The 272,796-nt window shown below is 38.0% G+C and overlaps 2 protein-coding genes and 1 long non-coding RNA gene across 3 annotated transcripts; 2 read left to right on the top strand and 1 right to left on the bottom strand.

Annotated features, from left to right (window-relative positions):
• Positions 1-29,916: 29,916 nt before the first annotated feature.
• On the bottom strand, positions 29,917-162,217 carry scara5 (scavenger receptor class A, member 5 (putative)). The gene is made up of 10 exons (XM_022662778.2): positions 161,796-162,217; positions 146,245-146,363; positions 141,523-141,654; positions 78,751-78,936; positions 77,342-77,830; positions 69,168-69,248; positions 67,543-67,650; positions 60,673-60,738; positions 40,884-41,072; positions 29,917-30,847 (listed from the first exon to the last, which is right to left on the bottom strand). The coding sequence occupies exons 2-10, from the start codon at positions 146,354-146,356 to the stop codon at positions 30,714-30,716; spliced, it is 1,497 nt and encodes a 498-aa protein (XP_022518499.2). The 5' UTR covers positions 146,357-146,363; positions 161,796-162,217; the 3' UTR covers positions 29,917-30,713.
• Positions 162,218-167,966: 5,749 nt separating this feature from the next.
• On the top strand, positions 167,967-176,197 carry LOC103031114 (uncharacterized). The gene is made up of 3 exons (XM_049479152.1): positions 167,967-168,105; positions 168,215-168,352; positions 172,825-176,197. Exon 3 carries the CDS (start codon positions 175,267-175,269, stop codon positions 176,191-176,193), a length of 927 nt encoding a protein of 308 aa, XP_049335109.1. The 5' UTR covers positions 167,967-168,105; positions 168,215-168,352; positions 172,825-175,266; the 3' UTR covers positions 176,194-176,197.
• A 27,934-nt stretch (positions 176,198-204,131) lies between these two features.
• LOC125802160 (uncharacterized) lies at positions 204,132-204,923 on the top strand. The gene is made up of 3 exons (XR_007439104.1): positions 204,132-204,215; positions 204,414-204,512; positions 204,616-204,923. It is a non-coding gene; the product is annotated as an uncharacterized LOC125802160 (long non-coding RNA).
• Positions 204,924-272,796: the final 67,873 nt, after the last annotated feature.

Genomic DNA, 272,796 nt, shown 5'->3' with positions numbered 1-272,796 from the left:
AATGTTTTGTCACTGAACACAAGCAAATCCTTAAACATCAAAGCTGCAAAATCTATTAGAACACTTTCTGGACAGTAGAGACTCTAAAAAGGCAGGAAAAAACTATTTTTAATATGCTTGATTTCAGAAGGAACAATGAACAAACAGGTATCCCAATACTATTGTCTATAGATTATGTAAGGAAATATCAGTTTTGAGTCAGTGGAGGTAATGTGAAAGTTCTCTTATTTCACTGTAAAAAAGGCTGTGCGAGACTGTAATACAATGACACAGCAAAAAGACACAAAGCCAAAAAGACAAAAAAGTGCGCTCAGGGATTGTCCTATAAATAGAATTGACAGAATGCCAGTACTTGGCAAGTTGTATCAACGTTAGATGACATAACACTGTGGGTGTGTTCTATAATTGAACTAACACATTTTTTTTTCCAACACATGACCTAAAAAATGACTGAATGGTGAAACTTGTATAATTCAGGGAAACTAGGCAGGAAAAAATAGGTGAAATACAATAAAATACAATGCCCTTTAAACATTTGAGGACATCATGTACAAGTAAAATAGAATTTTAAATGTTATTGTTCAGTTGTTTAATTACTTTATCTATTTATTACAGCTTTTTCTGTACTTGCTGATGACCCAAAAATCTACTTGAAAATAATTATAATTATAATTATAAAAATACTTAAAAAAAACAAACTTAAATAGTCTTTATATTAACCTGATACACTAAACTATAAACTCATTCTCTGCCTAAACATAGTTCCTTATACTAAACACAGAAACACATACTGAACACCCTGTGAATCTTTTAGAATGCACTGCCCTGAAACACCACACTCATCTACCAGCTACCCAAACCCAGCTGTACCAGGTGAAAATCTTTAGTATAATCGTTACAAATCTTTAGACACAGAAAAATGATAAGAAAAAGAAGAGCAACATGGAAGAGATTTGGGCCACCAAGTTCCTTTACATTTATTTTTTAGTTTTCTGTGTGTGACAGCATATTGTCACAGTCCAATGAAAAACAAGTATTTTCATTTTTAAGGATTTTATGTTTTTAGTTAATTTGAACAAACTTTTTTTTCTACACTGTGTCAAAATTTCTTACTGAATGCACTAATAAAAATTTCCCCAAAATAACCTGAAATAAAGTCTGGTAACACTTTAATTGGATGGTTAATTTGATGGCCTCTTTAATGCTTAATTGACATTTAACTAATATTCAACTACATGTCTATTAAAATGCAAATGAACTAAAAGGTCAAAGTAAATGATTCTATTGAATATAACCCTACATTCAACTCTAACCCAAAATCTTCATATTTTCGGATTGGGTTTAGGGTTAGATTTTAAGTTTAATTTAAGGTTAGGGTAAGGGTTAAGTGTAGGGTTACATTTTATGGTTGATTAAGGGTTAAGGTTAGGGTTAGGTGTACGGTTAGGTTCGGTTTTGAATTATTTACATTCAACATATGGGCAAGTTAAATTTAATGGACATTCAATTCAGTGTTAGTTGAATGTCAGTTGAGCATCAACAAGGCCATAAAATGGACCATCCAAGTAAAGTGTTACCAAAACTCTTTTGCATATGCGTGTTAAGTTTGCACTAAATAGGAGAAAATTTGAGTCAAAATATACTGATCAAGCATACCAAAGCAAGCAGGGTCTGAACAGCGGAATGATTTCATCATCAAACGTCACTTGAATACCCGCCACTTTCATGACCACTTAATAATAATGCACTTTGTAATGCATTTTATTTCTGTTAAATTTCTATTCTTCACCACAGGTTTCTAAATCTGAGGAATTATATATTGCCAACAAATTGCTGAAGCAGGAGTCAGAGTTAAAAAATATATATATTGTATATAAGGGCTACTAACAGTCTCTTTAGATTTTTTATGTCATACACAGAAATAAACAATAACACAATTAATAGACACACTTTGTATAGTCAGACGGAACCAGAACGAATACTCGGAAAGGAAGCGAGTAAAGTAAAGGGGTATATAGAGTGAGTGGAACAGATACTCTTGAAGTCAATAATAGGTGATTGTGATCTTGAAAGGTGTCGTGTAATGTGTTATGTGAGGGAGTGATCAAGTGATGTCAGTGTGAAGTACATTCTTGGCTGTGCTAGTTTTTACTGAATATTTACTTTCTAAAAAGTATTAGTATTATTTTTTAAAACTATTACAATAAAACCATACAAAACCTAATGTGTCTTAGGAGCCTATATTTCCACAATAAAACTGTATAGTATTCAGTTAAATATGCTTAAGTGAAAAACATTCATTCATACAAAAGTGCTGATTAACCTTTTATTTTTAAACTTCACTTTAAAGTTTACTTTAATTGTGTTTAAGTAAAATAACTTTAACAGCTAATGCTTGCTTAATCACACTTTTAATATGTTTTTTTAATGTTCATTTGGGCAGCGCGCACAAATATACTTAAATTGTATTAAATAGTGGCGAATATAAAATAAAACTGATACACTCAATATACATTTAGTACAAATTTCTATCATTTTAATTGCAAATAAGCAGTAAATAAGAACAAATTAGTGGTTAAATCCAAAATAATATAACTTAAGTACAGACCTATTTCAGCATAATTTAAGTATCATGCCTGCTATCATGTCTTCAAGCACATGTTAGCCATACCGTGTTTTAGCATCGTGTGATATGTCAAACCTAGCTTCTGGATGAAACTGGACATGACTAATCTGAGGTGAAAACTGAAAAAGTGACTCATTTATAAGCTGAATGAAAAGTGAGAAGCCATTCATGTGTCATCCACATGTCATTTAGACACTGACCTGATTTCCTCAGCTAAAAAGACCTCCAGGAATGATCAACTCATAATCATCAAATCATATTAAATCATAACTAAACATGACTATAATCATGTATCATAATTAAAGCTGCTGTTTATTCTGATGTGGCTACATTTTGTGTATCCCCTGTAAAATTGTGACATACAGAGAGTCCAGTGGTGAAAGCAGAGCAACTGTGGTAGTTTTGTGGGCGTGCCAGTGCTGTGGCTTTTGTGGAGACTGTTGGAGATTTCCAGGTAAAACCAGTTCGGTAGGTTTCATTTTTGATTGCCCAGCACTTTTTTTTAATAAATAATAGTTTAGAAGATGTACTCTTTCTGCCAATGTTCTCACTGTTTTTTCTTTGTTCTCATGGTACCTTTATTTATGCAATACACTTTAAATTAAAGTTATAGATGTAATAATAATTCCTTTTCTCTGCTTATTCATTGGTGTTCACTGGCTCAAAATAACTCAAAAAATGTTTTTTACACATCTGTACATGTAAACATACATATCTCTTTCATTATAAGTATATTATATACAAATTATATACTGTATGTATGCGGACACAAATATATATATATATGCGCACACACACACAGCTTGGCTTGCTTGCCTTGTGTTTAGGGTCGTTGTCTTGTTGAAGTATCCAGTTCTGACTCAACTTCAACTTTCTCACTAATTCTTAAACATTGTTCTCAAGAATCTGCTGATATTGACATCTATGCGACCCTCAACTTTAACACGATTCCCAGTACCTGCACTGATCACACAGCCCCACAGCATGATAGAACCACCACCACATTTTACTGTGGGGAGCAGTAAAGTGTTTCTCTTGGAATGCTGTGATCTTTTTCTGCCATGCACATCGCCCTCCACATAACTCAATTTTAGTTGCATCAGTCCACAAAACCTTATTCCAAAATGAAGCTGGCTTGTCTAAATCTGCTTTAGCTTTAGCATACCTCAAGCGACTCTATTTGTGGCGTGTGCTCAGAAAAGGCTTCTTCTGCATTACAGTTTTTCCCAAATGTTTAAACGCATTTCTATAAAACTTGGCTCAATTTCTCAAAACTCTAAACACAAACTGCAAATTATTAACTGCTTTGTTAAAACTCTACAAATCTCCAGCAAAACTGATTCCTTCCACCAAAACAACACACACAGCTATTTTATGCTCATCTCTTACAGAGCATCAAATAAACACTGACAAGATAAATTCAGAGCACTATTATCAGAAGTATTTGGTTCTGTTTTTGACTTCATGAGGCCACTGTACAAATTCAAATGCATACAAGTCCATGGAAATATGTTGTCTTTCTGTTGTTTTTATTTATTTGGTGTGGTGTAGGACCCCCCCATTTACAGTACTACACAAATGTAAGCTATATTTACTGTATGCAATATGTTCCAAAACTGTAATTTTCACCTATTTTCACAATGAGAAACATGATAAGGAAAATTCTCATACAAAGAGGACACAAAAATTTATTTATTGCAAAATGCAAAGAAACAGATCACTGTTCTTCAGACCTCTGATCTCGGTCAGGCAAGAAGACCTCATCTACATCAGCTGCAATATTCTCCCTCGCCAAACAGTGGGGGAAAAATGCCATTGCATGGCAAATCCATCTTTGGTAATCATCTGCGTGGATGTCATCACATGCCTCCCCCAAACATGAAGTAGAGCCACACGCTCGTGGGGTCTGCGTTTGTACACTTTCCACCTCCATGCAGAAAAGAATTTCTCCATTGGATTGAGAAATGGGGAATATGGTGGAAGGTGCAGCAAAACAAACTGTGGATTTAGAGAACCAATCATTGACCAGAGCTGCCCAGTAGAAACTTACATTATCCCAGATGACAACATAGTAGGGCTGTATCAGTCACTTGAGGCCTCTTTTATATTCTGACAAATGATTGAAACGTTCTGCTAATTAAGTTTATATAGCTGCAACTTGTGTGAGACTATTTGGTAATAAGGGTTTTGTATTTGAAGGTCAGTGATTCTCAGGTGAGCAAGGTTTTCTAAAATATGAAATTTGTGTTTAGCGATTTGCAAAGCTGTGATTTAGAATGATATTTGAGTGAGAACATATAAAATTGTGTTTAGAGTTTAGCAGTTTGGAGTCACAATGTTGACACATGAGCTTCATGTTTTTGGATTTGTGTGCATAGTTCCACATTTTTTGTGTAAACATTTGGGAAAAACTGTAATTACTCTCCCATACAGACTCTCCTTGTGTAAAGTGCGCTAAATAGTTGAACGATGCACAGTGACTCCATCTGCAGCAAGATGATGATGTAGGTCTTTGGAGCTGCTCTGTGGGTTGACTATGACTGTTCTCACCATCCTTCTCCTCTAATAATGTGAGATTGTTCTTGATCTGCCACTTTAATCTTTAACTAAATCTGTGCCTGGGGTCTTCCTTTTCCTCACTCTGTTCCTCACAGTGGAAACAGACAGCTGAGATCTCTGAGATGTTTTTTATATCCTTTCTCTAAACCATGATGATGAACAACCTTCATTTTCAGGTCATTTGAGAGTCGTGTTTTGAGGCTTCCATGTTACCGCTCTTCAGAGAAGATGCAAAGAGGAGAAAAACCCCTAACTAGAAAAAAAAAACATTACCCCTTTCTCATAATTCGATTCACATGTGTATGTAGGTTAAAGGTCAGTGAGCTTACTGAATAAATTTTGTGTTTCAATAATTAGTGCTAAAGGTATTCAAATTAATAAACTGACAAGGATGCCCACATTTATGCACCTGCCTAGTTTTGTATAAAGAATTATTGCACACTTTCTGTAAATTCTACAAACTTCTACAAATTTCACTTCTCAAATATGTTTTCATCTGATATATGATATATTTAACTGAAATTACTGATCCAAACAATCAAGTCCTTTTTTTACAATACCAAAAAATTGGGCCTGCAAACAAAATGTCAAAATCAGTAGAAGCAGATTCTTAAAAACTGCTACTACAAATACAGTCATGTTTTTTAATAAACTTTGCTGCAATCCATCCTATTAAATATGACTAATTCCCCACCCAAACACCGGCAATATTTATAATATGCATTATTTTTTAACCACAATATAATTAAATATTGTCTTGTTGTCCATACTTTTACATCTATGCTTCCACCATGCTGAAAAAAGGCAAGAACAGAAGTGTCACTGTTCACTCAGTGCACTACTTCTCTTTATTCACAACATGAGGGGAGGAAGGGGAGACAATTTGAATATACATTGAGTTCAGATTCAATTTGCATATTAAATTAAAATCTGTATTTTTTTTTCATAACTGTGAGTTCACCACGTTACCATGACAACTTAATACCCTGTTCCCATTTTAACATTATGAGACAAATCTGTGGTGATGAGACACAACTGGTGAGATTTTTAAATAACAGATCCACAACCCAAAGGGGATTTCCACGCATTCTGAGTAAAGCATTAAAATAAGAGTGTATAGATGTGTGTGTGTGTGTGTGTGTGTGTGTGTTTGTGTGTGTGTGAGAGAGAGAGAGACAGAGAAAGAGAACCATTTAATCTGCATATGGTATTTAATCTGTTCACCACAAGATTTTTTTAGAGATAAACTCAAAACAGAGGGCTGTGAATCACTGGCAAGACGGCGACTCAAAAAAGCAACTAAAAAAAAAAAAAACAATTATGTAATTTACGTGAGAAGATTTCACCCCTTCCCCTTGTAACTCTACGGGGCAAGGTTACTGGTACAAAAGAGAAATTGAATTGAGCCTAAAAGTATTAGTACAGAGCATTGGAGCTAAAATGTCTTCCAACATATATTACTTAAATTAGTTATTGGTACAAAATATTGGTCATAAAAGTGCTTCCCATGCTGCCCTATTTATTTCCACAAGGTCACCATAACACAAAATCTTGTGGAAATAATTTGGCAATTTGGTCACAATTTGACACTCTACCACAAAATTACTTTGAGGAGATCCATAAATTGATGGTGATGGGATCAAACTTCAATCTTGTGATTTAAGGTGAGTGTTATAGGGACATGCCTCTCAGCACCCACAGCACCATGACTGTGTCTTACCATAAACCTGTGTTTTCTAATCAGCACTTGTCTCACCTTGTCTTGGCCCAGGTGACAAAAAGTGACATTCCAGCAAAATTATCAGAACATTCAGTTGAAATGCTCGAAGTACAACATTTTAAGATGTTCTAAGTATGTTAATTGTAACATTCAAAAAAAATTCTACTAATCAAAAATTGGGATGAGTTGGGATGGCGGAAGCAGCTGCAGGACTGAAACCAGGCCTACAGTCTCTACTTGTACACTAGTACGTTTTTTTCTACTGAAATGCCCAGAGTGAGGCTAGTAATGGAAACTAATTTGCCTCCATCTACCTACATTTTAATGAGATTGATTTAAAATTGATAGCCTAGTATATGTATGCCATTTTGCGTCTCTATCAGTCATCTAAATGTTATAGCCAGAGGGCTCCTGTGCTCTACTGAACTCTGCTAATGTCAGTTGCTCTGGCGTCAGCTCAGGTCAGAGCAAATAAAGGAAGAATGAAGCGTGTGGAGGATCAGGGAAGCAGTTCAGTCCAGGGAAGTTTTTTAATGAATACATTATAGTACATAACGTCAGCACTGCAGGCCACAGCGCAGAGTGTGTGATACGTTAATACTCTATCAGCTCCTGTACAGACAGGATATTAATAGCAGGTGGGAATTTCCCCACGGCCGGCTGTATGAGGCCTTTGTGGCCGATGTGATCCAGACATGCGTTACGCAACCTTATCATGACCTGATTTAGTGGATTAAATCACACTTCTCTTCCATGCTGTTATGGAATTTTTACTGCATCATCCCTATTTGACCATTTGATTTGTCATAATTATATATAATTATGGTTGCGCATTGCTTTAGCAAAATCATCAGCAACTACCACAGACACCATAGCAACGCCTTAGCAACTACCTAGCAACTGCTTAGCAACACTATAGCAACCACCATGGATACCACAGCAACGCCTTAGCAACTGCTTAGCAACACCATAGCAACCACCATGGATACCATAGCAACGCTTTAGCAACCACCTAGCAGCACCTTTGCAACCACCTAGCAACTGCTTAGCAACACTATAGAAACCACCACAGATACCACAGCAATGCCCTAGCAACCACCTAGCAACACCTTAGCAACTACCATGAACACCATAGCAACATAATAGCAACCACCATAGCAAATGCTGAGAGCCATTTTAGCTGCGCAACCATCCTGTGTTTCCTTCAGGAAATACAATTTTTTTTAGTTACGTACATTACATTAATATTTGTAACACAACTATAAAAACATAGTTGCATAATCTACATGTTGTATAACAGATTACATATGCTGTACATTCAATTTAGATTTTGTATTGACCGATTTATATCAGCATTTATTTTTTATTTGCATGTGCAAGCGAGAAATTACAATAATCTGAATTTAAACCGTATTCCCATTTGCTATAAATCACAAAAACTGAAGTCTTGTTTACATTAGTTTTAAACAACAGCATGTCAATAATCTACAGTTGAGTCCTATTTGCATTAGTTTTGAGGCCTGAAATTACAAAACTTTACAATAATCTGACTAAATCTTAAATAAAAATTTTATTTATTTGAAAATCAATCAGGCCAATAATACAAGTTTAAATCCCATTTCCATTTCCAAAACAAGTAAATAATATACGTTAATAATAATATAAGCCCTATAATTACAATATATAAGTCCTATCAAATATATATTTGTTCTTAACCCTGAAATGACAATATAATTTAAGTCTTATTTTCATTTGCTTAGAAAAAAGAAATGACAAACATATGGTCTTATTTTTGTTTGATTTTAGGCCAAATGTCAAAGTCTATGTGCATTTAATCTGAACCAAAGCATTTAGCTATATCTATTTAGCTATTAGCTTTTACTAAAAGTCTTTCTGTTGGTTCTAAAGCCAGAAATGACCAGTAGCAGTGCCGAAATGTAATAGACATGTTTTCTTTCCAAGTTTATCCCTTTAAGTGGTGTAAGTGTGGGTCTCTGAATCAGTACAGTTACAGGACAGGATGAAAACAGAAATGTAGCTCATCTGCTTTTCAAATCAAGCACTTCCTGTGGTTGACTCATCATTTATGCTAATACAAAAACACTGGCCTTCCGTGCTCTTTAATATAACTTTGTAATGGGAGTCAGTTCATTTAATAACATCTAATAACGCAGTGTATCTGTATAGTGGTCCTCATTTATTGTCAGGAGTAGTTTCTGACCACCTGACCACCATTAAGAAACGTATGACCGAATATTATTATCAGGTTAATGGTGGTTTAGCTACTAATCTGTTAAAAGTATACATTCTTCACGGAAGCTTTATGGCTTCTTCAATTTGAAACTGTGGATGAGCCCCTTAAGGTGCACTGAGCACCCTTAAAGAAAAGTGAAATGTTTTCTAAAGATTCCTTAAAGCACTTTAGGGGTTAACTTACTTTTTCTATGACCACTTCGAGTGTTGAACTAGTATGTTCAGTAAAGACCTGCAAGATTATATATTTTTGTCATATATTGTTTGTCAATTTGTCAATGCTCTTGACTTGAACATTTTATGTCACCTTTATATTTTGTCACATTACAACCACAAATTTAAATGTACTTTATTGAGATTTTAAGTGATTGACCAACACAAAGTAGCACAAAATTGTTGGTGAAACAAAAATGATACATAGATTTAAAAAATGTAATCATATAAAAATCTGAAAAGTGTGATGTGCAAAAGTATTCAGCCCCCTCTATATCAATACTTCATAGAGCCACCTTTCACTGCAATTACAGATGCAAGTCTTTTGTGGTATATCTCAAGCTTTGCGCATACAGAGACTACAATTGTTGCTCATTCTTCTTTATAAAACAGCTCAATCTCAGTCAGGTTGGATGGAGAGCGTCTGTAAACAGCAATTTTCATGTCTTGTCACAGAAGCTCAATGCGATTTAACACTGAGCCATTCTAAAACATTAATATTCTCTGATTTAAACCATTCCACTGTAGTTTAGTCTGTATGTTTAGAGTCATTGTCTTGAATCTCCTTCCCAGTCTCAAGTCTTTTGCAGCCTCCACCAGGTTTTCTTCCAGGATTGTCCTGTATTCAGCTCCATCCATCTTTTCATCATTTCTGATCAACTTCCCTGTCCCTGCTACCACCACCATGTTTCACTTTTGGGATGGTGTGTTCAGGATGATAATAAGTGTTAATTTTTTGCCACACAAAGCACTTTGTATTTAGGTCAAAAAGTTCAACATTATCTGACCACAGAACCTTCTTCCACATGTTTGCAGTACAAACAGCACTTCTTATGTCTTTCTTTCAACAGTGTCTTTCTTCTTGCCACTCTTCCATAAACGCCAGATTTGTCCTTTCAACAGATTCTTCCACCTAAGCTATGGATTTCTACAGCTCCTCCAGAGTGACCATGGGCCTCTTGAACAGTGCTCCTTGGGATACTTACAGCTTGGGGCATGTTTTTATAATCTAACCCTGCTTAAATCTTATCCATAACTTTATCTCTGGCTTGTCTGGTGAGTTTCTTGGTCTTCGTGATGCTGTTTGTTCACTAGTGTTCACTGTAACAAACCACTGAGGCCTTCACAGAACAGCTGTATTTACCTGATGACAGAGTGAGATTAAAGAAAATCGAGGATTGTGTAGAAGATGTAAAATCATGGATGTCGCACAACTTCCTCCTATTAAATAGTGATAAAACAGAAGTTCTCCTATTAGGCCCCAAAGCTGCTAGAAATAAATTATCAGACTTAATGCTAAATCTGGCCGACTTCTCAGCCACCCCTGGTTCAGCAGCTAAAAACCTTGGAGTTATCATAGATTCAGATCTAGCATTCGATAAACACATATCTAATGTTACTAGAACAGCTTTTCTACACCTCCGTAACATCGCCAAGATAAGAAATGCCCTATCACTGCATGACGCAGAAAAATTAGTACATGCCTTCATTACCTCAAGGCTAGATTATTGTAATGCGCTACTGTCTGGATGTTCCGGCAGTAACTTAAATAAACTTCAGCTAGTTCAAAATGCTGCAGCCAGGGTCCTTACTAAAACTAGAAAATTTGACCATATTAGTCCAGTACTATCAGCACTGCACTGGCTTCCAGTCAAATTCCGCATAGACTATAAAATTCTCCTGTTAACGTATAAAGCCCTACACGGGCTCGCTCCTGAGTATTTACAAGACCTCATCTCCTGTTATGAACCACCGCGATTACTTAGATCTCAGGGTGCTGGTTTATTAGTAGTTCCTAAGATTCAGAGGAGCTCTGCAGGAGGAAGAGCTTTCTCTTATAAAGCGCCTCAACTCTGGAATAATCTCCCCGAATATGTTCGGGACTCAGACACAGTCTCAATCTTTAAGTCTAGACTGAAAACTTACTTGTTTAGTTTAGCTTTTGGTAATTAATGTTTTTCCCTTTAGATAAGGCTGCAGATTCAGGGGTTCATGGACAGAGGAAATTGTGGTAAACTGAGATGCTGGTGCTGTTGTTCTCCCACTGCACACGGTCACTCAGGTTTGTGGACGGTGGAGTGGGTGGATGCCAGTGTTTCAGGGAGCCTCCATGTCTGTTACCTTCTGGCTCTCTGCCTTTAGTTAGGCTGTTTTATTCAGTTCTGCCGGAGTCATTTGCCACACTCTGATAATGTTTTATATTCTCTGTTTTACATAAATCCAGTCAAAACTAATTCCATCTCTCTGCCTTCCTCCGAGTTACTGACTGCCCACCTGTCTGACCCGATACCGAGGGATGTTGGACCCTCAGGCTCTCATGTCCTCTGTCTGGCCAGACTGGAAGTTTCTGAAGTCAGCTCTTCTCCATCCACCACCACAGATCAGCTGCTCATAATCCATCTTACTCTATAAGCCATTAGTGGAGCTGCTATACACCTGAATATATAAAACCTACGTGGATTTATGAAAGACTTTTTAAAATTAATTTAAAAGCCATTTGACCAGTGGTAGGATGGTCCCCCCTTTAATGTGAGTCTTGGTCCTCCCAAGGTTTCTTCCTCCTCCTGCAGCTCTGAGGGAGTTTTTCCTTGCCTCTGCGCTCACTGGGGGTTCTGTATTATGTATATTCTATGTTTAATGTTTTGCCTGATTCTTTGTCCTGTGATCATGTTTCTGTAAAGCTGCTTTGTGCCAACACCAGTTGTAAAAAGCGCTATACAAATAAATTTGATTTGATTTGATATTTATACTGAGACTAAATTACACACATCTGGACTCTATTAACATATTTAGTGACTTCTGAAGGCAGTTGATTGCACTGGATTTTTTTAGGGGGTTTAGAGTAAAGGGAGCTGAATACTTTTGCACATCACACTTTTCAGATTTTTATTTATTTTTTTTTATTTAAAACAATGTATCTTTTTTGTTTTACTTCACAATGATGTGCTACCTTGTGTTGGTTTATCACTTAAAATCTCTATAAAATACATTTAATTTTGTGGTTGTAGGGTAACAAAATGTGAAAAAGTTCAAGGGGTATGAATACCTTTGCAAGCCACTGTATATGAACTTCCAGCTGAGCTGTATATATGTATATACATGTATGTATGTAACATATATGGAAATACCACCCTTGATATTGTGACATATATGTCATATATTGCATTTCTATAAAGATGGCAAAAATGTAGGTAGATGGTAGGTGTTGTTAAACTGGAAACTCCTTGTAGATGGGTTCACAGCACAGCTGGAGAAAGGCAGGTGTTTGAGGCCTGGTTCCAAGAATGCTCTGTAACATTAACATCTTGACATTTACATGAGAGTTTCAGCTTTTTAAACTCATCATCAGATGAGTTAAACATAATAAAAATACCTTCATGACACAGAGTGTCATGGTTTGTGTGAATGAAACCATGGAAACATTGAGACCTTATTTTTCCACATGTGATGCTGAAAGTACAAGACCTGTAAAAAAAAAGAGAAGCCTCAAAAACAGGAAAGCTGTGTATGTTTGTGTTCAAAGAGCAAAGAGAATGTGTGTGTGTGTGTGTGTGTGTGTGTAGGGGTTTCCCGCTATAGAAGTGAGAGGCTAAAGGTTGTAAACACAGTGCAGGGGAGACGACGGAAGTATCACAAGACTTTTCTACTCAGACAATCATGCGCTGGCGGTTTCAAACCACAAGGGACCCACCCCTCAAACGGCTTCCACTGGGTAATTTTGCGTGAGTCACAAATAGACATTAGGCAAAAATAGAGAGGGGTCTACTGTCGACTGTAGGTTTGGAACCACCTTTCAAAACCAAAAACTGCCATTTGTTCTTAGATTTTTTCTGTCTTTAAGAATATTATTGCTATATTATAGCAGTGCTGAGTATAAGCGGTTAAGAGCTCAATAGGGAGCTCCCAGCATGCTCAGGGGTCACCCTTTTCAGTTTGTTGTGGTTATTAATTAGGTTGTTTTAGGTTGTTTGTGCATGTATGTATGTTTTATTATGTGTTTATTATTTGTGGCAGTTCCACTGGTTGAGCTAAAAAAAAAAAAAAAATATATATATATACACTGCTCAAAAAAATAAAGGGAACACTCAAATAACACATCCTAGATCTGAATGAATGAAATATTCTCATTGAATACTTTGTTCTGTACAAAGTTGAATGTGCTGACAACAAAATCACACAAAAATCATCAATGGAAATCAAATTTATTAACCAATGGAGGCCTGGATTTGGAGCCACACACAAAATTAAAGTGAAAAAACACACTACAGGCTGATCCAACTTTAATGTAATGTCCTTAAAACAAGTCAAAATGAGGCTCAGTATTGTGTGTGGCCTCCACGTGCCTGTATGACCTCCCTACAACGCCTGGGCATGCTCCTGATGAGGTGGCGGATGGTCTCCTGAGGGATCTCCTCCCAGACCTGGACTAAAGCATCCGCCAACTCCTGGACAGTCTGTGGTGCAACGTGACGTTGGTGGATGGAGCGAGACATGATGTCCCAGATGTGCTCAATCGGATTCAGGTCTGGGGAACGGGCGGGCCAGTCCATAGCTTCAATGCCTTCATCTTGCAGGAACTGCTGACACACTCCAGCCACATGAGGTCTAGCATTGTCCTGCATTAGGAGGAACCCAGGGCCAACCGCACCAGCATATGGTCTCACAAGGGGTCTGAGGATCTCATCTCGGTACCTAATGGCAGTCAGGCTACCTCTGGTGAGCACATGGAGGGCTGTGCGGCCCTCCAAAGAAATGCCACCCCACACCATTACTGACCCACTGCCAAACCGGTCATGCTGAAGGATGTTGCAGGCAGCAGACCGCTCTCCACGGCGTCTCCAGACTCTGTCACGTCTGTCATGTGCTCAGTGTGAACCTGCTTTCATCTGTGAAGAGCACAAGGCGCCAGTGGCGAATTTGCCAATCCTGGTGTTCTCTGGCAAATGCCAAGCGTTCTGCACGGTGTTGGGCTGTGAGCACAACCCCCATCTGTGGACGTCGGGCCCTCATACCATCCTCATGGAGTCGGTTTCTAACCGTTTGTGTAGACACATGCACATTTGTGGCCTGCTGGAGGTCATTTTGCAGGGCTCTGGCAGTGCTCCTCCTGTTCCTTCTTGCACAAAGGCGGAGGTAGCGGTCCTGCTGCTGGGTTGTTGCCCTCCTACGGCCTCCTCCACGTCTCCTGGTGTACTGGCCTGTCCCCTGGTAGCGCCTCCAGCCTCTGGACACTACGCTGACAGACACAGCAAACCTTCTTGCCACAGCTCGCATTGATGTGCCATCCTGGATGAGCTGCACTACCTGAGCCACTTGTGTGGGTTGTAGAGTCCGTCTCATGCTACCACGAGTGTGAAAGCACCACCAACATTCAAAACTGACCAAAACATCAGCCAGACAGCATAGGTTCTGAGAAGTGGTCTGTGGTCCCCACCTGCAGAACCACTCCTTTATTCAGTGTGTCTTGCTAATTGCCAATAATTTCCACCTGTTGTCTATTCCATTTGCACAACAGCAGGTGAAATTGATTGTCAATCAGTGTTGCTTCCTAAGTGGACAGTTTAATTTCACAGAAGTTTGATTTACTTTGAGTTATATTGTGTTATTTGAGTGTTCCCTTTATTTTTTTGAGCAGTGTATATATATATATATATATATATATATATATATATATATATATATATATATATATATATATATATATACTCGGTATTGGTATTGGGTTAATGGGTGAATAAGGCTCTCCACCAGTGGGTCACCATTTAATAAGAGAAACACTGCTTGCTTTGTTGTTATTTTTACACTCTCATGTTCTAAGTAAATTATGCTCTTTAATCCCCCCCCCTCCCCAGTCACACAACATTATTAATTATCTACAGTTGCAAGAAAAAGTATGTACTTAGATTTCTGCATAAAATGGTCATTAAATGTGTTCTGATCTTCATCTAAGTCACAACAATAGACAAACACAGTTTGCTTAAACTAATTCCACACAAAAATGATATGTTTGCATGATTTTATTCAACACAACATGTTAACATTCACAGTGAGGGGGGAAAAAATATGTGAACCCCTAGGCTAATGACATTTCTAGGAGCTAATTGGAGCCAGGATGTGAGGACATTGGATGTGTTAGTTAAAGCTGCCCTGCCCTTTAAAAACACACACCAGTTTTAAGTTTGCAGTCCTTAAGAAGCATTGCTTGATGTGAATCATGCCTCACACAAAAGAGCTCTCAAAAGACCTGCGTTCAAGATTTGTGGACTTGCACGAAGCTGGAAAGGGTTACAAAAGTATCTCTAAAAGCCTTGATGTTCATGTGTCTACGATAGGACAGACGGTCTACAAATGGAGAAAGTTCAGCACTGTTGCATCTCTCGCTAGGCGCGGTCATCCTGTAAAGATGACTGCAAGAGCACAGCGCAGAATGATCAATGAGGTGAGGAAGAATCCAAGAGTGTCAGACAAAGACTTATAGAAATCTCTGGCACATGCTAACATTTTTGTTGACAAATCTACATAAAGGTAAACATTAAACAAGAATAGAGTTATTAGAAGGACATCACGGAGGAATCCACTGCTATGTGTGGAGAAAAAAGGCACAGCAAACCATCATCAAAACCTCATCCCAACTGTGAAATATGGTAGAGGCGGCATCATGGTTTGGGGCTGCTTTGCTGCCTCAGGGCCTGGACGGATTGTCGTCATCAACGGAAAAATAAATTTCCAAGTTAACCTAGAAATTTTGCAGGAAAACTTAAGACCATCTGTCCGCCAACTAAAGCTCAACAGAGGATGGATTATGCAACAGGACAACGACCCAAAACATAGAAGTAAATCAACAACCGAATGGATTCAACAGAAGAACATAAGTCTGGAGTCCTGACATCAATCCAGGTGAGATGCTGTGGCATGACCTCAAGAGAGCGATTCACACCAGATATCCCAATTCCTTCTGACTGTTGTGCAGGCCTTCAGTTACAGGAAATGTTTGGTTGTGGTTATTGCTGCCAAAGGAGGGTCAACCAGTTATTCAATTCAAAGGTTAACATACTTTTTCCACCCTTACTGTGAATGTTAACATGTGTTCAAAAAAAAACATGCAAACATATAACTTTTTGTGTGGTATTAGTTTAAGCAGACTGTGTTTGTCTATTGTTGTGACTTGGATGAAGATCAGAACACATTTAATGACCAATATATGCAGAAATCAAAGTAATCGCAAAGGGTTCACATATTTTCTCTTCCAACTGTAACCCCTAAGGACTTTTATTTGTAAGTACATGATTAAAGCATCTGCCAAATGTATTAAATTTGTTAAAAAGTGAGGAAAATTAAAAGTATTTTAATATTACAAACAGCTATATGTCTCATTGCCTGCTTGATCAGATCACTTGTGGCAGAATTTAATGTCAGGTATAATCAAATCCTGTGTGGCATTAGTTACATACGCCCCCTCACCCTGTGGCCAAAAGTACAGGAAATGTGATATGTGGCGAGAAGTGCTGATTGAAGGAAATCCTGCATGTGACGGCCCTAGTGCTAACTGATTAACTGAACTAAAAGTGATCTACTGATAACGAGTTGACCCCTCCCTACAAGTTCTAAAGAAGCATGGCTAATTTTCCTGATACCCTCCAGAGAGGCCAAACACTCAGAGCCTGAAATGCCTCAATGGAAACTTAAGAAGAAAAAATAAGAAATAAAAGCCCCTGTGAGATGTGACCTTAACAAAGCTAGAACTTATTACATGCCTTGGAAACCTCTTACTTCAAGATCAGCATGTTAAAGACACAGTCTGATGTAAGGAAAACAAAATCTGGACCCCTGCGGAATGGAAAACAGTCACATGGTCTGATGAGTCATCCACAGAAACCCCTGCTGCTGACCTTTGTTCTTCCTAAACTGAGGAGATGAAGTGATAGGATACCAGCAAACTGATAAATGAGAGTCTGTGTTAACCGTAATGAGGGTTGCTAAGATAAAATAAAAAGAAAATAAGGTCAATCTGGCACTAAAGAGCAATGAGATTAGCAGTATTTAGTATCTGATGATCAAATTTATACTATTGTATTGTAATCTATTTCATGGGTTCATGCTCTTTCAGTTCTATCACTGATATTATCTCATTTTTTGTCTTTGCTCTATTTTATAGGTTTTCAATACATATAGGGTCAGTTTCCTAGACAGGGATTAAGCCTAGTCTCATACTATACTTTCATTTGAATTGAAAATCTCCATTTAAAATGCGGTGTAGTCCAAGACTAAGCTAAATCCATATACATACTGTCCATAAGGACATCCAAGTACCAGTTATCTTAGCATATCATTGCTTGTACTGCTCATCAACAGCAACACATTTAGCACTTTTTATCTTTTAGCACTTTTTATTTTTTAAGTTCTTTTTGAGTGTGTTTTTACATGCGCTCAAAAAATCCATTCATATCAGATTTTTTCTGCAGGTATCCGATTTTTTTTTAAATAGTCGTGTAAAGGTCATAATCTGATTTCTTAGACCAGAGTAAGGTCTAAAAAATCTGATGAAGAAATTAAATTAAGAGAATTGGATTTTAGCTCAATAGTGGTATCTCTCAGTCCTTATGAACCCTATTAACTAGAGTATTATCAGATTTCTCTCAGTATGCGCCTAAGTAAAAACAGACCCTGGTACTGAAAATATGTAAGCAGATGGACACAAAACAATTTCAGTTGTTTAACACCAAAACTGAACTGAAGGATCTGAAACAATGTTATCTTCATCACCAAGCCTGTTTAATAGAAACAAATATAAAGACATCCATTTCTGTGTGTACAGTCGTCAGCTTTTGGCTTATCATTTTTGACAGATTCCAATGGATTTATACCTGCTGAAAACTAAGTAGATACCTATTAAAGTTATAATTAATAAGATCTTAATTTATATCTGGTGTTTGATTTCTTTAGACACATACTGTACGTGACATTCACATGATGCCCTCTTGTGGCCGTTTAAGGATCATCCTTGTAAAAAAAAGTTAAAGTTCTAAACTTACTGCAGGCTGAGGAATTGTGAAATATGTTTTGAGAGAGAGAGAGAGAGAGAGCGAGAGAGAGAGAGAGAGAGAGAGAGAAAATATAAAAATAATCTTCATCTTCATTTATGTTGTATATTGTGGCTACAGCATGAGGTTTGGGTTTTACATGATGTTTACACTATGTCTAATTCTGTGAGATTATTGGCTGCTTGACTCATGTTAATTTATAGTTTTCCCACTGTCTTATTACCATATTTCAAGTAAACACCAGATCAGAAATTGATCTGATCACTGCAAAACTACTGAAAACTGATGTTCTGCAGATATTGGAGTATACAGTGGTTATACAGTAAAATGCAAACACTTTTAGGAAGTTTGTTCACTTTAGGATCAGGTGTGCTGAATTGAAAGCCTGATTTTTAGGACCTGTTTTTAACCAGTGGCAAATTTTATTTTAGTGGAGGTCTGGTTTCAAACTGATGTTTGCTACCTGAAAAGCGTTTCTTCCCAAATCCATTTGTCTAGTAATACTGAGAACCACTAACTAGCATACACATTAGCTAGGCCTTTATAAATTCTGTTACAATATACCAGGAGTGTTTGTATGATGATTAGTATAAATTCATTTATTCCATTTTCTTTACTCCAGCAAAAGTATAGTACCTGAAAATGTGTCTTACATGAACATGTTTAAGTTTCTCTTTTCATTAACTTCAGCTTTTTATATTCGGTAAGTACATTAGAAACAGGAGGTTCAGTGGTATGACGAGCAAGCTAAACTAAATGACAAGCCAGCTAACCTTAGTGACGAGCTAGCTAAAATACTAATGTTATTGGGGAGAGAACAAGCTAATGACGAGCTAGCTAAACTTTCTGACAAGCTGGCTAACTTTAATGATGAGCTAGCTAAAATACTAATGTTACCAGAGAGAGAACGAGCTAATGATGAGCTAGATCACCTTAACGAGAAGCTAGCTAATCTTAGTGATGAGCTAGCTAAAATACTAATGTTACCAGAGAGAGAACGAGCTAATGATGAGCTAGATCACCTTAACGAGAAGCTAGCTAACCTTAGTGATGAGCTAGCTAAAATACTAATGTTACCAGGGAGAGAACTAAAGCTAGTGACGAGCTGGCCGCCCGCCACCTTAGTGACGAGCTGTTTGAGGGCAAATTGTGGTTGTTTCATATATCAAAAAGGAATAGAATTTGATTCAGTTGACTTGATGTGGTGACTTCTGATTAAGTTTTAAAAGAGACACAGATTAAGCATAATTTTGATAAATAGATAAGATACTTTAATGTTTTTATTTTTAAGTCTTAATCTGGTCTCGGACTTGACATGTCCCTGTCTTGGTCTTGACTCGGACTCGTCTCTAGCGCTATTGAATACAGCACTACTGAGCCAGTTAATCAAGACCATAGACTGTGTATAGCTGAACAGAGCATCGTCTCTCAAAAGTCAAGCCACCACAGGTCGGGCGCCCCCTGCTGTTCGGTTGCAGAAAGCTGTGTAACCCCACCCATCCCCATAGGTTTCAATGGCAAAACAGACAACATTCAATCACATTTGTTTTCCAGTATACTGTAATTCTACCTCCATTATTTAAATGCAGCAGCTAGTGTAACCTCTGCTTATATTGTCATTTTTTATATCCCCACAGAACTCGTTTTTCAAACGTTATTCAGCTCTATTCAAAAAGGTGTGGTTAATGTAAAAGGGCTGGGTTACACCTTGCTGGGGTGGGACCAATGACTGTATGGGTGGGACCATAGACTGTGTGAGCTCTATCGAGGCAGCCCTCAGGGCAGGTTTATTTAAATGAGTATATTTAAATTTGAATGTCTCTCCACAGTCTTTCTCCCTCCTCTGGTCTCTACTGCGCAGACTCGCTAACATGGCGGAAGAATTTGGCTTAATTTTTATTAAATGAATGGGAACAGCGACACGGCATCCATCTTTTTTACAGTCTCTGATCAAGCCCTATAGGGATCTCTAAATTAGACCCACATGTACTGGGCCCGAACCATTCAGGGTATGGATGCCTCTAATCATTAACTCCTGGCTGCAAAGATTAGATAGATCTAGCGGGGTCATTTAGGAGACAGAAGTACTGATCTGACATGTTCAGTTTTACTCCTGTAGAATCAGAAATAAAGAGGTGGTCATTTAATAACTTTGGACTGTAGATGGTGCTGATGTGTTGTTTTATTTTTCATTATTCCGAAGAATCCCAGCAAAGAATAGAAGTTGTGTTACAGTTGATTTTACAATAGAGGGCAGGCTTGTGTTGTTTTTGCAATTGGGGAAAAACAGGAATATTATACATGGAATAATACATCTACATATATATTTAATATGCAAACACTGAAGATGTATTACACCCATCTCCCTGTTTCAAGAGTAATTAGTGCAGTCTTGGTGGAATTGTACTCTCAGACATTATGCTGTGCTGTGTGAGTGTTTTTGTTGCTTCTAATAAGATCCAAAACATATTAAAATAATGTGATTGATATTTCAAGCTCCCTTCCACCAGATGTGCATTAGGAAAATTGGGAGAGAATGGAGACAAGTCTCAAAAGCACAGCACACTTGCCAGCTCCAATGCTGGCGTAGATGCCTCTGCTGATGCCAGCTAATTAGAGAGGAAAATCACTTAGATTATTCTCTCTCTCTCTCTCTCTCTCTCTCTCTCACACACACACACACACACACACTCAAAATTTTATGAAGAAGTGTTCTGAGAAACATGATCTGGTTTAGTAAGAGGTCAAGTCAACTGTGGAATGGATGTCTCTGTGGTTAAATACGACCAAGAGCCATTTGTCAATTAGTTTTATAGAAAGAGAGAGAGAGAGAGAGAGAGAGAGAGAGAGAGAGGATTTTAGACTGATCTCAACTCCAGTAAAAACACAGAGATGTCAGCAGCTGTTTATAGTTACTGGCCAACTCATATTCTTTTAGGGGATTTGGTTGAAGCTGTTGAGTTGATGTTAATGCGACCTGCAGAGAAGATTCAGTGTGAACTGTATTTCCTAAAAAAAGGGGAATTCCACTCATTTCTCTATAGCTGGGTTCCAAAGCCCTGTCTGTAGCCCAGGTATGACCATTCCCCTGTGGAACTGCCCTATAAAGACTCTTTCACAGTTGCCTGTTGATCACAAATATGGAACAGGCCATAGTGGCCTTGTGGTGATGTCAGATGCGAACGACACGCAATAGCTAGAAAATAAAATATAATTATAAAACCTTAAAGCTAATGACTGTAACCTTTGCGATGTTGGAGATTTAGGGCCCTTTCTGGTGAGAATGGTTACTCGCACTGAACATGCGGAACAATAATGTTAAACTGGGCGGGTGTGATGCGGTCTCCTTTCAGAGCCGATAAATCCATTTTTAGCACGGTCTCTATTGCATTTGTTTTTGGCTTCATTTCTTTGGTTTTACTATGAGTGAATAGTTAGAGCCACTGAGCTCTGAGTTTGCCCTTTTGAAGTCTCCATTGCTCCACCAGCCGCTCGCCTTCAGTAAAACTGAGCCGGATCCTCTTTTACAGGCTGTACATGTGACGTAAGTGCGTAAAGACATGCAACATGGCCAGAAGAACTCCTGCGAAAAGCGACCCGACACCCCAGTTTTTAAAATGAATAAATTGAGGTTTGCAGGGACGGTCGTTCCAGCACACTGGTAAAATGAAACACAATATTTTACCCCTTCTCCACTCAGAAATGCTTCTGCTTTCAGTTTAGAAGCAACATAATATGTACTGCCACTATAAACATTTTCGCTCCATTATTGCTGAATTGTCATGGTAATCTTTCTTTTTCCCCCCTTACATTCTATGTGCACAGAGAGGTGCTGCGAAGGATACATCAGTTGCGTCCTCCAAATCAATACAAACTGGCTGCATTTCTCAGCTGTGTATGAAGGTTTGTTCACTTTATAAAAGCTTTCTCTGGTGTAACTGCTGAGAAAAGCAGCCAACCTCTGCTGCAGCATAGGCTTTAAAACAGAGTTAATATTTTAGTGCAATTAAGTGACTAAGATGTAGAGAGTGGTTTGGTGTAAAACACTCTAAAGATCTGTTCTAAAGATCATTTATTGGTGATCTTGGCATATTTGATTTACAGTAAATACATTTTATAAGGTTGCAGTTATTGACTGTAGCCTACCAGTTGCTGCACATTTTTTCAGCCTCTCATCAGTCTAACCATAGTTCCAGCACTGACCACATATGGTTTTTGTGGTGGACTGTTTACACACAGTTAAACTGACAGGGCGTGGAGTGGTTTTGTGTGTGACACTAGAACAAGTGTATTATGCACATCAATCAAGCATAGTTATTCCTGCTTATTCACTCCTGTATTACAAATGTTGATCTGCTCTTTCACGTCTGAGCCATCAGTCCATTCAAGCAGAATTATACAGTACTGGTATTTCTTGCTCAATTATGTGCTACTGCCAATACTGGGTAGTTTATTTTATGCTTAATGCCAAATTGTAAAATGCTTTTCTGGAAAAAAAGAGAAACAGAACCATCACTAAAAGAGATAGGATGGTGTGACATGAAAGTGTAGTTTTACAGAATTTTACACGATTATAACTTATAGTAAAAAGGCAACAGTTTGAACACACATTCCCATTCAATGTTTTAAATAAAAAAAATCTCCTTCATTTTAAATAAATACTGAAGTAACTTAAAAGTCTTAAACAAACCAAACAAAATACTCTGAGGTGCTGTTAACTCTTGCTCTTTCTTTCCTGGGGTGGTCCTGATGAGTGCCAGTTTCATCACAACATTTTTGACGGTCTTTGCAACTGCACTTGAGGATACTTCTGAAATGTTTCAGATTGACTGACCTTCATTTCTTCAAGATTTTTTTATTTATTTAGTTGAAAAGTTATTGGAATAAAATGGATTAGAACATTACATAAATTGGGCTATTCACTGAATACCAACTCTACCTCTTCACAACTTTACAACTGATGCTCTTGACGAGTTCAGCACAGCTGTTAACTGAAAGTTGTTCCAGGTGACTCTACCTCATAAAGCAGACTGAGAAAATCCAGCCAAGATGTGGAAATTTGTCATCTAAGAAAGAGGAGCTAAATAATCTAAAATAAAAAGAACATAATCTGGTTTGATATACACATTTTGTTTACTAAATAATTCAATTAGTTTTCTTCATAATTTGAATGACTTTAGTAATAATCTATGATGCAGAATATTTTCAAATTAAGATTTTTTTGCTTGGTACTTTATAGTTATGTAGCAATCTGCAGTTCTCACAAGTGCAATTGTGCGCAGATACATAGTGCGGTAAGACGTGTTTTGAGAGATAACTCCTGTTACAGACCAGCAGAGCATTACACTAATATTAAAACTGTCATTTTATGGTAAAATAATAATGTGTTAATAATAATACAGGAACAGGTGCTTCCAAACACGCACTGGAACCCAGTTTGTGTGTCCATGAAGAAACCTCCTAGTAGATTTGCAATTTTTTCTATATAAGACAGTGTTGTAAACATAAACTCCACCAGTAGGGGCAGCATGTAGCAGAGGAATCTGAACAGTAGGGCTGTTTAGCTTGAACATGTGAAACTACAACGCAGTGAAAGGGTATAGGAGAAAGCCCAGTGCTATCTAAAGTCCATCTCGTGCTCTCTGACAGCAAATGAAGAGCCGCCATTGTTCACTGTCTCTGAAACCCCTCTATTCTCTCTATCATCTCGCTCTGGTTTCTCCTCCCACTCCTCTTTTTGTTCATATCTGGTGGCATATTTACAGTCAGACAGATCCTGCAGATAAAGAGACTGTGTTGTGTTCAGTTCACACTGGCAGCCAGATGACTGTGAAGGCATATTGACCATGCAACCTCTTGTCCTATGGCAAATCTAGGGGCCTTATTTTAGCGATTTATAGAGCACTGGTCAATTGCGTATCATTTTAATGTCTTTAGTATCATAGGTGTGCAAAAAATATGGATTGCACAGCTTCAAACGTGCAAAAGGCCTGTATAATTCTTTGATTTATCATGCAGAGGATACTGACCTGCGCGTACATCCTGTGAAGATATGCCAGCAGCTCATTTAAGGGAACAGTAATATAATTTTATTCTATATTCTGTTTATTGTTGAGGTAAAAGTCAGCTCTGTAGTGTGCCCGTGTGTGTGTTTAATGAGCAGGGTGAACACACGGCAGGTGCTTAGCGTGCTCGACGAATGGACTCTGACGATTGACTGTCTTGAATCATTTCAGTCATTATACAACAATTAGTTCCGACCTCACAATCTGATTGGTTGAGAAGTGTTCTAGCCGTGATGATATTCGGAATAACATCACGGCCTTCTCACACTAAACCTGTATCACTCCGCCGACCATATTCAAACAGAATTTCTTAATGTTCTTTGATTTATTTTCTTTATTAATTTTGTAAAAATAAAATATTGTATTTAAGCAATAGAACACGCAGGCTCGTACCTGCGAACGGATCACAATCGTGATGTTATTCGTGATAACACACTCCCTCTCGTGTTCTATTGCTTAAGTGGCACACCTGTGTTTTAAAGGCACTGCTGCAAGGCGTGAAAATAGACTGTTGATGGGGTGTAAGATAGCAACGAGCATCACAACACGCCTTGCGCAGGTTGCACGAAAGAGCCCTAAGTGTGTGTGTGTGTGTGCCAGTTCATCTATTAAAACCTAACCTGCACAAACGTAAATAGTCTGTAACAATGTTTATATCACCAATAGTTATACAGTTATTTCATTGATTATTAATGTGTAATTACCCAGTTATTAGATAAACATATTATAAAGTGGGGCCAAATACAGCTCATACATCCTGTAATTACCATGTGTTACATTAAAAACTGTCCTTATTAAACAGGAAAACAACTTATTAAAAAAAACAACTGCAAAGTAAGAAGTTATATTGTAATAATACTAGGGGGTTTCTTACAGTGACTACTGTGCCTCAAAGATTTGAAAAGTGTCTGTACAAAATCATTCTGTGCATGCTACACTTATGCATAGGACTGCTTTTAAGATCTCCCTCTCTCACTTTCTTCCTCACTTTCTTTATCATTTCATTCCTTTTCTCTGTTCTAGTGACCCCAACTTAATCATCTTCATCTGTTATTCTTTTCCTCAAGCTGAGAGCAGGTGGGAGCACTCAGCTCCAGTTTCTCTTTCTTTTGTTCTTCTTCGTTTCCGACAGCGTCCAGAACACAGCGTTGATCAGAGATGAGCAGAAGCACCTGTTTGCACCAGTACACAGTTTTATTCTCTCTTCATATAAAGACACAAAATCTTTAAAAAATCCATAATTCGAGGTGTGTTCACTGAGATAATGTGGTGTAGTGCTGCTGAAATTTACAGCATGTGCAGGTACATTTATAGCATTATTTACACTAATAAGAAATGAATAAGGATTGCAGTCGAAGGTTCAAAAAGTTACTAAAGCTTCAAAGGCTTTTTTGTTAAGGCTTTCAATTTCCTGATTCGTATTCCAATGGTATACAATTGTGACAAGTGTATTGCAGTCAAAGCATCAAACATTACATCATCAAAGAACAGAGATCAGATATGATTTGCACTATAATACATACTTCTGGCATGTTAGAAACAATGAAATCATCTTTCTGCAGTCAAGCGAGGAAAATAATACAAAACAATTAAGACACATTCAGGACTAAATCAACAATAACTTCAAGTGTCAGAGCTTAGCTGCTTATTTAGAGGAATATGAGGAAGTAGGAACCTGTTCCCTTGCTTTAAATCATTATCTAAGTGTACAATATGATAAACTTTTTAAGAAAACAATGAAAAGGAATGATATAAAAGCTACATGACTCTCTAAACCAGAGTAAAGAGAATGAATCTTTCCCCTGTAGGTGGCTGTGTGTGAGAGAGAGAATAGAGAAACACACCACTGGAAGCGTGAATGTTGTCTTTGGTGGACCATCTGATAAATGATCATTCTCTGATGTGGAAACAGGCACTTAAGGAGAAGACGCCAAGTTACTGCAAAACTTCACCCACACACTCACACTGACACTCAGATACAAGTTAAGACCTTAATCCACACTCAAAATCTAATATATTGCTCTAATTCACTGCATATATTTTCATTTCACACCCACACCGAGATGAGTATCTTGTATACTTTGTGATTCAATCTCTTAAACTGCATTCAAAGTGGTTTGAGGTACATGAAGGAAACCTCCTTTGTGTTCACACTGTGATCCAATTCCTCAAACCTCTTTCCTTCAAACCCCATCAAAGGTGGCTTGAGGGGTTGGAACACCACTAAACATGCATATACATGACTTGTATCATCTGTGTTCACAATGTTATCCAATCCCTCAAACCACATTCAGCCACTTTAGCTGAATTCACATTACAATCCTTATTAATCAGTTCCAATTTGTTGCTTAGATCGGATTTGGCTAACTTGATGGTTTGCACTCATAAATGTTAGTAAAATAAATGTAAAATGTGAGCAAATCTGACCCTAAAACAGCACATAAGCACAAATTGATACATTTTTGCATCTTGCCTCCAAAAAGACTAGGGTCCAATCCCATTTCACCCCATTGACCCTTATACTTGGCCCTTACTACCTTACAGCACTTCAAGGTAGATTGTACTGTAAACCAGAAGCTGTTCCTGGAGATCCTGGTCTCCTGCAGTGTTCAGTTCCAGCCCTAATCCTGCACACCTGACCCAGTTAACCAGACTCTGAAGGAGCATCTGAATATTAGACACAGATGGAGAACACTGCAGTTGGAATTAAACTCTGCAGGAGGCAGAGATGGGCAAGAAAACAAATGGTCTTTTTCATGCAGTAAACTTGAATAAAAGCTTTAAAGTGGTTAAAGGTAGATGAGGAATTTAATCAGATGGTCATGTGCATGAGACCATTTTGGCTAAGTTTACATTACAAGCCTCAATAATCAGATGCACTTTGTTGCTCTGTCATGGGCATGTCAATGTGTCTTTGCTATCGTAACATCGGGGAAAGTATGTCTTGTGCAGCTCAAAACAAATGTACTAAATTATCTTAATTAATCCTGGGTGTGTTTTGGGCGTAAAGGGAAATAAACCAATCAGGATGACTTTTGTGTTTTCGGTTGCCACAACAACACTACGCCAGAAATGTACCTGAAACCACCTCACTTTCACACCACCACACCCACTGTCGTATTTATAAACTCCATCGCTATGTAAATGTTGCAGGTTCAAGGCGTGAGAATAAACTGTTGCTGGGCTGTAAGAAAGGACAGAAAATGGCAACTGGATTAAACAAACACATGGCCATAAATTAGATACAATCTAGGACCACATATAAAAGTGAATCAAATCTGATTTGAAAAATGTCCACAGAGCTTTAAAAAAAATTAGATATGTGTCACATTAAGGGAAAAAAAACAGATTTAAATCACATCAGTCTGGTAATGTGAACTTAACCATTGAAGAAGGTTTGAGGGACTGGATCATAATGTGTTCTAGGGGTGGGCGATATGGCCCTAAAATAATATCACGATATTTAATGGTATTTTCCGTGATAACGATACTTTTGGCGTTATGACGAAATACTGAATTAATAAAAATATTCCAAGAATACACTACCGCACCAAAATGAATATACATTTTTCTTATTGCGTAAGCACACCACTAACTAAGATTTAAAAAAAAATACCAGAAATGAATCAGATTTGTAACAGAATGATCCAGAATGTCATAGTTCTAATAATGTGCTCTACATATCGCCATATATCCAGGATTAAATTAAAATAAATGTACTGGACAGATATAATCTGTCTCTTGTAGATATAAAGTGGGAAATGAGAACAGTGTGAATTTTTCTTTTGCTAAAAACAGCAAAAAACTAGTCCCCTGATGTGATAATTAGGGGTGGATGATGAGGCACAATATTTCATGGTATAATATCGTTCACGATATTGAAATATTTTGGTGATATTATTGCGTACGATGCGATACTGCACACCCCTAATGTGTTCTATCCCTTTAGGTTAAGCTCATGGATGATCTGTCTTTGCTAGGGATCAACTATTTAAATTCCATTTCTGATCCATAAGGCTGTTTTTTCCTGCTGTAAGACTGAATCAAAGCTGAATCCATTTGCATATCTTGAGTTGAACTGATTTGGTTTAGAACGATCAAAGACGTGTATAGAAAATAGGTAATACTGACTATATAAGAGGAATACTGAAGGCACACGATATAGAAAAGTTCAAGTAAAACAGTGCGAATCTCTTCCTTTTAGCAGAGTTATAGTGTATAGTACTTCCCCAATACTATATGGTTCATTAAACACATACTGTGTTAATATTATGTCAGTAAACTTGATTTTTTGACAAAACAAGGCTATACATTTTTTTAAGAAGTAGGGCTGCCTCCATAAAAGTGGACTGATATTTATTTTATATATATTTTTTCATGCCCTTTATTTACCTATTTGCACTAGGGTGACAACTGCACATGTTGCTGCCTAATCTTGTCAAATATTGTCTAATTGTGTTTCAGGCAACTCACAATGTGGTTCACAATGTGGGAATAGTTGTGTGTACACAGCAAATTTCTGGAGTTTGAAAATCTGGAGAAATGTGTGAAAGTGTTAAACTTTGTGAGTTTATTCTCCATCTTAGACTACAAGTTGAGTTGAGGGGAACTGGTGGTTGAGGGGGGTGGTGTAGTATTTCAGAATTCAGTATTCCCCAATCCCAGCTTACCATGAGTGTGAATTCTTGCCCACCAGGGCTCCTTCCATGGGATATTCCTTTATATTTAACCCTTGTGTGGTGTTCATATTTTTGTTACTCGTTTACTTTGTTACTTGTATTTGATTCAGCAAAATTAAGCAATTCTACATTAAAATGCTTTACACATGCTTGCTTCACCTAAATTGCAAGCAATATAAACAGCTTACATGGTTAATATTTGCCCTTTGCCTTTCTTATGTTACATTTCTTTCAAAAAGCGCTACTCGTTTTTTTATTAGTTTTTTAATAAAATGTAAAAGAAAATGAATTTAAATCTAGATATGAGTAGAAAATTTGTTTAGTTTCAAATTTACAAATGAAGCAATGTTTAGTAGCCCTTGGCCAAACATACTGTATGTAATATAAATGGTAGGGGGGGGGGGGGTGTACAGTGTGTGTTTATAGAAAATGTTTTTTGATATATGTTTTTTACAAAAAATGAGCCAATGCCAATGAGTTTGAGTTAGAAAAAATATTTTTTTAGTATCAATGAAAAATCACACAAAAATGAACACCACACAAGGGTTAATATAATGGTTGTATGCCTAGCCGATGTGTTGTTGGCTATAAGAGCAAGTTACCATCTTCTGCCCTGTTAAGTGTGGCAAAGTGCTGGCAGTACACTGAGAACTGCAATGCAAATATACACTAGCTTACACTTTTTGAGTATGAATTTGTTATTTTAATCAGTAATGATGCTTTTTGTTGTCATTTTTTCTCCTAAATGTTCCAGGGTTTTTAAAAATTACAATGTTTTTAATAATATTAGTTTAATAACACACATTTTTCTGTAAAGGAGTTGAAATACAGCTGAGTGCTGTATTTTACTCTAGTAAAACTCCCATAACAGTTTAGATTTTACTCCTAAACAGAGTTAAAAAGGCCAACTCCCAAAAAAGAGTTACTAACTCTGTTATAGAGTGTATTCGATGGTCACTCATATACACTTAAAATGAGTCGATATTAACTCTCAGGAAGTTTATTCCAAAGTCCAGAATTTGCTGTGTAGTAAATCCAGCCTGAATTGAGGGCAGCCCTAGTTTTAACCCTAACACACACACATATATACACAGACACACACACACACACATATTCCCAACCTTATTCAGGCAGAGTGGCATTTCTAGCTGCGCCGGAAACATGTTTATTCGCTCATGACCAAAAACTACGTAAAAAGGCACATTGGTCTGTATGCTCCTGTTCCCTCTGTTTGAAATGCAGGGCGTTTGCTGGTTTCTTTGTGAAGACTCTAAGTGTTCTCATGCCAGCGTGTTTGCCCTGTGCTGTTTCAGTTGGCAGTGTGTAGGTTGAGGTGATGCCAGCATGCCAGGAAAACTCTCTGACCTCACTGCCCCTCAACAACCCCCGGCCCGAGCCAAGCTTTCACAAACTGTCAGGTCCATTTAGCCCGTGATGTCCTGGAGAAGAGCGTGACACCTCCCCTTTGATCTTTCCCAGCCAATCAGCTGCCGTGCTGCAGTCCTATAGGTAGATCAGTCAAAAACACAGGGCAGGATGAAGGAGGGTAGGGAAGGGTTAAGTGTTGCAGGTCACCCCTGCGTCCTCAACATGACCGCAGTTGGTTTTGCCCCAGCCAGAGAACTTGCACTGATGGATGGTGTCCTCAGTACCAATGCAGGCAACATCGTCCATCCAGATCAGACCAGTACCTACAGGAGGAGAGATAGAAAAGATCAGCAACACATGATTACACCTGACTGTTGTATGTGAGATACAACAAGCGTAAATGTGCAAGAGATGTGGGCTCCCCAGTCAGAAAGTGTTCATGGTTCACTGTTTAAGCCACTACTAAAGAACATGCTTTACACATGCATTTCTGGACAAGCTGAGGGATACAGAACTGGCACTGAAAGTAAAAAAAGCATGTGCACAAAGGCAGTAGACTAATGGTTCAGGATTTTAAAGGAATACGACTAGTTAACAGTACATTGGGCTGACTGGACACTGAGAAGATACTGACAGATTAGCAACCCTATATTGTTAAACTCTACAATAATTACAAACTACTCCTGTGATAGAATAAAACTAGACTATGCTAGGCTAGGTTAGACTGTGCTATCCAGCACCTATGAACCTGCCAATAAGATTAACGATTTGAAAGTTTATTGTCATATGCACAGAATTAAAAAATAAATAAATTTATAGATATACCCAAAATAAATTAATTTGCAACCAAAACAGTCATAGTAAACGATAAATCAACTACATGACTAAATATACTTAGCAATGGATGACGTCAACTTTGTTGGACTTTGTTGGTTAATCATAATTTCCTACTTACTTGAAATCATTTTTTAAAAACTAAAAGAATAATATTGTTACTTAGATACTCCTGCATATCAGCATATTATTATTTTTTTTTGCCTCTAGGCTTCTTCTAGACTAAAAGGATTGACAGGATATTCAAGGAGAGGTCAACAAATGTGTCTGTCTGCCAGCCACCTTGGATTCAAGTGATGTTTACTTGTAGTTACAACAATTAACCACTGAAGGATCCTCAATAGAGGGGGGCAGTAGAGAGCATTCTAAGTATTGATATGCAATTCCACCATAGAAACCACTGCGTTCAGGGGGCTGGAGCACCTGCCCCTTTGGCTCTTACTGCTCAGAGTGTCCTTTTGTCTTTTTTTTTGTAAGTGTATGTGTGAAAGTCATACCCGTTTTTGATCTTTGATCATCTTCACATATTAGTATTTTCCCGTAAATTTCCCATATAATATTAAATAAATAAAAAAAAAAACAGTATTAATCAGGAGACAGCTGAGTAAATGTGTTACACCTTTCAGGAGAAACAGCCAATCAGCTTGCTGGTTTTGCGTAGCGTAGAGAAGAGTTAGTGTAAGTGGGGAAACAAGAAATTCAAGTTGACCAGTTCAGCACAGCTGTTAAATGAAAGCCTGAACTCCAAGTGACTCATAAAGCATATAAAACATATTCTGGTTTGTTTAAGACTTTTTTTTGTTTAACTTCCATATGTTTTTCTATATAGTTGAAATGTATGACTTTAGTTTGAATCGACAATTCAGACAAAATGTAAAATAATAAAATAACACTGATTGGTACTGTATATATATAAAAGCAGAGCTTTCAAAAGCCCACCATAATGGAAGGATCAGGACGTTTTATTACAAAATTACAGGGTTGTAAAACCGCATCTGATTTTTTTATCCCAACCACAGACACCCATTTTATATTTAAACATCAAACAACAGCTTTAACAATAATAACCCAACACTTTTCCAGTACTTTCCAATGAAAAAAGACCATGACTCTGTAACTGTTTGAAGTAAATGAAGCAGAGGAAAAGAGGAATAAGCAGCTTTTTACAGTCAGAAGTGAGAACTGATGGATGAGCTCTGCTGTGTTGGATTATCAGTACTGGATGTCTGTGCCTGGTGACAGCAGCTGATAGCTGAAATCAGAAAAGTGATGATGTTTCAGATCTCTGGCAGAAAGAGAGAGAGAGAGAATGAACAGAGAGGGAATACAGCTGAGAAAGGAAAGAGTGAGTGAGCACCCACTGAAGACCACTGGCACCCATACAGCTGCTGGATCAGAGGCTACTTCTGATTCACACTCTCCAACACACATTACATCTCCCTCCTGCCAAACAGTCTCTCTCCTTTAGATCACGCTTATGTAACTCTGCTCTACATCAAACTTGTAGCTCATCACTCCGTTTCTGCCTTGTTTTCTTCACATCACCTTTTTTCTTTCTCTAGATCATACTTTCTTCAATCGCTCTCTTTTTTAGATCACTTTTTTTTAGCTCCTTCCTCAAAATCACTTTTCATCTCTTCTTTATATCACTTTACTCTGCTTCTATACATATTTTTTTTGCTTCTCTAAATCACTCTCAGGACCCTATTTTAGTAATCTTTAATATATTATTAGATTATAAAATTACTTGGCAAAATTTAACAGATCTCTGAGGAATCTCAGCATGGGTGCCTGATGCAAACACTCAGCTAACCAGAGATGTTCCTAAACATGAAAGAATGGTGATACTTGTTAAAGATGCTAACCCAAAATCACAACACAACAGAAATAGATTATATTTTTAGTAAGTATTGTTTAGGCTTTAATTCGCAGGTGTTAAAATATAAATAAACATAAAAAACGTGAGGTGGAAAAGGTTTGAAAATCCCTGGTTTACATGACCCCTTCTTCCTTTCTTCATCCAGAATTTTCCCCCTTTTTCTCATTATCTCTACATAACACTTTTTTCCTTTGTTTAATTTTCTCTCTCTCATTTTCTCTCATTTTCTCTCTCTCTCTCTCTCTCTCTCTCTCTCTCTCTCTCTCTCTCTCTCTCTCTCTCTCTCTCTCTCTCTCTCTCTCTCGGTTAAATCTCTTCCCTGGTTACAGTGTCATATTAGTTTAGTTTAGAAGTGAGCTATAGTCAGTCTTCATGCTCCATCAGGGACAGGCTGATGATGTATGTCTGGGTTCCAGGTTGAAGAGGTCAAAGGGATGAACATTCATTATCCACTTTGTTTGGTTCTCATTAAATGTCTCTTTGCTACTGCAGGAGTTAAGACACTGCCTAACCCCCCCCCCCCCAACCCCCCCCCCCTTGCTTTTTCTCTCTCCTTAAATGTTAAGTACAGTGTTGTGAACCTTGCTTCATTTATTCCAGTACTTCAGCACATTATTATGCACACTACAAAGTCTACACAGCCTGATACCACTAATTTACACACAAAAAACAAAAGCCTAATTTGATTTGTCATCAACAGCACAACTTAATATTAGCACTAACAATAATTGAATTGAATAATTGCCGTGTAGAACCATTAAAAGTATGTAAATAATGCATTTTTTAAGAACCAATTTAAGTATACTGTATATATAGATCTGTTGCCTTTCATAAAAAAACATAAGTGACCTTTAGCTTTTTAAAGGAATTTCTTTACCTTAGAAAATGTTTAGTATCAGCATAGATTTTGTGTTAAATAACCATTTTTTCTTAAGGGTAAACACTGCACTTGTTCTTGTTGGATGCACTATGTTTATTTTCTGAGTAATTGCCCATTCCAAGCTCCAATTGAATTGGTGAACACTTTTTGTCCCAAGTACCGAAAGGATAAAAACACAAACTGGAGGCTTCTATGTGTATCAGAATGAATTTCTGACACTGACTGAAATAAAAAAAAAATCAATGTATGTTCACTCCATGTTTCAAACTTTCAAGATGGCAACCATGTGCTGTACGTAGCCTAAAATATTGGCCCCCTCATCCATTACTTGCTGGGGTATTCAGATATGTCATTTTCCCTTTCATTTCTGAAATAAAAGGGGATACTTCAACTTTAGACTCACCCTGTATACATAATAAAATGTCCCCTGATCAGGTGACCGCTCATGAACCAGAAGCTGTCAATTTTAAACAATTTTATAACTTTACTGGTAGACTTAAGTTCTGTGGCGCCATACAAGAAAGAAAGCAAATCCTCAGCTTTACTTCCTTGCAACTTCTAAACAGTTAAACGTTGCAGAGCCTTTCAGCATCCTGGCACATACAGTGAGTGTGTGAGCTTCTCATAAGAACTTGCAGATGTTTCGAGCTGTGTGGTAGTGGATAATAGAGAGAGACTGAGAGACTGAGAGATGGAGAGAAAGGGAGAGAAGAGAGCGAGAGAGAAGTCATGAGGGAGCAATGCGAGTCAAATAGCTCATCAATCTTACTGGAGCCTAAAAACCTGACACATGCTGTAAATCTTCCTGGCACATCTTTCAGAACCAGTGCAGTTCATGCTCTTCAAAGACCTGTGTGTGCATGTATTTAGGGTTGTCATGATACCAGAGTGCTGAGTTCAGTACTGATAGCATGTGCTGTATCATAATGCTTCATATCGACAGCAAAGGCAAGAAAAAAAACTGCAGGTTGTCTGATTACTTAGTGTACACTAACATGCCGAATGTAATGGGACAGGAACTAGTATCATGTACCATGACTTTTTCTATATTTATTTATATTTCACTTGATTTTCAAGATTTGCCCACGTTCTTCATGTGGAACCACAAATTCTAAATGTAACTGATTCAACTTTTGTTGTTAACACTACTTTGTTGTTTTGGTACTTGGAATCACTGTCCTGCTAAAAAGAGACTTCTCCCATCTGTCCTTCGATTTCCACAAGAGCCCAATCTAATTTAACACTATCCATCTTGAATTTTGTTTTGCCTTATTATTTAATATATAATTTTGAGAGATATACTCTTGAAAAGTATACTTGATCTTCCCTATTCATTTTTTCCCCCAATTATTAATAATGCTTGGAGGAAAGTGCTGAATTCCCAGCTCTGATAAAACAGCTAGCAGATGCCTGTGCTAAGTGGTGTGGGTGAATGGCTAAATGCCCTTTCCTAATTACATTACAAATAGAGGAAATGGCTACATTCTTTGCTATCCTCTAATTGCCTTTACCTGCTTTAAAAATCAGCATTCTGAAATACAGAGCATTTAGCCGATTCTCCAAAGAGGCTTACAATACTAGTGATAGAGGCATAGGATCGCTCAAGCAAAGAAATCACTTTTTTTACACAATTAACAAACTTAAAGTAGATCCACACTTCATTGGTAGAATTCTGAGAGCCCTGACATTTAAAACAAGGCACTGAGAACTTTGAAAGTGCACAGCTTTAAACACACAGTACCTTCAGGTAGTTTTCCGGGTGTCGCCTTTCTTGACATTTAGTCACAATAAGTCGAATGACAAGCACAAACCAATAGGTCAGATAGGGGAACAGGTTGCAAAATTAATTCTGTGGAAATTCATAATATTATAGAGATATTTTTAGCAACAGCTGAAATTCATGCATTTTTTACTGAATACATTTTGCAATCTGTTCCCCTATCCAGACTTATCCTGACTTAATTTTAAGTCTATTTAAAAAAACTACCTGTTCACTTTCTCAGTTCTCAGTGCCTCGTTTTAAATGTCAGGACCCTCAGAATTCTACCAATGAAGCTTGGAGCTACTTTCATCTGGTAATGGTGTAAAAATAGTGATTTTTTTTTTGCTTAGGTTAAGCTATGCCCCAATTACTAGTATTGTAAGCCTGTTAGGAGCATTTCAGATATATTAATATTTCTGAATGCTGGGGGTGAACAGATGTGTGCTACTTGACAAAAGTTTGTACTTGTTATCATGTTTCACTACAACCCAAGTTCATTTTCCACCAGACTTCTCCTTTAAGGGCATCAGCTATAGTAAAACAAAGCTACTGAAGATATAAAGAAATTTGCATCACATGTTTCTTCCTTTTTCCATTTTAGGATGCCCAATTTCTGTTTGGTGCTCATTTTCTTTATTAATTCTAATAAAACTATTACAAATATATTAAACTATAGTATATATCACAACAAAACGGTAACACTATTCTTTCATGTTTAATCTTCTACTCACTTAGTAATATACATTTTGATCAGGCGTGCCCAAACCTTCACATGCCACACTATTGCTTGTATTAAACATAGTTCATTAAAAACAATGACAAATACTCTTAAATAATCTCTAAATGCTCTTATTTGAAGCCAGATAATGGGTAAATCTACATGCAGACATGCAGTTATCTCAAATCATTCTGGCAGGTCAGAGTAGCATGCACACACACAACCACACTCTGATGCCGCAGGCACGCTTCACAGCTATTGCGTGCATCCTCATTCAAATCCTGCAAATGCTGCAGCATGTTTGCGCATATGACTCTAATAAGTGGAGGAAAGCAAAACAACGTCACAGTTTTCCCTAAAAGAACAAGCCCTTCCTTCAGGGAGACACTCCTGTGAGCCGAATCCCGACTCCAGCCGTTTATAATGAAGTCTCGTACTGACCTCATCCTTTAGAAATCCCGCCACATTCAAAACATTTCAACAAAAATAGAGGCTGAACGGCTTTGTTTCTTTCCCTAAAATAGATGCATGTGTGTACAATGATTTACAGGAGATATAAATCAGTGAAATGAACCTGCCGATGCTAAACGGTGTTTCAAATACTGCTGTCTTGTTCCATTCATGGTTTGGAAAATGATACTCTTTCTGTTTGGAATTTCTCTTTAATCTGCTGTTTTGTCACAGTGAATATTGGCACAGCTATTACATTTCTCAGATATGATTATATCATAACTTAAATATCGAATAGGACAGAAAAGCAGCTACTCGTGATCAGTAAGTGTCTACAGATTGCAGAGCTTTGCCTTTATAGACTTCAATTAAAGGAAATATTTCATAAATAATAAACAATAAAAATGCCCCAAAAAGCACAAAAGCTGATTAATCCTTTGGTTTTCAGATGATAAAAGAAAATAAGATGCTTCTAATGAAAAAGAAACTATAGAGAACCATGATTATAATAGTGATGTGTGAGTGTAAAAATCAGGGCTAGTAAATTAGTTTGCAGTCTATAGGAATTTTAGTGTATAAAGGGGAAGGACACAAGCCTAAGCTGAACACCAGTGAATTTAAGGGATTACTTTAGCAAACCATCATCAAGCACTACTGTATGCCTTGTGTTAACCATGTCTAGACACAACGTTGACTTTTTTTTGTGCTCTGAGGCCTCTGGGACTGAGCAGCACACAGTGAACAGGTGTATTTTGGTCAGGCGATTCAGTAAAGGACCATCCAAAATTGTTATCAGCTAAAAGTCCAAAAGCCAGGGTGTGTCATGGTATGGTATTGGGCCTTATTTGTGACAGGGACGTCTATGCATTTTTCAATAAGACAGAGTACAACCACCTGCTGCACACATTGGTGTGAGAAGGAATGGCAACATCGCAAAGCTGTGCAAAGTTTGCAATATGATGCAGGCCTGAAATGTAGGGATTTTAAATACTGTGTATTGGATACTTGCTGTCTACAGTGAAAGAGAAAGTACACAAAGAAAAAATCACTGCATTTCTTTCTTTTGTTTGATTTTTGTATGTTTTTTTTCCCATACTGACCCCAATCTTTTCTGATATGGGGTTTACCTATCTGAGAGAAATCTCAGATTTTAACATGGCTATTTATTTGGGATGTATTTTGGTAACACTTTATAATAACTTTCTTTAATATACCATTAATTACTGTCATTTTTCACATTTTAAGAAACTAAAAAGTTAATAATGATAAAAAAGTGTAAACACTTATTAACGCACTGGCAACATGAACTGCATTTAAAAACATTTGCCTGGTTTAAAATTTATTAATGTTCAAATTCTGATGAGCTAATGACTTGCTAGCATTTTTAAATATGAATATCCATGCTGATAAATGAGAGTCATGTGTGAGCATTTGTTAATATTTACATTTTGATGAACTACAGCTTTGTTCACATCTACTGATCATTAGTTAAAAATATTTTAATGAAAGTTATTATAAAGTGTTACCCGTATTTTTTCCATGTCAGCAAGGCAATTACTTCAGATTAACAGATAACAGTTTATTATATAAGAATACAAACATTAAGACATTATTCCTAATGTAGACCTGTGAATAATCAAATAGTCAAAAGTCCATTAGTCAACTCAAAAATATTGCATAGTATATTTAAGAGAGATGTGGCTACATGTAGAGTATGAGAGGTCTAATTATAACAGACAAAAAAAAACTTGGAGACCATGTCCTTGTGCTTTCCTTAAATCTTCAACCAGAGCAGAACACTTGGTATTTACATGTACTATATTTTTTACACTATAAGGCGCACATAAATTTTCCCAAAAATCATCAGTGTGCCTTATAATCTGGTGCACTGTATGTATAAATTTTACCAGTCAGGTTGTAAGGAGCAGTGAAGCCACTCCGCTGAACTGCACCACTATACAGGAGTTTCAGTTTAGTTTAGTTCAGATATGTGTTATTATCGGCCTGTAGTCTGCTGCTAACCCCGGCTAGCACTACTAGAGCAGTATTAGCATTACCAGCTAAGCACTAGCGGTTAGCCAAAAATGCTAATGCTCCAACCTTAGTGCTGGAGAAATTCTGGAATCTTAGCTTACTGTAAATAAATAGAAGTGCTTTACTGACCCAAATATACAGTTTTCAGGAGAGAAATCTGTGTAGATTAACATCCAGCAATCGTTTGACTTTAAAAGAAAGTGTTTTTTTTTTAGAACATAACAGTTTTGTTTACTTAGCTTAGCTTTACTTAACTTAGTTACCCCCTCCCACCACCACCCAGCAGCGAGACCTGCTGAATTAGAAGGAAAACATGGAGACACCCCGGTTCCTCACTAGGGTCGCATAATGTGCCTTATAAACCAATGCAACTTATGTATAAAAAATAAACCATAAAATATATGTTCACTGGTAGTGTGCCTTATAATACAGTGCGCCTTATAGTGCTAAAAAAATATAGTAAATTGGGACTATTTCGGCACACCTATTTCAAACACCTCCAATACACCGTAGCAGCATGTTGGACTGTGGGAAGAAACCAGAGCACCCAAAGGAAACCCACACGGACAAGAAGAGAACATGCAAACTCCACACAGAAAGACCCGGACCTAAAACAATACTCACTCCATAAACAAGCCTATTAGAGATCATGCTCAACCCCAAATGGTCTAAATTTAATTTGCTAGGTTGTTGAGATGGTATGTTACAATTTAAGCATATATTATATCTTATATGACTGTAGAAAGCAAACATACAATTTTCCATTAGCAGCAACTTTAGCCCCAGTACTAACTAGAGAAGCAGACTTCAGACCATGTGTCCGGTTTGATGGACGACATTTGGGATAAACACTGCATGTTGTTTTCTGCCAAACTATTTCTTTAATCTCAGGAGTAGCATGCTCTTATACACAGTGTAAAACAGCTGCAGATACAGAGAGAGAGCAGCTACAAAGAGGTGGTCAGCACTGCGTCTCTTGGCCAGTTTGTTTTCTTGTTTGCGATTAGGCACGGTTGTTAAAGAAAAAGGGAACTCTAGTTTGGACGCCAGGAAAGTGTGAGTGTGACATCACTGCTGATGGTGCTGTTAGTCTGGGGCTTGGCTGGAAGAGGCCCAACTGGCTGGCGCGCTTTTCCACAACATACTGTGTTTTTGGTATGGGTGGGTTTCAGACGTTGTGTTTTCATGGCTAGAGGACCCCCCAGTGATATTAATGAAATTCACTCCTAAAACGAGCTGAATAAATATGTAGGAATGTTTGGGCAAAATTCCTGTGAGCTATTTATGTATGTGAATTTGTGTATGTATTGTAATCATCAGCCATAATGTTAAAACTGCAGTTACATAATTAGCTGGATAGCTAACTGCTGGACATGATGTTGTCTAATTCTTTCTGTTAATATTTGAGTGTGTTATATTTTAGTTTTACTACAATACTGAATTTTTATGGTTTGTTTTTTTACTTTTTTGATAAAGTAAAATAGCTGCAGCCTTATACACTAGAACACAACAGCATACTCTAGAAAATGTCATCTTTATTTATATCTGTAGCTTGTAAAGACAAGTAATCCAAAAGTAATAAAAAAAGAAATCAGATTACGGTGCTGTAAAATAGTGATTGTTGAGATGCTTGAGATTACATTGTTTTTAACTGTGAGCATCCAAGCCCCTCCCACACTCTGCACTATCTCAGTAATGGTGGTGAAAGCAAGCAGTGAACTTCGTTTACCAAAAAAACAAAAACTCTGAAGGCATGTTAAGTGAATGTGTGTGAAAATGTAAATTAAATCTGAGTATCTGACCTTGTCCAAATCGTCCGGTTTTGTGAACTTCTTTTGCTCCGCGGAATCCCAGCATCCTGCACACCACGTCTCCGTCCTTCTTATCCCACACGTCATCACACACTGTCCCCCAGCGGCTCTCGTGATACACCTCCACCCGGCCCTCGTGAGGTCCAGAGCCGTTCACCAACCGCACCAGAGAGTTCTCCACTGAAACACACACAATGACAGGGGCTTAAAAACAGAGCATGTATTACTAAGCTGCAAGACTCAATTTACTGATGGGCAGCATTTATAAGGCTATAAAACATCTTTATAAGCATTAAAAGACCCTTAAAATCACTTAATCTTAGAAAATGTTAACAACTAATTCTTACTATTAACTTACTATTAACAACAGTTTATTAAACAACAAGTTGTCTAATAAAGTGTATAAACAGTATATTTCTGCCATTTGTTATAAAATATTGTCATCTTATTTACAACTACACAACTGGGGAGAACAAAGCTGAATTAAATTGTATTCACAGATAAAACACAAACATTGCATTTTTAAGGCTGGTTAACTCTAAACTTTTCCTGTGCAGCAGAGGTTACTAGTGCTCTTTGTCAGGTGCGGGTGCAGGGAGGACGCGGAGGCGGACGCAAATGCAAACAAAAAAAGGATTTATTACACGAAAACAAATACAAAATACACTGGGATAAACTGCAAACAGGACTGGGGAAACTCGGGAAAACATGGAGTACTGACAGACGATAAACGTACAAGGATCGACACCAGGGAAATGGAACACGGACCTTAAATAGAGGTGCACACACACAGGAAACAGGAAACACCTGGGACGAAGGGGCGGAGCTACAAATGAACACAGGTGAGTGGAAAAACACTGGGAAAGAAACACAGACCTGAGAATAACACAGACATGGGAACCAGACAGACAAAAGACCTGACACTCTTCCTTTAATGGGGAGGTCCTGATGAGAGCCAGTTTCATCATAATTTTTTTTTGAGACTGCACTTTTAGATTAACTGACCTTTTTTCTTAAAGTATTTTTTATTTACTTAGTTGAGTAGTTCTTTCAATAATATAGATTAGAATATTATTCAAATAGGGATATTTACTGTATACCAACTTTACCTCTTCACAATTTTACAACTGATGCTCTCAAACACATTACGAGGAAACAAGAAATTCAAGTAATTAACTCTTGATAAGTTCAGCACAGCTGTTAACTGAAAGCCTGAATTCCAGGTGACTCTACCTCATAAAGCTAAATGAGAAAATCCAGCCAAGATGTGCAACACTGTCATCTAAGAAAGATGTGATAGTTTGAATAATCTAAAATATAAAACATATTCTAGTTTGTTTAAAACTTTTTTATTTACTAAATAATTTCATGTGTTTTTCATAGTTTAAATAACTGTAGTATTAATCCACGAATAACCATTCAGTTATTGCATAAAAAAACAGCTGCATTTATGAATATATGAGTCACAATGAATAATAACTGTGTTTAGAGAGTCTGTGTGTATAGTAACAGTTCTGACAGGTCAGTGTGTTGTATGATGTTTAAGTGGGTTGTGTGGACTGGTGGTCTGTGCAGAAAAAATATATAAGCACATGTATAAGTACATGTATTTATACAGTCGTGTGTGTTGATGTTGTGCAGCTATAAGCCTTAAAAAAACATATTTAAGTTAAATTACTACACGCACACACACACACACTCAAACACACACATGCCTATAACAGAATAATTACATCAGACTTGTCTTTGGGTCTGCAGTTTATTTAGGGTCATATAATAATGGTACAAATGTATACGCATGATTTCACAGGCTCTGAACTATGTCAACATACATGAGTTCAGCAGGTGTTTTACCTTTACCAGTCACCAAATTCCACACAACCAGTCAAGTCTTGTTTTAATATTCTTCATTTTCTTCATTGCTTTTATGTTTGGAAACTCTATATGCAATCAGTTTTGAAGCTTACAGAGAAAACATGTCATGCAGACATTCGGGTATTGCCCTTATCACCCCTCAGAAATGTTGGGTTAAAGATATTCATTTGTCTAATCTTTTTATTATTATTATTATTATTATTATTAGACAATAAAAGTCTGCTACAGCTGTAAAAGATTAAAGTTTCAATATCTTCTCAAAACTCAAAGTTGTGGATTCAACAAAATACCTCCCTTTTCAGAACGCCACACCATAAAGGTGGGGAATGTAATAATACGATAAGGTTTTATCATTATTAACACAATATTACTATTGTGATACTTTATACACATTTTGGGCACTATCTTACACACTGCACAAGGCATGTTGCAATGCTCATTGCTACCTTACACCCCGCACTCAGTCTATTTTCACGACTTGCACCTGCATCGATTGAATAGCAAACACACTTCATCATACTTTATCACTTTTCACTTTCATGTCACTGATATCCATTCATTCATCATGCTGCTATAGCAATTTGCACTTTGGACTTAATGTTGCTGCTACTTTCCTACTTCTTTTCATTATTCTGTGTATTTATCTTATCTATTTTATTATTGTGTTTTTTAATCTATTTTATTTTGTCTTAATATGTATCTATTTTAATTGCTTTTGGGTGTAAACTGGATCGTGAGAATACAATTTTGTTCTACCTCATGTACCACATGTGATGTGAATGACAATAATAAGATCTCCTTGAATATATCTACTATATAATTTCTGCCGTATCGTTGAAACAGAAATACAAGTACACAACTGACTGATTAAACCCTGACAACAGAGTCACAATACACAATAAAATAACATTGCTGTATCTGTAAATGACCTGGTGGTGCACCTTCACAGCATGAACGGACAGGTCAGTTTCTTCTGCTAAGAAGCGCAGAAGCGCTGTGCTGTTAAAATGCCAATCCGCCAAAGTCAGAGTGTGCCTGTGTCTTAAAGGAAATGATAAATGACACCCTAATTGGTATTATTTAACGTTACACCCAAAACACACCCTTGATTAATTAACTTGGTTTCTATATGCAATGCACTCAAAAACATGATTCTTTAAATAAATTATGGAAATAAGAAATAAGTAAATATTTTTTTTAATTGTTCCTAAGCCGTACAAACTCACAAAATGATGTGGAAAAAGTGTTCATTAACTGAGATGCGGCCATGCTTTACTTCAGTGTGCATATTTTAATGTTTCCAAAGCTGTGGGCGGGGCTAAGCTGCTGTTCACGTGGCTGATAAACGTCTATTCTCATATGCTGAAAACACACACGCCCTGACTACACCATAATGCAGCACAGGGGACTTCAATCAGCACAGAAAAATGTCTGTTTATAAGCAAGTTCAACAGACATTCCAGATCTAAACAGTCAAAATCAATCATATTACTTCAGTCATAAAAAAAGGGAATTTGTATAAGAACTCAGCAGTTGCCAGATGTGCGCAAATTCATTCAAAACAACATGGTAAATGGTTGTATATGATTTGACAGACATTTGTAGATTTATTTCAGATCTCCTATTGCTTTCTGTTTCAATTGAATATTTCCCACAGCTTTCACAGTAATATTTTTCACCGGCCTGTGGAAAAATATTAAAGCTGCACTGCGCTGCTTTCAAAGACTGTGTAAACAGTATAACTTGTTAACACAGAAATAAAACAAAAAAACAAGCTCCATGACTCTTACGCCAAATGGCAAATGTAACTCAGATCTGGATCAGTTCTGAATGAGGTAAGTTTAATTTTATTTCTTCATTTTTCCGCTTTTAAAAGCAGTAGAGCTGCTGTAATACTGAGTGAAAGAGAAAGCATCAGGTTCACCAATATTAACAACAAGAGCATTTAGTTTATTGTTATTGTTATAACTCTGAACATTTTTATTTACTCACAAATGAGCCTAAAATAATCTACTTTTACATTATATTTGTTAAATACAATAATAACAACCCTATAACAAGACAAGACCAGACAAGATAATATATGATATGATAAGACAAGACAAGACAAGATATGACAAGACAAGACCAGGCAAGACAAGACAAGATAGGACAAGACAAGATAGTATAAGACAAGATATGACAAGACAAGACAAGGCAGGACAAGACAAGATAGTATAAGACAAGATATGACAAGACAAGACAAGGCAAGACAAGATATGACAAGACAAGATAGTATAAGACAAGACAAGACAGGACAAGATATGACAAGACAAGGCAAGACAAGACAAGATTGGATAAGATAAGATATGACAAGACAAGATAAGATAAGACTTTATTAGTCACACAGTGGGGAAATTTGCAATGTTACAGCAGCTCAGAGGACAGAACAGAAGTGTTAGTAAAATATACAATAGATAGAGTCTATATACTGTATACAAATAATACAAGAACATTTAACAATACTAAAAATGTAGATCTAAAAAAACAGAGGATTAGAGGAAGCCTGGTTTCCTTAGTATGTCTTATGGTAAGCAGTGACTATTATTCTTGCACATAGAGTTACAGTAAATAAATAAATAAATAAATAAATACTAATAATAGGTGGTGATATTGCACATATACTGTAGTTGGTAAACTTTCAAGCCATCTAACAGTAAGTATATATTTTTTTGTGACATAAAATTCATTTATTTAATTGTAATTTATTTCTAAGTTTACCCCATTTTACCCAATTTGAATGACCAATACTCCAGCCCCAGCTCATATGAACGCCCTCAACACTAGCAATGCTCCTAACACTAGAAGACTAGCACACACCTCCTCTGATATATATAAAGTCAGTCATCATCTCTTTTCGAACTGCTGCTGATACAATGCAATCAGAGGAAAGCACAGAGACCCAGCTCTGATACATCAGCTCACAGAAACCTGTGCTGACCAACATCACACTGAATGCTTTAAATGGGATGTTTAAGGGGAAACATATTTTGTTCATATTTGGCATCAGTTGCTTATATATATATATATATATATTGCTGTCCAATGAAAAACACTTATCTCCAAAACAGCAATTTTACAGGAGAGAGAAAAAAAACTTGTAAACCTTTAATGGAAATCAATGTAAAAAAGTTCATTTCAGGTCATTTTGAAGAGTTTCTATTGGTCTGTTCATCAAGAAATCTTGGCACAGTGTAAGGGACAGTTTGTCTGTTCAAATTATGTAGTCAACTAAAAATTGACAAAAATGGAGATACATTTCTTTCATTGGACAGCGACATTTTATATAAATATATAGAAAGTAGAGGTGTAATGGTACAGAAAATTCACGCTTTGGTTCACGCGTTTTCTGTATGTTTTCGGTACGGTTGGTTATTCTGTATAGCCTCGTCTTTGATAACTTCATAATAACAAAGGAACTTTATCATAACCATACTTTGTTTGAATTTAAAGCTGATATCCGTAAGTTTTGGGATTTAGGGCCCTCTCTGGTGAGAATCATTTTAAACTGGGTGGGTGTGACGTGGTCTTCTTTCAGAGTGGATGAATCCGATTCCAGGTTATGTCCAGTCAGAGAGAGAGAGAGAGAGAGAGAGAGAGAGAGAGAGAGAGAGAGATCAGTCAGAAACTTCACTTCAACTGCACCCTTTGTTTTTACTATGAGTGAATGAGCTACTGAGGTCTGAGAAGGTTCCTCTTCTGAAGTCTCCAGTTCAGTCTTGTTTAAGAGGCTGTACGTGTGACGTAAGTGCATAAAGACGTGTGACGTAAGTGCATAAAGACGTGTGACGTAGCCAGAAGAACTCCAGTGCAAAGCGACCCGACACCCCAGTTTATAGAATGAATATACAGTATTAGGCGTAGCAGGGATGGTGGTTCCAGCACACTGGTACCATTAAACACAATATTTTGTCTCTTCTCCACTGTTTTGTTTCAGCTTTTAATGCTGAAATGTTTCAGCTTTTAGTTTAGAAACAAACAATATGGACTGACACTTATTGAACTATGATACAGTCATTTGTAAGGTCTTGGATACAGTTTTTCAGTTTTTGGGTACTTTTTTATATCAGTTTGGCTTCAATCTTTCCTCCTTTCACATTTTTATAAGCCACTCTGTTTAAGAACATCTGCTTAACAAATAAATATAAACCTTAACAGAGGTCCTAAATTGAGCCGTAGACTTCTGTGATCATAAACTAGCCTTGTGCTATAGTATATAAACAAGCATCCCACAGTCTGAAGAATTCTAAATCTAATTTTGGGTGCAAGCTATCTGCTGCCAACATACAGTACACTCCATCACGCTTTATCTCTCTGTCTCTCACACAGACAGTCTTTAAATACATAATTTACTGTTTAGAGTCAGATATGCTCTCTCCTGCTGGGAGGAAGCTGGTCTATAATCTCAGGCAATCATAAGACACAGGAAATTTTAGCAGGGGGGGGGGGCAACACATAGGAAATGAGAACTGTAAAAGGATCCATGACAGAGCATGACCATACAGAGAGTTTAGGAGCAAACCGTCTGATTCAAATGATGAGTGGATGGAAGGAAGCTGTATTTATGAACTTCAAGTACTTCTATTAACCCTTAATTAAGCTGTTTGCTTTATTAAACCAATTTGTCTGTGGGTGGAAATAGAGAGGCTCTGTTGAGGCCTTCTAAAATTAATCTCCTTTTGGAAGACCCCTAAAGGACCCAACTGCTGCTGGCAAAAGCAGAGGAAGGTTATGTGTTGAGATGTATTTCGGAAGAACCTTCTCACCCCTTAGTGCATCTTCAAATATTTTACTTAAAAAAACAGTCTGAAAATAGTTCTGCCTCTGTCAGTAAGAAACTAAAAACAAAAGTGTATTTCAACCTATTTAATGATTTGGCACAGTTAGGATGGGTTTATGATGATTTAGAAATTCAGTTTTTAATGTGTTTAGACGTTCTTGTGGATCCTGGAGCTACAGAGATGGTCTTGAGCGAGATGAGTCTGTGTTAAATCATCATGTGGACTAAGAGAACTGCACACTGGATTACTAAGCGAATTTATTTAAATTTCAACAATGTTCTGCTGATTATCTAAGTAGATAAGTAGATTTATTTAGTTTTCGCATTTTTTTAGCACACTATTTCCATTAATGAATAATAGCTCTCACTGTGTTTCACTGTGAGTCCCAAAGCCTTAGAAATAGCTTCCACAAGGTTTAGGAGTGTCTTTATGGGATTGTTTTGACCATTCTTCAAGAAAAGCATTTGTGGTCAAACACTGATGTTGGAAGAGAAGACCTGATTCGCAGTCTCTGCTCTAATTGATCCCAAAAGTGTTCTGTCTGGTTGAGCTCAGAACTCTGTACAGGCCAGTCGAACTTATTCAGATTTTAACAATACCTAGACAATGTTCTGCTGATGAAATCGACACTTATTGTCACTCTGCCCGTTGAAGTATCTGAAGTATTTCCCCTTTACAAATTTCTTTTGTTTGTAACCTCCTGGATGAGTTGTTCATGTGCTTTTGGAGTAATTTTGGTAGGCCAGTCACTCCTGGGAAGGTTCGTCACTGTAACATGTTATTTCCATTTGTGAATAATAGTAAAAATAGATTATACAGGAGTATCAGTAATCAGGCCTGGTTGTGGATAGAGAAATTGAATTCAGCTTTCCAAAAATGCAGTTACTTACAATATAGCAAAACATCTGAAAAGAATAATAATCATTATTTCAGAAAGAAATGCACCCTAAATTGCTGCAAAACCCAGCAAACAGATACGCAAATGATTACAGGTGTGGTCTGATTAGACATTGGGTCTTGCTACAAGAGGGTATAAAATTGCTTCTTCCACTGCCCCTTAAAAAGGCAGACATTTAAGTAGGACGGTTATTTTAATGAATTGCCCACTATCTAAGCCATCCTTAGCTCAGCTACAGTCACCTATATTTGGGGTGGTGTTGTGAACAAGAAACCTGTACTGCTAATGTCATAGCCTTATTGTTGTTTTTTGTGTTTTGCTATAGGCTATATGTAAAAAAAAAAAAATAGTTTGTTCTGAAAGTATTTTATTTTCTTAGACATTGTTAATTATAATAGAGAAGACGAGGAGATCGGTTCTTAATAAACATTGGTCTTAAAAAATAGGTCTATGCTTTTTTAGTGTTGCAATGTTAATTACCATCATTTTGAACGGATTTTGCTTATTCAAACAGTCTTAAAATGTTTTAAAAAGCTCCGTTTTCATGCTCTATTTCTTTACTTACTAATTCGGCCTCGGCTGGTGTATGTGTCGGGCCGGGTCAGGCTTGGGCAGAACGTCCATTTTTTGGGCCCAATCTAAACTCTAATGTGTAGGATCTACAGGCCCAGCTGCAACATATTGTGGCCGGTGGCGCCGACCTCGAGGAGAGAGGACGCTGGAAACAGAGCGCCGTTCAGCACCGGACAGCTGCACCGCCTTCCCATGCCTGGCCACCGTTCAGCACCACTGGTGGGACAGTGGTGGAAAAACACCAGCAGGCGGGATGTTTGGTCCCCCACACCCGCCCTGCCGGCTCACACTGGTGGAGAATGCGGGATTGGGACCAAACTGACCACTAACTGACCACCGAAAAAAAAACAAACAAAAAAAAACATTTTTTTTAGTCATCAATTTTCTTCGAAAAAAAAAAAAAAAAAAAGGAGGCTCAACTGGCCTACTACGCGCTGCCCCCGGAGGATGGCAGCGACTACGAGAAGTTGAAGGAAGAAATCCTCGCCCGGGTGGGGCTTGGTCCTTCCGCCGCTGGAGCGGAGTTTCATCGGTGAGGGTATAAAACCAGCCAACCCCCCCGACCTCAAATGACACAGCTGCTGAGGACCGGCAAGCGCTGGCTACAGCCGGAGCAGCTGGGGCCAGAAGCGGTCACTGAAAGAGTAGTTATGGACCATTATCTACGCTCCCTGCCATTGGAACTCCGGAAGGCGGTCGGGCTCCGGAACCCCACCTCAGCCAAGGAGATGTTCGAGGCCACGGAAATGGCAGAGTCGGTGCTGTCCCTATCCCGACCGGAGAAAAAAGAGTCCGCTAGCAGTGGCCGCCCAGACCTCTTCGGGCCCACTCGGCCCGAGCTGAAACCCCATGTCCATAACCTACCTCGGCCACGCTTCTTCGGGCCCCGCCCCCGGGAGCCGGCGCTGAGTCCCCAGGATGAACCGATGCCCACCAAACCCGAACCCTCGCCAAGTCAGCCTCAGGGTCCAAAAGCCTGGCTGGCTGGATGCCGGCTGCATGGCATGGAACGGGGCACGGCCCCCACCCGCCTCCTGTGCCTGGACAGCCGCAAGGTGGAAGCTATCCTGGATACTGGGAGCACCGTCACTCTGGCCCGACCCACGGCTTTCCCCTGGCTCCATCCCGGTCCCGAATCCATCCAACTCTCCTGCGTCCACGGAGATCAAAGGCAGGTGCCGACGGCCCGGGTACACTTTGGACAACGCTCCCGAAATTGGGAGTTGTCCATCGGTCTCGTGCCAGATCTGCCGGTACCCCTACTGGTGGGTCGAGACTACCCAAACTTTGACGAGAAGAGGAGAATGACCCCTCGTAGGAGGAGGAAGCGCCGGCCCGCCCCTCCCCGCGCTCTGGCCGCCAGCGCCCACTCGGGCAGCAGTGAGCCAGCCTCAGAAGGTGAGCACAGTCCCCCCTCTAATCCTCTGTTTATGTTCCACCAACAGGCAAGGCGCGAGGGCTGTCTCAGCCGAGAGCAAAGGGAGGACGAGCGGCTACGGGAGGTATGGAAAGGGGCGCGTGAGGACCCTTCTGCCAGCCCGAAGAGGAGCTCATACCCTCCTGCGGACTGGCTCTGGACTCAGCCTCCGACCCTGCCCCGGCTGATCCCACAAGGAGTGGACTGCAGAGCTAAAGACTGAACTTATTCCTTTTGTCTGTGAAAGACTCTAAATAAATTCCCCTTCGGGGTTGTTTAAGTTATCCTGGTCTCGGTGTGTTTGGACCCCCACACCCGCCCCGGCCCGGAAGGACATGCTGTTTACAGAGTAGAGCCTTTATATGGTGTTAGTGAGAGGTACTGAGACTCACCCACCGTGGCCCTGTCTCTCCATCACCTCATGTGTTGTGTTTGAGTTGGTCTGGGTTTATTTGAGCGTGTTTAACATGTCCATATGAAAAAGAACAGAGCTTATTCTATTGTTTATGTGCTTCAGCCTATAGAGAAAACAAAGCGCATTCTTCTTTGGTGAGAGAAGAGATGACTGAAGCCTCTCTCTCTGTTTTTTTTCTTTTCTTTTACTTTGAAAAGAATGAAACGAACAGTGCTCTGCTAAATACCTCATCTGCTGAAGTCTGAGAAACTGGTGGGTTGATCCATGAGCAAACATCAGCTCTTTACACAGTTTTATTAGTGCCTAATACTCTCTTTCTCTCTCTCTCTCTCTTTCTCGAATAAAAACGTAAGCAACCCTCAGAAGGATATTGAATCAATTTACAGCAACAAGCCCTGTTGTGCGCTGTATTGATCAGTACAAGAATTTAACTCTATTTTATGTTTCCCAGCCGTATAAATTCCTGTGGTGTCATTTAGTTGGGTCAAAGAGAGCATTGCCAAGGCACTTTAATCAAAAACACTAAATCAACTTGATTCCAGCAGATCTGATGTCATTCTGCTCTGCTATAATCACTGCTGGCAGAGCTGTTCGCTTCAAGAAAAAGAGCCGAGTTTTCCACTGGGACAGAAAGCCTTGGTAACCTGTGACAGAATACAGAGAGCTCTTACTGAGACTCTACTAAAACTACAGATCCTCTGAACACTGGTCTCGGTTGATTACATCATGAAAAACATCTGGAAAAAAAGGAAAACTGTGTAAATCTGCTACTTTAATAAAGTATTGCTAAAAATAATTGAGTTTATTTAAAGAGAACGAGCTACCTAATGCCTTATAACATAATTAGCCATGCTGTGGTTGGACTTACCAGCATCGTCTAAGCAGCTATTTTTTTTAGAAGGTCTAAAACAACCTAACTAAAGTCTGCACTTAACCCAGGAGTCATACCCTGAAACAATTATGCATAACATTTACATAAAAAATGTTTTGCAACTTTCTGCATTTGCTTTTTTTAAGTAAATTTAATTTCATGTAAATTTAAGTAACTTCAACTCGGCTTCAAGACTTAAATGTTACATAGAGTAAATAAGTGAACTGAACTTCAGTCAGTTCTTTCTTTTAGTAAACTTTACTTTATTTATTTTTGCTGAATCAATCCTTTCTTTTACTAACCTTTACTTAATTTCTGCATACAATATTAATTTATACAATATTACTTAAATAATTTATGATCCATAATATATTATAATTCCTGTAATACATTATTGGATGGCATGTAATACATTCTTTTTTTTTTTATTTAGCAAAAATAAATAAGAAAGGATTGACTGAAGATCAGTTCACTTATTTACTCTATGTAACATTGTAACACAAGTCTTGAAGCCGAGTTGAAGTTACTTAAATGTATCTGAAATTAAATTTACTTAAAAAAAGGAAATGCAGAAAGTTGCAAAACAGTGTACAGCTCTTAAATTATTAGCACAATTAAATTATCAGTGGTCCAACAACAAAGGTTACTCCAAGAGCAAGACATGTAGCAAGTTGTTCATGAGTTCAATATTTGAAGAACATTGAAGAACAATAGTGTACATGACAATACCATCATTGATGGAACCATGAGTTCTGAATTATATCAGAGAATTTCAGGAAAGGAAAGGAAAATATCAGGAAATCTGTTGATGAACTGAATCTGAAGAGAATGTGGATCATGCAGCAGGACAATGACCCTTAGCACACACGTTCTATGAAATTATCGTTCAAGAAGAATAAAAAAAATGAATGTTTTGGAATGGCCAAGTCAAAGTCCTGACCGTAATACAATGGAAATGTTGTAGAAGAACCTAGAATGAGCAGTTAATGGGAGAAAAACCACCAATATCCCAGAGTTGAAGTTGTTCTTTATGGAGGAATGAGCTACAAATCCTCCAAGCTGGTGTTCAGGATTTATTAACAGTCACTGGAAACATTTAGTTGCAGTTATTGCTGCAAAGTGGGGTCACCTCAAATACTAAAAGCACAGGTTCACATATATACTTTCAGGACAATTTCTAAGAGGTTCACAAACTTTTCTCTCATACTTCCATAAACCCTCATTCTAAGACACACACCCACACATTACATAGGATGAAACATCTATGGTTGGTTATGTTGCTGGTTCTTTTTTACACTGTATTTTCTATTGCATTTTCTATTAATGCAGATGACCTCCTACTTGGACCATATGTAATGCGTGTGTGTATATGTGTGTAGATCAGTGCGAAAGTGTATCAGTGTGTGTGTTTGTGTGACGAATGGCTTGTTAGACTCCACTCCACTGTTTATCCATTTATATATGTGTAGTTGACTGATAATTGTTCTGTAGTAAACATCAAAGGCCTGCATAGCTGCAGGCAGAGCTGAACATGTGTGATTGGTCCAGTTAAGCACACATGAGCCTTCAAGTGTCTGGCTTTTACAGCCTGTCAGTGCATTTATGAGGACCCAAGGGACGGCTACAGCACCTCAAACGTACACTCGATACACACCGAGCGCTTGAGTGTCAAACTCTCACCCCTCACACACATACAGAGCTGTCAGCATACACACCCTGCTAATGCTCCTCACAGAGGAGGTGAAGGAGGGAGACATATGAGTACAAAAGAAACAATGGAGGAAGAAAAGAGGGAGATTTATAGTGCATGGGCTGTTTATATTCCCTTTAGTTTGTCCACCTTTGGTGTTCATTGATATTGTATATTTATTGGTGATTTTATATCTCATTGGGTAAACTGCTGGGATCATTGTACACCAGATCACTTAGAGAAAGTAATGTTAAAGGGGTTCCATTAAAGAAAATTCAATTTCTGTCTGTCTTCTGTCAAGCTAATGTTTTACTGGCAATATGCATGGTCTTCTACATCCAATTAAAATCTTTGTTCTCTTCAGACTTCAAGAAAATTATTCTTGCTATAATATAATAGTTGAAAACTGGGGCTCTGAGTGGTACAGTGGTCTAAAGAGCTGGTTCGAATCCCGTTCATGCAGCTTGCCATTCGCTACCAGAGCCCTGAGAGAGCACAATTGGCCCTGCTCAATCCGGGTGGGTAGATGGTGCTCTCTCCCCTCATCACTCCTAGGGTGATGTCCACAGCACAGGGCATCTGTGAGCTGATGTATTGGAACCGAGTCGCTGCGATTTTCTCAGAGTGTGCTGTGATCCTACTCAGCAATGCTGCATCAGCAGCAGTTCGAAAAGAGGTGGTGTCTGACTTCACCTGTATCAGAGGCGGCATGTGTTAGTCTTCACCCTCCTGGTGTGATGGAGCATCACTAGTGACTAGTGACTCGTGACATCACTAGGGGAGTCCTACTGAGAGGGTTGGGTAATTGGCCTTGTAACTTTGATTAAAATTATATTAAAAAAAGCATGAATAAATAACTGGACAATATTGAAAAACAAATCACGTGCAGATAAACATTTGTAGATATGTTCAAATTCAACATTATTTGGTATAACAAAATCTTTAAGGTTGAATGTGAGTAACAGATATCATCAGGTATATTTGAGATATTTTGGATGTGTGAGGCATATATTTATGGGTTGTTTTGTGGGTAGGCAATGCTACTCAACTTAGTATTAACAAGCACTGAAAGATTTGAAAGAGTTGGGAAATCTTGAAATGTAGTTCAAAAGAATTTTTATATGACCATGAAGTATTTATTTCAGACTTTATTTAACATCTTAGAAATTTGTGGATGAGTAATAAATACAAATTTATTACTCAAATTCAAATTCAAAGCTCTTACAATCGCCTACAAGGTGATGACAGTACAGGCTCCTTCCTACCTGCACTCGCTCCTGAAGGCTTACGCTACCTCCCGGCCGCTGCGCTCCTCCAGTGAACGTCGCCTCGCTTTACCAAACATTCATACAAAGCAATCCAGACTGTTCTCATACAGAGTTCCCCAATGGTGGAACAAACTACCTTCCACTACCAGATCAGGAGAATCTCTCGCTATCTTTAAGAAACTCCTGAAGACAGAGCTCTTCAAAGAGCACTTACTCTCCTAACACCTCTAACACACTAACTACTTCTAACCTCATTTCCTTCTTCCTCTCCTTCACTCCTCTATCCTATTATTCCCCTTTGTCCTCCTTTTATCCCTATCCAAAGATGTTTTACCTTTAAACTTATTTTACATTGTACTCAACTATTGTAAGTCGCTTTGGACAAAAGCGTCTGCCAAATGTAATGTAATGTAATGTAATGTAATGTAAAATAATGGTAACTTTAGCCTAAATTTGTTATTATAATGTTTGTTATCAGGTGTTAAAACTTACTTGTTAACTGCAACTTTGTAACTTGTTCACGTCTTAGCTAAAGGGGTTCTCCAATCCAATTAAAATATTATAAGGTTTGTTGTAAGGTACTTTTTTATGGCTCTTCCATAAAGATTATGGCATTAGGCATACTGCACAGTGCATCATTCTCCTGAAGTACCTGCATCTTTCAGTAATCATACAGGGATTTTGATTACTTACCTCCACAGTTCCCCTGAACTTCCTGATTCCCTGATTCCTTAATATCAGTCTGCACTGTAGAAACCTCAAAGCTGATAACTTGAAAGTAACTCCATATAGTCTTGAGGACCTTCATTACTTTTTATAGTCTGTTTTCAGATCTTTAGGCACTTGCTTAGAGGAGTCCATGTTTAATGAAACTTTAAAAAACATTTAAATCATTTAGTCATGCACACAATTTAAGCAAATTGAGCTCTGCTAAGTTATTCTTCAAATTATTTCATAACAAAAAATCATTATGATTGCCTATTTTTTGGGCAACACACACAAAAAAAGCTGTAGAATGTGCATCACTTACACATGATCCCACACTCTCACTAAAAATATGTGATGCACACTCTCCCAGATTCACACTGCTCCATTTCTACTTTCACACACTCCTTCTCTTACACATTTCCCTAATGCGTTTCCTTCACCACTCTACTCACATTCAACACTCCCCCCCCCTTTAACACACTCCATGCAAACACTTGACTCAAACGACCAAGAATTTACAGCAGGTGCTCAATAAAAAAAACACAGACATCGTAAACACACTTTCTCTCTCTCTCCCCCTCTCTCTGTCTCTCTCTCTCTCTCACTCTCACACACACACCTATACTAACACTGATTTGACTCTGAAATCAATTCTAGAGCTAAGATAAATAAATGGGCCTGAATGTGTGTGAGCATTCTTTGGTGATGTCATTTAGAAAAGTCATTATTTTGCAGTTTGAACAGAACACTCTGCACTGTGAAAGTGAAAAGCTCAGCTTGCCTAAAGCATGCAGGGCTAGTTTGTACTGATCACTTTACATTTGACTGACACCTTAAATCTGAGACTAGATTTTAGATAATAAATCTTAAAACCAATCCAGTAAATCCATCAGCGTGTGGTCTGTTAACTCTTTGGTCTCCACAATCTCCTGATCTAAACCTGATGAACTGAGATGGTGATTTGAGGTGATTTTAGATGAGCTGGAGCTTCACAGAATGAAGGAAAAGCAGCAACTATTGTTCAGCACCTCCAGGAACTCCTTTAAGACACTGATAAAACTATTCCAGGTGACTCTCCCTCATGAAGACACAGAGATTAAAATACCAAGAGTGTGCAGATCTCAAATCTGTCCTTAATGCTAAATGTGGTACTTAGAAGAATCTAAAGTATAAAACATATTCTGGTTTCTATTTGAAAAATATTTTTTTATGTGTTTCTGTTTCTGTATAGCTTTAATGTCTGTTTAATGTAAAACGTCATAAAAGGAAAGAAAACACATTGAACAAGAAGAGGTGTGTCCAAACTTTTGACTGACACTGTACACAGTAAAAAGAAATCCAACATAAATTTTTATTATTTATATTTTGATTTTATTAAATTTGTTTAGGGAAAGAGCCTTAATTATAGTCTAAGCAAAAATACATTGTTGTTATATTGAGTTAGTAAGAAAACTTTTTAGGGAAATGTGGTACCAATTGTTTTTTTTGTTTTATAAGATGTCTTTACAGTGTTTAGTATAACTGCCCACTGGATGCTGTTGGTGGACAATTCTCAGTCCAGCAGTGACACTGAAAAGTTTAAAAACTCCAGCAGCACTGCTGTATTTGATCCACTTTTACAAGCACAATAAACATTAACACAAAAAAAAAGACCTACAATCATTTTAAGATCAAGGGCCCTATTTTAGAGGGCCATCGATCGTTCAACTGCACGTGAATAAAAAGCATGATTTAGGGAGTGTCAGTGTGCCTTTGCTATCATAACAATGGGAAAAGTAAGCCTTGCACAGCTCGAAACATGCAAAAGGCGTGTACTATTCATCCTAGATAATCATGGGTGTGTTTTGGGCGAAACATAAAATAAACCGATTATCGTGCCATTTGCCATACCCTTTAAGACCCAGGTGTGCTCCGACATTGCAGGATTGGTATTTTAATGGCCAAGTGCTTCTGCGTTTCTCAGAACAGGAAACTGACCTGTGCGTTCACACTGTAAAGGTGTGCAAACAGCTAATTTACGGGAACAGCAATGTACATTTATTTTGCACTTTGTTTATTGTTCATGTAAAAGTCGGGTTTGCATACTGCTGTGTGTCTTTGTGCATGTAAAGAATGGGGGTGTATGCCTGTGTTGCCAAGATAACAGTGAACATCTGACTCGTGACTGTTGTCAGAGTTCAAATCAGCCAGTGGTGCACCTTCATTTTCCATTGGCAAGATAGCAATGCTCCAAAAATTTACCTGAACATACCTAACTTCCAGACCACCACACCCATCAGAGTAGTAGATATATTCACAATCGCTTTTGCTATTTTAATGGCACGGGCACGAGGTGTGAAAATAGGCAGTTTGCATGGTGAAAGATAGCAATGAGCATTATGACGTGCCTTGCGCAGGGTGTAAGATAGGGCCCCAAGTCTGTGTGTGTTTTGTGTGATGTGTTTTTTACACTTTTTTTTATCTGTCTTGTGTTTCTTTTTCCGCCCGAGTGAAATAATTTACCTGTCAGAGCTGAACTGAGTAATGTGGCATTTAAAAGTGAATAATGAAACAGCCTATTTTGGGAGAGTGCTGGGTGAAAGGTGAGGGCTGGCCCGCAGCTGGAAACATGTGTATAGTGCTTCATCTGAACTTTATGAATAAAAGAAGAGAGGGAGAAACATGAAAAGCATGCTTTTGATCTCAGATTTTCTCTCAAAAATGATTCTGTTGTGCAGAGCGGATATACAGGGTGTACCAGGCAGAACAGATGAGATCATGGGACTGAAACACACTATCCATTTACTGCTGAGAACAACGTGAGCCCACATCACAAATAGCAGCAGTAAAACTCCGGACACACCTTCTTTTTTTGTTACTTTGTTCTTATTAGGTATAATTTATGACTGTATTTAGCCTACAATTTAAAACAAGTATTGTAGGTCTTTAAAAAAGGAATCTCCAGAGTGTGTTCCTGTGGATGGACACAATGTAGCTTTTTTAAAATTATATATTCACCCTATTAATTGCATCTGTTTTTATTTATTGAGCAAAACAATGTCTGAAATGTGATTGACACATGAGTATCTATCGGCTTGGCAATTTGGGGCTTGATAACAGTTCTGTACAGCTGCAAAATGTAATTAATTACTTTTCCATTACATCACTGTGAATGAAGTGCAGTCACTCCTGTCACATGGACACATACAGGGGTTGGACAATGAAACTGAAACACCTGGTTTTAGACCACAATAATTTATTGTGGTGACGGACAGTTCTGGTGGAAACAGGAGAGTTGAGGTGCACATTGAATTCTGCCGTGATTTGTGCAGCCGTGGTTTTATGTTTTTTGGATACAATCCAGGTTAGCACCCGAACATCCCTTTCAGACAGCTTCCTCTTACAGCGTCCACAGTTAATCCTGTTGGATGTGGTTGGTCCTTCTTGGTGCTATGCTGACATTACCCTGGATACCGTGGCTCTTGATACATCACAAAGACTTGCTGTCTTGGTCACAGATGCGTCAGCAAGACGTGCACCAACAATTTGTCCTCTTTTGAGCTCTGGTATGTCACTCATAATGTTGTGTGCATTGCAATATTTAGAGCAACACTGTGCTCTTACCCTAATAATTGAACCTTCACACTCTGCTCTTACTGGTGCAATGTGCAGTTAATGAAGATCGACCACCAGGCTGCTCCAATTTAGCCATGAAACCTCCCACACTAAAATGACAGGTGTTTCATTGTCCGACCCCTGTACATTACCTGTCATTGTACACTGTATCATTTGAGAGACTGCTTCGTGTCATCTTTGTCATTACGCTGTATTTTCTGTATTTTCGTAAACAGCATCTATTCCTACATGCTGATCACATTTTATTTTTATGCTACAATAAGCATGCACTTACCTTAACCTAAACATTAAATCTAGCCCTAAATCCAACTCTAACCCCAAACTTAACCTCAACTATAAATCATCCCTAAAACCAATCCTTAACCTAAACATTAAGTCTAACCCTAAATATAAGCCTTAAAGAGTTAAGATTAGACTTCAGGTTAGGTGTAGGGTTTAATAGAGACATTTAATAGAGAATTATCTACTTTTTTGAGGCATCTCTGCTGTGCTTCTCAGCAGAGGAATCTGTGAAGGTGCGAGAGCATGTCATTTACAAGAAACACCATGTTGTTGTATTCTTATTCTGTCATTGATGTAAAAGTTGGGTTTATGCACTGCTGCTTGTCCTTGTGTGTAACTACGTAAAAGGCACATCTGCAATGTGTAAAAAATTACTGTTCGCAGGGTGTAAGATAGCAATAAGCATTGCGACGTGCCTTGCACAGGAAGTAAGATAAGGCCCTGACGTGTTTAAAAACACCAGCAGCACTGATGTGTATATTTTATATCTCTCAACAACTATTATCCCTTCTGTTCTGACCTAGTGGGGCCTGAGGATTCCCCATGGGAGGGAATTATGTTTGGTGCTTTTGCTATCTTGTAAGAAAAAAGGATTCTTAGATTTGTAACATTAGAGAAGCCTTGCAAAATAGAGAAAAGGCCCATTAAATCATTAAGTACTGCTTCAAAAAAACATTTCTATACAAAATCAGCTAAAGGTCTTTAACCTATTAACATGCCTCGACCCGTATACGGGCTACAGGTGTAGGTGATACAAACCCTTTTTTTCTGCAGTAAAATAACTTATTTACACTCTATAAATTCTAGGGCTTTGAAATATCCTACAGGAACAGGACACTTGGAGAAGCTTCCTGTCTTCTCTCTACTCCACTTAATGATTCCAGATCAGTAACAGGAATTAACCCAAATTCTGCAGGTTTGAAACAGACGTCAAAACTAGACAACCGTAACTAAATGAAAGGTTTGGAGGACATGAACTTTTTGATTTGTATTCAGAATTTATATTGATTTCAAAATAAAGTCCAGGAAAGAACTAATTTTATGATTTTATTCATTATATTTTGACAGTTGCAGATTTACTTGACTATTTTTCTACACTTTTTATTACAATTACAATGATGTCTTCAGTAATATTCCTTATCAAACATGAAAGATTTTTATGTAACGGTTTAATAGAAATACTCAAGATTTAGGGGTGTAATGTCAGGCAGACAACTGACAAAATCCTGGCCTGTTACGGGCTTTAAATGCATCGCCTTGTGCTTCCAGGCAGGTAGTGTATGTAAGTTGTGTATGTTTCTGATTTGGAGGAACACTCTTAAGGGTGTAAGTGTGTGAAGATTCATACCTGTTTTATCTCCTTGGCCACCTCGATCGCCCTTCTCTCCCTTGAGTCCTCTCTCTCCTCTCTGGCCTAAAAGAGATAAAATGAGAAAAGCTGGGATTAGAGACTGCTCTAATACAGTGCATATGTGTGTGTGTGTGTGTGTGTGTGTGCATATAATGGTCTTCTGGTTGGCAACACTGGTTTTTAGACCAAAAAAGCACATCTGTTTTGTGACTTAGCGTAAATAGTTATAACGTGATAATGGAAACCCATTAAAATGATAAACTATTAAATGACTGTATAGTAAAACAACTGTTATTTTAGACTTATTTAATACATCATATATCATTTACTTTCCTGCGTTTTTCTAGTTGATAAATAAAAGGTAAGTCTATCCTGAGGTAAAACATGCTTCAAATAGCTCAGTGTTCTTTAGAAAAGAACAGCCTGTGCACATTCCCAAACTGGAATTACAATATTCCTCAGGACTAGCCTCACCAGCCAACAAACATGCTGCAGATTTCAGAAACAGACAGCAGACATGGTCATTTTAATGCTTCATCTACAGAGAACACTGTGCTGGCTGTTGTAGGAGATTAGGCTACAGGTAGATTTAGGCTGGGAACCAGAATGGAGTTCTGGTGGAACCCTTTTTGGTGCTATATATGTAGAACTAATTTTAGTTTTATCTCCTCATAGAGAAGAACATTTTTTTTACATTCAGGCTTCGTGAGTTGTCATGGTTCTATGCAGAACCACTGCTCCAGGAGTCCCCTATTAATGAGTGTGAAGCAAGCAAATCAGGGCATAACATGATTTAAGATACAACCCAACTATCAGCTGTATTTTACAAGTTTGTGTTAAAACTGTTAAAAAAAAGCTGCTTAAACTGGTATTCTGACCATATAATTACTGCAGTTACGAACAAAAAAAAAACACCAATAAACCAATAAACACCAAACACCAAAAAACCAATAAACAGAGAGAACCAAACCAAGGGCTCTGAACCAAACCAAGGAAAAATGCTCCAAGATCACAAGCTTGTTAAGTGATTTGTATAAGAGCAAAAAATGGTAGGTGTAAAAACACCCTAATAAGCATTTTCATTTATCCAATGACACAGCATTAGTGGCATTTCAAACAGATGTGACACACCTTCATTTCTTTTGGAGGGTAAAGTGACCTTACTAGTAAAACAACTGTACCATGTAGTAAAACATTAAACATTTAAGTTAATTTGGCTCTATAAAGAACTATTTCCTTTAGTAAAAACTCTGGAAGAACATTTTTTTTGAGAATGAAGTTCTCAAAAAGCTGTGAATAAAAAAAAAAGCTTATTTAACCTTCTAAAACCTGGACTTTTGCTTGATGTATGTTCTTTTTATTTCTTCCATCTATGTGTGATTAATAGAACCTAACAAGTATAACACTTAAATTTGTTTTTGTACAGAAAGCCAGTCTTGCAATTTTGTCAAAAATGTAGCTTTCTACAGTAAGTAACTTAACTAGTTTCAAACATGAAATTTTATCCCATGTTTCTGTCTAGACTGGCAGTAGAAACTTTTGACTGGGATTTTGGCTTTTTTCTTTTTTTTTTTAATTAATTTTGTTTAATGTTGTCATGTGTCCAGAAGATTGAAGGTATGAGCAGTGTGTCCTTATGAGGCCAATAGGTCAATGTAAAAAAAAAAAAAATCAAGTATTATAGTGCTGAGAAGCAGAAATATAAATTCCATATATGAGGACCCAGGGTCTCAAGAGGTCAAGCACAACAAGTTTACATTGCGTTTGCTTTTGGTTTTATATAAAACCTTAATTAAAGACTGAATGGACCTTTAATATGCTTCACAATAAAAAAATGTGCAAAATGGTCTTTGTTGTGATAGAAGTCAAAACAACAAAAACATACTTATGTTTCCTAAAGAACCTATCAAAAGAGTGGTTTCAATTTTTAATGAATTTTAAAAACACCAACATTGGTTCAAATCCGGGACCAAAATCCTCATTTATGTCGTCATTCCAAAACATCCTTTTTTGACACTTCTATTTAAAAAAAAGCGTAAAGCTGAACTGAGCTCATCTGTCTTTCTCATCTGTCTGGATCTAATAATACCTTCCTACTTCCCACACACATCCGTTTCAGTCTTTAAATTGACCAGGCTGATTAAAGACCAAATACTCCAGAAAAAGCACGGGTAGTTTCAGTTTCATGCCCTGGCTCAAACCTTGGGGACGACTTCAAAAGCACTACATAACACTGAGGCACCTATAATCATTTGTCTAGTCCGGTGGTCTCCAACCCTCACCCTGGAGAACCACTATCCTGCATGTTTTAACTCAAATCTAGCACACCCAAGTCAGCCAATCAGAGACCGCTAAAGGCAGTAATTAGTTGGGTCAGGTAGGGTGCATTAGGGTTGGATCTTTAGGGCTGGAGACCACTGGTCTAGTGTTCTCTCCTACACTCTGACAACTTCATGGGTGAGAGCTGAGGAGTGAGAGACTAGACAACAAATTGTGAACATGTGTTTCTGTTCTGCCACACATCTGGTACATTATATATCCTTATAAGTGCAAAAAGAGCATGTAAAGCATTTCTAAACATGAGCTATTGGGGTGTATTTAGCTTCAATACGTACCTAAATAGTCATTTGACAGTTGTGACATTTTTTGAACTATGTTAATAACACATCTTTACTCTAACACTCTTTAGACCCACATGTGGTTTAAACAGCTAAAGGGTAGGAGTGCTGACATCACAACCAGGCTTTGATCAGCTGTCCTTTCAGTTTTGCAAGTAACTAGAAAAAAGAGGGTATTATGGTATGGTTAAATGGTACACTAACAACCACTTACAATTTAAACCTATTTTTTTTTAGATTTTAAGAGATAGAACAACAAAAAGTAGCACATAATTGTGAATTGGAATGAAAATGATGCATGTTTTTCAAAATTGTAATCAAATAAAAATCTTAAAAAAATTAATATTGAAAAGACTTCAGCCCCCTTATTCCAAAATTTCCCCTCGGGGATCAAGTAAGAAAGAAAGAAAGTAAGAAAGAAAGAAAGAAAGTAAGTAAGTAAGTAAGTAAGTACGTACCTACCTACTTAACCTACCTGCCTACCTACCTGCCTACATACCTACCTACCTACCTGCCTACCTACCTGCCTACATACCTTCCTACCTACCTGCCTACCTACCTGCCCACATACCTACCTACCTACCTGCCTACTTGCCTACATACCTGCCTACCTGCCTACATACCTACCTACCTACCTACCTACCTGCCTACCTACCTGCCTACTTACCTACCTACCTGCCTACATACCTACCTACCTGCCTACCTACCTGCCTACATACCTACCTACCTACCTACCTGCCTACTTGCCTACATACCTGCCTACCTGCCTACATACCTACCTACCTACCTACCTGCCTACCTGCCTACATACCTACCTACCTGCCTACCTACCTGCCTACCTGCCTACATACCTACCTACCTACCTACCTACCTACCTGCCTGCCTACCTACCTACCTATTTTCATGTTTTGCCACAGAAACTTAATGGAACACATGAATATTCTTTGATCTAACTCATTCCACATACTCTGGCTGTATGTTTAGGGTCATTGTCTTGCTGGAAGGTGAAAAAAAGTCTTTTGTTACATTCTACAGGTTTTCTCTGCAGGATTGCCCTGAATTTAGACCCATTCATTCTTCCATCAACTTTGACCAGTTTTGTGTCCCTGCTGGAGAAAAGCATCTCTACAACATGATGCTACCACCACCATGTTTCACTGTGGGGATGGTGTGTTCAGGGTGATCAGCAGTGTTACTTTCCTGCCACACATATTGCTTTGAATGTTTTCCAAAAGGTTCAATTTTGGTCTTTGATCTGACCACAGAACCTTCTTCCACATGTTTGTCGTGTCCCCTACATAGGTTGTGGCAAACTGCAAAAAGCACTTCTTATGTATTTCTTTTAACAATGATTTTTTAACAATGGATCTCTGCAACTCCTCCAGATTGACCATGGACCTCTGGAAACCTGGACAGCCATGCCTTAGTATGTTTGCAGCTGTAGAATACTTTTTCTCATTTTTGGGTGATGGATTGAACAGCGCTTCTTCTCAACTTTATCTCTGTCCTGTCTGGTGAGTTCCTTGGTCTTCATGATGCTGTTTGTTCTCTAGTGTTCTCTAACAAACCACTGAGGCCTTCACAGAACAGCTGTATTTATACTGAGACTAAATTACACACAGCTGCACTTTATTAACTGATTCAGTGACTTCTGAAGGTAATTAATTGTATTGTATTGTTTTTTAGGGGTTTTAGAGTAAAAGGGGATGAATACTTTTGCACAAAAAAAGTCACACTTTTCAGATTTTTATTTGATTAAAACTTTGAAAACTGCATAATTTTCATTCTATCTCACAATTACGTGCTACTTTGTTTTGGTCTATCACTTAAAATTTCAATAATTACACTTAAGTTTGGGATTGTAAGGAGAAAAAATGTAAAATAAAAGGGGTTTGAATAGCTAGTCTATATAAACACTGTCTAAACAATACTTTCTACATAACAAAGTTGTGGAAAACTGGCAAAGAAAGCATAATTGTACATTTCCCTGAAAAATTGACAGAAAATGCCTGTCTGGCACTTTTTATAGTATACACTGCTTTCTATCCTAGCATAGTTTATTTCCAACTCTAATTTAACACACCTGGCTGTGATACGACTACACTGCTGCAGGCCTTGATTAGCTGGATCAGGTGTTTCAGATTGAGGTTGGAACTGAACTTGGCAGGGAAATGTACCATGAACCGGGTGGTATGACTCCAGGACTGGAATCTCCTCGTCTTGATTACAGAAAAATAGTTTTTTTTTTTTTTTTACAACAACTACTTTGCATTTCTTAAAGTGAAAACTTTTTAAGCCCTTAAAGGTAATTTCAGAGAAGTCTCAGTTTAGGGAAGGCCTGTCATGATAACTACTTTTTTAAAGTACTTAAAGGTGCACCAATAGCAGATGTGTAAATACACACACATAGCTTTTTCCTGTACTGCAAACAAAATAGGACTATCTGGAGCAGATAAACAAGAACCTGTTGAAGAACCTGAGTCCCAAAACTTATAAATACCATTCTTTCTTTTGATATTGACATGATGTCTAGATTTTGAGTATCTTTTGATCTACTACACTTTGTCAGGCAGATCCTAGTTAAGTGCTTTCTTGATGGAGAACAGGGGTGGCTAAAGAAATTAAATTATGTTTTAACTGGAGGCAAACCCTGCATTTTGTGTCTTTGACTTATATTTAAAGTTGTTTCTGTTACATTAGCTGCATTAACCTTGTTAACATTAAAAATTAACATTAAAAAATTCATGTACACATGTTTGAAAATTCAGGTTTGTTTCTTATTCAGTCATAAGGTAGAGGACTTAGGTTTAACCTGATCATCCTAAATTCTTGTATTGTCCCAAAACAAAATGACACCTTTAATTGTGAAACCAAAAGCAAATTAAAGTAACCTTAAGAAACAAGAAACCTTCAAACAAACCTTCCTCTAAAGATTCCAAGCTGTTTTCCTGACTTGAGTTGGATTGCTTGGCTTGTCTGAGATACACTGGAGGCTTAGGTTTCATTTTAAAGTGCTTTTAACTCGATTGTTGTAAATGTTCCAGAATAGCTGGTCCTAATAAAGCTAACCACACTACTATGGAAAATGAGGCAAAGGGTGTTCAGCAGTGTGTAATGAAACCAAAAGCACTAAAAACCTAATTGCTGTCTTTTCTGTGTAAACACAGAACACAGTATCCTTCCTAGAGTTGTAAATTTGACTTGTTTTCTTGTAATGCCCTCTCCAGGGGAAAGAGAATGACATTCCACATTACTATAGCTTTTTTAAGCTGTTTTTGCTTTGGATGTATTTATATTACCCTTGTTTTAGCTCTCATTTACTGTGCATGTGCACAGCCTGTGTACATCAATGCAGACTGAGTTCTACTAGCGTCGGTCATAAACTGAGAGGCTGGTGTGTAGGAGCGAGAATAAAGAGAAGGAATGGCTTTAACAAACATTTCCATTAAACCCTGTAAAATATTTAGTTAAATACTGTTTTTACAGTATTACTGTCCATAAAAAGGTGCCACAAAGGCTGCTTTAAATTATGGCACTAAAGTTAATGGCTTGCTTAAATATAGATACACTATATGGGCAAAAATATTGAGAGACAAACTTATTCATTGTTACAAAAGTAATTTATTTATTTTTATCCCCCATTTTCTCCCAATTTGGTTATCCAATTGTCCCACCATATTTGTGCATCCCCATCACCAGTGATCCCTGTGACCCTCGGAGGGTGCGGACGAGCACACGCCTCCTCCGATACATGTGAAATAAATAACCCATTTTTTCGAGTGCACTCGGAGGAAAGCGCAGCGACTCAGTTCCGATACATCCACTCACAGATGCCTCGTGCTGCCCGGCTCCACCGGGAGTGTGATGGGGAGAGAGCGCCATCTACCCACCCGGAGAGAGAAAGGGCAATTGTGCTCTCTCTGGGTGTCGGAAGCTGATGGCAGAGCTACATAAACAGGATTCGAACCTGGCAGCGCTTTAGACCGTATTAAAATGTAATTTATGCTGCTACCGTTGGAGTATTTAGTCTTCATCAAAGGCTTTTTACTAGATTATTGAACATGGCTGTGTGAGGATCTGATTGCATCCATCAGCAAAAGCATTAGTGAGGTTAGAATGTAGGGTTATTACCACCACTTTTAATAAAACAAATGCCGATTAGTCACACTCAACATTTGCTGTGTCAGGGTTGAAAAAGGAAATGATGAGACAGTCGGTTTGGGTGTGGATGTGTGCTATTAAACTTTACCTTTGGGCCCCGGAGGTCCCATATCTCCTTTCTCCCCACTTTGACCATCAGTACCGCCTGGACCAGAAAGCCCCCGAGGACCCTGGATACCTTTTTCCCCTGGTAAACCTGACAAAACACAAACACACACAATATGTCTCCAATTTACGCAAATGAAAACATTCACTCTTATCAGGTCAGGTAATGTGTATGTAAATCAGGACACCCAGAACTTCTTAAAGCAAACAGAACACTATCATCAGTCATCACACTTTCAGCAGTGTGGGCAGGGTGCCAAGTCCTGCTGGAAAATGAAATCTGCATCTCCATTAAAGTTGTCAGCAGAGGGAAGCATGAAGTGCTGTAAGATATTGTGAGAAAAAGCTGCTCTAACTTTAGACTTGACAATAGAACACAGTGGACAAACACCAGCCGATGACATGTTTCTCCAAACCATCACTGATTGTAGATACTTCCCCCTAGACCTCAATCAGTTTGGACTGTGTGTCTCTCCTCCACTCTTCCTCCAGACTCTGCTTCCTTGATTCCCAAATGAAATGTAAAATGTATTGATGATCAGTGATGGTTAGTAGAATCATGTCATCTGCTGGTGTTGATCCACTGTGTTTTATTATCAAGTCTAAAGTCAATGCAGTTTTGTTTTCACACAAAATCTTACAGCACTTCATGCTTCCCTCTGCTGAAAGACAACTTTTATAGAAATGCGGATTTCATTTTCCAGCAGGACTTGGCACACTGCCCATAGTGGCAAAAGTACCAATTTGGTCTTATATAATATTCTAATTTTCTGAGACACTGATTTTTGGGTTTGTCATTGGCTGTAAAACATAGTCATCAACAATAAAAGAAATAAACAATTAAAACAGATCACTCTGTGTTTAATACATCTATATAACACATGAGTTTCACATTTTCAACTGAACTACTTAAATAAAGTAAATAAAGAAAATAAATTTTCAATGATTTGCATTTTTTGAGATGCACCTGTATCTGCTGTTTTGGATTAAGTAGTATCATTCTACACTGTCTCGCCAATCTTAGTGACAAGATAACTCAATGGTAGTCAGAGGCGTTTTCTATGGTCACAAGCCTTGGCATTTTGGAAATGCTCAAACCCCTTTTTCTGTGGCCATTCATTGTCAAATCACTAAAGTCTTTACACTTTCCATTTTCTACTACATGGTTTTTCAGGGTACATGCTGACTACAAGAACCCAATGTTTGCTTACCTATCACATACAGACCATTTACAAGATTATTAATATTATTAGCTTTATAATGTTTTGTCTCACCCATCTACCTTTATACTACATAAACATTGTAATAAGAGAAGAAACTGTATTTTTTTGTATCCTGAGTGAAGTGATTGTTTAAAAAGGCATTATGCTAAAACCTTTTTAATCAGTTGTTTAGATATGAGGCCCTCTGTGCTCCTGAGGCCCTGAGTTGAAGCCAATGTAGTCTATATGGACAATCCATCCATGAAGAAATCCAAATGTTTGCCTGAGCAGAGAGCATTAACATAAAAGCTAATAATCTTGAGATCTCTGGTAACAGGACAAATATAAAAACAGTGGTCAGGTTTTACAATTGTAGAACAAACTCCACCATCTGAAGCAGTTATACCTCTTAAGCCTGATAGGCCGGGCAGTCCTGCAGGTCCTAAAGGCCCCACATCTCCCTTATCACCTTTTGGTCCTGGTGGGCCTGAAATAGAGAGGGGAAACAGTTAAATGAAGCCAGAAATATTAACAAAGTCTAAAACTCAACTGAAACAAATTGGATGATTTTTAATCCTCAAAAACACCAGTTAATGCGAGATAAAAAAAAACTGTGAATTCTCAACAATAAGCTCCAATTCATACCACCTTTGTGTCTGCAAGTAGAGTTATGAGTTCTAATAAATATAAAACATCAATAAAAATACATTTACAAATAAAGCATCCATTCTACTGTACATTGGAAAAAACACAATCACAAATCTATCACTACAGAAATGTAAATCTGATATAATCTGTTTAGTGATTATGCATTTATATACAGTAAATTAACTATATAATATAAACTACTATAAAATTGTTATAAATTTACATTCAGGGACCAGAAAGAAGCTCTTTAATAATTAATTTTTAATAACATGTTGGGTTGAGTTATACAGTATTGTGCAAATGTTTTAGGCACCTGTGGTAATTTTAGTAAAGAAAAAGCTTCTTATATGTGAAGTAAGTGTTTATTAGCCCAGTAAAATACCAGAATTACAATAAATACAAACAGCAGTTTTACAAAAACAGTGATTTTACAGCCCTGTTCCCCTTAAAACATCTCCTAAACTCTCCTCATCTGAGTTTAATAGAGTTATTTCTAGTTCTCAGTATATCAACAGCTGGTTTGGTAAATTGGTGAATTTGGTAAATTAGGTGAGCTGCTGATGGAACTGAACATATCGTCGCTGTCCAATGAAAAACACTTTTCTCCAAAACAGCAACTTTACAGGAGAGAGAAAAAACATTGTAAACTTTTATTGGAAGTCAATGTAAAAAGAGTTTATTTCAGGTCATTTTGAAGAGTTTCTATTGGTCCGTTCATCAAGAAATGTAAGGGAGAGTTTGTCTGTTTAAATTATGTAGTTGACTAAAAATCGACAAAAATGGAGATAAGTGTTTTTCATAGGACAGCGCTGATATACACATGCTGGCTGAGGAGCATCCAGGAGAAATCTGGAACTACACTTTTTTTCTTTAGCTTGGCTTACAGGATATAACATACTTAGTTAAAAATGGGAATTCCTTGTTACGTTTTACTGTATGTATGTTTATTTGCATCTGTTTAAATCATATGTGGTGCTTTTTTCAGGCAAAAACACTCATATTCCTGAGATAATTTGCTTTGGTGCCTAAAACAGCATTGCACAGTACTGTGTTAAAGTACAAACCTATGCTTTTCACTCTATAGAAACATAAGAGTAAATTTAATACACATATTCATTTGTAATTTGAAACACTGCCTTATAAATAAAATCATGTTGGCTTTATTTAAAATCTGTCAAAAGCTGTACAATTCATAAAAAAGCTCCCCCTCAGGCCAGGCCTGCACTCCAGCGTTTACATAAACCCCCTGATCCACAGAAAACACTGAGGACCCATCACTACAGTAAATTCACAAACTTTAAGCAATAACAACGCCCGACCTCACAGTTATGAGTTTGGGATTCAGGACTTGGGTTATGGATCATGCCGTGCAAGCCCTCCTCATAGCTGGCTGGCCTTTTGTTACGCTTGGCTTTGAGTGTCCAGTTCTGCTCTTTTGTTGAACCATAAGCACAACAATGAAGAACATACATATTTACTTAGTGCTTCAAGCTCAAGAAAGCCTTTTCTTTTCTGTTTTTCTCTTAAGATCACATGTGTAGTATTATTGACCAGAGGGTCATGTTCTCCCCCAATTTTACAAAATACAGTTTTAAGGGGGCAGCTGCTAAATATGGCAGGTCTTCTTGTGTTGCCCCCCTCTTTCATGCCCAAATCCACCTACAAGGAAGGTCTCCTCGTTATATTAAACAAAACCAAGCTGCATAGCATGTGCTTCCTCCAGCTGACTTGAAGTCAGTTCACAAAAAGGTCACTGCTTATATGCTGCTAGGCTTATATGAGTTCTTGCTTTTGTGGTCAAATACACTGTAAAATATATATCTGTAAAAAAAAGGATGCCAGAAAAAACACAGCAAAACAAAACAGTAAAACAATGGTAATTTGCAGTAAAGGTAAATGACTCTTTTTCTGGCTTTTTTCTCTTTCATCTATCGAAAAATAGAGAAGTACTGTTAGATTAAAATGGCAAAGTGTAAATTAAAGGTCTGAATGGTCCTAAATACACAAATTACGCATCTACTTTCTCTATGTTGAATAACTATACATTTACGTTATTTCATTTTTCATTTACAATCCATAAACTGCAAAAAAGCATCCTGTAAACCTCAACAAAACATCTCTTAGAACATTAATGAACATGGGGGCTCTTTGCCACTATGATCAGGAGATCACTGGTTCGAATCCTGTTCATGTAGCTAGCCACCGGCTGCCAGAGCCCTGAGAGAGCACAATTGGCTTTGCTCTCTCTGTGTGGGTAGATGGCAATCTCTCCCCGCATCACTCCAAAAGGTGATACTGATCAGCACAAGGCATCTGTGAGCTGCTGTATCAGAACCGAGTCTCTGTGCTTTCCTCCGAGTGCACTGTGATACTACTCTGCAATAATGCATTAGCAGCGGTTTGAAAAGAGGTCGTGGCTGACTTCACATGTATCAGAGGAGGCATGTGCTAGTCTTCACCTTCCTGGTGTTGGGGCATCACCAGTGATAGAGGGATCCTTATAAGTGGGTTGAGTAATTGGCCTTGTAAATTAAGGAGAAAATAAGATAAAAATTGAAATAAGTTTAAAAGAACATTAATGAACACAAAATGACAATACGTAACTACTACTAAAAGCCTATTAATTATAAATCCCAAACAGTTCCAAAATACAACAGTACATCAATAAACCATAAAACTGGTCTGTATTTTGACAGGCAGAAGATGTCTTTTTGGCCACAGGTTTCCCAGGAATTTACAGTTTCCTACATTTATTTTTGTGCATATTGTTTTTAAAAAGCCACATAGCCACATAAAAGTCTTTTTGTAAAATTGCAGAAAATGTTTGTAAAAGTTTAACAAGGACAAACATTTTTATGGTTGGTTGTATTAACTTGCCAGCTAAAAGATAAAATAAAACAGAAAAAAATAATGTTTTTAAGTTATACAGACTTTTCACTGTCTATTCTCCTAATTTTAAGGTAATTTTACAATACATATTTACTGGGAAAAGCCTGTAACAATGTTTTTTTACATTGTATGTTATTTTTCCCTTAGTTAGGAAAAGATATGCATCATTATTTGATGAATTATATTATAATTTGGATGAAGAAGCACAAAACTATAAAAATAGGCGAAGACTTAAAATTTGAAAAACAATGCTACAGCACAGTTCACCCTGATTACAAGTTTTTCATGACCTTTTGATGAGGGCACCTGTTCTTAGAAACCGAGTTCAGAGAGATGTGGTCAGGGCTGGAGCCTCAGGGGTTAATGGATGGTTTGTTTTTTGTGCGCTCTGTGTGTTTTTGTCTCACTCCCTCTCAGGGGCCTTGGGAACCATTAATCTATTACATGTGCACTGGGCCAAACACACTGCGGTCAGGCACTATTAGGAGGGTTTCAGTGGAAGATCCCATTTTCTGCTGATCTGAGAGCAGTTTTGTGGCTTTCTCTTTTAATAGATGGATTTTGAATTTGAGCAATAGAGACTCATCAGTGAAAAATGGCCACTTCAGTGACACTGGGGAAAGAATAACTTCTCTACGTACAGCTGTACGAAGAGGGGAATGGAATGCAGGCTTTGGGTGGTGGACCTCCACCTGGGTTTTGCTTTGCTAAGAGTCTATATTTAACTCTATTTTCTCTTCTGCAGGGAGTGTCTGTGTGGGGAATTTTTTATGTGATATTTGGTCACAAAGAAATATTTCACAATATCAGCGTAACTGCCACAGGAAATCAAAGGCAAAAATCTGTATCAAATATATTTTGCTTTCATGTCAGTTCAAAATGAATATCAATTTAATTCCATTCATACAAAAAGCAATATATCTCAAAATCTTCTTAGTGAAATAACATATAATACTCAGTGGTCACTTTATTAGAAACTCAAGCCTTGCTGGTGTGAAGCTAGAGACTGTAGCACAACAGCTTGTGTTAGTCATCCTCCAGCATATAATTATTGATCAGATATCGATCAGATTATGGAATGGGTGAGAGGTGTAGACACACTGATCAGGGCAAATTATATATATATATATATATATATATATATATATATATATATATATATATATATATATATATATATATATACAGCTCTGGAAAACCTAAAAATGATGAGTTTCTCTTGAATATATTCAAGAGGAAGATGGATGTTTACAAGCCATTAAACCAAGCTGAACAGCTTGGATTTTTGCACCAGGAGTGGCAGAAAGTTATCCAAAAGCAGTGTGTAAGACTGGTGCAGGAGAACATGCCAAGATGCAAAAAAACTGTGATTAAAAAACAGGGTTATTCCACCAAATATTGATTTCTGATCTCTTTATGAATATGAACTGGATTTCTTTGCATTATTTAAGGTCTGAAAGCTCTGCATCTTTTTTGTTATTTCAGACATTTCTCTTTTTCTGCAAATAAATGCTCTAAATGACAATATTTTTATTTGGAATTTGGTAGAAAATATTTTCCTGTATATACAGTGCCATGAGTCAATATAAAAGCACTTTTTGAATGATAATTTCATTTATTAAGGGGAAAAATGTAGAGGTTGATCTTTAAGCAATGTCTCCTAGAAGCTGATGTCTTCTGGACTCTTTAGGAGCCTGATATTTTAGCAATGTCTCCTGGAACCTTTAATGCAACCTTTAATAAACCTTAATCTCCTTCTTGATGCTGATCTTCAAGCAATGTCTTATGAAACTTTCCGTTCTGAACACCTGTTGCACATTGTTTGAGGATCAGCCCTGACCTAAAGAAAGGAAGATGATACAGGCCAGTAGTTTGACTTTGTACTTAAATTAAATAATTTCCTGATTTTAGGGCCACAGGAATGTATTTTTTTAAACATATTTAAAAATGATTGGAGCATAATGGATCTAGCGCTAAAGTGCTGCTAGGAGGACCACAGAATGTGCACATAAACACGTCCCTCTGGATGCTATTATCACTAATCATGAAGTTCCATGATTACATATTTCCATTCTTTTGCCCTCCAAAATATGTACAGGTTTCATATAAGTTTTTTTTTTTTTTAGATAATTAGAAATAAATTTTCCTGGATGCAGTTTTCCATCCACTGCCAGGCCTAAGGGCAGGTACCATGTGAAATGAGACAAAGGTCACTAATTCAAGTAAAGGCAGCGTGCCAAAGAGCATTCTACCACAGAACTGTGCAGGTCCACTGGCAAACCCCCCATTGTAATCACTCACAAATGTACTGCAGTCTGGAAGTAATGATGGAGCAGATGCCTTCACTATGTAATTTCTTCAGAAGGTCCAGTAGGAATCATTCCAGCCTCTTTATGAAATGAACACATTCGCGAGAAACAGACCCTGCGCCTGTCGCAAAATCTGACACGGTTTTTACTTTTTATGCACAACTGTCCTGCCAAAATGACATCACTGTGAATACAAGGATCCTGAAGGACAGGAGCAGTCCATTTTAGAACCACAACAAACCCTGTTAATGACATTCAGTCTACAGAGCCCCTAAACCATCTACAAATACTGACTGGAACTTCCTAAGAGGATGGCTTGAGAATGCGTACACCTGCAGTTGTGAGGAGTTGTGAGGGTCATTCTGTGAATTGACACTGGTTGGACACTGGCTAGCATGTTCCAAAAGCGCATGGAAATGTAATATTCCTCAATCCACAGTGTCATATGTGTACATCACACATTTTCCATTTCTTCGTTCAGAGGTGAGTATATCAGACTGTAGCCTGCTGCTAACCTAAAGTTATAGAAATACAGTGATGGTATAGTTACTTTGAAAAAGTAATCAGATTACTGATTACTGATTACTCCTTTAAAAAGTAACTTAGTTACTTTATGGATTATTTGATTTTAAAAGTAACTAAGTTACTTTACAAGTTACTTTATTAGTTACTTTCAGCAGCTGCAGACACCACCTCCCGCCGCCTTAACATAAACATTATAACCAGTTTTGCCAATACACCCTTTACTGGAAAATGCATTTTTAACAGCAACAATGTATCTCTAGACATTTAAAGTTGAATTATTTCCTGAAAAAAAAAAATACTTTTTTATAAAAATAAAAGACCATTTCTCTTGAATTAACTTAAAAAAATAAAATGTTTTTTTTTCTTGATTTCACTTAACATAAATACATAAAAAATATAAAATAAAGAAAGTCTTTCCTGACCTGAAATATTGAACACTATAAATCTGAACATTGAACCTGTTGTTTTCAGCAGGGCAGCAAAAACCGTGTATATGGTCTACACTCTAAAAAACAGAGGTACGATATGAGTACTTTTTTGTACTCGAAGGTACACTCTTTATAATTGTACCCTCAATGGTACAATATTGGTCTTTACAGGGTCAGATTTGTTCCCTCTGAAGTACAAAGTCATTTCTAACAGCAATAAGTACAAATTTGTACCATTTAACCAGCCAAAGGGTACATTCAGTATTCTGTATCACTGTACTAATGAACAATATATATTTAAATTGCACATTTTTTTATTTGAAAGCCAGACAATATTGTATCATCAAGTTTTTGAGCCATATTTAGTTGATGATAATGTTTATAATCTTTATGATCTTTACTGCCACAAAAACCATGGGTACAAAAAAGGACTTTCACTGAAAGGTACTTTTTTGTGCCTCAATATAAGGTACAGCCCCAGCGACAAGCTTTGTACTCTTTTAAGTACAAATCTGTACTTATATTTCTTAGAGTGTAGGCTGACATCACGTGTAATTTTGGCCTAGTTTCATTTTATAATCACATGTTAAGAGTGAAACAGTGGAGTATTATCGGACTGTAGTCTATGTGTTAAGCGTCAACAACTCTTTTTCTGAGCTCCTCAGAAATCTCCTTTGTTTGTGCTATGATGCACTTCCACAAACCTGTGTTGTGAAGAGCAGACCAATTGTGAGCAGACAGAGGTAATGATCGTGAGGGGTGACATCTGGTTATAAATGTCCGTAAAAGCATGTAATTGTCACTGGTGGCAAACAAATCACATCCAAAATCAATGCAGAGGGTCCTATACAGATATCATACTGGCCAGTGCAGTGATCTTTGGGACATGATACTACAATATAAACCCAGAAGTTGTTTGAACTTAAATGATTTAAGTCTGTTTGGCATTTAATTGGATATTTCTAAACATTACTCAACTATTTTGAGTTAGTTGAACATTTTTAGGGATATTTACATTCAAACTGAGATCTTTGAGTTGAACCAACTTATAATATTATTCCCCCTGGGCTACCTTAGAATAAATCAACTTCCCCTTTAGTTGTAAAAACATGATGTTTTAATTTGTGCTAACTCAAGTTTTCATTCCCCTCTACTTATAAAAAATTGAGCAAACCGGCTGCCTTAAAAGGCAAACTCAACTTATCTGGTCTTACAGTATAACAAAAATAAAAAAGTTAAATCAACTTTCCCCTTTAGTTGTAATAACTTGTTGTTCTAAGATATGTTAACTTAACTTAACTCGTTTAAGGCAACCGGTTTCCTCAAATTGTTTAAGTAAATTCAACTTATCCGGGCTTATAGTGTAGTTCATGTCCCATGTTTGACATCTTGTAGTCTGTGTTTCTGCAGAGCATTTCATTTAGCAAATTTCTGGTCAACTGCATGTTCAAATGTGTTTTGGATTAAGGACAATATTAGCTGTGATTAAAGTGCTGAAAGGAAAAGTTTTCTTATTTGGGACTTTTTAAGTTGCTGCAGACAGGATGTTTTTCAGTCTCTCCATTTAAGGGCTGGAAAATAAATAATTCCATTAAAGGCTGGAAATAATCTGTGATTGAAGAGAAAGATTCTATTAAGAGCATATTTTAGAGGATTGCATTTCTTTTAACAGAAAAATGTTGAATGTTTTAATGATTTTTGGAATTCTTGTACAGAGAACCACCTGTAAAATAATAAATTAAGGTAATGCTAAAAGAGGGACATTACGACACTACTCTTACCCTCAATAATGGTGAGGTTCTTCAGTGCCATGGAATGCTCCCAGTCTTTAAGCCTCAGGTCCTCAGTGATAACGCTGAGGATTTCGATCTCGTTCTTCATCTGCTCCTCCAGGTGGATCTGCATGACCTTCATGCTCATGGTGTCGTGCGTCACGTTGCCGAGCTGTACCTGCAGCTGCTCCGTCATCAGCCGCTGCACGTCCACGTCGCTGCTGAGCGAGTGGTTGATGGACCCCACAGTCCAGCCCACCTCCTCCAGCCGCTCCCGCAGGCTGTCCACGCGGCCCGCCGTCTCCCGCAGCATGGTGTCCTGGCTGTGGATGGAGGCGGCTGCGTGGGCCAGGGCTGCTCCCAGGCTGCTGCTGTTGCTCCAGCTGGACAGGCTGCCTGTGCCCAAGTTTTCCTCCATCTCTGCCATAGAGCCTGACATGTGCTCAGTGTGAGCCTGCAGATCACGCACGTCCCGCTCCAGACCCTGCACCAGACGCCCTGCACAAAGAAGCAGAATATAGAACTTATCAATAGAAAAGTATTGAGTTATTGGTGTGGGGATAACTCCATGCCTCTGATCTACATCTTATAACCAAAAAAAACTGTTTTTGCTTTAGTTATAGCTCCACATTATCTCTGTATACTGAGGAGGATGGGTTCCTCTGACTGAATCTTGGCTCCTCCTTAAGTTTCATCCTCTTAGTATAAGGAAGTTTTTCCTTGCCACTATTGCGGCCACAACCTTGCCACAGTTGGCATCTCTGTGGTGCTGCTCATAAGATGCTTGGGTCATTGTTTTATTCTGTAAAGCTGTATAGATAAAATTTAACTAAATTGAATTGAATCTCTCAAATTATGCCTTTTTCTGTTACCCCAGCCAATCAGAGATGGCTTCCATGTTCTAATGTTACCCATACTTTCTGTCATTGGCTTCAATAGCTCTTTGTATAAATACACCTCTGTGATTTTTGTGAGGTTTTGTCTATTTATTAGCATACTGAGCATTTATCCTGTCTGTCTATCTGTCTGCCTGTCTGTTAATGAACTCTGTTAATAAAAACGGCATGTTGTCTGAATTACTGGCTTCTTGGCCCTTTGAATTAGTTCGCCTGTTGGTGTTTGGATTACCTAGTTTTCAGATAAGCTGACATTATTATTTTGATCATTGTCACCATCATCATCATTATCATCAAATTCACTTTGCCCAAATGTGGTTTGTGATCACAATAGGGTGACAGAAGTCCAGATGCCCAGATGCCCCCAGTATATTCTACGCTTTATATATAATACGCTTTAAATCAAACACATCCATTTGAACTTATAAAAAGCCTCCTAAATAACGGATACACAGAATAAAGTAAAACGCTAAGCCTTGTCTGCACTCTGTTGTGTCTCCGTTCTGCTCTTTTGAGTCATACCCAGCTGCTGCAGCTCCTCGCTGTGGTTGTGAAAGAGGCTCTCGAGCTTCCAGATGTTCTCCAGGAGGTCGCTTTGGGAGGGGAGCTGGCCCAGAGATTCCTGCAGGGCCTCGGAGCGGTCGCCCAGACGGGTCACATTCTCCAGCAGAGCCTCCTGCTTCTCTGAGGAGGCCTGGGTCCTGGACACTGAGAGAGAGAGAGAGAGAGAGAGAGAGAGAAACCACAAATGTGAGGCTTCATTCATAAATCTACTGTGATCATAAATCTTACTGGAAATCTTTGTGAAATCAGTTAAAAATGGATGTGCTGAGTAAGAGAGTAAGTCAGAAGTGTGAAAATACATTCTTTGTCAAACAGGTCAATCGTAATAAGAATAATGTGTAATATAGGTCAAACACACATTGATAGGCATTTGTCTTCCAAAAGCTGCTTGATTTTACTGCATCTTTCATTGAGTAGGTTTGTAAATAGTGATGGGACGATCCACTTTTTTCAGCTCCGATCTGATTCCGATATAAAACTGCCGATACCGATACAAATACCAATAACAGGGCACTTTTAGTTTATTTTTAGTACTATGATTAAGGTTACATAATGAGGCTGAAACAGACAACACAGCACTTTGAAGAGTCTACACAAGTGACATTTGACACACTTTATATACAAACACACAATATTTTTTTTAATTGTTATTAAATATTTAACCAAAAAGTAAAATATGAAATATGTTAAATATTAAATACAGGGCTCTAGACTAATCTTTCTGCGCTGGTTGCGCAGGAGACTTTTATTTTGACATGTAGCTTAGTGAATTAGCTGCAGTGGCTAACTGCTAACTTGTGATGCTAACTGTATTTCCTAACTAAATTAATTGCTGTTTTTATAAAAAGATGGGTGTGTTTGTGCTGGTTAGTGTTTGTAGATCCTGTGGTTTTATGGGATTTGTGGATTATGACTATAGTTTACTCCAGTTTGTAATTAATACCTTTACAATACCAGAATACAGCTGCTGTGGGTTCAGTGCTAGCTAGGCTAACAGACTGCTGGTGTTAATCTGTTTACCTCTCGGACACTGACTTTATAAATATTATGTGTATCTGCTGTTTGGCGTTTTCAAAGTCAAAACTCTCCAGATAATTGACTTTTTTGTAGAGAAACAGCTAAAGTTTACTCAGTCAGCCGCAGACTGAAGCTGCTGGGGGATATTGCATCGGATCGGTCCCATCTTTATTTGTAAATGTGTTGTTACTGTTGTTGTTGTCCACCTTATTTGAACTCCTGTCCCATCTAGACCCCATGTGCTGTATAAAACCCAAATGGGGTCAAGGCTAAACCCCACCTGATACCTTTACTGACCCTATTGGACATTTGTGTTAACAGTCCAAATACTGTTAGCACTGAGATAGCACAAGGCCATGGGTCAGGAACTCTTGTGTGGGAACATTTGTGTTTTGTTTCTCTACTTAAGTACTTTTGTGGAAGGTTTGTTCTTGACTCTCAAACTGTATTCTTGAAGCTGATACCTGCTTTCCCATTTACACCTTTAAGCAACTTCATAATTCTCATAGGCCTGGTCTCTTTTTATTTGGGTCTTTTTTGCTTTATGGTTTTACTGGAGCAAAAACTGTAGTATCACCTAATAGATGCTGCATTGCACACCAGCAAAGACAACATATATTATAACAATATATTTGTTTAAGCTTTACATTTTTACTTTTATAATCATACCAAGGGCTAATATTACCTTATGGTTAGGACACATCATTATAACTGTCAAAGAATCCAGAGTTTCTCAGACACCTAAAGCTACACTGTAAATTACAGTTTATCAGTTACTGATAATTATTTGATCATATAAGACAAATTAAACTTATTTTTAATACTTTCTGTTATTTTACTTGTTTCGCATTATAGGTCATATGTGCAGACTTAAACCTGTCAATATAGAATGAGCACTGAATGTAAATGCAATTTATTTTTACCAACTACACAATTAAATCAAAAGCTTTCTGTAATATATATCATGTTTATAATGTGTAGCAAACTAACAACTACTTAAATTAAAATAAGTAAAACAAGACATGGCTTAATCACTGGTTGGGAAACTTCCGCATAAGGTTTTTGTCTTTATATTTTAATAGCTTTTTAACATAACTGTAGACCTATATTTGTATATTTGTTTTAAAACTTCTTTTAATCCTTTTAAATGAAACATAGGGCCCTATTTTAAAAATGTATGGGCGAGATGTCATACACCACATGGCGCTTCTGCATTTCTCAGCAGAAGAAAAGTGTTCAGCTGTGAAGGTGCAGCAATGCTATTTTTATTGTTTATGTAAAAATTGGGTTTGCGCACTGCGGCAAGTCCTTGTGTGTGCATACTGAGCGGTGGTGCACTTGTGCCGAGTGCACAGGAAATGCAAGGCGTATCTGTGTAGCCAAGATAAGAATGAATATCTGACTGTTGATTGTTGTCAGGATTTTAATAGGGCAGTGGAGCACCTGTGTTTTCTGTTGCATAGATACAAACACACCAGAAATGTACCTGAACACACCTCACTTCCGGACCACCACGCCTATTGGCATAGATTAATTCCTAAACTCCAAAGCAATATTAATGACACATGCAAGTAGTGAAAAAAGACAGTTTACAAGGTGCAAGATAGCAATGAATATTTGTGAAGGTATTTTACATATTATGCCTTCAAAAACAGTAGAAGATGTTATGCTTCTCATTTCAAATTGAGTTTGGTGAGTGGCGCTAAACTGCTGTTGATAAGATGCCTCATTCCGACATATGATTTTCACCTATATGCTGTGTAAACTTTGTGTACATACTAGTGTATATCAAGGGTATTGTGCTTTTCTTCTTCAAACACATCTGATTTAAGTTACCTGTTCATATACAGGTTTAGAAATACTGTTATAATGGGGAGACCAGCAAGCTGTGGTGGCCTCTGGTCCCTGTTGGCCAGTCCTGTACTGTATCAAACTCTTTTATTTAAAGGAGAAATTAAAATAATATATATTTTTTTCCTCAATGATTATGGGCCCTTTATCTTGGTGCCATGCTGAGACTTTTAGAGGCTGTTTTTGTGGTTGGCTATTTAAGCTCACAGGGTGTGGACCTCATTCCGCACAGCCCTAAAAACTTCAGACAGGAAGATTTAGTGCACATGTGCAACAACAAGACTGTTTTTTATATGGTCACCAATCAAGCTCAGAATTAAAAACGCTAAAACAAGCTTCAGAAATGAACCCCACCAGGAATTCTCCAGCGGATTTATCGAAATCGGACAGAAACAGAAATCCAGAGTGTGATCCCAGAAAGGGAAAGGCCGCTGAGATTTATGCTCTGTTGGGCCGGAGTTGCCGGGTAACCGGCGGCTCTTGGCTCGCGACAGATTTGGTAACTTAATACTCTCTCTGTTGAGGTGATGTAATACTGGCCCGCTCTGCAGAGACTCGACTGTCAAACGCTGTTTCACTTTCTCACACTAACAGTAAGACAGGAAAGCAAAGGGGAAATAGCTTCACTTCACTCACTCTCTCTTTCCCTCTCCCTCTTTCTCTCTCTCTCTCTCTCTCTCTCTCTCTATTTCTCTCATCTGCAATTATCTGTGTGTGGACTGGGGCCTGGAACAGCAAAGTCAAACCTGTGGCTTTGAGCCTCACACTTGTGTATTAAAAAAGCATGTAGCTAATTCTGCCCATATGTGTTCAATCATTCTGTAATTATAGCACTTGAGGTGACAGTGATGGGGGTGGAAAATGTATAAGTCCACCTCTAAAGATGGAAAAACTGTCACCGACCACATGGAAGTGACTTTAAACATCACTGGAAAACAAAAGCAAGCTGTCCAAGCAATACCTGATAGCTGTTTATAATTATCTCTCAAAATTTAAGCTGATAGAAAAGTAAGTACAGTTAACCCATCTCTTTCAACAGTTTTTTTTTTTATATAGTTGGCACTGTTTTTTTTAGCATGTGTATATGTGCAGATCCCATAAATAAAATACATATTCAATAATGTCCCTTCTGTTATTTTTGAGCGGGAGTATGTAAAACATTATGTGTAATTAGTTCTTTAAATAAACTGCAATGATTACCAACACATCAAAAATTCAGTCAACTTTACAAATCCGACTGAAGCTATATAAATCATGATTTAGTTAAGTTTTTAAGTTTTATCATATTCACAAATAATGAATTTCTAACAAGAGTAAAGGTTTACGAATGCTACCTTCAGTGTTGGGAGTAACGGCGTTAAAACTAACGGCGTTACTAACGCCGTTACTTTTTTTCAGTAACGAGTAATCTAACTAATTACTATGACTGTAACTATAACGCCGTTACCATTTCCGACACCCCGTTACTGCACGTTACTTTAGCAGCTCTATGAACTTTTTTTTTTTTATTTCGCTTTGCCCTGGTTAACCCCTCCTCTGTCCGGTGAACTTGAGCTTCTGGCCGCTGTGCCTGTGGTTTGGCGTGGTGAAGTGAGGCACAATTGTGACGATTTGCGTGCTCTAATCAATTCAGTGATTGCCGTGGACAGCCCAAGTTCCGAATTAAGGACGTTAAGCTCTTTTTAGCTGCTCCGGTTTTTGTGCTGCTTTCTATTTTAGAGCTTAGATTCTCTGCCCGAATCCCACCTGACCTGAGGACCGACCCGAAATCAGGCTCCTATTTTTATTTTATATAAAGCTCTGGTGTGATAATCACAATGTTGCTAAGTAACCAATTATTATTGTTCACTAAAGCGAACGAAATAGCGAAAATTGAAAGTGAAAAACATTTGTGTTAACTGAATCTAATAAAAACTAAAAGGAAAAACATAACTATCTCGAACTGTATTTTGTGTTTATAAAACTAACTAAAACGAACTGAAATTACTGATAGAATACCCTCATTTTTGTGTTTAATTTATTTATAAGCGCTGTTGTACAGCGGAGTTGTACAGCGGGAGTTGTTGTGCCGAGCGCGCGGCACTCGTGGTCCGTTAGTTCTTGTGTAAAGCGCTCGCGCTAGCAAGCCCACCCTAAAATGAACAGAAAAAATAAAAACAAAATAAAATTAAACTACAATAAAAATGAAAACTGTAATCACGTAGCTCTGGGCGCACGTGAACGCCTCCGCGTTTGACTTGCAGCATTGTGTGTAGCTGTTCTTAAAAATCATTTAAATTAAATAATAGTTCTATGCTTCTATGTTACAGTGTTAATTAACATAATTCTGATTATATTTCGCTCATTCAATCAGCCCGAAAACAGACAGTTTATGGGGCGGATCGGGTCAGGCTCATAATGACAGTTTATGGTTCGGGCTTGGGCAGAATGTGCACGGGCTCCGGCTGGGTCGGATTTTTTGGGCACGATCTAAGCTCTATTCTCTTTTGGTGAAGCTGTTATATTAATACCATTTTAACGGGCATTAAATTGTTGTTTTTGTCCATTATTTTGTTTTATATATACATATTTCTTTTGAGTGTGGCTTGGTTTGTTAAATTTCATCCCCAGACGCGTTTTTCCGCTTTTTTCAGTATTACAAGTTTTAGTAATTTTCTTTGGTTGTGTGGAGAATTTCGTTTTATTTTTTTGAAATTCGTTAGATTATATTTTTGTCAACATTTTGGGTTTATTTTCGTTTGTTATTTTTTGTTATTTTTCTAATAATAATAGTAAATGCATAATTGATTTCCTTTTTTTGACGGGCGAATAATAAAAAGTAACGCGATAGTTACTTTTACTGGTAACTAATTACTTTTATAGTGGAGTAACTCTGTTAGTAACGCAGTTACTTTTTTGGAGAAGTAACGAGTAACTATAACTAATTACTTTTTCAAAGTAACGTGCCCAACACTGGCTACCTTGCCATTTAATACAATCTTGGGCTTAACTGTAATAAATAAAAACTAGGGCTGTAAAAGTTAAATCGCTAAGGCACACAATTAATTTTTAATCAGTAACACTCTATTATTTGTTTAATGCAAGTTTATTATGCCACCAAGTTTGACCCCAACTACAACACGTAGATTTTTTCCTGGAGTGGTTTTGCTTGCGGTGAAATCGTGATATGGTCTTGATCTGATCTGCCTATCAAATAAATTTCTTTTAATTAAGCTAAACTGTTAATATGGCAGAGTTTAATATCGTATATTAGCTAAATAATACACTGCTATAAACTGAGAAAAAGCCCTTTTAATCTAAGCAAATTAAATTTAAATTATCATTGTTACATTATTACATTGACTTCCATTTAAAGTTAAGAAGTTTTTACCTGTTGTTCATTGGACAGTGACAAGCAAACAAACTAAAAAAAACAAAACAAAAACAAAAAAACACTTTTATACACAAATTGAAAAGTTTAAAAATTATATGCCATACAGACCATGCAATGACCACAGGGCACCACATTAATACTGGGATCTCAAGTAAATAATTAAATAAATAAATATTGCAGCGTTAACCCCATTCTAATACAAAGATATTTTGAGCAATAAACAGGCAATATATAAGAATGGCTTTGGTGTAATGTTTTAAAAAGAAAAAAAATATTACTATAAATTATAGATATTTTTAACTGTCACAGTTTTATGTTATCTGCATGTGAGATTCAACAATAAATCAATGATAAATAAGAAAAGAATCTGCTTTGCGAGGTAAAACTCAGCACAGAGCTGCAAAATAAGCAGTTTGAGGAATGACGTGTTTTTTTTAATGCTGGCCAAATGTTGACAGAGCATTTGCAATGAATTAACTTTTGCTTATTTGCTTGAGTTAGTGAGTAAGTGTATTTGGAAATAGATATTAGAGCTGTCTACACTTTTTTTTTTTACTTTTCTTCTATCAGTAACAGTAAAACAACATTCAATAGTACCACCATTGATCAGATATGTACAATATGCCTGTTCTCAGCACAGCAATGAAAATGAGACATTGTGTGTTATGGTGCTGCTGCCACTGTATCAGTCTCAGCACTGTTTGTTACATTTGAGAATGTTTAGAATCTACAACATCAAGCTACAATATTTCAGGACTTCAGGAAAAATCCAGAAAGCAGTGATTCCAGATCCAGTATGATCCACAGCAGACTGTGATATCTTAAGCAGCTTCATGACAAGGCTAACTGCTATTAATCAAAGGTGAAGGGTTACGCACTTTTACTTTGTCGTGAGCTGAGAACCGCAAACCCTCTGGAACAGATGGACACCCTCCCGCAGGAGTAAATTAAAGTGGGAAGGCTCCTCGGCTCAGGAGCTCTGGAACTCTGCTCAGGAACAAATACACCAACAGCGAAGGCCTCAACATCCAATCACACTGTCCCCGCGAGATGTACAGTGCATGCTGGGAAACACTCTTCAATGGACTAGCCTTGACTGCCCTTATTGTATGTATGGTCCCCATTCGCCGGCACACACCCAAGATCTGCGCAAACTTCAAAATGTGTAGCAGATGTCCTCTGATTCCTTGCAAATGATGTCACTTGCGTAGTAATTTGCCATTGAGGAATATATTTTTGCTTCTATTGCTGATCCTCGGGGTGATATCAGTGAGATGTGTAACCTAACCCTGAAAGCTACAGGCCTAAGATCCATTGAGATGGAATTACCTTACATATCTGACTATAAGGCTCATTTTAAATCTTTTAATTTTCCCAAAAATCGACAACGCCCTTATACGCCTTATGTATGAATTCTACCATTCAGATTGTAAGGTGCAGTAAAGCCACTCCGCTAAAGTACAGCATTATACAGGAGTTTAGTTTAGTTTTCCAGCAGTATTAGCATTAGCCGCTAACCGCACTTAGTGCTAGCTCTGTTGCCATTCAGAAGCAAGTATTATCGGACTGTACTTTACGGACTAATGCTAATGCTGAAGCAGTATTAGCATTAGCCAGTAGCTGTGCTGAGCGCTAGGTCTTTCGCAGTTCTGAGGTGAGTATTATCAGCCTGTAGCCAGCTGCCAACACCAGCTAGCACTACTGGAGTAGCATCAGCATTATCCGCTAACCACACTAAGTGCGAGCTCTTTCACTGCTCAGAAGTGAGTATTATTGGTCTACTTGGGACAAACCGTTCCTTACTAGCGTCACTTAATGCACCTTATAATCCACTGAAAATAGACCAGAAAATAGACGTTTATTTATAGTGAGCCTTATAAGCCTTATAGTGCGTAAAATAAGATTCATCTGCACCTAACATGTGTTTAAGCACTCAATAATGTATTTATAAACCAACACTGGTGTGTTTACAAATACCGGAGTGATTAGAGTCAGGCCTGTCACGATAATTATTGTTTGTGGGTGATGTAATGCTCCAGAAGTAATTGCAAGGCATTATATTTTCATTCATTTATTTGATGAGTTTGTGCCAATGGTATGACGATAATATAACAGCATTATAATGTAACTACACGCTTTTAAAAAGCAGGGAACTTTTTTAAAATTGAAAAAAAAATGGTCAAATATCCTTAACTCAATGAATAAAATAAATAAAAGCAATTTTTAAATCCTTTAAAAACTGTGTCAAATTTCTTTACAAAACTTTACAAATACTGAACATCCTGAGAGCATCACAGGACAGTGTGTGAATCTGTGATTATCTGACCTTATTTACACAATGTAAAAGTGCAGGGTTAGTGCAGGAGATAAAACTTGCCTGATTCCTTTTAACAGTGTGTATTTTGCTTCTACAGGTCTGTTCCAGCCATTTAAACAATTTAAACCATTTAAACAATTTAATAAAATGTTTTACATTCTAGTTCTGACACAAATTCTAGAACATTTTTTTTAAATACAAGTTATAAAATGGTTGTTGTACCATTTACTGTGTGTTACATCAGGATCTTAACCTCTTAAAATATTAGCAGCCATATGCCCTCTTTATCATAGTAAGAAAAAAAAACAAATGAGCTGTTTGGTTAATTTAACAGATTTGTTTGTATCAATATTCAGAACTGGGTCTGGGTTCCTATGGGTTAAAACAGTCATACTGGCTAATTCACATTACATGGTTTGTCTCATTAAATAATCAAAATTAAATAAAACACTGATCAGCAAAAACTGACCACAACTGACTGAAACTGAGGTCAAGATATTCATGTCTATGAACTGTGATGGCAGATGTTTTTAAAGAAATGTGACTTAAACTAAAAAGACAGACATTCAGTCTAGTGATAGTATTGTTGTTGTCACAAAAAGGGGAGCAGAGACGGGGAAGCAGAGCAGACGGGAGGCGGACTTATACGCGGGTAAGACAGACTTTAATAAATAACAGATAAACAAACAAACAAAAAGGGGATTAACAAATATATATATGTACATAAACAAACAACAGGGAGTAACGTAAAACAGATAATAACAAAACAGGGCTAGGGATATATACAGGGATAAATACGTAAATAATATACAAAAGAAACAAACAGGAAATAAACGTGACTAGAAATAACCTGACTGACAATAAACAAGAGCGAGTAAATAAGCAACGTGGAGAAAGCAATAACGTGACGTGACGTGACAGACAACGGGGGAAGATGCAAAGACCGACGGATAAACATGGGCTAATAGGTACTATATATAGTAACAAGAAACAATGAACACCTGGGGAAAGGGCGGAGCTACAAATTACAGACACGTGACGGAAAAATACTGGGGAAACACACTAGGAAATGGGGAAAACAAAGGGAAACATAGCGAGGATGTGACAGTTGTGATGCTCTATTTTCAAACAATAGCTCTTATAAGTTCCAACAGGAGATCTTGTTGTTAAGTTTGTTTAAGTTCGGTTAATACTCCTTGATGTCATTATAACAACATTTACTTCATTGAACATCTTATGCCTACATGCTTTATGTTGAACAATTCTATAAAATGTCCCTAACACTTAAATATGATTTGTACATACATTTGTAATACTTGTGCAAAAGTGGTCCTCGTGTAGGAAACCTTAAGGTCTCCCCCGCAGTAAAACTCTTTCTTCTGAGAGTAATAAAATTACAGCAGAGTCTATAACAGGCTGTATTTTCTCCAAACCCAGATGTTTGCATCACCCATGGTCATATTATCATATGATCGTTATATCCAGAAAACTAGACGTTAATGATAGTATTCAGATGTGAATAAAAATATTTTATACCTGTAACTGCTGTTACAATTCTTTTATTTTTTCATATTTTTTTGTCGCAGGGGATAGACTTCTAGACTTCTAGTTCTATCACACAGACCAAAAAATGGTGGAGAAAGTCTCCTGAAGTATCCTAAGATTTCCTGCAGCACTTTACAGTTAGGGCAGACGACTTGACAACAAATGACAATGAATAGCAGCATATGTTAGTTAAATATGTTACATACAGGGGTTGGACAATGAAACTGAAGCACCTGGTTTTAGACCACAATAATTTATTGTGGTGACGGGCAGTTCTGGTGGAAACAGGAGAGTTGAGGTGCACATTGAATTCTGACGTGATTTGGGCAGCCGTGGTTTTATGTTTTTGGATACAATCCGGGTTAACACCTAAACATCCCTTTCAGACAGCTTCCTCTTACGTCCACAGTTAATCCTGTTGGATGTGGTTGGTCCTTCTTGGTGGTATGCTGACATTACCCTGGATACCGTGGCTCTTGATACATCACAAAGACTTGCTGTCTTGGTCACAGATGCACCAGCAAGACGTGCACAAACAATTTGTCCTCTTTTGAACTCTGGTATGTCACCCATGTTGTGTGTTTTGCAATATTTTGATCAAAACTGTGCTCTTACCCTGCTAATTAAACCTTCACACTCTGCTCTTACTGGTGCAATGTTCAATTAATGAAGATTGGCCACCAGGCTGCTGCAATTTAGCCATGAAACCTCCCACACTAAAATGACAGGTGTTTCAGTTTTATTGTCCAACCCCTGTATATGACACATATAGATTTCAATTCCTGTGCATTTTTTGCATTGCATATATATCCATTTATCCTCACATTCCAATATGTGGGTCAATATTAATAAAACTTAAATTTTTACTCTGAATAAACATAAATTATTACAAATAGTTACAAAATTTCACTTTAAAATACATTTTGTACAGTTGTCTTTGATGTGGGAATGATGCCTGGTTAAGTTAAGTTGTGTATCAGTGCTGAGTTAGGTGAAAAACAATAGCTCATTTATCTTGTGATTTTCTCAGAAGAGAGAGAAGAAAAAACTGCCATGGTTAATCTGGCCAGAAAAGAATTAAAGATTAGCACCTGTGGAAGAGGAAATTACCCCAGAACACTGTGTACTTGAATGTACGAGGTGTTCTTGGATAATGACTTTAGTATGCTGTTTTTAATCTTGTGAAATCGACTTCAGAACCTATTATTAAACTAATTTGTTAATCATATGTAGTTTTGAGAGGAAGTACTTGTGAAATGTAATTAACAACAAGTAGAGTTTAGGAAGTTTAAGGTACATTAGTGAATTTATTGCTACAGTTTGCTTAACATTTAAAGGATATATCTTTTTTTTCTGTTTTTAATAATAGATTTTTTTTTTTTACCTAATTTTCTACCCAAATTTAGAAGGACAGCTACCCAATATTTGTTCTAATAAACTCAAACTATCACTTGTAATACCTTCATGAGAGCGCATACCTCTTCCAGCATGTTCATGTGTGCATAAAAAGTGGGGTGTACATGCGTTGGGGGTGCACCTGTGACAATTCACTGCCAAGATAGCAATAAGCCAAAAATGTACCTAAACACACTTCACTTCCAGACCACAACGTAGGTGCAAGAGGTGGAAATAGACTGTTGGCAGGATGTACGATAGCAATGAGCATCGCAATGTGCTTTTTGCATTGTGCAATTTAGGACCCAAGGGGAAATGTTGTCTACCTACCAGAAGAGAGAATGGCCAATTATGCACTCTCTCAGACTCTGGCTGCTGAAAGAATACAGCATGATTTAGGATTGGACTAACAATCCTCTGATCATAGTAACAGTGGTATAGTTCTCTGTAGACCACTCAGAGCCAAAAACATCTTACACTAAATGAGAGCTTCTCAGCTAATCGTTTTACTTTCAGTTTCTGGCTAAATTGCCATATTGATCCTATTGAGCTCTGTTAAATATTATCCAAATCAGTCAATCAGTCAAGTTTTCTGCATGATCTATAAAAGCAACCAGTACAGCTACAATGAAAAAGTAAGTTTTTGTATGCTTTATAGTGACTTTGCACATTTTTGTACACTGTGGGATCAAGAAATAGCCTGACCCACAATGCTGTAGTCAAGACCAGTAGTGCAGAGTTAGACTACGCAGTGCCAGGTTCATACTAAACAATTTAAGTCCAGTTTTTTTGTTGATTGCCGACATTCTCGATTTCTTGGCAGTCATGTGGTTGGAAAACTGGAGTTTTAAACCATAAAAATGTTTGTGGTACTTAAACATTTGATACTGTTCTATGTTGAGGAAATGAGTACATAGTTCAGTATTAAAATTATCAGACATATATATATATATATATATATATATATATATATATATATATATATATATATATATATATATAAATTCTTCTTTTGTTATATTGCTACTTTAGTATCGCTACTATATCGCTACTTTAGTTTACTTAGTTCTGTATTATTCTTGTGAGAAAATGTGTTTTTGGAGAGCAGACAGGTGTGTTGGCAATTTCCAATGGTGAAAAACTGCCAATCAGTTGTGTATTGTAAAAAATCACAACAAATGAAGGACAAATGGTTACAGCACAATCAGTTGTGAAGTGTGAATAGCACAACCAGCTAACCACTCAAATAATCTTATAGTGTGAACCAGGTCCAAGCCAAACCAAGACTGACACAAGATCAAATATCAAAATAAACAAAAAACATTGTAGTTTGTAACAAATTTTACCTAATTTATCACCCCTTATACATTATATCTATTAATAAATATATTTATTTCTATTTTTTCTAAAAAGTGAAATCACATAGCCTAAAACAAACATTTAGTTTTTAATTAACGCTAATGTGACTCAGACAGAAGCATTGGACTCACTATTTAATGGACAACAATTTACCATCTTAACCACAAAAATGAAACAAGACCAACTCAACTAGGTAGGGGTGTGCCATATCATATTGTACCCAATAATATCGCCAACATGTTTTAATATGGTGAATGATATTAAGCCACAAAATATTGTGCCATATCACCCACCCCTAATTATCACATCAGGGTACTACTTTTTTTGCTGTTTTTAGCAAAAGAAAAAAAAAACCCACACTGTTCTCATTTCCTATTATATATCTACTAGAGACTAGAGATTATATCTGTCCAGTATCGTTGTATCACATGTATATATGGAGATATTTGGAGTGCATTATTAATATCATGACATTCTGGATCATTGACTTCTGTTACAAATCTGATCAAATTCTCTTATTTTTTCAGTTCTCAGTTAGGGGTGTGGCATATCATATTGTAATAAATAATAAAATGTAATTTATTTTGTCATATCGCCAAGAGTTTCGTCTTCTCAAAAATACCATGAAATATTGTGATATATTTTAGGGCCATATCGCCCAACTCTAAACTCAACCAAATTAATGTTGAAACCAAAACGAGACAAATACTGTTCTCAATACTGGGTTTAAGATCGGTCTCAAGACCAAGATTGGACTGATTAGCAGTAAATAGCGTGAAACCTCATCATGCTAACTGTTTGCTAATATTAATTTTCCTTCTGTTATTAGCATTAGCTCTTTAGCTTCAGCATTGTTCCTTACCATTTTTTAAATTACGGTCAGTTTGTGTCTGTGAGAAAGAGAAAACGCGAGAATAAGAAGAAAAGTGAATCTAATAGCTGAAGTGTTTTCCTGATGTTGTGAGGATATTATAGTCATCTGCAAGCCCAGCAGAGAATGAAGTAACACGATCCTGCTATTGTCTCTCTGTGTGCTTATCTTTCTGCACATCCCACAGCGGAACACTTTTTATTGGTCCTGATGGATTCGTCTGTGTGTTTGTCCAACACAACTTCAGCCCAACACCATCACAGCACAAGATGTTTGGACAGCAGCAGTTTCTGCAGCTTGAATGAGACAGGAGAGGAGGAGATCTCACATATGAACGCTGTTTTATATATTTTATATCTTTCTTTATATTATTTCATTCAGAGCTTTATAAAACATTTGGACGAATGTTGTGGAATCTCTGAGCAAGTGTATATATTTTAAATTCATTAAAATACCACATTTGTGCTTGTAAGTTAAAGGTAAGATGTAGCATTGTAGGTCAGTGCTGGTCTGTGAGGAGATTAGAAATCATACATCAGCTTTTAAAAGTGGTACAGCTGTCATTGACCACAGGGGATGGAAGAAAAACTCATCCACGCTGTCAATGCAATATCGAGTTACTGTTAAAAATCAACAGGGAACAAACTGGATATTACACCATGGGTCATGTTATTTCCTAATTCAGAGAGTGTGTTTGTAGGATGTATCCAATTTTTTCTATAAAAACTTCTAATTACCTTATTAAGTGTTACTGAACGATATATGATAAATTTATCCATGATGTATAAAATGCATCACACTTCAATCAGACTCTTATAAATAACACAACTAGTGTGTTAATCTACTTTATACAACAGTTAATTCCGACCTCACAATCTGATTGGTTGAGAAGTGTTTTAGCCGCGCTGATATGTGATAACATTGCGGCCTCCTTACACTAAATCTGTATCACTCGGCCGACGCGCAGTAATGGCGTATATACACAGTACAGTCTTGATTCATAACCTCCAGTGGCACCAGCAGCAGCGTTAGCTTAGCACAGGCTAGCGCTTAGCCACGGCACGCTCGCCCGCAGCGCTGGCTGGTCTTTTGTGGAAAAAGGAGAAAGAAAATCACCTCGGCTAATGCCGTCTGACAGCCAGAACGGTAACCAGCCTGTCTAGGCTAAGCTAAGATAATGCTGAGCTAAAGCAAGCTACGCTAACCTAACCACAGTCCAGCGAGCTAGCTAAAACCAACATCACCCAGCAAAACAAGCAGAAATGCTTAAAAAACACACAGCTTTTACCTGAAGACAACTCCTCTGCGCAGGAGAGGAGAGTTTCAGTGTTATTTCACTGTCCTTAAGTTACCATCTTCGCTTATTCCCAATTTTGATTTCAAGGTAATATTGGTGGCGTTAGCTTGTACAAACCATACACCATTTTGTAGTTAAGCTACAGTTCTGGATCAGTTGTTGTGGAACTACTTATTGGCGGAAGGCACTGTCCATATTAAAGCATATTCATTCTGAATTTCTTAAGGTTCTTTGATTTACACCCTACTCCCTACTGTTGTGTTGAGGCAGCAGCAACTTAAAAGTTACTAAGTTACTTAAAATAAACTATACCATAAAGTAAAGTAATTTTAACATGACTTTTTAAAGGGGTAATCAGTAATCAGATAACATTTTCAAAACTCCAATTTTGGAGTAAAGGACTACAACACCCAGAACTCTATGGACTACAAACTGATGTCACGGATCACATGCTGCAGCACCGTGAAACATCACCTGAATGGTGATTCGATTCACCTGGGCTTCGGCCTATTTAAGGACGCTATTTTTCTTTGTTTCTTGCTGTGTATTGCCTCGTGTACGCAGCGTTACTCTTGCTATTTCTCTCTGTATTTACTGTGTTTTAACCCCTTTGTGTTTTTTTGACCTCGATTATTGAATTGCCCTTTGTACTCTGATTGTACTTGTTTCCTGGTTTGAACCTTGCTTTAGACCAGGGGTGTCCAAACATTTTTTGTTGGGGGCCAGAAGGAGAAATATATTTGAAGTCACGGGCCACACTCTGTAACAAAACAAATAATGAAATATACCCCTTTAAATAATACTTTTTTCCTGATTACTTTCATTTACACACCATTTTACTTGACTAACTATCTTTATCTTTGACAGTGTTGTGTAAACTAAAATTTTTCAAATTGATATTTAATTTCATGATGTCTCTTAATATTAAATTCCTTAATTACGGCAACTTTTAGACTCTTTGGCTCGTTTTTCTGCGCTAGAAATGCGCACCCTCTCTGCTTTTAGACTCTTTGGCCCGTTTTTTCTGCGCTAGAAACGCGCACTCTCTCCGCTTTTAGACTCTTTGGCCCGTTTTCTGCGCTAGAAATGCGCACTCTCTCCGCTTTTAGACTCTTTGCCCTGTTTTTCTGTGCTAGAAATGCGCACCCTCTCCGCTTTTAGACTCTTTCCCTGTTTTTCTGTGCTAGAAATGCGCACCCTCTCCACTTTTAGACTCTTTGCCCTGTTTTTCTGTGCTAGAAATGCGCACCCTCTCCGCTTTTAGACTCTTTTGCCCCGTTTTGTCTGTGCTAGAAATGTGCACTCTCTCCACTTTTAGACTCTTTGGCCCGTTTTTTCTGCGCTAGAAATGCGCACTCTCTCCGCTTTTAGACTCTTTTGCCCCGTTTTGTCTGCGCTAGAAATGTGCACTCTCTCCGCTTTTAGACTCTTTTGCCCCGTTTTTTCTGCGCTAGAAATGCGCACTCTCTCCGCTTTTAGACTTCTCTGAATTTCCTCTGATAGTGTTGTTTGCCTGGTGTTTGACCCTGCTTTGCTGTTATGTCCGTTTTGAGCCTCTGGTCTCTGTTAATTGTGTATATATTTGTAAATAGTGTAACTAAAGCCCTTTTAGCACTGCATCTGTATTTGTCTCTGTCTTTACTGGCCCTTCTGACACTGACATGAGTACTCACCATGTTTCAACAAGAGTTTCAACATTGAAATAACTATATTATAAGGCCACTTTTCACGAGGTTAAAAGGTTAAATTAGAAGACGTTTTGGTGATGCTTATTTTGACTAGGATCTGGCATTCTTGTTGTAAATAAGCAACACATGCTCTAATCAAGTTGCATATCTTTTTCTAGATCTTTTCATTAGTTGCATGCTATGTGCACATCCGCCTTCGGCAAACAGCCGCTGACAAATGAGAACGGAAAATGATTTTGATTACACAATCATGCCCTGTTATAGGAAAGTAAGATTTTAGGTTTGGACTTGTGTGTGTGTGTGTGTGTGTATGGGAGACAGAGAGAGAGAGAGGGAGAGAGAGAGAGGGAGGGAGTGTGTTTTCTCCTGTGAGTGCTGGCTAATGAAGCCCATATGCTCTGCTGTATGTGTGTGAGGGGAAAACACAAGCCTGCTGTGACTCATTTGTTCTTATACAGCTCTCCCTCCACAGAGGAGCCAAGCAAGTTCCCTCTCTCTCTGGAAGATGACCCCCTTTTATTAATCCCTCTGTCTTGCCCTTTGTATGTGTGTGCTGATATTTCTCCTCTTTTCTCTCTCTCTCTCTCTCTCTCTCTCTCTCTCTCTATCGTTCTGTAGCTCTGGTTCTTATCCTTTCCTACACACACAGTTCTGGAGCTTTGGAAGGCCACAGGTCTGAGCTCTCTGTGCTCCAACACACCTGCTGCGCTTCATTAAACACTGTTTAGAACTGCAGCTCTCTGATGATAAGTGGAGCTGAGTCTCATTCATCTGCAATTCCTGTGTAATAGAGCAGTTCTGGCAGCATTTTCTTATGAATAAGGCCAATTGATGTGAAATCAACTATTAACCCTTTAATATCTAAGAGTCTGCAGGTGGACTAACAATTTTTCTAGCTACTTTAGTTACTATTTGACCACCCATGACCCTGGCACCACCCATTATTATATTATTATGTTTCATAAAAAAATAACCCACAAATAATTAATTATACACTGCCTGGCCAAAAAAAGTCTCCACCTGTAACTAAGTACATTGCTGCAGTTAGTCAGGTCTGGGTTCAGCAGCAGTATGTGCTGAAAGAATGAGGTCAGCTGACTACCTGAATATACTGAATATAGACCAGATTATTACATTAATGGATTTTTTCTTCTCTGATGACACAAGAATATTCCAAGATAACAATATCAGTATTCAAGGGGCTGGAATTGTGAAAGAGTGATTCAGGGAGCATGAGATCATCATTTTCACACATGGATTTTTCACCACATTGAGAATCTTTGGGATGTGCTGGAGAAGACTTTGTGCAGTGGTCAGACTCTTCCATCATTAATGCTGCAAGATCTTGGTGAAAAGTTAATGCAACACTGGATTGAAATAAATCTTGTGACATTGTAGAAGCTTATTAAAACAATGCTACAGTGAATGCGTTCTGCAATCAAAGCTAAAGGCAGTCCAACTAAATATTAGAGTGTGTGGTCTTTTTTTTTGGCCAGGCAGTGTATAATATGTAGTAGGTAATATTAGACTTTATTTAGTGAGTCACTTCAGTAGCTTCGATATCTATTTGGTCACCCCTGATTTTAAACACTTTTTAAAAACATGGCACTACAATTCTCTCAGTCTGCACTATTGGAGGAAATGTTCTGTGCAGTCCATTCCTGTTATGTTAAAAGTAAAAAAACAGGAAAAATAGAGGTCTGAGTAAATCTGTTTGACAGCATCAAAATAAACTGGTTCTACCAGTCTAATCAATGGAAACTCCTGTATTTGATGTTTTTTTTCTCTCTGTTTTATGCCTCCATGTCCCCTTTTGGGCAATCAGCAAACAAAACTGCTTTCAATTTTATTCTCAGTGTGACAACAGATATTTGAAATGGAGCACTTCCTCTATACCTTGAGGCAAAGCCAAACGGATGACCTCACAGCCTCTGCAGACTTCGGGTTATAGCACTTGTGAGGGTTATCTGATGTTTTTCTTTTTGAATGGATATGCAAGTGATTTTATGAATGAATGACATGCTGAGAAGAGCAGATTTTTCAGCTGGAGGTAGATAATATTTACTTGAAAACAGCTGTACCGTTTTTGGATGAAAAAAAGAAAAAATACTCTGTAGTGGAACAGCCAAAACCATAATTTGTTATGCATTCCACAGCTGTCTGTGACAGTCTGCCGTCCTGTGCAAAGGAGCAAAAGTTGGTTTGTACTCGAGTCTCGGTAACTACGAGTCAAGTTTGCGTTTGTTTGGGCTCTTTGGCTGGTCATGGCTCAGACTGTGCACATCTAAACCCAGAATAATATTTAACAGTCCATTAAATGATCCGTCATTTAGCTGTACTGGCAGAGAAAAGCCTGAACAGCACGGACCAAAACACCCAGTGATGCTTATGTCACTCTGAAGGAAAGGATGTTAGCTCACATGTGTGTGTGTGTGTGTGTGTGTGTGTGTGTGTGTATGCCTTAGTCAAGGGCAGAGGGCAGGATATGTATAATATACAATATAGTACAGTATGCATTTCATGTACATCACACATATGGTAACTGAATTCACATACACATACAGACTTGCACATGCAGGCCTACATTTTTGACTACAATCAACCAGCCCATTTTCATGAGTTGATTATTTATTAAATAGTTTAGAGTAAAAAATAAAATCAATAAATAAATAAGTGATTTTCCTACTTGAAATGCAGCAATAACCACAATGCAGTTTTAGAACTATGCTGTTCTCTGGTCTAGTTGAGCTTGTGTTGTATACACAGTACCAGACAAAGGATTGGACATGCCTAGTTTTAATTTTGTAATTAAATAAAATGATTAATCAAACAAGACAAGTGTTAAACCAACCACAATATGTTTCATAATTTCGATTATTCATCCTTAGGCCACAGTGCTGAGTTCTTAGATGTTTAGATGACAGCTTTGAACATCTTGGCTGCATTTTCTCAGTTAGTTTTATGAGGTAGAGTCACCTGGAATTCAGGCTTTCAGTTAACAGCTGTGCTGAACTTCTCAAGAGTTAATTACTTGAATTTCTTGTTTCCTCTTAATGTGTTTGAGAGCATCAGTTGTAAAGTTGTGAAGAGGAAGAGTTGGTATACAGTGAATATCACTATTTGAGTAATGTTCTAATACATATTATGGCAAGAGCTACTCAAAGAATTAAAGAAAAAAAAATAAGGTAAATTTGAAAATTTTCAAGAACTTTGAAAGCATCCTTAAGTGCCGTCGCAAAGATCATCTTTACTGGCTCTCATCAGGACCACCACAGGAAGGTAAGACCAAGAGCATAGCATAAGTTCATCCAAGTTAACAGCACTATAGATAAGAGCACATGAATACTTCACATAGTAGTTTGTTTTGTTTAAAACTTTTTTTGTTTAAAAAGTGTACTACTTTATTCATTCATAGTCTGGATAACTTTAGTATTTAATGAAAATATAGGGAAAAAAACCTTGAATGAGAAGGTGTGTCCAAATTTTTGACTGGTATTGAATTGATTTATTCAATTTATGATACAGCCACAACAAACCAGTAGTTACAATATGTATTCCAACTTCAATCCAATCCAAGTTCATCTGGAAGCAGATAGACCTGCCTGTTTGGGTAAGTCTGCTCTCTTCAGCCCTCACTCTCTGTCTGGTGTGCACCAATAATAAAATAAAAATCCAACCATTTTTACAGTATTTTTATATCTGGAAAATCATTTAAAAATGAAAAGTATACATTGTCTATTGACATGTGTCATGTGAATTTATGGAAAAAAAATTAAGTTTAAGTGAAATACATAAACTGTTTTTAAACCAATTTACCTGACAATTTTACCAAAAGTACAGTGGTATGAAAAGGTTTGGGCACCGCTGATAATTTTCATGAATTTTCTTTATGAACTATTGGTTGTTTAGATCAGAAATTTTAGTTAAATGTATCATACAGCAGATATAGATATACATAGATATAGATTTACAGAAAAAGTGCAATAATCATAATAAAAAAAATAAGATCACTGTAACTGTAACATTAAACAACAGTATTCTTTTTTTTATATAATTCTACACAGAAGTATTGTTGTTATGCTAATGTATCACTGGCAAATCTATGGCAATAATCTATGTAAGAAAGTAAATGGTACAGTGCTGCCAGAAAGTAACTATTTTCTGCACTTATGTTTATTAACAATGTTTTAATTTTAAAATAACCTACACTAACAAAGCAATTACCACAGTGGGATAAAAATCGTTCAAACTGAGTCAAACCTGCCAAACCTTCTCAAAGTCCAACAAGCTAATTAGTGAGCAGAGGTCAATTTCAGTTTCAGAAAGCAAAAATTGTACCAGGGATTTAATTCCAACTGCCTGGATAGCTCTGCTGCTAATCTGATCTGTGCCAATTTGAGAGGCCAGGTAGTAGAAACTAAACCCCGGGAAGGATTTCTGCTGTCTAGACCTGAACTGCCCACCTCTGCTAGAGAGCGAAAGCTAACGATAGCTTAGTATATTGCAGAGAATGCTGTTCTTGGAACAAATAAAAATTCTTAAAAAGAGATTGGTGTACAAACAGCCAGCATCAAGTGTCAAAGTAATTACAGAAAGACCAGAAACCACACACACACTGTATCAGCATTTCAGCATGACATACTCGTTCCATTGCTAGTTCCAACCGTACTTCAGCTATGACGCTCCTGGCCCCTTTTATTAGTGCAGGAATAAAACAAAGCCTCCTGCTAATTCCCTCCACCTAATTCTACTTTCTGCTGGTCATGTGTCTTTTGTTGGGAACTGGAGAAAGCATTGATCCTCGTCTTCTCTTCTGCAGGTCTGAGTAGAAGCAGATTTATGGATGATGTTACACCTGAGGAAGCCATTACACACCCTTCCCTCAACGTCCCATCTGTTTTTAGCCTGCCTCTCTACTCTTCAGTGAGTGTAAACACAGGGATTGGTTACAATGCCACTGCCGGTCCATCTTAGAGTGGTTTATGCATCAGAATAGTTCCTTTTACTAAGCTTAAGACTAGAGAATTAATTGAGCCAAGAACGTGTTGGATCAGATTTCTGCAAAGGAATTAGGCCTAGACAATATTTTCCATTCAATAAAAAATCTCTATTCAAAATGCAATGTCATCAAGCTGCCGGCGCTCAGAGGGAGCAAAATTGGCCTTGCTCCCGCCAGGTTGGTAGATGGCACTAAAAGGTGATGTCTGCAGCACAGGGCGTCTGTGAGCTGATGTATCGGAACTGAGTCGCTGTGCTTTCCTCCGAGCATGCTGTGATGCTGCCCTGCAATGCTGCATCAGCAGCAGCTCGAAAAGAAGCGGTGGCTGGCTTCACATGTATCGGAGGAGGCATGTGCTAGTCTTCACCCACCTGGTGTGTTGGGGCATTACTAGTGTTAGGGGGAGTCCTAATGAGTGGGTTGGGTAATTGGCTATGCTAAATTGTGGAGCAAATGAGAAACGTTTAAAATAAAATTATAAAAAAAAAATACAATGTAGTCCTTTTCACACTCCGTACGATTTTTATGGCTGTAAAAAGTTTTAAATTCTTGAGACATTATGTGGGTACAGTACAATTCTGATTCTTTGCAATTTGACACATTTTAACATTTGACATTTTTTTTGCCGAACCTTTGACCTTATATGGAGACACTGCCTGTACCATCTAGGGGTCACATGACAACATTACACTCAATTGATGGAAAACAGCATGGCGGGAATCCCAGTCAAAAGTTTACTCTGTTCTATTCTATTCTATTCTATTCCACTCCTGTCCACACCATTCTATTCTATTTTATTCTATTTCACTCCACTCTATTCTAATTTATTCTATTATATGCCTGTCCACTCTATTCTATTCTATTCCACTCCTCTCCCTATTTTCTTCCACTTCATTCAATTCAATTCAATTCTATAGTACTCTATTCTATTCTATTACAATCCTCTCCCTATTTTCTTCCACTTCATTTAATTCAATTCAATTCTATAGTACTCTATTCTATTCTAATCCTCTCCCTATTTTCTCCCACTTCCTTCTATTCTATTCTATTCCTCTCCCTATTTTCTACCACTTCATTCTATTCTATTCTATTCCAATCCTCTCCCTATTTTCTACCACTTCATTTTATTCTATTCTATTCTATTCTTCTCCCTATCTTCTACCACTTCATTCTATTCTATTCTATTCTTCTCCCTATTTTCTTCCACTTCATTCAATTATATTATATTCCATTCTATCCTATTCTATTCCACTCCTGTCCACTCTATTCTATTCCCCTCCAATCTATTCTATTCTTATCTATTATATTCCTATCCACTCTAATCTATTTTATTCTATTCTATTTGCCTCCTGTCCAATCTATTCTATTCTATTGAATTCCAGTCCACTCTAATCAATTCTAATCTATTCTATTCCACTCCTGTCCACTCTATTCTATTCCACTCCACTCTATTCTATTATCTTCTATTCTCTATTCTATTCCCCTCCTGTCCACTCTATTCTATACTACTCTATTCCATTACACTCCATTCTACCCTTCTCTACTGTATGCTCTATTCTATTCTATTCTATTCCACTCCTCTCCTTATTTTCTTCCACTTCATTTAATTCCATTCTATAGTATTCTATTCTATTCTTTTCCACTCTAATATATTCTATTTCCCTCCTGTCCATTCTATTCTATTCTATTCTATTATATTCCATTCCACTCCTCTCCCTATTTTCTTCCACTTCATTCAATTCCATTCTATAGTACTCTATTCTATTCCACTCCTCTCCCTATTTTCTACTACTTCATTTAATTCCATTCTATAGCATTCTATTATATTCTTTTCCACTCTATTCTATTTCCCTCCTGTCCATTCTATTCTATTCTATTCCATTCCATTCCATTCCATTCCATTCCACTCCTCTTCCTATTTTCTTCCACTTCATTCAATTCCATTCTATAGTACTCTATTCTATTCTATTCTATTCATCTCCCTATTTTCTTCCACTTCATTCTATTCTATTCTATTCTATTCTATTCTATTCATTGGTTATGTTAAAGGTACACAGTCCTGTAGAATCATTTGGATAAAAATAATCTTCACCTCAAAAATAATGATCTAGTATATCTTGGAATTTGCACTTAAAACATACCTGGCTAATATTCACAACTCAAAAGCAGGTAAGAGACTGTTCTCATTCTCAGCCCTGGGCTGAAGATGGTGCTTATTGTGAGATTCAACCATATAAACAGGTCATTGTCTGTAAAATAATCACATAAACACGCTCACCCCTGTGTCCACACAGTCCTCGCCCATGTGCTGTGCTCTGGATTCTACACAGCTGTTAGTCTGCACGACTCAAAGACAACGTAATTTTAACTGCCTGGCATTAGCTAAGGAAAATACACAGGTACACGCAGGCGCTCCAGGTTCAAACAGCTTTATTTGAGTCTTATTCTTCTCAAAGTGACAGTTACAATTGGGCTAGAATGACTCAATCTGAACATGAGGATGTTTAACCAGGCTTAGCTAAGAAGCTGAAGTGGTATCACGTTTTCCTGCTAGGAGTCTGTTATTAACCTTCCTTTTGAGCTTAAGGAACTGTGCACTTTCACTCCAATTACATCAAATGAGTATTTACAAGCCATGCACAATCATGCATGTGCTTACATCACTGTGACTGTGTGCTTATGCGAGGAGTGTGTATTACTTTTTCATTACACAGTAAAGCTTATACTCAGTACCTTTCATATAAGAAGTCTTATAACTGAAAACATTAAGGTGTTTATTTGAGTTTATTGTGGTATATAACTGTCCTGTAATACACTGCTAGCAGGATTATGAGATGAAAAATCTGAATTTGAGAAGGCTTATGGTCTTAGCATGCTTTCTGTAAAACCAGGTTTTTAATGCAGAAAGCACCTTTGAGAGCTTAAAGGTTCCATAGTTCCATATTTCCAAAACGTTCATGTTGCAGCCATGAAACGAGGCGACCTGGCTATTTTTCTGCTGAACAGATAATCACTGAACCTCAGTAAGGCTGCTTACCATAGCTGGGTAATTAACCACCACCCCGCCATAATAGAGATGGGCTTTTTGGACACTGATGTAAAACCTGTATATTTAATGATTAGCTACAGAGTAAAAATCGTCATCGCTTGCCACTGTGTGTCAAACTAGGGAGGAGAGGGAGTAATCACAACACCACAAATAATCTTTACATGTATACGTGTAAACAAATGATAAAAAATCTGTACTGTGTTTTTGAAAATCTATGCAGTATTACTAAACAAAATATCGCCACAATAGGATATGGTATGTTGATTTGTTCTTTTGCCTCTATAAACAATGTTACACCACATGTAATTTTTGTTCACCACACTTAAGACCTTTACTTATACAGAAAATACAGATATACCATAGTATGACTGTATGGGTATTTAATTACGTTAGTTTACATGTATTACAAGATTGGTGTCAGACAGTGGCACATTTTGTGTTGTGTATAAACCATTTAAGACCACCAGATAACAGTGTTGTACTTTGTCACTAGATCACACTAATCGTACTATTTTTTATAAATTTGACAGTTTTCCTAAAACTTGATTCAAACAGTTGCAATATGTTGCCTTGCTTACAATATTGGAACATATTGTAAAAAATGAAATCATAACTCTTGTATTGTGCTAAGTTTTGCCAATTCACAGCCCTAGGGCTCTATTCTAGCAATCTATAGGTAAGGCGGCAACTGCGCATTGTGTAGCTTCATTTAAGGTGTGTTAGTGTATTTTTGGTATCATGAGGACTCAAAAAATAAACCTAGCACTGCAAAAGGCATGTACTAATTTTCTTAATTATTTTTGGGTGTGTTTTGGGCGTAACGTGAAAAGAAAAAAAAAAAAAAAAACAATCAGCGTGTCACTTGCCATCTCCTTTAACAGCCAGGTACGCTCTGACTTTGCCGGATTGCTATTTTAACGGCACATCGCTTCTCAGAAGAGGAAACTGACCTGATTGTTTATGCTGTGAAGGTGCGCTAGCAGGTCCTTTATGGGAACAGCAACGTTATTTTATTTTGTATTCTGTTAATTGTTGATTTGTGCATGGCTGCATGTTTTTCTGAATGTCTGGTCATTAACTGTTGTCAGTGATGCACTTGTGTTTTCCACTGCCAAGATAGCAATACGCCAGCTAGTGTTCCTCACAGTGCAAGTCTACTGGAACTGTTCTTTCCCAAATTTTGCTGTGCCAGACCGCTTGATTTGCTGCATGTTGGCATGTTCGGTTTGGGTGGGACAGGATGTCTCTTCATCAAATATATATCTATTCCATATAAGCATTGTAAAAGAAATGGAGCCCTAACAACTGACCTAGCAATAATAATAATAATAATAATAATAATAATTTTATTTATATAGCACCTTTCATACATAAGATGTAGCTCAAAGTGCTTTTCAATATAAGATCAATATACAAGATAATTACCAGAGGTACATTACAACAAGGTAAACAAAATAATAGGAAAAGTGAATACCAAAAAAGAAAAAGTAGGGAGAAAAAAAAAAAAAAAAAAAAAAAAAAAAAATTATCAGCAAAACATAGAAACAATAAATATAAAATATAATTTATAAAGCTAGTAGAAAGCGAGGGTGTATAGATGTGTTTTAAGCTGTTTTTTAAATTGTGTAATATCTGGTGACTGTCGAATGTGTATCGGTAGAGAGTTCCAGATTTTTGGTGCATAAAAACAGAAGGCAGCTTCACCCGTCTTTTTATATTGCATTTTAGGAATATCTAATAAAGCAGCTCCTGATGATCTTAGAGCTCGATCTGGAACATATTCTGTCAATAGTTCAGAAATGTAATGAGGAGCTGATCCAGTCAGACATTTAAAAACCAGTAAGAGAATCTTAAAATCTATTCTAAATGGCACTGGCAGCCAGTGCAGTGAAGCTAGAACAGGTGTGATGTGTTCTCTCTTTTTAGCGCGAGTTAGAACTCTAGCTGCAGCGTTCTGAACCAGCTGTAATCTGTCAGTAGTAGATTTTGGGAGCCCAGTAAATAACGCATTACAGTAATCTAGTCTAGAGAAAACAAAAGCATGGATTAATTTCTCAGCATCCATCTGTTTGAGGAAAGGTCTAACTCGTGTAATATTTCTTAAGTGATAGAAAGCTGTTCTTGTAACATTTCCAATATGAGGTTTAAAAGTTAAACTTGAGTCTAGAATTACACCCAGATTTCTAATTTCATCTTTAACTTGTGGAGCCAAATTTCCAAGTTGGCCTAAAACTATAGATTTTTCTGTTGTGTTGCCAATTATAAGAATTTCAGTTTTTTCTTCATTTAATTTGAGGAAATTTCTATTCATCCAGTTAATGATGTTGGTCAAGCAGGACGTTAGTCTGTCTAGAGCTCTTGTATCATTTTGCTCAACAGAAATATAAAGCTGTGTGTCATCTGCATAACTGTGATAGCTGACTCCATGTTTTTTTATAATATGTCCTAAAGGAAGCATATAAAGAGAGAACAGTAGAGGACCTAGAACTGAACCCTGAGGGACACCATAATTTATATTATAATCATTAGATCTATGCTCGGCTAGACTAACAAAGAACTTTCTGCCTTTAAGATATGATTTAAACCACTGTAGGACTGTTCCTGAGAGGCCAACCCAATTTTCAAGTCGATCTATTAAAATGTCAAGGTCTACAGTGTCAAAAGCTGCACTGAGATCTAAGAGAAGAAGGACAGAGACCTGGCGTCTGTCAGAATTTACTCTGAGATCATTTACTATTCTGACCAGAGCTGTTTCAGTGCTGTGGCCCGATCTGAAGCCTGACTGGAATTTATCAAACACATCATTATTTTTTTTTAAGAATTCATTTACTTGTGCAAATACAACTTTTTCTAGGATTTTACTGAGGAAGGGTAAATTTGAAATGGGTCTGAAGTTATTAAAAACTGATGAGTCAAGGTTATGCTTTTTTAGTAGGGGCTTTACCACAGCAACCTTGAGGGCATCTGGTACAGTGCCGGTGTCTAAGGAACAGTTAATGATTTCCAAAACATTCTGAATAACACTTTCTAGAATCTGTTTAAAGAAAGAGGTTGGTATTGGATCTAAGGTGCAGGTAGCAGAACTTAGCTGAGTTATTATCTTATGCAATTCTGTAAGTGAGATCTTTCTAAAATCCTGCATTACAGATTGTGGTTTAAAGATGATCAGAGCTTCAGGTTTTAAGCTCATCAGATTTGATCTAATATTATAGATTTTATCATTAAAAAATTGTGCAAATGATTCACATTTGCTTGGAGATGCTTCTAATAGCCAATATTTCGTGGTAGTGGGGTTTAAAAGGCGGTCTATGATTGAAAATAAAAACTTTGGGTTGTTGCTATTCTCATCTATTATCTTTGAGAAATGTAGCTGCCTCTGTGTGCGCATGCCCTTATTGTACTCTTCTATGCAATTTTTTTAAAATGTCATAATGTACATGCAGTTTTGTTTTTCTATACACTCTCTCAGCTTTACGACATTTTCTTTTTAGTTGTTGCAGTTGTTCAGTTTTCCATGGTGTTTTCTTAGTCAAAGAGATTCTTTTTTCTCTTTCGGGAGCAACTAAATCTAGAACTGATCTTATTTTTGAGTTAAAAATGTCGACCATTTCATTTACATCAAGGTCTTCATAAAGAATTGGTGTGTTGTTTAAAATGTTAATGAAGTCATTAGCAGTTGATGCTTTGATGTATCTTTTCTTTGTAAGATTGTTATTTCTAACCCTCTTATTTAAATAGATTGATACTGTAAAAAATACACAATAGTGATCTGAGACTGCAACATCTAAAATTTCATTAATATCTAAACACAGATTTCTTGACATTACTAGGTCTAAAGAATGCCCTCTATTGTGGGTGGGGTTAGTAACATACTGATTAAAGTTAAACGTTTCTACAAGTTGTATAAAATCCCAAGCTTTTCTATCTGAAACATCATCAATGTGAAAATTAAAATCACCAATAAGAAGAATCTGATCATATTGGGTAACACAGATAGACAGTAGTTCTGAGAATTCAGGGAGGAAGGAGGGTGAATGTTTAGGAGGTCTGTAAACAGTCAGCAGAAGGACTGACTCTTGACCTTTTAATATAATTGCTAAATATTCAAATGATTGGAAACTATCAAAAGATACAATTCTGCAGTTAAATACATTTTTGAAGACACTTGCTAAGCCACCCCCTTTCCTACCTTCTCGCACAGAGTGAAAAAAGTTATAACAATCTGGAGCAGCTTCAATAAGAGAGGAAGCTCCATTTGAATCGAGCCAAGTTTCAGTCATAAACATAAAATCTAACTCTCGCTCACAGATCAGATCATTTATAATAAGAGTCTTCTTGGACAGAGCTCTAACATTTAAAAGAGCCATCTTAAAACTTTCTTCTGGCCTTTCAGAACTTCGACTCTCAGATTTAACTTCCACAGTAATTAGGTTAGACACATTTCTACATTTACGCTTAACCTGAGTTATTTTCCGATTATTAATAACTAGAGGAATAGATGTATATGGAGGGGGAGGAGGGGGGAGTCCAGGGTACTTGGTGGTTTAGCTTCCCTCTTTAAATAAATTAATACATTTATTTTTAAATAAATTTCAACTCATGACTCAAGTGTTTTTTAAAAGGACCTCACAAGTATAATCTACAGTAGAACAGAGCAAACTGCACTGCAACTGATGCCTCTGACGCAGTGATTGCAGAGCATGACACTAGCCAATTCTTTGGCGTATGCTCACATGGAACACCACCTATAAACATGGAATGACCACCAATCAGCACACACCGCACGCATAAGGACTACTTTTACTGACCATTAAATGTGGTGCTGGACATCACACGAATTTCCATTGTTCTAAAGTCCAACATCTAGCTTACTCAGAGTTCAACACAGGTTCAGGTTCTGTGTTCTAAACTTACCTCTAAAGTATAAGGACATTAACAAATATTCAATAATGATGCATATTGATATTAATAAAATAGACTCTTAAAGGTCTCCTTCTGCTAAAATTCACTTTTTCTTGTTCTTTCTAAAATACTATAGGTCTCTCTAAGTGTATATGATGCTGCATGTGAAACTGTTCTTCAGCCTCCCTTGTGTGCAGTAGCAAAAAAAGAGAAAATCCTCAGAAATACGAGTTGATCAGAGAGATGTTAGATGTCTTTGTCAACCAGTGACTTCATGTCCTTGCCCACCTCAGCTCGGGACTACCCACAGACAGAGCTAAAGCCAGGCTGAAACAGAGCTGACAATGTCTCGTTAGCTAAGGAGGAGTTTAGAGCTCAGTTTACAGCTGTGTTTATATAGCTAGTTAGCGTTAATTATCTTCTGTAAGTAACTGTAGGTTTAAATCGGATCTCCGGTTGATTCTACGTTTTACCAAGACCTTAAATATACACTAGGGAAGCACGGTTTGAGAAGGTAGAACAACTCGATAGAACACCGGTCAAAGCAGGCGCCATTCCCATCAGATTTTATAATATAGAGTTGACATAGTAAAACTACCCAAGCACTAAATCGGTTATCTGCGCAGCCGCAGGGAGAGCAGCGGCGTTGCGGCAGGTAGTCTCTGTCTGTATCGTGGCACTGATAACTTTTTTGGTTGAGGGACCACTCACCTCGCTGAGAATCTGACATTTGACAAGTGAAGTTTTAGGTGTTAACTTTACCTAGCACTCAGTGCTATATCTTTATCACTAAGGCAGTATCTCTGAAAACATTTTGTTCTTTGAGTTTTAGAGCTGTAAAACTGAATGTGGGAGAAGGCAGGTAGGTGTTCTCTGGTGTAGTGCTGTTAGCCAATCAGAGGCGATATATTTGCAAGTATGAATATTCATGAGCAAGAGCCCAAATCCTGCGTTTCTTCAGAGACCAGTAATTCAGTGAACTAAAGCAGGACTAAATAGAAACACCTGAGCACTTTTTTTTTCACAAAATTCATGAAAATTCTCTTTCATACTAGAGACCATAACTAGATTGTTTAAAGTGAATTTACAAACAATGGAATGAGACCTTTAATCCATCAGCAAAACCTAATAAACTGATGTAAACATATATGTTTTTGTAGTTTATTACTACTGTTTATGACCATGCTGACACAATATGTTTTCTGTAAAATGTTCTGTGCTCTTGTTGTGCTGCCAACGTTAAACCGAGGGAATTCTTAAAAGAGGCGAGACATTTCAGACCAACAAGACAATCATACTAGCTAATGAACATTAAATGAATGTCCTTGGCAGAAAATTATATTTAGATGGAATGTCAGTTATTAATTATGCTGTTGGCTACGTCTGTGCATTTTTGTGGTTATCTTCTTTTTTCTTCTGAGGATTCACCCCTGACTTGTTATTCCAATACAACATCCCAGACATCACAACACACTCAACACAGAGCTTTATTATTTCTGCACCTCTGAATCTAGAGCAGAGCCCTCCCTTATCCCAACCTGGGAAGAATAAATAATAAAAAACAATCTAGCACTGAAGCCTGATTTCATTCGAACTTAAAAAAAAAAAAAAAACATGGCCGTAGCTAAGCTTTTGTTGGCTTCGTCATTATGTGCTAGATGAGTGTGTCAAAACATTGACCACAAGTTATGGTGTGTTCTGGCCAAATGTGGAATACTTTGAGCTTGGGTGAATTTGTGAGGCTGTTGAACAGAATTAGATGGAAATGTTGGCTTTACCTCACTTTCCTGCTTTCCTGCTTTCTCGTGAAGAGCTCAGGTCATTTGTTATTGCTGGTGGCAGAGCGTCAACACTGCAAGGTCGGGAAGGCAACTCCAAACTACAGTACCCCCAAACAGAGGGGAGTTTACCTCCATCACATCTGCTTCTACAGTCGAGACGTCTGGAAATAGCTGGCGAAATGTCCCCGTGCCATTTGAGATGGACTAGGCTGCAGATCCGTTTAGAAAAGTGAATGTTTTGATCTTTTGTCTCGATGAAGAGAATCAGGAAAGAGTGGCCTTTTACATCAGACACAAGCTAAAGAGCTTTCACGTCTTCTACACAGGAACAAAGCCTACTTCATTTCCTGTTTCCTCTAACTAACCTTCTACCCACTATTTCTACTAATACTAGCATGGAATTATGGGATCAGGTGCTCAATTGTGCTCACAGACAACATCGTGGAGCTCCTGTTTCCTTCACTTAATGTTGGAATGTTTTGTGAAAACCAAGGACAATTCATTTTTTAAACTGTATTTTTTTATATCAATTGCTTTGCACAATAATTCTACTTCAAAGTGTATGTTCAGGTGAATAAATTGATTCGTATACAGACTGGTATAGCTGGAAAAAATAGCTAGAACAGATTTTAGTTTTTTTATTACAGTTCAGATGTGAACACAAAATGAATCCTAAGGGCATTCTGATCCATATCAGAAAAGCTAGAATAGTTAGTTAGTGGAATAACTAAATTCTGAATATATATGTTGATGATATATTGTGATGGTGACTGCATACTGATGTTAAGTGTCACTTGCTGAAAAACACATTTTTTTCACAGAAAAATAAAATTTTCACAGAAATCATTAGTGCGCCTCATAATCTGATGCACCATATGTACAAATTTTACCAGTCAGGTTATAAGGAGCAGTTAAGCCACTCTACTGGAGTGCAGCGTTATACAGGAGTTTCAGTTTAGTTCTCCAGCATCGAGACTGGAGCAGTATTAGCATTAGCCGCTATCCGCACAAAGCGCTAGCTCTTTAGCCGTTCAAAGGTCAGTATTATCAGCCAGTAGCCTGCTGCTAACCCTGGCCAGCATTGCTGGAGCAGCATTAGCATTACTAGCTAATCACGGTAAGCAGTAACTCTTTTATCTTTCAGAGGTGAGTATGATCGGCCTGTAGCCTGCTGCTAACCCTGGCTAGTACTACTGGAGCAGCATTAGTATTAGCCACTAACCGTTCTCTCTTTCTCCGTTCAGAGGTGAGTATTATCAGCCTGTAGCCTGCTGCTAACCCCGGATAGCACTGCTGGAGCAGTATTAGCATTAGCTGCTAACTGTGTTAAGCGCTAGCTCCAACTAGAGGTCAGTATTATCAGCCTGTAGTCTGCATCTAACCCTGGCTAGTACTACTGGAGCAGCGTTAGTATTAGCCACTAACCATGCTTACTGCTAGCTCTTTCGCCGTTCAGAGGTGAGTATAATTGACCTGCAGCCGGCTGCTAATCTAAATCTGTGTAGATTAACATGGTGCATTCGTTTGACTTTAAAATAAAAATATTTATAGTTTAGTTTGTTTAACTTACTTAGCGAGACCTGCTGAATTAGAAGGGAAACATCCCTGTTCCTTACCAGTGTCACATAATGCATCTTATAATCCTGAGCGCCTTCTGTCTGAAAATAGACCAGATAATAGAGGTTTATTGATAGTGTGCCTTTTAAAAAATACAGTAGTCATTACGTTATTACAATATAATTCTACTTAAAGACACTATCTGACTATATAAACCAACACCAAATATTCACCATCTCAAAATAGTTGAGTAATATTTGCGAAATATTTACATATAACATACTTATTTAAGTTCAAACAAGTGTGAGGTTTACAGTGTGGACAGGATGTTAGATCCTGGAGTTGCTTAGGGATAACCAGACAATGCCTGGTTCCTGGTGAGCAGAAGTGATGGAATTTCTTCTTTTAAACCAAGAGCAAACACACAAAGCTAACTACAACACTTCTTGTAAAATCCTGGCTAGCTTTCCTGTGAGGGGGGCGGCTCCTTCTGAAGAGAGATCAAAGTTGACCCTGCTCTAAGCTGGGATTGGTTACCGAGACTCCACACTGAGGTATGAGGTACTAACTGGAAGGGTCATATTGTGTGAGGTGATTGGTTAAGGATATGAAGCCACATGTGGAGAGTAGAGAGACACCTGCCAGTCCACTTGGGGATACCGAAGTAGCTCAGCTCTGTAGTGCTGGTGTAGTTAGGGGATTCAGTTACACTCTGCCATTCATTTTTCTCTCCTTCTCCTGGTCTCTGCCCCGCTCTGCTGTGATATATGCAGACATGCTGTTAAACTATTTCCTGCAACAGATATTATGCTAAATCATGTCACTTCAATTCTCCAAAACCGTCTGTCAGGGAAATGAGGAAAGATATTGCAGGTGAGTCTTAAATAACAAGTGGAAATGGTTCTGCATGACACGAGAAAGATGATGAGTGCAGCCAGAGAGGCCTGGGAAAATGCTTTCACGCACAATTGAGGTACGAAGGTGATGGTGTTGACGTCTGTGGCTTGTTGTCTAGACAATAAAAATTAGTTTCTGTGTCGGGGATATTTACTCTGGGACCAGAGAGTCTGTGAATTTCTTTTTAATTCTCAACAGGCATTGCTTAGAACAGGGGTTCTGTATATATCCTACCACTGCTTTCACATCACCAGGTCACATTTTGAGAAAGTTAAAAATAGTTATTATGGTATTTTTTGCACTTTAAGGTGCACTGGATTATAAGACACTATCAATGAACGTCTATTTTCTGGTCTATTTTCATACATAATGCGCACTGGATTATAGGGCGTATTTTAAGGCACACTGGATTATTATGTGACACTAGTAGGGACCGGGCAGGTCTCACCTCTGGGTGGTGGGTGGTGGGGGGTAAGAAATAGTGCTTAGCACATTTATTGGTTAATGTTAATGCTGCTTCAGCAGTGCTAGCCGGGGTAAACAGCAGATTACAGGCCAATAATACTCACCTCTGAACAGTGGTTTGGGAGCCAACAAAAAAAAGCAGCAACTATTGTTCAGCATTATGAGGTGACTCTCTCTCATAAAGACAATGAAAAAAAAAATACCAAGAGTGTGCAGATCTGTCCTGTTATACAAAGAAGATCTGAATGTTATACTAAAAAGAATCTAAAGTATAAAACATATTCTGGTTTGTTTAACACTTTTTACTTTTTACAGAGTAATTTTGAATGTGTTGCTGTAAAGCTTTAATATAGTCTTCAACATAAAATCATCACTCCATTAAAACAAGTCCAAAAACGGACACAGTCATCCTTGGAAAAAGCGCAGTTGTTCAAAAACTCCTCTGGAACAGAACATAAAAAAAAAAAAAGAAAGAAAAAAACGCTAGCACATTTTTCAAATTCAAGCTCATTTTCCACCTTCTACCTCTAAAAAGTGGTCATGAATGCATACCCCTAAATAAATTACATCAAACAATTGAGTAGAATGATGCGGAAGTGTAATTTAGTGAAAGTGACTTTTATAAATTAGCATCACTCTTGTACCCCTAAGTTAAGAACATGTGGTTTAGGCCACATCCACCCGATAGGATTTTATTTATCTTATTAATAATCTCTTCAACAATGTTGAAATTGTGATCCCGCACAATTAGACAGATTTCACACATTTTTCTGTCTTTCATCTTCTGTCATGTTATGTTGGCACTTAATTCCACCCTGTATAATATATATATACAGTCTTTCTCAGTCCACTCCACACTACAGTTGTAAATATTAAACATGTTTCATATGATTTGGCCGGCCCTTCTGCTCATGGAGAAGGCTGGTAGATTAAAGATTGGACTGTAGACACCATGCAGTACAGTTCCATCTGGATTGTTTAAGATTTGATACCTTTTGCGATTGTAAGGAAGATTATCCTCTAGTGTGGGCCAGGCATTAAACTGATGTGGTAACAGTTTTCTTAGTTTGCTGTTAACTTGTTTATGGAAACATGGTTTATATTCATTTTTTTGAAACTCTGGTTACTCTTAGAGTTAGGAACTGAGCTTTCTCTAGTTAAGACACAAACACACTTCTTCCCATGGGGCTTTACATAGTCTGCACCGGTTAATGACTTTAAAGCAATAAAACAGAGAAAACATTCCCAGTCCTACTTTTTTCATTAGAACAGGCTCGCTTTAGCTGTCGCCTCCCGCAGAGACGCAAAGTCACAAACGCCGCTGTGGGAGAAAAAGATGTTGGGCCCCAGAGTCTGACTTCGTAATCTGACTTTGCCATTGAATCTGGCCATTCATCTGCTGAGAAATGCATTCGAAGGGAGTTGGATTTGAGACGCAGTGTCAAGAGGCATGGCTTCCGCTCTTGTGAGCACTTGACTTGAGACATTTCTGGCCTAAAGGAAGAAGCTGGACAATGGGTTTTTTTGACGCATCGCTTGACATTAACATCGGACGTCTGGGACGACTTTGAATATGTTTAGTCATTTGTGATTGAACGTAGCTGCAACTTTTTCTTTTTTTAAACATCTGAACAAACAAACAGCTGAACCATTATATGAGACGTGGGTGGTCAAATTCAGTCCGATCCGATTCTTAACCGTTTAAAATGCTACAGCTAAAAGCTGCAAAGGTCAAGAGCAATTAGCATTGGGATGTTAATTACCACACCCTTTAACTTTGTGGCTCTAAATGTGTGCGTGTTGGCCGCTGTTGACTTCTGGCTGCGCTTTTTCCCGGTGCGACTGGTCCCACTGTGTTCTGAGAGTGGCCTTGGGCTAATGAGGTCTGGACAATGGAGACTTGATGGGGTGCAAACACTCATTAGAGAGGCTTTTCCCCAGCTCAGAGCACACAGGGAAGGGGGGCACCGGTTGAACGTTCCAACTCGGGGTTCCAGCAAGGTTTCCGAGCAACCGCTGTTTAGAGAAGCACTCTAACCAGGCTGCAGAGCCCTCGCTTCAGACTCTCAGAGAATGTGTACTCAACAAAGTGAGACATTGCACTGGCAGATGTGGGCACTGACGTTTCTGCCCATATCAGGTCCAAGCAAGTTAATTTCTCGTCAGCATCAGAACCAAATTAAAGGTTACATAATTCAGAAAACATGCTTTTATTTGATCTGAATGTTAAAGAGTAGAGTTAAAAATGTGAAAGTGTCGTCTGAACTGGTCAGCCACCTCAAAGTGGGCTAGTCGAGAAATGAATTATGGTACAAACTGTACATACTTTGACACAATGGAAGCTGGAACATATATTAAACTTGTGTAGTGTTTTTTTTTAAAACAGAAATATCTATTTTCTGTTGTTATTTACTGGGTATCATACAGTTTCATTCCAAATTCTGATGGCAAAACTCTAATTCTAATTTTATCCCACTTTCTCCTCAATGTGAAAGTCCAATTACCCAACCCACTCATAAGGACTCCTCCTATCACTAGTAATGCCACAAATACTATGAGGTCGAAGACTAGCACATTCTTCCTCCACCGCATGTGAAGTCAATCACTGTCTCCTTTTCAAATACCTGTGCTGACTAACATCACCATGAGAGCAATGTGGGGAGAGAGGGCCATCTAACCACCCTAAGAAATCAAGGCCAATTGTGCTCTCTCTGACTCCGGCTGCTGATGGCAAGCAGCATGATTTAGGATTTGAACCAGCAGTCTTAAAGGAACACTAATTTATGATATTTATTTTTTTCCCCTCGTCACACATCATGCCCCTGGGCTCTTGAGGGGAGGTGGGCCACACATTTTGAAAAAAAAACAAGAATAAAGATTCATGTGTTTTCCATTGAATTGTAGCCAAAAGTGACCAAAAAAAGCTCTCATTTCTGATAATGTTCTCAGATTTTATCATCCAACTTTTTCTGGGAGGTGCATGAAGGTGATCTCTGTTTTTGATTGTTTAAGAAAATTCTTAGGCCTGCAGTACGCTTCACACAAAAAAGAAAATTAAATGAATAGAACAAGCTGTCTTTTGTATAGAACTGTGATGTCTGAAGGGACAGTAAATGGAGCCAACAGCAAAGCACATGTTGACTATTCACATATTTATTAATATATATAAATATGTGATTAAATGATTACAATTAGTTCTATTTAGCAGCTAGTGCACACTACACCATGCAAACTTGAACTAATAGTAAGTTATGTTTTTTTTGTTTAAAGAATGCCACCAGCTGTAGATGGGGACAGCCCTGAGTTTATAACCAGTGATGATTTTAGGCTAGGCTGCCTAATGATATACTTAGAAAATTGGCTTACCACTAAGTGCCACAGATGTGTAAATAATAATACATTATGTGATGCATTTGACCCCTTTTAACTCGCTTGCAAATCTCAGAAAAACAAGACATCATGTGTTATTGCCTATTGTACCACATTTGGACATTTGGCTGACAATCAGAATTATTAGATTGCGGTGCTCTTGGCTGCCAGTGAGGTTTTGAACAGAAAGAACCCAGCTTTACTTCATCTGTCGAATGGACACACACACACACACACACACTAAAAGTTCCAGCTGTGGGTGTGCAGAGCCTGTGATCAAGAACAACATTTCTGGAAAATAACAATTTGAAGACCTGCATGGAGTCTATGTTCATTAAACACACCCATAGTGCTAGCTCTAGCTCTTTTTGTTGAGAAAAGTTTTTTTTTCCTGCTTTTATTTTACCCTTATGGGACTCATGAAATTGCTTTTATGAGAATCTTAAGATACTGAGCGGTTCCTGCTTCAGCTCAGCTATGTTGGGCATGCAGGGCATTGATAATCTGTTTGAAAGTTACCAACTAGTATAGCAAATATAGCAGAACAATATACCATAATTCAACTGCATAAGTCAGTACCTTTCTGGTTCTGAGGGTTTAGCAGAAGGTTTTGCAGGGTTCACCAGTTAAACTGAACATCTGTGAAGTTATATCACTCAGCATGGAACTCTCTGCATGTGACCACCCTTATAAAACCAGATTTTTTTTCTGTTAATAGTCTTTAGTAGTTGGTCTTCTAGGTGAAAACATATCCTTTACTGGTAAGTTACTCTAGATTGTTAAACAGCTCTTGATTAAAAGTGTATTTTGAGTTTATTTCAGCAGTCCTTTCCCATATTGCCATACCACTCAACCAGTCAACTTCCTCCATTCCCATATCCCTACCAATGTAACAGCCCATTCACCCATTTAAATACCCCTACCAATCCCGTTCCCTCCATTACTATACCTCTACCAATGAATCTGTCCATTCCCTGTATTCCAATACCGCTACCAATGAAGCACTCCATTCCCTCTATTCATTAACACCTAATAATGAACTAACCCATTCCCTTTATTCCCATACCCCTACCAGTGAACCAGTCCATTCCCATACACCTAATAAAGAACTAACACATTCCCTCCATTACTATACCCCTACCAATGAACCAGCCCATTCCCCGAATCCCATATCCCTACCAAAAAACAGCCCATTCTCCGATTCCCATATCCCTACCAAAAAAACAGCCCATTCCCCCATTCCCATATCCCTACCAATGAACCAGCCCATTCTCTGATTCCCATATCCCTACCAATGATCCAGCCCATTCCTTAATTCCCATATCCCCTCCCCATGAACCAGCCCATTCCTCAATTCCCATATCCCTTCCAATGAACCAGCCCATTACTCAATTCCCATATCCCTACCAATAAACCAGTCCATTCCCCAATTCCCATATCCCTACCAAAGAATCAGCCCATTCCTCGATTCCCATATCCCTACCAAAGAATCAGCCCATTCCTCGATTCCCATATCCCTACCAAAGAATCAGCTCATATCCCGATTCCCATATCCCTACCAAAGAATCAGCCCATTCCCCAATTCCCATATCCCTACCAAAGAATCAGCCCATTCCCCGATTCCCATATCCCTACCAATGAACCAGCCCATTCCCCGATTCCCATACCTCTACCAAACAACCAGCCCATCCTCCAATTCCCATATCCCTACCAAAGAATCAGCCCATTCCTCGATTCCCATATCCCTACCAAAGAATCAGCCCATTTCCTGATTCCCATATCCCTAACAAAGAACCAGCCCATTCCCTGATTCCCATATCCCTACCAAAGAATCAGCCCATTTCCTGATTCCCATATCCCTAACAAAGAACCAGCCCATTCCCTGATTCCCATATCCCTACCAAAGAATCAGCCCATTCCCCGATTCCCATATCCCTACCAAAGAATCAGCCCATTCCCTGATTCCCATATCCCTACCAATGAACCAGCCCATTCCCCAATTCCCATATCCCTACCAAAGAATCAGCCCATTCCCCGATTCCCATATCCCTACCAATGAACCAGCCCATTCCCCGATTCCCATTCCCCTACCAAACAACCAGCCCATCCTCCAATTCCCATATCCCTACCAATGAACCAGCCCATTCCCCAATTCCCATATCCCTACCAATGAACCAGCCCATTCCCCAATTCCCATATCCCTACCAATGAACCAGCCAATTCCCCGATTCCCATATCCCTACCAATGAACCAGCCAATTCCCCGATTCCCATATCCCTACCAAATAACCAGCTCATTCCCCGATTCCCTGGGTGAGCTCACTCTTGCATCACCTGTAACCTGGGTGGGTTAATAGTGGAGCCAGGCAGAGCTTTTTATAATGCTCTGGTTCTCAGGGACACATTGTACTGCTATGCAGTGTCAGCATGTTTCTTTTGTCACGTAATTTTGGACCTGAATTTTTAAAATAATTTAATTAATAAAAGTAAGTGTTTTTAATTTATTGCACATCAGCCCTGATGCCATCTGTATCTGCGGCACATAAAGTAAAATGATGACAGTAATGTAAAGAATATAAACCACTATAGAGCTGTACATTTGAAGTTTATATAACATCTTTATAAAATATGGATTTAAGTACATCTTTCAGCACACCATCACTCCCTTCTTCTTATGCAGCCCATTCAGGCCTGGACCAAATGAAATCTCACTCTAAGAAAATTGTAAAAGTTGTCAGCTCTGCCATGGCACCGTGCCAAAGCACCTTTATATACCCCTAGATTTAGTTTTTCATTAATCCTCAATGGCATGCCCCAACAACCTTCGCCAGTAAATGTCAGATTCTGGTCAAGATTCATAATTCCCAGCCCATGTTTTTCTTACACCTACTCTGGGTAAAACACTCCCAAGTGCACATAGACTTCGAGCCACAGCAGAGGAGATTGTGTGTCCTATGTGTTCTTCGTTCCAAATGAGACGGCATGTTTGAGCGGGAAGTATCAAGGGAGGCCCGAATTTGAGACTGTTGGGAAAAGGCTTGTCATGTTTTTGTTTTCAGTCATCTCAGCAGTGGGCTCTTTGATGAACTATTTACCCAGATGGATGGAGTTCAGTTAAGCCGTGAGTAAAACGCTACGTCCTTAACTGGTTCTAAATCCAATGCAAATCTCCCTCACCCTACCATATTTCACCAACACTGCCTCTATCTCTCTTTCCCTGGCTCTTGATCTCACCCACAATCTCTTTTCTCGTTTCAAGTATCTGTACCGGAAAACAGCAGGGATGTTTTGAGTGTACTGGCCCTGTAGTTTGAGAGTATGAATATCTGCAAAATATTGATATTAAATGTTTCTCTGGTTTATGGGTCATGTAGAGTTGAGTAACAAAGATGATGAATGCTTAAGTAAGGATATGCTTTATAAACACCACATGATGCAGCCAAACAAGCAAGTGTTCTAATGCTCCAAACTCCATTCCAGAAATATTAGAATAGTTGATTAACCCTTCCCCATTAATACATATAGCATGCTATATTTTTATATCTATTGACATAATAATATATGTTTTTACACTTTCGAAGCATACTACTTCTGTGCTTGAGGTCACTGTTGTGTACAGAAAATTAAATACACAATTATACTGTATTTCCTAAAAGTCAATCTAAGGGAAAGATTCATTTAGGTTTAAACCAGTGTATTTTATTGCAGGAGTGCTAAATTCTTTTAACCTAAAATGACACCAGAAAATCTATCAGATCTCTGTAAGGCAAATTGTACTCTAATGTTAGGTATAAGCTAAGAAATTTGTTTATCAGTGCAGATTAGATTTCTGACAAATTATATTGTCAGGATGGCATATCTTTTATGTTATTTTGACTAGCCATATGTTACCATTAATCAATATGGAATTTCACTCTCATATCTATAATTACATTAATTCTTACTAGTAAAATTCACATAGCTGATATCTGAAATGAAAGTTTTTTTTCTAGTAAAAAATAGGACTTGTATTGTGTGTGTCATTTTAGTCTAAAATAATTTGACATATGCTTTACAATATATTCATTACTGTTATCATATCAGTAAATTTATTTTCTAAACACGATTTTCACAGAGTGAGTGCAGTTTCTGATTCTTATCACTAATGTCACGTAAAAGCAATAGTGGCAAATTTTATACAGTGCTGTGAAAAAGTATTACCCTTTTCAGATTTCTTTTGTTTTAACGTTATTATTATACTCAAATTTTTCCCTTGGTGGCAACTATTGCGCTCATGGCGATAATTGGCAATGAGTCTTTAACAGGTTTGTGGAGGAATTTTGTTCTACTCTTCTTTGAAGAATTGTTTTTCAATTCAGCCAAACTGAAGTTTTTTGAACATGAACAATATGTTTTAGCTCATCCACAGCATGTCAATCAGACTTTGGCTTTTTTAGTCAATCAGAGGTGACCCAGCTGGTTTGCTCTGAATCATTGTCCTGCTGCAGAACCCAAGTATGCCTGAGCTTGAAGTCACAGACTATATACAGATATTCTCATCCATGGTTCACAGCAAGTTATCCAGGTCCTAAAACAGCAAGAAGACCATCGCACTACCACCACCATGTTTAACTTTCAGTGTGGTTAATCACAGTTAATTCACAGTCATGGGTGGGCGGTTGGGGGTGTTGTGGGGCAATTACTGTTTCACATAGGGCAAGGTTTGTTTGGATTGCTTTTTCCCTTAATAAATGAAATCATGATAAATGTACGGTGGCCGAGAAAGCCCAACGCAGTGCAAATTGAAAAGCGTTGCAAAAGCACAAAACACATCCATCAAAATTACAACACAGGCGCAGCAAATAGAAAAACGCGCTGCAAATAGAACCACAACACAACGGAAGTGAGTCACAACACAACAGAATTTTCCCGGGGGACCTTAAAAGATACTGTACCAGCTAAGCTGCGTCTTCAGTAACGTCTCGGACTTCACTATGTGTACAAAGAACAATAAGTGGCAAACAAGGCGTTTTGTGAAGCAGAACTTTTAATAATATGCACACAACCGTGGTAATCACAGGTAATAAACATAACTTACTTTTCAGAAGCTTGTTTGCCACTTATTGTCCTTTGTATACAGCTGGTACAGCATCTTTTAAGGTCCCCCGGGAAAATTCCGTTGTGTTGTGACTCACTTCCGTTGTGTTGTGGTTCTATTTGCAGCGCGTTTTTCTATTTGCAGCGCGTTTTTCTTTTTGCAGCGCGTTTTTCTATTTGCAGCGCGTTTTTCTTTTTGCAGCGCGTTTTTCTATTTGCTGCGCCTGTGTTGTAATTTTGATGGATGTGTTTTGTGCTTTTGCAGCGCTTTTCAATTTGCACTGCGCTGGGCTTTCTCGGCCACCGTATAAATGATCATTTAAAATGTAGATTTTTATTTACTCATTAAAAACTCATTAAAGTTTCTTAGGTAATCTGAACAATGTAAGCGTATAATAAAAAAGCAAAAACAAAAGAAATCCATAAGGGGAAAAATACTTTTTCACAGAACTTCACATTTTTTAACTTTCTGCTCTTCTTTCCCTGGCCTGCCACAAAAATGACAATACATTGTGGCTAGGATGGTTCTACAGCACTACTACAACAGTTTAATTACATTAAAGTGTAATAACTATACTACACAAATATTACACAAACTATACGTATGTCAAAACAACACTGAAAACATTGTGTTAAAACTGTATACTTCTAAAGTCTATGGGACTGACTTTCTATGACAATGTTCTGTTTTTTAAGCCCTTGCAGATTCTTCGGCACATTTTAAGTCAGCTTGGTTTACACTGTTTGCTCATTTTGTAAAATGTTCTGGATAAAAGCATCTGCTAAATAAAACATAAATAAATATAAATGTATCATACAACTAAGCCCTATCCTACATCATGTCTTAATTAGGAATCGAGGGAAGGAATCAACAATATTCACGCTAAATGACTTGGAGTCATTTGGAAATGGATCATGATTGAGAAAAGAAAAGAAAAAGAAAACAAACAAATAAAGCTCTGGTTTCTGTAGAAACTTATGATGTGTTGCTGCTTTGAAATCAGAGCCAACTGTGAAGGGGTTAATAGGACCCAGAGCTTGTGCAACTAGCCATGTCCTGATAATGATTCATGCCAGCTATACTTGGACGCTCTAGTGCGGGCCCCATTTTCACAAACCATTTTAATATGTTTCATTAACGTAACATAAACCTCTCTCAGAGTTTGGATGCCGTAGTGCAGCTCAGACGTCTTTGTTTTCTCGTGCTCTGTCTACCATGGCTTCTGCTGGCTACACTGCTTGACCTTGTGTTGTATTATGGACTGACCAATATATTGTTTGACTAATATTGCAGAAGGTAGGTGGCTTTATTAAAAAGCTTCATTAATACACAGTTCTTCTGGTATGTAGTTAAGCATCAATTGCATGTTAGGCATAAATAATAAGGGAGGAGAAAGCATTGATCCTTTTTACTGACTCAATCCTCAGCTCAAATATAAAATAAGGTAAAAAATTGAGAGGGGTAGTTTGGGAGGGGCACTGGGTGATGTATGGGTTTAGAGGTGGGGCAGGAGGATGAGCTGATTGGCTGAGCTGCAGCAGCAGCAGTGTGCCTTTAATAGCGGTGAGACGCAGATGGCCGGATGTTATCAGGGGGGCAGTATTATTGACTGACTGATTTGCACATTGTGATATGTCTGCGTACCGACTGCAGCAACCCCACATCATTTACTTAGTTAAATCCAGGTGAATATTTTTTTTTTAAGATAGGCATTGTAGTTTTAATCTCGGCCATGGCCACACAGGTTTAATGTTTTGCCTAATGTACGTTACTCTTCTTTCATTCTTTAAAGACAAATAGATGCACTCTCTAGAATAGTGTTGCCATGCTACCAAAAATTTGACTTTCAGTACGATCTCTGCCTAAATATCTTCATACCAATATTAAACGATACTACTGTCAAAAGCAAACTGCATCCAGATCGTACTGATTAATTCCTTTAATAACACTCAACACATGTCTTTGCCAATCACATTTTCTTGCAGTTAGAGTGAATACATTGCTGCCAGTGTGAACTTACAGAGATGTTTGCCACATTGGTAATTATCTAAAAAGATAAAGCCAGTAAACTCAAACTGTTATCACTGCCACTGTAATTTGCCCCCTGAAAAAGAATCCGACTTCTCTAATTTATATTTGAGAACATAAACACCTCTTAATACCTCTTATTTTAAAATTCGCTCATTATTATAGTTTACTGTACCGTTTCTACCGTTGACGATGTATTGAGATACTTTTCTAGTATCGCTATACCATGTAACACTAGTCTAGAAGGTGTCACTTCATTCTTGCACTCAAGTCCTGAGATTTTCACTTGGTCGTGTGTTTGAGGTGACGTCTCAGTGTGACCTCTCTCCGTCTCTCTGTGGGCCAAAGGCCCATCTAAAAACTCCTGCCAAATAAGTCCATTACGTTCCCTCATAAAAAGCAGACGAGTGCGGTTGCCATATCTCTCTGTGCCCCAGATTTATATAGTGGAGACACATTCTCCTGGAGCTTGTAAAAAAAAAAAAAAAAAGCCTGTTTTTCAGCCGTTCTGATGGGTGAGTAAATTTGACTTAATCCAGGTCACACCCGGCAGATCCTCCAGTACATTTAGTGTCATGTTGTAAATAAATGCAGGGATTAGTGTTAAACTGGAGTTACTGTCATGTGATAGCAGAAGCATGACATCATGGCATGGCATGGTGTAATTTCATATCAAGTATTTAAAAGTTTTAGGTGATTAAAAATGTACAAATTCTAAAGATATTTCTAAACTGTATATTCTACCAAATATTTGGTTTGGAGTGAAATTCACTTCATTTTTGCAAACAAAACCAACTGAAAAAAGCAAACTGTACATTTACATTATGTAAATTAAATGCAGATGAATCTACAATGTTCTTACACTCAGTTTAGCATAAACTAACTACCTCATATTGTTACAAGCTACTATACACTGAAAAAAACTCTGATTATGATTATAATTCAGTCATTACAGGTGGTTTTAATTGAATAGAAAATGTTACACTGGACTGCTTACTTTCACTTTTGGTAGGAATTGGGTTCACTTTACAAACTGTATTTATCTGGCATTGTAAACACATATGGTGATATTTAAACTCTACAGGTTAAAGGGTTCAGCTCACAGGTTTTATTCAAATCTAATATTCAAAGCAAAGCAATATCTGATGGGAGATTTGAGATTTGATTTGAGATCTTGTGATTTTTAAATAATTTAAACCCTCTCTTTACTTACATTTTCTGAAATCCTTCTTTACAATAAAACAAATAATTATTATTATTTTTTAAATATTATTATTTTTTTTTAAATAATACTTTATGTTTGAAGATACAAAGTCAAATTTTAAGTTTAAAGTAAAAAATTAACTTATTTTGAAGACATACAGCTCTGGTAAAAAATAAGAGACCACTTAAAAATGATGAATTTCTTTGATTTTACCAAATTGAAAAGCTCTGGAATATAATCAAGAGGAAGATGGATGATCACAAGCCGTCAAACCAAGCCGAACTGCTTGAAAATTTGCAGCAGAAGTGGCATAAGGTTATCCAAAAGCAGTGTGTAAGACTGGTGGAGGAGAACATGCCAAGATGCATGAAAACTGTGATTAAAAACCAGGGTTATTCCACCAAAGATCGATTTCTGAACTCTTAAAACTTTATGAATATGAATTAGTTTGAGGTCTGAAAGCTCTGCATCTTTTTTGTTGTTTCAGCCATTTCTCAATTTCTGCAAATAAATGCTCTAAATAACAATATTTTTATTTGGAATTTGGGGGAAATGTCAAAGTCAAAGTGTCAAAGTCAAAGTGGTTTTTATTGTCATTTCAGCTATATACAGAGTACACAGTGAAACGAAACAACGTTCCTCCAAGGACCATGGTGCACATAAACACAGTGTAGACAGAACAATAGTGCAACAGTACAAAAGTGCAGACAGACAATACAACACAATACAGACAAAGAATAATAAATAACAAGACAGTGTGCAAATTATGTAGTGTGCAAAAAAGACCAGTGAGGTAGTAATTACCTCTATTACGTAGTGTGCAATAGAGTCCAGTGAGGTAGTAGGGTTTTTAGTGCTTTCCATTTTCTGGGGTAAGTGGGGTAAGAGTGTGTGTGCATGTACAGAAAAACCATCAGTTCAGTCTCTGCAGTTAAGGAGTCTGATGGCTTGGGGGTAGAAGCTGTTGCAGAATCTGGTCATGCTGGACCGGATGCTGCGGTACCTTCTTCCCGAAGGCAGGAGGGAGAACAGTTTTTGTGAGGGATGGGTGGGGTCATTCACAATGCTGGTTGCTTTGTGGATGCTGCGGATGGTGTAAATGTCCGTGATGGAGGGGAGAGAGACGCCGATGATCCTCTCAGCTGTCCTCACAATACGCTGGAGGGTCTTGCGGTCAGAGAAGGTGCAGGTCCCAAACCAGGCAGTGATGCAGCTGCTCAGGATGCTCTCAATGGTCCCTCTATAGAAGAGTGTGAGGATGGGTGGAGGGAGACGGGCCTTTCTCAGTCTCCGGAGGAAGTAGAGACGCTGCTGGGCTTTTTTGGCTGTAGAGCTGGTGTTCAGGGTCCAGGTGAGATTATCTGCTAAGTGGACACCAAGGAACTTGGTGCTCTTAACAATCTCCACAGAGGACCCGTCGATGTTGAGTGGAGAGTGGGTGTGTTGTGCTCTCCTGAAGTCAACAACCATTTCCTTTGTCTTGTCCACATTCAGGTGAAGGTTGTTGACTGTACACCAGTCTGTCAGCCGCTGCACCTCCTCTCTGTATGCTGACTCGTCGCCTTTGGTGATGAGACCCAGCACGGTTGTATCATCGGCAAACTTGATAAAGCTATTAGAACTGTGTTTTGCAGCACAGTCATGAGTCAGCAGGGTGAACAGCAGAGGACTCAGGACACTGCCCTGGGGGGCCCCAGTGTTCAGTGTGATGGTGCTGGAGGTGCTGCCCCCGAACCGGACTGACTGGGGTCTCCCCGTCAGAAAGTCCAGGATCCAGTTGCAGAGGGGGGTGTTGAGGCCGAGCGAGCTTAGCTTCCTGATGAGGTTCTGTGGGATGATGGTGTTGAATGCTGAACTAAGTGTCCTTCTTCTCCAGGTGGGTGAGGGAGAGATGAAGGGTGGTGGTGATGGCATCGTCCGTGGAGCGATTGGGACGATACGCAAACTGCAGGGGGTCCAGTGAAGAGGGCAGTCGTGTCTTGATGTTCCTCATGACTAGCCTTTCGAAGCACTTCATGATGATGGGTGTAAGTGCAACGGGACGGTAGTCATTGAGGCAGGACACTGTGGACTTCTCCGGCACTGGGACGATGGTGGTGGACTTGAGGCACGTTGGGACAGTGGCGCTGCACATGGAGATGTTGAAGATGTCCGTGAGAACATCTGTCAGCTGGTCTGCGCACTCCCTGAGCACTCTGCCGGGGATGTTGTCTGGTCCTGCAGCTTTCCGTGGGTTGACTATGCGCAGAGTGTTCCTCACGTCCACTGCAGTCAGGCACAACACCTGCTCGTCCGGCTTGGGCATGGTCTTTCTCGCCATCGTGTTGTTTTGTGCCTCAAACCGTGCATAAAAGTTGTTCAGGGCATCAGGGAGGGAGGCATCACGTTCACAGGACGGTGGCATTGTCCTGTAGTTGGTGATTGCCTGGATGCCCTGCCACATGCGCCGCGCGTCACCCGTGTCCTTGAAGTGGCTGTGGATTCTCTGGGCGTGTGCGCGCTTTGCCTCTCTGATCGCTCTTGACAGGTCGGCTCTCGCTTTCCTCAGGGCCACCTTGTCACCCACTCTGAAGGCGGAGTCGCGGGTCCTCAGCAGCGCACGTACCTCAGCAGTCATCCAAGGCTTCTGGTTTGGGCGTGTGGTGATGGTCTTGGAGACAGTGACATCATCAATACACTTGCTGATGTAGCCAGTGACTGATGCTGCATACTCCTCCAAATCAACAGAATCGCCTTCAGTAGCAGCCTCCCTAAACATGTCCCATGCAGTGCACTCAAAACAGTCCTGAAGGGCAGAGATGGAGCCTGCCGGCCAGGTTTTCACCTGCTTCTGAACTGGTCTGGAGCGTCTGATGAGTGGTGTGTATGTTGGTGTCAGCCAAACACACATGTGATCCGAGAAAGCGAGGTGGGGGCGGGGCTCTGCCCGGTACGCGCTGGGGATGTTTGTGTAAACAAGATCCAACGCGCTCGCTCCTCTCGTTGCAAAGTTCACATGTTGGTGGAATTTAGGGAGCACTGACTTGAGATTTGCGTGGTTGAAATCTCCGGCGATAATAAACAGTCTGTGTGGGTGTTTGTTCTGCAGATCGCTGATAGACCGATAGAGTTCACACAGAGCCTCTTTAGCATTAGCACCAATGCTAGCGCTGGGTGGGATGTAGACAGCAGCTATTAGCACGGCGGAGAACTGCCGTACTAAATAAAAAGGTCTGCACTTGATTATCAGGAACTCCACCAGCGGAGAGCAGTGTTTGGCGACAGTCACAGCGTTGTTACACCATTCCGTGTTGATGTAAACACACACGCCTCCACCGCGGGTCTTCCCGGATAGAGACGCGCTCCTATCCGCTCTGAATGCGGTTAGCCCGGCTAGCTGAATGGCGCTGTCCGGAATGTTGTCGTTCAGCCACGATTCCACAAAAACCAAAACACAGCAGTCTCTGAACTCACGCTGGGTAGTTCGCTGGAGTCGGATGTAGTCCAGTTTATTGTCGAGGGAACAGACGTTTGCCAGAAAGAGCGATGGTATAGCCGGCCGGCTAGGACTAGCCTTTAGCCTCACGCGGATCCCGGCTCTCTTTCCGCGCTTCCGCTTACGCTCGCACCACTTCGCTTGCGATGACACTTCCGCTGGGCTCCGGCGTCAGGAAACACCGCGGGCTGGCGGCCTGGGTCTCTAAGCAGGCTAAGCTCAAGTAGCGTCTGCAGAACCTCGTCCGGTAGCGTGTTTTCTGGCTGATTTCTCCACTGCTGCAGGGTCTGTTGTCAGCAGGAAATGTTGTCCGTAGTTTATAGACCAAAACAGAAATGCTCATTTTACTTAAACATATACCTATAAATAGCAGAATCAGAGAATTTAATTCAGAAACTGAAGTGGTTTCTTTTTTCCACAGCTGTATATCCTCAAACATATCGGTATATTAGCTGCCAGAAACTGAAAGAAGAATCCTTCATATCCATCACTTTCTTCACACTGACGTTATCTGCTATAGCTACAGTATGTCCTGGCACTGTTCTAGATCAAAAGGGAAGTGTAGTGATTATTTTGGGCTGGCCAGAAGGAATGTGTGTGTGTGTGTATGTGTGTGTGTGTGTGTGTGTGTGTGTGTGTGTGTGGACAGATGCTGTACAGCTGAATGAAAGTAATTCTTTCTGCAGACTCCAACAGAATTCAGTCTGCAATGCACATAAATACGCTCGTGTTAATTCAACATCAAAGGCTTTCTGTATAGAGATCTCAGCATGGCGACGCAGAGAGGCTCTGTTCTTAGATGAATCGTATGGTGTAATGAAAGACAATCAAGGCGCTCGTGTGGGTTATAGACGGCACAGCAGGACTGCTCTATACTGAGCTGCACTGGCTGTGAGTTACGGCCGGTGATATAGCAGAAAAAAAAAACATAAGTTCATCCTGCAAACAAAGAAAACCTTATGTCTTCCCAGCTGGCATTTCAACGTTGAATCAACGTTGATATTATGGTTAAATCCACGTTGAATTTCGGTGTTGATTTTGAAAAGTGAATCAATGTTGATATGGCAACAGTGCTTCAATGTTGTACGTTCAACCTTTAATAAACCATAGCTTAATAAAACTAGAAAATCATTTGGTTAACAAAGTGTTAACAATAAATTTACATCACCTGTAGTAAATCTGGGTATAAAGAAAGTTAACCATTACTACCAATCTGATTCAATATCTGATCTCAAAAACACTAAAACTGTAAAACAAATAGAACATGAACATTCCCCCAGGTAGGGTGAAGAATTGGTGCCACTCAAATGGAAGTAAAACCACTTTTATATCCCTTCATTCATCGTTTTTTTTTTTATTGTATGCCAATGAAATGTAAAATGCTAACTGAAAAGACAGAAGGTTGAGGATATTATGTTGATTCAACATTAAAATTGTAATGTTTGCACAACCATTTCACATTAAATTGTGTTGTTTTCGATGTTAAAACAATAACAGACATTACTTCAATCATATTTCAACCACATTTCACCTTTGAAGGTCAGTTGTGTGCCAGCTGGGTTGTTTCTTGTATCAATTGAAATCAGTTATGGAACTGATTGATTTGTTGGGATCTTGCCACATTATGTAATGATTTGCAAAATTTACTAAAAGCATCATATCTTTGGTGGTGAGGATTGCTCACATATCATGGTTTGTAAAACCCCAAATCAGAAAAAAAATTGGGACGGTATAGAAAATGAAAATAAAAAATGCAAGAAATGCAGTATTTGTAATGTTTACTTTGACTTTAATTTGATAGTATAGTATAAACCTGAAATATTTAATGTTTTGTCTGATTAACTTTATTTTTATTATATAACATTCTTTGTATCATCCCAGGCTTGCAACACTTTCCACATTCCAAAAAAACTAGAAACGTACTAGTACTAATACTACTAAAGTACTACTAAAACAGCTGCAAAAGGAGCGATTTGCAAATTACTCATACGACTGGGTATAAAAAGAGAATTAAAGAAGCACTAATCTGCAAAAACTAAAAATTATGGAACTCTATCAGGAAACTGTTTCTCAATGCAAAATGGCAGACTTTAAATATCCCACCGCCTGCAGTACATAATACTGTAAAATCAAAAGATTTAGATAATCTGGAGAAATCCCTTTGTGTGAACGACAAGGCCGAGGATCAGTATAGGATGCTGGTGATCTTCGGGTCCTCAGGCGGCACTTCTTTAAAAACAGGCTGTCGTGATTCTGTTACAGAAATCACTGTCGGTGAACATAATTCACTGTTTACTCAGAAATGCCTTTACACATCACCATAATCCATATATGGTTAAAAAGGGCGGAACCTATTCTTTCTAAAAACAGTGCTACAAGTAATAAGCCACACAGAGTATAATCAATATTCTTATGCTTTCGACTCATATACACTCTAGTCTATCCAAAGATATCTTAGGAGTGAATATATTTATAGTCTATACATTAAAAAAAAAAGGCGTTTGGTAAAATTGTGGCCAGTTCCAGGAAAATATAACAATTCTGCTTCCTTTTACATTTTAAATGATTACATTTTTGAACAGCCATATGGCTTCTGGAGTAAAAGAGCTCAGGGCATGTGACTGTCTGATATAATTACTGTGTTATAAGACCTGAACTGGAGGAACTGACAAAAACTGAGAAAAAACACACCAGAACAGCCTAGGGTTCTAGGGGTTAAAGCTGTATTATTTGAAGAAGAAGCCATATGTTAACACCCTCCAGAAACACCACTGTCTTTTTGGGCCAAAGCTCATTCAAAACAGTCTGAAGCAAAATGGAAAGTTGATTTGTGCACGGATTAATCAAAATTGTACATTTTACATGCCTTACTCCATAGAGAATGTTTTTTTAGGTGGATCTTCTTTACATGGTCAAGCTTTTTCATTTGTAGATGGTGAATATGTTTATACATTTGCTTCTAAAAGACTCTTTATGTCTAAAATGCTCTTTTTTATACCTAGTCATGTGAGTAAGTTGTAAATTACTCCTATTGCAGCTGTTCTTTATTAGTACTACTAATTCCCAGCCTTTTCCAGCCTTTTGGTTCACTGTCCCAACTTTCTGTAGAATGTGCTACATGACTAAAATGCAGGAATGGATGTTTATTAATAAATTAAATTAAGATGACCAGAAAAATATTAAATATGTCAGAGTTTTTATTGCCTGCAAAGAAGAATAAGTCAAAGTAAATGTTAGAAACAGTGCTTTTTTTATTTTTTTTTGCATTAATCATACTGTCATACATATTTTTTCTGATTTGAGTTTGCATTCAGGGCAAGAGTTTTTATTAAACACTATCTTAATATAAAAGCAGCATTTCACTGAACTGTTCCAATTTCTCTATGTCTTATACTGTGAAACATAACAGATACACAAACAGTGATTTATATAGAAGAGTAATCCTGCACTTCCCTACACTCAGTACCATATGAAAAGCATATTTTTATATGATTTATTACAATAACAGCACATTCATAGCGGATGAATCTGCACACAATTTAAGAGGCCATACCCAGTCTTTCTCTCTTTCTCTCTTTTTCTCTTTTCTTTTTCTCTCCCGCTTTTTTCTGCCTCAACACTCACACACACTCCCACATCCACACTTATCTATGCACTGACAGTAAGGAATGTTATAGAGTGCAGGCATCTGCAGGTCATGGGGACTAGAACCTCATAAATTCAGCAAGAGCACAAATAGAAAGCAAATGTGGATTAAAAATCAGATGGGGGGTGTGTTCATGTTCACACTGGAGCTCTGTCAAGTGCCTTCCTGACCTATTTCTTACACACACTTAAGCACACACACACACACTACGCCCATTGGCGTCTCTGATGAGCCACTTATTACTACACACAGGTTTGAAAGTTCACAGTGTTGAACAATTTGCTGAGAAATTAGTTTCACATCCAGCTGTGGCAGCTCCTTATATGTCTGTCTATGAATATTTTATGACTTTTTAACTCACAGTGGCTCAGATTCAAGAGAAACACTATTTGTTAAAGTCACAGGGGCTTATCTGAGCCAGGGAACAGGTGGTCTGTGAGAAAGCACTGAGATTTACTGTAATTCTACAAGTAAATAGTGGTGTAGGCTGCTGAAGAGACACTGTGACATAAACAGGCCTACTTTTAGTCAGGTCAAAGCCCCACGTTCTCAGACGATATGTCTCAGAGCCCAGACAAGCCGACACCACTTCTAGACATGGTCAACATGAGGCTTCTTTTTTACACAGCAACATTTTAAGTGGTGGTTTTAAGATGTTTTTAAACATGTTAAAAATGTCACATGCATTAATTACAAACTGGAGACTGGGTATGTAAAGGAAAGAAAAAAATACAGATTTTTAATTGACCCTCCTATAAAGGAAATGAAAAGTAACTCTAAACATCACGCCCCCTGTAGGTCTCTTGCTTTATAGTGCTGCATGTTGTTGATGTCACCAGAGAGTACAGTTTAAAGGGCAATGCAGGAAGTAGGAAGTGATTTGGGATGAAGTGCACTGAGTGAGCAATGGAGAAACTAACCATGACAGAAATTGGCAGCTTTGCTACAAAAATTACATTTGGGGCTTATTAATACTTACTAAGGACTGTAGTTCTATCGTACACTCTGCGCAAGGTGCATTGTGATGCTTGTTGCTATCTTACACCCCACCAGCAGTCTATTTTGTGGCCTTGTAACCGAGCCGTTAAAATAGAGTTTTGCACCACTGACTGAGTAAAACCATGACAGCAATCAACAGTCAACCCTCAGCGCACAGACAACCTCACTCATTACACACACACACTACACCTTTTAAATCAACAATAAACAGAATAAACAATACAATACCATTGCTGTTCCCTTAAATGAGCAATGTAAACACCTAGGTCAGCGCACCTGCATATTAAAGGGAATAACAACTGGCATACTGACTATTTCATGTCACGGCAAAAAAAAAAAAAAAAAAAAAGAATTTAGAGTTTTGAGCTGCCAACGTGTATTTTTTGCGTCCTCATGATACCAAAGACACTGCGCTTCGTAAATCAACCAGCTGCGTGATGCGTTTTTGGATCCTTTATTTGTTTGTTTGTTTTCTTTAAACTGCATACGTCATTACAGGCCTAAAAATGCAAGAATGGGTGTTTATTAATACAAAAATTACACTGAGCAGATGAAACATATTTAGTTTTGCTCTCTCCCTTGAAACAAAAGTCAGTGTAAATGTTAAAAAAAATGCATTTAGTTTTAAGTTGCATACTGTCCTAACTTTTTCTGATTTGAAATTTTATCACACACCGGGCTCTTTTTTTTGTTCCACATGATTCAACCTTATAAAAACTCTAAATATTGTGAGATATATATATATATATATATATATATATATATATATATATATATATATATATATATATATATATATATATATATATATATATATATATATCACTCACACCTAATAAAACCTGTATACATAAACTAAATAGCCTACATGTAATATTCCTTTAAACCTCTGGACATTTAATTTAGAACAAATGTTCTGGCTGTACAATATTCCATAGCATAAACATAAAGCATTTAAAATGTTATTTCTTTGTTATCAGAACAGCGGGTGGGCGCTATGCTGCAGTGTAAAGTGATTGGCACTTAGCCTGCTGGCTCCAGTGAGACCTTTAAAATGCACTAATGTCTGTGTGAACTCTCCTCGCCACACTATACAGGTTTAGGGTTTAGAGAAATGCACTGTATGGATTTCAGATGGTGTTGCTAAGCTATTAAACGTACAGTGGTTTATACCTGCCTATTGATGCCAAACTTTTAAGGTCTATATATAGTCCCAGCCAAAAATCCCAGACACAACTTCTCTTTCAATGCTTTTTCTACATCATAGATTAATATTAAATATCTGAAAACTATTAAAGGACACATATGGAATTACATAATATGCATATGTTTAGTCTTCTCAATCCCCTGACCTAAACCTGATCAACTGAGAGGGTGATTTGAGGTGATTTAGGAGGAGCTGGAGTTTTACAGTGTGAAGGAAAAGCAGCAACTATTGTTAAGCACCTCCAGAAACTCCTTCAAGATGCTGAGAAAACCATTCCAGGTGACTCTCCCTCATTCATGAAGACACTGAGATTAAAATACCATTATATATCGACTAGAGACAGATTATATCTGTCCAGTATCATTTATTTTACTTTAATCCTGTATATATGGAGATATATGAAGTATTATTAGTATCATGACATTCTGGATCATTGACTTCTGTTACAAATCTGATAAAATTCTTGTTTTTTTAATATCTCAGTTAGTAGTGTGCCATATCATGCTGTATGCAATAATTCTTAAATTTAGTTTTTTTTTTTAATTCCGTGTGTTGTCGTATCGCTAAGAATATTGTTATCGCAAAAATACCATGAAATATTGTGAAATTATTTTAGGGCCATATTGCCCACCTCTAAAGTCTAAAGTATAAAAGATATTCTATTTTTTGCTATATAATTCTGCATGTGTTCCTATATGGCTTTAATGTCTTCAATAATAAAAGTACAATGTAAAAAAGTCATAAAAACAAAGAAAACACATTGAATGAGAAGAGACGAGTCTAAACTTTTAAAAGGCAATGCAAGCCTGCATTGCTTTTCAAATATTGCACAACAAATGCTAGCCAAACAGAACAGAACAATAACAAAAATGGCCTTTTTAATTCTTAGAGAACATGAGAGGCTGAATCATGCATTGTTTTAGACGTAAAACCCACAAAAAGGAAAAAAAAAACAATAAGATATGGGCCTTTAAGATGGAATGCTAGAAATTAATATTCAGCCTCTGCTTTCAGATCGTCTGAAGACTTTTCAAGTCTGCCTTTTCATCAGGTTCAAACGTTTTAGCATTTTCTGCACATCTTCCACTCCACTAGCTCCAAGCTTCTTACGAGAACTGTCTGAATTGAAACCCTGGCACTGATTGTACCAACAGATCTTAACTAAAGCAGCCTGAACTGCTTACCCAGCCGTAACTTTCCACCTTTTAACATTACGAGAGGTATAAATGATTTGAGAAAAAGCGCTATAGAAACAACCCAGAGAGCCACTGTGATAAAGGTCACTGAGAGACTCTCAATAAATCAGTGCATTTGATTTATTAGGAGCTCCTACTGCTTTACACTGTAAAACCTCTCCCTCCTGCATCTTTAAGACCAGCGGGTCCAGATTTCAGCGTCATGACTGCTGTCCCCCATCCAAGACACTCTAATCAGCAACAAGCCACACTGACCATGTGTGTGTGACTGTGTTGTGTGTGTGTGAGACTGTGTGTGTGTGTGTGTGTGTGTGTGTGTGTGTGTGTGTGTGTGTGTGTGTGTGTGTGAGACTGTGTGTGTGTGTGAGACTGTGTGTGTGTGTGTGGTTCACAGTGTTATACCTCAGTGTTTCCACTGGCAACTGGTTGAACCTTGGCATAACTATTGTACACATTACAATTAAGAGTTTGGTCACAGAGTACCTAATTTTTGTTTTTTTATTATTTAGCCTCGTTAAAGCACGTTCTGAAACGTTTAAAATTTGAAGGTAAAAAATAGGCCAATGTATGAATCAATTTCCAAAAAACAACAACCTTTTAATAGAACAATGCTTTTATAAATCTATTTTGAATACTTGTGTAAATATGAACAATGATATTATCCATAGTTCAAGAAACACATGATAACCTTATAAAGGTGTTGTTCTTTGTTTAGTGATGTTTGAATTAGTCAATTATGCAGCAGATACAGCACAAATAGGTCAATATATCTCTATGTAAAGTGTAAACCCAGTTAATGCACCAGTTGTGGACATACTGACATAGAACATTTTTCTATTTTTCTCTGTTTACAATCAAAATTTCACACATGTACTGGATTTGAGATTTTGAGATAAGAACTTTTGACTTGTGTGAAATGCATCACTAAAATGTACTTCTAGAATGTAAATTACATCTTGAAACATACAAATTTTTAACTCTGTAATTTTTACACTGACAGGCCAAAAAAGGCCACATGTAGTTGAACCACCTTTAGCTTTGATTATGACACACATTCACTGTGACACTGGATTTATGTCCACAGCTGCATTAATATTTTACTAAGATCTTGTACTGATGATGGGAGATTGGGACCACTGTTCAAAGATTCCAAATGCCAAAGATGTCAAAGATTCTCAATGGGGTGAAGGTCTGGACTCTGTAGTGGTCATGTGTGAAAATGATGTCTCAGCAGTTTCAGTATTTAATCTCCTTAGATGTTTTCTCTGCTAGATATGTGCCAATAATTGGACCATCCTGAAACAGACCAACGTTTGAGTCTTTCCACAGGGTTATTTAACAAATGAGAAGCTACTCACTGCATCAGTTATGCTTAAATAACTTGTTATCAGCTAAAACAAAATTACCCATGCAGTAAAAATCCAATGGGAGAATAAGACATACTGTATTTATTTTAGTTACATTTAAACAGTAACTATTATATTCAAATTTCCTCAAATTTAGTAAAAAAATATGCAAATTTAGTAAAAAAAAATATATCAGGTTATGCAAACCTCATTGTACTTTTCTGATTTTGATTTCTTCCCATAGTCTTTACTGAAATTCCCTCAGTCATCTGCATGAATTATACCACAGCAAGTGTAATTCCAATTCAATTACAGTGGATGAATGCTGATCTGTGATCAAATCTCTGTCTTTATTGCATATTTTGTGGCTCTACTGTGCATTAAAACTTATTAGCCTACATAGTTTTCCATTTTATTATCCTGGCAGTCAGAAAACTATGAGCGATGCTCTAATTCTAATTCTAAGTCAAAATGAGATTAAATGGTCACTAAGTAGTCTGAAATGTCTAAACACCTGTTTCTTTATGTCTTGTTAAAATAAAGTTTCAAAAATCTACCTCTGTTATTTATTAATTCAAGCAAGAAAGCACTAGAAAGAGAGAGTACTGTCACACAGTGAGTTCTGCCAGCATGGAAAACATTACAGCATCTGATAAATGACTGAATCTGACCTGGACGGACAGACTGAGTTACATTTCTACTCATTAGAGGTGCGTTTGAGTACAAAAGTTCAAAGAGACACAGTATGGGAGAGATATCAGATACCATCTGCCCCGTGCATGCGCTCTAAAGGAGTATAAATGACCCATAATCCTCCTTCACCACTCTGAAACACACCTAATCCCAACTGTCGTGTACATCAGAAAGATGCAACATGGGAAAAATATGATCCTTTAGGTTTTTATGGTGGTGTAATGTGTGTTTACATGTGTGTGAAGCTGTATAGCCGTGCTGTACAGTGCTGTAACCCCTCCATAACTCTGTCAGATGCTATTATGTGTGAAAAACGAATGGCTAAGGTCAGGTATGCATTAGTGTAGGGTTAATGCACCTAGACAGCGGCATCGTTTTGTAAAGCGGCCTGCTCCCCCCAGGCTTGTGCACACAATTACTTCAGTATGTGTGTGACAACAGCAGTGATCAACATGAACAAATAAAATATTTGAGGTTCAAAATACAAAGCACATAGTTTCAAATACTGAACACAGCACAAAAAGTAAGGATATTTGTTTTTGGTAACAAATTTAATCATAGTAAAGCTTCTTGGGAATAAATCTTATACCGCTGGAAAGCCTGTTAATTTCTCTCTCAATGGTGGCAAACAACTTAATCTGCCATTGACCCAATTGCAGAACAGTGAAATTCAAAGCAGGTAAACCCAAGAAGAAAGGAACAAAATAAATATATAAACACACTGCTCCTCACTCGGGATCATACCAGGGCCGCGGTCCAATACACTATCACTAGCTAGCCCCGGCTAGTAAATTGGGACACCGCCGGAGAAAAAACCTCCTCATAAGGAGATAGGGAGGCCAAGAATGGGCGAAAAAACGGAAACGTGTGGAAACTAAAGTCACGCCGAGCGCAACAGAGAGACATGGGAGGGATGTAAACAAAAGCTTGCGCGAGAAGCATTTCTTTTTTTTTTTTTTTTCATTATCGTGCATTATAGTTTAAACAACCTCACAGGACAGACTTTTCATGATTGTGGGTCACATCTGGCCCACGGGCCGTCTATTGCCAACCCTTGCTGCATAGCATAGTGGAGTTCTGTTATTTTTATTAAATGTTCAGAGATTTCTTATAATCAATTTAGCCAAATATCCAAAGTATTCAAAACATCTGGACTGGAGGAAGATAAATATAAGGTAAAACTTTGTCTTAAAGACAATTATTTTTTCTCTCTTGACCTTTTTTCAGTTTGCTCTTGATTTAAGATGAACTAGTCATAGTGTTGGATGTGTCTTGAAACTAACACTAGAGACTATACGTAAGTAAGTGAGCACTAATTGTATGAGGATGTGGTGTATTGTTGGGCTACTGCAGACTGCATAGTCACTTAAATCACATTTTTTTTATGTTTTAATTTTTATTTCTGCTATATTTTGAGTGAGAATTTGAGATAACAACAATAGATAACAACACTGCTCCTTAGAGCTGAGCAATACGTTTGGAATAGTGCTGTTTCTTTTTAGTTTTATGATTAGAGGTGTTGCTTAGTGACTTCGGTTACCACAACTATAGCATTGTTGAAAGTGAATTTGGGTCCTCTTGCCATAGTAATCCCTGCAGCTGTCTGATGCCACTTAAAGTCCTTGATGGTTGTCTTGGCTACAGCCCTACTGTGTGACCAACTACCATCTATAAGAAGGAGAAGCCTATTTGTTTTTTTGTTGAAAACAGTAGTAGATCATCTCAAACCATCATGTTCCACAATACGTGAATTTTTATTTTGTCTGTAATTATTGTTTTTTTTTTTTTGCAGAAAACATATTGAACACAGCTTGGTTGACTGACTACATTTAAGATATTAATTTGGGAAAATTGTGTAAATAAGATTTTTCCCAAAGTATAAAAGAAGGGTCTTTAAATGATATGGCCGTGTTCAAATGAAGGGGCAAGTGTCTGAACTAGTGGAATTACTGAAGTGATTCTGGACAGAGCAGAGAGTCAAAAATAGGCAAGCAAAGCCAGATGTAGAAAGAGAGAGAGAGAGCGAGAGAGAAAGACATGGAGACAAATGGAAACAGCACTTTCTTAGCGAGGACATTATGTACACTCTGACAGTGGGTTTAAGCTATGTTCAGTTACGTAGTCTCAAAAACACTGGACAAAAATATTGACTCAAAGTCAGTAGCGTAGCTCCTTTAGTAAATGTTGGACGGTGAAACACAGACATGTACTCTCTGAGTAATGTCGGCACACTGACCAAACAAAGGGGTTCTTTCACACAGACTGGTGGTTTAAGAGTGGCAGATGGTGCCGGGTATCTTTCAAATGTTCTTAGTATTGATACCAAATCTAAAGCCTGAACAACATGCCTGTAGACACTTCCTTCAAATTAGAAAAATAAAAAAATAAAGAAAAAAGGCAATTTCACATGGAACTTAATAACACTGTTTTCAATATAACAAGTCAGTTAACTGTTGGGAATTTGGTTTTGGCATTTTAATCTCTGGTTCTTCCTCTACAGGAAGTGCTGATCCTGCTGATCAATATTAGACCTGGTTAAAGTATTGAGGAAGGAGCCTACAGTTTGAAAGCAGAATCCAAGATGGCTGCCAGAGAGAAGTCTGTTGTCACACTATGTGCTGTGTTTTTGTGTGGTTTTAAATCTCATATGTAGTAATGGCAGAAGTGAGGATTTTGTAAGAATGAATCAAATGAACCAATTGATTTGGAAAGGACACTGTCCTTGTTTGTCTTCAAGATCAAAATGATCCCAAACTGCAGAACTATTTTTTCCTAGAACTAGTCTTTCCATGTTACAAATGCTAATGGTTTTACAAATTATGAGCAATAAATAATAAAACAATGCAGTGTGTTTGTGTGCGTGATGTTTCTTCACAAAAAAATGTTACAGTGCTTTGTATCTCTTTTAAATTGTGGCTATGTTGTTATGTCACATATAGTTCTGATATCAGAGCTCCTTTTTCTACTTTTTTGGGAACAAAACATTTGGATCTCACATTAGCTGCTTGCACTTAGGTGCACAGAAAGATTCAGAACATTTTAAAACTGTGTGATGTAATGAAACCTGTTGTTGGACAGTCACAGTCCTGTTATGGATTTTAAAGCATTGTATCAAAACACTGTGTTTCAAATGAAACAATTTGCTTGGAATCTGAGTTTCAAGTGCTCATTTTACCAGTATGTTCCCTCAGTTTTTTACTCTTTGTTTTAGTGATGTGTTTTTGTTTTACAGTATTTTACCTGTAATTTTTAACTTTACCAGTAGTTTTATAAGAACCATCTGAGGTTTCAGACAGGTCAGAAAAGAGCACCTTTATATTTCACACCATGTAGGTCTCTACTCTGTTTAGATTCCATAGGCTAGAGGGCAGCAGAAGCACCCAATGCGTTTAATTGTTGGCCAGGGAAGTTTAGTGTTGGTAGCTTTTGTTTGGTTTATGTTCTAGCATGCTGTTTTGTAACTCAGGTTTTGTTCTGTTCCTTTTTTTTGGTGATGTCCAGTTTGGTTATCCCAATGTGTGACTTGATAACACAGCATTTTAGAGTGTTTATGTGTTTTGAATAGCCTTGTTGTCAATAAAGTTCTTTTACTTTTTCCTTTTACCTTATTTTAGATGCTACATGTTATTAATTCCCACAAGCCCTAGATATTGTGTACTTCCAGGCACCGATGCGAGTGGCTGCCTGTTACAGTTCTATCTATCTATCTATCTATCTATCTATCTATCTATCTATCTATCTATCTATCTATCTATCTATCTATCTATCTATCTATCTATCTATCTATCTATCTATCTATCTATCTAGCTAGCTATCTATCTATCTATCTATCTATCTATCTATCTATCTATCTATCTATCTATCTATCTATCTAAAGTGGGATCATACATTTTGGGGGCTCGTCCAATCAGTAACATGGTGACTGATTTCAATACTTAGTATGTAATATTACATATATATATATATATATATCTCAAAATGTTTAATTAATTGTTATAATTTTTCAGTCTAAAGAGACGTCTAAGTCTGCTAGAAAATGCAAAAATATATTTTGTGTCCTCCATGTTTCTGTTTCACCAGCAAAAAACAAGAAAATGAGAAAACGAGCTGAAAGCACAGCTTACTTACCTGCAATGCATAAGCCGAAAATGCTCAGCAGGACCAGGATATAGAGAGAAACAATGGCATATTTGATGGCTGACAACGAGTCCAAGTGTCCACAGCAGTTGTCTGTCTTTCTCCTGCGGCTTCCGGAGCCCACTGCAAACAACAAGATTACAAATTGGATATGACATAACCTCTAAAACCTTAACTATTCCTGCTACCTAAGAGTGCCAAATAAGATTTTTTAGAAAGAACACACCTGCATGTTAGACGGTTACTTAAAAAGTTAGTTATTAAAAGTGTTCTTAGTCTGGTTAAAACAGACACTGGTTCATTTTAACTCTTGGTGTAGTTCATCTGGACTCGACGGTGGACAGAAACCAGACAGACACCTTCTTTCTGTATTTAGTGTACTTTTTTTACTTTAGCAACAGCTCTGACCAATAATGAAGAAAATGTCTTATTAAACATCTTTAGAAACTGGATAAGCAATGGAAAATGATAATGCTATCTATATAGTTGTATTTTAGAGCTAAATCCTTGGATGGTGTATTTAATCTTTTAACTAGCCCCCAATCAATGATAAGCATAAAGAAGAACCATGAACTTGCATAATGTGAAACTACTTTTGTGATGTGTTACTTCAAGTTTGAAATCCTCGAGTGGCACACAAATCCTTAGACTGATCATTTGTCATAATGCCATATCAACCTGTGGATAAGAGCCAATTAAAAGCACAGTGGTGTCATCCTATAGGATTATACTTTCCAATGTTCAGTGCTAAATAGATCTGCAAATTATCTGCAAGGAACATAAACAGCGTCCTCCATAATTATTGACACCATTGATTAAGAAGTGTTCTTTGGCTTCTAATTACTTCTTTTGTAAAAAAAAAAATAAAAAAAAATAAATATATATATATATATATATATATATATATATATATATATATATATATATATAAACAATGCAAAAAAATGTAAGCTCTAATTCAAGTGCTTTTATTTGGTGAGGAACAAAATCACACATTAAGAAATAAATGTTTTAAATGAAATTATGGGTGCTATTATTCTTGGCACCCCTTGTGTTAGAACTTGGTACAACTTCCTTTTGCCAAAAAGACAGCACTTAATCTTCTCCTATAACTCTTTACGAGATGGGAGAATACAGAAAGAGGGATATTCCACTATTCCTCTTTACACAACCTCTCTAAATCATCCAGAGTCCTGGATCTTCTCCTATGCTCTCTCCTCTTCAGATTACCCCACAGCTTTTCTACTGGGTTACGGTCTAGGGACTGAGATGGTCATGAGAGGAGCTTGATTTTGTGCCTTGTGGAGCATTTTTGAGCAGATTTGGCCACATGTTTAGGGTCATTATCTTGCTGAAAGACCCAGCGACGACCCATCTTCAGCTTTTAGGCAGAGGCCACCTGATTAAAGTGTTGGATTAAACTTTAATGTTGAAAGTTAGGTGAATAAGCAAGAAATTCAGCTTGCTACTATGTGCACTGGTAGAACAAAAGCCAGAGTACAATCTGTTTTGATTTCATTATGTGGAGCTAAAGTGCATGTTAGCGCAACCAATGCCAGGATCAGGAGATAGCTCATGATCTATTTTCCACAAGCCTAAACTGTCTCTCTCTTTCTCTCTCTCTCTCTCTCTCTCTCTCTCTCTCTCTCCATAAGCAGGTGAGATCATGGATGGGGATGAGCTCAAGACTTTCCTTAGTTCATGCCTGCTGTGAAGCTCTGTCTGCACATGCACACACGTTCACAGAGAATGAGTTCTCAGTCCTCGGTAAACACCGTCGCTAGCTCTAATGCTAATTTGTCAAACCCGTACCATGACACAGAAAAACACAGCTGTCTCCACACATCAACCAACCCAAAGGAGTTTCTGGAGCCTTCTGGCTTCCCTGAACCCCACTAACACAGAACGTCAAGTTTTTCAACAACAGAACCGTGACTCTGTTTAGCAAATCGATCACTGTTAATGCCAGGCCTGAAGCCCGGGGCCTTGCACTAATCAAGCAAGTCCACAAGGAAGTTATTTACACACCAGTTCCAGGAATGTGTGTGTGTGGAGTGTGTGGAGTGTGTCCCCTGAGGAGGACAACTCTCAGTGATCTCGTGAAGAGTGTGTCAGCGTCATGTTGGCCTGGTGTTTATGTAACCTGCACATGACGCCAGAGCTTCAGCATGACACATTTGGCTCGTGCTAGCCTCCAGCTCGCGTTACAGATTATAGCTTCAAAAGAGTGCGGAGGTAAACACACTTATAAAAGCCGAAATAACCGCCACCTGGGAATGATTTTAGCGAGCGCAGCATCGAATCACACGTTCCCAACTTCCCCAAAGCTGGATTAGGTGTCTTGTTGTGAAATTTCCACACCTCTCACTTTCCTAACAATCAATAAACATGAGCCGCCACATTCATGCTAAACCAACTGAAGCATGGTGACCCTCCATTTGGAAATGCTTTTTTAATAATAATATTAATAATAAAAATAATAAAAAAAAAAAGCACCAGAAAAGGAATAACAGCTGTGTGTGGCCGGAGCTGCAGGGCAAGTCATGAGTGTGCGAATCCAAGGACACGGAGAGAACTCCAAGTCATAAGCGGGCCGTTACGCTGGTCCTTGAATTCAGAGAGGGGTTTTAAAGGCTGAGTCATAGAGGGAGGTGGATGAAGAAGGAGATTATGTTTCTAATGCTGTTTATTCCCATGTTATGAGCTCATGAGAGCAATAGATGAAAAAAAGGAAGAAAAGGGAACAACAGCATGGGAGAGAGTTGAAAAAAAAAACAATGATAGAGAAAAATGAAAAATGATAGAGACCAAGCGATAAGAATCTTTTATGGTTGCTAGAAGTACTAAACTGCAGATGAGTAAAAGACGCTTCATATAGAAGGTCATACAGTATAGTTCTTCAAATCCATGATCCATTCATTCATAGAGTCTTCCTATAGGGCTATCTTTTCCACGATTAAGGGGTAGATACAATTTCAAACTTTCTGCATAGCAATGAAAACAGACATCACAATTAAACTGATTGTCAGGAGCAGAAAGGAGATGAAGGGACACACTTTTGAGAATTTATTGAAAAAACTAAGATATAAACAAATAAAGAACCAAAAACAGAAGAACTGAAACAAAGGGAGGACTATATATACACACAGAAGAGGACAGGAAATAGGAAACACCTGGGACCTAACAAGGGGGTGGAGCTACAAGCGTACAGGTAAGCAACAGGTGTGGAGACACGGGATAAACACAGGGCACATGCAGAGGGTGGTAAATAAACACAAGGACAGAGTAGACAGTATGTAGTGGAAAAAATGACAGGGCCTAAGATTGACTCTTGTGGAACTCCAGATGACATACTACTGAATAAAGAAGCTACATTTTTGGTTAACTGAATATTGGCTTGAAGTGGTGGTTCAGGTTTCTACTCATTGAATACATGACGGTAAAATCTTAAACATATACTCTTTATGCTTTACTTACATTTACTAAAATAAATATGGTTTCATCTACTTCGCATGTAATATTAAGTAGACTTAATGCATAACTTCCATTTCATTCCGAAATGTAACCTAGCCTTACTCAAAACCTAATCTTAACCTTATCCTCAAGCCAAAACCTAATCCTGATACTGGCTTTAATCCTTATCTTAATCCTAACCTTAACTCAAAGCCTTATTCTGATCTTTTCCATCATCCTGGTCCTTGTTGTAGCTTCAATCCAAAACCTAGTTATAACCCTAACCTACATCCAAGACCTAAACCTATCCATCAGTCACATGCCTTATGCTTGGTTGTGTTATGCTTAGATGGAGTTGCTTGGTCGTGGAAACCAATTTCATGAAGCTCTTTACATTACACTCTATGCTGTTCTTAATCTAATCTGAAGGCCACTTGAAGTTTGGAGGTCTATAGCACCCCTGCAAGATTAACGGATGTTGATGTGCTTATGGCGCAAAAGTTGTACTTGCTGTCATTCCCAGTTGCTTCCACTTTGTTATAATATCACTGACAGTTGACTATGGATTATATAGTGTAATAGTAAGGACATTTCTAAACTAGTCTTAGGATGCATCCAATCACGACACCACACTGGAGCTCACTGTGCTCCTAAAAGCCACCCATTCTACCCATTTCACTAATGTTTTTAGAGGCAGTCTGCATGCCACACATGCTATGCTACACTTATGGCAATATAGTTTATGTTACCATATGTTCTAGTTCTCTCACCTGTATATATATGTGTGTGTGAATGGGTGTGTTTTCTCACACCCAGAAGATGTATTTACTTAATGTGTTTCCTTTCCTACCTCTATTTATCCACCTGTCAGGCCATTCTTCATCTACCAAAGCTCTACTCACACTTGTCAAAACACTTGCTGCTTCCCACCACTTTACACAGTTATAGGCAGGTATAAACTGTACATATAAAACAGAGTCTGCTCAGCTCACACAGCTTCCTGTGACGGGTTCAGTGGCCCTGCTGTCAGCACTCCACACTCATAGTGATCAGACTGTTTTATTACCCAGCAGGCTCAGTGACCCTCTCCACCTCCAGCAGGTCTGTGAGCAGGTGTCGTGTGAACACTGTTAGTCTAAATGATTAAGCATGTCTCTTTAGAAGGGTGGGCTGACCAGGAGGTTATGGTGACTTCCTGGACAGAAAATTCAAATTCACAAAAGAATCCTCCTAGGTTTATCTAGTGAACTGGTTTATTACCTTCCTCACAGAGGTTGAGTTTGGAGAGGTTCCGGCCCTCATAGCCCTCCTCATAGAAAGAGCCATTATCCCGCTCCTCGTACGTGCTCAGGTACATCGCCTTGTTCTCCATTCAGGACCTGAAGCAGAAACATTTACAACTATTAATCAATTCGTAAAGCATGAGAGAAACATTCAAAACCATCACTGAGAACATACAGAAGCTCCTTTTGCTTTAGGAGACATTAAAACATTAAAAAACAGCATTCAGGATCTAAAGCATCCAGGGCCTGTCTAAAAAAAGGACAGAAACATTCAAAACTGTCATTTAGGACCTAAAAAAGATAGAAACTTTAAGAAGTAGCATTAAGGACCTAAAGCATGACATCAACTTATAGACCTGTCATCCAGTACCTGTCTAAAAAAGGACAAAAACATACAGAACTGTCACTTAGAAGCTAAAGCTATAGAGAAACATAAACATAAAGAAATAGAATTTAGGACCTAAAGCATGACATCAACCTCTAGAAATGACATCAAGGGCCTTACTGAAGAACTTAACATAAAGAACTTCCATTTAGGAAATAAAACTGGACAAAACATGCAGAACTGTAATTTAGGAACTAAAGCAAAAGAAAATCATAAAGAACTAGCCTTTAGGACATAAAGCATGACATTAAACCTTTAGAAATGTCATCCAGGGCTTGTCTACAGAACAGAAACCTTCAGAACTTCACATTGGACCTAAAATTGGAAAGTAATTCAGAGCTGTATTTTAGGAGCTAAAGCAAGACAGAAACATAAATAACTAGCCTTTAGGGCCTAAAGCATGACATACGTCTCTAGAACTGTCATTAAGGGCCTGTCTGAAGAAGGACAGAAACATTTAAACTTGTGTAATATAGGACATAAAACTGGAAAAACATGCAGAACTTCAGGACCTAGAGCATTCAGGACCTAAACCTGACATCAACATCTAGAACTGCCATTCAGGGCCTGTCTAAAAAGGACAGAAACATTCCGAACTGTCATTTAAGAGCTAAAGTAAGAGAGAAACATAAAGAACTAGCATTCATGACCTAAACCATGACATTAAACTATAGAACTGTCATCCAGGACCTGTCTAAAGAAGCACAGAAACATTCAGAACTGTCATTCAGAACCTGAGGGAGGTATTTAACATCTAGAACTGTCATCCATGGTCTGATGGATGGCAAAAACATCCACAACTGTCACTCAGGACCTGAAGCCGGACAGAGACAATTGGAATTGTTATCTACAGCATGACAGAGAGCAGAAACATCCATAAGAGCCATTCAGGACCTGAAGCAAAAGATAAACCTTGTGATGTGCTACTCAAGAAAAGAATCTTTATTTAAAAAATGATAATAACATGACATAATATGATTATTATACAGATGGAATTTGGCCTCTAGCTTTAGCACATCTACACAGTACATGCACAAACACTCTACAAGTACAAGTATAAACAAATAAACTGTGATATACAATAAGCACATGTGCCCAGTAGGGGTATGCCATCTTGTATCGTATGCAATGATATCACCAACATTTGTTTTCATTTTGTTATCACAAAAATACCCCAAAATATTGTCATATTAATTTGGGACTAATTTCCCATTAATTAATATCTACTAGAGGCAGATTATATCTGTCCTGTATAGTTTATTTAATTCAATCCTGGATGTATGGAGTGCATTATTAGTATCATGACATGTTGGATCATTGACTTCTGATACAATCAGGTGAAAATTTCAATTAAGGGTGTCCATATCATATCGTATGTGATAATATCGCAAATAAAATACCCTGAAATACTACCCCTACCCCTAGTGACCAGAGCAGTGGGCAGTCATCAGTGTAACCCCCAGGGAACAGTAAGGGTTACATTTCTTGAACCCAACGGCCCAATAGTGGCAACTCACCCAAATCTGAATGTGGAACCCACAAACCTGTTATCAATATTAAAAGAATAACCATTGAGCCACCACAACCCATTAATGAGAATACGCTGCAGTAATTGAAACATATGGACATATACATACATAAATAAATCTCTAATTCCCGTAAGAATTGCTATTTTGTATTATTTTTATATATATTTAAAAAATACAACTTTCCAGTCAATTTACTGTCAACTGATCAATGTGAAACTCCACAACTGAGCTTCACAACAAGTCTATAAAAAGTCTTCTCTGTAAAACTACAACCACAACTGCTATGTTTGTAGTAAATGTAAATGTTCTGCTAAATCCCAGTTACGAGATCCCTGTAAGAGTTAAATCATAACAACGTTCCAGTTAATGAGGCTTTCCACTTCAGACTTTCAACTTTAAAAAGCCACTCGAGAACTGGCGCTCCGAGTCTCGTAACAGTCTGCCTTCAGCTCTCTGGCGTCAGAAACACATTAAGAAGATTCCCTTCGACGTAGCGCTCGTCCAAAACTCGGGCTAAAGTGACATAGCCTAGTTGGAAATGCTCTTCGCTGCCAGCCTAGCCACATGACACCCCTCAAATCAGTAGCATAATTACAATCAGACTCATGAACATTTGGCACTGTGTGCTGTTACACTACCAGTAAACACGTTCTGGAAAGGAATGGCATACTTTAAATAAGGCTTGCTGTGATTTTCATGATTCATTGCCTTGTGCCGGGTGTTTTGGATCCAGTAATTGGACATAAATCATGTCCATTTGGTTTAAAAAAACAAAACAACATGTTGAACAACACCCAGAACGAGAAAACAGGATTAAATGTTCTAATAAAAAGAGTGGCTTTCAGAGAGTGTTTTTTTATGGCAGGCTGCGAATGGCTGTTGCTATGAGAATGTTGGTTTGGTTTAGGGCAATGGTGTCAAACCTGATTACACTCAGCTGATGTGACTGCAGAGTGTGATTCTTAACGAACAGCAGCACACCTGATTCCACTTGTTTTTTTTTGTTTTGTTTTTTTTTTCCACATTTTCTTCAAAATCATCTGGCCACCCATACAGCTGCTACTATTCAGCTGTTTTTCGCCCATCACAGGTGATGCCAAAACAGAAGGAGGTGAAGATTAACACATGCCTTCTGCGACACATGTGAAGTCAGCCACCACCTCTTTTCAAACTGCTGCTGATGCAGCATTGCTAAGTATCATCACAGCGCACTCGGAGGATTCAGTTCCAATACATCAGCTCACAGACGCCCTGTGCTGATTGATCACCCCATCTGCCCACCCAGTGAGAGCAAGGCCAATTGTGCTCTCTAAGGGCTCCAGCAGCTGATACCTAGTAATTCCACTAGTTTAATCAGCTGGTCAGTCTTCAAACTGCAGCCACACCAGCCTAATGTACATGTAAAGGTTTGATTAGAGAGTAATTTTTCAATTTAAAGTGATTTTTACTCAACCTAAGATCAATATTTAATATTAGCAGCTGGACAGCCAGCAGTAGCTATAGGCCAGTATAGTTCCAGACCAGCATGCCATAGTTTGAGATAAGCTAATGTTAGCCACAATTTTCACAATAGGGTCACACACACAAGTTACTAAAGCCTGCTAAACTAGTTAAACAAGATTTTTTTTTCTTTTTTCTTGAGTTCTGTTCTACCTTAAATGTGGCAGCACCAGACAAACAGTTTTAAAACAAGCAGTAGTTGAAGAGAAGATAATGTTACTAGAAGTAGTAACAGTAGTAGTAGCTGTGCCATAATTGCTTTTTGGTTTTCATAGACAATTCGGCCCAGTAAGGGTCAGGCAAAATCACTACCACCCACTGCAGTGTCCACTGTGGATGGTAATGCCCACTACGACATATGCCCAATATACACATACCACTAAGGATTGAGGAAAGTTAAATATCAGCACAACCTGAGTAATTTAATGCTATACCCACCTAGCACCTACACTCCCTATAGTCCCCTGAGGTAACACTTCATCATCAGTTTACATACTGCTATACTATGATGTTTAGAATATCAGCATAGTACTAGCAGTAGTAATAACAACTGTAGTATTTGTAGAAACAGAAGTAGCACAGATAGTACAGATAGTACTTATAGTACTACTACCAGTAGTAATAGTAGTTATACAGTAATATTAATATTAGTACAAACAGTAATAAAAAAAAATAATATTTTTTGCACGTATAAAGCACGAAAAAAGTTTATTTTATATAAAAACCCACACATATACAAGTTTGATGATCAGCATGTGTGTGTGTGTGTGTGTGTGTGTGTGTGTGTGTGTTTTCATGTGTCACACAGCATGCAGCTTAACCATGACAGCACAGTGCAGGAATGCTGCTACTGTACTACTCTCCAGCATTACTGCCATCTAGTGCCATACATCAGAGACACACAGCACAAAACAGACAGAGGTTAAGCAGAGCAGCTGTCAGTGAACTGAAGCTCCCCACATTCCAGCACTCCAATAAAGAGTGTCCTGTTCCCCCTCAGAACCACTGCCCTACAGGCTGCTCGTCCTGCGATCATCACTCTCCCACCGTCAGCACACACATACAGCAGACCAGTCACAGTCCTGCTCTAGAAACATGTTATTGGTAAAAAGACACATAAAGACACTTGTAATGAAGTATCAGCCCTTGTGATGTTCCTATTTAAAAACTGTCATTTAGCAAGACAGAAACAATTAGAACTGCCATCCAGAGCCTAAAAGAGGGCAGAATCAGTTATTACTTTACATGGATCCAGTAGACTTACATTTATTTAACATGAATGTAAAGCCTAAATTGTAAGGTTAGGGTTAGGTGTTGGATTACATTCAATAGAGAATTATTTACATTCAACTAAGAATTCAATTGCATTTATTTGACATTTATAGTAGCATGCACAAGTATTTATACTCCTTTTTTTACATTTGTCACCTTACAACCACAAAATTAAATGTTTTTTTTTTTTTATTTTAAGTGATATACCAACACAAAGTAGCTCATAATTGTGAACTGAAATGAAAATAATACATGTTTTTCCAAATTTTAATCAAATAAAAATATGAAAAGTGTGACGTGCAAACGTAATCATACTTAGTAGGGCCACCTTTCACTGTAATTACAGCAGCAAGTTTTTTGGGGTATGTCTCTACCAGCTTTGTGCATCTAGAGACTGAGATCAGTTTTTGACCGTTCTTCTTTGTAAAATAGTCTTTCCACAGAATATCTGTGGTATTTAGCTCAGGATTTTGACTGGATCATTCTAACACATAAATATCTGATTCTCTCTCATTCCACTGTAGCTCTGGCTGTATGTTTAGGGTCATTGTCTTTCTGGAAGGTCAATCTCCCTTCGAGTCTCAAGTCTTTTGCAGCCTCCAACAGGTTTTCTCTGCAATGAAACATCCAAGTATTTTATGTTGGGTAGTGTAACCCAACTTAAATATTTATTTATTCAGAACTGCCATCCAGAACCTGAAGGAAAACAGAAACACCCGTAACTTGCATTCAGGGCCTGAAGCAGGACAGAAACTTTTTTGTCAAAAGTAAAAAACCAAAAATCTATAATAATACCACCAAAAATCTATATAAGCCTAAACTTTTGCTCCCAATAAAGAGTGTTAATACAGTTTGCATTTAATCTTACACTGTATATACAGTGTGTACCAATTCTAAAACCTGATTGGCTGAGGGATGTTCTAAGCCACTGTGAAATACACACACACATACACATGTAACACCTTACACAAACAGGGCATCTGGGCCAGCTGGACAATTTTAAAAGCCACCTGGGAATGAAAAACAGAAGCATTGGTTGTTTTTTTCTTCTGCCACCTGTAAATGCCACCTTTACACTCTAAACACAAAGCAGAAGTGTAATTCCTCCTGATAAAGGCCTATGTGTACTGAGAAGGCATTTTAACTGCAACAGATCCAATACAACACTGGCCTTTTCATTATTAGATGAGTGCACTGACAAAAATGTATTTTGTATTTTTTAAACCCTTACTGTAAAGCAGTCTCTTTAAACTTAGACTTAATTTGACTTGGGTACACATCCTGCAGTCAGTCATATACATAAACATAAACATATATTGTACTTATTAACCATGTTAACATTTGGTATTAACACACATCCTGGGTGATTCGATCATAAGTGGCCAGTAATAAAAGTACAGATGCTAACAGGGTACAATGTGTCTTGAGGATGCATCATAATCCTGTCACTCAAACAAACTCAAAGCAGCTTGATGTGTCCCCAACAGCAAAACACCAGCCGCATTAACTACAAACTAAATACACACAAGCTTTTTTCAATTACAGTCTAAAGGATAAAGGTGAAACTCAGGTATAGTGCATAAGCAAAATTAGCTGCCTCTTCTCGATTTGGACTGAGGATGCTGTACGAAGAGTAACATAGAATCAGGGGAATGCTATTTTCTACAATGTTACCACACACATAACCAAACACTTTACTATTTAAAAAGGGTGATTTTAAAATGTATCTATGTGACGATGTTTTGCTGAACCCCTGTGTAGAGTCACTGGGTAGTTAGGCCTGAGTGCGATAGAGAAGGGAAAAGAAAACATTATTAACAGAGTACTTCCTGACTAAAAAGCAGTTTAAGAAGATGAGTCATTCCTGACTGCAAGGTGGTGATACTCTCACCTTCCTAGCTCGGACTATGATTATACTAATATGAATTTTAACAATCAATATGATAAAAACTGTAACGATTACAATCATCTGAATCCCAGGACTTCTACAAATACCAGTAAATATATTAATAAGCTATGTGAACCCAATAAACTAACACTGTTTCAGTTTCTCTTTAAGGTAATAGATTGTAACTAGTGCTGGGCGATTATGGCCTTAAAAAAAAAAAAAAAAAAAATATATATATATATATATATATATTTTTTTTTTTTTTTTCTATTATAACCTTTCCCCCCAATAAAAATCAAAACACAGATGACAAAGAAATGGTTTAAAACTAGGTTTACCTGTAAATGCGGGTTTGTGACTGAAAATTGAGAAATAACGCACTAAATGAGTCACAAAACAAACTTTGAAGAAGAGATTATTAATGTTTTCCACAATTAATAACGGATCCTTACTGGAGAGCGATGATGCTGCAGTTTTTTAAGAAATGGCAGGATTTATTTCTAGCTAAATATATGCTTTATCCCACCGTTTGTTTCAGTATGAGCTCTGTCCTCAAAAAATATGTTCTGTGGAAGGCGCCAGTAATCAAGGTAAAACAAAGAAACATTTTAGAAATGAGTAGCAATTTTCTGATATTTTAGATTAAAAGGATAAAATGTCTGTATATAAAATCGTGATTACTCCAATTTGAAAATGGCATTAAAACTGTAATCTGAATTAACCAAATCAATAATGAAAATCCAGACTGCTGCACCTGCGCTGTGTGAAGGAAAGATACAGCAGGTCTTTCTTTACGGCTGTTCTTAAAAGACATTTTAGTACATGCAGCACATTTTGTGATGTAGGCTGGTGTACCACATTGGGATGGTTCAGGTCCCACCAATACACACACCACATTACCATTTTCAGTAATCCCAACAGACTGGTCCATGAGTTGGAGACTGAAGTAGTGTGAAATGTGGAACCATGTGGTGGTCCTGTTTGACAGGTCAAAAACACTACTGATAATATTCATATGAAACACATAGTTGTTACTGATTTGCAAAATGTTCTGCCCAGAACTTTAAACTGTATAGAATGACAGTAAGATTAGATTTAGAAGATTAGAACTAATCTAATAACAGTTCATAGATTTTAGATGTTTTATTAAGGCCCGATCCCATTTCACACCTTGGCCCTACCACTTAGTCCTACCCCTCTGTTTTGTGCTTTCACACCTAGGGGTAGGGTTTCATGATTCTTGTTAGGGGTAGATGGTAGTGTTAGGGCTACATGGCTACAAGGCAACATTTTAAACAGAGCTTTTTTTCTGAGGCAGACTCAAAAAAGATGGCTATGAGAAACTGGTATCACAAGTGACCTTAAATGGTGCAACAAATGACAGAAGGTGCAGCATTTAAGGAACATAAAAATAAGAAAAAAAAACCTAAGCTCCTCATCACAAAGGAATTTGGAAAAAGACAACACTACTTAATTGCTGCACTACCTGCCTCCTTTCTGAAGACATACAATACCTTTAAGCCAACTAGATCTGCCCAGTAGGGTCACCTGAATATTGGATGCTTGAAGGGTTGTCACAATACATAGAGGCAGGATTTCTTCCCTTCCCCTTGTAACTCTGTTCCGAGAGGAAGGGTTACACTCGAAAACAAGGGGTAGTAGTACATAGGAGAAATGGGACCAAGCCTAATTTTCATTTTTGTGCAGTTTTCAAGTCATATCACCTATAAATATAGACTGTATCAATGTAGACTTCTCAGCATTTGATGAAACAGTGATTTATAAATCCCGAGATCCCGCTCTCTTTTCATGGATTCCGAGGGAACGGCAGCATCTCTGTGGAAACACAGCGGCTACTGGCCAAATGGAACAACAGTGCAGCGACTTCTCGCCAGTTTGAATGGCCCTTAATAAAAGTGACGCACTGCCCTTTCCAGAAGAGGAAAGATGTGCAGGGTGGGGCGTCTGTTTATTAAAGCCATTAAAAAGAGCTTAATCACAGGCTTTTTCATTAAGTGCTGTGAGTATGTGGTGACATTTAGGAGACTGGTGGGTTGAAATGCTAACAAACTAATATTTATACACAGGGTGCTAGGAAACAGGGACTAGGGGGAACATCATCTGACCTGCATGGCCCAGAGAAAGGGCACATGCTCAGGAGTTGAGGATGCTGCTCTCAAAATCCCAGACAAAGTCTCAGGGGTTTTTAATTAAACAAATCTTTGTGGTGAAAAATGAGTGTGGAGAACCTGTCTACAGAGTAAAGAGGTAATAATTAAAAGACAGTCAGCAACTCTGGCCAAAACAAGATTATGCCGAGGCTAAAAACCTTCCAGGACACTTCACATAGGGACAGGCTTAGTATCATCATTAATACATGTAATGCTCTAAGGCAGTGAATCCCAATACTGGTCTTAAGGAATTTTTGTTATGCATTTTTTTTCTCAGCTGTACTCCACCCCAGTTAAACGATTAACAATTACTTTACCAATCTTCCACCAGCTTTTATCATTTTAATTAGAGATGGGAAGATCGATCGGCAGTGTATCGGCATCGGCCGATATTCCTCTGATTTTAGCCAATCTGATTCAAGAGTTTAGGGTTAAGCAGTTAAGCAGAGCTGTGTGTGGATTACCGGTGAAACTGCTCACTTACAGGAAGCTGCAGTTCCTCATCCAACCACTAGTCGGAGCTGCAGCAGCAGCAGCAGCACAAGCCCCGCTGTCTTTACACCAGTCACAGAGCTACAGCCCAGCCACGGGCTACAGAGCTCAGCTCAGCCAGTCTGGAGCGTTTTTACAGTTTTCTTAAGTTCATCTGTGTAGGAAGTAAAGGGTTTAACCCCACTAAACAGATAATACAGCTCTCTATAGTTCATCTTTCTGCCCAAGCAGCTAACAGCAGCAGTTTAGAGCAGCCGTCACGGAGTCACTGCTCGGATTACATTATAAACAGGTCAGTTAGCGCTGCTAACCTCATGATGTTTATAACTACGGAGTTTAGTGGACACACCACGGCTGCAAGGTTAGAGTGTTGAAGGCTATTGAAGACTAATAAAGGCTATTGGAGGTTATTAAAAGGGTTATTGGGGGCAGAAATCAGTACAGGCTGGTTAGATAAGTGATTCACGTCCTCGTCCTTTGCTGCGGTGAAACTGTGACTAGCGCTGTCACAGTGATGTTTATTAACGTCATTAAAACAGATTTCGTTCTTTCCAACTATTTGTGAATTTAGTTAAAAGCTCTGTTTAATGTTGTTTTGTTACTTACAACAAATATGGAGTTTAAATTCAGGTCCGTGCTCTTAATTACAGTTTATGAGGGCAGGCAGAGTCAGGCTGGATTTTTTGCCCAATCTAAGCTCTAGCTGGAGCGATCGGAATCGGCCCCAAAAACACTGATCGGTCCATCTCTAATTTTAATGGAAACCATTGTGTTGAATCTAGGTGGAGCCTATGAGAGTAGGCAGGAACAGGTGGGGCTTTTGCTATGCATGTATCAATTCTCTATTTAAAGTCAAACCAATCAGTTTAGCATATACAAGTTTCAATAAAGTTGGGATGTTGTGTAAAACATAAATGAATACGATGATTTGCAAATACTTTTCAACCTATACTCAATAGAATACACTACAATGACAAGATATTCAATTACATTACATTTGGCAGACGCTTTTGTCCAAAGCGACTTACAATAATGAAGTACAAACGTAATAGGAATTAAGATAAACCATTTTTAGATAGGGCTTAAAGGAGGTCGAAGGGAAATAAAGGGATAGAGAAGTGAAAGAGGGGAAGAAGGAAATGAGGTTAGAAGTAGTTAGTTTGTTAGAGGTGTTAGGAGAGTAAGTGCTCTTTGAAGAGCTCTGTCTTCAGGAGTTTCTTAAAGATAGTGAGAGATTCTCCTGATCTGGTAGTGGAAGGTAGTTTGTTCCACCATTGGGGAACTCTGTATGAGAACAGTCTGGATTGCTTTGTGTGAATGTTTGTTTGGTAAAGCGAGGTGACGTTCATTGGAGGAGCGCAGCAGCCGGGAGGTAGCGTAAGCCTTCAGGAGCGAGTGCAGGTAGGAAGGAGCCTGTACTGTCATCACCTTGTAGGCGATTGTAAGAGTTTTGAATTTGATGCGAGCATCAATCGGTAGCCAATGGAGCTCAATGAGCAGCGGGGTGACATGTGCCCGTTTTGGTTGGTTGAAGACCAGACGTGCTGCTGCGTTCTGGATCATTTGGAGTGGTTTTACTACGCAGGCGTGCTGTAGTCGGGGCGTGAAATGACGACTGCTTGTACCAGGAGTTGGGTGGCCTGTTGCGTCAGAAACGGTCAAATTTTTTTGATGTTATAAAGCGCGAAGCGGCAGGATCGAGCAACATGGTGCGTGAAGGAGAGCTGGTCATCAACCATAACACCCAGGTTCCTAGCAACCTTTGTCCGTGAGAGAGAGAGAGAGTCGATGCTTATAGAGAGGTTGTGTTGAAAATGTTCAAATGAATAAACTTTATTGGTTTCTGCAAGAATTTACTCATTTTGAATTTAATGTCTGCAACCCGTTTACATCACCCATGTTTGGGAACTGATGACACTAATTGTAGCAGTTTTGTAAGTGGAATTCACATTAATTGAACATTATTGTTTGATGAACAACTTTAGTTGTTCAACAGTCCGGGGTCTCTGTTGTCGTATTTTGCCCTTCATATTGATACACTCATTTTCTATGGGAGACAGGTCTGGACTGCAGGCAGGCTACTCTATAGTACCTGCACTTTTTTTTACCAAAAAAAAAAAAACGGACTGTTGTAACAGCAAGGCCCTATTCTTGCTTGTCTTTCAGGGATGCTCACTTTATATCCAATACTTTCCCAATATATATATAATGCCTCTGTCCCGACTTCTTTGGAACATGTTGTAGGCATCAAATTCAAAATAAGTGAATATTTGCTAAAAAACATAAAGTTTCTGTTTGAACAATAAACATATTGTTATTCTTTATGATTTTATATTCTTTATATTGATGACATCCAAACATCTCGCCTCTGATTGGCTAAGAGCACTGTGGCACTCCCCCCAAGACTCTGCAGTGGGCAGACGCAAGCCAAGATGGAAGAGGCCATTAATCTTAATTTACGGGTTGACGTCAGTACGTGGTCTTTTCCTGATTCACTCGTTTTTCTGTCTATTTTCTTTACTGGTTAATGCAGGCGATGGGGGTAGAAGAACAGTTTCACGTGTAGCATGCATATACAACTCAGAGTGACATATTGTATATTTCAAAAAGAGCAAGTGCTCAATGCTTTCTAGCAAAATGATATCTTTAAAGATCTCTATTGAGCCCAACTGCCTTTAATTAAAGCATATAATCACTTTTTTCTTTGCCAGTTTGCTATGTTGTAGAATTTTTTGCCACTCAGTCTGACTTAGGGGCATTTTCTGACAGGAATGTTACATCAGAATCCACAAATATTATTGGTGTATGCCTAAATATACGTGTTTCAACTATTTTAAACAAACACAGCTGGAAAAGTTATTAAAATACTAATGCCAAAAGCTATTCAAGTATGAATATCACCCCCTTGTGGAGAATTTAAGTGAGTAGTAGGTAGCGACAGTAGGTGAATGGGTCACAGATCAGGTGCATGAGATGCCTCACATCTAAAAAAATAGTCAGTTTAATTTTTAGTATTAGTATACTGTTTTAATGTCAATATTGGAAAGGAAAGAGCAATATTGCATCGTCTCCACGTCTCTGGTCACCTCAAAGAAGAACCGTAGGGTGACTGGTTCTGCTGGCTGCGGCAAAAACACTAGCTTGCACTTCCTGTACATGTTTGTTTATTTGTGCAAGGCAAGCAGTGGCCTCTTGTGCGCGCGTCTTCCTGTGCGTGATTGTGTAAAGGTACAGAGTAAACATGTGTGTGTGAAGGAGGCTTCTGTATGTGTGCCCCTCTCTAAGCGTGTATGTGTGGTCAACCCCCTCATCCAAAAAACCCAAGGCAGCACATTAACACACTGACACACTTCCCTGGCCCTCGTCTTTCCACTCGGCAGGACTCACGCATGACCAGCATTACACAACCCGAGCAAGCATGTGATGAACAGACATCAAACACAGACAGACAGCTTCAGCCAAAACAAGCAGGACTACACTGTGTTCTTTCAGAGAGCTCTGCAAGATGAATAAGTGAAGGTTCCTTGACTGAGGGATGAACTGTGGATGAAAACACCAATATGAAAAAGCCACATTTCTGTAGACGATATGGCAAAAATTTTAAATCTATATAACAATATACTAGTGCATCTCAAAAAAAAATGTATATCATTGAAAAGTTACTTTATTTCAGTACTTCAGTTCTAAATATGAAGCTTATACATCATATAGATGTATTGAAGACAGAGTGATCTATTTTAGATGTTTATTTATTTAATTGTTGATGATTATGGCTCAAAGCCAATAAAAACACAAAAATCTGTGTCTCAGAAAATTTGATTATTATACATGACCAACTGGTACTTTTGGCAGTGTGGGAAGTGTGCCAAATCCTGCTGGAAAATGAAATCCGCATCACTATAAAAGTTCTCAGCAGAGGGAAGCATGAAGTGACTTGATAAAACACAGTGGAGCAACACCAGTAGATAACATAGCTCTCCAAACCATCAAAGAAGCAAAGAAGAGTCTAGAGGAAGAGTTCCAAGCTGCTGGAGGTCTAGTGTGAAGTTTCCACATACCATTAGTGATGGTTCATTTTTATAAAGATGAAGATTTCATTTTCATTTTCCAGCAGGACTTGGCACACTGCCCACACTGCCAAAAGTATAAATGTGCAGGTCAGTATTCTCTGCTGAGACACGCAAAGCACTGCGCTGTTAAGAGACCAAGGAAGTAACAAGTGAAATGCTGATTGTTTTTTTTCCTGTTATGGCCAAAACACACCCATAATTAATTAAGAAAATTAGTTCATGCCTTTTGTGTGTTTCGAGCTGCGCAAGGCATATGTTACACCGACACGGCGTAAATCCAGCTACGCAATGCACAATTAACGTCTCGCCTATAGGTAGTACCAGCCAAAAGTTTGGACACACTTTTTTATTTAATGTTTTTCTTTTTTTCTCTTTTTGTAAATGAATACTGAAGTCATCCAGACTATGAAGGAACACATAAGGATTTAGTAGTAACTTAAAAGTGCTAAACAAACAAAAATACCATGTAAAGCATTTAGGTGGTAACTCTTGGTCTTCCTTTCCTGGGGAGGTTCTGATGAGTGCCAGTTTCATCGTAACGTTTTCGATTGTCTTTGCAAATGTTCTTGAGGATACTTTTAAGTTGATGTTTTTTTTTTCAGATTGACTGACCTTCATTGCTTGAAGTCATTTTTTTTCTTTACTTAATTGAGTAGTTCTTGCCATAAATTGCATTAGAACATCAATTAAATAGCGCTATTCAATGTATACCAACTCTACCTCTTCACAACTTTACAACTGATGCTCTCAAACACATTAAGAGGCAAGAAATTCAAGTAATTAACTCTTGACAGCATAGTTCAGCACAGCTGTTAACTGAAAGCCTGAATTCCAGGTGATTCTATCTCATAAAGCTGACTGAGAAAATGACAAAATATTGTAAAACTTTTTTGTTAACTAAATAATTTAATATGTTTTTCTTCATAGTTTAGGTGACTTTGGTGTTAATCCCAAATGCAGAACACATATATTTTAAATAATGAAAAAACACTAAATTTAAGGTGAGAGAGAGAGAGAGAGAGAGAGAGAGATTGGTAAGACATCTCTCTGTTCCATTTTCTAAGCTTTCAATATTTCAGTAACAATACTACAGTTTTTCACCTTCTGTCCTCTTCATATGTAATTAGTAGCCATGGAACCAGGATAAATACAGTCTATAGAGTTGCCTATTTGGTCTATGCTGTCTTTTCGTGTCCCAGCTACCCTTAAGCACCTGCTCAAACTCCCTAAAATTACTGCAATAAACAATATTACTGTTGATTTAAAAGTACAAAATACAAAAATACAATTACACTCTTTTAAATAGCAATACACGTTTGCTCACTCAGAATATTTAGTCAGTAAAATACATACAATAAAAGCACTGTTTTTAAACTATGTTGACATACTAGCTAATACAGGTTAATGGGATATCCAAGCTAGGAAAAACATAGTTGGTGTCAGCAACAACGACTGAGGTTTAGTCCATATACTTTACCTATCATTTTATAAGATTATATAATTATTTTTTTTTAACGTTTCTGATTTATAATGCAGCTGTGTCTGCTCTATGACTAAATATAAAATTGTATGATGCTCAGGTAACACAGTAAATGTACCATGTAGTCCTACAGCTCTGGAAAAAAAATAAGACATGGGTTCTAAATTGAAAACCTCTGGAATATAATCAAGAGGATGATGGATAATTACAAGCCATCAAACCAAGCTGAACTGCTTGAATTTTTGCACCAGGAGTGGCATAAAGTTATCCAAAAGCAGTGTGTAAGACTGGTGGAGGAGAACATGCCAAGATGCATAAAAACTTTGATTAAAAACCAGGGTTATTGCACTAAATATTGATTTCTGAACTCTTAAAACTTTATGAATATGAACTTGTATTCTTTGCATTATTTGAGGTCTGAAAGCTATGCATCTTTTTTGTTGTTTCAGTTATTTCTCATTTTCTAAAAAATAAATGACAAAAAATGGATTTGGAATTTGGGAGAAAGTTTTTCTGTAGTTTATAGAATAAAACAACATTGTTCATTTTACTCAAACATATACCTATAAATAGCAAAACCAGAGAAACTGATTCAGAAACTGAAGTGGTCTATATACACAGTGCATCTGTCTAACTGCACAATCACAACATATTCACACAAGATCTCAATAAAACAGACTAAAGTTAAGTGAAGTGTTTGGGAATAAGAAGCTGGATCAGCTGTAAATCTGAGACTCTCACCTTCAGCAGCTCAGCAGCTCTTCAGTCTCTTCAGTCCAGAAGATGCTCAAAACATCCAAAACATCCCTCAGACCTTTTTCTCTCCTCCTCCTGCTGCTGCTGTCCTTTTACTTACACAGAGAGAGAGAGAGAGAGAGAGAGAGAGAGAGAGAGAGAGAGAGAGAGAGAGAGAGAGAGAGAGAGAGAGAGAGAGAGATTGAAGTCTCCAGTATGTTGGTGGGTCTCTGATACCGGGTCAGTCCTAAATAAAGTCCGCCTCCAAAACTCCAACCCTTCAGGTGCTCGCTCCGGTGTGACGCTGTCTCCTCGTGTCTGTTCTCAGGTTGTAAAATCAGTCCCTGTCCTCGGCTCCTCCCTCAGTCCCTGTCCTCACTCTGCTCATCCTCTCTCTCAGTGTGTGAGAGACTGTGTGTGTGTGTGTTTGTGTGTGGAGCTGCTGAGGATGGGAGAAGGTTCTGATATTTATCAGCGTTTCTCAGCCCCCTGCTGGAGATGAAGCGCCACTGCAGTTCAGTGCTATACAGTTCAGTGCCTGAAACTCTTCCAATTACAGTAAATATGAATCTGCATTTAATTATTTTAGGTGAAAGGTCCTTCCCACCAAAAATAATATTAATAATATTAATAATTACTATTTAAATGTCCTTTTCTACACTGAAAGACTATAGTTCAGGCTATAAGAAAAGAATACAAACAAGATATGCATATTTAATGTAAGTAAAGTTTAATACAAACCATACATGTAAAACCTTAACCGTAAATCAATAATAAATATTGTTTTTCATATATATACATATATATATATATATATATATATATATGTATATATATATATATATATATATATATATATTATTTCAAACAACAATAACGCTAGACACTGCACACTTATTTAACCAAATAGAGCAGGAACAATGACATAATTTACAATTACTTTCATCTACTGTAAATTAACCATGTTTAAGACAATGTTTAAGAACATAGTAATAAACACCTTCTTAACAATTTTCCTTATATATAGCCTAAGAGCACTGCGCACTCAAAAAAAACGAAAAAGACCAAGAACAATAACATAATTTACAACTACTTTCATCTACTCTAATTTAATTAGCAATGTTTAAGATTATAGAACACTTTCTGAACATTTTTTTATTTTATTTTAAGCATATAGCCTTAGTGCAGAACACGAAAAACAACAATAAGTCTATGAGTGAAGAAGCGGAGGTACTTACGTGCTCAGTGCTCACTGTACAGTTCCAGAATTGTGCAACATTTTATTTTAAACACAGTTTGTTTTGTTAATTTATTATATTTTGATTATCACACCATAGCTTTGTATAAATTAAAAACAGTATTAACAAAGTGGTGGGAAATCTTGGTTTGGGCCTCGGCCAGAGCAACTGATTCAGAAACTGAAGTGGTCTATATACACAGTGGTCTCTATCCCGCATGCATACAATCATACAAACATACACCTGCGTACATACACAAGGGTAATTGAAAGAATCTAATTCTAAAGTCTCCAATTTACCTGGTCTCCATGTTGGACTGTTGGAGGAAACCTGCGTCCCTGGAAGAAACCCACTCAGACACAAGAAGAACATAGAAACAACACCCAGACAGGGACTTGAACCCAAAGACCCCAGTGCTGGGGGCTGAACGTGCCAATCACTAAGCCACTGTGCCACCCACTACCAACACTTCATACAAAATGATTTACTATTAGTGTGTTATTTAAGTGAAATAATATATATATATATATATATATATATATATATATATATATATATATATATATATATATATATATATATATATATATATATATATATATATGATGCATTAGTTTAATTACTTTGTTATAATGGTACAATGTTGTTTTCCAAAAAATCTTGTTCTTGAAAGAGGGTGCTCTTCTTCTTCTTCTTGCCCCTACATGCCCAGTTCAAGCTCCCACGTGCCCCAGGTGTGCATGAAAATGCATTCCACAAGGGGTGGTCTCTGGAAAGAGGGAGGAGAAGAAAAGAAAAAATGTTATTGAGTCTGACAGCAACCTTTCAGTTCACATCTGTTTGAGAAGAACAAGGTAGGTGATACTGCACTTAAAACCAAAGAACTGAATTTAGATTAAGATTAGTCATGGGATAAACTGTTGCAAGTCTGTTTTTTTGTCTGCTTTTATATTTAACAAAGTTCTGTGAAAACAGATCTGAATGTATTTTTTACTTGTTTAGATTAAAAAGGATTTAGCTTATTTTTATTAAACTGACACTGTGTTTAAAACTAATATTTAAAAAATGACAGAAAAATATACTGTCTATTCAAAGTTTGAACATATTTCAGCTCTGACCAACTTTTTTGTTTGAAGGAAATAAGTGTCAGACATGTAAATATTTGCAATTTCGTTACACTGTTGTTCAAAATCACTTGCACTATTGTTATTTTTATAAATATTTAAAAACAACTTGCATAAAGTGAGATTAAGTGCTATACGCTATTTGCCAAAAATATTATATGAAAGAAATGTATAGTTAGATATTCTTTGGTGAACATAAATTAATATTTAGTTTTTACAGTACAAGTCAAAGTTTGGACACATCTTCTTATGTAATGTTTTTCTTTATTCTTTTTTTTCTATGTGGTAGTAGATTAATATTAAAGACATGAAAAAAATAAAGGACACATATGGAATGATCTAGCAAACACATAAGTGTTTGTCCTTCACAATCTCCTGATCTAAACCCAATTGAGATGGTGATTTGAGAGGAGCTGGAGCTTCACAGTGTAAAGAAAAAGCAGCAACTATTGTTCAGCATCTCCAGAAACTCCTTCAAGACGTTGAGAAAACTATTCCAGCTGATCTCAAATCTGTCCTCGAAGATAAATATAGTATTTAGAAGAGTCTAAAGAATAAAACATATTCTGGTTATTTAACACTTTTTGTTTACAGAATAATAAGTCTTAAATATTAAAATCACATTATAAAAAATAATAAAAAGAAGGAAAACACATTGAATGAGAAGATGTGTGTCCGAACGTTTTACTGGTTATATATATATATATACACTTTATTTTTATACATATATTGGCCTCACATTTAAAATGCAAAGAAACACATATACAAATTTTCATTTAAAAGTTATTGTTGGTATTATAAAGATAATTTAATATTTATTTATTTGTTTTGCTTGGTGTTCAATTAATTATCCGATAATGATGAGCATATTTTAAATTTTACACACTTGTCTGTAACCAAATAGCTTCCTCAACAGCTAACTGCTGCACACATTTTCTTCAAATGAACAGTCAGATTTACTCCTGATGTTCCACAGCTTAGTGAAGGTATTGATTCTTTACTTCCAAAAGAATGTAAGCTGTCCATGAACCAGTAAGAGGTAATGTCAACATTTATACTGTAATTTTAGTGCAACACCATGAAGAGCCACTAGATGGACTACTGACATTAGAAATAGCTATGTCCCTCAAAGTTATTCTCTAATATTGTACCATTGTATAAAATCTGAAGTGCAAAATTCAAAGCATAGCACAACATCTAGATCTCCAAAGAGAACAGAATAGCTGGATCACTTCAGCCATTGCTTTCAGAAATTATGTTTGACAAACATCTTAAACACATTTTGCTTTTAAGAAACATTCTATAAATGTGTAATATTAGCACGAGGAGTCTTTTAAAGATGTAAAGAGCATCTGCATAAACTTATGTTTATATTCTTTTCATTTAGGTTTGCTGAACCTTTCAAATGTAAAAAAGTGATCAAAAGTGATTATTCAATACCACTGTAATAATATTTGTTGTTCCTTTAATAATAATAATAATAAAAATAATAATAATAATAATAATGAATATAGAAGAGTGGTGATAGCTGAAGAGGAAGTTTTTTAGTTCAGCTTTAAAGCAATCACGTAGAGACTGGGGGAGAGAGTTCTAGAGTTTAGATGCAGTGGCACTAAGTTATCTGCCACCCACAGTGCCAGAGGTTCTGAGGGAGCGAGAGTACAGTAAGAGGAGAAGCTTGTATTTGATACGAGAGGATATTGGTGATGTGTGCGGAGCGCTTAGTATAAGTGAGGACCATGGCTGCTGAATTCTGTATGTTTTAGAGCCTGTTAAGCAGTTTGAGAGGGAGATCATTGAAAAGTGAGTTTCAATAGTCAATGCGAGAGAATATGAAAGCATTAACTTGCATTTTAGCATCAGTAGTGTTAAGCAGGGGGCAGAGGCGGGCAATGTTCCTAAGATAAAACAAGCCAGTCTTTGTGATCGACTGGATCTGGGGCTTGAATGAGAGTGATGAATTAAGAAAAAATCCAAGGTTTTTAACAACCTGCAATGATTTAATAGGCTCATTGTTAACAATGACAGTGAGGCCAGCGCTTTTGGGCCAACTAACAGAACTCCAGTTTTATCATAGTTTAGTCTCAGGTAATTGTTATCAAGCCATTGTTTAAGATCTGCAATGCAGGCACTAAGCGACTGTGAGATGAGATTGTTGGGCTTGTAGTGCTAAGATAGATCTGGATATCATCTACATAGCAATGAAAATTTAGACTGTGACCTTTTATTAAATTGATCATTTATTTATTGTAGATAAGATTTCTTCAAAACCTACCCCAGTTCATGCATGGGGGAAAGTAATTGCCACTAAATGCCCACTAAATAAAACAGTTAAATGAATTCATTTAAATGCTGTGTACATTTAAAAGTTACTGTATATAAGAACACTATCTATAATATATTGTCACTGTCCAGCAATGAACACGTATCCCCAAAATAGTTACTGTACAGGAGAGGCAAACATGTTCTTTACTTTGAATGGATGTAAATTTGAGTCTCTTCTAAGTCTTTTTAGAATATTGGTCTATTGGTCTATTCATCCAGAATTATTTACACATTACACATTTACACTGAATTATTATATAGAGTAGCTACAGGATTCAAACAATGGACCGCGCTCACTGGGGGTTCTGTATTTTTATGTTTAAAGGTGCATTATGTAGGACCTGAAAGTGTGTGAAATGGCCAAAGCAGTCTAATTTCAAAACACCACAGAGAGTAGTCTGCTCCGCCCACCCCTCCCCAGCCACGAAACTTATTTGGGTTGCCAAATTCAGCAGTCTGAATCTACACAACGTTAAGACTAGGAGAGGCGGAGAGTACGAGCGAGAGGAGAGGAGAAATACAGCAATTCTAAACTCTTCTAAAACCCGTATCTAGAGTTATATTGACTGTATGTTACACGAGGAAGAGCTAAAGCTCCGCGGCGTGTCGGACCGCGTGGGCTCTGCAGTGTTTCGGACCACGTGAGCTCTGCGGTGTGCCGAACCGTGAGAGTTCCGAGGTGCACCGGACCGCGCGAGCCCCTCGGTGTGCCGGGCCGCGCGAGCCCCTCGGTGTGCCGGACCGCGCCTCCACCAAAGGACGTGACGGAATTAGCTAGCCAGTTAGCTTACCTGTTCAGGAGAAAAGTAGCAGCTTTGGGTCGGTCTTGTCGTCTTTTTGAGCTCTAAGTCTCCACCGTTCAAACTCACTGCCAATATTCACTCTTGTTATATTCCTGCTTTGGTCACTGAGCATTTTGAGACATGCTGAGGCTTTTTAAGCTGTGTAGCAGCTGAGGTTTAACTGAACCAGCCCTGCTAGCTAAGCTCCTCTGCTGCAGTGCCGATCGCTGTAGTGTAGTGTGGGGTACTGGCAACCTCGGTGGGCGGAGTTAGTGTTGGGGAACGAGCAGCAGGAGGAGTCAGAGGACAAAACAAACACAAAACCCGGGACGGCCTGCACATTTAAAATAGGAATGTACTGCTGAATCCGTGTTGACAAGAGCTGCCAGTGCTTTCACTCAACATGTTTCCTTAATATCTGATCATACATCTTGATCATTTTATCATTTACTAATGAAAATTAGTTACATAGCGGTCCTTTAAAGTTTTGCCTGATTCTTTGTCCTGTGATCACATTTCGGTAAAGCTGCTTTGTGACACATCAGTTGTAAAAAGCTCTGTATAAATACAAATACATTTGATTTGATTTAAATAAAAATGAATCAAGCACAAATAAAGCTACATGTTTTTTTGTTGGACACTAGCACTATGAAGTTTCATCTCAAAATAAAGTGGTTTTTAAGTATTTTATTTTATTTTTTCAGGTGGACTGGCAAGCCACTTACAATGGCATTCTCGAAGAGAGTTTCCAATTGGACAGTGGCAGAAGTTTTTGATTGGGTAAGGGAACAGTACCCCTCTCACTCCAGAGTTCTACAGCAGGCAATAGCCAAACATGCCATCTCAGGTATGATACAGATTGTGTGCTGAATCTGCTACATTTCAATGGTTTATTTATAAAATACTAAAAACAATAAACTAAATTTCTTAAACTGAATTCTCTGGATCTCTCTCAGGTCGAGCTCTCACAAGAATGCGAAAGGAACAGCTGAGCAAGCTGGGGGTGGAATCCAAGTTCCAGCACGAGTTTCTACGGGATGTTCTCCTCCTCAGGATTCAGGAGGAATTGGAGAACCTCGGTGACATCCATGCTAGTAAGAAGCTAATAAATTAGCCTTTTCAGATCATCTCCTTTTTATTTACAACAGGTTTATAACTCTGTCTAGAAAAAGGGACAAGAAAAACAGGCACAGAAAGAAAACATGAACAGTACCAGTCAAAATTTTGGACACACATTAAACTCACACATTAAAATCTTTGTTATTTATTTGCATTATTAACTACATTGTGAATTAATAGTAAAGACTTAAAACTATGAAGGAACACATATGCAATTAGGTAGTACACAAAAAAGTGTTTGGCCTTCACAAACACCTGACATAAAAACACAATCCAGGTGGTTTGAAACCTGTTGGAGTGCAGAGTGAAGGAAAAGCACTTCTCAGCACCTCTAGAACCACTTTAAGACAGTAGGGAACCATTTCATATTCTACCTCATGAAGCTGAGAGAGAGAATCAGCCAAGAGTGTCTGGCATCAAAGCAAACGGTGATATTTAAAGACTCTAAAGTATAAAACATATTTTGCCTGGTTTAACACTTCTCTATTTACTTCTTAATTGCAAGCATTTCTTCATAGTTTTGATGTCCTCTGTAATAATCTACAGTGTTATAAAATAAATTAAAAAAAACATTAAATGAAAAGGGGAGTGTCTAAACTTTCGACCAGTACTACGTTTTTTTCCCCTAAAATATAAAATATCACAATAAGCAATAATTTATAAGTTACGTAATTTTAAAATCGTTAAGCTAGCATTTATTTTATTTTATTTTAATTTTACTTTGTGTAAATCACCCTGTTTCTAAACTTAATCTAACCCTATATATCCTTAATCCATACAAAACACTTAGGATACCTAACCGCTATAAGACACCTCTTAGCGATGGTAAGGTCATATTCTAATCTGCACTGAAAATGCTGCTCCTAGATGTTAAAACACAATTTACCAGGAGCAAAACAAGCAAACAAACATTTTTTTTTGTTTTAAACAAAATAACAAGTTGCCATTTCTTGCCCTTTGATCCTCCCTGCAGTTGAAAAATGGAATTTGCAACTAAAGGACATGCTTTACACATGCATTTTACAAGCTAACAGATATAGAACAATGCGTGATTTGAAGGAAGTTTTTTTTTTTTACTTTTTTTTTATTTGCAAATATGCAATTTATTCATTATGTGATTGCATGATGAGCATTGTCTTGCCTGCTTTGCCAGAGTTACATACCTCAGTTTCTGGTGTGCTGAGCCTGGAGTAGCACTATTTTTTCCAATCAGAGACTCTATTGATTCAAAAAAATAACTGCATGGAACTGAGCAGTGCACACTCAACAATATAGATGCATATCACAGATCTTACTTAAGTATTACCAAGTTATTATTATTAAATATACAGATAATAGTATAGATATTTACTAACATCTGAAAAAAGTGTTCCATCAAAAATGGTCACATTTTAAATCACAGATTTTAGGAAGGATTGTCCCTTATCAGACTATTGCTTAGGTCCTCATGGAAGTCTGGACTGGCTCTGCCTACAATTAGAGGACAGTGGTGTCTTAACATGATTTAAAGCTGTTATTCTGAGATAAAATGCTACATAATTCTACTTTACAACTCAGATACATTCAGAGAATATTCTAGAATACTGCACCAAGCAATCAGGGAAACAGTTGAAGATACACCTATAAAAGGGGCGTCTGTGGTGTGTATTCCAACTTCTGTTTGTTGTTAATAGAAATTAAATATCTCTTTCTGGGTGTAAATTCAGGGATTGACTGAAGGGAAGTGCTATTACCGTATTTTTCAGACTATAAGGCGCACTTAAAAACTTTTAATTTTCACAAAAATTGACAGTGCGTCTTATAATACGGTGCGCCTTTTGTATGGATTTTACCCGTCAGGTTGTAAGGAGCAGTAAACACACACTCCGTGCAGCGTTATAGAGAGTTTCAGTGCTATACAGAGTCCAGAGCCGTGCAGCTCCGAGGCTGGAGCAGCAATAGCATTAGCTAGCTTATTCACTGTTCAGAGATCAGTATTATCTCAATTATCTAAAGTAAACACACACTCCGTGCAGAGCCGTGCAGCTCCGTGGCTGGAGCAGCAATAGCATTAGCTAGATGCTAACCGCTAAGCTAGCTAGCTTTTTCACTGTTCAGAGATCAGTATTTTCTAAATTTAGCACTTTTAATACTGCTGGAGCAGTATTATTAGAGTTAGATGCTAATCGCTAAGCGTTCACCGTTCAGAGGTGAGTTATCAGCCTGTAAGTCTGTGCTGTTTTGCCTGGCTAGCATTAGCTAGATGCTAAGCGCTAACTCTCTCAGAGGTGAGTTTTATCAGCCTGTAATCTGCTTGTTTACCGTGTTAAAACAAGCTACGGGGGACGAATCGCTAGCTAATATCTCACTGTCTTACCAGAACACGCAGGATTACTCAGTGTAACGCTGTCGTTTAAGTTTGGGTTAACTTTACTAGTTTAGGGGACTAGCTAGCGTGCTAGCGGATAGCTATGCTAACGCTGGTGCAGCAAGCCTTAGTGGACATCTGGAAATCTAAGCTTACTGTAAATAAACTGAAGCACGTTATAGGGCTGGGGCGACGCGTCGACATAATCGACGTCATCGATTACAAAAATACATCGATTTGCATAACGTGCGTCGGCGCGTCGTAAACATGGCGGCGCCTGTGGAGAGCATTAGAGGTTAGATCGGGCCCAAAAATTCCAACTGGCTGTTTTCGGGCTGTTTTAATGAGCGAAATATGATCAGAATTATGTTAATTAACACGGTAACATAGAAGCATAGAACTATTATTTAATTAAAATGATTTTTAAGAACAGCTAAACACAGTTCTGCAGGTCAAACGCGGAGGAGTTCACGTGCGAGAGACAGAGAGAGAGAGAGAGAGAGAGACACAGAGAGAGAGAGAGAGAGAGAGAGAGAGAGAGAGAGATTTGCGTGTTCTGCTGAGAACTACTCACAGGTGAAGGTTCTCTTTGATCTCCTCGTGCTCCTATTCTAGTCCCATTCATAATTCTGCAGCTCCCTCAGTGTTTTCTGCCGTATTTTTTGGCTAGCGCGAGCGCTTACAACTGACACCGCGGACCGCGAGGTGCCGCCGCGTTTGTGCCGAATCCGACTCTCTGCTGAATCTGACTCTCGCTTCGCGGACAGAATCGGCACAACACCCCCGCTGTAGAACTGCGGTAGTGAAAACAGCGCTTATAAATAAATTAGTTTAGTTTCACTTTCAGTTTTCGTTATTTTCGTTATTTTTTTTTAAATAAAAATATAATTAAAAAACAGACGCCTACATCTCGGACTATTTTCTGGAGCCCGGGTCGGATTTACGGGCGGGCCTCGGGTCATGTCGGGTTCGGGCAGAGAATCTAAGCTCTAGAGAGCTTGGACTCCGGAGAGCAATCTCCAGCTACAAAAAAACGCCAGCGGGCATCTAAAGTTTGGGAGCATTTCACGCAAAAGGGCAACAATGTGGTCCTCTGCCATATGTGCAAAAGGAGCACTTGAAGCGCAAAAATCCAGGAGCACTATGTCAACAGGGTCACACAGTAAGTTACCGTTTACATCAGGGTCTCCGCGGGTGTCCTTAAAAAGACTTAAGACTGTCTACCAAAGGTTTTAAACCTGCCACAGGCAGAAATTATACATTTGTGGTTTATATTTATATATATAGTTTCCAGAAACAGTAGCATTATTCATAAGTTCAGGTGTTTAGCTAAGCTAGCTGCCTTAAGTTATTTTAGCTAGCGCCGTCGGCGCTGCGGTGTCACACCGTATTCTGTCACCGTCGGAATTTTGTGACCAGTGCTCACGGTTATGAGCGTTCATTGGCAAAACGGAAGCTTTCTATACCTACACCTTACCCTCAGCCCTAAACTGAACCGTTTTGGCCAGTCGGGGTAAACATTAGAAACGAACACGTTTCGAATCGGCCAGTGCACCGGTCTGCTGAGAACTACTTGCCAGTGGTCACAAAATCTAGCGGTCACAGAAAACAACACACGGTTGTGGTGTATGGGAGCTTATCCATTTTTAGCGTTATAGATCTAAACAACGTGCTGTACATGTAAGTGATTATAAGTGTGGGGTTTGGTTTAGTAGGCTTGTGTTGTTGTTGTTGTTGTTATTATATATAAATATAGTAATTTATCGTTTGCTTTAAAACGTAAAATAATAATTATTTAAATATGTTTCTCAATGAATAGATTAGTCGACTAATCGAAAAAAATAATCGTTAGAATAATCGTTTAAAAAATAATCGTTAGGGACAGCCCTAGCACGTTACTCACCCAAATAAACAGTTTTCAGGAGAGGAATCTGTGTAGATTAATATCCAGCACTCGTTTGACTTTGAAAGAGCTAGATTTGTATACTGAGACGCTCCACCGGCAAGAATCATGAAAAAAAATGAACACCTCTAACGAAGACTCTCTTATTTACACTTCAACATTACATTGTGCAAAAATACTTCTGGTGTCTTTTTCAGAGTGTTCCTCCAACAAGCCACAGGAAGACAGAGGATCTGCTAAACCAGTGGAAGTACAGCTAAACACACACGCACAGAGAGACAAGCAACAGAAAGAAGAAAAAAGGCCCTTGGTGAAAGAGACAACAACTTGGAGAAAGAGGAGAGACTGATTCTATAGCAAGTCGATTAGAAAATCAGGTACTTGGATCCAGGTCCTACAGTCCTTGTTCAAGTGTTTGTTCATCACAAACTCAGAACTTCATTTCAGTATTTGCTGAACAAAGTATTATTACACTGTAAAATGGCTGTGAAATCCACAATGATATACTGTATTCCTGCTTAATTTATTCTCGTGTGTATCTTTACACTATAGTTCTAGGTAAATTAAGCCATGCAAACATCAACTTTAACAAGATTCCCAGTACCTGCACTGATCAGACAGCCCCACAGCATGATGGAACCACCACCAAATTTTACTGTGGGCAGGAAGTGTTTGTCTTGTTTTTTTTTCCCCACCATGCATACCGTCCTCCAAATAACTAAATTTTATTTCATCAGTCCACAGTACCTTATTCCAAAAAAAAAGCTGACTAAATGTGCTTTAGCATACCTCAAGCGACTCTGTTTGTGGCGTGTGCTCAGAAAATGCTTCTTCTGCATTATTCTCTCATACAGCCTCTCCTTGTGTAAAGTGCGCTAAATAGCTGAACAATGCACTGCGACACTATCTGCAGTAAGATGATGATGTAGGTCTTTGGAGCTGATCTGTGGGTTGACTATGACTGTTCTCACCATCCTTCTCCTCTGATTATCTGAGATTTTTATTGTTCTGCATCTTCAGGTCTTAACTAGAACTGTGCCTGTGGTCTTGCATTTCCTCACTGTGTTCCTCACAGTGGAAACTGACACCTGACATCTCTGAAAGAGCTTTTTATATCCTTCCCCTCTAAACCATGATGATGAACAGTGTTTGTTTTCAGGTCATTTAAAAGTTGTTTTGAGGCTCCCATGTTGACACTCTTGCAATTGCCACTTTAACCCTTTCTCATAATTGTATTTACCTATGTATGTAGGTCAAGGGTAAATAAGCTTACCAAACTAATTTTGTGTTCTTCTTAATTTCACTTGTTCATCTGCTACTGCTATTTAACTGAAATTGCTGATCCGAACAACCAATGATTTAAAAAAAAATATCAAAATTATCAGGGGTGTCAAAACTTTTTTATACCAAAAATGGGCACTTTGAAAACACATTTAAAGTCCCAAAGGGTCTTTAAATGCAGTGCCATTCACTAATCAGAAGTGGAAGGAAAATAGATTTAAATTCCTTTGCTCTCCTGCATCTGTCTGGCTGGGAACATTATGCTTGTATTGTACTTTCTTTGAAGCAGAGTACATCTTTTAATATGTAAGTATGTATGTTCACTCATTTATTTGAGTCGTAATATATTACGGTGACCAATTCTAATCCGTTTGTGTAACTTTCCTTTTTATTTCTGTATTTATGTAGTTGATTATTATTTCCTTAAAGGTTAAAGGAATAAACTCCAACATTATGACACTGAGAACAACTGACAAATTATTGTCCTTCCTCTCTCTAAATACACACCACAATTGTTAACTCCATCTTACTGGAGATCTTTTATTTCACATTAAAAAAAGTAGTAGTTTAAAACCTTTTTCTGAATATAATATTTTTTGCTGGTTACCTGAGCAAATCATGGCGCTAATACAAGAGCTACTGCAAACATAGAGATACTGTTTGCTCATTCTGTAGAAATTAATTGCTTACACACTGCAGGTGTTCTGTGGTCAGAAAGGACATAAAAATCTGTTGAGCACTTTCTCTTGAGCATTTTCTCTTAATAATTTTTGTGTTTGAGTGCAGTGTTGTTGTTTTTTCTAGAAATAAAATACAATCCAGTCGGTGTGTTGTAAGTGGGCTGCATTTTCTACTAAAAGAGAAAGGAAAATCACAAGTGACAACACCCAGGAAATTACTGCATCACTATGTCCATCTAATGTTTGCATGAGAAAGACAAAAAGTAATGTCTTTCTTTGTTGGTGTGTGTGAGTAAGGGTTTGTAAGAGTGTGTAATAGAGAAGAGCTGTTTTTACGTCGGTTCTGAACCAAACTTTACGCGCCCCACGCATGTGAGTTACAGCAGAACCGAACTTCTGAGGACTAAGGACAGTTTGGTCAGTAAAACAGCAACTTTGGACAATAATATCCGAGCTACGCTGGGCGAGCTGCAGCTCCTCCGCGCTCCGGCGTGGGGGAGCGGATCGCTGCAGACAAAGGGCAAGAGGAGGAGGCGGTGCGAGCGGCGTCAGAAGAGAGGAAAATGCGCTGGGGTGCTAGCCAGGCTAAAGGCTAATGCTAACCGACCCCCGATTCCGTCGCTTTTCCTCTCTAACGTCCGCTCTTTGGATAACAAGCTGGACCTGCTGTGGCTGAGGATGAATGTTTCTGAGGAGATGAGGAACTGCGCTGTGATTTGTCTCACGGAAACCTGGCTGAACCAGACCATGCCGGACTCAGCCTTCCAGCTCGCCGGCCGGCAACTCTTCCGAGCGGACCGCAGCCAGCTATCCGGGAAAGCCCGGGGGGGCGGCTTGTGCGTTTACATAAACAAAGGTTGGTGCACAAACTGCGTGTTGGTAAACAACCACTGCTCCGAGGCGACAGAACAGCTGACTGTAAAGTGTCGTCCTCACTATCTGCCTCGTGAGTTTTCGGTGGTGTTCGTGATTGCTGTTTACATAGCACCGGATGCTAATGCTAACAACGCGCTGAAGGAGCTTTATGACAACATCAGCTCGCTTCAGAACAAGCATCCGGACGCGTTCTACGTGGTAGCGGGGGATTTTAACCACGTAGAACTGAAGAACACGCTGCCGAGGTTTTACCAACACGTGAACATTCCAACGCGAGGTAATAACACGCTGGACCGTGTTTACTCCTCTGTGAAAGACGCTTACAAAGCCTTCCCCCGCCCCCACCTCGGGCTATCGGACCACATCTCCATCATGCTGGTCCCCGCATACCACCCCCCACTGCGACGCTCAAAACCCACACAGAAAACCATCACGGTGTGGCCAAGTGACGGCGCCGCTGTGCTGCAGGACTGCTTCGGCTGCACAGACTGGCAGGTCTTCAGGGAGGCTGCTGAGTGTGAGGGGGAGCTGGATCTGGAGGAATACACATCTGCTGTTCTCGGGTACATCAGCAAGTGTGTGGAGGATGTCACTACTACCAAGACTGTGACTTGCTACCCGAACCAGAAGCCCTGGCTGAACGCAGAGGTGCGTTCCCTGCTGAAAGCCAGGGATGCTGCCTTCAGATCTGAGACTCGGATGAACTCAGGAGGGCTAGAAGAGAGCTGAGAACCCTGACACACCCCCCAGCACCAGACTCCCACACTCACCAGGAGAGGAGCCCCTCAGCGTGACACCAGCAGAAGTAAGGAGGACGCTGAGGAGGATTAACCCCCGGAAAGCTGCCGGCCCAGACAGCATCCCCGGACAGGTGCTAAAAGACTGCGCAGACCAGCTCTCGGACGTCCTGGCCGACATTTTTAACGTGTCCCTCATCCAGGCAGCTGTCCCCACTTGCCTGAAGACTGCCACCATCATCCCGGTCCCCAAGAGCTCCACAGTGACAGGTCTGAATGACTACCGGCCAGTAGCCCTCACTCCGATAGTCACAAAGTGCTTTGAAAGACTGGTTCAGACCCACATCAAAGCCACCATCAACATCACTGTGGATCCACACCAGTATGCATACAGGAAGAACCGATCCACAGAGGATGCCATTTCCTCCGTGGTCCACACTGCCCTCACCCACCTGGAGCAGAAGGATTCCTACGTTCGGATGCTCTTTGTGGACTTCACATCTGCTTTCAACACCATGATTCCTCAGACACTGATAACCAAACTCTCCTCACTTGGACTGAGCTCTTCGCTGTGCAACTGGGTCCTAGACTTCCTGACCAACAGGCCGCAGTCTGTGAGGATTCACAACATCTCCTCCCCCTCCATAATCCTCAGCACTGGCTCCCCTCAGGGCTGTGTGCTGAGCCCCCTCCTGTTCACACTGCTCACATATGACTGCTCACCTCTCCATCCAGGCTGTCATATTGTGAAGTTTGCGGACGACACGGCAGTGGTTGGATGCGTCACAAACAGAGATGAGTCCAGCTACAGGCAGGAGGTGGAACACCTGGAGGATTGGTGCAGAGAAAACAACCTCTGCATCAATGTAATAAAGACAAAGGAGATGATTGTGGACTTCAGAAGGGGCAAGCATGCCCACCTCCCCCTGCACATTGGAGGATCTGCGGTGGAAGTGGTTGACAGCTACAGGTACTTGGGTGTGCACCTGACCAGCAACCTCACCTGGAGCAACAACACTTCCACTCTGGTCAGGAAGGCACATCAGCGGCTCTACTTCCTCAGGAGGCTGAGACGAGCTGGACTCGGGAGCGTAGTCCTCACCTCCTTCTACAGATGTGTGGTGGAGAGCGTTGTGTGCTCCAGCATCAATGTGTGGCATGGAAGCTGCTCTGCTGCAGACAGGAAAGCTCTGCAGAGGGTGGTGAAGGCTGCACAGAGGATTGTTGGAGTTAGCTTCCCCAGCACCACAGACATTTACACCTCCAGATGCAGGAAAAGGGCCACCTGCATCAGGAAGGATCCCACCCACCCAGCACACGCACTTTTTGTCCCACTCGCCTCAGGCCGGAGGCTGCGGAGCATTAAGTGCAAAACAACAAGACTCAGAAACAGCTTCATTCCGGAAGCTGTAAGACTCTTAAACTCCACTTAACAACACACTGCACTGACACCAAGGACAAATTACTGTTTACTGTTTACAAACATGGTCACTTTACTTGCACTGAGACACTTTATCTCCACTGCTCTAATTCACATTATCATGCTGCTATAGCACACTTGCACTCTGGACTTCATGTTGCTGAACCTTCTACTCTCTATTTATTTTTTTATTCTTTGGGATATTTATCTATCTATTTTGTATATTCTATTTCTTTTATTGTATTCTTTTTTTATCTATATATCTATTAATAACAGCTCTTTGGGTGTAAAACTGGATCGTGAGATCACAATTTCGTTCCACCTCATGTACCACATGTGATGCGAATGACAATAAAATCTCCTTGAATCCTTGAATCCTTGAAGATAGAAAGTCCTGCTGAGAGTATTATTTTAAGCTTTATTTTTGAGCTTGTTATGGCAGGGATACTGTGCTTTTAAACAAAAAAAAATACTTTCAAAAACTCCAGTATACTATAGCAGGTATATATATTTATGTATCTACTGTATACAACCATAATCTCTATTTCCTGAAAATACTAAATAACATATATATTTGTTTTTACAGTAAATGAAATCATCTTCTTTCTATATCTTAGATATCAGATATATCTAAATATTACCTTATTTATCTAAACATCTGCTATAAAAATATAAACAAAAATATTAACCTTTTTCAAACTTTTAAACTAAAAAGAATTTATTACACTGATCATTTTTTAAATAAATGCTTCAAGCTACCAACATTGGTATTGGCATGACAAGTAAACATTTCCAGTCGAAACATTTTTTTTAGATTAGATTTTAGAACTATGAGTCAAGAGTATACACTCACTAAGCAATTTAATCATTCATTATCAAATCAAGCCAATTGATAGGCAGTATTGCAATTGCACAGAATCATATCATATCATATCAGCTTCAGATCATTTTCAAATCAACCTTCAGGATGGGTAGTACCAGAAATGTTACTGATATTCATAGTTAAATATTTAGCAGATCTCTTTTTTTGGTAGTACCTTTGCATTACCATAGCAGTTATTTCCTATCTCAAAAGACCAGGCTCTGATTTCTACGAATGGGAAGAGAGTAAAATACTTAAAACTGGTCAAATTACCATTTCTAAAACATCTTTTAAATAATTTATAAAATCTGACTTAAACTTTTGGCTAATCCGTTTTTGGCTTGTTGCAGAAAGTGAACTTGTATAAATCTGCATATCCAGTAGATGCATTTTCCTTGTTTACTGCAGTATAGTCAGCCCTCCCTAGATGTGGCATGACCAGAAAACTGATTGGGTCTATATTCGTACACAGACATGATTCAGCGCTCTATGAGGATTCATTCTTTTCATACTATTCATACCTCAAGTGACTGGTCTCCTCATTATTAATAATTTATTTATCTGAGAAATACCTGACAAAAACATTATTATTGAGCCAAATGCTGCAAGCTATTCATGAGTATTTGCTTAAGTTGATATAACATAATATAACATTTTGAAACTATAATTCGACCCTCAGTTTGAAGTTCTTTGGTCTTTATCTAGAAGAGATTGAAGTCTGGTCTAGTTCGGCTGAAAATCACTGCCCATTGGAATTGCAAAGATGATCATAGATTGACCAGACATACTTATATGGATGTTGGTACTTGCCCACTTCAGGCCCTGATAATGGGGAAAATATATTAGATTTTGATGCCATAGCCAGTGGCAGACTGGCTAGTTTGAGTATTAACAAACTGAACTTCCCAGTGTATTCACTCACCCATCCAAATCATTGAACGTAGGTCCCAATCACCATTCCATGACCACAGATGTATGAAACCAAGCACCTAGAAATGCAGGCAGCTTTAGTGAAAGCAACATTAGTAAAATAACGGGTCAGTCTCAGAAGCTCTGTGAACTCTAAAGTGATGCGGCGTCCAGTCATGAAATTTTCTCACTCCTAAATATTCAATAGTCAACTGTCAGTGACCTGCAGAGTATGTAACTACTGATATTCTGGAATCAGATTCAGAAGTCAGGTGTCAGGATCATGAGTCATATTCAGGAGTCAGATTCAGGAATCAGGAGACAGATTTAGGAGACAGATTCAGAAGTCAGGAGACAAAATCAAGAGTCAGATGTCAGGAATCAGGAGACGTATTCAGGAGTCAGAATCAGGAGTCAGATTCATGAGTCATATTCAGGAGTCAGAATCAGGAGTCAGAATCAAGAGTCAGATTTATGAGTCAAATTCAGGAGTCAGATTCAGGAGTTAGGAGACAGATTCATGAGTCAAATTCAGGAGTCAGATTCAGGAGTTAGGAGACAGATTCATGAGTCAGATTCAGGAGTCAGATTTAGGAATCACAAGACAGATTTAGGATTCAGTTTCAGAAGTCAAGAGACAGATTCATGAGTCATGTTCAGGAGTCAGATTCTGGAATCAGGACACAGATTTAGGATTCAGTTTCAGAAGTCAGGAGACAGAATCAGGAGTCATATCCCAGGAATCAGGAGACAGATTCAGGAGTCAGATCTCAGGAATTAGGAGTCAGATTCAGGCGACTGATTCAGGCGTCATATTCAGGAGCTAGGAGACAGGTGCAGGAATCAGGAGACTTCAGAGCTTCAAAGTTGATTAAGTTTACAGAAAGTAAGAGTACAGCTCAGTTGATCAGAACCAGTATAAAGAGGAATGTCAGATGAAGACGGAGGGTAATTTCAAAAGAGACAAAGGAGTACGATGAACACCTCTTTCTGCAACAAATAGGATCTACTCTTATGTGAATGTAATGAAATGAAAGGAGCATATTTTTTCTCAGGTCATATGCAGGGTATTAAAATACAGATTCTTGTCTGTATGAGTGCATCATTTTCTAAATGAGAAGATGGAAGAAAAGAGAAGTGAAAATCAAAAAGTACAACACCCAGGAAACTAATGCATGACTACATCCATCTGACGTATGTGTGTCTGGAAGAGTCCAGGAAAGACCTGCTGAGAGAATTACAGGCATTAGATTTCAGCTGACTGTGTTTTCAGCACTGCTCTTGAAGTGTGTAGTGTGTTAGTGTGTGTGGACACAATAGTTGTACAGGAAGGTGTTTCAGAACTGTGTAAAAATGCAGGTGTGTAGGTTTCTGCTGCTCATGCTCCTTGTTGTTGAAGGTGAGTGTAACTTTTTTTCTAACAGACTTATGGTGCTACATAATGTGCTACACGTGGTTAAGGGGGTCAGAATTTGACATCAACAGTTTGAATAGAGTTTGATTAGAGTTTGAATAAGTTTGCCATTGTTGGAGAGATCTTTATGCATCTTGTGGTCTGCTGTTGGGCTTGCTATCCCTGTAAAACAGAAAAAGTTGAGAAAACTTTTACAATTTTACAGCAAAATGATGCATTAAATCTTATAAAGATTTATCTGTTTACCCAACTTACATTTTCTTGTTTACACAGTACTGATTTATTTTTTTCAAGATATTTAAAATTTCATGTTAGGATAGCTACAAAATTCATGTTTAGCAAGTAATTGTTTTTTGTTTGTTAAATAAAAAATATTTGATTAACAGAACGTAAAATCTTTACTTCAATAATGTGAAAGTGACCAGCTGGTGCCAGCCTGTATATAGTTAACTACTATATAACACATGTAATGTATAAATCCCAAGAGAAGGCAGCCGCCTGTGGAAAAGGACACGCCCAATACGTTAATAGTTTTCCGCAAGAGCCAATGGGAAAGGTGTAAGTTTTCCCCAACATGGCTGCACACAAAACCCACCTGCTTGAACAACATCAGGTAAAATCCACTGAAAAATTGCTCAGTAAAGCCCAATTAACTGAAGAGTCAAACTGAGCATGTGCAGAGTAGTTGTCCTAATCAATCAATCAATTAACCTTTATTTTCACTCAGGAATACATTGAGAGTGACCCCCATTTACAATGTTGCCAAGCAATTACAGCATTAAAGGGATTGAAACCATTTAATTTTAGAATTAAATTTAGAAATAATAAGAAACAAAATAGTAAAAAATAATAAATAAAATAAATCCTAATTTTAAAATCAACATTTAATATGTATGAATAAAATATATAGGTAAATTAAAAAATTCTAAAAGACCATAAAAACAAATTGACACATAAAAATTGAAGAATTTATAAAATAAATAAAAAGGTAATAATAGTTAAAGTAAAGTAAAATCATAAGAATAATAAGAAATGATAAACTGAATAATAATTAACTAAAAACATAAGAATCAAAATATAAAACATTAGAATAAAATAAATAAATAAATAAATGAAAAAATATATAAAAGAATAAGAAAAATATAAACTCATTTAAACAAAAAAAAAAGAACAGTTTTAAAACAGTCAAAATTTAAAACAGTCACAGGCGTTCTGGTGATGCTTAGATATTAAAAGTTTAAAATTGTTCAGTGATCCAAGCGAGCTGACCATCAACGTTTCCTAGCGAATTCCAGCTCACTGGTGCACTGTAACTAAAAGCAGATTTTCCCTGTTTACTAAAAATTCTCAGTACCTGACAGGCAGTGTTGGCCATGTTACTTTGAAAAAGTAGTTAGTTATAGTTACTAATTACTCCTCCAAAAACATAACTGAGTTACTAACTAAGTTTCTCCACTATAATAGTAACTAGTTACCAGTAAAAGTAACTATTGCGATACTATGGCGTTACGTACGTGGTCCACGGCCCACCAATTGAGAAACCCTAGTTTATCTCATCCTCCTCTCCCTTGTGACTCACTCACACACACGTTCACCTTTGTCTGTATGCGCAAAGTTATAAAAAAAAGTTCATTGAGCGGCTAAAGTAACCTGCAGTAACGGGGTGTCGGAAATGGTAACGGCATTATAGTTACAGTCAGAGTAATTAGTTAGATTACTCGTTACTGAAAAAAAGAAACGCCATTTTTATTTCAACGCCGTTACTCCAGTCACTGCTGACAGGTGATCCAGCCACTGGAGCGAGTTTTAGCCAGTGAGATTCTCTTCGTGCAGCTTGTGAGGACCAAACAACTCTATCATATTGTGGGCTGTGGTGAGTAGTGTAAGGGTCGCCAGTAATAAACCTCAGAGGAGAATGGTAGATTTGGTCTAATGGTTTGAAAGCACTCCTTTTTTTTTATAAATTACATCACCATAGTCCAAGACTGCCAGTATGGTTGCCTCCACCACTCTTTTTCTAGCGTGCATGGGTAAACAGTATTTATTCTGATAAAGGAATCCAAGCTTTTGTCTGCACTTAATGGCGATCTAACAATCTAATCTAAAATAATAAGATTGAATACATTCAATAGAGAATCGTTTACTTTCACCTTAGAGTTCAGTTTAAATTAATAGACATGCAGTTAAATGTTAGTTGAGCATCCAAATAAAGTGTTACATGTTTAATTTTACCTGTCATGGTAGATCAGTGTTTTACTGGTGTGTTTTTTCTGCAGGCTGGACACTGAAAGGTCAGGGGGAGACAGATTATATCACAGCTCATACAGGAGAGTCAGTACTGCTGCCCTGTTCCTGCACTGATCTAAACTCCTCACCTGATACATTCAGCTGGAGTAAATACAACACAACCAGTGACACATGGGAGGAGATATCCAGTGAGAGTGATCAGTACAGAAACAGAGTTCAGCTGTTTAATAATCTCTCTCCAGCTAATCTCTCTCTACTCATCTACTAATCACACCTGACTGAAGAGGATACAGGAGTGTACAGATGTAATCTGAAAATGAAAAAATACAGATACTACTACATCACTGTAAAAGGTACAATAATATTTTTGATTTGTATCCATGGTAGAGGGTAATATATCACGTTATAAATTATAGAAAAAAAATCTTTAAATTAAATTATGCATATATTGCTGTTTTGTTCATGTTGTTTTAGTCCAAGACAGGCCTCATTATTTTTCTCATCACATTATTTGTGTTTATAGCTGGGTTGAAGCAACAATCTAAAGGTTTCATTGAAACATAATTGCATTTTAATTTAGAACAACTTTATGAATGCTATTCAATGAAGGTCTCAAAACATTTTGTGCCCTATCTTACACCCTGTGCAAGGCATGTTATGATGCTCATTGATATCTTACACCCACCAACAGTCTGTTTTTACACCTTGAGCCTGCATTGTTTAAATAGAAAAAGCTATTTGGGTGTGGTGGTCTCGAAATGATTTGTGTTCAAGAAAATCTCTGGTGTATTGCTATCTTAGCAGTGAAAACACAAGCGCACCCCTTTCTGAAATCAACTTAGACAACAAACAACGGTCGGTTGACAGCTTACCCACAGATTGCTAAAATAGGGCCCTTTGTATTTATGCAAACCATTGACATACCAATGACATACTGAGTTGCTCAAACAGCAGTATGATAAATCTTCTGGATTACATGTATCTATTTAGAACAGACTTACCTCCACATTCAGAACCTTTTATTTACTCACACTGTTGTAAACTCTTGCAGAAGCCCGACAAAACCAGCACGTTCTAGCTGTACGAAATGCATTCATGTTTTACCAACAACCACACACACACAAATGGAAAGTAAGAAATGATATAAAGCAAGGAGCTTTCTGATAATGACCACACGGTTAGAAACATGTAAATATTATCAATGACCGACTTTATGACCTAATTCCAATTTATTTCCCTTCACATGTTTATTAAACCATATCATGGGGAAAAAAGAAAACTCAAATGTACTAGCCTTAGTATAGTTTGTAAAGGACTGCAGGTATGGAATGACCTTGATATAGACCTACAAATGTCTCTAACTGTACATGTTTTCAAAATGATATTAAGGAGGCATCTGCTGCTGAAATGTGCTCAAAGGTAAATTTATACTGTTATTTGCCTACTGTATTAGAACCTTATTGGAAGCAGAGCTTAGGTTATTTTTATTATTATTATTATTATTAATAATCATTTTGCTCATATTTCCTCGCCCTATTCACTGCCTTTTCTGATCCTTTTTTTGTGTTTATTTTCCTTCCTCCTCCGTGTCTGTGTGTTCTCTCCCCACATGCTCCCCTGCACATGGCCCAGTGTGTTTCTCTGCATCTCCGCCCCAGCCCTGTGTTCCCCTCGTGATCTGTAGTTTCCCCCCCTTGTTACCTGTTTCCTGTCTCCTTCTGTGTGTATTTATGTAGCCCTTTTGTTTCTGTGTTCTGTTGTCGGTTCTTGTACGTGTATAACGTCAGTCAGGTTTCGTGTTTCTTTGTGTTCTCAGACAAAGTGTGCTCCGTATTTCAGTGTTGTTTGAGGTTTATTGGTTTATTGTTTGTTTATTTGTATTCTTTGTGTATTAATAAATGTAACTCTATAAATCTGCATGCAGCAGATACTGTCATTATTATTGCTGTTAATATTAATAATAATTTGGGGAAGAGAGGTTTGTGTGAGTGTATGAGTGTGAGGGTATCACTGTACATCGTATTTGCATTATTTATTTATGTGTTTCTTACTTCTGTGCCTGGGCCCTATTTAAAAGCTCTCCAGCATCCTATGGTGTCCCTTTTCTCATAATCTAAAAGCAAAATGTAATTGTTTTTACACTTGTTGTTCAGATTGATATGTGAATAATTTATGATGATGCTTATGACTGTGCCTTAAAGAATTGATTTAATTGGTATAGAAACGATGCACACTGTCAGCAACAATGCTTAAATCATGAGTTGCATTTAAAAGATAATTGACTGTTATAATCAGGGGCGGATCTAGCCATTTTGGGGCCCTAGGCAAAATATAAACAAGAGGCCCTCATTCTTGAAACACACATATAAACCAAACAACTAGAGATGGAACCATAGACTGTATATGGCTGGACAGAGCATCGTCTCTTAAAAGTGAAGCCACCACAGGTCGAGCGCCCCCTGCTGTTCGGCTGCAGAAAGCTGTGTAAGTCCACCCATCCCCATAGGTTTTAATGGCAAAACAGACAACATTCAATCACGTTTTTTTCTAATATACTGTAATTCTACCTCCATTATTTAAATGCAACAGCTAGTGTAGCCTCTGCTTATATTGTCAAATTTTTATATCCGGTTTCGTACAATATTCGTATATATATATATATATATATATATATATATATATATATATATATATATATATATATACATTCTCTTGTAGCAGACTCAAAACAGAGGTCTATGAGAATTACTGGCCAGATGGTTGCACAAGTGACAAAAAAAACTACACATTTAAGTATTTCCTTGTTAAAAATTACAATAGCCACTAGGTTACCATAGTTTAATGTGTAGTTTTAATGTTTTATGGCGATTGTTTTTCATAACCAGCATAAAAAAACTTTTGTAGTCTCATGGATGTGACAGATGATAAGTTAATAATTTGCAAATATAAAGCCTTATTGTCACATCTGTCGGTTCTGGCATTGCTACGTGGCCAGAACCAACCTCTAACACAGAACTATTATCTAAGAACTGCATTTCCCAGCATGCCAAGACTCTTACTCCACATGTCACATGACTCTTTTCCAGTCTGCTCCGATTGCTTGAATCTTAAATACTTCTAGTCTTTATGCAGTGGTTTGTCGTATATTGACCCTTCGTTCCCTGTTTCCCATATTGTTTACAAGTTAGCCTAGCCTTTGATACTGTTTAGGCCTGTGTGTGTTGTAGTTAGGTCAAGCTCAATTATTGGTTTGGCATAGTAGAGTCACATAACAGACAAAGCTAGATGCTGAAATTTTAACTCATGTTATCTTAATAATATTATTCAGTTTGTGTAAGACATTTTTATCCTAATGTATAAGTTTTCTCACCTGCAAAAATTGGTTATAAACAGGGTTATCAGGGGGCTCTGAGTGGTCCAGCAGACTAATGATTGAAATTCCAGTTCCTATGATTGGATTAGGTAATTGGTCTTCCAAATTGGGTGAACCAAATTTATGAAATTAGAAAAAAAACAGGGCTACTGATAATAAAAAGATCCTGAGGCAGTTTCAAAGGGCTACTGTCAGGTTGCAGCATGGGAACACAGATGCAGAGGCTGGCTTGTGAAGGCCATGGAACGTTCAGTAATGGGTTAAGTATGAGTTTCAAAAAGTGGAAGCTCCTACTACATTTTCTTTTTACATCGTATTCCAACTGAAGCCCCACACTGAGTCATATCCTATACAAATATCACCATCAATTATTCCTTAATTATTCTCTATTACATTCATGGTTATATATATATATATATATATATATATATATATATATATATATATATATATATATATATTCATATTGTATAATAGAAACACTCAATCAGATGAGTATCTTCATTAAACCTTTCTTTTCCTGCATATTTCCCTGTAACACCTTGTCAGCAAAAATCACTACTCAAAAAGGTACCACTAATTTACATCCTCAGTCCTCAGAACATCTGTATTTACTATTTTTAAATATTTAGTAACATGCATTTTGAAATGTTATTAATGTAATGTTTGGCACAATGTGAATGATAGCTGATATAAATATTAAGGAAAACATGTGATAAGTTTCACTCCAACAAATACAAATAATCAAAAGTGTGCTTAGGCCTGTCACAATATTTGGACGGAATATTGTGCCAGAATTGTTTGCGATACACAATATTATTGACATTTTAAAACCAGTTATGCACTGATATAATTCTAAAATAAATACATAAGTATGCAGTTACACATTTTTAAAAAAAATAACTAAATAAAACCATTGTAAAAACAATGTGAAATACTGAAGTCAGCAAAAATGATTTTAACTATTGTCACAGGCCTAAGTGTATGCATTATTTCTTAAGCAAAGCTCCTTTGTTGTTGTATTCGGATCTTACCCAAGTCCTGTTTGCTTTTGAAACATTATAAATCTAAGATAATATTTGAAAAATAAAAATATAACATTGGCTTGATATCACTGTTGCAGTTCCTCCACAGTCTCTGCCCTTCGCCCCGTTTGCCTTGGGGACAGTGATCTTTCTCCACATTATAGTAGCTGTGGTTTACTGCACCAAGAAAAACAAAGGTACAGACCTCATACTTAAGCTTTTTATTACATTTCTACTAATCTTGATATACAGATCCTGATGTATTTTTTTTTTCTATTTTAGCCACTTCTGTTTCAGATCCTGCCACTGTTCACTACAGCAATGCTGGTGAAGATGAGGGAGTGAATCTGCAGTAGAAAAATAAAATAAAAATCAATAGGTTTGGTTCAAGTTCACTGGGTAATCTTAATTATTTATTTATTTTTTTTGGTAAACTGACACTTTTTTATATTTGATGTATGTGTTAGCTGGACCTCTGAAATGAAAAAAAAAATCTGTTCAAATTGTATTCTTGATTTTGATTTTACACATAATATTTCTAAATCAAATGGTAAATTATATTTTGTTTAAATGATCTGCAATAGGCCTCATAACAGAGAACTGAAATAATTATTCTGCAAGATTTAATCTGATGATTGAGAGGAATATTAGAATTATTAGAACAATTGGAATTCTATTCTACTATTAAAAAAGTATCCAGATGTTCTTAGAGATCATCACACTGAAAGCTCAACAAGTGATAAACCATTCAATGAAGAGTTTCTCATTCTCTACAAATGAACTACCATTTTAACCTCCATTAGAATTAAGAGTTGTTTTCTGTCAGGTATACAGTACATGTATGTATTTTTACATTAACTGAAAAAAAATAAATAATTAACAATAAATAATATCCAGTGATATGTAAAATAATGTTTATATGTATTATGTTGTATCAACCAAGCATTGTGTAAAGGCCTGGCTCCAGGGCTAGGCGGTCTCCGGCCACCAGAGGGGGGCAACGAGTAGGTTCTGGAGGCAATGCTGCAGCCCCTGTCATCTATTGCATCATTTAAGGTGGAACGGGAAAGTTAGCTAGCGAAACTACTGAGACAAACAACTAGCAAAATTTTTAGGCTTGTTACGAAGAATTTGGCCATAAACATTGAAACTACACATTAAACTAATAAAAAGTAATAAAGTGCTAATTGTGACGATGAAGCAGAAGGGAGGCGGACGTATAAGCGGGTAAGACCAACGAATTTATTAAATAACAGGTAAACAAACAAACAAATAAGAAGAAAACAAGGAAAATATAAATACATAAAATAAAGAAAAACAAAGGAAAATAACAAAGAGCTAAACTAGACAGACAATAACTAAACAGGACTGGAGATATATACAAGGAGAAATACAAGAAAAACTAGGAACAGAAATAAACAAGAAATAAACAGAGTAAAGAAAACCGTGGATAGACAGACAACACGGGAAGGTGCAAAGATCGACAGAAAACAGAGACTAAAGGGTACTATATATACTAACAGGTAAAAATGAACACCTGGGGAGACAGGTAACGAGGGGCGGAGCTACAAATTACAGACACGTGATGGAAAATAACTGGGGAAACACACTTGGAAACGGGGAAAACACAGGTAAACAGAGCGAGAGCGTGACTCTAATCGTCACTTTTAACAAAGAAAATACTGACATTTGTAGGTTCCTTACCAGTGATTCTTATACTGCTTTGTTTGAAGTGTGCATCTGAAAAATCTCCATATAAAGGACTAATAAGCACTATCTCTTCCCCCTACCGCTCCAGCCTAACGAGAATTAGGACACCCCTACCCCTCGGTGTGCATGCGCAAAACAGAGTGGTAGGGCCATGGGGTGAAATGGGATTGGGCCTATTTTTGTTGGTGGGGTCATTTTGTTTTGTTTGTCCATTTTCCCACTTTCCCTTTCTCCCTGGCACTCTTTGTTTTTTATAGTTTTCAGGACCCACCACTTTTAACTCTGTCCCAGCAGTTTAATCACACCTGCTTAGCTGGATGAGTGGTAGAGCACTATAGGGACACCCCCTCTGATGTGCAACATGGGTCAAAAGTGACCCGCAATTATTTGACATGTTTTCTATGTTATGTCATGCTGGCTCAATTTTACTTCTATCTGTTTTTGATAATTGATTTTAATGATTGAATATTTCAAGTATTCTTGATCACGACTGATCATTATTTTATTTTTTACTTAAAAAAATAATCAAGTAGTTAGCAGTTTGTGGAGCCAGTCTGTATAAGTTAGCTAACTACAGTATATTTAACTAAGTAAAATAGAATATGCCAAATATAGCTAGTAATGTCCTCACTTTCAAGGTAAAATAAACCTAATAAACTTAATCAAACATTATGTACATTATATTATGTAAATTATTTTTAGTAAGACAAAAAGGGCTTTTATTCAAAAATTAAGAAGGGAAAAAAAAAAAAGATTTATTATAATTAAAACAAGTTAACTAAGGAACACCTTGAATACTAAATGATTTAATTAATTTATTGCAAATTATAGAAAATCAGCCAAATCACGTTTGACCCATGTTGCACATTAAAAAGTTAAGGCCAAAAACAAGAATGTAAAAAAAATGGCTCAATTTGTAACCATTTGGTTGGAAGCAGCAGTCTGTATTATTTTGTTTCTAAGCTGAAAGCAGTTGCATTATATTAGGTGTCCACCAGGCGTCTCTAAAGTGTTAAAAACCACTCCAGAGCGCCCCTAATCTAATACAAAGATACAATGAAGTAAATCTGTCACTATACAACAAGAGTTTGTAATATTATTTTGTTTGTTTGTGATAAAACAAATGAATGTATGTCCATTTTAGAGTAATATTAATGTTTTTTTGATGAAATGACACAAAGTCACACGTGTGCGCACTGTGTGCGCCCTGGAGTTCAGGGAGGCGGGTTTGGTGAGAGCGCACCACGTGATGACGGTTTGGCATGCCCCTCCCCCAGCCATTAGGAGACCAATTAGGGCAAAGTACGTTTCAATGTTTTCGTCTGAGGGTGGATTATTGGTTGAAATAGGTGTCAATCACTTTTGTGACCCTGAAGAACATGCTGGAGAAAGGCTATGCCCTGATTTGATTGGACACCTCTGAACACCAATGTGATCCAGCGCTCACGCCATTGGTGCAAAAGACGATCACTCAAGAAAGAGTTTTTTAGTTGTCTGTGGACCAATAAAAAACACAGAATTTAGAAGAGGATAGCCTTAGCTTTGTATTCACGTACAACTTTACGTAAAAACATAACATTGCTAGGAGCTTGTGTTCCGGTTGCGCTGAAAATAAACGCATGTGTGTGAGGAGGAGTGAGAAGGAGAATAAAGGACTTTATTGATGTTTTATCTGCGGTTCAGTGCTGTATTGTGGATGCTGTGATAGTAAGTGAATTTTCTATAATATAATCTGATGTTATTTTACATACTAATAATATTTTATAAGTTGTGGGTGAGGCGTGTTTCCCATGTAAATAATGTGAAAAAACAGGCTGTTTTTAGTTGGCGACTGGTTCCATGTAGATGACTAAAAATGTGCATGCAGGTAGTCATAGTATTACTACGAAATATGAGTCGGTTAGTTGGTCGGTGTGTTTAAAATATTTGATGCTTTTAAGCATTCTACTTTACATAGTCAGAACGGGCCCGCAGGTGGGCCCACTAGAGGGTGCTTCTGCAGTAACAGGTTAAGCAAAAAACTTTCTGTCAGGACCGTTCAGGCACTCTGTGCATTAAAAAGGACTTCCAGCCACCAAGCCCTGATCAAAAATCAGTTTCACTTGGAGAGAGTGGCTCATAAGCACGCTGTTCCTCTCTGCCGGTCGCCGAGTATTGGTCGCTTTCATTTTCTGTGTTTCCTCGTGGCTCCGACCGGTTAGCTACACTACAAAGTGTTCCTCGTTTCTAAGCCTGTCTTTCCTAGCTTCTGGTGTTTCCCTGCACTCCTCAACTGCATTTCTCTTGCAGTAGTGTATTCATAATATATATTTTTTAATTCAGTGTTTTGTTATATCACCAAAAATATCATTATTGCAAAAAAACTTATCCATATCGCCCACGCCTACTACATACATTTAAGGTGCGTATGTGTTTGTGTGTGTGTGTGTGTGTACCTTTAAGAGACACAATTAGAACTGTTGTTGCTCTGAGAGAGGAAAGGGTGGAGCTAAGCTCACAGTAGAGAAGGAGGCTCAAACTGAGAGAATGGTGGTTCTCCATTACAATGCAATTGTCAAGCATTCAGAGCTATTCTTAATAAATATGAGGTAAAGATGCAAAAATACTAAAAACATATGAGGTTTATTTGTCATATAGCAGTGGTAGATGCCCATTTTGCCTTTCTAAAATGTATCGTGAAAGAATCACAGCCAGATGGGGGCAGATAGCATTGTTTCAGTGGGGCAGTGTCTTCCCCATGTTCAAGCCCTGTATTTTTTGGGTTACTGAAGCTGTTACCGAAGTTTACATGCTGAGTAAATTTTAAATTATTTTAAAATTACATCCAGCTCTGTTAGGAGTCTACAAACAACTACAGTGGGACAAATTTCTGGTCAGCAATTGAAGATGCTGTAATTCTTTTTTTTTTTTTTTTTTTTTTTTTACTTTACTTTAAGAAGCCAGTGATTTATTTTGTTTGTTTAATTTATATTTGTTTATAATAAATAAACATTCAATATATATATATATATATTTTTAATATTACATAAAAATCCTTAGATTGGAATCTATCAGAATGATATGCCTGAAAAGGTATTTTGTCATTTGGTGTGCATCTTTTCCCCGGTAATATATTAAGTAAAACTCTGTGAATCAGCTTATCATGCAGAATAGAGGGTGTTGATGAATTAAACAAGAACAAGAACATGTGCAAGACATATACAAGGCATATGCTACAGCTGCTTACAGTACACAGCCAGATTAACAAAACAAATGGACAAGATAATGACTGGCTGGAGATACAAACAGGCGATCAGGGTGTCTTTAATGTTCTTGAACATTGTGGTTATTTGACTTTTACCGCTGATACCCTTGCATCACTTCCTGTTTTTTTATTTCTCTTTTTATATCTCATATGGGCCTCACTGTTGCTAGAGTGACTGTGGGGGATGGTAATGTGTAATTCGTCAGTTAAACGCTGCATAGAAAGGCCTCTTAAGTGTTCGGACATGATAGAGGACAGTGTGTAAAGTTCTCATCAGCCTCTCGAATCATTGCTTAGTCTTTAGTTAGAGTGCAGTTTAGTCCTCAGTTAGGATGGAGGTGTGTCTTTTGCTTCTTCTCACAGTGTTTCATGTCTCTGAAGGTGAGTCCACCATTTTTTCTTTTCTCACATAAAGGCTAGTATTATCAGTTTTGTGGTTTTGCTCTTAAGCTGAGTGACGATGCTAATGGCTGATGATATGTAGGTTTACGAAGTTGTTTTTGTTTTTGTTGTTGTGACAGTATACAATGGCGTAAAAAAGTATTTGCCTTCCTACAGATTTTTTGGATTTTGCTTTTTTGTCATACTGATATTTACCTGATTATCAAACAAACTTTAATATCACACAAAGATTACCTGACTAAATATAAAATGCACTTTTTAATGATTTTATGTATTACAGGAAAAACTCCTCCAAACCAGTCTGGTCCTGTGTGAAAAAGTGTTTGCTCCCTAAACCTAATAACCTAGTTGTACCACCCTTCACAGCAACAACTGTAATCAAGCTTTATCGATAACCGAGTCTTTCACATCTATGTGGAGAAATTTTGGTTCACTCTTCTTTGCAGATTGCAATTGTTTTAATTTCAGCATGAACAGCCTGTTTTAGATCATGCCACAGCATCTCAATCAGACTTTGGCTAGGCCTCTCCAAAACCTTCATTTACTGTAGTTTTTATTAAACCATTTTGAGGTGAACTTGTTTGTGTGTTTTGGATCATTGTCCTGCTGCAGAACCCAAGTACACCTGAGCTTGAGGTCACAAACAGATGGACGGACATTTTCCTTCAGGATTGTCTGCTAAACAGAATTCCTAGTTCCATCTATTACAGTGATTTGTCCTGGCCCTGAAGCAGCAAATCAGCCCCAGACCATCACACTACTAGGGCTGGACCTGAATATTCGGGTATTCGGATATTTGTTAGTTAATTAGGTATTCGGTTTTAAATTTTGGTATTCGGATATTTGTTTTTGTTTTTTTTCCTTTACGTAGCTCCACCTCACTCTTCTCACTCACACTTCTGTTCTTGCGGTCCCGTCAGAATATCTTGCGGCTTGGTACAGAACTTAATTGTTATTGGCGGGAGCGGGAGTTTAATCAATCCTGATGCGGGAGCAAATTAATAAAAAGTTACGAAAATTGTAATAATCACACAATGATTCTCATGCAAGCAACAAACAAAAAAACGAAAGAAAAATCTCAAAGTGGAGGATGGACCGACACACGCACACACACACCAATGGTGTATGGACTGTGGTAAGAAACGTGACTGCACTATTCAGTGCGGTTTTAATAAATATATAAGTAAATTTTAAGCACTAAATGTAATTAATTCAATTTATATTAGGACCGTGGGGCAGGTGCGGCAAAAATGTGTATGTGGTGGGCGGGCGCGGGATTAAAAGAAGCGTTTTTTTTGCGGAGCGGTAACGGGACAAAATCAGTTACAATGCCTAACCTATAAGAAATATGTCTAAATGAATGTCCTCTAATCTAATATAATTTAACATGGTTTAAGAATATAAAATATTTTTTTAAACAAACGAACTATTTTATATTGAGCTTATAGCACAAGTGCTAAAACACAAAAATCGGTAATACGGCTATGCACTGCACAATCATTAAACCAGAATAGCCAAAAAGCAGCGGTGCTCCTGCCCTGCAAACGCGGCTGGAAAGCCGTGTGGGGCAGTGAAAACTCAAAAAAATCCGGGGTGAAAACGTCTTATCGGTCAGAGCATGCAGTGCAGTCCAGCACGCAGCACAACATGAGACATAATGCACTCCAAATATTCAGGACTGAAGTGAAATAAATGGTACTGTACAGATATAACCTGTATCTAGTAGATATTTAATGAGAAATAAGAACAGTGGGAATAAAAAAAAAAAAACAGACGCCTATCACAGACCATTTTCTTGAGCCTTGAGTCCAGCCCGGCCGAGGAAAGGGTTGGGAATTTTTTTTCGGGGCCGGGGGTGCGTGGAAAATTTTGCTGTGGATTAATTTGTTTTTAAACCGTCTTTTTTTTTTTTTACGAATATTCGCTACCAATCAGTGCCGAATTTCTGAAGATCAAAAAACGCTATTTGGGCCAGCCCTACACACGACCACCACCATGTTTTAGGTTCAGTATTATGTTATTGTTCTGAAATTATGTGTTAGTTTGATGCCAGATGTAACAGGGTGCACACCTTCCAAAAAGTTTCACTACTGTCATGTCAGTCCAAAAATGTTTACCCAATACTCTGGGAATCATCAAGATGTTTTTTGGTAAGATGGGTTGTTGTGTTCTTATTGGTCAGCAGTGTTTTTTGCCTTGGAACTCTCACATGGATAACATTTTCACCCAGTTTATTTCCTATTATTACATTTATTAACACTGACCTTAACTGAGGCAAGTGAGACCTACAGCTCTTTAAATGTTCTGGGTTCTTTTTTGACCTCATGGATGAGTTGTCCATGCCCTTTTGGAATAATTTTGGTCAGCTGGCCACTACTGGGAAGATTTACTAGTGTTCCATGTTTCCCCCATTTTGAATAATAGTTCTCACTGTGGTCTGCTGAAGTCACAAAGCTTTAGAAATACTTTGTAACCTTTTTCAGACTGATAGATGATCATGTTTTTACATCTTTCTTCAGATTGTAGCATAATGTGTTGCTATTTAAGATCTTTTATTTGCTCCATGTTGTCAGACATGTTCTATTTAAGTAATTTCTTGATTCTACAGGTCTGGCAGTAATCAGGCCTGGTTATGCTTAGTGAGTAAAGTACTTCCATTGCTGCTCCGTGTGTAGCTGCGCTGTTTGGCTTGTACGCACTGCATCGTTGCTAGGTTACCTGTATGTGGTGGAATAATACATGGAGAGCTTCAGTTACAGTGCATTACTGGCTGATAACGGCACTCATTGAACGCCTCTGCAGGATCTGAACTAACTACGTCCTGTGCGAACGGGTGATTAAGTTCTGGACTGCTGGTGATTGAAACGATATGGGTCAGTTAGCTATCTAACCCATATCATTTAAATAACCAGCTTCAAGACAGAAAGACGGAGCAAAGTGGTCAACAAAAATGTGTTTATTATTATTTAGATAAACCCAAAACATGGCTTTTAGCATAGCTAGTGAACTCTTCTGCCATATTTGTTTCTCCACCCTCCTCAGTCTTTGTTTTCTGAAGCAGGTTGTTGGTAGTAGGTCGACAGGTCAGTTAACAACTGATATCCTTCACTGAGGGAGATGACCCTGACCCCACCCTCAAACTGTCAAAACCAACCCTTTCTATACACGTGCAAAAACTTCACATGAGCAAAAAGAGCAGACAAAGCGTTTAGCACGCGAGGACAACTGGGAATTCGAGAGAATAAAAAGCACTTGAAAAGGAGAAAAATGAAGCTTGAGAGAGATATTTTGTTCAGCACGCACACAATTTTACCCACGCTAAATGTTAAAACTCACAGGTTAATTATTTTTACTGGTGTTTTTGCACCCCCAACTTATGACATTAATGTAATGCTTTAAAATTCCCATTTAAATTAGAATGTTTCTTTTTACCCTTTTTTTTGGGTGTTAATGTCACACAATTGTATGAAGACCTCTTTGACCACAGTTTTAACACACTTTTAGAGTGTACTAAACAAAATTTGCAAAGATGGTTACAGCTTCCCATTACATTAGCATGCCAGGTAAATATAGTTAAAATGACTGTACTGCCGCAATTTCTGTATTTCTGTGATCCTGATTCTTTTAATTCTGTTAAAGTCCTGGTTCGACACTCTAAATAGCTACATCAATACATTTCTCTGGAGCAATTCATATTCATGCATTAAAAGAAGCTACTTAGAAATGCCCAGATAAAAAAGGGAAACTGGGCTTGCCTAATTTCCTATTCTATTACTGAGCTGCCAACGTCTCTAAACTGAATTACTGGATGTCAGTGCATGAATATAACCAAGGTCCTATAAGGGCTACTATGAAACTTTCATCCTATTCAGAGCTTTCCCCTATCACTAGGAACTCTCTTAAAATATGGTTCCAGTTTAAAAAGTACTTTTCCTTTTAATCAAGCAATTGCTTTCTTCCCATTAATAGACAAATACTCGTTCCTCCATTGCACAGAAATTGACTCATATTCTTTAGTGACTTTTATATGGAAAGTACACTGCCTGGCCGGAAAAAAAAAAAAAAAAACATTTACCACCTGGATTTAACTAAGCAAATGATCTGTGATCAGTGGTCAGACTCTACCATCATCAATGCTGCAAGATCTTGGTGAAAAAGTAATGCAGCACTGGATTGAAATAAATCTTGGAAACAATGCCACAGTGAATGTGTGCTGCAATCAAAGTTAAAGACAGGCCAACCCAATATTAAGAGTGTGACCTTTTTTTTTTTTTTATGGGATTTTTTTTTGGCCAGGCATTGGTACATTTGCCTCCTTAAATTTTTTTCTTTTCTTTTTTGTAAATATTTTGCATTGTTGTGTAGGGCTGTCCCTAACGATTATTTTTTAAACGATTATTCTAACGATTATTTTTTTCGATTAGTCGACTAATCTATTCATTGAGAAACATATTTAAATAATTATTTTACGTTTTAAAGCAAACGATAAATTACTATATTTATATATAATAACAACAACAACAACAACACAAGCCTACTAAACCCCGACTGGCCAAAACGGTTCAGTTTAGGGCTGAGGGTAAGGTGTAGGTATAGAAAGCTTCCGTTTTGCCAATGAACGCTCATAACCGTGAGCACTGGTCACAAAATTCCGGCGGTGACAGAAAACGGTGTGACACCGCAGCGCCGACGGCGCTAGCTAAAATAACTTAAGGCAGCTAGCTTAGCTAAACACCTGAACTTATGAATAATGCTACTGTTTCTGGAAACTGCGAAATGCCATGCACAAATATAAACCAAAAATGTATAATTTCTGCCTGTGGCAGGTTTAAAACCTTTGGTAGACAGCCTTAAGTCTTTTTAAGGACACCCGCGGAGACCCTGATGTAAACGGTAACTTACTGTGTGACCCTGTTGACATAGTGCTCCTGGATGTTTGCGCTTCAAGTGCTCCTTTTGCACGTATGGCAGAGGACCACATTGTTGCCCTTTTGCGTGAAATGCTCCCAAACTTTAGATGCCCGCTGGCGTTTTTTTGTAGCTGGAGATTGCTCTCCGGAGTCCAAGCTCTCTAGAGCTTAGATTCTCTGCCCGAACCCGACATGACCCGATGCCCGCCCGTAAATCCGACCCGGGCTCCAGAAAATAGTCCGAGATGTAGGCGTCTGTTTTTTAATTATATTTTTATTTAAAAAAAAAATAACGAAAACTGAAAGTGAAACTAAACTAATTTATTTATAAGCGCTGTTTTCACTACCGCAGTTCTACAGCGGAGGTGTTGTGCCGATTCTGTCCGCGAAGCGGGAGTCAGATTCAGCAGAGAGTCGGATTCGGCACAAACGCGGCGGCACCTCGCGGTCCGCGGTGTCAGTTGTAAGCGCTCGTGCTAGCCGCAAAATACGGCAGAAAACACTGAGGGAGCTGCAGAATTATGAATGGGACTAGAATATGAGCACGAGGAGATCAAAGAGAACCTTCACCTGTGAGTAGCTCTCACCAGAACAAGCAAATCTCTCTCTCTCTCTCTCTCTCTCTCTCTCTCTCTCTCTCTCTCTCTCTCTCTCTCTCACGTGAACTCCTCCGCGTTTGACTTGCAGAACTGTGTTTAGCTGTTCTTAAAAATCATTTTAATTAAATAATAGTTCTATGCTTCTATGTTACCGTGTTAATTAACATAATTCTGATCATATTTCGATCATTAAAACAGCCCGAAAACAGCCAGTTGGAATTTTTGGGCCCGATCTAACCTCTAATGCTCTCCACAGGCGCCGCCATGTTTACGACGCGCCGACGCACGTTATGCAAATCGATGTATTTTTGTAATCGATGACGTCGATTATGTCGACGCGTCGCCCCAGCCCTATTGTTGTGGGACTTAAAGACAAACATCTGCCATTCTTGAGCTGTTTTTATCTGGTGGTTCGGACCTAACGCCCAACACTACCCATAGAGCGTGACCTTTTTTATTCTGTAGTCTTTGTACTTGTTTTATCACACTACAGTTTTCAGTTACGTACATTTTCCTCCTTCTTGCCCTGTGGTGGGACGTCGACCGGTTACCCTAATAAAGAAACTGGCACTAGCCCCTAAATATTACACTTGTAATTACAGATATTTCATATGCAAGCTAATCAAGCTTAATACACATGTATTGTGTTATTTTGAAACATAATACATAACTTTTAGTGAACAAATTATCAATTTGAATTAGTCATTTGAATGTATTCAGGCTAAATAATTTGCTTACATAAACGTGTATTAAAATGAAATAAAAGAAATCGGTGCTCAATCATTTTAGAAGCTGTAGGCACAAAAATCCCACTTATTCAGCACATGTTCTGAACAGGGTGTGATAAAACATAAATAACTCCCTCAGAGTGGGTCCAAAATGCACACACAACTACATATAGTTACATTTTTACAGAAAATATTAACCAATATAACTATGTAAAATAACAGTACTATAATATATATTATACTTTGATTTAAATTACAATTATTCAGTTCCAAAATATTTTGTGCATATGTAATGTTTTATCATAATTAATACATTAATTTATTTATGCAGCAAATATATTAAATACAACATTGTGAACTAATTATGCCAACAATTCTTATCATATATAATTGTAAAAATGTATGCAATAATGTAATTGGTTATATATTATTCATTTTTGTACAATTATTAATTATTTAAATTCCTTGTAACATATTGAATCATTGTAAATGAAAGTCTAGTGTAAAGTGTAGTACAGTACAGTGCTCCTGGATGGCTTGTTGCATGATATAAAAAGGACCATAAACTAATAAAAAGAAGTGAACAAAAAACTTCTGCACTGGTTGATAAAGATATTTATGCTGATGTGTTTCTGCAGGATGCTCTCTGGAAAACTATCAAGGAAGAAGAGAGCTTACAGCACGGTCTGGAGAATCAGTACTGCTGCCCTGTTCCTGCAAAGATCCACACACCAAACCTGAGACATTCACCTGGAAATACACAAACACATGGACAGTAATATCCAGTGAGAGTGATCAGCACAGAAACAGAGTTCAGCTGTTTAATAATCTCTCTCCAGCTAATCTCTCTCTACTCATATCACACCTGACTGAAGAGGATGCAGGATGGTACAGGTGTGAGGTTAAGGACAGTGGGAGCACAGACATTAAGCTCACTGTTGAAGGTAATACTGTTATATTTATTACTAATTAATTACAAATTATAAATCAATTCTCATATACTCTGTATATATGATAAAATAACATTAATGTAGATTTGAAGAATTGCTTATTTCTTAGGTCAGAAATGTCAGTCCTTGTCTTTTACTTTATATCATGAATTTCAGAACAATGAAAAATATCAACAATTAGAAAGCTGTTAATGTGTTTTTGCAGGTGAAACTCTGGTTAACATACTGAAAGTCACTTTGAATGTAGAGAACTGGTCATTCTTGCTTACAGTCTGGAGGTGTTTGTGATATAAAGCATCTCTACAGGATCCTACAGGACATGCTTTACACATGCATTTCCTTTCAGTCCAGAATCAGCACTGAATTTAAAATAGAAAATATCAGAGATCAGGAAAACATCAGTAAGCAGAAAACAGTTGCTCAGAATCCACCTACAGAACATCAGAGACTCTGTAGTGAGAGAGTTTCTGTGCAGAACTTTTCAAACCTACTTGATTGTGAAAGTGAGAGCAGGTGTGTTTATCCAGTCCTGAGAACTCCAGTGAGTATTATGGTCTGGGATAATCTGACAGGCTGACTTTAGCAGCAGCTGATGCTGAATATTACAGAACATACAGGAGAGTCAAAGCTGAATATTACACAATGTTTTATCCACCTATAAAAGAATCTGATAATGAACACTGCTCTGTTTTTCTTCAGGCTGCAGACTGAACCATCAACAGTTAAAATACATCACAGCTCATACAGGAGAGTCAGTACTGCTGCCCTGTTCCTGCACTGATCTACAAACCACACCTGATACATTCACCTGGAACAAACACAACACAATCAGTGACAGGTATGAGGAGATATCCAGTGAGAGTGATCAGTACAGAAACAGAGTTCAGCTGTTTAATAATCTCTCTCCAGCTAATCTCTCTCTACTCATATCACACCTGACTGAAGAGGATGATGGAGTGTACAGATGTAAACATAAACAGGAATACAGGGATATCAGACTCACTGTTACAGGTAAATCATTTTATACAAATTTTAACATTATCATATATATTTATATATAATATAATATAATATATTATATATAATCTATATATCTATAGATTATGTGTTTAATTATTATTTAAATTTGTCTGTATTATATATTTTAAAGCAAAATCATGAACATAAGCACAGTTTGGTACCTGTATGTTTTTTTGCGGTTTTATCTAAAGACCCTAGGATTCTACAAATAATGCTAAAAATTATTTAATATGTACAATTATAGGTAGTAGAATTCATGCATGATTAATTTAAAACAGGGATTCTTAACCATTCTTTAACCGTGTCTTAACCTTCATTAAAGGTTGGAACTATTACATTATACCACTCCTGATCTCACACCAGTAATACTGCTTTCTGAAAATAAGATAAAAATGATTAAATACGCTTATTTACTTTATCAACATTACTCACTGGAATCTGGTGTGACTGGTCTGACTATTATCTTTTTTATTCCCACTTCTAGCTTAAACACACATTTTTAATCAGACCTGGATGTGTAGAGCCACACCAAACATGAATGAACTGAATTCAGTTTAGTCAAATAGTCGAGCAGACAGAGATCTATAACAAAGTAGAACTACTTCACTACTGTACTTAAGTTGTAAAATACTGTATCTGCTCTTTACTCTAGTATTTTTTCTCTACTTCCACTTTTACTTTACTACATATTTTCACTGAGTTTAATACTTTTACTCCGATACATTTTTTATGTGCTGCTTCGTTTCCAGGGGCGTCGCCAGTCCAGGGATCAGATGCACACAAATGATAATCTACGTTCTCTCCGCTGAGCATGAACACACGTGCACATGCTCAGCAAAGCGCACAATGCTTTAAAAGTGGAGGGACGAGGTTTACAAAGAGATAAACTGTGTGATAAAGAGATAACTGTGTTTTAAGGTGTTCCAATCTCGTGGCCTTTGAGGCTTTAGTTGATTTTGCAATAGTGAAAGACCAACTAGTGACCTTTAATACTGAATTTGTTCAAATATCCTAACTGCTCACTGTTTAGCTTCTCTTTTGTGATTAAGTTTGTTTAGAGAAATCATTTTATGTAAATGTACACTATACTGTACATTCTTGTTCTTGTGCTGTCGCTACAGCCAGTGAAATTGTGAGCATCCTTTAACCTAAACTTCTAAAATAATATAAACAATATGATATTAAAACTTTTGACTTTTTTCTGTAATAACTACACAACACAATATTCTACTTTTACTTAACTTCTACTCAAGTCATTTTTTTGATAGAGAACTTGTACTTTTACTCAAGTCTGAGTCTCTACTACTTTAAATATGTCTGCGAGCAGAACAGGGAATGTCAGGACACCAAACATTAAGGGCCCTATTGTACACCCTGCACAAGACGCCTTGTGATGCTCTTTGCTATCTTACACCCCGCCAACAGTCTATTTTCACATCTTGCACCCGTGCTGTAAAAATACTATCTGAGTTTAGAAATAAATCTACACTGATGGGCGTGATGGTCTGGAAGTGAGGTGTGTTTAGGTTCATTCCTATAGGTACACCCCCGCTCATTAAACACACACACAGACACGAATGTTCTGCAGAGCGCAAACCCGACTTTTAACTCAAAATTGAACAGAATACAGAATAAAATAACATTGCTGTTGTCTAAAATGAGCTGCCGGCGTACCTACACAGCATGAACACGCAGGTCAGTATCCTCTGCTGAGACGCTGTGTTGTTAAGATCTCAACACGCCAAAGTCAGTGTACACCAAACATTCCGCCCAAAACACTCATGATTAATTAAGAAAATTAATACTTGCATTTTGTGCGTTGTGAGAGACGCAAGGTATATTTTTTCACCCTTGTGATACCAAACACACACCGACAAGCCCTAAATCCAGCTGCACGATCCACAAATGACCGGTACTTTATAGATTGCTAAAATAGGGCCCCTAAACTTCATACTGGGGTATGAAAAATTTGGGCTCCCCTGATCATTTTCATGATTTTCCTTTATAAATCATTGGTTGTTCGGATCAGCAATTACAGTTAAGTATATCATATAGCAGATGAACACAGTGATATTTGAGAAGTGAACTGAAGTTTATAGTGTGCAAAAATTCTTTAAACAAAATTAGACACTGAATACAGTTAGGCCTAGATATATTTAGACAAACATATGAATATTTGTTATTTAGTTTACAACTAAATGTAACTAAAACTCTATTGTGGTTTGTGTAATTAAATCCCCCTTATGAAAAAAATATACTTACAGTTTATTTTAATAAGTAAGCTTAAGTAAAGTTGAATAATATTTCCCAAGTATATATTATGTATATTATGTATTTGTAGTAGACTTGTGTGTGTACTATTTCAATACTTTGTGACCCAATTTTAGTATATAAGAGTATACTTTTAAGTATGCTTTGGGTGTAGCACACTTTGATTACACAACTAGTTTACTAATATGGGCAAAAATAAAAGTTAAATGTAAATTAGTAATGTACTCTACTTGTACAATTGAAATCTACTTTCAAGTGTACATTAGTTATACATTTAGTAAAGATTGAGTACACAAGCAGTTTACATCTAAGTTAAATTTTGTAATTCAGGTATACTTTGACCTATACTAAAAGTATAAGTGAATTAAAAGTATACTGTTAGTTTATTACTTTTAAATTTATATTCCATACACACACACACAACATACAAACGCTCGCATTCACCACAGTATACTTTTACTACACAGTAGACTTTTCTGTACCCTTGCCAGTATACGCCACGTATACGTATATAAGTATAATTATGTTTTTAGTATGTCACTGATACGTACAAAAAAAAGAACTGAAAACATGCTTGCTTAATTTTAGTTTAAAAAAGGTATTCAAGAGTAAACTTGAATAAACTTTTTTTTAAACGGACTAGGTCCTGCTAGCCTTTACATAATATTATTATTATTATGTCAGCACAAGTGCTGTTGGGCAAGAGAGGGTGAAGTCAGAGGGCGGACATATTGCTGTATATAATAAAACAAGATTTACTTTTGTATCTGAAAATTACCGCAGAATAGCATCGCTTCTACAGACTATCGCTGACCTTTGGCCTCTCTCTCTCTCTCTCTGCAGTTGCTCCTGTAAAACCAAGTCCAACTTCTGTCAGAAGAATTAATCATATTTCAGATGAGCCTCCCACCATCATCAGCTCTCAGAAAGGTACCAATACATCTCATTATCAGTCCTCAGAACTGAGAATCTGTGTTTAGCATTAGCAGGCTACCATTTGTACGTCTGTTGTCTCTGCTGGAACTAAAAGTCCTCTGTTGTTGCATCTGATAAAACACTATAATGCAAAGATAACATCTGAATAAAAACTAAAAAAAATAAGATTGCTGCCTGATATCACTGTTGCAGATCCTCCACAGTCTCTGCCCTTCGTTCCGTTCGCCTTGGTGACGGTGATCTTTCTCCACATTATAGTAGCTGCTGTTTACTGCACCAAGAGAACTAAAGGTACAAACTTCATACCTAAACCATTCTACTGTTTGTCTGATAATCATCTATTGTTTTAGTTTCACATCCTGATATTGTCTTTTCTATTTTTCCCACTTTATAGTGTCAGATCCTGCCGCTGTTCACTACAGCAGTGCTGCTGAAGATGGAGCAGTGAATCTGCAGTAGAAAAGGAAAAACTGGATTTGGTTTGGTTGATGCTCTCTGGAGGATCTTCAGTAAACAGTATGATCAATTCATTTTATGTTTTTTTTTTTTAGATTTTGAAGACATCAAAGCTATGAGGGAATGCATATGCAGTTATAAAGTAAAAAAAGATTTTTAGATTGTTCAAAAATAGCACCTTTTGTCTTAAAGCCAACTTTGTGTACTCTTGGCTGATTTTCTCAGTCGGCTTCATCAGGTAGAAGCTGGAATTGTCTTAAAGTAGTTCTAGAGGTGCTGAGAACTTATTCACTGATCTTCCTTCACTCTGCTCATCCCAAACCACCTGGGTTAGGTTTATGTATCAGGTGTTTCTGAAGGCCAAAAACTGTTTCTTCATAGGTTTTAGTAAGTTCTAAGGTATTTAATATTACCACATTTTACCTACAATATGGTTAATAATACAGTTATTACAAAATAGCAAATATTAATGAGAATGTGCATCCAAACACATGACTGTTTTTTTATAAGTAGGAAGTTAGTAGGAAGCATGGTGAACATGGTGGAATGACCTTAGCAGAAGCTACAAGTGAGCTACCTTTCTTATCCTCCACCAAAAGCAGGCCATGTATGAAATGAAAAGGCACACAGTGTATTAGTTGTATGTATATATATTGTGTATATATTTTCTTTCATCATAACATCAACATAACATAACATGTCACATGTTGTTTATGTGATGGCATCTTGTTGTATGTCTGAAGATCAGAAGAGACAGCACATACAAACCTCTGGATAAAAGTGCACTGGTCCTTGATCATTCCATGATTCTTAGAAAAAAACATACTAACGGTTTTAACACTTACTTCTTAAGTGTCCTCTCAAGAACCTTGAAATGTAATGAAAAAGCTGTTTTTTACCATCCAATACGGCCCCTGAAGTATTGTGAGATACTGTATCACTGTTGGACCCTGTTAATATTACTGTAGCCCAGTAAACTTTATCTGTATCTACAGAGATAGTCATAGCAAAGCTTTACATTATATGTGTGGTCCTGTCATATAAATCGAATTAAATAGATATAGAGGCAATTGGAAGTTCATGTTATGCGTTAGTGAGGAATACGTTAAGAGAAAAGAATATATATCTGAAAGAAAGACGGGGGAGGAGAGCAGCAGGAGATGTGGAGAGGGGGAGAGAACTAAGTTTGGGTCTGAAGAGAGATTTTTGGGAAGAGTTTTATCTGGTTAAGTTCAGCTACACAAAAATTAAGAGTGAGAACGAGTGAGTGTTCGTGTTAACGGGAGTAGAACTGATCTGTGTTTTTGAGACGGTCGCCGGGCCTTAGCAACTGGAAGGATAAACTGTTGGGACAGAAGGACACAGGAGCAGTGTCCGCAGTCGCTATCCTGGTTTGATGTACATCTTTTTTGTGTTTTTTTTTTCTTCATTGTTCTCCACTGGACCACTATTTTAGGACACTCTGTGAGTGTTTTTTTTTTTTTTTTGAGCTCCAGCATGCACCAATGAGAGGGTAGCTCCCTGAATGACACTGAACTTGGGTTTTATATTAATCTTTTTTTTTAAATGGACTGTGTTGAGAAAGTTATTGTTTGAATTCATTGCATGCAGATGTGATAAAAACTGAAAACTGAAAAAATTGTGTTTCTGGTGTTCGGCGGGTTATCACATTCAGGTTACTGATTTCATAAATGCATGATTAAGTCAATATTCTTGGTTACTGCTCAAATGGGTTACTTGTTTTTAAACAAAATTGGTTTTCAACAATGAACTGAGCTCCTCAGCCTGCAGTATGTTCTCGTAACCCATTTTAAGAGTCATTTTAGAGTCTGATCAGGTGCTCTGAGAAAGAGTGGAATAGCAGTAGATTTCAGGTGCATGTGGGATTTAAGTAGTTATAAGAAATTAGCTACATTTTGCACAGGAGAGGGAATTGAAATGAATTTTCTTGTAGGACCCACTAGGCTCCTCCCATGCTCCTTTTCTCAGAGTTTAGCAACAACTGAAATTAAGCCCTTTTAGTTCAAGTCAGTACCTGGTGGGGGCGCTACATTACCATAATGCAGATATTTGAAATACCTATCATATGTGTTTCTTAAACAACCTTGTTTATGCTTTACTACTTTTCTGTAACTATTCATTTGCATCACTGTGTTTTTTATTGATCTTATAATAAAGTTTGTGCATGTTTTACTATTTCTGTTGTTATTCAGTGTCTGCTTTGTGTTTTGACCATTTATTTTGGACGGATGTTGATTTAGCATTAGCACTACTACTACTATTAATAATAATAATAATAATAATAATAATAATAATAATAATAATAATAATAATAATAATGGATGTTTTCTTTTTTATAACCAGTGACCTCATCCCTGACCTCTTTCCAAGTGTAGGTGAGATTAGTAAAGGCTGGTTATTGTTTTGTTTATTGAGTTTTGTTCTACAGTATATTCTGTTATTCTAAGTTAAATAAATAATCTGTATTTTATTTTAAACAATATTTAGCACGATCAATATGTTTTCCAGTTTTACTTTTTGATATCTGGTTAATTTTGATGAGTTGGTTTATATGTTTTCATGTGTAAAATTTGTGCTGTGTTTACTTTGGCTGTGATAGAGATTTAAGACTTTAAGGCCTCTTCTCAGAGCTGGTATGAAAACTGTACATGGATTCAGTATTTTGTGAACTATCTGAGATGTTTGTGGGTTTTGAGGGCAGACTATTGTATCTTAACAAACTATTAAGGAGGATTAGAACAGTTTAATCAAATAATGAATTCAGACAATTCATCATATTAGGTCAGGTTGACCTTGAGGATGTACACCACTCACTCGTGATTGGAGGAACGACCAAGAAAGATCAGTCTGGTAATCTTCCATAGTCAGAACTATTATTATTCATTTCTTGCCATTTTAATTATTTATTGCCATTTAAAAACCCTGTTTTTTTCAGAGGATTCATTGAATAAACTGACATAAATCCGGATGTCTAGATGCACTAGATGATCACAGTATAACACAAAATCATTTAAACTTCAGGGATTGAAAGCATAAGATTAAGTTCTTCTGCTTTAGTGCAGATTTAGTGTCAGCAGGTTCACTTGAGAGGCAATAGAAAGACAATTAGCAAAAAAAAAAAACATTGTTTTTAAGTTGGTGTCCACAAACAAATATACTTTCAATATTCTTCATGACTGATCTTCTTGAATTTAGCATTTTGCTCTCCCTACTCGGGCCCTGGGTAGTCAAGTCTACTTTTCCCCCCACTACCACGCCTATGGCTGTGGTAAATGTTATGTAAATTTTAAATGTTATGGTGGTGTGTCAATAAAGGTCTGGGGAGGCATATCCTTGTAGGGTGTCACAAACCTCCATGTGATAGCCGTGTGAATCCTGTAGCAAACTTAAAGTGTTGAACAAACCAAAAATCTCTGCGGTTTCTAAAGCTGGTGACTCTGATTAACTTCTTCTGTGCAACAGAGGAAACTCTTAGTCTTCCTTTCCTTTCCTATCATAACTTTTGATGGTCTTTATGACTGCACTTGAGGATACTTTCAAAATTCTGCAAATTGTCCGGATTGACTGACCTTCATTTCTTAACATATTTTTTGCTTTATTTAGTTGAATAGTTCTTACCATGATATGCATTAGAATATTACTCAATTAGAACTTTTCACTGTATACAAACTCTACCTCTTCACAACTTTACAGCTGATGCTCTCAAACACATTAAGTAAGGTAAGAAATTCAAGTAATTAACTCTTAACAGGTGCAGCACATCTGTTAACTGAAAAGCTATTCCAGGTGACTCTACGTCATAAAACTGACTGAAAAAATCCAGCCAATACAGACTTTTGGACAGTCTGACACTCCTTTAGTGCATGACATCAGACTAAACCGAGAGACTGTGACAGAGAGCAGAGGACTGCAAAGCCCCACCCACAGAGTAACCTCATAGGTCTATTAAGCATTAGGAGAGACCAATTAGAATGTCACTGAATGCTTACACACTGAACGATGACCCCCGTTGGATTTTATTGTTTCTCCAGCAGCAGAGAAGTTAGACACTGCAGACACAGTGCAGAAAGTGGTGCATTTTCAAACCCATAACCACGCCTACACCGTGCTAATGCTTACCGCGGCAAAGTACAACATTGTTCAACTCTGACCTCCCAGCAAGCAGTACCGTGACAGAAAATGTGTGATGTCAACTCACACAACCAGGGAAAAACTGTAGTCTAACCAACAAAAGACACAGAAAAGAGATAACAGGAAGAAGACCAGAATCAGATATTTTTTCTGAGGGTAAGAGACAGATATAGATCTGCAGAGGCTGTAGCGACACCACACATCAAACCACTGGTCGCAGACGTGACCATTTTTAGAAAACCCCGCCTATTATCAGCATGAGACGCTCGGCATCAGCAGCAGCACAACGCAACCACAACTTGCCACCATTCAGCAGAGCGGAAAGCAGTGTGGCATACCACTGCCGTTGTGAAATTGCCTTCACTCTTTTTGCTGTGTTTCTGTTCTCTCTCATTCACTTTAAGTATTTATTTTTTAATGTTACAAGTGTTTGATGTTTAGATTAGTGGCTAGAGTTTAAACCAGTATCAAAGCCTGAAAGGTAAAGTCCAGACATCCCACCCTCAAAAACTCCTTTTAGGGAGGTATGTCTCCTTAACATTTAACCAGCTAGTTTAACTAAAATTAACAATGTTAATGATGGAATGAAGCCTATTTTTTTTCTCCCCATTTTACACAGCCAATTACTCAACCCACTCATTAGGACTCCACCTATCACTAGTGATGACCCAACACCAAAAGGGTGAAGACTAACACATGCCTCCTCCGATACATGTGAAGTCAGCCACTGCCTGTTTTTAAACATTGCTGAGTAGCATCACAGTGCGCTCAGAGAAAAGTGTGGAGACTTCCGATACATCAGCTCACAGACGCCTTGTGCTGCGAACATCAACCTTTGGAGTGATGTGGGGCGAGTAGTAGTAATAGTGCCGTATTTAAAGCACTATAAGGCACATTGAATTATAAGGCACACTATTAATAAATGTTTATTTTCTGGTCTACATTCATACATACAGTGCACTGGATTATAAGGTGCATTTTAAGATATGTAAGGGACTTCTAATTCAGCAGGTCTCGCTGCTGGGTGGTGGTGGAGCAGGGTAGTTAAGATAAGAAAAGCTAAGCTAAGTAAACAAACCTGTAATAAAAAAGACTTACTTTTAAAGTCAAATAAGCACTGGATGTAAATCTATGCACATTTCTCTCCTAAAAACTGTTAATTTGGGTTTATTTACAGTAAGCTTAGATTACTGAATTTCTCCAGCACTAGGCTAGAGCATTAGCAGCTAACCGCTACAGCAGTGCCAGCTGGGGTTAAAAGCAGGCTACAAGCTAATAATACTCCCCTTTGAACGGGGAAAAAGCGAGCATGGTTAGCGGGTAATGCTAATGCTGCTTTAGCAGTGCTATCTAGGATTAGGAGGAGGCTATAGGCTGATAACTCTTGCCTCTGAACAGGGAAATAGCGAACGCGGTTAGCGGGTAATTCTAATGCTGCTCCAGCAGTGCTAGCCTGGATTAAGAGGAGGCTACAGGCTGATAATTCTTACCTCTGAACAGGGAAATAGCAAAAGCAGTTAGCGGGTAATGCTAATGATGCTCCAGCAGTGCTAGCCAGGGTTAGAAGCAGGCTACAGGCTGATAATACTCACATCTGAATGGGGAATCAGCGACTAATGCTAATGCTACTCCAGCCCTGGTGCTGCAGAACTAAACTGAAACTCCTGAATAACACTGCAGTTTGGCAGAGTGGTTTTACTGCTCCTTACAACCTAACTGAAAATTCTCACATAAAACACACTGGATTAAAATGCACATTGTCAAAAATGAAAGGATTTTAAATGTGCCTTACAGTGCGTAAAATACGATACTAGTAATTTTTAAACTTGTCATTAAAAAATGGTTATAAAATGTTGAAATTACACATGAAACTGTGGTTATTTAACGGTTAGTGCAATTTTTAACAAGAAAAATACGTAAATTTGTGGTTTTCTTTGGAATGTCTGTGTAGCCATCTTGCCAATGATTCTCATATCCCTCTGTTTTGAGTTTAAAGGGTCATGTAGTCATAACACTTCCCCATACCCCTCCAGCCTAACAACAACCGGGGCACCCTACCCCTAGGCATGCACTCACAAAACAGAGGTGTAGGGCCAAGTGGTGAAATGGGATTGGGCCTAAGTTTGTGTTCCTATCACAACCTCTTACCATCTTATGTGCGCTCTCTTTCTCTCTCTCTCTCTCTCTCTCTGAATGTAACAGATTGTATGTTATTGTATGTTAATTGCATTGTGGAGCCCCTATGTAAACGTGGGAGATTTAATTAGGAAGCCCCCCTCGTTGAGGTTATCTGTCAATCAAAAAGCCATATCAAGCTGAAAAATCACAGTTTCATTGGATAAAATGATACAAAATACTCTTAAATTAAGGTTTATGTTAACTTTTAATCAGTGGTTTAAAATATGTTGTTAATGGTAATTAGAGCTTCAGTTTAGAGTATTTTGATCTCTACCCAGTATAACTGATGCAAGGCTTCTCTTGTATAAGTGGACTTAAGTACCTGGTGGCGTTGCAAATATGGCCACTGAGTGAATTGAGTTGCCAGAAAAGACCATTCACTGAACTAGATTTTGCTTTGCTAGCTCAGTTTATTCACCCAATTGGCTAAAAACAGTATTGAGTATTGAAGACTATTTCCTCAAGTGAAACAATGTGAATCAGCTTATCAGACAGACTAAAGGGTGATGATGAATTAAACAATAATAAGAACAAGAACTCATGTAAGACATAAACAAGACATATTCAAGATGTACAAGATAATGACTGGCTGGAGATACAAACTAAACAGGCAATGAGGTGATAAGAATCTTTAATGTTCTTGAACACTGTAGTTATTTGACTATTGACTGCTAACACACTTTAATCCCTTTCATTTTTTTTATTTCCCTTTATATCTCACATGGGCCTCACTGTTGCTTAAGTTAATGTGGGGGTTGGTAATGTGTGAATCGTCAGTGAAATGCTGCATGGAAAGTGTGATTACCATGTTCAGACATGATAGACATGATAGAGTGTGTGAAGCTCTCATCAGCCTCTTGAATTAATGAGTGTTGTTTAGTCTTCAGTTAGAGTGCAGTTTAGTCCTCAGTTAGGATGGAGTTGTGTCTTTTTCTTCTCCTCACGGTGTTTCATGTCACTGAAGGTGAGTTCACCGCTATTTCTTTCCTAGTTTAATCTAATATTTATTATTAGTCTTGTGTTTTGCTCTTAAACTGAGTAACAATGCCCATTACTGATGTTATATAGTTTTTTTGTACTTATAAAAAGTCTATATGCCATTCTTAAAAATAGTGAGGCGTTTATATACTGTTTTGAATTTCACTTGTTGAGAGTTTAACAGTGTCAGCATGGCTTGGTGTGATATGGTTTGTGATAGAGACACATAATCTTCAGTTGTAGTGATATGAACAGAGGCCACAAAATATCATAATATAGCCATTGATCTCACGTGTGTCTTCTAAATTATATTCTGAAAATATGTTAATAGTGATTATGGTAAAATAGTAATAAAACTGTCCATTGGCAAATAAATGTTGAAGTTTCTGCATATCTTAACATCATGAATGGATTAAAAAAATACAACTGAGGCAAAAGTGTATCAGAAAACAATGCCCCAGGCAACAGATTATGAATTTGTACCAATTTAGTTTAAGCAAAAAACTTATATGACATGATCAGTGGCGGATGCTGGTCTTACAAGGAGCGGAAGCTCACTTTCGGCCCACTCAATTTATTTATACGTAAATTCTACCCTCCTGAGATTCATCAAGAGGCATGGCCAACAGTACATTTTATTTGTTACAGCACTTCCAGTCCGCCAGCTCACTTTATCATACCAGGACAGCTGAAAATACCTGTTACTTTTCCCCACCTTTTGCACTAAATTAATCTGAGCAGTTGATCTGTCCTGCTGTTTAACTGTTAAGTTTTTCTTCGTAAGGAAGACTATCAATTGTTTCGCCCAAATCCGGTCCAAAACATTAAAACCGTCTGCCAATATGTGCAGGTTAGTGTGAGGTTAGTGTGAAGTGTGTCCGCCTGTGAGGGCTTTGTGACGGTGGAGGGGCTCAGCAGCACCCACTGCACAGAAACTGCGACAGAAGTCAGAAAAAGTGATGTAAGTCAGAAAGAGTGATAGGAGTCAGTCTTCAAACATAAGCAGCGACAAAAAAACACCAGAAATAGAAGCTCGTCGCTAGTAGTTTTTAACAAAGAAAATGCAAATAAGAGGATTAGAAAAGTCTCCGGTTTAACTCAGAACAGAATGAAAGTTAATGCAGAAGCTGAGCGTCCGGGCCAGCCGAGGCCGGCCCACTGCCCCATAAACCCCCAGAGACAGTCAGCGTCCGATGGGCGGGACAAAGCTCAGCATTAATCCGATGACTCGTCTCGTTTCGCTGCACTCTTTGCTTCACTATTGAAGTCTGTTTAAAGCAGCACTGTGAAGCTGCGGGAATGAGTGAGAGGAGACGCGTCATTACCAGTGATATAAAGGACTGGTTCTGAACAAAAGTTGATTGCGCTGTAGCACATATTTAGTCAATGACATATTCACACACAACAGTATATATTTGATCATTGATGACATTTTAGGGCAGTCTTATGATAATTTTTTGTTTTATTTATTTGTATAATAATTTACTTATATATATTTACAATTTACCACTCCCTTAAATATAATGACGTGAAAAACTGGTAATACTTACATTCATTTTTTGGAGATAATCTTCAGTCAAAGTTTGAGCTTTATCAATGGAAAAAAGTCATTAACAAACCACTTAATGTTTTTGTATGGCCTTAATAATGTGTACAGTACTAGATAGTTAAAAGTACAGAAATATTTCTATGAGAACATTTATAGTACTTGATTTGCTAGCCTAGCAATCTTTTCAGATCTGCTGGTGTATTCATGTATAAAGAGTATGTGCATTTAAGTGTGACATCCTGCATTTAAGGAGACTGGGCACAGCTGGTTATGAAGGCCTTAGGTATATCATTATGGCAGATCAATGGTTTTCAGCTTGAATGTGTGTTACAATGTTTCTTTTGTTACAATGACAGACTTCTAAAAAAAACATGATTTTGGTGCTGCATAGAATTTTTTTCTAAAAATGTCTGCTTATAACCACATACAACACACTCAGCAGTTAGGATTTACAATATAATATATATTATATTGCATGTTAATATAATACACACTAATAGAATGTGCCATTCTATTAGTGTGTATTATAATAATATGCAATATAAACCTGCTTGTTACACATATTTGACAGACACCTACAAAAGTAGAAATATTTTTATTACTTCAATTTATTGGCCTCTTAATGTGTTTAAGAGCATCAGCTGTGAGGTGAAAACTCCTATTTGTGTAATTTTTTTATCCATATTAAAGCAATACTTACTGAACTCAGTAAAAAAATACTTTAAGAAATGAAGGTCAGTTGATCCTAAAAATTTCAAGAAGTTTGAAAGTATCCTCAATCAAATGTGCAAAGACCATCAAAATGTTACGATGAAACTGGCACTCATCAGGACTGCCCCATAAAAGAAAGAACAAGAGTTACCTCTGTTGCACAGGATAAGTTCATTAGAGTTACTATCCATAGGAACCACCAAGTTAACAGAACCCCAGATAAGAGACACCTAAAAGTATTTTGGTTTGTTTAACAATTTTAAGTTTCTGTATAATTCCTTACATGTTCCTTCATAATCTGGATGACTTCAGTATTAATTTATAATTTGCTGTGTGCAAACCTTGGCTGGTACTTTACACATTTTACCTCAGGTTTTCAGGAAATGCACTGAGTAAACATAGCATAGCTGCTTTGACTTGGCTTTTGAAGTATCATTGAAGTATAATGACAGTGAAAACACATTATTATGTGCTGCAGTCTTTAACTGAACACCAGCTTGAATGCAGAAGTTTCTAATGAAGTTGCTGCAGTAGATCTGTATGAAAAAAGTAACATTTCCTGGCATATCATGTGCTTAACGAGAAGAAAGGCCAGATTGACAACACAAAGGAAACTTTTGGTCTCTGTATTATTTAGTACATAGTTTTTTTTGGCAATAACTTTTTATTTGTATTGTGGGGAGAGGGTGATTACAGCAGTAAAGAGAGAAAAACATAATACAGAGAAGTAGAAATAGTGCATTACATAAGATTTCTGGTAAGACTAATAACTGAAGACCAGTTTCTTATTGTTTTCTTTGATGCACCCTGAAATCTAGCACAGGATTTTTTCATGGATAGCAATATATAGTACATTCCACATTAAAGTATCACATAGTGCAAGAGCATGATTAAACCAAGCTTGGAGAATTGTCTTTTTTGCTGCTGTTAAAGCAGCAAGTAGAAGTCTGCGATGAGGAAGCTGTAGCTGCAGTATAGAATCATCATTCAGAGGAAAGTGTTGGGGAAGGAGAAACAGGAAGGTTTAGAGCTACTAACACAGAAGCTACATTACACCAGAACTTATAAATAATAGGACATTCCCAAAACATATGCATTTCAATTTGATTATTAGCACAGAGGTGACAGTAAGCATCAGGTGTGAGCTTCATCCCAAATCCTGTTCCAGTTAGGTGGATTGTTTAGCTGCAGCTCCCTCTCCCAAGTTGCAGATATCGCAGGTTTCTGTCTGATTTGGGAGCACAGGTGGTTATACAGAGATCATCCCACTGCCTGGGAGTAAATACTTGTGCAATGTGTGCACAACATAGAAGCATCCAGCGAATTTCCACATGCATGAAATACAGAACGAATTTGTAGGTAAAAATGTTTGATCTGGGAGAGAGAAGGAACTTTTTAGGTCTTGGAAAGAGCGCATGCCCTCATGATCAAACAGATCACCTAGGGTCTTTTTGAAAAACCAGACACCATTCCACAAAGGCTGACCCCCCAATAATAGTTCTGAATTATGCCGTAAAGGAGAGAATGAGGTAAATGGAGGAACTTTAATATATTTAGATCTAATTTTCTGCCAGACCCATAAAGAGTGACTAATAATAGGGTCAAATTTAATAGATGCTGATCTGAGATTCTTAGATGAAAATGGAATATCATATAGACAATGAGGTTTAACTAAGGCCGCTTCAATAGTACGCCAGGGAATTTTAGACTCTTTACAAAGGATAGATAATAAAGTTCAAAATTCGGCAGTGTTAAGCCGCCCAATTTCTTTGGCCTTTGCAAAGAAGAGAAACGAATATGGGGTCTCTTGCGAGCCCAAATAAAAGTTGAGAATAACTAGAAGGGATTTAATAAAAAAATCTGTTGGAGGAGCTAGGGGGATCATTGTAAATTAAAAATTAACACAGGAGTGTTGGAGTGACAAAGATAGCCTAGACCATCTCTCTAAGTTTGCTTTTATTGATTTAAGAGAATAGTTCAGAATAGTTTAATTGTCTCAGGTCTGTCAGTGATGGTTTGATTTTAATTCCTAAGTAGGTAAATCCAGTTTTAGAAAGTTTTAGCGATACTTGAGTGAGTTTTAACTTATTGGTGGACTGGAGGTCATTATAACAGATTTTTGCCAGTTCATTTTATAGCCTGAACATTGACCAAAGGATGTAAATAATGATAATGCATTTGGAAGTGATTTGTTTGTCATACATGAAAAGAGAACGTCATCTGCAAATAAAGCAATAGAGTGTTCTGTATTATTTATGGTGATTGGTGTTATAGTTTCAACTTGGCGAACTGCTTGAGCCAAAGGTTCCAAAGCTGACATAAATAAAAAGGGGCTTAGCGGACAACCTTGCTAAGGTGTTGAGCGACAGTTGCCTGTCTGGACGACTGCAAGACAGAGTAGATACAATTTTAATAAATCCTGAACTGAATCCAAATTTATGTAATACAGCCCATAAATATTGTAATAAACTTGGCCTAAGCCAGATAGCGTAATGCTGCCACCACCTTTGATAACCCGGTGTGGTCCGGTTGGAACAACCACACACACAATTAGGGATGAGTTAATGCTTATACAAATAACCCAGCCACAGAAATCACAGCAATCTAAAAACACCCCATAGACTAGACACAGAGTTCATATTCACGCTAGATTCAGGAATCACCACTACAAAGCTCATTCTCAGTAGCTTCCCCCTACTCTCATTTACTCATGTAAAACACATATAAACACTAACAAAACAATATAAAAGGACAATATAAAATAAATTAACTCGCCCGGGGTCTGAGCATGCAGGTCGGACTTAAGCTTTGCCAGCTTCTCTAGTGATCAATGGGGATTTATAGTGGTGAGCCAAACACGTGGCGCAGTCCCTAAACCCCAGCCTTACTTACTACAGAAGGTAGCCTTTCCTCCCCTCCTAGCGCCGGAACTACTAAGCTCCCTGACTCTCTAGCTTCATCGCCGGCTGCTTGGCTGCTCTACCAGCAGCGAACTACACCCTCCTGCACCAGAACCAAACTTTTACATCTGCTCTCTTGCGCTCACACCAAGCATTGACTCTATTTGTGTCTCCCGCGCTCCCTCTTAATTACTCCCAGGTGCAGCCTCGCTCCCATCCGAAGCCCCGCCTCCACATTCATTACAGTATTTCCACTCAATGCGATCGAAAGCCTTTTTGCCATCCAATGATAAAATTGCGCCAGATTCATTGTAACCAGCTTTATCAATTATATGGCATAGCCTCCCTATGTCTGATCATGATGAATACGTGCCCCCATATAGGCTTCCAGTTGGAAGGCAAAGGCTTTAGCGTAAATTTTTAAATCAGAATTTATAAGACCAATAGGTCTATAGCTGCTACACTGAAGTGGGTCTTTATCTTTTTTTAAGAATAAGAACAGTTAGCGAGGGTGTGTTTACTCTGCTTTCCCATTGCGGAGAACCTTCAACGTAGATGGAAAGAGGAGGAAACTGGGGATAGATAAGTCTCTCAAGCCTTTTCGAATAAACTGGAAAGCCTTACGACGCTAAGCAGTTTCAAGTGAAAATTCCTGGAACAGACTAATCTGGTCCGAGCCGTGCAGGATGAGCAAGTTCTTCTACTGTGCAGCTTGAAGGATTAACTCTTTGTCCTTGAAGTTGAGCAGTTTGAAGATCAGATCAAAAACCCTCTCGCCTTACCGGTCCGGTCTCTAAATTTCGATGTGCTTGTTTGTTAGCGCGGGTAGCCACCGGGGTAGATGCTCCTGTAGGAATTAGACACAGTTCCCCCCTTCGGCTTCTTCCAAGAGAACGGTGATACGATGTTATCTTTAGTACATAGTTATATATTTATTGAGTTTTTTTTGTGGTTTGGGTTATTGTGTGTAATATTGTTTAAGTCTATAATAACCTAAACAGGGACTACAGATGAAAATGATCACATTAAATTACAGCACCCTCCATTTTTATTGGCACCCAAGCCTTAAAATGAATGTATTTTTATTGCAGAAGCATACTCTGAAAATAAAAAATAGAAAAAAGCAACCTTCAAAAAAAAATCAGACTAATTATTTTTCATAAAAATACCTGTTCCACAATTATTGGCACCCTTAACAAATTTTCCAAGCGGTACTGGGATTTAACTGAGGAATTTATGCTTTGGTCAGATGAGACCAAGACAGAGCTTTTTGGCAGCACTCTAGGTAACACTAAGAATGAGTATGCAGAAAAACACCTCGTACCTAGGGCCTGAGTAAGGAGAGGGCCCCAAGAAAATCCTGATTTTTTTTTTTTTTTTTTTGTGATGTTTTTATTATTGAATTGGGCTCTCCAATGTATTATATATCTTTTAAATATATCGATAACATCAACATATTGGACATTGTGGGGGCCCCCTCCTGGAGGTGAAAAAAGGTTTCTCCATAAATAAAACACAGTGGATCAACACCAGCAGATTACATGACTCTCCAAACCATCCCTGATCATCAGTAAATTTCACATTTCATTTGTAATTCAAGGAAGCAGAGTCTGGAGGAAGAGTGGAGAGACACACAGTCCAGCTGCTTGAGGCCTAGTGTGAAGTTTCCACCAATCAGTGAAGGTTTGGGGAGTCAAGTCATCTGCTGGTGTTGATCCACTGTGTTTTATTATCAAGTCTAAAGTTAGAGCAGCGTTTTCCCACAAAATATTACAGCACTTCATGCTTCCCTCTCCTGACAACTTGGAGATGCAGATTTCATTTTCCAGCAGGACTTAGCAAACTGCCCACACTGCCAAAAGTATCAATTGGTCTTATATAATATTCAAATTTTCTGAGGCACTGATTTTTGGGTTTTCATTGGCTTTAAGCCAAAATCAACAATAAAAGAAATAAATGCTTAAAATAGATCACTCTGTGTTTAATACATCTATATTATATATGAGTTTCACATTTTCAACTGAATTACTGAAATATATATCAGTAAATATTTATTTATCAAAGATATTTTAATGTAAATGTAAACCTACCAATATCACTGTAGGTGCAAGTGCACACTAGTGTAGTAATATATTAGGCAATAAAGCAATTTATTATTTTTGTCTGGTAAAAAGCCTGTGCAGTGCAGTGAAGTGCTTAAAAGCAATCAATGCTCAATAAATGCATAATGTTTCCAAAGTCAATGAATAATCATGTTAAATAACTGTGATCTCAATATCAATCAAAAATATTGTGATTTATAATATTTGTTGTAAATTTTTGCCAGAGATTGTAGCTTAAAACTTTATTAATGCTTTTTTTTATAAATACCCCTTTTCCCCCCTTTTTTTGCTCACATTCATTGTATACTGGCATTGACAGGGGCCCACTGACATTGAGAGTGTACAGGGCCAAGAATTTGCTGCTATGCCCCTTTGTGCAAATAATTAAATATTATGTAATATTTCATGTTTTAACAAATCTTAGCATTTATTACTCTTCTCGCAACACTTGAACATGTTTCGGCATTGAGCATCTTAAGGTGCGTTACAGAACAGGGTTGTTGCATTCTCCTTTACCACACATTCTCTATGGGAGGAAAGCTTACAATTGCAGGCAGACAATATTTTCATTGGGTGATGGTCCATCCCTGAAGCCTCTACACCCTGAAAAATTCAATCCACTTCTGGACATGGTTAACAATAGGGGCCCTATTTTATGGATCTATCAGCAAGCCATCAAAAAAGCACGGCATAACTTGATTTAGGCATGTCCGTTTGTGTTTGGTATCATGAGGACACAAAAAATAAGCCTTACACAGCTCAAAATGCACAAAAGACATGAACCCATGTATCATTCATTTCTTTGATATTCAATTGAGAATCAAAATCGTAAAATCAAAAGAACAATTTATGATTTCGTTTTTGAATATAAAACCAAACGGCTTGTACTTTCTGTTTATTTGATGATGCAAATAAAAAAAATCTAATTTTTGTTTGGATCATCAAATAAGAAATAGAAAATACAGAACCTTTTTTATTATTTGGTTTTATATTCAAAAACGAAATCATAAATTGTTCTTTTGATTTTACGATTTTGATTTTCAAAAAAACAAAAGATTAGATAATGAATGTTTTTTTTTGTTTTTTTCCCGATTTTCTCAATTAAATATCAAATGAACAAATGAAACAGGGATTACATTGATTAGTTATTTTAATTAATCATGGGTGTGTTTTAGGCATAGTGTGAAATAAACCGTATCAACATGTCACTTGCTATTCCTTTAAAGAGCCAGTTGCCAGTCTGACTTTGGAGTATTGATATTTTAATGGCGGATTGCTTCTCTGCATCTCAGCAGAGGAAAATGACCTGTGCATTTATGCTGTGAAGGTGCACAAGCAGGTCATTTACGGGAACAGCAATGTTATTTTATATTCTGTTTACTGTTGATGTAAAAAGTTCGGTTTGTGCACTGCTGTGTCCTTGTGTGTATTATAAGTGGGGATGTACATCTCGGCAGCCGAAAACACAGGTGCATCCCTGACTGAATTGAACCCAGACGCTTCTTTGCTATCTTGGCAATGCAGGCATGCTGAGTGTGCGAGGCTGCCAAGACAGCAATATGCCAGAAATGTAATAGTGCAGGCACGAAAATAGATTTTTGATGGGTGTACCATAGCAATGAGCATCGCAACACATCTTGCCCAGAGTATAATATAGGGCCCAAAGCTTCTGTTTCCACAGTCAAGTTTTAACTGGTATTTTTGAATGTAGAAAAATGTGGTTCCATCAGCTATTGTAAAACGACGGTTCTTGATGTGGTGCATCTGAGGAATTAGAGATCACAGGTGTTCAGTTCAGGCCTGCGCCCTTTCCCTTTATACACTGAAAATACTCATGATTCCTTGAGTGTTTTCATGATATTATACACTATGTTTGGAAATCCCTTCCAATTTTTTATTGAGGGACATTGGTTTTAAATATTTCAATACTTTTCTAATACATCTGTTACAAACTGAAGATCCTCTATCTATCGTTGTTTCTCAAGTGCTCAGCCAGAAATAGATTCTGCTTTTATCTAAAAAAAAAAATTACAATTGCACTCATCTGTTGACTGTTTTAAATCACACTCTTTTTTTTTTTTCTCCTAAATTATCTCCCAACCCAACATTTTTGGGAATGTTTTGGCAGTCTGAAATGCAGGATTGGCTGTATATTAATATGAATATTGAATATGCTGTCTGTTTCTTTTTATAGGCTGCAGAAGTGAAGTGAACATGGACATTACTGCATACGTTGGAGACTCTTTACTGCTGCCTTGCTCCTGTTACCGGCCACAGAAATTCTACTGGAGTATACATTACATAAACGGTGGCTCAGCATTTATAAATTTGGATGGTTTAGACGAAATTAGAAGACCAGTTCAGCTGTTTAACAATCACTCTCCAGGGAATCTCTCTGTATTCATACCACACCTGACTGAAGAGGATGGAGGAAGGTACATGTGTAATGTCAGGGAAGATGACATGATCATGGTTCCTTCAACTTTAAAAGGTATATCCCTCACACATATTTGAATTTTATAGAGGACTTTAAATGTATTTAATGGTTTGCGAGGTTATGTCTCTATAACTACTCATCCTTTGTCTCCCACATTACCACAAGCCAAGCAGCAGTTAATTCACTTTATAATTGGAAATCATTGTTATGCTTTTGTCATCTGTTTCCAGTGACTGTCATACCAAAACCAACAACCACAACCATCCAACCAACAACCACAACCATCCAACCAACAACCACAACCATCCAACCAACAACTTCAAATGTTGGTGTGTAATGTTTACATTCTTCAATTTTGCAAGCTGAATTATTCACTTATAATTGAGGGCAGGTTGATAATTTCATAAGTATTTAAAAATCAGGTGGAGATTTTAGTTCTGGTGTGTGTTGTGCTGGTTTGACACAGCGGTGCTGCTAGAGTTTTTAAACACCTCAGTGCTAAAGTTGTATAACACTGCTGAACTGAAAACTATGGAATCAAAATGTTTTGAGAACCAAAAGTATAATCCATAACCAAAAAAAAAGGACTTTTATCGATATCAAGAATTCATATTTGTAAACAGAATATTTAATATTGAATAGAGAGTTTAGTTTTCTGTTTTGTGTTTTACCTTCATTCAGTCATTGGCTGATGGAAATGAACCCATTAAGGTCATTCCACTCACTTACGTCAGCTAAAGCTTGCGACTTATAACTCGTGAAAGCCATAAGTTGTGGTTTTTGCTAAGGTAAGCGAGTGGAATGACCTTAATGGGCGGGGCTTATTTTCAGCAGCCGACTAAAAACAAACCTAAATGCGAGAAAGTTCTCAAACTGAAAGCAAGACAGAGAGAAGCATAACTGTGAAAAAAATGGAATATTTAACTCTCTATTCAATATTAAATATTCTGTTTACAACCCTGATTTTAAAATTATTGATATCATTAATATCATGATATCATGTTTCCAAATTAAAATTTCTCGGTTATAGACTATACTTTTGGTTCTCAAAACATTTAGCCCTATTTTGACTCCATAGAAAACAGTCCATCAACCAGAAATTTTCAGCCAACAGCTTCATACACACACACACACACCACAAGGTAACAACAAATCAAATAATATTGTAGATTAATTCTAAAGTCATCCAAAATATGAAGCAAAACATATGTAATTATTCAGTAAACAAAATTGTGTTTTATGTATGTTTTATATTTTAGATACTTTAAAGTAGCACCTCTTGCTTAGAAGACATCTTGGCACATTTTCTTACTCTTTATGAGGTAGAGTCCCCTGGAATGGCTTTTAGTTAACTAATCTTAATTGAATTTCTTGCCTCTTAATGTGCTTGAGAGCATCAGTTGTGTTGTGAAGAGGTAGAGTTAAATAGCTGTATATTATGGAAATAATTATTTAAGAAGGTCAATCAATTCAACATTTTCAAGAACTTTGAAAGCATCCTCAAGTGCAGTTGCAAGAGTTACCTCTGTTGCCAAGGATAAGTTCATCAGACTTACCAGCTTCAGAAACTGTAAATTAACAGCACCCCAGATAAGAGTCACCTAAATCTTTTGCAACATTGTATGAAAACTCAAGGACACAGAAATGAATAGTTTAGATGCAAAGATCTGTGCTAGCCAGAGGTTCATTTTGTATTTCCATGTGCTTGCCGATACACAGCTCTAATTGTACAAGCCTTGTTTAGGGTATGTTTGTATACACTATGTATGCTATAAATCATATGAATAGTTGAAGATTATGAATGTGTGGGCTGCATAACACAACATTGGGATTCTAAGTGAAGCTTTTGTATTGACCGAATGATAATTAGATACAATAATTTGCTGTATATGATGTACTCTGGGTGCTGTGGTTGTCTTTAGGTGCAGCTCCACATGTGAAACAGTCTCTGACCTACTTCCCCTTTGCTGTGGTGGCTACTCTTGTATTCCACATTGTGTTTGCCGCACGATTTCTTTTCAAGAAACGCAAAGGTATTGTGCAAATCAATCAACCAGAACGTTTTCACTTTTGAGTATGTGTGTGAATATTTTCTTCTTTTTTTTTAAAGCTTTTCCCTTCTATCTCTTTATCTTTGTTTCAGATCCTGCCATAGTTCAATACAGCACTGCCAATCAGGAAGAAACAGTAAGTCTGTAGAAGAAGAAAAGCAGCGCCCATCAAGAGACAACCTACTAACCTACTATGCGCTTTTTAGGGAATTATATGGCACAACACAATCACATACAGCATTTACCAGTGTAAAATACATAGCACAATTGAAGGTTTCCATTTCTGTTGTGGCCATAGTTCATATTGTTCTTGGTGATTATCTTGGTCATTAATGATCGTTTCCTAGAAACCTAAACATGGCCTGAAAGAAAAACATATGTCAATAAATAGTTTGCTGAAATAGTTTTTAAAAGATCAGCATTTAAAGTGATAAATTGTCTGTAGTCAATAAAGTCAAGTAGAACATTTTAGTCGCTGAACTAAACATCTGATCAACAGAATAGCTACTGAATAGAGGTGTAAAAAATGTATTAATTTAACATTAATTAATTATAAGGTTTGATTGATAAATTGAATTTATTATTGTATGATATGTTTAAAAAGGCTTAGAGTTAGGTGCAGAGTTAAATTCTGTGGAGAATTATATAAGTTCAGTTGCATTTAATAGACATCCAGTTGAATTTTAGTTGAGCATCCATGAGGCATCTATAACAGACTATCCAAATAAAATGTCACCCGTGGTTTTCAGAACTTTTCCACCAGCATTTGTAAAATTGTCAACTGAAAAATATACACTGCAAACTGGCCTGTGTTTAATCAGCATTTCTAGTAATAATTAACACTGTGAGTGTCACACTTGATAACAATGATAACTCGGGGGGGAGCGCTTCTGAGCGATGGCGTGGTAGGCTGTAGAGGTCCGTCAGAATAGGTTGCGGCGCGGTACAGAACTGAATTGTTTTTTGCGGGGAGCGGGAATTTAATCAATCCAGGGGATGCGGGAGCGGACCCACATTAACATTTAGTTCCGCTCCTGAAAATTAATAAATAGTTACGAAAATTATAATAATCACGCAATGATTCCCATGCAAGCAACAAAAAACCCTCAAGAAAAATCTTGAGGGTTGGCGGAGGTTGCTTGAGCACCGTTTGCGTCTGTCTCACCTGAATTATTTCGCCAGCACTCACCAAAGGATCCAAAAGAGGCAAAAAAAAGTTTGTGGACCAGCAGTTCGGCGACGTCGGGTCCAGGTCCTAACAAGGCTAGCAAAATGAATATATTAATGATCAGTTAATAGATCTGCGTTTAAGGGGGTGAGCATCTTTATTTGCGCATGAGTGCTCTAACCTTTTTTTCCCTACTGTTTCCTGACTGTTTTGAACGAACGCTCATTCACAGTTTTATGCGTTTCATACATATGTTGACTTGGGAGGTCTCCCTTTTTTTCTAGGTGGGGTAATGCGTTATATATTTCTTACACCCAGGCTTTTTATCATATGTTATGGTGTGGCCAATTTGGAAATTATGGTGGTGGGTTTTACAGTTTGTTATATACAGAGCTGTTTAGGAGTCTGTACTAGACTTAGCTTGGAAGTAATTTTTTGTCATTTTTTTCTGTAGTTCTGTTTTTTTTGTGGGTTGTTGCTGTACTTCCCAGATGGGGTCGCGCCTTACTTTGTTTTGGGTTAGTATAGGCAAGACAGCTTTAGGGAGGGGAGGGTGGACTTGGGACTTCCACTATACATTTTACACTGCTCATTTACATATGATACAATAGACAGTCAGAATGCAAGATCTAACAAAACAGGAGAAAGGGATGAAAATCGGGTTTACTTCGTGGAATGTTAAAGGCTTGAATCAACCAGTGAAGAGGGGAAAAATAACAGCACATCTTAAGTCGTTGTCCAGTGATATTATATTCCTCCAGGAAACCCATTTAAATAGAAATACACACATTAAAGTAAGAGCCAGGTGGGTTGGACAGGTTTATAGCTCAACATTTGCATCTAGAGCAAGGGGTACAGCTATACTCATAAGAAAAGGTGTTCCATTTGTTCATAAATTGACAATTGCAGATAGGGAGGGAAGATATGTGATAGTTCAGGCGGAGTTGTAAAAATTACCCATAACACTGAATAATATCTATGGTCCAAATGTGGACTCTCCTTCTTTTTATGAGCATGTCCTCAATCAGATCCCGGATATTTCACAGTCCAATTTAATTATTGGGGTGATACTGTGTTAGACATACATCTGGATTGTTCATCATCCAGTAAGGTTACACCATCAAGCTCAAATTTACTTCTAAAAGAATTTATAAAAAACTCTAATTTAGTTGATGTTTGGAGAGTTTTGAACCCTATAAATAGAGCATATTCTTTCCACTCCAGCGTCAATAATGTATATTCTCGAATTGATTATTTTATAGTGGACTCCAAACATTATTACTAATGTGAAATATCATAATATTGTTATATCAGATCATAGCCCTGTTTCTTTTACCCTAAATTTGAATGATTTTAATGAAATTCTTGCTCCTTATTTACTTAAGATGTATTTACAAGCAAAGGAAAATGGCTTCTTATCTCCCACACTCAATGAAGTCATAATTACGGTGCTCCCTAATAAAGGGAAGGATGCTATAGACCAGGGGTTTCCAAACTACGGCCCGCTTCCTTTTTTGGAGCGGCCTGCGAGGTATTTTAGACATAGAATGAAAGTTGGCCCGCTGTTAAGCAGGTTTTTATAATGTGAGATTCAAAGTTTGAATGCTAGGTGTCAGAAACGGGTCAAAGAGTCTAAAAGCAGAGAGGGTGCGCAGTTCTAGCGCAGAAAAACGGGCCAAAGAGTCTAAAAGTAGCAAGAGTGTTCAGTTTTAGCGCAGAAAAAGGGCAAAAGAGTCTAAAAGTTGCCGTAATTAAGGAGTTTAATATTAAGAGACATCATGAAATGAAACATCAATTTGAAAAATCTTAGTTTACACAACACTGTCAAAGATAGATAAAGATAGTAAGTCAAGTAAAATGGTGTTTACATAAAAATAATCAGGAAAATGTATTATCTCCTGAATTATGATAAAAAAATTAGGCTTTTTATAATTTGCGGGGCCTTTTTAACATAATCTACTCCCAATGCGGCGATAAGGATGATTTAGTTATCTCTTTTGATACAGAAAAGGCCTTTGATCAGTTAGAGTGGACATACATTTTTGCAGTTTTTTTTAGTGGGTGATAAATTTAAATCCTGGATAAGAATCCTGTATCATAACCCATAGGCTAGAATAATCACAAATAAAAAATTGTCTTCCCTAATTCATCTACACAGAGGCACGAGACAGGGGTGTGCGCTTTCACCCATGTTGTTTGCTTTGGCCCTAGAACCTCTAGCCCAGGCCATTCGTTGTAATACTGATATTCAGGGTTATAGCACGGGAGATACAATAAGTATTTCTCGAACTAATTTCACATTTTGGTCAGTTTTCTGGCTATAGAATAAATTGGTCTAAAAGTGAACTTATGCCAATCAGATTAAATGATGTCTCAGATGTTCAATATTTCCCTTTTAAGATAACGTTGAATAGATTTACATACTTGGGAATAGTCATCACGAAACATTATAAATCTCTATTTAAAGCTAACTTTCTTCCTCTCTTGGTCAAATTACAAGGTAACATTCAATTTTGGAAATGCCTTCCTATCTCCATGGTTGACAGAGTCAACGCTATAAAGATGGTCTTTTTGCCACAAATACTTATTTATTTCAGAATATTTCCATCTTTCTCCCAAAGGCTTTTTTTAAGCGTTTGGACTCAATTATCCTTCCATTCATATGGGATTATAAAGTTCATCGTATTATCAAATAACCTTTATGTAAATCAAAGATTCAGGGTGGGTTGGCCCTCCCGAATTTCATGTTTTATCACTGGGCTTGCGTTCTTCAAAATTATCTGTATATGGTTAGACCACACATATGTACATCCTAAGTGGATCGCAATGGAGAGACAAGATTGCTTCCCCTATGAAATCAGTGCAATAATTCTACCCCAACTTAATGACCCCAACCTTGAATAAATCTATTTATAATGGTAATATATTGATCCATAACACAATTCGGAGTTGGCGACAGATAAAATCTTTATTTAAGGAAGAAACATTGTCTCAATATTTACCTATCACTAAGAACCCTTCTTTTACCCCATCCATTTTAGATGCTTCCTTTACACAGTGGAAGTGTTTAGGTCTCCACACAGTTGGGGACCTCTACATGGGGGACAATTTTGCTTCATTTGAACAACTTCGGAGTCGATATGACCTACCCTCTAGTCACTTTTTCAGATACCTGCATGTCAGAGACTTTGTAAGGAAACACCAACCTAATTTTGAAAAAGCCAAGCATAGCGTTCTCGATAATTTTTTCAAACTGTGTGACTGGGCAAATCATGCTATATCATGCTAAGTCATATTAAACCATCCACTGATACCTTTAAAGAACAGTGGGAGCAGGAATTTGGGTTACATATAGAGAAGGATCTGTGGGAAGAGGCTTTGGAAGGCATTCATACATGCTCAGCAAATACAAGACATTCCCTAATACAATTGAGGATTATGCACAGGTTACACTATTCGCAAAGTAAGTTACACAAGATTTTTCCAGAGGTGTCTCCTATCTGTGACAAATGTCAATATGAAGAGGCCACTCCTTTACATAGCCTTGTCCTCTGTAGTAAACTTACCAATTTTTGGGTAAGATATTAGATCCTGATGGGTGGGGGTTTGTGTGTGTGCGTGTGTGGGGGGTGGGGGGTGTGTGTGGGGGAGTAAGTGTGGGGGAGTAAGGTTAATTGGTGGTTTATTGTTTGTGAGTTAAATTAGGGAAGGTACATTGTACTATCTGTAAATGTTGAATACATATATACTACTGTTTAATAAACAAATGTTAAAAGAAAAAGATAACAATGATAATTTAAATTTGTATACTTTTACCAAAGTTTTAGGAAATGTGCCTCATGTTACCAAAGTCAAATATTTTGATGATTTGATTATTTAGAACTGTCTCCACTCAGCCTACAACAGATGTTGGTTTTAATTAGGTGATTTGATTTTAATAAATTTTTGTTGGTTATATCTTATCTCTTTGTGATTGTTTTTCTTTTTTTCATTTGTTTACATATTACTTTGTACCATTTTATCTAAAGTTCTATTTGATTCTATGTCATTTGAATTGTTTATTAAGATCTTCTCTTCCTACTGGTTAGGTTTCCTTTGTGTTTAATCTCTTTATTTTATTGATACACTTTTGAGTCCTTTGTTTGTGTTTATTGCTTGGCTACACTGCAAATAATGGCAATAATTAATGTACATCAATAAAGGTTAATCAATAGATTATCCTCCATATTGTGGCGTCTGTGTGTGTGTGTGTGTGTGCCAGCTTGTAGCGTGCCTGTGGGGGCGGGTATGGTAATCCGGGGCCAGCGGGGCATTATGGGGGTATGTTTTGGGTGGGTTAAGGGGACCTACCATCTTTGTGTGGGATAGTTGGGTTGGTGGCCTCAGGGCTGTTTGAGCTGTGGTGGCAGTTGGGTTTCGCTCTCCTAGCCTTGTTAAAGGCTATAAGTGAGTGGCAAGCCTGTTAATAAAGAGCTGTTGAGTACTTGCAATGAGTCTCACGAGTCCTCCTTCCTCTTCCACGCCACAATATTTTTGTCATGCTTGGTTTTATAACAAAAAATCAGCTGGTGTTAATGTTCTGATTTTAACATGCTTTGGACTGTTACTGGAGTGTGGGGAAGAATTGTGAATTAGGTGTACTATAGCATTTATGTGTTTAGTATTAGTTATTTTAATGCAAAATCTTAAAGATTCTCAGTAGCAGTTTTGCACAGCAGTTTAAGTGATTTACTAGTATCAGTGACGTTTCTAAACAAGAAAACACTGTCAGTGTGTCCCAATTCAGGGGCTGCGTCCTTCGAAGGATGCTGTCTACGAAGGTGTGTCCTTCTAAGGTAGGCTGCGATGGCAGTACTAGTTGCGATGGTGGTATTAGTTGTGTACTTGGCTAACTGCGATCTTCTAATTGGAACTGTACTTGGGCTGCGACTGATGATGTTTTTCCTAGTCAACCTACAGAGCAGCTACAAAGACCTACATCATCATCTTGCTGCAGATGGAGTCGCTGTGCATCGCTCAGCTATTCAGTGCACTTTATACAAGGAGAGGCTGTATAGGAAAGAAATGCAGAAGAAGCCTTTTCTGAACTCACGCCACAAACAGAGTTGCTTGAGGTATGCTAAAGCTAAAGCACATTTAGACAAGCCAGCTTCATTTTGGAATAAGATGCTGTGGACTGATGTAACTAAAAGTTATTTTAGTATTTTAGAGTTGTTTTAGAGTTATTTGGAGGGCAGTTATTTTTAAATGGCAGTAGGAGGAGCAGTTTTATCTCATGTGAGACCACAACTGTATTTATTTACATATCTGCCTAAAACATTGCTGCATGAAGAAATTTGCATCATAATGCATTATTTATTTATTTATTTAATTATTTGAAAATGTGTCCTATTAGAACTCACATTAAGACATCAGCAGAAATAGTGTTGTAATAGTCAATCGATCAATTTTGACCATGTTTTAAAATGTACAGCCCAATCCCTAGCTTTAACCCTTGAATTCTAACGCCGTGTGAACCCTTTAATGCTAACGCCACACAATTTTTTTCATGTGATTTTCATTGTGTTGCTGCTGTCTGAGCTGCATGGGACTTTAGGGAGCTTCAGGTGCTCATTGATGTCATTAATGTTATGGTTGATTCCCTCCTCCCATCTATGTTTTTTTCAAGAGGCATACATTCAGGTGATTTTCATCCGGCATTGTGATAGTGTGATGGAGAGTACGTATTTTATGAGTGTAATTTACTGATGTTACCTGGTGTTTGTGTGTTTAAATCAGGCGCTCACATGTCCCAGGAACCAAAGATCAAGTTCCCATCAGCATTATTATTTTGTCATGGTGAGCACAGAATGCAGACACGTGCAGATACTGATAAAAACGTGTTTATTATAAAATAAACAGATGTAAGACGTAGTCAATACAGAAAAATGGGTAATCACCAATAACCAGAGCAATGAAGACAAAACCATACCATAAACGAGAGACAGTCCAGAGTTCATACACGAGAGATCCAATGTCAGAGGTAATCCAAGAGGCAGTAGTGAAAACACAGTCCAGGTAATACACAAGCAATCCAATATCAGAGGCAAAGGTAATAATCAGCGTCGAGAAAACAAAAAGCAAGGTCATACACAAGATAAACTGAGACAAGAGATAAAGTAACGCTTTGTAATGAGGAGAACCTACAATACGCGGCGTGGGTGTTTGTGTGGAGTGCTCTTATATAGTGCCAGTAATCAGTATTCGGGACTTCCTGGAGGAAGCAGGTGAGGTGTCACGTGATCAGGTGAGTGCGTGATGTCAGCGGGTGGTGCATTCTGGGTAATGTAGTTGTTGACCTGAGAACCTCCGTTAGAGCTGGGTGTGGAAGGGACAGAGGAGCTAACAGCACCAGACGTGACAATTTTGTTAGGACATTACCTGTTAAGGATCACCTGATTTTCCAAATATTTATCTGCTTTTTTTATAGGGTCATCCATGGTACCTTTTTATTTTATGTGATGTTTTAAAATTAAAGAAGGGTTCCAAAACTTGTCATACAGTGTATACCCAACATTAGTGAGGGTGATACTAATTTTAACGTTGGTGTTCCAGAGTTGAAAGTAATGTTTTGCCACTGAATCTTGGACAGACTTTTATAAAATTTAAAATAAGTGTAAGATGATAGAGTCATGGGGTTTAAAATTAATAAGATTTAACGTTCAAATGTGAGCACACTGCAAATACTAGCTTTTTGGGTATTTTAGGTTAGGAAACCCTGCCAATAATTATGTGTAAATATGTATTTTAAAATGGCATCAAAGAGGCAATTACTTAAAAGCTAAACTCTTATATATTTTCTACTCAGACACCCCTGTGCATACACAGAGGCTTTATTAAGCATAGCTTGGCTTAATAGCTTTCGCAGTATTAGGAAGTAGAGAGCAGTTCTGAGAAGAGGGCCATCAGTAAACAAACAAAAATAACCCACATGCAACATAGGCTGCCCATCCTATTAGAAATGCAGAAGTGAAACGAAAGAGCTGCATACTATAAACATACAGTCTTAAAATAATATCAGACAGAATTTCTACAGAAACAATTTCATACATGGTACTTAAAACTCATACACTTAATGGTTCCAGAGCACAATGGAATCAATACAAGAAGAGATCAAATTGTGTAAATGCAATTGTAGATGTAAATGTATTTCAATACACATATCCTAGTTGTTTTTTATAACATTTCTTAAAATGTAAATTCAAAACTAAACAATTAAAAAGAAAATTAATGCATTTCGTGCATCAGAGAGGTAGATTACTCTCAAAAAACAGCAGGCTGCAGTTACGTATAACCCATTGCTCATTAATTTGATTAAGGCGTATGGCCACATGCAGTGTCTTAGACAGGCAAAGGAAATATGTTTCCACACTTCAGGATGTTTCACACGTAATGTGCAAATTGTATGTGGCCACCATACAAAGAAAGCAACAATTAGGAAAAAAACAAAACACGACAATGAGAGGGCTGAAAAATGGCTAAATATGAAACATTTTTAAATTCTTTATGATGACCATATTCTGGTTCTTATTCAAAAATATTTTGTTTATTTAAAAATATTTTAACTACCCTGATTTGGACTGCATTAGAATAGACAGCTTAAGCTTTACATGGATGAGAAATATGAGAAACATTGAGTGAAATTAATAATACTATTCACAAAACACCATGCTAGTGTTTTCAGTCCCTTAAAAACAAAAACAGTATGAAGGTTGTGATTACTCATATCACAGGATACTTTTTTAAATAGTTTTTCCTAGGATGACAGGGTGGACAGGCTTTTAAAAAAAAAAAAAAAAAAAAAAAAAAATATATATATATATATATATATATATATATATATATGTTATTTTTTAATAACAAATAGCTAAATAAACTATTGAAATGTATAATTTATTGTTATCATTTAAATATATATATATATTTAAAATTAATTTATGCTGCGACCGCAAAAGGCACATTATATTGATATTAATCATGATTAGTTATTTCTCCATCAATTCATTTCCAGGTTCATCAGATAAATGATCAAATAATGACCCAAAAATTTGAAGTTTAGCATGTGGAAAAGCACAAATATTTCCAGACCTAAAACTAAGACAGACAAAGACAGCATGTTTCTAATGAGTGTGCTTTAGAGCAGGGATTCTTAACCCATAGGCCACCTTGAGGGCCTCAAAAGAACAACAGTTTTTACCTTTGGGCCATGAGGGCCGCGGCACCACGTTGATTTTTCATAGGGTGCAATACACTTTCTCACCACTACTGTGTCACTCAGATGTTTAACAACTTATTTAAAACGTAGAAGGAGAACCTTAGCTAACTGCCGAAAATGGAAGCATATTTTAGGAGAAAAGTGGAAGACAAAATTGAAGGTAACCCATCAAAAAAGGCCAAAGTTGTTAGAAAATATAACACAGACTTTATTAAATATGATTTTGTGAACGGAGGAAGCGAGGTAGAGCCCAGAGCTCAGTGTGCTGAGTGTGGACTAATGATGTCGAACGAAGCACTGAAGCCTTCCAAACTGAAACGGCATCTTGAAACCAAGCATTCAACACTGGTCGGGAAGTCAGTGGAATTTTTCCAGAGGAAAGAAAATGGTCTACAGGTGCAGAAAAGGTCTGTTGTGTCACTGACTCTAAACTCTAAGTGTGCTTTAAAAGCCAGCTATCTTGTAGCCAGACGTGTGGCACAAAGTAAAAATCCCTTTACTATAGCAGAGGACTTTGCTCTTCCTGCCGCTGTGGATATGGTCCATGAGATGATCGGTGAGGCTGCTGCTAAAAAGCTGCTGACCATCCCACTCTCAAATGACACTGTGAGTAACTGTATTGCAGATATGACCTTAGACATAAAGCAGCAGCTTCTGGAAAGAATAAAAGGTAGCCCATTTTTTCTGTGCAACTGGACGAGTCCACTGATGTCACAAATGCTGCGCTGCTAGTTTTTGTTCGCTATCGGTGGGACAGTAGTTTGCATGAAGACATACTGTTTTGCGGAGAGCTCCCAACACGAGCGACAGCTCAGGAATGTTTTCGCTGTATAGACAGCTACTTCACTGAAAACGGGCTGGACTGGCAAAACTGTGTGGGGGTGTGCAGTGACGGCGCAGCCTCAATGACTGGCAGACATAATGGTGTTATCAGGCAGATACTGGATTGTGCACCAGAAGCTAAGTGGACCCACTGTTTACTTCATCGTGAAAGCCTGGCAGCAAAAAAGATGTCACCAGACTTACAGGAGGTAATGGATGTAAGTGTGAAATCTATCAACTACATCAAAAATAATGCTGTCAACTCCAGATGTATTGCCAAGCTTTGTGAGGGCATAGAAGCAGATCATCTTCAGCTGCTCTATCACTGTGAGGTGAGATGGCTCTCAAGAGGACTGGTCCCAAAGTTGATAAAGTGATGAGCTCTGTGATATTTTTTCACTGCTAAATCAGCTGAACACCTCACTTTAAGGAAGAAATAGCAACATATTTTTTTGTTGCAGACAAAGTTCAAGCTTTCAAGAAAAAACTTGCTTTGTGGAGAAAAAGGGCACAGGAAAAGAGAATGGACATGTTTCCTCTTCTTTCTGAGATTTTGGAAAAAACTCCCCTCAGGTGAAGATCAGCGACTGTGTCTCCCAGCACCTCTCACAACTGGCACAGAAACTGGGGGGTACTGCCTCTGTGTCTGTCAGACCTCTCCTTATACTGGTGCAACGCATCCGAAACCTGCTGGTGAGTCTCCTCCCACACCTGCTCACTCCGTTTCATCCAGTCGTCAACTGCTGGAACCTCAGAAGACACGGCTGTCCACAGAGCTAACGGAGGTTGGTACCCTAGAATGCACTGAGACCAGAGTTAGTGAGTGAGTTTTGTGCGATTTCAGCCTATATGAGAAACTGGGACCAGTCAGTAGGGTGTTTATGACAGTACAGCCTATGGAATTTACCTAATTCCTGATTGACACGCTCACACTGCCCGTTGCTAGTGGGATGGAACCCAGAGGTAAGACTAACATGAACCCCTAAATGTTCAAAGAATGCTTTCCATACTCTAGAAGTAAACTGAGGACCTCGGTCCAAAAGAATATCCTCAGGGATGCCAGAGTGTAAATGGCCTGAGCAATTTGTAAAGCTGTGGGTAATGCAGGGAATGGAATAAATTTGACACCCCTAGAAAACCTGTCTACAACTGTGAGAACAGTGGTGTAACCCTCAGACTTAGGTAAGTCCGTCATAAAATCTACTGCAATGTGAGACCAAGGTCGTTCAGGTACAGGAAGAGGAACCAGACGTGACACTACCATACAAACATTTAAAATGGCTGTATTATTTTTTGCACTTTATCAAATTTATTTTTAAGTTTTTTAAACATTTACATGAACATTTTGATTGTATTCATTTTATAGCAGTTTCTTTATTGACAAATTACAAATTAGACACACGTGACGGAAAATTACAGGAGAAACACAGGGGAACAGAGCGAGACCGTGACAATTGAATTTGTCTATTTTTGTTAAAATGTAAAAAAAAAAAGTTATTTTTGTGTTGATAAGCCTGTTGACTGACTGTTGGATTTGTTCAAATACTTTTCATGGAAAAGTTAATATAAAATATGTTTGTCATAATCATTTCTTGTGATTATTTGACAGGAGAAAGAGTGAGGAAAAAAAGAATACAAAGTACAAGAAAAAGGCCAAAACTTGATGGGCACTGAAATTGTAAAAAAAATTTAATCCTTTCCAACTTTCAGTTTCATCATACGTAGACCTATTAAACGTTGGGGCATGTTGCAAACTGTTGCACTAATGAAAAATAAGGAGAAGAAGAAAGTATTTCCCTTTTTCCTGTCTCAGTGGATCTCGGTTTCGCTATCCTGCCCCCTCTGCTGCCCGCCCATGTGACACCTTTGTCCACATTTTGCTGGAAAATTGGCCCATTGTCTGCAAATTCTCTTTCTTTGCCTCTGCCTCCTCCCCGACCCTTAACTTGCTTTTTTCCCATTGTCAGCTTGACTTAATCCAAAGTGTCTGCCCGCTTTTCCTCTTCCTTTTTTTTTTCGCTGGAGTGTTGAGCAGGGTTTCCTGATGCTTGGCATGGTCTTCCGTGGTGCTAAGCAGTTGTCTGGAATACCGCGCTGTTTTCGCGTTGGGGATTTCAGACTTCGAACCCATCATTTTCACATCATCTGGGGTTTTCACTCTTGCTGCAGGTAGATCCAGTCCGCTAAAGTCTGTATGAATCCTCCTCAGACTGTCGAGACAATCTTGAACTGTCTCTCCATCTTCTTGCTTACACGCTGCTATTTTCCCTGTGTTTGCATGCAGGGGGAAAACAGCTTCCAATCGCGCTTTCGCGCTTTTTATGTTCCGATCAGGAGCGTTTAAATCTTCTCCACCATCTACAGGATTGCAGATTGGAAGAACTAGGCAGATGTCCCTGTTTGGCCAGTTTCAACCCACCTTGCAGTAACTGGACCCCAGCTTTTGAAACAAAATGCGCTTATCTCATTTAATGTCGGGCGTCAGGACATAAAAAAGTCCTCAACTTCAGATCCGCTCTTTCAGCGCGCGTTAAAGCCTTTCTCGGGTTTCTCCAGGTGTGGGAAGCTATGGGCGAGTCGGGCCGCTGCGCTGCGTTGTAGATCCGGGCACCTGCGAAGGCTCTGTTCTTGTCGTCCCACCGGATCGCTGCAGCTTGGTTCTGGTCTCCTGCTGGTACTCACCTTTTCAGCGGGGCAGCGTCGGGGTCGGGTTTGGCAGCAACTGAGAGACACTGAGACAATGCATTAAAATACTCACCTTTTTATCTTAAGATTTTTTTTCCTGATGGAAAATAAACAACAGGCAAAGATTTTTCTCTTTTTTTTTCTTTTTAAGGATCCTACACTAAACACAATAAGGAGACACACAAACTAGGAACAAATAGTAGAATGAAAACAGAAGTTTGTTTAGAATGTTCTCTTTGATTTGCAGAATGTTTAATAAATAATTTAATTGATATACTAGGTTAATAATCAACCAATTTAACAACTATTTCACTCTTGACACATAGTTACATACTCACACAATTAAATATTTCACACTGAGTTTTTCTTTTCCTTTTTTTTTTAATTTTTTCCCCTTGTTCGATTGTTTCTTTTTATATATATATATATCTGGGATCCCAGTTTTGCTCTCTCAGTTAATTTACTGTAGTAATTTAGCCCAACAACTGTGTCTCGCTGCCCCTCTCTAGAGCCCTGTATTGGTGTTTCTCCCCACGGTCCGGACCTATTTTCTCTAGAGATAGACTTTATCTAAACTATGCCCAGATGTTTGATGTTCAGTCTCACGTGATGGTTATTTAGAAAATGTCAAGTTGATTTGGAGGGGATTTTTACTGTTCTTGTAGTCCAGGTAGCACTTCTGGCAATGAGTTCCTCCTTCTGGCTTATGGATCCAGAAAAAGTTGTACACTGTTAAGAAAAGGGATCTGTCCGCTTTCCTTGTCTTCTGAGCTGTGTCTCCCGTTGCTGTGTCTCCCGTTGTGGAAACGTTGATCAGACGTTTGGCTAAAGTTCTAACCCTGAAGGTGTAGGCCTAGTAGTGGTTGCTTTGTTCTCTTGGTATTAAAATGACGAGGCCTTGATTTCTTGATGTTGTTGTGTTTCTTTCTGTCTCTTTGTTAAGCTGTTTACCTGTGGTGGGGCAAACTCAGAGAGGATGCATTCCTGTGGGATCAGTGGTTTTGTTACATGTGAAGCCATATCCCATATTATGCATTACTGGTGGTCCTACTGGCTGGCTAGTTTACCTACCTAGGGTCCTTTCCTTAATTCCTTAATTTAAAAAATTAATTATGGTAATATATTCATGTAATTTTTTGGTTTCTGTGATTGATTGTGCTGTCATCTTGCTAGTGATTCTTATAGCCCTCTGTTTTAAATGGTTCTCTGAAAAAATCTCAGTTTGAAGGGTTGTGTAGGCCCCTCCTCCAGCCTCCTAGATGAGCATGTGCAAAACAGAGTGGTACAGCTAAGTGGTTGGGCCACGGGGTGAAATGGGATTGTACTTGTGTGCAGTGCCGTGCACAGACATTTTGGGGGGCAAGTGCTCAGGGGAAAAAGGGCACTTTTTAGCGCACGTGGAACACTTCATTATAAAAAAAAGTTATCTATCATTGATTTGGGCTAGAGCGGCTAGTTTATCTGGTGACCAGTCGGCTAAAGATGCTTAGTAGTTTGGTGCTGTATGAGACATTTTACTGCACAACAAAATGATTTCACGTTGGGCTTAGAGGGCAAACGGTACGATTTTACATGATGTGTATGTTGTCTGATGGGACACGGGGGAGAAGAAGCCTATCTGTTGCCGTGCGCACTGTGCTGAAGACTCGCTGAACTGAACTGCTGCAGCGCATCTAATGTGCCTTGCAGAGGAAGAGAGAGGTCGGGTGTGTGCGAGCTGATTTCAGGGCATTCTGTTTTCACTCGTTTTTAATCGCTCAAGTTTTCAAAAGATCATTTCAAACCGGCCTCAGTAAAATCTTAATAATAATAATATATATATTTTTTAAAACAAAGTTTCAAAAGGGCACTTTGGTTGATAAAGGGCAGAGTTGGTTGCTTTAGCACCACCTGATGTCTATGTCTGCACGCCTCTGCTTGTGTGTGTTCTTATCCCCCCTCCCACATGCTCTCCCTCTTTCTCTCGCAATTTGCTTAATCTAAAATATGATTTCCATGATATTGTATGTGAATTGTGGGCATCAGGGAACACCTATGAAAACCTTCAGTTTGATGACAGCCAGGATTTCCTCTGGCTCCCCTGTGAATGGATTTCGTGGTCACTGTTTTCAGTTTTGTTACCGTACCAATATATGTGCTGTGCATACTGGAGTGAGGAGGGTGTTTGTTTTGCTGTTAAGTACAAATACCAATTTCTCCAGACTAGTGCTAACCAAAGATTAATAGTATTTTTATGTTTTGAAAAAACAAAAATAGTTTATTTATTCACCCAATTGCCTGAGAACATTATGGACAGTGTTGACTATTTATAGCCAGTTTGTGAATTAAGTACATACATGTAAGGTGTGTGTGTGTACCTTTAAAAGACACAAATAGAACTGTTGTTGCTCTGAGAGAGGGAAGGGTGGAGCTAAGCTCACAATAGAGAAGGAGGCTCAAACTGAGAGAATGGTGGTTCTCCATTACAATGCAATTGTCAAGCATCCAGAGCTATTCTTAATAAATATAAGAATATTTACAGCCAGATGGGGGCAAATAACATTGTTTCAGTGGGGCAGCACAGGGGAATTCTGAGGAGTGCAGTTCTGAGTCACTGAATTAGAGTCCATGGCAGGCATACAGGAAGTGGCTGGCCTGACATTATAATAAATATGCATTCAATATATTTGTATGCAATATTACATAAAAATCATTAGATTTTAATCTATTAGAATAAAATACCTGAAAAAGTATTGTGGCGGCTCTGGGTTGTGTGTGTGGCTGCCTGTAGGCATGGTTCTGTTCTCTTGTGTGCGAGGATGACAGGGGTGGGGCATCTCCCTTGGGAGGGGTTATGCAGAGAGGGTGGGCACCACTCTGGATCTGCCATCTGGGAGACACACAGCTGGGTTGGTGGCCTTTGGGCTGTTTGAGCTCTGTGGGGTAATGGGGTAAAGTCTTACGGGTCTTCCTTCCTCTTCCACGCCACAGTATTTTGTCATTTGGTGATATATTAAAGACTATTTTCACTCGGGGAACTGTATCAGCTTATCATGCAGAATAGAGGGTGTTGAATTGAACAAGAACATGTGCAAGACAAGAACATGTACAAGAGCTGCCTCCAGTACACAGCCAAATTAACAAAAATGGACAAGATAATAAATCTCTGAAGATACAAACTAAACTTAATGTTTAACACACTGTGGTCATTTGACTCTGACCGCTGACACCCTTTCATCACTTCCTTTATTTTTATTTCTCTTTTTATATCACTCACTGTTGCTAGAGTGACTGTAGGGGTTGGTAATGTGTGAATCGTCAGTTAAACGCTGTGTAGAAAGTGTGATTATCATGTTCAGACATGATAGAGGACAGTGTGTGAAGTTCTCATCAGCCTCTCGAATCATTGCTTAGTCTTCAGTTAGAGTGCAGTTTAGTCCTCAGTTAGGATGGAGGTGTGTCTTTTGCTTCTTCTCACAGTGTTTCATGTCTCTGAAGGTGAGTCCACCATTTTGTCTTTTCTCACGTAAAGGCTAGTATTTATTATTAGTTTTGTGTTTTGCTCTTAAGCTGAGTGACGATGCTCATGACTGATGATTTACGGAGTTGTTTTTGTTGTTGTTGTTGTTTCAGTATTCAGTGGCGTAAAAAAAGTATTTGCCTCCCTACAGATTTCTTTTGTTTTTGCTTTTTTGTCATACTGATATTTACCAAACAACTTTAATATCAGACAAAGATTACCTGATTAGATATAAAAAGCATTTTTTAAAATTATTTTATGTATTAAAGGTAAAACTCCTCCAAACCAATCTGGTCCTGTGTGAAAAAGTGTTTGCTCCCTAAACCTAATAACCTAGTTGTACCACCCTTCACAGCAACAACTGTAATCAAGCTATATCGAGTCTTTCACATCTATGTGGAGAAATTTTGGTTCATTCTTCTTTGCAGATTGCAATTGTTTTAATTTCAGCATGAACAGCCTGTTTTAGATCATGCCACAGCATCTCAATCAGACTTTGACTAGGCCTCTCCAAAACCTTCATTTACTGTAGTTTTTTTTAAACTATTCAGAGGTGGACTTGTTTGTGTGTTTTGTGTCATTGTCCTGCTGCTGAACCCAAGTACACCTGAACTTCAGGTCACAAATAGATGGCAGGACATTCTCCTTTGGGATTGTGTGCTAAACAGCAGAATTCCTGGTTCCATCTATTAAAGCAGGTTTTCCAGGGCCTGAAGCAGCAAATCAGCTCCAGACCATCACACTACCACCACCATGTTTTACATTTAGCAAGATGTTCTTTTTCTGAAACTAGTGTTAGTTTTATGCCAGATGTAACGTGACACACACCTTCCAAAGAGTTCCAATTTTCAGTCCAAAGAATATTTACAAATGTCCTGGGAATTATCAAGATGTGTTTTGGTTAATGTAAGATGGGTTGTTGTGTTCTTTTTGGTCAGCAGTGTTTTTTTTGCCTTGGAACTCTCCTATGGAGAACATTTTCAACCAGTCTATCTTAAACTAAAAACAGCACGCAGTGCAAGCACAGAAATTCATACTACACCCAACTTCCACACACCCTCTAAGTTATTAATGATAATAATTCAGGTCATATTATGCTAAACGTTACACATCACTGTCCTCAAAAGCAACATTTAAGCATTCCTCGATGGATTAGGAGTATCAAACATTAATGTAGAAGATCAAAGTATATTGCATGCGCCCATACCAGAAGAAGAGATCTTACAGTCAATAAGCTCCATGCAGAGTGGAAAAGCGCCTGGCCCTGACATAGAATTTTACAGAGCATTATTTTCAAACTAGCACCGGTTCTGATGTCGACAGATATCCCGTTTACAACAAATCATATCTTTCTCTGGACACAGAGATAGCCTTAGGCCTGGTTGAAAGAATTTATTTGTTTACAGTGTTACAAAAATCTTTCACCCATTTTTTACTTCTGTATTCTTCTCCAACAGCCACTGTTCATACAAATTATTTTAGATCAAAACATTTTCAACTTCATAGAGGGACTCTATGTGGCCTCTCCACATTTTTATTCGACCTTGCAATTGAACCAATGGCTAGAACATTGAGAAACCAGCGGAATAAAGCAGGTGTCAGTAGGAACCAAACAATACATAAAGTATTGCTGTACACAAATCATCTTTTATTGTTCATCTGAGCCACAAGAATCTGTTCCCAAGCTCATAGATACTATCAGGCTACATTTTATTTTTTTTTAAGTTCACTTTTCCCCATAATCCAGCAAGCAGCACCCACGGATAAATGCTTTAGTCCTGGAACGAGACCCTCTGTCATGTCCTGGCCCTGTTTCCTGTCTGTCCTCGTGTCTGTGTGTGTTCCACGTGACCTGTGACCCTGTGTTCTGTCCCAGTACTTTTCCACCTGTGTCAATTTGTCACTTGTCCTTCGACAGTCTTTGCTCTAACCCCTGTTGTTTGTCTCCCAGCGTTTCCTAGTATCTTAGTTCCTTGCCTCTCCTAGTTCTTTGTTTATCTTCTCGTTTGTTTCTTGTTTATTCCCGCGCTCCTTTGTTCCCTGCTTTGTGTTTATCTGTGTATTTCTAGTTCCCTGTTATTTTCCCTTGTTTACTCCCTTGCCCTGTTTAGTTTATTCATCCTCTGTCTAGTTTAGCTACTTGTTGTATTTCCTTGTATATATATGTATATGTATATATATCCCTGCCCTGTTTAGTTTTGTTTATTCCTCGGTTGTCCTTGTTAGTTTCTAGTTTCTTGTTTATTCCTTGTTTATAGTCTTAGCTCTGTTTGGTTTCTCGTTTATTAGCCTCCCTGTTTGTTTGTTAGTTTTATCTCACCTCCATTTTTTGTTTATTTCTTGTTTCTTTTGCTTACCTTAGTTATTTATTTAATAAATTATTTATTTCGCCCTACCTGCACTTGCGTCCGTCTCCTCGTCTCCCTGCCTGGGTTCTTCCTGACACCTTCGCCAGCACTGTTAACCCGGCTTCAGCACTGTGGACCAATCCTGTGCTAACGGGTGATTAAGTTCTGGACTTCTGGTGATTTAAACCGTAGACTGTGTATAGTTGGACAGAGCATTGTCTCTCAAAAGTGAAGCCACCACAGGTCAGGCGCCACCTGCTGTTCAGTTGCAGAAAGCTGTGTTTTTCAATATACTGTAATTCTACCTCCGGTATTTAAATGCAGCAGCTAGTGTAACCTCTGCTTATATTGTAAGTTTTTTAAAATACCTACGGAATTCATTTTTTAAAACTTTATTCAGCTCTCTTCAAAAAGGTGTGGTTATTGTAAAAGAGCTGGGGGTGGGACCAACTGCGTGAGCTCTGTGGAGGCAGCCCTCAGGGGCGGGTTTATTTAAATACAAGATTAAAAACAAGATTTTGGCTTCATTTTCATTGAATGAATGGGAACGGCGACACGGAGGCTATCTTTTTTACAGTCTCTGTTTTAAACGATATGGGTCAGTTAGCTATCTAACCCATATCATTTTAATAATCAGCTTTAAGGCAGAAAGACGGAGCAAAGCAGTCAACAAAAATGTGTTCATTATTATTTAGATAAACCCAAAACATGGCTTTTAGCATAGCTAGCGAACTCTTCTGCCATATTTGTTTCTCCACCCTCCACAGTCTTTGTTTTCTGAAGCAGGTTGTTGGTAGTAGGTCGACAGGTCAGTTAACAACTGATATCCTTCACTGAGGGAGATGACCCTGACCCCACCCTCAAACTGTCAAAACCAACCCTTTCTATACACGTGCAAAAACTTCACTTGAGCCAAAGACTAAGAAGAGTTGGATAAGCAGCAAGTGTCCATTTTTAACTGCATCATAGAATTTTAGATATTTTGGTTATAGGGTTTTTTTTAAAGGCTGCAGTTTGAATTTGTAGCCTCGATGCTGTCTTTTAACATGTTTTAAAAAGCACTCAGACAAGTGAATTAACAGATTTTAAAACTGATAAATGATAAGGAAAAGTTTTGCAATTTAAGCATGACTAAAGTAAGTGTAAAATATGTATATTAAAGTAATAACATGTGAAAACAGCCCAGTGCATGGGTTGAGATGTTCAATGGTCCAGAACTTAGTCAATACTAGCCAGTGATGTCAGTAACGCGTTACTTAGTAACGCGTTACTCTAATCTGACCCTTTTTTCAGTAACGAGTAATCTAACGCGTTACTATTTCCAATCCAGTAATCAGATTAAAGTTACTTATTTAAGTCACTGTGCGTTACTCTCTCTCTCTCTCTCTCTCTCTCTCTCCACCTCATCTCCTCCACACACACACACACCGCTCCCTTACCCATTCCCCCTCCGCTCTTCCCCAATCACACGCGTCTCGCTTTCTCCCCTGTCTCTCTCTCTCTCTCTCTCTCTCTCTCTCTCTCTCTCTCTCTCTCGCGCTCGGCGTGTCTTTAGTTTCCGCCCGTTTTCGTTTTTCGCCAGTTCTCGGGTCTCGCCCGTATCTCTTTATAAAGGCGTTTTTTTTGCGGCCGCGTCCCAATTCACTAGCCAGGGCAGCGGTCTGCCACAAATTTCCGGTGCTTTAAATGAACACCGCAGAATTAAATCCTTCTCAGTAGTTGGGTCCGGTATGGGTCCGTATTGGACAACGTCTGGGTCCGGACCCGGACCGCAGTCTGCAAATATGTGATCCCTGGCCTCGACCATATACACGGTTCTGTTTTATAAAACCACTCCTTGCAGCCCTGCAGAGAACAAGTTCAATGTTCAGTTTTACAGTGTTAAATATGTCAGGTCAAGAAAGACTTTCTTTATTTTATATATTTTTTATAAAAACAAGTATTTATGTTTAGTAAAATCAAGAAAGACCATATATATATATATATATATTTTTTTTTTTTATATGTTATGTTAATTTTTTTTATTTTTATTAAAAATATATATATTTTTTAGGAAATAGTTCAACTTAATAGAGATAAATTGTTGCTGTTAAAAATGCATTTTACAATAAAGGGAGTATTGGCAAAACTGGTTATAATGTTTATGTTAAGGCGGTGGGAGGTGGTGTCTGCAGCTGCTGAAAGTAACTAATAAAGTAACTTGTAAAGTAACTTAGTTACTTTTAAAATCAAGTAATCCATAAAGTAACTAAGTTGCTTTTTAAAGGAGTAATCAGTAATCAGTAATCGGATTACTTTTTCAAAGTAACTATACCATCACTGATACTAGCGGTTACAGAACAGAACACTCAAACTTTCTTTCCCTCTGTAGTTAAGTGTGTGACATTGCGCCCAGTGAAAACTCACTATATAACTATGGCAGTATAGAAACTTAAAGAAACTCAGAACACAGACCAGTTAGGTCCTAAGGCCTACTAAAAAAAGATTCAACAAACAATTACTACAGATTAACAGTTAACGGTTTATTGTGACCTAAATTGACATATGAAACAATATTCTTAAACAATCCACAATACCAATTTAAACTAGATAGCAGTTAAGAATATTGCATAGTATACTTGAAATAGAATATTGTGTGATATATTTGAAATAGTGGTTACATACAGAGTAGATATGTATCCTGGTTACAGACAAACTTTGGCTACATACAGAGCATTGGAGGGATCATACTACCAGACAAACTCAAAGAATATGTCCTTGCACTTTCCTTAAATATCCAACCAGAACAATATAGTCTAGATGGAAACAGGGGTCCACGAGCACATAGTGGATTTTTTTTCGCCACCTGTTTTTTCTTAATCTTTGAAGTGTCTATTTTAAGATTCTGACAGGTAACAGGATGAAATAATGTCCCATGACATTTATTTTTAACCCTTTAATGCATCTATGCTAATTCTGAACGGGAAAAAAAATATGAAGAAAATGGCATAGCTCCTTGAGTTAACAACCTATACAGACAAATGAGCACACTTTTCCATACAATTCTGGGCCAAGGAATTTAACCGAATGGTTATTTTTAAGTTTTTTACACATTTTGACTTGATTTTGGGACAAAAATATAAAAAAATGCAAAAAATGTAAATTTGCCTGTATGTTTTCACATTACACTAAAATCATGTGCATTAAATATAAACATCTTGGGGTTTTTCTTAAACTTTGAAGTGTCTACTTTAAGATTATGACAAGTAACAGGACAAAAAATGTCCTGTGGGGCTTATTTTTAACCCTTTACTACACCTATCCCAATTTCGAACCTGAAAAAAATATTAATTAATTGGCATAGCTCCTTAAGTTAACAACCTATACAGACAAATGAGCACACTTTTCCACACAATTCTGGGCCAAGGAATTTAATGGAATGGTTATTTTTAAGTTTTTTACACATTTTGACTTAATTCTAGGACAAAAATATCAAAAATTAGCAGAAAATGTTAATTTGCCTGTATGTTTTCACATTACACTAAAATCATGCGCATTAAATAAAAACATCCTGATATTTTTCTTAATCATTAAAGTGTCTTCTTTAAGATTCTGACAGGTAACAGGACAAAAAATGTCCTGTGGGGCTTATTTTTAACTTTTTACTACATCTATCCCAATGCCGAACCTGAAAAATAATCAAGAAATTGGCATAGCTCCTTGAGTTTACAACCTATACAGACAAATGAGCACACTTTTCCATACAATTCTGGGCCAAGGAATTCAATAAAATGGTTATTTTTAAGATTTTGACACATTTTGACTTAATTCTGGGACAAAGAGATAAAAAAAATAGCAGAAAATGTTAAGGTCGCATGTAGGTTTTTACATTATACTAAAATCCTGTGCACTGGATAAAAACATTCTGAGATTTTTCTTAATCCTTGAAGTGTCTACTTTAAGATTCTGACAGGTAACAGGACAAAAAATGTCCCGTGGGGCTTATTTTTAACCCTTTACTACACCTATACCAAATCCGAACCTAAAAAAATATGTAGAAATTGGCATAGCTCCTTCAGCTAAAGCCCTATACAGTCAAATGAGCACACTTTTCCATACAATTATGGGCCAATGAATTCCATAGAATGGTTATTTTGAAGTTTTTGACACACTTTGATTCAATTCTGGGACAAAAAGATAAAAAAAAATAGCAGAAAATGTTATGGTCGCCTGTATGTTTTTTTACATTATACATTATATTTACATTAAGAAAAGTCTACTTTTAGATCCTGACAGGTACTAGGATGAAAAATGTAATAAGCTGCAGAACTAATTGATGATAAAATCCAACAATGTACTAAAAATAAAGTATTAGTATAGTGTGGTACTAATAATTTTAATCCTCATTATCACCATTGAAGAGATCATAAAATCTCTGTCCCTCTGTCCCTTCCTCCTGAACATCTGTCCCCTCTACAATCAATCCTGTCTCTTCTGCTCTTGCAAAAATGTCAAGAGAAGGAGGGAAGATGGGGCAAACTGACCAGACCGGCTCCAACACCCCCTCTTCCATTGTCTTCTCCCAACCCGTGCCCTGATCGTAAGGGTTTGGCCTTTCAGATTTTGGCTGATCTGTCCTTTTTTAGCTGGAAACCCTGTAGTTTACTCTGTCTACTTTAAAACGTGCATCCAGGGCTCTGTTAACACCCACCATCTTTTGCAGCATCTTGGTTCTCACAGCATCAATGGAGGTCAGTTGGCTAATAGACATACATAACATTATCTCCTGCTGGAGCTCATTGCTGTCCTGCCACAATGTCGTTTTTTCTTTCATTTTAAAATGTCTAGTTGTGGTCTCTAGTATGAATGAATGACATGTGAGCCGTTTTTGTAAAAAAAAAAGTGCTCAGGTGTCTCTGTATAGCTCTTTTTTAATGGACTGTTTTAGGCGTGTGTCCAAAATGACCGGATTCCAGCTTTGCTCATGAATATTCATACATGCAAACAGCATGCAAATATCTCTCCTCTGATTGGCTAGGAGCACTGCGACGCCCCTCCACCGCTCTGCCGCTCACTGCCTCCCACCTCCTAACTGATGAGCGGTGATGTTGCGTCGCTTCAGCTCCGCCTCTGGGAGTTTCTCGAGCCAAGGTGGGCTGGTCTGTGAGTTTCTGCCTATGTAGGCAGAAAGATAATTCAAAATTCACCCGTTTTTCGGAGGGGGGGAGGGGGGATTTCTTTGCTTAGCTCCTGCAGACAATGGGGGCTGCAAAACAGTTTAATGTGCAGGTGTACACATTCAACTCGGAGAGACCTACTGTATTCCACAAAAAACAAGAAAAATCGGATTTTCGCGGAAGGTGAGCTTTAAGCTTTTCTGTATTTAGTAAACTATTACTGTTTTTTTTAATCAAATCTGAGTACAATGTAAAACTGTATTGAGATCAGAGACATTCACTAGCTCACTATGCAAGCCAGTTCCGTGGTCAAGAATCATGGTAAGGTTGACACTGCTGACATGGTAAAGGAGGTTCAGTAATGTGTCGGTGTTCAGGGTCCTCATCACACTGTACTTGTACCCCCACTTTACAGCTTGGTGGAGGTACAGGACAACACGGGTGTCTGTCTCCTCCTGGTTTGACTGCAGGGTGTGGATCTCTGAACCCTGAACCCTTAACAAAATGTATTTTTTTTTTACACATACCTGTATATTGAAGACTCTACAATTCTAGCGTTCCATTCAAATGTTTTTATAGCATTTGGATATGTGATGACAGCTAATGTTAAGCACCGATAACTAAGGTCTGAGCCTTTTTCAACTTACTTACATTTGTTAAAGTTAGGCAATAGGATCTCATATACCCATACCACTGCCCTCACTTCTCTAGCCCAGATGCTGCCTCAGTGGTGGCCTTGATTGCTTTGTGTGCACACATTAGTGCTAGAAGACTTCACAAACTTCATGAAAGTTTCCAGCATCAATGGAGGTCAGTTGACCATGGACATACATAACATTATCTCCTGTTGGAGCTCATTGTTGACCTGCCACTATGTAAAGCTGGCTTAAAGCCATATCCATACAGATACCTAACATGGTTTGAGGCATTTCTTGCCAACATTGACCTCTCCCACCTACATCAAGCTAGGAGCTATCTCTAATCCCAGGGGCTCTCTCAGTACTGGACAAGATCATGGAGAAAACTTTCATGAAGTTTTCTGAAGTCTTCTGGCACTAATGTGTGCACACAAAGCAATCAAGGCCACCGTCTCCTTCAAGATAGAGATGAGGAGGTCACCTACCCTAAGGATGCACTCTTCATACTAGATGTCAATGCTCTTTTCCATATGATGACTAACCTTCAGCCAACATGTGGAGAGATTTGTATGCAGCTCTTAAACCATTTGATTCTCAAGCAGGACTTAATCTCCACAGATTGCTACCAGACAGACTCTGTTAAAGCCCAGGAGAGGGTCAGATGATTCTCCACTGAGAAAGTCATAATTGGTGGCCCATACACCCACAAATCTTGTGACTTTAAATGCTTTCTTAGTAATAAGGTAAATAAGAAGCAGCTATGTGATCTGCTTCTCAAGGTCTGGGGGAGCAATGAGGCAGCATCTGGGCTAGAGAAGTGAGGGCAGTGGTATGGGTATATGAGATCCAATTGCCTAACTTTAACAAATGTCCAAGTAAGTTGACTATAGTTATCGGTGCTTAACATTAGTCATCACATATCCAAATTGTCACACAAGACCAGACAGTGGGATCCAAACGCAGGTTTATTAATAATAGTCACAAGAAATAACCAGGCAAACAAATCAGGCAAGGGAAATCCAAAAATCGAAGTCAAAAAACGGAACAAGATCAGTATAACCAGAATCCACACGATATAACAAGAAATGCTTCGAAATGCTGTAGAGAAAACAAACAAGACGTCGCACCTCTGCTCAGGTGCGGTGTCCTTAAATAGAGAGAGAATTAGATCAGAAGCAAAACAGGTGTGCAAGTTAATACTGAGGAGAGAGCGACCTCCTGTGTCTGGGAGGCGAACCGCCAGGGTCAATCGTGACATCACCCCCCTCCTGACGGTCGGCTCCCGCCGACTCTCTAACTCTACGCCGGGGGCGACCCCTGGGTCTGGGAGCTGGCCGACTGGGATGATCCCTATGAAAATCAGATATCAAAGAAGGGTCAAGGATGTCACAGGCTGGAACCCAAGACCGTTCTTCCGGACCGTAACCCTCCCAGTCCACTAGATAGAAGAGTCGACCCCTACGGAGCTTGGAGTCCAAAAGAGAGTTTACACTATAGGCGGGAGCACCATCAATGTCCAGCGGGGGCGGAGGCTCAGTCACTGACCCTGGGTTCTGTAAAGAAGAAGAAACAGGTTTGAGCAGAGAGACATGGAAAGTGGGAGCAATACGATAATTTGCTGGCAGGGCTAACTGATAAGACACGGGTGTAACCTGTTTGACAATTCTAAAGGGGCCTATAAAGCGAGGACTTAACTTCTTTGAGGGAAGTTTCAGTTTCAAATCTCTTGTAGACAACCAGACCCTTTGTCCAATTTGGAAGTTTGGAGCTGCCCTTCTTCTTCGATCAGCCTGAGTCTTCATCCGACGAACTGCACGCTGGAGCCGCACATGAGCCTCCTCCCAGGTTTGTTCACTCCTCTCCTTCCACTCAGTAACTGTAGGAATATGACTAGATTCTGTGTCAAAAGGGAGAAACGGGGGTTGGTATCCCAAAACACACTGAAAAGGTGTTAGTCCGGTGGAGGAGCTGATCAAAGAATTTTGAGCATATTCCGCCCAAAGGATGAAGGAACTCCAATCGTTTTGATTGCGAGAACAATAGGAGCGTAAAAAACGTCCAATCTCCTGGTTAAGTCTTTCTACTTGGCCATTTGAATTAGGGTGATATCCTGAAGTAAGGCTTACATGAATGTTAAGTGTTTTACAAAAATCATGCCATACTCGGGAGGTAAACTGCGGGCCCCTGTCAGATACAATGTCTTCTGGTAATCCGAAAAATCTAAACACATTCTCCAACAAAGCTTCTGCTGTCTCCCAAGCAGTGGGGAGTTTTTTGAGTGGGATTAGCCGGCAAGATTTGGAGAATCGGTCTATAATGACAAGAATGGTGGTGTAACCCCTAGAGGGAGGCAAGTCAGTGATAAAGTCTATGCCTAAGTGTGACCATGGGCGACGTGGGATTTCTAAAGGCACTAATAAACCTGCAGGAGGTGAACGGGGCGTTTTACACTGAGCACAGGTTTCACAATTTTGTACATAGTGTGCAACATCCTCCATAGAAGAGGGCCACCAGTACTTGCGGTGTAGTACCTCAGCAGTGCGAACTATACCTGGATGACCAGAACTGGGAGTGGAATGTACCAAATTGAGAACACGGTTACGCAGGGAAGTAGGGACGAACGATTTCCCGACTGGACAATTCTCTGGGGTGGGTTCATTTGCCAATTCTAGTTGGATCTCTGTATCAATATCCCAAACTACCGGAGCTACAACACAAGAAGGGGACAGGATGGTCTCATGATTGCTACTGTTAGCCTGTTCGGAGTCTGAGAACATACGGGAGAGAGCATCTGCCTTAACATTCTTAGAGCCTGGACGATAGGTCACTGAAAAGTCGAAACGGTTGAAAAATAACGACCAACGAGCCTGTCTAGAGTTCAATCGTTTGGCTGTTCTAATATACTCTAAATTACGATGATCAGTGTATACTACAAATGGGTGGCTAGCTCCCTCTAGCCAGTGACGCCATTCTTCTAAGGCGTATTTCATGGCTAGAAGCTCTCTGTTTCCAATGTCATAGTTCCTTTCCGCATCGCTAAGCTTACGAGAAAAGTATGCGCAAGGATGCAATTTGAGTGGGATGCCTGAGCGTTGTGATAGTACAGCCCCTACTCCTGTATCTGATGCATCAACTTCCACCTCAAAAGGTAACTCTGGATTAGGGTGTCTAAGTATGGGAGCAGTGGTAAACTTGGTTTTTAGGGCTAAAAAAGCCTGTTCTGCAGCTGTAGACCAATTGAGGGTTTTGCTTTTACCCTTGAGCATGGTGGTGAGTGGGGCAGCAGTGGAGCTAAACCCTCTAATGAATCGCCTATAAAAGTTGGCAAACCCCAAAAAACGCTGTAACTCCTTGACTGTCTTGGGTCTGGGCCAGTTTACAACTGCACTAACCTTGTCAGAGTTCATACTTACTCCTCCAGGCTGAATGTTGTACCCCAAAAATGATAGTTCATGCACATGAAACAGGCATTTCTCAGCTTTGACAAACAACTGGTTACTAAGGAGACGCTTTAACACTGCTCTAACATGGTTAATATGTTCCTCGAGAGTGGAGGAGTAAATTAAGATATCGTCTATAAATACTATGACCCATCTGTCAATCATGTCCCTGAGCACCTCATTTACAAAAGCTTGGAAAACTGAGGGGGCCATAGCCAGACCATATGGCATCACAAGGTACTCATAATGCCCCCTAGTGGTGACAAAGGCGGTCTTCCATTCATCTCCTGCCCTAATGCGAATTAAATTGTACGCGCTTCTGAGATCAAGTTTCGTGAAAATCTTTGCATTTCTCAACTTTTCTAGTGCTGAGGGGACCAAGGGCAAGGGGTATGGGTACTTCACTGAGATAGCATTAAGACCTCTATAATCAATGCATGGGCGAAGGCCTCCGTCTTTTTTTTCAACAAAAAAAAACCCTGCAGCGCAAGGTGAAGTGGAGGGTCTAATGTGGCCCATAGCAAGAGCCTCATCTATGTAAGTTTCTAGGGCCTGGGTTTCTGGTTCTGATAAGGGATACACCCTGCTGCGTGGAGGCATAGTGTTGGGAAGGAGATCTATGGCACAATCCCATGGTCTATGTGGGGGAAGTTTAGTGGCACGTTCTTTACTAAATACCTCCCTTAGATCATAATAACAAGCAGGGCTGTTAATGGGATTAAGTAACTCTGGACTCTCTACAGAAGTGGCAAAACAATTAATAGACATACAGTGCCCAAGACAAAAGTCACTCCATTTAGTAATTTCTCCGATTTTCCAAGAGATCAAGGGGTCATGTAGGGCTAACCAGGGGTACCCCAAGATTATGGGATGTTCGGGAGAGTCAATAATTAAAAAAGTCAATCTTTCTTCATGAAAGAGGCCAATTTGCATTACCAGTTCATCTGTACTTTTGGAAACAGTTCCTTGCCCCAGTGGTCGTCCATCCAAGGCTTTGATCCTGAGCTGAGTGACCATGGCTTGAAGTGGTACTTGCAGTTGCTTGGCCAGATTCACATCCATGAAGTTCCCTGCTGCTCCCGAGTCTACAAGGGCTGAAACAAAAAACTTGTCTGAACCCACAGCAATCTGAACTTTCAACATCATATGTTTAGGAGTAACAGAGATTTGAGTCAGACTCACCTCTGCCGCCCCAGTAGCACTGGGACGGACGGGGCAGGAAGCACAGATATGGCCGGCATGGCCGCAGTATAAACATAGACCTTGCCTGCGTCGGCGGAGCTTCTCCTCTGGAGTGAGGCGTGCTCTTCCCAGCTGCATGGGCTCTGCTTCACACTGGGGGGCGGGGGTGGAGAGGCTGGCGCTGGTGAGTGGTCTCGGCTCTCGTGTTAGTCTGCGTTTGCCTCGCAGCAAATTGTCCATGGAAATGGCTGTCTGAATGAACTGATCCAGAGTCAGTTCCTGCCCGCGAAAAACGAGTTCAGCCTGAAGGTCCTCCCTTAACCCTCGCTGAAACACAGTGAGCAGCGCGGGTTCGCTCCACCCACTGCCGGCTGCGAGCGTGCGAAAATCTAGGGCGTAACTAGCCGCAGAACGGGTGCCTTGTCTGAGCTCGCACAGTCTTAAGCCCACCTCTTTTCCGGCGGCCGGGTGATCAAACACTGCTTTGAACTGCGACAAAAACTCGGATTCTGAGCATAACACTGAACTATTAGAAGACCACAGGGCAGTAGCCCACTCCTTGGCCTTACCGGTAAGTAGTGACATGACAAAATGAATCTTGTCCGTCTCAGAGGGAAATTGGTGTGCGTTGTGGTTAATGTACAGAGTGCATTGCATTAGAAAGCTCTTACAAGTGTCCGGAGAGCCGTCGTAGCGTTCAGGAACAGCTATAAAAGCGGAGGAGGAGGGGGGGTTAGCCAGCGCCTCATTAGCAACAGCTTGTCCTGCCTCAGCCACCGGTTGTTGTTCTGTTGTGGGGGAAGCAATGCGCTGTAACACACCTTGGACCAGCTGAACCAGTTCCTCCAACTTCTGCTCCTGGTTGGCCATCCGCTGTTCCATTCCTGCTGGATCCATGCTTGGCGACGTCTTATGTCACACAAGACCAGACAGTGGGATCCAAACGCAGGTTTATTAATAATAGTCACAAGAAATAACCAGGCAAACAAATCAGGCAAGGGAAATCCAAAAATCGAAGTCAAAAAACGGAACAAGATCAGTATAACCAGAATCCACACGATATAACAAGAAATGCTTCGAAATGCTGTAGAGAAAACAAACAAGACGTCGCACCTCTGCTCAGGTGCGGTGTCCTTAAATAGAGAGAGAATTAGATCAGAAGCAAAACAGGTGTGCAAGTTAATACTGAGGAGAGAGCGACCTCCTGTGTCTGGGAGGCGAACCGCCAGGGTCAATCGTGACACAAATGCTATAAAAACATTTGAATGGAGTCTTCAATATACAGGTATGTGTAATTTTTTTTTACATTTTGTTAAGGGTTCAGGGTTCAGAGATCCACGCCCTGCAGTCAAACCAGGAGACCCATGTTGTCCTGTACCTCCACCAAGCTGTAAAGTGGGGGTACAAGTCTAGTGTGATGAGGACCCTGAACACCGACACATTACTGAACCTCCTTTACCATGTCAGCAGTGTCAACCTTACCATGTTTCTTGACCACAGAACTGGCTTGCATAGTGAGCTAGTGAATGTCTCTGAGCTAGCTGGAGCTCTGGGATCTAAATACTGGAGCACTCTTCTGGGACACTATGCTGCACCAGTGTTCTTTTAAGAGCAAAGTCGAAGTAGCTCCCTTGAAGAAGCTGCAGCTTGGTACATTGTGGCAGGACAGCAATGAGCTCCAGCAGGAGATAATGTTATGTATGTCTATTAGCCAACTGACCTCCATTAATGCCGTGAGAACCAAGATGCTGCAAAAGATGGTGGGTGTTAACAGAGCCCTGGATGCAGGTTTTAAAGTAGACAGAGTAAACTACAGGGTTTCCAGCTAAAAAAGGACAGATCAGCCAAAATCTGAAAGGCCAAACCCTTACGATCAGGGCACGGGTTGGGAGAAGACAATGGAAGAGGGGGTGTTGGAGCCGGTCTGGTCAGTTTGCCCCATCTTCCCTCCTTCTCTTGACATTTTTGCAAGAGCAGAAGAGACAGGATTGATTGTAGAGGGGACAGATGTTCAGGAGGAAGGGACAGAGGGACAGAGATTTTATGATCTCTTCAATGGTGATAATGAGGATTAAAATTATTAGTACCACACTATACTAATACTTTATTTTTAGTACATTGTTGGATTTTATCATCAATTAGTTCTGCAGCTTATTACATTTTTCATCCTAGTACCTGTCAGGATCTAAAAGTAGACTTTTCTTAATGTAAATATAATGTATAATGTAAAAAAACATACAGGCGACCATAACATTTTCTGCTATTTTTTTTTTATCTTTTTGTCCCAGAATTGAATCAAAGTGTGTCAAAAACTTCAAAATAACCATTCTATGGAATTCATTGGCCCATAATTGTATGGAAAAGTGTGCTCATTTGACTGTATAGGGCTTTAGCTGAAGGAGCTATGCCAATTTCTACATATTTTTTTAGGTTCGGATTTGGTATAGGTGTAGTAAAGGGTTAAAAATAAGCCCCACGGGACATTTTTTGTCCTGTTACCTGTCAGAATCTTAAAGTAGACACTTCAAGGATTAAGAAAAATCTCAGAATGTTTTTATCCAGTGCACAGGATTTTAGTATAATGTAAAAACCTACATGCGACCTTAACATTTTCTGCTATTTTTTTTATCTCTTTGTCCCAGAATTAAGTCAAAATGTGTCAAAATCTTAAAAATAACCATTTTATTGAATTCCTTGGCCCAGAATTGTATGGAAAAGTGTGCTCATTTGTCTGTATAGGTTGTAAACTCAAGGAGCTATGCCAATTTCTTGATTATTTTTCAGGTTCGGCATTGGGATAGATGTAGTAAAAAGTTAAAAATAAGCCCCACAGGACATTTTTTGTCCTGTTACCTGTCAGAATCTTAAAGAAGACACTTTAATGATTAAGAAAAATATCAGGATGTTTTTATTTAATGCGCATGATTTTAGTGTAATGTGAAAACATACAGGCAAATTAACATTTTCTGCTAATTTTTGATATTTTTGTCCTAGAATTAAGTCAAAATGTGTAAAAAACTTAAAAATAACCATTCCATTAAATTCCTTGGCCCAGAATTGTGTGGAAAAGTGTGCTCATTTGTCTGTATAGGTTGTTAACTTAAGGAGCTATGCCAATTAATTAATATTTTTTTCAGGTTCGAAATTGGGACAGGTGTAGTAAAGGGTTAAAAATAAGCCCCACAGGACATTTTTTGTCCTGTTACTTGTCATAATCTTAAAGTAGACACTTCAAAGTTTAAGAAAAACCCCAAGATGTTTATATTTAATGCACATGATTTTAGTGTAATGTGAAAACATACAGGCAAATTTACATTTTTTTGCATTTTTTTTATATTTTTGTCCCAAAATCAAGTCAAAATGTGTAAAAAACTTAAAAATAACCATTCGGTTAAATTCCTTGGCCCAGAATTGTATGGAAAAGTGTGCTCATTTGTCTGTATAGGTTGTTAACTCAAGGAGCTATGCCATTTTCTTCATATTTTTTTTCCCGTTCAGAATTAGCATAGATGCATTAAAGGGTTAAAAATAAATGTCATGGGACATTATTTCATCCTGTTACCTGTCAGAATCTTAAAATAGACACTTCAAAGATTAAGAAAAAACAGGTGGCGAAAAAAAATCCACTATGTGCTCGTGGACCCCTGTTTCCATCTAGACTAATACACTTCAAGTTTACATTGAGATTGGAATTTGGCACTATTCACATTTAGATACCTTTGACCATCACAACCATTGTTCTTCACAGTCTTCGATCATTATGGGGCAATCTAAAACACATCAGGAGCAGGAAGGGGAGTGTCTCTTCAGAATTGAGACATTTCTCCCAAAGTTCAAAAATGTTCTTCACCTCAGTAGACGTCTTCAAGCAAGAGGTGTCAACTGCCCTTTGGCCAGACTTCAGACTTAATTTGATTAACAATCTGAATAATGGTACATTCAACACTTTTGGGTGGTGTAGACCTGAAGACTTATTTCTTTGGTCAGAATTATTGGTTCTGGTCTTTTACTTTATATGATACATTTTAGATCAATGCAAGAATATTAAAAAATAAAAAGCTGTTACTTTTACATGTTTTTGCAGGTGAAACTCTGGTTAACATACTGAAAGTCACTTTGAATGTAGAGAACTGGTAATTCTTGCTCCTGGGCTCATCTTACAGTCTGGAGGTGTTTGTGATATAAAGCATCTCTACAGGATCCTACAGTACATGCTTTACACATGCATTTCCTTTCAGTACAGAATCAGCACAGAATTTAAAATAGAAAATATCAGAGATCAGGAAAACATCAGTAAGCAGAAAACAGTTCCTCAGAATTCACCTACAGAACATCAGAGACTCTGTAGTGAGAGAGTTTCTGTGCAGAACTTTTCAAAACTACTTGATTGTGAAAATGTCAAAAAGAGTCAAAGCTGAATGGTACAGAATGTTTATTCACCTTTAAAAGAATCTGATAATAAACAATGCTCTGTTTTTCTTCAGGCTGCAGACTGAACAAACAAGAGTTAAAACAAATCACAGCTCATACAGGAGAGTCAGTACTGCTGCCCTGTTCCTGCACTGATCTACAAACCACACCTGATACTTTCAGCTGGGAGAAATGGAACACAATCAGAAACAGATGGGAGGAGATATCCAGTGAGAGTGATCAGTACAGAAACAGAGTTCAGCTGTTTAATAATCTCTCTCCAGCTAATCTCTCTCTACTCATATCACACCTGACTGAAGAGGATGCAGGAGATTACAGCTGTACAAATAACCTACATGAATACATCCACATTAAACTCAATGTTACAGGTAAATTATTTTATACAAATTCTGTTATTATTAGCTGTTAATCAGTTCTAGACATATCAATAGGCATATATCTTGGCATAGTTTGTGTTTAAATTATTTTAAATGTGTAGGTAATATATGTTTTAAAGCAACATCATGAACATAAGCCCAGTTTGTTTCCTGTATGTTTTTTTCTGCTATCATATTTCAAGACCTTAGGATTCTACCAAAATGCTAAAAGTTAATTTTATAGAATGAGAATATGTACAGTTAAATTTATGCAAGATTAATTTAAACCAGGGGTCTTTACCATTCTTTAACCGTCTCTCAACCTTTTTTAAGAGTTGAAATTATTTAATGACACCCCTTCCAACCTCATCCCAGTAGTACTGCTTTCTAAAAATAAGATATAAGTAATAATTAAATACGCTTATTTAATTTATTACTGGAATCTCGTGTGACTGGTCTGACTATTGTCTTTTATATTCCCACTCCTACTTTAAAAACTCATTTTTAATCAGACCTGTATGTGTAGACACACGCCACACATGAATAATCCTGAATTCAGTTTAGTCAAATAGTCGAGCAGACAGAGATGTATGGTAATAAAGTAGAATTACTTCAATACTGTACTTAAGTAGTAAAATGCTGTATCTCTACTTTACTGGAGTATCATTTTTTTTATTTTTTAATACTTTACTCCAATACATTGTAAGCCTGGATAAGTTGAATTTACATGTGCCCAAATGTTCATCTAACTCAAAATAGTTGAGTGATGTTTAGACATACCCAATTTTATGTAAAACAGACTTAAATCAGTTCAAACAACGTATGGGTTTTCAGTGTACATTTTTTAGGCGCTGCTTCATTTCCAGGGGCATTGCCAGTAAAGAGCTCAGATGCACACAAATGATAATCTATTTACCTCCGTTGAGCACGCACACACACGCACACAAACAACATTAAACAACCTCTTTATTCTGCTCTGTCCCACTCCTGACACATCTGGTGTGCGCACGCATTAAAACTGGAGGGAAGAGGTTGATCTGTTGTTGTTGTTTACAAAGAGATAAACTCAGTGTTTTTAGGTGTTTTAATCTCGTGACCTTTGACAGCTTTAGATGATTAACATTAGTGATAAATCAACTAGTGACCCTTTATACTGAATTTGTTCAAATATCCTAAAAATAAAATATAATAATCTCTTTTGTAATTAAGTTTGTTTTGAGAGTTAATTATTTAAGACTTTATGTAAATGTGCTCTTGCTGCTGCTACAGCCAGAGCAATTGTGAGCGTCCTTTATCCTAAACATCTGAAATAATATAAAAAATACGATATTCAAACTTTAGACTTTGTTTCTGTAATAACTACACAATATTTACATAATAACTACAAACGCTTGAAGAACACTTCAATATCTACTCAAGTAATTTTTTTTGATAAAGTACTTATACTTTTACTCAAGTCTGAGTCTCTAGTACTTTAACCATGTCTGCAAGCAGAACAGGAAATGTCAGGAAACCCCTGGCAGTCACAACCAAGAGGTTAAGAACCCCTGATCTAGTGGAATCATTGAGTCAAACAGAAGGCCTGATTCTACTGCATTACTGCTGACTGTACAGGGGTGGGTTTTCCAAAAACGATCAGTTTTAGCGAATAATGAACAAACTAACGAATGACGTGAGTAAAGAACGAGCCAGTTCTGCGAGTGTTTCCCAAAGAGCTTCGCAAAATGGAAATAACGAACAAGGTTAAAGAACGTCTTTGTTGACTCCTCCCCCAACACAGAGCGCTAAGTCGAACCATAAACATCGATTCAGAACTGCCAAATATGCAGTATTTATTCACTATTACACCCTAAAAACAAATAAATGTGTTGTAATCAATATCATTACACATATTTGTATAATTGGAAATTTTAATAACAAAAGGATCTACTTAGGCATCGATAAAATACTCCTAAAGATGCATATACTATAATATACATTACTAAATAAATTAACAAAAACTCTTGAATGGTACTATATATTGTGGCGTGAGGAGGCGGGGGAACCGTGGGTCCGCCCCACGCCGGAACTCACAGCCATGTCTGTCCCAGCCGGTGTGCATTCAGGACTGATTAAGCAGCCGGCTGGGACAGGTATAAAACTCAGCCTCAGCTCACTGAAGAGAGAACGCTTGACTGGGGAGCTGAGGGCTGAGGCTGCACGGACCTTTAACCAAAGTAAAGTTTCATTATACAGACTCTAGAGCCCCATTAGGGCAGAGTATGTTTGTTTAAGTTTATTCTGGGTGTGGTGGAGGGCATTTTCGAGAATAAAGGTACGTTTTGAGTTTCATTTACTCCCCGTGTCTGTGTTATCTGTGCGCTTCCTCCTTCCGGGTCACAGTGGTCACGCCCCTAACCCCAGGTCCTACCACAATATATATATATATATATTTGTCAATTGATACATCCCATAGTTTGCCAGGATGAACGGCCACAATGTTGGTTTGAATCCCCTGAATTGTAAATATTATTACATGTTACCTGCACATTCACCGCAGAGTACCCTTTTCAATATGCGTAGGTGTGATTAAAGACACCACAAGTGTCCTGAGCACTGGATCTACAATACCAGGGATTTTCCCAATAGCATGGAAATATATTGTGTTGTGCTGTAATTCCCAGCCTGGTGGGCATTGTGTATAAGTGTGTGTATGGCACAGTAACAGCCTGGTAACAGAAAGCACAGACATGGAGACAGCAGATTGCTTAAACCATGAGCATCATCTGCAGGAATTTATTGATTGTGTTCATTGCAGCATTAATGTTAAAAGCTCTACCTGGATTTAATGATTTATTCGTGGGTTTGATTGGTCAATTCAAATATGCCCAGATAGACTACAAGCTACAGACAAAGCTGGCATTATAATATAATATAATATAATATAATATAATATAATATAATATAATATAATATAATATAATATAATATAACAGATTCAACCATGGACATTACATTTTTTCTCTCTCATATTTGGCGGTCCCTGGTGTTTAAGATGGTGAACTGCATGCAGATTCCCGTTGAAGTAGAACGTTAAGATTAACGACTGGGTCAGGTTACTCGTTTATCTGCGAGTGAGTTTACATAGTACTTTAGTTACGCACAAGTTTGGGAAACACTCTTTAACAAGTGTTAACACTCTAGTTCTTAGCCTTCCGAAGTTTTCGGGAAACCTACAACTGATCTGTATAAGTCTATGGCTGGACTGAGCCTTCTAAAAAAAGTGTTGCGTTGTTAAGATCCCAACACGCCAAAGTCACAGCGCATCTGCCTCTTAAAGGGAATGACAACTGACACATTGATGTGTAACTGTATTCAAACATATGGCTATTTGTTATTTAGTTTATTACCAAACGTAACTAAAGCTCTATTGTTGTGGTTTGTGTGATTTGACTCCCCTTTATGTTAAAAGTATACTTACAGTTTATTTTAATAAGTAATCTATAATTACTAATATGGACAAAAATAAAACTTGTAATGCAAATTAGTAATGTACTCTAGGTTTACTACTTACTAATTTTGTAGTTCAGGTGTACTTTGACCTATACTAAAAATGAACTTATACAGTTAGTTTATTACTTATAAACTTCTATTCCACTTTTTAGCTTATTAAAGTACACTTTTAAGTATTGTGGTTTTTCCCAAAGAGACACAGAGGAAGGCAACATTGTTTTAGGAAGCCAAACAAATATTGTACTGGATGTCAAAATATTCCAAAATAAGTATTATTTATTCTACGGTATTACACTTCAAACATATTTTACATATAAGGCAAGAATACTTAATTGTACTTTTCTTAGGTATATCTTGATCAGATTAGTATATCACTGATGCATACAAAAAAAGTAAACTGAAGGTACACTTGTTTGATTTTAGTTTAAACAAGTGTACTAATAGTGCACTTAAAGGAAACTCCGGTGTAAAATTTACTTTTGGTGTTGTAAAACATGATAAAAATACTTACCCTTGATGAAGAGAACACCTCTGTTCTCTACCAGTGTTCCGAGATCCAGAAAGTTTAACGTTTTTTCCAAGCATCCTTCAGACTGGGTGACATGGGGCAAAATGTGCTCCGACAAATCGCCTTTTCCCCCGTTATCCAGGCTCAAAGTCCTTGCTCCTGGCTAGAATTCAGAGAGCCCTAACATTTAAAGCGAGGCAATAATAACTTAAAAAGAGCTGAATGATCTCATTACTACAGACTAGCAGTGCACTTTGTCCTCTTTCTCTCTCTCTCTCTCTACAGTTGCTCCAGTTACAACTTCTGTTAGGAGAAGAATAAATCATATTACAGATGAGCCTCCCACCATCATCAGCTCTCAGAAAGGTACCAATACATCTCATTATCAGTCCTCAGAACTGAGAATCTGTGTTTAGCATTAGCAGACTACCATTTGTACATCTGTTGGCTCTGCTGGAACTAAAATCCTCTGTTGTTGAGTGTGATTAAATCTGATTTGACCCAGGATCTGATAAAACACTATAATGCAAAGATAACATCTGAATAAAAACAAAAAAAAATTAAGATTGCTGCCTGATATCACTATTGCAGATCCTCCACAGTCTCTGCCCTTCGTCCCGTTCGCCTTGGTGACGGTGATCTTTCTCCACATTATAGTAGCTGCTGTTTACTGCACCAAGAGAACTAAAGGTACAAACTTCATACCTAAACCATTCTACTGTTTGTCTGATAATCATCTATTGTTTTAGTTTCACATCCTGATATTGTCTTTTCTTTTTTTCCCACTTTATAGTGTCAGATCCTGCCGCTGTTCACTACAGCAGTGCTGCTGAAGATGGAGCAGTGAATCTGCAGTAGAAAAGGAAAAACTGGATTTGGTTTGGTTGATGCTCTCTGGAGGATCTTCAGTAAACAGTATGATCAATTCATTTCATGTTTTTTTTTTTTTTTAGATTTTGAAGACAGCAAAGCTATGAGGGAATGCATATGCAGTTATAAAGTAAAAAAAGATTTTTAGATTGTTCAAAAATAGCACCTTTTGTCTTAAAGCCAACTTTGTGTACTCTTGGCTGATTCTCTCAGTCGGCTTCATCAGGTAGAAGCTGGAATGGTTCTCCAGTTGTCTTAAAGGAGTTCTAGAGGTGCTGAGAACTTATTCACTGATCTTCCTTCACTCTGCGCTTTTTTTTTACAATATGGTTAATAATACAGTTATTACAAAATAGCAAATATTAATGAGAATGTGCATCCAAACACATGACTGTTTTTTTATAAGTAGGACGTTAGGTCCTACACCAACTGACAGACTTCACAGTCTGCAAGTATGCTTTATATAATAAAAAAAGTATTGTTTATTAATTTATGTGTTATCAACTGATTTGTAACCCTGATACTGAACAAGCATGGTGAACATGGTGGAATGACCTTTTAGCAGAAGCTACAAGTGAGCTACCTTTCTTATCCTCCACCAAATCAGGCCATGTATGAAATGAAAAGGCACACAGTGTATTAGTTGTATGTATATATATTGTGTATATATTTTTTTTCATCATAACATCAACATAACATAACATGTAACATGTTGTTTATGTGATGGCATCTTGTTGCGTGTCAAAAGATCAGAAGAGACAACACATACAAACCTCTGGATAAAGGTGCACTGGTCCTTGATCATTCCATGATTCTTAGAAAAAAACATACTAACGGTTTTAACTCTTACTTGTTAAGTGTCCTCTCAAGAACCTTGAAATGTAATGAAAAAGCTGTTTTTTACCATCCAATACGGCCCCTGAAGTATTGTGAGAGACTGTATCACTGTTGGATCCTGTTAATATTACTGTAGCCCAGTTAACTTTATCTGTATCTACAGAGATAGTCATAGCAAAGCTTTACATTATATGCAGTGTTGGGAAGGTTACTTTTAAAATGTAATCCCTTACAGATTACTGATTACATCACTCAAAATGTAATTTGTAACGTAATCAGTTACATTACTTCAAGTGAGTAACGTAATCTGATTACTTTGGATTACTTACAGTATTGTTGTTTTTTTTAAGCCTGAATTAATGTAGCAACCACATATTGCATATTATTGTTTTATTTTTTTTCCAATTAACAAATAGATAAACAAATAAAACAGCCTTTTCAATCACCCTATAAAAATACTTATGAAACCATTTCATCAAACAATTTTATGAAACACTTCTATAAGTTGATGATAAAACCATTAAAAACAAACAATGTAACAACAACTGTAAGATATCTCTTTGCAGGTTTGCCACTTTCTGCAGGTGGATTTTTTGCCAGGATTATCTAGGGGTGTAAATCACAAGATTCATTACGATACGTTACGATACGATTATTTTAGTCAGCTATACGAAAATGTTTGATACCTCAAATTATGTCACGATACAATTCGATTCGGTTCAATACGATTTAATGTGATTACAATCTGTTCCTTTTTGTAAGAACTCACAAATGCAAACAAAATATAATTTTAATGTTTTATTATTAAATGTCAAATGCAGTGTAATCATAAACAATTAACAATAATTCACTTCAACACTTTAATTTCCATTATTTAGGTTCCATTTGAAAACATCAAATGCAGAAGAAAATGTAAAAAAAAAAAAAAGGCGCCAGTTATATTTAAAGTTTACAATGTGTGTATGGATGTTGGTGATAAATAGTGAATCATTCTCTACATTTCCTGATTCAGTAGGATCTTGACAAACAAATTACAAAATTTGTAATTTATAGCACAAAGCACTGAAGAGTTACACTGCATTATATTAGGTGTCCACCAGGCGTCTCCAAAGTGTTCAAAACCTCTCCAGAGTGCCCCTAATCTAATACAAAGATACACAAGTAAATCTGTCTCTATACAACCAGAGTTTGTAATATTTTTTGTTTGTTTGTGATAAAATAAATGAATGTAAGTCTACTTCAGAGTAATATTAACATTTTTTTGATGAAATGACACAAAATCACACGTATCCGCGCTGTGGGAGCACCTTTGTTCAGCAGAGGGATTTTGACAGCGCTTAGGCATGCCCCGCCCCCAGCCATTAGGAGACCAATCAGGGCAAAGTACGTACCAGTGTTTTCATCTAAGGGTGGACTATTGGTTGAAATAGGTGTCAATCACTTTTGTGACCCTGGAGAAAGGCTATGACCTCATTTGATTGGATTGGATTGATCCAGCGCTCACGTTATTGGTTCAAAAGACGATCACTCAGTGGTTTGTGGACCAATGAAAACCACAGAATCTAGAAGAGGACATCCTTAGCTTTGTATTCACGTACAACTTTACGTGAAAATATTACATTGCGTGGTCGCTAGGAGCCTGAGAATATTACGTTGCGGCTGCGCTGAAAATGAACGCAGGAGAAGTGAGCAGGCGAATAAAGGACTTTATGGATATTATATCTGCGGGTCAGTGCTGTACTGTGGATGCTCTGATAGTAAGTGAATTTTCTATAGTGTAATCTGATGTTATTTTACATACTAATACTATTTTATAAGGCTATTTTGTTGGGGAGGCGTGTTCCCCATGTAAACAATGTGAAAAAACAGGCTATTTTCAGTTGGAGATTTCTGGCGACTGGTTTCATGTAGATGGTTGTAAATTTGCATGCAGGTAGTTAAAGTAGTACTAAAGAATATGAGTCGGTTAGTTTGTCGGTGTTTTTAGAATATTTGACGCTTTTAAGCATTCTACTTTACATAGTCAGAACGGGCCCGCCGACGGGCCGCTAGGGGGCGCTTCTGCAGTGAAAACATTCTGAGCAGGAGGTTGTGAATCACAGAATATTCTGATGTCGTGATTTATGTGAATGTGATTGCGTTTTGTCAGTGTTGAATTGGAAGACCAAAAATAGGAAAGTACCGCAATGTAATCCATTTATTTTAGCAGAGTAACTGTAATCTGATTACCACTTACTGAAGCAGTAACTGTAACGGATTACAGTTACTTATAATTTGTAATCTGATTACGTAACGCCGTTACATGTAATCCGTTACTTCCCAACACTGATTATATGTGTGGTCCTGTCATATAAATCGAATTAAATAGATATAGAGGCAATTGGAAGTTCATGTTATGCGTTAGTGAGGAATACGTTAAGAGAAAAGAATATATATCTGAAAGAAAGACGGGGGAGGAGAGCAGCAGGAGATGTGGAGAGGGGGAGAGAACTAAGTTTGGGTCTGAAGAGAGATTTTTGGGAAGAGTTTTATCTGGTTAAGTTCAGCTACACAAAAATTAAGAGTGAGAACGAGTGAGTGTTCGTGTTAACGGGAGTAGAACTGATCTGTGTTTTTGAGACGGTCGCCGGGCCTTAGCAACTGGAAGGATAAACTGTTGGGACAGAAGGACACAGGAGCAGTGTCCGCAGTCGCTATCCTGGTTTGATGTACATCTTTTTTGTGTTTTTTTTTCTTCATTGTTCTCCACTGGACCACTATTTTAGGATACTCTGTGAGTGTTTTTTTTTTTTTTTTTTTGAGCTCCAGCATGCACCAGTGAGAGGGTATGAACTTGGGTTTTATATTAATCTTTTTTTTTAAATGGAGTGTGTTGAGAAAGTTATTGTTTGAATTCATTGCATGCAGATGTGATAAAAACTGAAAACTGAAAAAAATTGTGTTTCTGGTGTTTGGCGGGTTATCACATGTTCATTCAGGGTACTGATGTCATAAATTGACATGATTAATTCAATATTCTAAGTTACTGCTCAAATGGGTTACTGGTTTTAAACAAAATTGGTTTTCAGCAATGAAATGAGCTCCGCAGCCTGTAGTATGTTCTCGTAACCTATTTTAAGAGTCATTTTAGAGTCTGATCAGGTGCTCTGAGAAAGAGTGGAATAGCAGTAGATTTCAGGTGCATGTGGGATTTAAGTAGTTATAAGAAATTAGCTACACTTTGCACAGGAGAGGGAATTGAAATGAATTTTCTTGTAGGACCCACTAGGCTCCTCCCATGCTCCTTTTCTCAGAGTTTAGCAACAACTGAAATTAAGCCCTTTTAGTTCAAGTCAGTACCTGGTGGGGGCGCTACATTACCATAATGCAGATATTTGAAATACCTATCATATGTGTTTCTTAAACAACCTTGTTTATGCTTTACTACTTTTCTGTAACTATTCATGTGCATCACTGTGTTTTTTATTGATCTGTTAATAAAGTTTGTGCATGTTTTACTATTTCTGTTGTTATTCAGTGTCTGCTTTGTGTTTTGACCATTTATTTTGGACGGATGTTGATTTAGCATTAGCACTACTACAACTACTACTACTACTACTACTACTACTACTACTACTACTAATAATAATAATAATAATAATAATAATAATAATGGATGTTTTCTTTTTATAACCAGTGACCTCATCCCTGACCTCTTTCCAAGTGTAGGTGAGATTAGTAAAGGCTGGTTATTGTTTTGTTTATTGAGTTTTGTTCTACAGTATATTCTGTTATTCTAAGTTAAATAAATAATCTGTATTTTATTTTAAACAATATTTAGCACGATCAGTATGTTTTCCAGTTTTACTTTTTGATATCTGGTTAATTTTGTTGAGTTGGTTTATATGTTTTCATGTGTAAAATCTGTGCTGTGTTTACTTTGGCTGTGATAGAGATTTAAGACTTTAAGGCCTTTTCTCAGAGCTGGTATGAAAACTGTACATGTGATCAGTATTTTGTGGACTATCTGAGATGTTTGTGGGTTTTGAGGGCTGATTATTGTATCTTATCAAACTATTAAGGAGGATTAGAACAGTTTAATCAAATAATTAATTCAGACAATTCATCATATTAGGTCAGGTTGGCCTTGAGGATGTACACCACTCGTGATTGGAGGAACGACCAAGAAAGATCAGTCTGGTAATCTTCCATAGTCAGAACTATTATTATTCATTTTCTTGTCATTTTAATTATTTATTGCCATTTAAAAACCCTGTTTTTTTCAGAGGATTCATTGAATAAACTGACATAAATCCGGATGGCTAGATGCACTAGATGATCACAGTATAACACAAAATCATTTAAACTTCCGTGATTGAAAGCGTAAGATTAAGTTCTTCTGCTTTAGTGCAGATTTAGTGTCAGCAGGTTCACTTGAGAGGCAATAGAAATACAATTAGCAAAAAAAAACATTGTTTTTAAGTTGGTGTCCACAAACAAATATACTTTCAATATTCTTCATGACTGATCTTCTTGAATTTAGCATTTTGCTCTCCCTACTCGGGCCCTGGGTAGTCAAGTCTACTTTTCCCCCACTACCACGCCTATGGCTGTGGTAAATGTTATGTAAATTTTAAATGTTATGGTGGTGTGTCAATAAAGGTCTGGGGAGGCATATCTTTGTAGGGTGTCCCAAACCTCCATGTGATAGCCATGTGAATCCTGTAGTAAACTTAAAGTGTTGAACAAACCAAAAATCTCTGCGGTTTCTAAAGCTGGTGACTCTGATTAACTTCTTCTGTGCAACAGAGGTAACTCTTGGTCTTCCTTTCCTTTCCTATCATAACTTTTGATGGTCTTTATGACTGCACTTGAGGACACTTTCAAAATTCTGCAAATTGTCCGGATTGACTGACCTTCATTTCTTAACATATTTTTTGCTTTATTTAGTTGAATAGTTCTTACCATAATATGCATTAGAATATTACTCAATTAGAACTTTTCACTGTATACAAACTCTACCTCTTCACAACTTTACAACTGATGCTCTCAAACACATTAAGAGAGGTAAGAAATTCACACAGGTGCAGCACATCTGTTAACTGAAAAGCTATTCCAGGTGACTCTACTTCATAAAACTGACTGAGAAAATCCAGCCAAGGTATGTGTGGTAGACTGAATGACATGTGTGATTATTGCTACACGCCACCGTAGGATATTACAGTATGCAAAACTGTAGCCCTCTAAAACTGGTCTCCATGCTGAGGATACTGTGTTTTGTTCTTGTTTTGGACAGACTGACACTCTACAGAGCATGACATCAGACTAAACTGAGAGACTGTGACAGAGAGCAAAGGACTGCAAAGCCCCACCCACAGAGTAACCTCATAGGTCTATTAAGCATTAGGAGAGACCAATCAGAATGTCACTGAATGTCAGAATTTCTGTCTCAAAGTGCTTACACACTGAACGCTGACCCCCATTGGATTTTATTGTTTCTTCAGCAGCAGAGAAGTTAAACGCTGCTACTGAGCAGTGCAGAAAGTGGTGCATTTTCACATCCATAACCACGCCTCCACCGTGCTAATGCTTACCGCAGTCAATTTTCAACATGGTTCAACTCTGACCTCGCAGCAAGCGGTACCGTGGCAGAAAATGTGTGACGTCAACTCACACAACCAGCAAAAGACTGTAGCCTTATCAACAATAAAACACGGGTAAAATAAATAATTAGTGAATCCCCTTAGCTGTACAACACCCCTATACTCTCATATAGAGATAACAGGAAGAAGAGCAGAATCAGACCTTTATTCTGAGGGTGAGAGACAGATATAGATCTGCAGAGGCTGAAGCGACACCACACAACAAACCACTGGTCGCAGAAGTGACATGTTTTAGAAAACCCCGCCTATTATCAGCATGAGACGCTCCGCATCAGCAGCAGCACAACGCAACCACAACTTGCCACCATTCAGCAGAGCGGAAAGCAGTGTGGCATACCACTGCCGTTGTGAAATTGCCTTCATTCTTTGTTGCTGTGTGTCTGTGTGTTCTTTCTTGTTTAATTTAATTTTTTTATTTTTTGATGTTACACGTTTGACTGTTAGATTAGTAGCTAGAATTTGTAAACCAATGCCAAAGCCTAAAAGGTAAAGTCCAGACATCACACCCTCAAAAACTAATTTCAGTGAGGTATGTCTCCTTAATATTTTCCCAGCTAGTTTAACTCAAATTAGCAATGTTAATGATGGAATGAACTCTGTTTTTTTTTTTCTAATTTTTTCCCCCCATTTTACACAGCCAATTACTCAACCCACTCATTAGGACTCCCCCTATCACTAGTGATGTCCCATCACCAGGAGGGTGAAGATTAGCACAGTTTAGCACAGATTATGCAGCATTGCTGAGTAGCATCACAGTGCGCTCAGAGAAAAGTGTGGCGACTCGGTTCCAATACATCAGCTCACAGACGCCTTGTGCTGCGGACATCAACCTTTGAAGTGATGTGGGGAGAGAGCGCCATCTACCCACCCAGAGAGAGCAAGGCCAATAGTGCACTCTCAGGGCTCCGGTAGCCGATGGCCACATAAACTACTATTTTAACTAAGTGAAGTAAAGCTAAGCTAAGTAAACAAAATACTCTAATATGAAATGACTTTTATATATATATATATATATATATATATATATATATATATATATATATATATATATATATATATATATATATACAGTTGTGGTCAAAAGTTTACATACACTTGTAAAAAAACATAATGTTATGGCTGTCTTGAGTTTTCAATAAGTTCTACAACTCTTATTTTTCTGTGATAGAGTGATCGGAACACATACATGTTTGTCACAAAAAACAGTCATAAAATTTGGTTCTTTCATAAATTTATTATGGGTCTGCTGAAAATGTCACCAAATCTGCTGGGTCAAAAATATACATACAGCAACAAAATTTGTCAATTTTGGTGATGTAGCGAGTTGTGTCAATCAAATTAGCTTCATGTCATGGCCTCTTCACTTCTTGTAAGTGATTCTGATTGACTACAGCTGTTGACTTCTCATGAGCCCATTTAAATAGGGCTCATTTGACCCAGTGATTAGACTCAGCTACAAAAGCTACAATGGGAAAGTCAAAGGAACTCAGTGTGGATCTGAAAAAGCGAATTATTGACTTGAACAAGTCAGGGAAGTCACTTGGAGCCATTTCAAAGCAGCTACAGGTCCCAAGAGCAACTGTGCAGACAATTATACGCAAGTATAAAGTGCATGGAACAGTTGTGTCACTGCCACGATCAGGAAGAAAACGCAAGCTATCACATGCTGCCGAGAGGAGATTGGTCAGGATGGTCAAGAGTCAACCAAGAATCACCAAGAAGCAGGTCTGCAAGGATTTGGAAGCTGATGGAAGACAGGTGTCAGTCTCCACAGTCAAGCGTGTTTTACATCGCCATGGACTGAGAGGCTGCCGTGCAAGAAAGAAGCCCTTGCTCCAGAAAAGGCACCTTAAGACTCGGCTGAAGTTTGCTGCTGATCACATGGACAAAGATAAAACCTTCTGGAGGAAAGTTCTCTGGTCAGACGAAACAAAAATTGAGCTGTTTGGCCACAACACCCAGCAATATGTTTGGAGGAGAAAAGGTGAGGCCTTTAATCCCAGGAACACCATGCCTACTGTCAAGCATGGTGGTGGTAGTATTATGCTCTGGGGATGTTTTGCTGCCAGTGGAACTGGTTCTTTGCAGAAAGTAAATGGGATAATGAAGAAGGAGGATTACCTCCAAATTCTGCAGGAAAACTTAAAACCATCAGCCCGAAGGTTGGGTCTTGGGCGCAGTTGGGTGTTCCAACAAGACAATGACCCAAAACACACATCAAAAGTGGTAAAGGAATGGCTAAACCAGGCTAGAATTAAGGTTTTAGAATGGCCTTCCCAAAGTCCTGACTTAAACCCCATTGAGAACATGTGGACAGTGCTAAAGAAACGGGTTCATGCAAGAAAACCATCACATTTAGCTGAACTGCACCAATTCTGTCAAGAAGAGTGGTCAAACATTCGACCTGAAGCTTGCCAGGAGCTTGTGGATGGCTACCAAAAGCGCCTAGTTGCCGTGAAAATGGCCAAGGGACATGTAACCAAATACTAATGTTGCTGTATGTATATTTTTGACCCAGCAGATTTGGTGACATTTTCAGCAGACCCATAATAAATTTATGAAAGAACCAAATTTTATGACTGTTTTTTGTGACAAACATGTATGTGTTCCGATCACTCTATCACAGAAAAATAAGAGTTGTAGAACTTATTGAAAACTCAAGACAGCCATAACATTATGTTTTTTTACAAGTGTATGTAAACTTTTGACCACAACTGTATATATATATATTAATTGAACTGAACAGTTATTCAAAAGACAAGCATCACATTTTTTACATTATAATTTTCCAAAAAAACAACCCCTCCACCCATCCCCTATACCCAACTTAAACTGCCTTATGGTTCCAAAAAATATATAAAAAATGCAGGAGAGGTTATGTACAGATTTGGTTAACAATTCCACACATTAGGATGTGCAATAAAAATAAAGTTGGAAGTTTACTCAGTCTAAGGTGATGTTTTGCATATTTTCAAAGTGAGATAATACTGGGTTCCAAATTCTGTAAAAGTTTTTAGTCGATTCTCTAAGCGAATCCTAATTTAAGAAATAGTAAAAGGTCACTTAGCCAGTGTATAAATTTGGGTGGGTAGGCTGATTTCCAATCTTGCAAAATCTTTCTCGTTGCTAGGAGAGTAGCAAAAGCAATGACGTCTTTCTTTTTGTTATTAACTGGGCCAGCGTTTTCTAGAACCCCAAAAATAGTTGTTTCCAAACTGGGTTGCACATCAACATCAAGTGCTTCTGATAAAAAGTTAAAAATACCTGTCCAGAACCCTGACAATCTGGGACAAGCCCAGAACATGTGTGTTAAATCAGCCTTTGCAGCATGACAGCGGTCACATATATCACATGTGTTGGGATAAATTTTAGCCAATTTAAGTTTACTATCATGCACTCTGTGCAGCTCTTTAAACTGAATTAAACTGTGTGAGACGAGCACAGGATGATGTTCCATTGACTCTACATAGTGCATGCAAGCGTACTCTTCTCTGTGTTGAATTTTTGAAAATCAAAACTGTATTATATATACGTGAGATCAGGCCCCTGGATTATGAGGAGATTTCTAAAATTGTGTCTAATCCAGATCTTGTAGGCAGATATGGAAAAGTTAAGCATTCATTATGGATGAAATGTCGTTATTGAAAATAACAAAATAAACTAGAATTAGAAACAGAATCAAGGATTTAGGTGCAAAAAATATGTTACTAGTCATTTTTGTAAAATAATTTTT

This window comes from Astyanax mexicanus, chromosome 1 (genome assembly GCF_023375975.1).
Source record: "Astyanax mexicanus isolate ESR-SI-001 chromosome 1, AstMex3_surface, whole genome shotgun sequence".
NCBI classification, from domain to species: Eukaryota; Metazoa; Chordata; class Actinopteri; order Characiformes; family Acestrorhamphidae; genus Astyanax; species Astyanax mexicanus.
This window is presented reverse-complemented; position numbering and strand designations above follow the sequence as displayed.

Excerpts from the sequence above, each read along its gene's own strand:
- scara5 (XM_022662778.2), bottom strand. The coding sequence starts at position 146,356 with ATGGAGAACAAGGCGATGTACCTGAGCACGTACGAGGAGCGGGATAAT. Across the intron at positions 67,651-69,167 it reads CGGCCTATCAGGCTTAAGAG|GTTTACCAGGGGAAAAAGGT; the intron begins GTATAACTGCTT and ends GTGTTTTGTCAG. Across the intron at positions 30,848-40,883 it reads AACCGGACGATTTGGACAAG|GTACTGGTCTGATCTGGATG; the intron begins GTCAGATACTCA and ends CTCCTCCTGTAG.
- LOC103031114 (XM_049479152.1), top strand. The coding sequence starts at position 175,267 with ATGAATGTTTCTGAGGAGATGAGGAACTGCGCTGTGATTTGTCTCACG.